Raw genomic sequence first — 285,925 nt, 5'->3', positions numbered from 1 at the left:
AGTGGTTTTGGAATAATTCCCAAATATGAGTTTACTTAAAAAGCCAAATCCCCTTCCATTCAGTAGTTCAGACCGTACTTTATGTATTTGACCTCCAACACATTAAACACAACATCGTAATGATGAGCTAAGCACGCACAATCTTGTCAGAAACTAATTTGGGGGCAAAATAAGAAGGAATGAGTAACCTTAAATTAGGAATCAGAGATAAGACTCAATACACTATGGCAATAAGAGAAATGCACATGACATTTACAGATCCTCTTGGATCAGTGCAGCATTCTTGGTTGGTGGGGAGTTTCTAAATCCCCCTAATAAAACCTGAATAGAATGTGGCACATAAGCTGAAAGCAAAGGGAGCGGTTTGGCGTTCCTGTTGATTTCTCTTCAGTAATTACAGGGGGAATATATAATGGAATGAAAACATGAAAAATATTAAGAATTTAAAGTCATAAGAGATGGCCAGATATGGAATTAGAAACTAGACTGTGTGAATGAGTGTCTTCATTTTGTTGTCAGCAAACTTATTCAAATGATATTTTACATCTAAAGTATACTTGATGGAAAACCTAAAATAATCATCCATCGGACTTGAATGTCTTTGAGTACTCTCAAACATTCACTACAATGATACCATGATTTGAATTGTGAAGAATGTTTTACGTAAATGCAGCTAACAAAGAATAATCTACCTGGTAACCCTTCAGTAAGTTGACCAACCGTCAGTTTAACAGAATGCAAGGTGGAGATGGAAGAGACACAGTTCAGATCTACCGAACAAAGCCCTGTCCACGTGTGTTTATGTGCCCAAGCTTGTTATGAAAGTGTGTGTGTGTGTGTGTGTGTGTGTGTGTGTGTGTGTGTGTGTTGTTATGTGGATAGTCCTGTATCACCTGTCCAGTCTGTGTACCATATTAGAGCAGTCCTTCCAATATCTTGCTTGGTGCGTTACGATTGCAGCCCGTGTCCACTCAGTTCCTCCATCGCTCTCCTCCTTTCCTGTTCAGTCCGGTTCAGTCGTCCCCCCCTCCATTTTTAATCTCCATGGTTACTGAAGCAACACAGTCCAGTCCACCCCTGCGTTGACGCCCGGCTTGCGAAGGGTTAACACCGACATGGAGGCATCAAACTCCAACTCCAGCAGACTTTCCTTGCCATCTACAGAGAAAAAGATATCAGAAAATCAGAATAGAGCAATAACAGTCATTCGAGTCTGACCTACCATTATACACACAGTGACACAGAACATATACTGAACAAAAATATAAACACAACAAGTGTTGGTCCCATGTTTCATGAGCTGAAATAAAAGATCACAGAACTTTTCCATACGCACAAAAAGCTAATTTCTCTCAAATTTCAGTGCACAAATTTGTTTACATCCATGTTAGTGAGCATTTTCTCCTTGCCAAGATAATCCATCCGCCTGACAGGTGTGACATATCAAGAAGCTGATTAAACAGCATGCTAATTACACAGGTGCACCTTGTGCCGGGGACAATAAAAGGCTACTCTAAAATGTGAAGTTTTGTCATACAACACAATGCCACAGATGTCTCAAGTTTTGAGGGAGAGTGCAATTGGCATGCTGACTGCAGGAATGTCTACCAGAGAATTGAATGTTCATTTCTCTACCATAAGCCGCCTTCGTCATTTTAGAGAATTTGGCAGTACGTCCAACCGGCCTCAAAACCGCAGACCACGTGTAACCACGCCCAGCAAAGGACCTCCACATCCGGCTCCTTCACCTGCAGGATCGTCTGAGACCAGCCACCTGGACAGCTGATGAAACTGAGGAGTATTTCTGTCTGTAATAAAGCCCTTTTGTGGGGGGAAAACGTATTCTGATTGGCTGGGCCTGGCTCCCCAGTGGGTGGGCCTATGCCCAGTCATGTGAAATCCATAGATTAGGGCTTAATTTATTTATTTTAATTGACTGATTTCCTTATATGAACTGTAACTCAGTAAAAATTGTGAAATTGCTGCATGTTGTGTTTATATTTTTGTTCAGTATAATTTATTGCCCAACTATTTCCGTCTCATAACTGCCTACTTGGGTATGAAAACCGGAAACATTCAAAACACACAATGACTTACTGGCAACTTAACTTGGCACACTAATCCATAGTATGAATAAGACAGTGGAAAACCTCACCAGGAGTCTTCAGAGTGGCCTTGTTGGGCTTACTGGCCCCCAATATGACAATCTTCTCAATCCAGGAGGGAGTGGTGAACTGGGAGCCAGGGGCCAGGTTTCTGCAGGGGGAGAGAGGGAATTCTCAGTTACACTCAACATAGACAAAAAGCAAGGAGTGTAATAATGAATAAACATAATTTGAGAGAGAAAAATGATCTGACAGACCTGGAGGACAGGGCGTTATTGGCAAAGGAAAGTCTTCTGTGGATGAACTGTTTCTGTTTGTCAAAGTTGAAGGTGTGGCCGTCGTCTATGTAGAGCTCGCCCTGGGCAAATCTCTGTAACGGACGTAACATATTAAAAAGGTCAAATCCCAAATCCCACTTCTCCTGCTGCAGAAATCCACCTAAATGGGGAAAACTGAGTGTATAAGTGACAATGTGTGCGTTTGTGTTACCTTTGGGCTGAGAGCAACGAATAAGGTGTAGGGGTCGTGTTCCATGCAGGATGATGACCTTCGAACCCTGGCCTTCCTGGGAATAATGGAACCACCGCGCTGGAATACTGGAATCTGGGAAAGAGAGAGTGTCTTTCCAAGCTTACACAATTCTCTCAACAGCACTTACAGGATGTGATGTTAACTTCATGTGACTGTTTAAATAAGCATGTAGTCCCCTGAGCGTGACAGAGCCTGACTGGTTGTTAGTGAGTGTGTTGTAGAGTTTCTTACAGAGCTCATGGTGACAGGGATGTAGAGGTTCTGGGCTCCGTTGTGTTTCTGGAACGTGTGGACGTCAAACCAGACCTGAAGGACATAGAACAGAGCAGTTAGCAGTGGGTTTCAATTAGATGGCTGACATATAACCTACATAAGACTTATAATAATGACATAACGTTATGACAGTTCCTGAGAGAGACTCACCTCTCCTTTTCCAGGCAGGTAGGGAGTAACACCCCTGGCCCCCTCCTCAGTCACGGGGTGCACCAGCAGATCTCTCCCTGAAACAGCAGGATAGGTGGAATGTGACTCAGTCATGGCATCAATCATAAAGGGTAAGCAAAGACAGAAATATCTATTGACACTGCGCTATACTAGGGAATAACAGATAAATATAACGCGCTCTCACTCACCAAGCAGGAACTGGTCATCCATGGAGAACGTGGCCGTATCCTGAGGATACTCCACCCACAGGGGTCTCATGACGGGCTGGCCAGAGTGGTGGGCGTGGTAGAACAGCTGGTACCAGTAGGGCAGGAGGGCGTAGCGCTGGCGGACAGCCTCCCTGATCAGAGCCGTGTTCTCGGGCCCAAACAGCCAGGGCTCCCTGCGGGGGGTGTCCAGATGGGCATGGGCCCGGAAGAAGGGCTGGTACGCCCCCGTCTGGTACCAGCGCACCAGGAGCTCGGTACTGGGAGACTTGAAGAAGCCACCCACATCAGCTAGGAGAGGGGGAGAGAGAGGAGGAGGATGAGGAGAGGAGTTAACAGAGGGAGAATAACCAATAACCATTTACAATGTGACGGGTGTAAAGAAACAGACAATGAACCATAATAATGTAAACAAGTCGATAACGGCATCATAAAATTGCGCAAAATATTTTAAATGTATTAATTGCTTAGCTGTGACTTTTCGTGTAGAGGAAAATAGGGGCGTTAGCTAAGACTGAATCAGACTCACCTCCACAGAAAGACAGACTCACCTCCACAGAAAGAGACACCAACCAGTCCCAGGCTGAGACACATGGGGATGGAGATCTTCAGATGGTCCCACTCAGCAGTGTTATCACCTGTCCACACAGCACCGTAGCGCTGGGAGCCAGCGAAAAAGGCTCTGGTCAGGACAAACGGCCTCTCCACTCCCCCTGAACGCTCAATCAGACCCTCTGCTGTGGCCATTTGCTGAGGGGGAGAGGAGAGGGTGGATATTGCAAGTGCAAGCAGCAAAGCTCAGTAGAAACATTCAAACCGTCTAACAGTCATTTCTTCAAAAAAAAGTATACCATTGCAATTGCAAGTCCCAGTTCTACAAGAGTGAAGATGAGTACAACACAGGCACACACTCACTCACCACATAGAGTCCGTAGAGGTTGTGGAGGTCACGGTTCTCCCAGTTCCCGTGCAGGGCGTCTTTATGCATGGTGACCTCTGGTCCGTTAAACACTGACGGCTCGTTCATATCGTTCCACGTATACATGTTCTCCATGGAACCCTGAGATCAGAGCAACAGAATGACACATAGGGAATGAGATTTGATGGCAAAAGTCAAACGGGGGCAGAAGGGACTAGGGCTGTTGCGGTGATCATATTACCGCCACACCGGCGGTCACTAGTCATGAAGTCAGTCAAATTCCATGTGACAGTTTAGTCACGGTAATTAGGCTTCTCCAATGCTGCTGATGGTCATTAGTAGCCTACCAAACTTGCTAACTGCCTGGTACTCTATTGTCCCTCTAATCACGCTGACATCAATGGAAATGTAATCGAAAATCTAAATCAAACACTTCATTTTGCGCAACATTTCTATAGGCTATGCAATTGCGCGAGAAAACAGAGTGATGTCCTATATTAAAAAGAGGATCCATCAGCTTTCTATAGGCTAGGCCTACTATATTAATTTCTCAACTTTCCTAATATTAAGCAAATATTAAGCACATTGCTTATCTTCAGGAGTATAGCCTACCTGGCTGGCATGAAATTGAAAAACAGGAAAAGTGTCCTCCATTCGCTATTTAAGTGCAGAGATTACGTAATTTTCCCCCTGCCTGTTTCGAGACAGGTGCATGATAATGGTCCATTCTAAATCAAAACGAATTTCACGCATATTATTTAGTATATGTAAAGACAAGATTAGTCTGATGGGTGACAATATTAGCTTATCACTTGTGAATGATATATTATCACTTCTGAATGACGCCCAGCTTAAAAACGCAAGAAACAATGCCTTTTTTTGAGTGACTTTTTCGAATCAGTCGCACACCTCATTTAGCCTAGGCCATAGGCCTATATGTTTAAATAATGTTTGTATCACAACCAAAGTTGCCAAATAACTTCATTAAATGAAGCACATTAATCTGCTTTACAAGGGGTGTAGAGCCTGACTGGCATACAGTGAGGGAACAGTATTTGATCCCCTGCTGATTTTGTACGTTTGCCCACTGACAAAGAAATGATCAGTCTATAATTTTAATGGTAAATTTATTTGAACAGTGAGAGACAGAATAACAACCAAAAAATCCAGAAAAACGCATGTCAGAAACGTTATCAATTGATTTGCATTTTAATGAGGGAAATAAGTATTTGACCCCCTCTCAATCAGAAAGATTTCTGGCTCCCAGGTATCTTTTATACAGGTAACGAGCTGAGATTAGGAGCACACTCTTAAAGGGAGTGCTCCTAATCTCAGCATGTTACCTGTATAAAAAAGACACCTGTCCACAGAAGCAATCAATCAATCAGATTCCAAACTCTCCACCATGGCCAAGAACAAAGAGCTCTCCAAGGATGTCAGGGACAAGATTGTAGACCTACACAAGGCTGGAATGGGCTACAAGACCATCGCCAAGCAGCTTGGTGAGAAGGTGACAACAGTTGGTGCGATTATTCGCAAATGGAAGAAACACAAAATAACTGTCAATCTCCCTCGGCCTGGGGCACCATGCAAGATCTCACCTTGTGGAGTTGCAATGATCATGAGAATGGTGAGGAATCAGCCCAGAACTACACAGGAGGATCTTGTCAATGATCTCATGGCAGCTGGGACCATAGTCACCAAGAAAACAATTGGTCACACACTACGCCGTGAAGGACTGAAATCCTGCAGCGCCCGCAAGGTCCCCCTGCTCAAGAAAGCACATATACAGGCCCGTCTGAAGTTTGCCAATGAACATCTGAATGATTCAGAGGAGAACTGGGTGAAAGTGTTGTGATCAGATGAGACCAAAATCGAGCTCTTTGGCATCAACTCAACTCGCCGTGTTTGGAGAAGGAGGAATGCTGCCTATGACCCCAAGAACACCATCTCCACTGTCAAACATGGAGGTGGAAACATTATGCTTTTGGGGTGTTTTTCTGCTAAGGGGACAGGACAACTTCACCACATCAAAGGGACGATGGACGGGGCCATGTACCGTCAAACCTTGGGTGAGAACCTCCTTCCCTCAGCCAGGGCATCGAAAATGGGTCGTGGATGGGTATTCCAGCATGACAATGACCCAAAACACACGGCCAAGGCAACAAAGGAGTGGCTCAAGAAGAGGCACATTAAGGTCCTGGAGTGGCCTAGCCAGTCTCCAGACCTTAATCCCATAGAAAATCTGTGGAGGGAGCTGAAAGTTTGAGTTGCCAAACGTCAGCCTCGAAACCTTAATGACTTGGAGAAGATCTGCAAAGAGGAGTGGAGCAAAATCACTCCTGAGATGTGTGCAAACCTGGTGGCCAACTACAAGAAACGTCTGACCTCTGTGATTGCCAACAAGGGTTTTGCCACCAAGTACTAAGTCATGTTTTGCAGAGGGGTCAAATACTTATTTCCCTCATTAAAATGCAAATTTATAACATTTTTGACATGCGTTTTTCTGGATTTTGTTGTTGTTATTCTGTCTCTCACTGTTCAAATAAACCTACCATTAAAATTATAGACTGAGCATGTCTGTCAGTGGGCAAACGTACAAAACCAACAGGGGATCAAATACTTTTTTCGCTCACTGTACATACAGATCATGAGTTTCAAGTTTGGGGAACATAATGTTTGCAACGCCAGGGTTGTGGGTTCGATAAAATAATGTATGCGCTAACTGTAAGTCGCTCTGGATAAGAGCGTCTGCTAAATGACTAAAATGTAAATGTAATAATCTTCACCATAAAAATGCATTACATTAATGGTGTTTTCCAGCTAATGGAACATTCGCGCTTATAGCCTACTACCATGTGCGCATTGCTGCGCTTATAATGTGAAGAAGTAGCCTAATAGTTCATCAACATTTTAAGCTAAACGTTCTGATCTGTTGTGTCAGCCACATTGCGTAAAAAAGTGTTTTTGATGCTAGTGGTTGTATTAATTTGGGATCTATCGCATCCCACAACTGTCCCAGACTATGTTTGGAATATTTTTTCTCACACAGAATAGGTCAGCTTTTGTACTATGGGGGATAGTAGATTGACATAGGCTAGTGCTTTTGCTGTTCGTTAGGCCTACTCATCTTGTTGGCTGATGAAAAGTAAATGTGGACAGTTCTTCCAATATCTTCCATATGCACCTCGAAATTGGATAAGGACGAGCGCAGTTCCGTCCCTGTGAGAAAGACCCGATCACGTGATGGAGATGAGAGGTGCATCGGAGCAGGCAGCACTCAGGGAGAAGGGCTGCAAAAGGCATGGATTTTTTTAGGGTGCATTATGGCCACACAAAGGGGATGCTGCTGGTAAATTCGAGGCATTCTCAAGTGCTTCTCAAATTGCGAATGAGAGACTCATGAAGTGTGTACAGCCTGTGCAAAAAAAAAGCAGAGCTCATACCTTTCAAGCGACTTTTTTTCAAATCATTAGTCGCATCATGCAGCCTTACAATGTATTAAAAATCAAAACATATAGCCCAACGTTTGTAGAACATCTAAAGTTACATTTATCCCTCTAAATTAGGCATATAGGAACACCTATTTCTTTGTTAACCACTCAACACAGAATAGCCGCATGTGCGCACTCCCTCAAATCGTTTGGATAAAATATCCTTTCTATTTTATTCAGCTTTGTTTAATTGTATTCTTCATACTATAAATTAATGCCACGGAATTCTAAGCAAATCTTGTCTGCTAAATGAACTAGTGTAGCCCACAGCCATTTGGCATAGCCAGATCAGGACCTAACATAAGGACAACTCAGAGTATGCTATTCTGTTCTTCTGAAATAGACTACATTTTCTTCATAGCAAGATTCTTTAGACCTGTTTAAAATAAATAAATGGATTTATTGTGAAGGTGTAGGCTATATTACATGGATTTAGACTTTTCAAAATATAGGATGTTCCAAAGGTCTGCATCAGTGGCTTGTAGGCTATGTGTGGATGCCAGGAGATGCTACATGTGTTTATGTTAATTAACTATCAATTACCATGAGACTGACAGTTATTTGCTTAACAAATCACCAGCTGACGAAATGTGACCGCCACAGCCCTAGAAGTGACTTACCTCATACTGATCGTAGGCAAACATACTGGCCCACCAAGCTCTCATCTCAGGGTTGGTAAAGTCTGGGTAACCAGAATTACCTAGAATAGAAAGAGGAAAGATTTGAGAGAGATGTTGAATAAGTGCAATGTGTTTCTCTTCGATTAGGGGTCAGACTAATTTCCCTGTTTCTTACCAGGCCAGCACCAGCCCTCGTAGTCTCTGCCATCTTTGTTTTTGACGTAGAACCCTTTGGAGCCGATCTCATTGTGGATCTTGTAGCTGCTGTCCACCTTGATGTGGGGGTCCACAATGGTCACCATCTAATGGTACAGGGAGAAGGAAAACAGCAAAACTGAGATGAGACGACTTGTCAACGTGTCTCAGAACCTTTGACTTTTTACATTCTTCATCTATAGTCGAGTCCCAATAAGACAGAACTGTTTTCGACAAGGGAGCCCTGGCCAGATAGCTGTAACACATGAATGTGCTCACCTTGCGTCTCTTGTCTACCAGACCCTGCAGCATGTCTTTGGGCTGGGGGAACTTGTGAGGGTCCCAGGTGAAGTAACGCTTGCCGTCCGTGTGCTCTATGTCCAGCCAGATGAAGTCGTAGGGGATGTCGTGCTCGTCGAAGCCCTGGTCCACCGCCGCCACATCCTCCTGGTCATTGTAGTTCCAGCGGCACTGGTGGTAAGCCAGCGCAGACAGGGGAGGGAAGGCCTGGGTACCTGGTGGGGAGAGAGTGCTGGGTGGTCATTTATAGACAGTTGTATTATGAGGGACCCTGGTGGCAGGCCAGCACAGACAGGGAAGGCCTGGGTACCTGGACAGGTGTGTGAGGGAAGTGGCACGATCTGCGACACTAACCTCTACAGGGACTGGGAAAGTGGACAGGGAATATGAACTGGGTTTCTGTAGTGAGAGTCTGACCTGTGAGTGATGCGTACTGGGAAAAGACATCAGTGGGAGTGGGTCCCAGCATGATGAAGACGTCGATGATGCCACTCTCTGAGATCCAACGCACGTCAGTCTGTGGCGTCTCACTGGAGCCCTGAACGTAGTCCAGCATCTGGCCAAACACAGTCTATACAACCAGAGAGAACCAGAGTAGGGGTAAGAGGGTGTGTTTGTGTTCTCTCTGACTGTACCCTTCAATGTGTATACACAGGGTGGTTGAGAGGTGTGTCTCTCACTGGGAACCCTGGAGAAAAATATTTACTGACTAACTGTGTGTGTGTGTCTTACCTTGCCGGCGGTGTTGGAGCTGATGTCCACCCAGGTCTCAGCAGCGTTGAGCCAGAAGATGCCCATGGTGCGCTGTGCACTGTGGGACAGCATGACAGGGATGGCACCGTACAAGGCCATGGGGTTGAACAGCTCATACTGGAACACGTCTAGGTTAAACAACCGGTACGGATCCCCTCCACTGGAAAATGCATACGTATATATTATTGCATTGTCATATAGTCTGTCTTTTCGTCCTATTTAAAAATCTTCAACCTACAATGTTGAAAACAAAAGAAAATGCATCAACACAAACAGTTAAGAGCTTGTCCTGCACCGTCAGAAAATACATACGGTAGAAAACCATCTGAAAACATAAAGTAGTCTTAGTTAACTACGGTCTCAATTAACCAATATAAAGGGCCAATGTCAGTATCAGTATCACTCACTCAGTGGTTTTGAGTTTAAGGCTGTCTGCGTGTTCCGGGATCCCATAGACATGCTCCACCCCTGGCAGAGAGAAGTCCAGACTGATGGAGGAAGGGCCTGAGGGAGAACACAGCCAACCAGGACACGCTACATTCAAAACCCATTCAGCATTGGTCACTGTGCCTAAAGCAAGTCATACAACTCATCCAATCATAAAATAATATCTCTAGGAGATGAGGACCCAGGATCAGAATACCAAGTCTTTGATTGCAAGCCTCCTCTTTCACCTGTCAATTTATCTGAAATAACAGGTCCACAGAGAAGTATCCGTACCATTGGGTTTGTTGTCTGTGTGCGATTTGAATGTCTCTTCCCACATTCCATCCTCCATTTTCTCATCCTGCTTTGCCGTCTAGGAAGGAAGGAACAAAATAAACAACGGTGGAGACAGATGGAAAGAATGGGAGAGGAGCATTGTGGTGGAGAGAGAGAGAATGGGAAAAGCAACGAAAAGACGGGTTGATTTCAGTTTCAGTCCGTTGGCAAGGGCAGTAAGCAGTGTTACAAAACCTTTAACTGCATCTCTTGTTCAGTTTATTGATCCTAATCAAATGCCTGGGGGAAACCTTGGTTAGTGTTACTTCTCCCTTCATGCCTCCCACACACCTCCTCCTCTCCTCCTGCCGGTTCGTTGGCAGCATCAGTTTCTTCTTTCTTCTCAGTTCCTTCTGGGTCTACCTGACTGTGGGAGAGAGAGAGAGAGAGAGAGAGAGAAACGTCCCCAAAACAGATACACAACTGGCTGACAACTGAGTAAATAAAAATACCAATAGAAGCACACAGGGAAGAGAGAACAGAAATAAGGAAAATCATGACGGCCACACACAACCTTCTCACTAGTATAAAAATAGAGCTAGTGTCAAACTACTGAAACCTCTAAGATTTCACTCTAATGACAAAAGGGGAACAACTCCCTACCTTGTGGTTATTTCTTTAGCTAAACACCCAAAGGGACCACCAGTACCCTGCCTTACACATAGGCTTCCTCCGAGAACACACACTACCCCAGTGAAAGCACACACTGACCGGAACAAACAAGCCTTGAGGAGACATTGTGGTCTACTCAGTGCTGTGGGATTAGACTAGGCAGCCTCTACATATAACATGACTGTATTGGGTCAACGGTGAGTTGAAATGGCTGTATTATGAAGACATTTGAAGTCAAAAGAGAAGTGTGGGAGGAAAAAGGCTTGTGAACATCTCCTCTGAAGACAGGTAAAGAGCAGACCAAATGGTAGTGAGCCTAGAACTGGTTTTCATGCCTAGACAGCAAATTATTTAGTAAAAAGCTACCACGCCAAGTCACCACATCCTTGAGCCATTTGGGCATGTCATTTTTGGATGTCTGTCTAAACTTTGACACAACTCCATACTCCTACATTGACAGCACAGACTAATACAAACCTATAAAGCTGAAGGAATTTACCTAGAGAATACCCACTTTATATTTTCCCACACGCTATAAACTTTGGTTTTTATCTTATAGGAGATGCTGAAAGGTAGAAGAGAAGAACGGAACAGAATGGAGGAAAATAATGATGAAATGGAGAAGCAGAATACCAAGCAGTGAAAAAGCAAGAAAACAAACAAAAGAAACATGTATAATGTGAGAACATAAACACAAACTTGCATTGTGAAGGGATATGTGGGTCACTTACGTATCCTTGCGGATCCGGAGGTGCTCGAAGGCCAGCAGGCCACGGGAGTTAAGCGACAGAAGAACCTCCCGCCCCTCCATGATGTCCAATCGGAACGGTTTAGCACTGACGATCAGCCGCTGAGAGTCTGCCCCCAAAGACAGAACCACCCCGTTCTCATCCTGCGACAGGAGAGACAGACTGAGGAAGGAGAGGGAGAAGAGAGAGCGAGATGAGTGTGAGAGGGGTAAAACAATGGGTGGAATCAATAAGGCAACAGAAAACACCCAATACACATATCATTTAGATGACATTATTCTGTGCTATCTTGTCTCCACTGTCCATTCACACAGATGCATTCTCTCTTGGTTCTGGAGGCTATAACATTATCAACAAATCTACACCACTTCCTGAGAGCCAGGCCACTCATCTACTGCATGCCCTCAGGTAGTGTTTTCCTGCTTCCTCCATGAACTACATTTCCTTTTCAAATCAAATTGTATTTGTCACATGCGCCGAAAACAACAGGTGTAGACCTTACAGTGAAATGCTTACTTAAAAGCCCTTAACCAACAATGCAGTTTTAAGAAAGAATACCAAAAAAATAAAAAATAAAATCACAAAAAAATACGATATAAAATAATACGAAATAAAAGTAACAAATAATTAAAGAGCAGCAGTAAAAATAACAATAGCGAGGCTATATACAGGGGGTACCAGTACCGAGTCAATGTGCGGGGGCACCGGTTAGTCAAGGTAATTTAGGTAATATGTACATGTAGGTAGAGTTATTAAAGGGACTATGCATAGATAATAAACAGAGTAGCAGCAGCGTAAAAGAGGGGGGGGTCTGGGTAGCCATTTGATTAGATGTTCAAGGAGTCTTATGGCTTGGGGGTAGAAGCTGTTTAGAAGACCCTTGGACCTAGACTTGGCGCTCCGGTACCGCTTGCCGTGTGGCAGCAGAGAGAACAGTCTATGACTAGGGTGGCTGGAATATTTTACAATTTCTAGAGCCTTCCTCTGACACCGCCTGGTATAGAGGTCCTGGATGGCAGGAAGCTTGGCCCCAGTGATGTACTGGGCCGTACGCACTACCCTCTGTAGTGCCTTGCGGTCGGAGGCAGAGCAGTTGCCATACCAGGCAGTGATGCAACCAGTCAGGATGCTCTCGATGGAGCAGCTGTAGAACCTTTTGAGGATATGAGGACCCATGTCAAATATTTTCAGTCTCCTTAGGGGGAATAGGTTTTGTCGTGCCCTCTTCACGACTGTCTTGGTGTGCTTGGACCGTGTCAGTTTGTTGGTGATGTGGACACAAAGGAACTTGAAGCTCTCAACCTGCTCCACTACAGCCCCGTCGATGAGAATGGGGCGTGCTCGGTCCGCTTATTATTCCTGTAGTCCACAATCAACTCCTTTGTCTTGATCACGTTGAGGGAGAGGTTGTTGTTCTGGCACCACACGGCCAGGTCTCTGACCTCCTCTCTATAGGCTGTCTCGTCGTTGTCGGTGATCAGGCCTACCACTGTTGTGTCATCGGCAAACTTAATGATGGTGTTTGAGTCGTGTCTGGCCATGCAGTCATGAGTGAACAGGGAGTACAGGAGGGGACTGAGCACGCACCCCTGAGGGGCCCCCGTTTTGAGGATCAGCGTGGCGGATGTGTTGTTACCTACCCTTACCACCTGGGGGCGGCCCGACAGGAAGTCCAGGATCCAGTTGCAGAGGGAGGTGTTTAGTCCCAGGGTCCTTAACTTAGTGATGAGCTTTGAGCGCACTATGGTGTTGAACGCTGAGCTGTAGTCAATGAATAGCATTCTCACATAGGTGTTCCTTTTGTCCAGGTGTGAAAGGGCAGTGTGGAGTGCAATAGAGATTGCATCATCTGTGGATCTGTTGGGGCGGTATGCTAATTGGGGTGGGTCTAGGGTTTCTGGGATAATGGTGTTGATGTGAGCCATGACCAGCCTTTCAAAGCACTTCATGGCTACAGACGTGAGTGCTACGGGTCGGTAGTCATTTAGGCACTGGTTGCACATTTAACATGCTGGTAGAAATTAGGTAAAACAGATTTAAGTTTCCCTGCATTAAAGTCCCCGGCCACTAGGAGCGCCACCTCTGGATGAGCGTTTTCCTGTTTGCTTATGGTCGTATACAGTTCATTGAGTGTGGTCTTACTGTTTGTGGTGGTAAATAGACAGCTACGAAGAATATAGATGAAAACTCTCTTGGTAGATAGTGTGGTCTACAGCTTATCATGAGATACTCTACCTCAGGCGAGCAAAACCTTGAGACTTCCTTAGATATCATGCACCAGCTGTTTACAAATATACATAGACCGCCACCCCTTGTCTTACCAGAGAAATTACAGTTTTAATGTCCCGTTGGTAGGATATACGTGCCTGTAGTTCGTCCACTTTATTATCAAGTGATTGTAAGTTGGCCAATAGTTTCGATGGCAAAGGCAGATTAGCCACTCGTCGCCGGCTCCTTACCAGGCACCCCGATCTCCTTCCACGATATCTCCTTTTCTTTCTACTGCTAATGACGGGGATGAGGGCCCTGTCGGGTGTCTGGAGTAAAAAAATATTTGTCCAGTTCAAGGTGAGTAATCGCTGTTCTGATGTCCAGAAGCTCTTTTCGGTCATAAGAGACAGTAGCAGCAACATTATGTACAAAAGGTTAAGAGTCCATAAAACAGCAGCCATCCCCCTCCGGCGCCATTATCAGTGGGGCTAATATGCTTTAACCCCATTGCTGGTCTCCGTCCTAACCAATTATTTCATTGCCCCCCATTTTCCTCAAGGGTTTTTCTCTGCATGTTCTACTCTGCTTTAGCCACTATCTCCTGTATTCCTGAGTTGGCTCTAGAACATTTCTCCTCGATATGTATTCCTCTGGCAGATAAACACACCCCTTTTAAACAATTCAGAGTCAAAGATAGCTCAGAAGAAAACCAAGGGCTGGATCTATCTGAGCTCATTCAGTTGAGAAATAAGGCCTGGGCCAAAGCAAGGAGTACTGACTGTAGTGGACTGGCAATCTTTCAGACAATTGAGAAACATATGTACTCTCGATTAAGAAAGCTAAATCAAGCTATTTTTTAAGCTCTCTCTGACTCTGCTGGTGATACTTGTTGGAAAACAGTAAACACACTAAAGCGTACAAATTCCTCTTCTTCCCTGCCTATGCACGTTCTGTCTGACTCTGGCATCATAACTGAGAAGAATGGAATAAGTGATGCTTTTCAATCATAATTTTATCTCGGCAGGCTTTTTATTTGAGAGAAACTGTGGTTTAATTGACCCTGGTCAATCAATCGACTGCTCTTCCATCTGCCAGCCTCTAGCTGACTCGACAGTTAACCCGTCAACATCTAGTCAATCTTTGCTTTCATTTCAACAATTTACTATCTGTGATGTGCTAGATGCCATTGATGTAATAAAAATCCACTGGGGCTGATATGCTTGATCCATTTTTGATGCAGCTCTCTGCCCCCCGATTGCTGAATCATTAACCCATATTTTTTACCTGACGATTATATCTGGTACTATCCCCAAGGTTTGGAAGGCGGCCCATGTACTCCCCCTTCAAAGGTGCTGACCCTTGTGACCTAAATAATTATCGGCCCATTTCTAAACTTTCTTGCCTCGCTAAAATATTAGAATCCTTGATTAATTCTCAGCTAAGATCTTTCTTATCTTTGAAAGGTATTCTAAATGTACATCAGTCGGATTTTAGACCAGGTCATAGCACTATCTCTGCTGCATCCCTAGGTATAAATGATGTGGTTAACTGTATGGATTAAAGACAACATTGTACTGCCCTCTTCATTGACCTGTCAAAGGCTTTCGATACTGTTGATCACTCACTGCTAATTCAGAGGCTTTCCTCAAATTGGCCTAGACCAGGCTGCATGTAACTGGTTGAAAAATTATTTGACAGAACTCAATGTGCATCTACTGATTGTGTTCAATCAGGTTTCTTGGATATTACGAAAGGTGTCCCGCAGGGGTAGATTCTGGGTCCTGTACTTTTTAAATTAACAATATCAACTTGTCTGTAAAAAACTGTAACCTGCACTTGTATGCCGATGATACTGTTGTGTATGCTATTGACCCCACGGTTGGCCAGGCTCTATCTGAACTACAGTCTGCTTTCATTGTATTACAGAAAAACGTTATTGACCTGAAATTAGTATTGAATGCAGGTAAAACTAAGTATATGTTCTCTAGAGCGCATAAAAATAACTGATGATTTAACTATATGTACTTTGGATGGTGTCCATATTGAGCATGTCCCTGCTTACAAATATCTGGGCATCTGGATACATGAAAAGCTGTCTTTTTAAAAGCGTATTGATGAGTTAGTTAAAAAGCTGAGAATAAAAATGGGCTTCTTCTATAGAAATAGGTCCTGCCTCTCGATAAACAGTAGAAAGCAGATTATTCAGTCGATGTTCCTATCGGTCCTACATCATCTATATGAACGCAGTTGCCACTTCATTACAGCCATTAGATGCAGTTTATCATAGCGCACTGCGCTTGATTACGGGCGACAATTTTAGTACTCATCACTGCATTCTCTCCCAGAAAGTTGGTTGGCCCTCTGATGTCACGTAGGTTGATACATTGCTGTTTTCATTTATAAAGCCAATTTGCAAAAAGTCCCACTGTACCTACATTTACATTTTAGTCATTTAGCAGACGCTCTTTATCCAGAGCGACTTAAAGGAGCAATTAGGGTTAAGTGCCATGCTCAAGGGCACAGACAGATTTTTCACCTAGTCGGCTCAGGGATTAGAACCAGCGACCTTTCGGTTACTGGCACAACGCTCTTAACCACTAAGCTACCTGCCGCCCATCTTTACTAAACTTTAGACATACGAGTTACCACACCCAGTCTGGACATTCCTTTGGTCTCTGAGTAAACTAAAAGCTGATTTACCTTTCTTCCACCTTATTTGTCGAACGATCTTCAAAATGTTCTTAAATTTGATGTTTTGGTGCCTCTAGGGCAATTCAGACGGCTGATTGAGGACCTTATCATTGATGAATGTGTTTTTTTTTTATGACCATGTTTGTCTTTCTGCTTGCATTTTTTATTTATATTGATGTGTGCATTTTCGGTAATTTATGTAATTCAGGTCTCATCTGTAAAAGAGACCTTGGTCTCAGTACGACTCCTTGATAAAATAAAGGTTACATAAAATTACAATAAAAAAATCCACATGGCTCAATGTCACCCATCACCCACCCACTACTCTAGGTGGCTCTATGAGACTTACGGCTCTGTGGGAGGGTCGTTGATGAGCACATCGGGGACCTCAAAGCGAGGCTTCAGCGGCTTCAACTCGTTTATCTTCACCCTGGTCATGTTGCCCTGGAGACGATAGAGCTCGAGCAGCAGACGCACCTGAGGGGGGAGAGGGAGGGGTAGAAGGAGGGTAACAAAAAAAAGAGACCAGGTCCCAAAGGGGTTTCGGGCACACCTGTTAATACATGTATGGACGTACAATAACATCATATTACATCTGTCAATTAAAGTGTGTGTAACAGACCTTGTTGTTGTCATTGATGAGCTGCAGAGTGAGTTTGGTGTTGGTGAGCTCCAGGGTCTCCAGTAGGGCTCTGTACGGGGACTGGCCAGGCTTCAACGCTCGCTGACGCCTGAGTGCACAAACACACATTGAGTTAACACAAACTCTGATAAACATGTTCTATGTGGATGTAGAAGTACAGTGGGGAGAAAAAGTATTTAGTCAGCCACCAATTGTACAAGTTCTCCCACTTAAAAATATGAGAGAGGCCTGTAATTTTCATCATAGGTACACGTCAACTATGACAGACAAATTGAGGGAAAAAAATCCAGAAAATCACATTGTAGGATTTTAAATGAATTTATTTGCAAATTATGGTGGAAAATAAGTATTTGGTTACCTACAAACAAGCAAGATTTCTGGCTCTAACAGACCTGTAACTTCTTCTTTAAGAGGCTCCTCTGTCCTCCACTCGTTACCTGTATTAATGGCACCTGTTTGAACTTGTTATCAGTATAAAAGACACCTGTCCACAACCTCAAACAGTCACACTCCAAACTCCACCATGGCCAAGACCAAATAGCTGTCAAAAGACACCAGAAACAAAATTGTAGACCTGCACCAGGCTGGGAAGACTGAATCTGCAATAGGTAAGCAGCTTGGTTTGAAGAAATCAACTGTGGGAGCAATTATTAGGAAATGGAAGACATACAAGACCACTGATCATCTCCCTCGATCTGGGGCTCCACGCAAGATCTCACCCCGTGGGGTCAAAGTGATCACAAGAACGGTGAGCAAAAATCCCAGAACCACACAGGGGGACCTAGTGAATGACCTGCAGAGAGCTGGGACCAAAGTAACAAAGCCTACCATCAGTAACACACTACGCCGCCAGGGACTCAAATCCTGCAGTGCCAGACGTGTCCCCCTGCTTAAGCCAGTACATGTCCAGGCCCGTCTGAAGTTTGCTAGAGTGCATTTGGATGATCCAGAAGAGGATTGGGAGAATGTCAGATGAAACCAAAATAGAACTTTTTGGTAAAAACTCAACTCGTCGTGTTTGGAGGACAAAGAATGCTGAGTTGCATCCAAAGAACACCATACCTACTGTGAAGCATGGGGGTGGAAACATCATGCTTTGGGGCTGTTTTTCTGCAAAGGGACCAGGACGACTGATCCGTGTAAAGGAAAGAATGAATGGGGCCATGTATCGTGAGATTTTGAGTGAAAACCTCCTTCCATCAACAAGGGCATTGAAGATGAAACGTGGCTGGGTCTTTCAGCATGACAATGATCCCAAACACACCGCCCGGGCAACGAAGGAGTGGCTTCGTAAGAAGCATTTCAAGGTCCTGGAGTGGCTTAGCCAGTCTCCAGATCTCAACCCCATAGAAAATCTTTGGAGGGAGTTGAAAGTCCGTGTTGCCCAGCGACAGCCCCAAAACATCACTGCTCTAGAGGAGATCTGCATGGAGGAATGGGCCAAAATACCAGCAACAGTGTGTGAAAACCTTGTGAAGACTTACAGAAAACGTTTGACCTGTGTCATTGCCAACAAAGGGTATATAACAAAGTATTGAGAAACTTTTGTTATTGACCAAATACTTATTTTCCACCATAATTTGCAAATAAATTCATTAAAAATCCTACAATGTGATTTTCTGGATTTTTTTTCTCATTTTGTCTGTCATAGTTGACGTGTACCTATGATGAAAATTACAGGACTCTCATCTTTTTAAGTGGGAGAACTTGCACAATTGGTGGCTGACTAAATACTTTTTTTCCCCACTGTACATATCGTGAACATCCTGGACCATAAGTGAGGAAGAGAATGGGGGTAGACTAGTTGAGGGCTTACGCGTTACCATCAGTCACTTACACTGAACAAAAATATACAAAGATTTTACTGAGTTACAGTTCATAAGGAAATCAGTCAATTGAAATAAATTCATTAGACCCTAATCTATGGATGTCACATGACTGGGAATACACATCGCATCTGTTGATCACAGATACCTGTAAAAAAAAAAGGTAGGGGTGTGGATCAGAAAACCAGTCAGTATCTGGTGTGACCACCATTTGCCTCATGCAGCGCGACGCATCTCCTTTGCATAGAGTTTAATCAGGCTGTTGACTGCGGCATGTGGAATTTTGTCCCACTCCTCTTCAATGGCTGTGCAAAGTTGCTGAATATTGGCAGGAACTGGAACACACTGTTGTACACATCGATCCAGAGCATCCCAAACATGCTCAATTGGTGACATGTCTGGGGCCATGCATTGTTATGCTGAGGTGATGGCAGACGATTAATGGCACAACAATGGCCCTCAGTATCTCATCACGGTATCTCTGTGCATTCAAATTGCCATCGATAAAATGCGATTGTGTTCGTTGTCCGTTGCTTATGCCTGGCCATACCATAACCCCACCATGGGGCACTCTGTTCACAATGTTGACATAAGCAAACCGGTCGCCCACACGACGCCATACACTGTCTGCCATCTACCCGGTACAGTTGAAATCAGGATTCATCCGTGACGAGCACACTTCTCCAGCTTGCCAGTGGCCATCAAAGGTGAGCATTTGCCAACTGAAGTCGGTTATGACGCCAAACTGCAGTCAGGTCAAGACCCTGGTGAGGACGACGAGCACGCAGATGAGCTTCCCTGAGACGGTTTCTGACAGTTTGTGCAGAAATTATTCGGTTGTGCAAACCCACAGTTTCATCAGCTTTCCAGGTGGCTGGTCTCAGACGATCCCGCAGGTGAAGAAGCCGGATGTGGAGGTCCTGGGCTGGCGTGGTTACACGTGGTCCGCAGTTGAGGCCGGTTGGACGTACTGCCAAATTCTCTAAAATGACGTTGGAGGTGGCTTACGGTAGAGAAATTAACATTCAATTATCTGGCAACAGCTCATTGTGTTGTGTGACGCACATTTTGGAGTAGCCTTTTATTGTCCCCGGCACAACGCGCACCTGTGTAATGATCATGCTGTTTAATCAGCTTCTTGATATGCCACACCTGTCAGGTAGATGGATTATCTTGGCAACAGAGACATACTAACAGGGATGTAAACACATTTGCGCACCATTTTAGAAAATATGTTTTTTGTGCATATGGAACATTTTTGGGATCTTTTACTTCAGCTCATGAAACATGGGACCAGCACTTTAGATGTTGCATTTATATTTATATATATATATATATATATATATATATATATATATATATATATATATATATATATATATATATATATATATATATATACATACACACACACTGACATTCTCCTTTGATTGTGTAAAATCTCCATCAAGGTGCTAAGTGCTGTAGCTGCGTATCGTCCAGGACTTACTTGCAGAAGGCACTCTGGTCACAGGTTTTGAAGTTCCCCCGGTCCACCGCCCAGGCGCCACTGAGGCAGGCAGCCAGACACAACACTAACAGAGGCCCCATCCTGAGAGGGCGGAAGAGAGATACATAAAATGGGAAGCAGAGGTTAAGAGGAGAATGAAATACTATATACATTAAGCCAGTGTTTCCCAACCCTGGTCCTCCAGTACCCCCAACACTACACATTTTTGTTGTAGCCCTGAACAAACACACCTTATTCATCTCATTGAGGGCTTGATGATTAGTTGACGAGTTGAATCAGGTGTGCTTGGCCATGGTTAAAATAAAAATGTGTACTGTTGGGGGTACTCGAGGACTAGGGTTGGGAAACACAGCATTAAGCTCTGCAAAGTTGCAGTGATAGATAATGATGCTGACAACAAGTCAAACAACTAGACCGGTGTTAACCAACTCCGGTCCTCGAGTATCCCCAACTGTTCATATTTCTGTTGTGGCTCCAGACAAGCATAACTGATTCTACTTGTCAACTAATCATCAAGCCATTGACTCAAGTCCCGTATAGCTCAGTTGGTAGAGCATGGCGCTTGCTACGCCAGGGTTGTGGGTTCGATTCCCACGGGGGGCCAGTATGAATTTTTTTTAATAATAATGATGTATGCACTCACTAACTGTACGTCGCGCTGGATAAGAGCGTCTGCTACACGACTAAAACATTTTTTGAATCAGACGTTTTTGTCCGGGGCTACAACAAAAATGTGTGCTGTTGGTGGTACTCAAGGACCGGAGTTGGGAAACACTGGCCTAGACTATGAAATCCATGTGGGAATTTACACTACAATGGACTTTAACCAGGTATGCGTCCTCAAAAAAGGTTGATACAAATGCCTCTTGCTGTTTCCATATCCTGTTGGTTAACCTTATCTAAAATGTGTATAATGAATCACTAACGTTATAGCCAGCTATACCTGTTAATGAGTTCGTATGGGTAATACAATGCCCATCTTTGTCAAAATATTATCTGGCTAGCATAACTCCCTGTGCTGATTTGGGCTCGCTGCCTCGCTCTGTTCTAAACTGTTGGAGCATCTCTTCATATCAACTAACCGCTGACGTCGCTTCTTTGGTCCTGTCAAATCTTGCTAACTAGCTAAATCCTCGTCGTAATACAATTTGTAGGACACACAAGACAGAGACACACACGTGTTATGATACTTAACCGATCGAGTTATTTACCAATGTATGTCGATAATTATCTAGTTAGCTAGTTAGAGATCATCATCCTGAAATGTTAGCTACATAGAGGGCTCTCAAGCCGCTAACTTAATTCAAGAGGGCTCAAGCTTCTTCCTATGACTGCTGCTAGCTAGACAGTAAAAAGATAACTCCACCAGTCTACTCTCGAGTATAGCGAGCGAATGTCCCTGAATCACGGTACATTCGAAATCACTAGCTAGCTAAAAGCATTATTTAACCGCCGAATTGGTTTGTCTTACCTTACTCTGAAGGCGGCCATCTTGGTTTAGTTCCAACCTTGGCCCTGCCCCGTTTTACATTGAACTAACAAAGACCGAGAAGAGTAACAAGATCCCGAAAAACTGAGTGGGAGTTTTTGCAGTCTTTAAATATGTAGGACCACATTCGATATTGGTGGATTCTGTTCAATATTTATAATGATAAATTCTCATCGGCAATTAGATTCGAAACTATTCTAGTCTTCCGGAATGTGTCCACCCGGTTTATCTCGCTCCTTGTATTTATTTATCCTCTCAGACACGGATACGTCTGTTTGAATTGGTAGTCAGTTCTGGAGCAATCCTCTGATTTATTTGTACTACTCTGGTTGCGCTGTGCTTGCTGAATTTCCCTTTAGGGACAAACACACTTACAGGCTCTACCAATATAAAAACACTTTGTGAAACATCTACAATCAATCAATCAATCAATTTTATTTTATATAGCCCTTCGTACATCAGCTAATATCTCGAAGTGCTGTACAGAAACCCAGCCTAAAACCCCAAACAGCTAGTAATGCAGGTGTAGAAGCACGGTGGCTAGGAAAAACTCCCTAGAAAGGCCAAAACCTAGGAAGAAACCTAGAGAGGAACCAGGCTATGAGGGGTGGCCAGTCCTCTTCTGGCTGTATGGTGTTTCAAACAAATTGTCCTGTATGTAATCACATTCAGCATATTTGAGTGATACCTCATGATGTACCTGTGGGATGTGTTTGTTGTTGTAAAATTATATCATCAATGTACCTTTCCAAAAACAGAGTTGTATTTCTTTGTCAATTCAGAAAAATCAAGGACACAGACCTGCGAAACGTAGTCATGTTCAAAGGCCAAATATTTTAAACAAAAATTTGCTCAGATGTATTTATTGTATACTACATGTTTTTATCCCTCTAAAGTAACAGCTACCTACAAAACCCTACTCAATCTAGAAAATGATACAAAACATGAGAGATAAAAAGTAGACATAACATTCTCAGCATTTGGTGAACTACAGTGCCTTCAGAAAGTTTTCACACCCCTTCACTTTTTCCACATTTGGTTGTGTTAGCATGAATTTCAAATTGATTAAATTGAGATTTTTGGTCACTGGCCTACACACAATACTCCATGATGTTAAAGTGGAATTATTTTGGGGGAAATTTCAAAAAAGTAATAAAAATGAAAAGCTGAAATGTTTTGAGTCAAGTATTCAACCCCTTTGTTATGGCTAGCCTAAATAAGTTCAAGACAAAACATTTGCTAAACAACTCACATAATAAGTTGCATGGACTCACTCGATGTGCAATAGCAGTGTTTAACATGTTTTTTTTTTACTACCTCATCTCTGTACCCCACACATACAATTATCTGTGAGGTCCCTCAGTCAAGCAGTGAATTTCAAACACAGATTCAACCACAAAAACCGGGGAGGTTTTCCAATGCCTTGCAAAGGAGGGCACTTATTGGTAGATGGGTAAAAAAAAAAAAATACAGACATTGAATATCCCTTTGAGCATGGTGAAGTTATGAATTACACTTTGGATATGTATCAATACACCCTGTCACAGTTGCCGGAGAAGAAAGAGGCCAACGGTGACTTTAAAACAGTTACAGAGTTTAATGGCTATGAGAGAAAAATGAGGATGTATCAACATTGTAGTTACTCCACAATGCTAACCTAATTGACAGAGTGAAAAGAAGGAAGCCTGTACAGAATAAAAATATTCCAAAACACACTTCCTGTTTGCAATAAGGCACTAAAGTAAAACTGCAAATAATGTGGCAAAGAAATGAACGTCATGTCCTGAATACAAAGCGTTATGTTTGGGGAAAACACATCACAGAGTACCACTCTTCATATTTTCAAGCATGGTGGTAGCTGCATCATGTTATGGATATACTTTAAAAAGTGCAAATATTGTACAATCCAGGTGTGCAAAGCTCTTAGTCTTACCCAGAAAGACTCACAACTGTAATTGCTGCCAAAGGTGATTCTAACATGTATTGATTCAGGGGGTTGAATACTTATCTAATCAAGATATATTAGTGTTTTTTTTGTGTTTTTTAAAAACAAATATTATAATTTTTCTTCCACTTTGACATTACACAGTAGTGTAAAGTACTTAAGTAAAAATACTTTAAAGTACTACTTAAGTAGTAGTAGTATCTGTACTTTACTTTACTATTTATATTTCTGCCAACTTTTACTTCACTACATTCCTAAAGAAATTAATGTACTTTTTACTCCATACATTTTCCCTGACACCCAAATGTACTTGTTACAGTTTGACACAAAAATGGTTCAATTCACACACATATCAAGAGAATGTCCCTGGTCATCCCTACTGCCTCTGATCTGGAGTGTTGGAGTGAGCCCCTGGCTATCCTTCAATAAAAAAACTAAAACTAAAAATTGTGCCGTTTGGTTAATCTAAGGAATTTTAAATGGTTTATACCTTTACTTTTGATACTTAAGTACATTTTAGGAATTCCATTTACGTTTGATACTTAAGTATATTTAAAACCAAATGCTTTTAGACTTTTACTCAAGTAGTATTTTACTGGGTGACTTTCACTTTTATTTGAGTCATTTTCTATTAAGGTATCTTTACTTTTACTCAAGTATGACAATTGAGTACTTTTTCCACCACTGACATTACAGAGTATTTTGTGTAGACCGTTGACAAAAAATGACAATTAAATCCATTTTAATCTCACATTGTAACACAACAAAATGCGAAAAAAGTAACGGGGTATGAATACTTTCTGAAGGCACTTTATGCTTCAGAGTGCATACAGAACTAGATGACAGTTAAGCAACATCTCCATCTCTCCATCCATCCCTCCCTCAGTTCTCTCCTTCCCTTGTTCAGAGCTGAAAACGCCAGCAAAGGTGCCCCAGCCGGTCAATGTTCTTATGCAAGACACTGTGGATGGGCGCTACGTATCTCGCCACGTCCCCGTCCCGTGCCAAATCCCGGCAGAACAGGCCCTTCTCAGCACTGAAGACAAACTTCTGTGGCATGGGGCCGTTGCCCCTCACGTACTCCCACACAGCCAGGAGGAGAAGCCTCACCTCGAAGGGCGTCAGGTAGGGGAAGGCCTCGTGGACGTTGCCCAGTACGGGGGGCAGCAGCTGGCCCTCGCCCATACAGGACACCAGCATGCAGGAGGCCTGGAGGTGCCAGGGGGAGTCCACCGCCAAAGGCTCCCTCGAAGCCTCCCAGTGGGCTAGCAGAGTGGCCAGCAGGCCCCGGAGCACCGCAGAACAGTAACAGAGAGCAGGACGCCCGGAAGCCACAATATGGAGTAACGGGAAGAGGACAGGGTGGGCCTCAAAGCAGCGGCGTATGTGTATGTCGCGTTCTACAGTGGTGCGGGCGTGTTCCTCTGGTGGCCATGACAGCTCCCCGTTGGCCACGTCGGGGCAGATATAATCCACCAGCGTCACCGCCATCATTTTGGCCGCCTCAGCGTTGATGGGCGGCGGCTCGTCGGGAACGACGGAGGGCTGGTGTTTTGGGGCACCACCACCGTTGCCGCCATTGCCAGATGGCGCGCTGCAGCACTGGACGGCAACAGCCAGCAGAGTCTGGACGTTCTGTATGACACTGGCGGGGTCGGGGTGAGGCCTAACGCTGCGCTGCTTCAGACCCTTCCCTATCACCCCAGCATGGAACACAGACCACACACTACCAGAGAAGTTGACCGTGGTGCCGAACCTGCAGTTGATGTCCAGCAGGGAGCCCCCCCGGTCAGGGGTCAAGGACGGGGAGATGGGGGTGTCCCCTCCAATGTCCTCGCTCTGCCCTCCAAACAGGTCAGCATTTCCTTTATGTAGAGTTCCCTCCACCAGCTGCTGCAGGACACATTTGAGGGTTAGAGAGGAGTAACCTGCCAGATGGGACAGGAGGAGCACGGAACAGTTCACCGCCTCTCCTCCCTGCCCTCCGTCTCTCCCCTTCCCTGCCTCTCCTCTCCTCCGCAGCGCCAGGAAGAAGTGTGTGACGGCGGCCCGACAGACGAGCAGCAGGTGGGAAGGCAGGGCGGCACGGGGGAGGAGGCTGCGGGACAGGAGCCGCACGGCAGCGTGGGATACCGCCGGGTCACCATGGAGGAGCAGAGGGCAGAAGTCATGGAGGTGTCCCGAGACTGCTGCTCCAACCTGCATTGCCATGGAGGACTGAGGTCTCGCACCTCCTCCTCCTCCCATGCCTCCTCCTGGACCCCTCCTCTCCTCCTCCTGTACACTCTGCACGGCGGAGGCCAGGTTGAGGAGGAGCTGGCAGAGCTGCTTGGGTCCCAGTGTGTGTGTGTGGATCTGGGCCACGCAGCGGGTCACTGCGGCAGGGATGAGGCCTGGCAGGCAGGCGGACAGCGGGGTGTGGAGCTGCCAGGCCAGGGTCAGCTCATCTGGGTTCCGGGCCAGGGTGAGCAGCTGACAGAGGGCCTCCGTGGCCACGCTGGGGCCCCCGTACACAGACAGCAGACACAGCAGCTGGTGCAGCCAGAGATGGCGCTTCCTCTCCAGCCTCAATGTCTCGGCACACAGCTCTCCCACGTGGGACTGCAGCTCCTCCAGGAAGGGGACCACACGGGGGGCCTTGGAGGAGGGAGAGTGGGGGCGGCTGTAGTAGCCGTCGTCCCCCTCTGAGCGGGTGTAGACCAGTTTGTGGAGGTGCAGCAGGAGCATCTGGAGGATGCGGTCGCAGGCCTCCCGGACCCCCTCGTGGGGGGAAGGCGTTGGGCCTGAGATGATGACGGAGGCGGGGGTGGCCGTGTCGGCGAGGAAGCGGAGGACGCGTGCCCCTCCAGCATGGCTCTGGGCGATGAGGTGAACGGCCAGCCCCAGCATGTTGTCCAGCTCTTCCCTGGGAAGCCCCTGTAGAACAGCCTGGAGCTGGAGCAAGACTGGAGGCCGTAGAGACTCCACCAGCTCAGCAGACACGGCGCCCAGCAGAGAGGGAGACAGCGCCGCCAGCTGGAGGAGGAAGGGCACTGCGCCTCCGCGGAGCTGGGCTGAGTGCTCCCAGGAGGTGGACCCAGAGCTGGGGGGTATAGTCAGGGGGCTGAGGCTCTCCTGGAACATCCTCAGCAGCTCCCGCCGGATGCTGTCAGAGTGCCGCGCCGCCAGGTGGCCAAGGATCCCCACCACAGAGCCTATCTTAGGCACTCGGCTGCTCTTGTCTCCCTGACGCTTGTCAGCCGTTCCGTGGGAGCAGAAGTCTTTAAGACCACAGGCCAGGACGCGGCTGATGATGGTGCCCGGGAAGGAGGATCCGATGTGGGCGACCACCCAGTCAAAGTGGGGGGAGTGCTGCACTGAGGTGTCCAGGAGAGCGTCCACACATTGGTCAGGACACCAGGCTATCATGGCCGCCAGGCACTGGGTATAGGCCTCCATGAGGGAGCGTGTAGCTGCACAGGACATCCACAGCTGCAGCTGCTCGTTGAGGCTGGAGGAGTGGGGAGCTGTCCTACGGCCGGCATGCTTGGAGCTCAGCTGCCCCAGCAGATCTACAGCCCAGGTTGAGACAAGGGGAGCCCAGGCTCGGGGGTTGAGCCTGATGAACTCCGCCAGGACGCCATGGACCTCCGTGATGATATCCTCCAGGTTGGAGTCCCCGTCGCCCTCGCCGTCGGTCTCCAGATTGTGAAGAAAGGCTGATACGTGCTCGTTGTACACGCCCCTTAGGTGCTCAAGCACCGCCCCGCGACAGGCAGGCACAGATCGTAGTAGACGCACGGCACAGCGGGCATGCTCACGGACGCTGAGTTTACGACCCTGGGTCTGGTCCACGCCACTGATGAAGGATTTGATCTCCTGGGACAGCTCCTGGGGGCTAAACACACACACACACACACACACCAAAAGTTCACACAGTTGCAAAACATCTATAAACTAACAAATGTGATTCCAATTGGTATAATTGTTCTATTCTCTGACTAGAATATTTCGTAAATATGCTTGAAAAATGCTGACCACTGCATCTGTCCACAATACCCTTAGCATAATATCAGCCTTAGAACTTGTTGGTACAGTGGGGAAGCAGCCACATACTGTAGCTACAACTACTGGCTGGCTAGCATGCTAAGCAACAAACCTAAATGCATTTTGCGGTGTGTGACCGAGAGAGGTCTGCATGGTGACTGTCAGGAGAGTTCCGTCAAAAAAGGCAGACATAGTTCAACTTCCCAAACTGAAAATAGAACATTAACAACTCTCCCCTAGTAACAAGCTACGAATAATCAACCCTACACCTGAAATATGATTATCTTTTTAAAGTAATGTTCAGGAAAAATATCAAAAGGGCGCTCCAAAACCGGAAGTATTTATTTTCTTCTTCTATTACGTCTTCCAAGGGGTAATGCGGAAAAATACATATTTACTGCCATCTACTGGCCTGACAGAGTACTTCGAAACTAACGTCAGCACGCACGCTTCCAGCAGACACGCCTCTCGGATTTGTTAGCTTTTTTTTCGAGTCAGCTGATCGTTGACTTCTGCTTCTGACTTCTGTGTTCGAAGTGAAAGCAAGCAACATCGAGGCCACGACACCGAATTTACTGTAAGTTATAAGAATTTAAATTTATTTAAATTATTATCTGGACAGAAATACTTGTGTGAGGAAGATAATGTCGTAGTAAATATATTATGTTATAGCTTGGTCTGGCTAAAATTTTGTGCATGACCCATCTTGTGTTGGGCCTTCGGATTTAATACAATGGACAAAGACTTCTATCTTGTCGGCCTTGTCAGCAGGTGGCTAAGAACAACACCCACGCCATAGGTCTCTCAGTCCTTCCAACTCACGAGTTCTCCCATGACACACACAAACACAAACACACACACACACACACACATTATTACTGATAACACACGCACACACAAAATCCCTTCTTTTAGGCTGAACATCTGAAGACAGACAACCCGACTCAGAGCCAATGCCATGGAAGTGACCTCGCCCAACTCATCAGGACCAATCAGAAGATCAGAACTCCTAGAATCAACCTACTTTATTTTATTGTATAAAATGTCAGCACACAATGTTTGGGGCGCGCTCTCAGATATCTCCCTACGAGATTGACGGACGGGTCCGTGCACGCTATTTACAGATATCTTTACCTCTGAATAAACTGCCTTATATTATACAATTATCCACCGTGTCCGAAAGTCTCTACTTGGTCTCCGTTCTCCAGTAAACTTGTTTTATCAACAGAACTTGGTAGCAGAGGGTGGTTTTCTAACTCTGAATTCGGTCCATAAAAGTTGATAGAGACAGGAGACAAGTAAGAGACGGATCTGAAAGGACGGGTGACCTGTCCGCAGGAGCAGCCGGAATCCAGCTCGCCTCAGGAAACTGATCTAGACGGCCGTCAATACAAAGGTAAGCAGAACCTGTTAAAACAAAATCTGCATATTGTATTGTAGGATAAACCCAAATTATGATCAGTAGTACTGGGCGTGAGTATGGATTACTGATAAATTTATAACATATCTATTATGACTCAAAAGGCACATATGTGAAGATATCTGAATTCTTTAGGTTTTTACTGTTGAAATGTGACTCTCTAGAGAGGAGTCTAGTTACAGTGGTTCACAAGAGAAGGACCGACTTTTATTTTCTGTTGAAATGTGATTCTCTAGTGAGGAGTCTATTTACAGAGGTTTGGTTCACTAGAAATGGACCCTTTTATTTTTACTGTTGAAATGTGACTCTCTAGGGGAGGAGTCTAGTTACAGAGGTTGAGGTTCACGAGAGACGGACCCTTTTATTTTTTGCTGTTGATATCTGAAATCTTAGGTTTTTACTGTTGAAATGTGACTCTAAGAGAAGAAGTCTAGTTACAGTGGTTTTATTTCCTGTTGAAATGCGGCTTTCTAGTGAGAAGCCTATTACAGTTTTTGGTTCACAAGCGATGGACCCTTTTATTTGATCCACAAGAGAAGGATCTGGTGACTTGATAAAAAGATTCAGATAGTCGGGTTGAGTTAATTCCGTGAGAATCCAAGTCCAGAAAAGGTTCTCCCGACTAGACGCCAGTTGAATGGTTTAAACGACTGGGAGTCTCCTTGAGGAGAATCAAAAAAAAATATATAATAAAAAATACAAGTTCAGATAGTCGGGCAATTTGGTTGACGTGGCACTCAACTATATGTACTGTGAGGAACTTAAACTGAATTTGTGTGTTGATGCTGATATGTAATGAAAAATGTAATTGTTGAAATGATAACCTGAATGTTGTGTAAGATTGGCCGTTTCATGAGACTAACTAGTTGATAACTTTTAAGAGGACCACCGAGTCCTATTTTGCCTGTTATGTAGCAGCTGCGCTAAAAGCTGACTTGAACTTTTTCCCTCTTGCGGTGTTGGTATTTCAATAATTCCTAGAATTAGATTGATAATTGTTTTGGAAGCGCTCGAGTTTGCTAATATATTCTTCCAAAAGGGCGATTCTGATACCTTTTGGGGAAAATATATAATAATTCGAATAATTGAAAAACAATAATAACTTTTGCAAAATAATTCCCAAAATTAAATTGATAATTATTTTGGGAGCGCTCGAGTTTGCTAATATATTGTTCCAAAAGGGCGATTCTGATACCTTTTGGGAAAATATATAATAACTCGAATACCTGAAAAACAATAATAACTTTTGCTAAATAAATCCCTAGAATTAGATTGATAATTATTTTAGGAGCGCTTGGGTTTGTTAATGTATTCTTCCAAAAGGGCGATTCTGATACCTTTGGGAAAGTATATAATAGCTCGAGTACCTGAAAGACAATAATAACTTTTTGCAAAATAATTCATGGGATTAAATTGATGATTGTTTTGGGAGCGCTGGTTTGTTAATATATTGTTCCAAAAGGGCGGTTCTGATAGGCCTACCTTTTGGGAAAATATATAATAATTCGAATAATTGAAAAACAATAATACCTTTTGCAAAATAATTCCTAATAATAAAGCATTGAACATTTTTTGTGTACGAGGGTGGGACATCAGAGATAAATCTCAGTCAGCGCCAAGAATACATTGCTGGATTCGGCCAGTGACGGGCTAAGAGCACCAAGATAGTCTAATAAACTGTATAACCATGGCAACCACTACCGTCCCAAAACTCAAATTTAATGAATATCTAGATCAAAGAATACAGGATAGAGCGGGAGGGAAAGAACAGTATAAGACAGTAAAGAAAGTGTGGGAGGGAGTGAGACTCAAATGGACACAGGCAGGTTACTTTAGCGGGGGTGCCCTGTCTAAAGGGCAACTCATCTCTATGGAGATAGAGCTAGGGGAGGCAGTGAGGGAAGGAACAGAAAGTGAAGTGAAAAGGAATAAGTCTCACTTATTCAAGAAGGAAGGGACTAAACACAGAGAGAGAGCAGAGGCTGAGCTAAGGATAGGTACGTGGGCAATTGAGGAAACACGACGAGCACACCCATACAAGAAACCAGACATGATGGGTGTGGTGATTGAACCCACAACTGAGACAACACCAATAGTGGGGACACAGTCCATGAGTGACATACCAGCGCCCTCAGCACCACTGTATCCGACCCTGCCACAGGAAGCGAAGAGCACACCACCCGCATACACACCCACTCCTCCAACTAACCCTTATAACCCATTCCTAAGTCCTGCAGTGGTACAAGCGCCTGTGTTCGTGGTGCAAGGAGGACACCTAGTGGGGAACATGGCACTAAGACCATACCATTGCTCTTCCAATGGGGCCCTTCCAATTTGAAGCATCAATTCCTATATTGTCCCAACTGTCCAATCAACCTATTAGGAAGGGACCTATTGTGCAAACTGAAATGTTCAATCTACCTTACCGAAAAAGGGTGTGGAGGTTTCCATTGATCCCATTACCTCCACACCAGTTCATCCAGTTAGGGTGCTGATGCTACCCATCATCCCAACCCCAGTGCTCTCCCTGACCCAAGAAATATACTGGTTGAAGTGCATCGAATCCGGCCAAGGAACCCCTGAGGTTCAATTCAAGTTCAACCAGCTGAGACAACTCATTTACACATTTCACCCATACAAGACTCCTCAAGCTGAAATCCACTGTACACTTAATGTGACTGATAATGATGTCAACCCATATACCGATGACTGGGATGAAAACATGATGCACCTGACACCAACAATCAGATGTTGTACCATAGTGTGTGGACAGGAAGGAGTGGCTGCTCCGGTTATCCTACCTTCCCATTTGAAATCCTGGTACCTATTGGGCGAAGAATCTGCTCCCCATGTTACACTGGCAGTTGGAAACGGTTTTGAAGCAAGGAGCCTTGGGCCTATGATCAGAAGAGCATCCAAACTCCAGTGGAACCCACCCAAACTCCAGGAATAACCAAAGCCACCACTGAGAACATGTGGAGGTTTATGACAGTTGACACAGAGGAACATTGCCTTCCTGAACGTTTGACTCTCCCAAGACACCATGGTAAACCTTACACAGACCACCCCTCATCACAAGCACTGCTTTCCACCATTGATGAAGGCATATGGACACACACCCCATTTGATGTTGGACAACTACAGGTGGCACCAGTCACCATCACGTTACTCAACCCTGAACAAATTCCTATCTACCGAACACAGTACCGTCTGAAACCTGAACAGACCATGGGGATCAAACCAACCATAGATGGGTTGTTGGGAGCTCGTGTCATATATCGCACTGTGTCTCCATGGAACACACCAATCTTACCAGTCTTGAAAACAGGAGGTGAAACATACCGGATGGTACAAGACTTCCGAGCAGTGAACGACGTCACTGCACCCATTGACCTACCTGTCCCTGACCCTCACATTACACTGAGTAATCTCTCACCAAAACACCAATACTTCACCGTTGTGGATCTGGCTAATGCCTTCTTCAGCATTCCACTGGACGAGGCTTCACAGCCTCTCTTTGCCTTCACATATGAACATCAACAGTATACGTATTCGGTTCTTCCACAGGGTTACAGGTGTTCTCCCGGAATCTTCAATCATATCCTAAAGACACACCTGGCTGAATTGAAAATCCCTGAAGGAGTGATACTCATCCAATATGTAGATGACCTTTTGCTGGGGGCTCCCACATCTGATCTCTGTCTACAAATGACAAAACCCTACTTGACTTCTTGGCTGTCAAAGGCCACAAGGTCAAAATGAGCAAAGTCCAGTCCTGTCGCAGAACTGTCCTTTTCCTTGGCAGAGAAATCTCAGGAGAAGGTGCTGGTCTCTCGAAATCCCACAGAGATTCCATACTCCATCATCCACGTCCCACCACAGTGTCAGGCATGTTGTCCTTCCTTGGGTTGACAGGGTACAGCCGTACCCACATCCCTGACTACACATCCAGGACTGAACCACTGAGAGAAATAGTGAGAGAAGCAGGACCAAGAAACCTACACTCCTCACTTACCTGGACACCTGAAGCATCAACAGCGTTTGCTCTCCTAAAAACCGATCTCTCGGTGGCAGCAGCTCTGACAGCACCCGACTACAAAAACAAATTTCATCTTGATGTTTCTGAAAAGGAGGGTTCACTTCTTCCATCCTTTTTCAGAAACAAGAGGGGGGAGAGAAGAGTACTGATGTATCATTCCTCTAAGTTGGACCATATTGAAGCAGGTCAGACAACATGTTCCAGGTACGTGGCTGCAGTGGCAAAAGCTATTGAAAAAACCGCCCACCTGGTAATGTGCCACAAATTGGAAATCCATACGCACCATGGGGTTGCAGCATATCTGATGAGCAAGGAATTCACGTTCAGCGCTGAAAGAAAGAACAAAATCCAGAATAAATGCACCCAATCACACATTACTTTTGTCAACACCCGACAAAAACATGGCAGACGCACTCAATGCAGAAGAAGGGTTGGCACACTCCTGCGAAGAGAGGGCGGCACAGGAACTGAAACTGCGACCAGACTTGGGAAACGAACCCCTTACCAATCCTGATCTATGGTTGTACACCGATGGATGCTGCTATAGAGGAGAAGAAGGGAACATAGCAGCATATGCAGTGGTACAGCAGCTTCCAGACGGGTCACACGTGACCCTGGAATCAGACATCATCCCACAACCTGCCTCAGCCCAACTAGCTGAGATCATTGGTTTGACTCAAGCCCTGGAAAAGGCTGAAGGAAAGATTGTGAACATCTACACTGACTCAGCATATGCTCATGGAGCAGTCCATACAGATGGACCACAATGGGTCAGACGTAACTTCACCACAACAGGAAACCTTCCGATCAAACACAAGGCACAAATGGAGAGACTGATAAAAGCAGTCTCACTACCTGAGCAGGTGGCCATCATGAAGTGCAAAGGACATCAGCAACTCAAGAACAAAGTCAGCGAGGGAAATGACGCAGCTGACAAAGCAGCCAAGAAAGCTGGGGGCTACACTCCAAGACAGATGGTGCTGCAGACTCAACCAGCTAGAACAGAACTCACAGACCAACACATAAAGGAACTACAATTCACAGCGGGCCCGTATGAGCACTCGGTATGGGGACAGATGGGAGCCACCAAAGGACCTGATGAACTTTGGAGATGCCATGACGGCAGGTTGGTGGCCCCAGCTAATCTCTGCCCCGAGCTGATACGTGAGGCTCATGGGCCCACCCATGAAGGGAAACTCAAAACTTTACAGAAGGTTTCCCATATTTGGTGGCACCCACACATTAAGGACATGACAGACTTGTTTTGTGATGAGTGCAGCATTTGTGGCAGCCACAACCCAAAGAAACCTTTCCAAACACCCATGGGTTCATACCCAGTACCTAATGCATGTTTTCAGGACATTAGCATAGATTACACTGACATGGGGGCTGATAATGTAACTAATGGGAAAAGGTACTTATTGGTAATGGTAGATCGATTCTCCAAATGGGTTGAGGCAATACCAACAGCACGTGAGGATGCTAGGTCAGTTATTAAGTGGCTGCAGACTGAACTCATACCAAGGTATGGGGTTCCAAGACAAATTCGATCCGACAACGGATCCCATTTCAGTAACCAACACCTGAGACAGGTGGAGGAGAGGTTCGGCATTGTGCACAAGTTTGGGTCTGTGTACCGCCGCAATCTCAGGGCCTCGTGGAACGCGCCAATCAAACTTTGAAGGCTAAGATAGCCAAGGTATGTGCAGGTTCAAAGTTGACGTGGGTTGAAGCTCTGCCCCTGGCGTTGATGGCCATGAGAGCCTCTCCAGGAGCAGGCACCCATCTCTCTCCACATGAGATTATGACTGGTAGAGTCATGCCTGGTCCACCAAGGGAGGGAGGTCATATGCCCGCCCTTGATGTACAACAAATTGTAATGTCTGAATATGTGAGAAAACTAACGGAACTCTCTGCAGCTCTCTCCAAACAGATTCACAAGGTCCAAGAGGGGGAGCTGACGGGAGATCCGGCGCTGCTGAAGGTAAAAGTTGGCGACTGGGTAAGGATCAAGGTTCACAAGAGAAAGTGGCAAGATCCCAGGTGGACTGGACCGCACGAAGTGAAGGAGGTTACTTCACACTCAGTCCAGGTCAAAGGTAAATCAGGCGCACCTTGGCACCACTTGACACATTGTACACCAGCACCAACTCCTTCCAGAACCCTGACTGAAGTCAGAAGTGATTTAATCACATTAAATTCGGATCAAATTCTTGACACCAACACTATCTGAATATGTGGAGGAGACTCCCCATCTTCAGATACTGGAGGGGGAAAGACAGAGGAGGGACAGACCACCATGGGAGAGACTGGGGTGCTCTGCTCCACTCCTTGTTTTGTTGATTGTAACTATTGGGGTTACTCTAGGAATCATACTCTGGTCAGTACAGCACATGACACAGACACCCATTACACCCACTAGTAAACCTAACGACACATTCAATGCCACAACCATACGTCCGATCAACCTGCACTCCGACACATTGAGCCCAGATCAGAATGTAAGCCACAGCCACCACGTAAATAAACGACAAGTTGTCTCTACCACCCTTTCCTGTAGGCCCAGACAATTGTATAGAAGCACCACATTATGTATACCCTTTAATGTTACCACTACTGCGACAGTGCCGTGGGTAGACTTCAGAGACCTTTCCTACTACCGTGACTGGGACTGGTATATGACAGTGGGGGACACCCATAGCGATTGGACTTGGACAAACTTGGTATGTGAGACTAATTATGACTGGTCCAGTTGCACCTCTACTACATTAGGAAAACAATGGAGGAAACTCTTGACTTTGACAAAAAGCTCTAAAGGACTCAAATTTACTATCTATCCTGGTATTGCATTAGGCTGCCAGGACTTTAGACTTGCTCCTTATGTAAGCTGTACCACTGCACCAGTCTATTGGAAGGTTCGAATTTGTCATATTAATAACACAAAAGCACAGGCTATTAATGAAAATGGTAATAAGAATAATTCTATTATTTTACTTACCACTCCACCTACTTTGGATGATGTAATCCTGACCGCTACAGGTGTCTCCGGCCTTTCTAACAACTGGCTCTTGTTGACTGAGGAAGCGGCAAAGGTGACTCATCAGAGTTGTGTGGTTTGTATGGAGGCACGGCCATTGCTTCGCATTATCCCTGCCGCCATTACGCCAGAATGCTTCCTGTCTGTCATGAAACATGACAACCCTTCCGCCAATTGTACACTATGGGGACGTAGTTCATCCCTTGGTTACTAAAGCAACTAAGAAACCAATTTTTTCCTATCAGGTGGCTAGAGCTAACTTTACCTGTGTTAATCTCACGAAAGGTCTACCATTGTTGGGTATGGTACCTGTTGGATGGTGTCGGTTTATCTATACGCCTAATGCTGAGTTTAAACCTGTTTCCAGGGCTGATGTCTGGTGGTGGTGTGGAGGCGTTCATCTGTTTGATGGACTGCCTGGAAATGCCACAGGCACCTGTGCACTAGTCTCTCTTTTGCTACCAATTTCTGTGTATCCAACAGGTGTTCAGGAGCTGGTGACCCATGTGTCTGACTTAATTCCTACCAGGACCAGGCGCTGTGGGGCTCCTACTCATGGGGACCCAACCTACATTGATGCAATTGGGGTCCCTAGGGGGTACCAGATGAGTATAAATTGATTGACCAAGTAGCCGCAGGTTTTGAATCTTCATTTTGCTGGTGGTGCACAATTAATAAAAATGTTGACAGAATCAATTATGTCCATTTTAATGTTCAAAAATTAGGCAATTGGACACAACAAGGTTTTGAGGCGGTGCATGGCCAGTTGGCTGCGACCTCTCTCATGGCTTTCCAAAATCGTATTGCTGTCGACATGCTCCTGGCTGAAAAAAGGAGGAGTATGTGCTATGTTTGGTGAACAATGTTGTACCTTTATTCCCAACAATACAGCCACAGATGGCAGCTTGACTGTCGCCCTGGAAGGGTTACGAACTCTTAATGGCAAAATGAAGAGCCACTCAGGGGTGGATACTTCAATGTGGGACTCTTGGATGGATGCGTTTGGTAAATATAAAACGCTTGTTTCTTCTATACTTGTATCCATCTCTGTTTTTGCTGCAATTCTAGTGCTTTGTGGATGCTGTTGCATTCCATGCATACGGACGCTGCCAACCAGGATTATAACCACCGCTATTGATCCACATCCTGCAGATAACGGTCAGATGTTTCCTTTGCTTGCTATTGACGATGCTGACCAAGGATATCTGGATGATGAATAGCATCTAAGCTTTTTGTCACGTCTCTTGTGAGACGTGAAGAGGGGGAATGTAAAACTTTATCTTCTGATAAAGTTTTCCCTATTTTGCCAAATTGCAGCATTTAAGCTTTATGTCACGTCTCTTGTGAGACGTGAAGAGGGGAATGTAAAACTTTATCTTCTGATAAAGTTTTCCCTATTTTGCCAATTACACTGTTAGCTTGTGTCACGTCTTAAGTTTTCCTTCTTTACTGTTACTTGGTCACGTCTCTGGGGAGACGTGAAGAGAGGGATTTGTCGTAGTAAATATATTATGTTATAGCTTGGTCTGGCTAAAATTTTTGTGCATGACCCATCTTGTGTTGGGCCTTCGGATTTAATACAATGGACAAAGACTTCTATCTTGTCGGCCTTGTCAGCAGGTGGCTAAGAACAACACCCACGCCATAGGTCTCTCAGTCCTTCCAACTCACGAGTTCTCCCATGACACACACAAACACAAACACACACACACACACACACATTATTACTGATAACACACGCACACACAAAATCCCCTCTTTCGGCTGAACATTTTCCCAAAACACACACACACACACACACACACACACATTATTACACACACACACATTATTACTGATAACACACGCACACACAAAATCCCCTCTTTCGGCTGAACATTTTCCCAAAACACACACACACACACACACACATTATTACACACACACATTATTACTGATAACACCGCACACACAAAATCCCTTCTTTTAGGCTGAACATCTGAAGACAGACAACCCGACTCAGAGCCAATGCCATGGAAGTGACCTCGCCCAACTCATCAGGACCAATCAGAAGATCAGAACTCCTAGAATCAACCTACTTTATTTTATTGTATAAAATGTCAGCACACAATGTTTGGGGCGGCGCTCTCAGATATCTCCCTACGAGATTGACGGACGGGTCCGTGCACGCTATTTACAGATATCTTTACCTCTGAATAAACTGCCTTATATTATACAATTATCCACCGTGTCCGAAAGTCTCTACTTGGTCTCCGTTCTCCAGTAAACTTGTTTTATCAACAATAACCAACAGCACGCAAACACTGTCTCTGTTGTGTGCCTTCTGTGGTCAGTTAACTTATCTAGCTAGCTATCTATTTCGTTGCATAATTCGTGTTTTTTTATAGACACCAAAACACAGTGAAATGACATCAGTGTCTAATTTATTTGTCAATAGATTGCCTAATATTTTGTGAGCTCATGTCTTATGAAAACAGGCCCCCTAAATATAACCCATAGGTTTTGTTTTGACTTTACAGGGTTGAGATCAAAGCTGTGTAAAGGAAATAACAGTAACCATGGCTCCAACATTGGTAAGTAAAGTCCAGTCCTAATGTTGATTGTGTCCACAGTATCTATGTAGTCTACCTGTTTGTTTTGGAAATATTTAAATATTGTTTGTAAAAGGCTGAGTTTGCATGAGTTATGACTGAATAACTTTTGATAGTTTTGTTCCCTGATCTGAGCACATTCCCTTTCAGAACTGCATATGTGGCAGTTGCATACTTCAACAAGAGGGTGTCTAGCAACACCCCTGTATTTGTAACCATGGCAATACACACATTGCTAAATCATACTTAATGGTTGTATTATTTTTTCCTTTGACAGTACGATGAGAAGCCGGAGCCAGGGGATCTGATAGAGATATTCAGAGGGAGATACCAACACTGGGCGTTGTACGTTGGTGACGGTTTTGTCATTCACCTGGCCCCACCCTGTGAGTAATAATCTTGATATAGTGCACTCAACAATTGATATACAGTGGCCTATATAGAGTACATACAATATGAGTTATAAAAAACTCAATTTTGGCACTGATGATGTCTTGTCTGTCCACCCCCTCCCATGTCTCTTTGCTCCCCAGCCGAGGCACCAGGGGCCAGGGCCAACAGCATGATGTCTGTGCTCAGTGACAAGGCTAAGGTGAAGAAGGAAGAGATCTGGGACGTGGTGGGGCATGATAAGTGGTGTGTCAACAACCAGCTGGATCAGAAGTACAAGGTCAGTACCAGTAAGTACAGTATGGCTGCGTTCCAAATGACTCCCCATGGAGCTCTGGTCAAAAGTAGTGAACTATATAGAGAATAAGGTGCATTTGGGACGCAGTCTGTGTGATCCTGTGTGGCTCAATTGATAGAGCATGGTGCTTGCAATGCCAGGATAGTGTTTTCGATTCCCGCTGGGGCCACCCTAATAAAAATGTATGCATGCAAGTTCGCTTAGGATAAAAGCGTCTGCTTAATGGCATGTATTATATTATTATTATTATTATTATTATTATTATTATAGGTCAGACCCATCCGTGAGATTCTGAGGGATGCCACGGCTTATGTGGACCAGGAGCTGTCCTACTGTGTCATCAAGGGGAACTGTGAGCACTTTGTCACAGATCTGAGATATGGGAAGGCTGAGTCTCGACAGGTAGGTACAGTGGACTGGTGCTCAATGCTAGTTGTACTGTGCTCAGCGTAGAGTAATCTTGTGAGCCATACGTGGGTGTAGAGTAACTGGTGTACTTGTTGTTATACATTCAATGCATCTATGCTGTGATACTGTTTCTGAATCAGTCATTCATTCGAGTCATTCAAATTAATGTTTGTATTTTTCTGCCCAGGTTCGGCAGGCTGTGGGAATGGCAATGGTGGGCTTCGGAGCAATTGCTTTGGTAGGTATCGCGGCGGCCATCTTTGGCGGTGGAAGCAAAAAGAAGAATGAAGAAGAAAAGGAAGAATATATGTGACAACCTGTATGATAGCTTCCTGAACAGCCAATCACCACTAAGCCTAATATAGATGAATTATTTAACTACAGTACTACTGCCCTTGTGTAATTCTGGGGTTTTCCGAAGGGAGGGTTGAGTATTTCCGTACATATTTTTTTAAACTTTCACAGTTACACAGACATGAATTGAAAGCACGTAGGAAACAAGGAAAAGTGTCTCGTTATAATTCCAAGGTATACAGCCTTGAAGGTGCCATAGCCTTGTAGGCTGCTAGACTAAGCTAGCTGACTTAAAATATGTTGTCACTTACTTAGAAGCTATGAAGTTTCCCTACTAAAGTTTTAACATATTTATGTAGACTAAGATCTCTTTATAATGGGGTAAAATGATATTAAACTGAAGTTCTAATATTTCTATCATGAAGTCAATTGGCTCTAGGACCCACACAACTACATCTAATGCTGCTTATATCGCTTTGTAATGATTGACAGCATTAGGAACAAAATCTTTAATTTTTTAAATGTTGGATTGAAAAGATTTGTAATCTTAACTGGTGTTTGATCTTTCAAAACTTGACCTTGCACATGAGTTTTGAAGAGTTTGTTTATGAAGTATATTGATAATAAACTGAACCTTAGTAGCATTTTAGCTTAGTTGATTTAGTCTTGACATCCTCTGTTTTAAGTATGTAAATGTTTTTATAAACATTGTTTGGTCTCTGATGAACTTATACTTGTCTTAGTAAACAAAATAAACACCTCTGTGCTCCCACTGCAAGTAAAAGGAATTTCAGTGGATTTGGATGTTGATACTTGGCAGAAGTAGAAATTGTTCTGAATATATTTGTAAAACAATGCACACCCTTTCACCTAAAACACACTGTATTTTATTGTAATGGTTTTATTTTGGAATTGTTCACGTTACACAAGATTCCATCTTTATAAAACAATGCATCTGATTTTACCATCTTCCTCCCATATGGACTTCCCTCCCCACCCACAACATATTTAAAAATCACAGAGCACAGCTCATCTGACCACACAACACCAGTAAATAGTGCTGCCATCAAATAAAGACATAAACAGAACCTTCCCTTGACCCACCCAACACTACCAATCTAACAAGAAAGTTGATGGTCCGAATGATCTTGCACTTTATGATTAGATTTTAAATAGCTAAGTGACTCCATAAATATACAGGAGTAAAATTGCATGATAACACTGTCCATGCTGAATATGAAGGATTCAGGTCAGTCACCCCACCACCACTACTAATAATAACTGATTGGCTCAGAGGGGATCTAGCCAGGTCTATATTATTCATCTGCGTAGTTTATCAACAGAGACCAGGGCCACTTTCCGTAGGCAAACGTTGTGGAACATTGAAGATAGAAATATAATGAATAGACCTGACATGATTCCTTATTCTATGCGAGAGGCATGTTTGTTCTACATAACATATTTCTATCTGTTCCACAACGTTGTGCCTTGCTGAACGTGTCCCAGCATTACCCTTCAGGGAGGTGCCATATGCCGTTTGGTAGGTCAGTAACATACAGAATACAGACCCATTCATGGAGACTGTCTTATTTCTGCACCGACAGCTCATCTAAAACTTTCATAAACCATTTATGCGTATATGTAAAATAAACATTCAGCATATACACAATTTATTATATATTGTTAGAGACTATTTGACTTGAGCCCGTTTGAATCTGTTTATAATTGTATAATTAGTCTAGCAGTAGTAATTATCGCGTTATGGGTCAGTTGGAATGATCTATGTGCATTGTATTTGGGCAGTGGAAAAGTACAAAGGCTGAGTACCAGAATAATTCCATAAGGGTTGAATAGGAGCCATGTGTCTGGGTTAGAGCTGAATGATCATAATTACTGTTCTATAACACTGTCTAATATCTTTACAGTTTTATATCATTATATACGCTTAGTATGAATATATAGTTATTTTATATTCTTAGAGATTGAAAGTAGTGTTAGGTTTCAGCTCTTTGTGTATGAGAAGTGTAATTATTTAGTGGACTGCAGTAGACAGTAGGAATGTGTACTCCCAATAAGTCAAGGCCTCTGACTGATAAGACCTGTTAAAGGCACGGAGGAGCACGAAGGGTCCGGACTCAGGCTGGGACATGATAACACCAAGAGGAGGAACAAACTCTGTTCCTGTCCAGCAACAGAGACTGATTGTTTATCATAGAAATACAAGGAGGTGACTCCACCTAGTCGGAAGGTATACATATACAGCATGTCCTTGTGTGACCTCTAGGTGTGCTGTGCAGCTGCAACACCCAATGTGGTGAATAAATCCAGCTTGAGTTTCTCAGAGTACATCTTTATAATTGTACCAGAAATTAGAACCTAACAATATAGATATAATTTATTTATAAAAACATGTTCCGATTTTTTGTCACAGTCATTCAGACAAAATGCGCCACCTATGTACACCTCTTTACAAAGTAAATATGGTTTTTATATAAAAACAAAGATGTAATGTGAATGTGATGTCATGTTTAAACTCATAATAGTCTGGACGAGTCCTGTCACAGCCTCTGCCACTCTGATCCCCTTCTCAGCCAGTGAGCAGCTTGCACAATCATCAAGATCACAGTGTCTCTCTTCTTCAATCCTCTTCTTTTTTTGATTATGGAATGTTGAACCTTCCATCCAGTCCACCCTCTCTGCGGGAGTCAGGGAAAAGTCATCATAGCACTCAGTCTGCTTTGCTTCCGGCCTTCCGCCAGCCCTCCTTCCAGTTAGTCCAGTTTCCGAGCGCCCAGTTTGAGAGGACCCTTAGCTGCCTTGCGTTCTGCCCGTTTGGCCTCCAGTTCTTTCCTCCTCTCCTCACGTTTCTTCTTGGCCAGCTCTGCCTTGCTTAGGCCTGCTTAGGAAATAGAGAGACAGCTGTTATCGTTTGGCTTGAGGCTTATAACATGAATCTCGTTAAATGACTCCCTGGGTTCAAATGATTGAGATGGATAATGGAGTATAGCGATGTTAGAGCAGGTTTAGAGACCCACCTTGACTTCCGTTCACAGACTCCCAGCTCTCCTCGGCTCCCCAGTCTCCAGCAGGCTCTGCACTCCAGCCATCAGCAACCTAGCATGAAACAGAGAACACATGCACAGTTCAGATGTATTAAAACACGTATTGTGATGTCCTCCCATTTCCACCTCAAAACTGTTGTCCACTTAGCATCAAAACCAAACTTTCACCTCCATTTTGACAAACCTGCTTGTTAGTTCTTCAAAACACAAAGCCTACTCCTGTCAAAGTATTTTATTTATAAAGCCACCCCTCCTCTCCTCACCGTAGCAGTGGGGGTGGGCGTTGCTCTCTGAGACACGTTGGCGAGGAAGTCCGTCTGCGTGGCCACCTTACTGTCCCAGTCATACTCGCTGGCTAACCGAACCTCCTCCGGCAAAGCTGCACTCTTAGTGGCTGGAGCGATCGTTCCCTCCTCCTCCCAGTCATTGCCCCACCCATCCTCTCCCGGTGAACTCTGACCCTGGCTGTCAGCCTCCTTCTCATTGGACCAGCTGTCGTCGGCGTCCCAGCCCGAGCTGCTCCAATCGGAGCTCTGCTTTTTCACCGCCTCAGAGGATGCTAGAGCCACCTGGATGGAGACAGCAATGAATGCAGCTTCAGCACTCACACGGTTTTAGATCATGGACCACTGTTCAGTAGGTTGGAACTTTCAGCACTTAGCAGACAGGAATGTATTTACATATTAGTCATTTAGCAGACGCTCTTATCCAGAGCGAATACAGTTAGTGCATTCATCTTAAAATAGCTAGGTGAGACAACCACACACATCACAGTCATAGTAAGTACAATTTTCCTCAATAACTCATATACACATACAGTGGGGAGAACAAGTATTTGATACACTGCCGATTTTGCAGGTTTTCCTACTTACAAAGCATGTAGAGGTCTGTCATTTTTATCATAGGTACACTTCAACTGCGAGAGACGGAATCTAAAACAAAAATCCAGAAAATCCCATTGTATGATTTTTAAGTAATTCATTTGCATTTTATTGCATGACATAAGTATTTGATACATCAGAAAAGCAGAACTTAATATTTGGTACAGAAACCTGTGTTTGCAATTACAGAGATCATACGTTTCCTGTAGGTCTTGACCAGGTTTGCACACACTGTAGCAGGGATTTTGGCCCAATCCTCCATACAGACCTTCTCTAGATCCTTCAGGTTCCGGTGCTGTCGCTAGGCAATACGGACTTTCAGCTCGCTCCAAAGATTTTGTATTGGGTTCAGGTCTGGAGACTGGCTAGGCCACTCCAGGACCTTGAGATGCTTCTTACGGAGCCACTCCTTAGTTGCCCTGGCTGTGTGTTTCGGGTCGTTAATACAGGTAATGAGTGGAGAACAGGAGGGCTTCTTAAAGAAAAACGAACAGGTCTGTGAGAGCCGGAATTCTTACTGGTTGGTAGGTGATCAAATACTTATGTCATGCAATAAAATGCAAATTAATTACTTAAAAATCATACAATGTGATTTTCTGGATTTTTGTTTTAGATTCCGTCTCTCACCGTTGAAGTGTACCTATGATAAAAATTACAGACCTCTACATGCTTTGTAAGTAGGAAAACCTGCAAAACCGGCAGTGTATCAAATACTTGTTCTCCCCACTGTATATACACATATCTATACCTACACACATATATATATATAAATAAATAAAAGCGTGAGTGTTAGTTACTTTACAGAACTAACATGACAATGCAATGTGCCATTATGTTTGACTCTTTTTCAAACACTCTGCCTCCCTGAATAAACCTCAGGTCTGGAGAAAACCAGATACGTACTCCTCTTACACTGGCCTTCTTTTTGACTGACGACATTTCTGACCAATCAGAGGAATTCCAGTCATCTGGGTCTGCTGCATGTACCTTCTCTGGGTCCTGGGGGGGTAGAGGAGTTGAATTACTTAATTGATCAAATAGAACACTGTTTCCACGTTTCCCATGTTCCGTGACAGTTGACGTCCCACGGTCCCAACTGTTAAAATCCCACCCCAAAACCCATCCATGTCAATTACCTCCAAACTTCCCCAGTCCTCGTCATCCCAACGATCTCCGATTGGCTCCTCGTCCTTCTCTGTCACCTTAGGAGTGTCTGATTGGATAGCAAGGCCAGAAGCAAAGAGTAGAGTCACGGAGGCCGGCGGTGGTTTAACTTCAGAGCCTGGAGAAAGGAGAGATGAGGGAGGAGAGATGAAGGAAGGAGAGATCGAGGGATGAGGTAAAAGGTGAATGTAAAGTGGATGTAAGTTGCGGACGCCATTAACTGATGGATACAGCTTTGCCGGCTCTTCCTATGTTTCTATGGGGGATGCCACCCTAATGTATAGAATGACCAAAACAGAAACATATTTAAGATCTGAGTGATTAAGAGGTATCATGTTCATAACTCAGTTCCTTACCCACGGCGACCCCATCGGTCACAGGGCTCCCGGTGCGAGAAGAGGCAGTACCAGCAGCAGCAGTAGAAGTGTTGTCAGCTGGGCCTCCCACCTCTGCCCCCGGGCCGGTCCGGATGAGCTTGGAGGTCAAAGAGGACACCCCCGTCACTGCCCAGCCTGCCCAACTGGCTGCTGCCCCCGCCGGCTGGGCTGATGACATCACATCCTTTTCTAGGGTGAGAGGGAGATAAGTAATATTAGACACTCAAAGGCTGTAATCAGATTCTTAACGAGCTTAGCGCAGGTACAGCTAGCGCTAATACTAGTTAGCATTCACTCATGAAACTACCTAACTTCCTTCATACTGAACACAAAAAAGGACTCTGGGGATGCAGATAAAAGGACTCTGGGGATGCAGATAAAAGGACTCTGGGGATGCAGATAAAAGGACTCTGGGGATGCAGATAAAAGGACTCTGGGGATGCAGATAAAAGGACTCTGGGGATGCAGATAAAAGGACTCTGGGGATGCAGATAAAAGGACTCTGGGGATGCAGATAAAAGGACTCTGGGGATGCAGATAAAAGGACTCTGGGGATGCAGATAAAAGGACTCTGGGGATGCAGATAAAAGGACTCTGGGGATGCAGATAAAAGGACTCTGGGGATGCAGATAAAAGGACTCTGGGGATGCAGATAAAAGGACTCTGGGGATGCAGATAAAAGGACTCTGGGGATGCAGATAAAAGGACTCTGGGGATAAAAGGACTCTGGGGATGCAGATAAAAGGACTCTGGGGATGCAGATAAAAGGACTCTGGGGATGCAGATAAAAGGACTCTGGGGATAAAAGGACTCTGGGGATGCAGATAAAAGGACTCTGGGGATGCAGATAAAAGGACTCTGGGGATGCAGATAAAAGGACTCTGGGGATGCAGATAAAAGGACTCTGGGGATGCAGATAAAAGGACTTCATTGACAAAATCCCGAACTATCCCTTTAATGTGAGATCAGTGCTTGAGGCCTCGTCTTTGGCGACCTCGACGTTTGCAACTGTTTACAGACCTATTTCAGTCAGCTTGGTTGGATCGTCAGAAACAGTCTCCAGTTTCGTCAGGAAACTCTTGATGGCTTTAAACGCCTGAGGAAGGAAGAACAGAACTAGCTAGGTTTCCATCCAACTGGCGACAGATTTTCATGCAAATATTCTAAAAAAACTTTTCCCACCAGAGATGTGTTTCCATCAAATTGACTTGTGGATAAAAGGCTGTGCGTGATGACGTAGTGCACATAAAAATTACCATGTACCGAATAAAAAATACAGGTTAAATGAGTTTCCATCGCATTTTAAACTCTACTGATGGTTTTGTCACCAGAAATGTTGCGTTATATAGCGAATGGACCCACTCTGGTATTGGCATGTGCGCTCTAGCGAACAGCTCGCAGATACAAAAGAACAACTTTATTTGAATTTGTCAAACGGAAGCCAAGCATCAATTATCATGTCACCAGAATGAGACCCTCAATATTTATTGGAAAGGAGCATCAAGCTCATCACCGTGCACTTTCACCACCCTGTGAAGTTCATCATAACTTATTTCATCTGAAGCCTAATAAACTGCATGCTTTCCTGACGAGTCGTAGTGGGAGGACCACACAACATGTCATCGCATGACTCCAAGTTTACTTCGATATGATGGTTATTATATCAATGTGTGCATAAAAACGTTTCCACCGACATTTCTAGCATAACTAATTTTACAGACAAAAACACCCCACCATATCCAGCGTATTTTGTTTTACCGACATTTTGAAAGTTTACCGCCAAATATGCTATTTCCATCAGGCCTGTCGAGACCGTTTTTATAGCATAAAAAGGTTAGATGGAAACCTGATTACAGATGGAATGTTGCAATGTGAAATGAGAGAGTAGGGAAAAATTGATTGTCACACGCAATTGCAGATTGAATTTTGTAGGGTGAAATCACAGAGTTTCTAAACCCAGAGGCGCAACATTGTGAGACTTCCGGGAACGCTTGCGAAACAGATCAGGCCGGGGTTTGAGAAGTCAATGAGAGAAGTGAAAAATTATTTCTTAGTTGTTCATTTTCTCAAAATCTAAAGGCACATCTCTAACCTTGTGAAAGTGATACGTTTTCATTTGTCAAAAACAACTTAATACCGAAGGAATGCTTTTCATTTGACGGCCTGCACATGCACAATTTGGCGCAAGACAACTGTTAGAGCCGATTATGTGTTTCTGCGTATGAGCTTAGCTAGCCATCGTCGCCATGACATCACCTACAAGTGTGATCGGGGATTTCTATTGGAGAAGCACTTTTAGCCTGTCTTTGGTGAAATATTCCTAAACAGAATGTTAAATGTCCCAGTGCAGTGTTTCAATGTGAGGGGTGTAAGGTGTTTGTAGTGCTTCTCACCTGATCTCTAACCTGCTTGTCAGGGTCAACAGTGAGGGTACAGAGCGTTGGTAGTACCCGTGCTGCGCTCTCCGGCACACTGTAGTAGTTGTGCGTCGCTGCGAAGCCCAGAACCCCAGCCGCCCGAGAGGCGGGAAACGGGTCCTTAGCGGCCCGAGAGAACGCAGAGATCAACACTCGCTGTCGTGTCTGTGGATGAAAGAAGATGGGCATGAATACGAGTCAGGGAGATGGAGAAAACAGAGAGAGAGAGAAATGAAGGGGGAGACCGGTAGAGAGAGAGAGAGAGAGAAAGACAGACAGGTAGAGAGAGAGACAGGTAGAGAGAGAGAGACAGACAGGTAGAGAGAGAGACAGGTAGAGAGAGAGACAGGTAGAGAGAGAGAGAGAGACAGAGTGCAGGAAGCAGGTGAAAGTTACCCCAGCGTTGAGGTAGGGGGCGATCTTTCCCAGGCACACAGTGGTGTTGCAGCGGATTGGTCCCTGCTCGTCTCTTGCCTGCAGCCGTGCAAAGTGCTTCATCAGCTCCTGATTCAGATTACTCTCATTCAGCTTAGGGGCCAGCAGCAGCATGGACTGGGACACAAAAACAGAGGTATAAAAACCCTTTAATACCAAGGTCAGACCATTAACCACAGGGAAGGAACCCTTTCAGTTACACTTGAATGAAGTAGTGGTCGTGTGAGAGCATGTTAATCGCAGTCTGACAGACTGGGTGAGCCAGTTATACCTTGACAGTCTGTTCTCTGATGGCTGGGTTTGTGTCCGTGAAACCGTGAACGACATGAGGGAAGATCTGCGAGTTTACCGCTGCATCGTTTAGATACTGAATAAACTGTTCCATCTGAAGGAAATAGAGGGATGAGAAAGGGGTTTGAAAGAGGGATAAAACAAGGGTTCTGCAGCAAACACTCATTCTGGCGTAATGGCCGTCTCTGTACTCTGATGTGTGGTACACTGTACCTGTTGAAGCAGTCGTATCCTCATGGCACGATCTGTAGAGGAGAACATCTTCACAATGACAGGAATGATCTTCTGCTGGTACTCCTCCGCAGACAGGAACTTCCCCACCTGACAGAGACAGAAAGAAAAAGGAGAGATGGAAGAAGGAATGATCTTCTGCCCCTTCGGACTCCTGCTGTGGGGGAGATCTTCATGGGCTACACTCAGCCTTCTCTCAGGGTATTAAGTTAGTGGTCTGTTGATATTCCTTTGGTGGTGTGGGGGGGGGGGGTGCTTTGGTAAAGTGGATGGGGTTATATCCAGCCTGGTTGGCCCTGTCCGCGGGCATCTGTCCTGGTTGGCTCTGTCCTGGGGTATCTGTCCTGGTTGGCCCTGCTGGTCATCTATGAACTTTTGAACATCATGAAGAACAATCTGGCCTTAATTGCCACATGTACTTTTATAATCTCCACTGGCCAGAAGAGGACTGGCCACCCCTCAGAGCCTGGTTCCTCTCTAGGTTCCTTCCTAGGTTCCTGCCTTCTAGGGAGTTTTTCCTAGCCACCGTGCTTCTACATCGGCATTGTTTTCTCTGAGGCTGGCCAACTACTGATGGGGGGCCGCAGTGGAGAAGGTGTGAAGCTTCAAGTTCCTCTGCGTACACGTCACTGATAATCTTGCTTGTGTTTCTTGGCCCAATCAAGTCTCTTCTTCTTATTGGTGTCCTTTAGTAGTGGTTTCTTTGCAGCAATTCGACCATGAAGGCCTGATTCACGCAGTCTCCTCTGAACAGTTGATGTTGAGATGTGTCTGTGACTTGAACTGTGTGAAGCATTTATTTGGGCTGCAATTTGAGGCTGGTAACTAATGAACGTATCCTCTGCAACAGAGGTAACTCTGGGACTTTCTTTCCTGTGGTGGTCCTCATGAGAGCCAGTTTCATCATAGAGCTTGATGGTTTTTGCAACTGCACTTAAAGAAACTTTTAAAGTTCAATATTTTCCAGATTGACTGACGTTTATGTCTTAAAGTAATGATGGACTGTCGTTTCTCTTTGCTTATTTGAGCTGTTCTTGCCATAATATGGACTTTTACCAAATAGGGCTATCTTCTGTATACCAACCCTACCTTGTCACAACAGAACTGACTGGCTCAAATGCATTAAGAAGGAAAGAAATTCCACATTAACACGGCACACCTGTTCATTGAAATGCATTCCAGGTGACTACCTTATGAAGCTGGTTGAGAGAATGCCAAGAGTGTGCAAAGCTGTCATTAAGATAAAGGGTGGCTACTTTGAAGAATCTCAAATATAACATATTTTAATTTGTTTAACACCTTTTTGGTTACTACATGATTCCATATGTGTTATTTCATAGTTTTGATGTCTTCACTATTATTCTACAATGTAGAAAATTGTAAAAAATTAAGAAAAACCCTGGAATGAGTAGGTGTGTCCAAACTTTTGACTGGTACTGTAAATATACACGGTGTTCTTCAGATATACTTTATATTCTATCCATAATGTCTATACATCCCATCATGTGCACAAAAATATAAACGCAACATGTAAAGTGTTGGTCCCCAGGTTTCATGAGCTGAAATAAAAGATCCCAGAATCTTCTATACGCACAAAAAGCTTATTTCTCTCAAATTTGGTGCCCAAATTTGTTTACATCCCTGTTAGTGAACATTTATCCTTTGCCAAGATAATCCATCCACCTAACAGGTGTGGCATTTCAAGAAGCTGATTAAACAGCATGAACATTAAAGTTGCACCTTGTGCTGGGGACAATACAAGGCCAATAAAATGTGCAGTTTTGTCACACAACACAATGCCACAGATGTCTCAAGTGTTGAGGGTGTGTGCAATTGGCATGCTGACTGCAGGAATGTCCACCAGAGCTGTTGCCAGAGAATTGAATGTTCATTTCTCTACCATAAGCCACATCCAACGTCGTTTTAGAGAATTTGGTAGTACGTCCAACCAGCCTCACAACCGCAGACCACGTGTAACCACACCAGCCCAGGACCTCCACATCTGGTTTCTTCACCTGCGGGATCATCTGAGACCAGCCACCCAGACAGCTGATTAAACTGAGGAGTATTTCTGTCTGTAATAAAGCCCATTCTGATTGGCTGGGCCTGGCTCCCCAGTGGGTGGGCCTATGCCCTCCCAGGCCCACTCATGGCTGCGCTCCTGCCCAGTCATGTGAGATCCATAGATTAGGGCCTAATGAATTTATTTCAATTGACTGATTTCCTTATATGAACTGTAACTCAGTAAAATCATTGAAATTGTTGCATGTTGCATTTATATTTTTGTTCAGTATATATATTACATACTATATATATTTATACTCCGGACTCCAACATTGCTCGTCTTAATATTTCTATATTTCTTAATTCCATTATTTTACTTTTTAGATGTGTGTGTATCTTTGTGTATTGTTAGATATTACTGCACTGTTGGAGCTAGGAACACAAGCATTTCGCTACACCCACAATAATATCTACTAAATATGTGTATGTGACCAATAAAATTTGATTTGATTTGCAAAAAGGGCTTTATAAAATATATTTGACTGATTGGTTGATGAAGGGGGGGGATGATTAGTTGCCAAAAGCATTTTTCCCCTGAAGAAATGCCTTTAACCTAAACCACTTCCAATGATTATGCTTCTGCATAAGAGGAGCAATTCAATGCCACGCCGGTGATTCATTCTCCTATCTGAATCCCTCCTCTCTGCCTCCACAGCACACATACCTTAAACAGAGGTGTGAGGATGACAGCACCAGCGCTGCCAAACTCAAAGGCGGTGAGTAGCTGTGGCAGCACCTTGTGCTTACAGAAGTCCTCTGGGAATGAGTCCAGGTTCTCACTCAGGTCCTGAAAGAACTGCTGCTTCTCTGCTGGGTCTTTGATCTGGATCACATAGATATATATATTAGATAGATATTTCACTAAATTAAACATTTTATCGCTAAGTCAACACATTTCAATGAGAGCTGTGTCATCTCTATTGTGTCAAGCTTTTTCTATAGCGGGGATGGGGGTCATGAATCGCACCTGGATCTCCTCTAGGAAAAGGTTGCTCTCCACAAAGCTGTTGCTAAGGAATCCTCCGGGAGCTCTGCAGTTCTGGAGGAAGCGGGCTGGGTTAGGCCGGGCCCTGGCGTTGGCCCCTACCAGCTCACAGTAGTGAGGCACCAATGCTTTAGGGATCTGAGGGACAACAAACCATAATAAATTTCACATCACTTCCAATTAATTAATGACCTTTGAAGGCAAAGGGTGGGGGAGGAGGGTACCTTTCCGAGGGAGCGTAGGGAGGAGGCTCGGGGCAGTGGACCGTTGAACACTTCCCAGATCAGACAGCCCAGCCGCCACACATCCCCAGCCCTGGAGGACAGAGAGATGGGCTCAGACACTACAAATATGAAGTATCTTCAGACTACATCAAGCATTGAACTAAAACCTTTGTATGTGAGATACCAGCAATACAATTTGCAATGAAATCAGTATTTTACATTCTCTCATTCTTTATTGATTCTCTGTCCGTCTCACCATTTCTCTCCACCGTTTGGTGATTCAGGGGGGTCGTATTTGTCCATGTCAGGGTGAACAGCTTTGGCGGAGGGTAGTGATGTGGAGGCTTCCCCGTTCTCTGGGGTCATGTGGTCCAGACCGCCAAGTTTCCATTCTCCGGCTCGGTCCACGAACACAGCCCAGATACCCAGGTTGTTGTGGAGGAGGTGGCAGTCATTCACCAGGAAACTAAGAGCTTTCTACAGGGGGGAAATAGTGTGTGAGAGATAGTCCATTGTAATGGGAAATGATTTGATTAATTATTTTCCTGTATTTTATTTACTTTTGATATGGATTTATATGTAATAAACATTATTTTAAATATGGGAAGACGCAGACAGATGTATTCCCTTGGGGGAAGTTAGTCTACAATCATCTGTTGTAACAGAGTACCGATGTTCCTACCTTTGACCTGTTTAACTGCCAGTATCAAATGTCTGCCAGTGTTGAATGTTATGGTTAAAGTTTGGCGCCATTCTGGGCCGGGGACACACTGATAATGTATCTGTGAGACTGTGATTCTGTAGCAGCTGATGTTGTGACTTCCTACGAGCCTTTTGGGCTGGTGTTTAGAGAACATTCAGTTGTGTGATTAATATATAGAGGGCCTTCTAAGAGAAGATGGTGTCACCTTTCCATTGAGAAAGAGATTGATAGAGAGAAAGAGAGAGACAGAGGAAGGGAGAAGGATAATGCAGTAGAGCAGGGGTGTCAAACGTTCTGCCCGCGGGCCGGTTCAGGCCCGCAAACGGGTTTAATCCGGCCCGCGAGATGATTTTGTAAAGTATAAAATTGAGCTGCAATTTTTCAATAAAAGAAACTGCTGTTCCAATTGTGTCCACTGGATGGCGCAATATCAATTGTGTTAAGCAAGCAAACTGTTTATACCGGGGCAGAGCAAATAGGTCAAGCAAGTGCAGCCAGTCCGGATGAGCTACTTTGTTTCGCCCGCGATATTTATTACGGCTTCTACTTTTAACATTATGTGCTTTGGCACCCTCATTGCCCCAATATGTCTCTGTCAAAAAGAGAAAAGTGGACGCAGAGTGCAGAGTGTTCCAAGAAAAATTGTCATCCTTCTATTTATTCACGGAATTGAATGGGAAAGCTGTATGTTTGGTGTGTTCACAGCATGTTGCAGTGCTGAAAGAATATAACCTTCGCCGCCACTATGTGAGTCTTCATGCCGACAAATATGACAACTTTCAAGGACAGCGGAGAAGAGAGAAGGTGAATGAACTGTTGGCGGGTCTGAAGAAACAGCAGTCTGTGTTTACTCACAGCCGAGACATCAGTGACGCTGCAGTGAAAGCTAGCTACCTCATTGCTAATGAAATCGCAGTGGCTTCAAAACCATTTAGTGAGGGTGAATTTGTAAAAACATGCATGATGAAGGCAGCGGAGATTGTGTGCCCTGAAAAGCACCAGGCTTTTGCAAATATCAGCCTGACAAGAAACACAGTTGCAGACAGGATTTCCGATCTTTCAGTGGATTTGGACAGCCAGTTGAAGCAAAAAGTAAAGTAATTTATTGCGTTTTCGGTTGCAATTGATGAAAGCGCGGACATTACAGTTGTTGCACAACTGGCCATTTTCATCCGCAGAGTTGATGACACATTGACCGTCACCGAGGAGTTCGTGGAGTTGGTGCCGATGACAGATACAACGACAGCAGCTGATATTTTCACTGCACTCGTCAGCGCGCTGGACAGGGTCGGAGTGGACTGGTCCCGCGCTGTCAGCCTGGCTACAGATGGTGCGCCCTCAATGATCGGGGAAAAAAGCAGGCGTTGTGACAAAGTTCAGAGAGAAAGTGCAATCTGCAAATGGAGGACGTGATTTTTGGACTTTTCACTGTATTTTGCACCAGGAGGCTTTGTGTTGCAAGTCATTAAAGATGGATAACGTCATGAAGGTGGTTATTATTTTTATTATATTATTATTATATTATTATTATTATATTATCCAAACTGTTAATTTCATCCGATCCAGAAGCCTGAATCACCGTCAGTTTGACAGCCTTCTCAGAGAGAAAGACCACATCTATGGCCTGCCATACCACACTGAGGTAAGATGGTTAAGCCGAGGTGCTGTGCTGAGGCGTTTCTTTGATTTACGAGAAGAAATTGAACAGTTCATGGAAGAAAAGGGCAAACCAGTGTTAGAATTTCATTCCGCAGAATGGATGCAGGACCTTGCATTTATGGTGGATGTTACAGAGCACCTGAATAACTTGAACAAACAGCTGCAAGGGTGCAACAAAGTTGCCACGCAGTATTATGACAGCATACGTTCTTTCAAGTTGAAGCTGTCATTGTGGGAGACGCAACTCGCCGGTGGTGATGCAGCTCACTTCCCCTGTCTGAAAAATGTGTGCGCGACCCAACATGTGGCAGACATGAAGCGGTTCAAAGATAAAATAACGGGACTGTTAAGGGAGTTTGAGCAACGCTTTCAGATTTTTGGTGAACTGGAGAAAGACTTCAAAGTTTTTTGTTCGCCATTAACCGTGAATCCCTCTGATCTGCCCATCAGCATCCAACTTGAAATAATATACTTGCAGTGTGACTCGGATTTGAAGGGCAAATTTGCCGCAGCTGGCTTGGACACATTTTATCAGAATCTCTTGCCAGGTTACCCCAACTTGACAGCCCTCGCTGCAAAACTGTTGTGCATGTTTGGAACCACATATCTTTGTGAGCAAGTTCTCTGTAATGAGCATAAATAAAACAAAGCTGCGCTCAAGGCTCACGCACAAGCACTTGAATCACATCCTGAAGTTGGCTGCCACTCAGGATGTGACGCCTGATATTGATGCGCTGGTGAAAGCTAAAGATGCCAGGTATCAGGAGTCAAATAAACTATGCAACCCCACTTAAAGTGCTGCATGAGACACCCTGATATAGTTCTGTGATATACTTCTGTGAATCACTGAGGCATTGTGTGTTTGTGTGTGGTTTGTCCTCAGAATTTCAAATAGCTTGAGGTGTTTTATGATTAATAGTGATGTTGTGCTTTTGGACACACTGTCCTCAGGCTCCAGCTTTATGTTTATATGTTTTTATGTTGATGTGCTATTGTTTTTAATTGATTTTATTTTATTTGTATATTCAACCTATTCTTGACTCTGTGGTTCTTGCACTTGTTTGGGGAACAGGATTTCATTATTTGTATCTACATTTCTGCCTGATAAATGACACCCTGATATAGTTCTGTGATCTGTGAAACAGTTCTGTGAATCACTGAGGCATTGTGTGTTTGTGTGTTCTTTTTCTTTAGAAAAAGAACACTGCCCTACCCTATGCTCACACTGCCCTACCCTATGCTTTGACTTCTTTCTCCCCTCTCTCTCCAGATAAAATCTTGCGACTAGTGACTGCAGGCCGCCCAACAACCTGCCCGCTTGACCCCATCCCCTCCTCTCTTCTCCAGACCATCTCCGGTGACCTTCTCCCCTACCTCACCTCGCTGATCAACTCATCCTTGACCGCTGGCTATGTCCCTTCCGTCTTCAAGAGAGCGAGAGTTGCACCCCTTCTCAAAAAACCAACACTCGATCCCACTGATGTCAACAACTACAGACCAGTATCCCTTCTTTCTTTTCTTTCCAAAACTATTGAGCGTGCCGTCTTTAGCCAACTCTCTTGCTATCTCTCTCAGAATGACCTTCTTGATCCAAACCAGTCAGGTTTCAGGACTGGTCATTCAACTGAGACTGCTCTTCTCTGTGTCACGGAGGCTCTCCGCACTGCTAAAGCTAACTCTCTCTCCTCTGCTCTTGTCCTTCTAGACCTGTCTGCTGCCTTTGATACTGTGAACCATCAGATCCTCCTCTCCACCCTCTCCGAGCTGGGCATCTCCGGCGCGGCTCACTCCTGGATTGCGTCCTACCTGACCGGTTGCTCCTACCAAGTGGCGTGGCGAGAAGCTGTCTCCGCACCACGTGCTCTCACCACTGGTGTCCCCCAGGGCTCAGTTCAAGGCCCTCTCCTTTTCTCCCTATACACCAAGTCACTTGGCTCTGTCATATCCTCACATGGCCTCTCCTATCATTGCTACGCTGACGATACACAACTAATCTTCTCCTTTCCCCCTTCTGATAACCAGGTGGCGAATCGCATCTCTGCATGTCTGGCAGACATATCAGTATGGATGACGGATCACCACCTCAAGCTGAACCCTGGCAAGACGGAGCTGCTCTTCCTCCCGGGAAGGACTGCCCGTTCCATGATCTCGCCATCACGGTTGACAACTCCGTTGTGTCCTCCTCCCAGAGTGCGAAGAGCCTTGGCGTGACCCTGGACAACACCCTGTCGTTCTCCGCTAACATCAAGGCGGTGACCCGATCCTGCAGGTTCATGCTCTACAACATTCGGAGAGTACGACCCTGCCTTACACAGGAAGCGGCACAGGTCCTAATCCAGGCACTTGTCATCTCCCGTCTGGATTACTGCAACTCGCTGTTGGCTGGGCTCCCTGCCTGTGCCATTAAACCCCTACAACTCATCCAGAATGCCGCAGCCCGTCTGGTGTTCAACCTTCCCAAGTTCTCTCACGTCACCCCCCTCCTCCGCACACTCCACTGGCTTCCAGTTGAAGCTCGCATCCGTTACAAGACCATGGTGCTTGCCTATGGAGCAGTGAGGGGAACGGCACCTCCGTACCTTCAGGCTCTGATCAGTCCCTACACCCAAACGAGGGCATTGCGTTCATCCACCTCTGGCCTGCTGGCTCCCCTTCCTCTGCGGAAGCATAGTTCCCGCTCAGCCCAGTCAAAACTGTTCGCTGCTCTGGCACCCCAATGGTGGAACAAGCTCCCTCACGACGCCAGGACAGCGGAGTCACTCACCACCTTCCGGAGACATTTGAAACCCCACCTCTTTAAGGAATACCTGGGATAGGATAAAGTAATCCTTCTACCCCCGAAAAAATAAATTTTTTAAATTTAAATAAAAAAATAAAAAAAATTGTAAAGTGGTTATCCAACTGGCTATAGGGTGAATGCACCAATTTGTAAGTCGCTCTGGATAAGAAAGTCTGCTAAATGACGTAAATGTGCCCTTGAGCAAGGCACTTAACCCTAATTGCTCCTGTAAGTCGCTCTGGATAAGAGCGTCTGCTAAATGACTAAAATGTAAATGTAAATGTAGAATTTTCAAATAAACTTGAGGTGTTTTATGATTAATAGTGATGTTGTGCTTGTACTATTTTGGACACACTGTCCTCAGGCTCCAGCTTTATGTTTTATGTTGATAGTATTAAAACAAAGAAAACAATCTGAAGTTGTTGTTTTTAAGTTATATATATATACCATGATTTTACCGGTCCGGCCCACTTGGGAATAGATTTTCCTCCATGTGGCCCCTGAGCTAAAATGAGTTTGACACCCCTGGAGTAGAGGATTGATAAAGGACAAGCAGCACTCAACATAGAGAAACACATGAGGAAATCAGAGCACTCATCCCCCTCCAGTCTACTGACCACGATCTGATGCAGGCCCCAGGTCATCTCCAGATCCCCAGAGCCCCCCCTCTCTGACTGGGCCTTTAGGTGGGCTGCCAGGGGGGTGACCTGCTCTGTGACCAGGTACAGGCTCTTCTCTGTCTGCAAGGCACCAGAAAGAGACAACATTAATGCATTAATGACTTGGTTAAAATGTGCATTACAGTCTAAGTATGTTTCTATTATACAGTGAGTCCACTAACAACTAGCACACTAGCTACTGTTTCTCTCTAGAACTGGTAGACAGGGCAACTAACTGATTCAGTCCTTGATACTCACCACACTCTGCATGAAAAACAATGAAAAGAAAAACAGATACAGAAGACTGAGACAATGGTGACAGAATGAGTGTAATAAAATACTGAATCCTGTTGTTTGCCTTTTAAATATCAGCTATATTGTGATGTTACGCTATTTGCATCTGGGGTGAAACACACCGACACACACCTCCAATCCATCTACGTAGGCCAGGATGTTTGGATGTCGGAGGGTCTTCATGCGTTTGAACGCTGCCTTTGCTAGCTGGGTCTGTTCCTCTGTCCCCGTTGACACCTCGTACACAAACACCGATACTGGCTCCCCACCCATCTGAAGAGAGAGATGTCAAAATGTGACAATGTCATGTTTCATCATTGGTATGAGGAGACGTTGAGGTTTAGGAGAGATGAAGTTACAGTCTCCGTGCTGAGGCCAGAGGCCTCAATCACACTCACAGGAGTGGTATTGTTCAGTTCTGTTCCTTGCAATAAGGGTTGTTGTCATGTCACCAGACAATTTGTCTCAGTCTAGTAGCCATTTCAGGTGAAACACAGAACGACACCTATCCAAGTCTGTCATCAAAGGTTCTACCATTGCATCCGAATGGCACTGAACAATAAGTAAAGTGAACAATGCAACCTTTGATGACAAATTAGCCAGATAACGTTGGCAGCTAGTTAGTTAGCTAGCTACCAGTTAAAAGAAGAACAACAGTGTGCCAACGACATCATTATTTGTCATGACATCAGTGGTGGAAAAAGTACCCAATTGTCATACTTGAGTAAAATATACTTTAATAGAAAATGACAACAGTCAAAGTTAGTCACCCAGTAAAATATTACTTGAGTAAAAGTCTAAAAGTATTTGGTTTTAAATATACTTAAGTATCAAAAGTAAAATGTAATTGCTAAAATATACTTAAATATCAAAAGTAAAAGTATAAATCACTTCAAATTCCTTATATTAAACAAACCAGGCGTCACCATTTTCTTGTTTATTTATTTATGGATAGCCAGGGGCACACTCCAACACTCAGACATCATTTACAAACGAAGCATGTGTTTAGTGAGTCCGCCAGATCAGAGGCAGTAGGGTAGACCAGGGATGTTCTCTTGATAAGTAGGTGAATGGACCATTTTCCTGTCCTGATAAGCATTCAAAATGTAACGAGTACTTTTGGGTGTCAGGGAAAATGTATGGAGTAAAAAGTACATTATTTTCTTTAGGAATGTAGAAGTAAAAGTCGTCAAAAATATAAATAGTATAGTAAAGTACAGATACCCCAAATAACTACTTAAGTAGTACTTTAAAGTATTTTTACACCACTGCATGACATGACAGAAATACATTTCGCATGTAACTAACGTTGTTAGCTCGTTAGGTGACATCAGTGACTGGCTAGCTAGCTAACGTTAGATAGTTAGCGAGATTGACGTGGCGAGAATACATGGCCCTGCATAAACAAAAAACCTAGTTAGGTAGCTAGCTATCTATACTAGCCTAGCAGTAGCGTTAGCTAACCGTGCTGTTTTAGCTACTGTAGGCGATAAATATCCTGACAACGTTATATTTATATATACACATCGTGATAATCGTGTGAAATCCCAAAAATAACAAGGGTGTCCTGCCTTGAAAGCATAGCTAGCTAGGATCTTGTAGCAAGCTAACAAGATATATTCTGTTAAAATATATTTCTGCCCCCACAATTTGATTTACCTTTCGTTTGCCCCGATGTAGTGTCCATATTCCGGATGTTTGAGTCTCCGGTAAAATGTCATAATTAAAGTCTTTGACTGGATCCCGAGCGAAAAAGGACCACATCTCTCCTTTCTTCCAGCCTACATCAAGCAAACAATAACTATGCTATGGCGAACCGCAGCCTGCTAGCTAGCAAGCTGGCTACTCCGGAGAAATCAGATACTTCCCTTACGTTCCACGGCTTGGGGAAAGCAGAGTGAGGGGTGGGTGACTCAAATGTAGACTTCTTTCTTCCAGAATTAATATTTTAATACCGATAAATAAATTATATATTTGCCTCTTCTAAGTGGTCATGGGCCCTGTCGTTTTACCTTTTAGAGACGCTCTTATCTAGAGCGTTTTACAGCAATGAGGAAGAGTGGCCCAACTCGGTGGAAAATATGTCTCCCTCCAGCAGGTGGCGTTTTTTTCGTTGTTTCGACTACCAAGCAATGATTTTTGTGTGGAGGTCAGTGTCGAATTTGGTCAAATAAAATGAATGGCTTATTTGCTACGTGAGGTTTATTTGATCTAATAGAAGTTTCGTAATGGTTAAGTTGTTACGAGTGTAATTATATAAGTAGGACACGTGACATCCCGGCAACTTTGAGAAAAAACACTTTATATCGAGATGGCTGTGCATATTCATCAAATGGGCTAGTAGCATAGCATCGCTGCAACCACATCTCTCTCCATTGAATACAGGGGGTAGACGTCAACACTCATTGAATATTCAAAAATAGAATTACAATAATGAGATATATGCACCAATACAACGAAAGGATAGACGGCGCTAGACCAGTGGTTCCCAAATTGTGGGTACCTCCTAGATGCACAAGGTGCAATTTCAAAATTGGGTAGTGCATCATCAGTTCCTCTTGTCATGTGAGTCATTGCATACCTTAGAGAGCTATTTAACTACATTTACATTTTAGTCATTTAGCAGACGCTCTTATCCAGAGCGACTTAGTGAGTGCATACATTTTCATACTGGCCCCCCGTGGGAAACAAACCCACAACCCTGGCGTTGCAAGCGCCATGCTCTACCGACTGAGTCAGAAATGTCCAGATCAACTAGCTCGGGACCCCCGAGTGAAAAAGTATGAGAACCCCGGACCTAGACAGCCCACGGTGCCGCTTTGTGGACGACTGTTGGACATGTATCCTTTCAGTATATTTACGTCATTTAGCAGACGCTCTTATCCAGAGCGACTTACAGTTAGTGAGTGCATACAATATATATGTTTTTATACCCCCCGTGGGAATCGAACCCACAATCCTGCTCTACCACCTGAGCTACATCCCTGCCGGCCATTCCCTCCACTACCCTGGACGACGCTGGGCCAATTGTGCGCCGCCCCATGGGTCACCCGGTCGCGGCCGGATTCGAACCAGGATCTCTAGTGGCACAGCTAGCACTGCGCCACTCGGGAGGCCAGTATTTCCATTATCTTTGGTTTACAGTAGTGAGTGCATAGCATACATATTTTCTTACTGGTCCTCCATGGGACATCGCAAGCGCCATGCTCTACCAACTGAGCCAGACGGGACCCTTTTGTATATTCAGTAATAAATTAGAAAATCAGTAAATGAGACATACTGAATGCCCTGTGTAAATTGTAGTCTTGACATGCACCATTGGCTCTAGTACTTATCAGTAACAGGCCTTATATGGACATCCCTTGGTTAGGTAGGCTTACTCTACTCACTAATTAAAATAAACTTTTCATACTGGCCACTAAAATTGGCTGTCAAATAGGAGATGCACATCCTGACATGTCACGTCAAATTTTATTACACATAACCCCAATTAAAGCCAGGGAAATAAAGGTCAAGATTTAAGTTAATTGTGATAAGGTATGACAGAAGGCACAACACATTTTGTACAGTACAGTAAATTACATTTCCTCTCATCTCTTGAACTGCAAGTCATGACTAATCCCAACCAATAGACAAAAATAAGCCATTTAGCAGACGCTTTTATCCAGAGCGACTTGCAGTCATGTGTGCATACATTTTTACATATGGGTGGTCCAGGGGATCGAACCCACTACCCTGGCGTTACAAGCGCCATGCTCTACCAATTGAGCTACAGCGGACCAATAATGTATCCCAGTAGAAACAAGTTTCTCCTAACATACATTCATGGGTTGGCAAGCAAGACTAAGTAAAAACGCCTTCGAAACGGTTCATATTTGGTGGTGTAATTGAGAATTGTATGGAAACAGACAGTTGAAGACCATTTCAACCGTTTTCCCACAAGTGTTGCATACTAAAAACAGCCACAACTATGGCAACTTAATATTTTAAGACTCAATACTTGAATGATTTAAAGCGCAATAGGACCCTATAACTTATTTTAACTACCTAGGTTCCCATTTTAACTACCTTCCCCCAACTAACAGCAGGTTGAGAAAAGCAAAGACACCGCAGGGAATTGAACCCCGTCCTGAGGAATATCAGGAGTGCCACCACCGGAGTCTTTTGCTTTTTTTGTTGCGCAAGGACAAAAAGCAAAACCTGGAGGAACAAAAACCAGAGGGTTCATTCCCCCAGGAAAAGAAAAACCCTTAGCGCCTGCTGCTCTACACGAACCGGAGGACTTTAGCGCCATCGCGAGCCTGAAACTAGAGGAAAAGACAACTGCGGTTCCCCCCCCCCCATCCACAACAAACCCCAGAAAGACACTTAGTGCACTTAATGCCATGAGAGCAATTCCACAACATTACTAGGTTTCAGCCATGATACCAGTATGACAAATTCAAGACATTACTGTAGATCTTTCTTATCATTGGTCCAGATTCAGGTCAGTCAAACTTGCGAGGATTGAGCTGTTAGATTTGAAGCTGTAACGAGAAAAGAGGAACAATTACCGCCACCCCACCACCCTCCCGCACAAAAACAGATCTCTGAAATTGTAATCCTTTAGAGATGGTAATTTACTGTGACTGACAGAAACAGTACAAACCGCGACCAACCGGTTTCTCTACACTGATGCTCTCAACTTCCTAGAACTGGATCAAACCAAGACACTTCGTGACTCCTTGCACAAGTTGACAAGAGATATCTGAAAGGAAGAAAGAATTGCCCCCACCCTCCCAACATCTACTGGAATGTGCCCATTTTATACATTAGCTAAATGGAACAGTTAAGATGAGCATTTCGAAATTCAAAATGTTATGCAGAGGTGATGTGCATGCAGAGTCAAAAGGTTGAGTGTTACATATAGCCATGGTGTTCAATCAAAAGGGAACCAACATTACTTAACTTAGTAACCAAGACACTGACGTGATATGCAATTATCAGCAAGACAAGCTTGTGGCTCTTGATCTGAAAGTGACTGGGTTCTCAGTGTCCCATCACGCAGTTAAGAGGCGGATCACAGATTACCAATTCAAGACAATTTTACGTCGGATGAGAAATGGTCACCTGAGAAACCAAAAGGGGGGGGAAGGAAAGGAGCACAGCACACAGAGGAGACGTCGGTGAAGAACGTTGGGCGGGGGTTGACTAAGCTCAAGCGCAGAGGGGTAGGTACTTCATTCAGGGGCCACACTCATTTGATGAGTTTCCAGCGACGGCGTTACATTCAGATGGAGGCGCAATCAGTGGACAGTGAGACAAGATAATGATCTGAAACAAAGAGGTTTCTACACAAACAGTCTCCACCACAGTACTCACATTACATACATGACGTTTTACTAAACTTTGTTAAAGATGCAAAGCAGTAGGGCTCTGGGGCCAAAGAAAAGGGGCATATGCCGGTAAAAGCATGGCTTGACAATGGTTATTAATGATTGAGGTTAACAGAAAGCCAGTTGAAGATGTCCATTGAACCAAACTAAAACATGGCAGGGGTCAGGAGTTTGATTTGAAATTAAGACTGTAAAGGTAAACCAACACCTTACATGCGCCAGGTTAGAAGACTTCATTCGTGCTCACACCAAGACGCACTCAGATTTCTGTAGAGAAAAAGTGCAGAATTCCCCTCCCAACCCCAACGACCAATCCAAAAGCAACACATTAGCACTGCACTCAGTCCAAATTACAGCTGCACAGTTGCGCAGTGTTCCTCAGCTACCTTAATTTGGGAAAGCCATCACACAGTTGCGCGACGGCTGCAAAGTGAAACCAAATATGCTATACAGTTGAAAAGCAATGAAAGGCTACTACAATACAAGACTGCTTGCTCCTTGCACAGTTGCACAAGTGCTGGTAGCTGAGGAGATCCAAAAGCAAGCTAGAAATGGTCTAATGTAATGAAGGTGTTCAAACTGTCCTGCCTGTGTAGAGTTCAAAGGACGGGGCGATTCCTGTGGTCATGTCATGGGTAGATGGCATTCCTCGTTAGGGCTTTTGTAATTCTGCAAGATCAAAAGCAAACAACCAACACCCCTATGCCCACCCTCACAGCACTGAAATTTGTTACCCCATACCCAAAATATGCTTTATAATTAGCATTGTGTTTAGAATTGGAAAGTTTGCACCAAATCCTCCTGTTTGAACAGAAGAGATTTGCACATAGGGAAAGCACAGCAGTGCAACTTCCACATACCACAAGTAGTGCAGTCGTTGCATTGCTAGGTAGACGCTTCTCTATTCAAGACCAATCAACTGAGGTGGCAATAGGGCCCATTCAGACAACCAGGTGCCATATCTAGAATTTCCCCACTTTCGGACATGGATATGAGCTGGATTGAACTTATCTGAAACCTTCACTTTCCACCTTGTAAGAGCTGCCATCAAGCCCAGGTCACTTCCGTGCTCTAAAAGCGCCAAGCTAAGTCACATCTGAAAAAGCACAAGAAAAGCCCCCACACAAGAGTCCCCCAAAAGAACAAATGCATACTAAAACTGTCTTCAATCACAACAAGCTATGCATTTATTACCAATTATGATTCCTTTACAGATAGTTCTGTTGCATCAATACAAAACATTAACTAATTTGCAAAGGGAGTGCAATTAAGGAAAGTTGCCAAATGTTATATTAAATGAAATATATATTTTTTAAATGGAAACGTGAACACGTTTGTAAGTGACCTTGAGACCTAGCGAGGTGTTCTGAAGCGATTGTAAACCTTTACATACAATGAGTTAGGGGCGTTCCTGTTGGTCTTGTGTATTGAAGGCGCAGTAGGACACAGCACACTGGAAAATGCAAAAGGGAAAACAAGCCTTCCACCATTCCCACCCACACAAACCCAAACAGTAACCAACCCACTATCAAAATTGTATTAACAGTTGCTAAAATACAATTAAAATAAACAAATTCCAAATCAATAACTTTCCACAAGAAACAGTTAAATACCACTGGCCTCAACGAATCACCTTTTCTCCTTAAGACACACGGGGGTAGATGTCGACCTCCAGTTGATTTCTTTCATTGAGGAGTGGGTCATATAATAATCTGGAAAAGTCACAATTAAGCACTCCCCTGACCACAGAAAACCCAAATGCAACTTTAAACTCCAGGACATAAAATGCATCAACCTAAAGGTAAAGGTTACCACACTCCCTGGGAGAACACCGCGAGTTGACATCCCAAATCGTGGCCGCCTCCTGCTACACCATAGTAGACACCGAGGAATATCCATACCACAAGGCAACACGAAAACCCAAAAGATGTGGACCACCCGGTTGACTCCTTGCTCCCCAAACCTCAACGCTAGCCATTTGAAGCTTTAAATGCTGCTTTACACGAAGCTGTGTGAAAAAAATTCTAGGAAAATATTTGGATTAACACCCCCACAACCCTCCCTCTCCCAGAACCAAAGTGTGTATCCCCAGTTACAAAATATTGGAAGAAAAACAGATAGTACATATTCAAATGATTAACTCACTACAGAAAACCAGTACAAAATACCTTCCTAGATCACTTTAACACCAGAGGTTTCCCTTGATCCATCCTTAGAAATATCGTTTTGATTAGTGTGGTGGGTAGTACTAAAGAGGGACGCCCTTGGATGGTCAGGTTTGCTTTAAGGGGCGAGCCTGTGAAAAGAAGAACTCGGAAAACGTTTCTGCTCCCCCCATTTCAACCACACTACCCACAAATGCACTACAGTTGGACCAATAATACTACAGATTAAATGCAAACTCAGGGATATACACCTTTCAGTTACCAATACGAAGGCAAATAAACTTGATATCAATATTTAGCTATGGGAATAGTTACTCCCCACATGATCATTTCATGCATTTAAACTCAATGCTCACTTTAACCAGCAGATGTAGCTGCTCAGCACCAAAGGGGCGTTGCGGTAAGAACGTACAGGAGAAGACCTTCCACTCTCAACACTCCCATGTAGACCACTTCTCAGGGGGGTAGACCTATTGAACTCAATGAAAAGGAAACTCCTCTGCCCGGGAGGGGGGGCACTACGTCTGCGCTGCAGGAGGGTGAAATCCTTTAAGACGGTCCTCATCTCTCGCCAGCGCACTCTACCAAGAAGGCCAAGGGGGATTCATCACACAAGGGACTGCGACCAGGAAAATAAACACTACAACTCCATTGCCTGAAAGAGGAAGAAAAACTTTGCGAGCAATTGTGTTCTGACAGAGTTAAAGTTGACTAATTGGTAAGATTTTTGGCCTAGTTAATCGTTACTGTTAAACCGCTACCAATCATACAAACCAAACACTTTTGTGACTTGCGAAGCTAGTTGACCCTTTCACTCATCTGCCCGTTAACTCGTCTGCCTCATTGCTGTTGGGACCCACTGGCTGGCTTAGGGCAACGCTCGACCTGGGACTGCTCCGCGTGCTCGGCTCACTCTGCGACGCTCGCTACCCTGCCATCTGGATCGCTCCCTGATGAAAACTTGGCTGCGTCCCGCTCCCTCGACTGGGTCCCATCTGCTCCTCCCTCGATCCCCCCGGGTCCTGACTGGCTCCCCTCTGGTCCTCCCAGTTTCCAACAGCCTGGTTCTTCCCTGATCCTGAAATTGTCCTTCCTCGCTTGATCACGAACTGCTACCTAGCTAAGTGCCCCCCCCCCCTCAAATAATCAAACTCAGTCCATTCTCCTACAGAAAATCTTCTTTTCTTCACCAACTAGAGCCTTTTGTCTAGAAAAAAAGTTTATCAAATCCGAGGCGTGACAAAGCAACGTCACGAGTCTGCAATTCCTTGACCTACCACTAGTGCTCTTAAAATCAACCACTTTACTTGGACAGGTAATCGGCAGCACATCTTGTTGTTCAAAACATTTTTACTTCTTGAAGTAGCTCAAATGACTGAAAAACAGCCACTGTCTGCCCAAATTCTCTTCCAATATTTAGTTTGCTATTAAAATGAATAAGGCTTCAAAACTTAAGCACATCTTGTAAATCATTTCAGGTTACAAAAAATCTTAGGAACTCAAATGATAAACAGGACACTGCAGCCCAACTTCTCCAATATTCAGCTGGCTATTCAAAAGGCTTCACAACTTCTCTTATGGTTCAAGTTTAGTAACTTGGTTATTTCACATGTTGCCTGTACTGGTGTTTTTCTGATAAGTAGACAACTATTAGCACTTGTTTAGTTCGCATAAAACCAAAGCAATTTTTTGCTGGCTATTCTTAAAGCGTCAACTTTTCAAAGGGTTGGTCTTGTACCCTGGTTCTTTTGCTGAATCGTTACACAAAAATTGATTTCCTGATGTGTAATCAACTATAACCATCAACGCTTGTTCTTTTTTTAAAGCATTGAAGTAGATAAATAAACTGCCTAAAACTTATATTCTTCAAATATTTAGCTGGCCATTCTCATGTCGCCACAATTCTTCATAAGATGCTCGTCTTGTAGCTGGTATATTTTGCTGCCCATTCTCAAGGCTTCAAAATACGGTCCTTCTCTTGTAAACTAGTCTTCATTTTAGGTTAAAATATTATACGCATTGACGTAGCTATACTGACCTCCGCTCAACTTCTATTCTTCAAATATTTAGCTGGATATTCAAGGCTTCACTTCTTTCATAAGGTTCTGGTCTTGTAACTTGGTTCTTTCGATGACACTGCTCATACAACCTGATTCTTTCATGATCTTCAAAAATAGGTTTGACTTCAGATAACTGTACCAGCACTGAATCACCCGGACGGCCATTTCGCCACTAGATCTTCATGCGCCGCCATTTTTTAAATCAGGCCTACAACTGCAGCATAACACGCGCCTTTTGTTTGGTAAAGAAGCCTTCTTGGCTAGCTACGGTAGTTTAAAAAATAGACATTTTCGCTGTTACTTCGCGTGAAATGATACAGAGATGCCAATTCAGCTGAAATAAGCATACTTCTGTGTTAAATTACTTAACTGCCGAGGATAAGAACCGTACCCTGTAACCTAACGATAATATTGCTGTTGTGGCTATTATCTTTTAAACAGACGTCAGCATGATCGTTTCTTATTGCTATAATGTTAATCTTACTGTCTACGAATTGTAAATAATTCAGTATTCAAGTAAAATAAACAATCGTTAGAAAGCTATATATATGAGGCAACAAATAATTTAGGCGTCGAATGACAAGCTAGCAGTTAACGTTAGCTAGCTACTTAATCTGTTCAATTTACACTAGTACCATACTACATTCCTCACATGAAACCTGTTACACATAAGTTAAGGCTATCATTCTTCACTTCTCAATCAAAAGTAACCTAATTATAAATTCTAAAAAATAAATGTCATAAAAACGCCCCGCTAGCCAACGCCACACAACGAAACCTCATTAATAAAGCGTTTGAAACTGAAACGGGGTTGCGGGCGGTATTTATAAGCGAGTTGTGATGCGGCTAACGTCACAATGACAATACCTCCGACCTAGTGATTCACGAAATAGGGCCACATTTGTCGCGCCTTTATCAAATGTCTGCGTACTTACACTTTTTTTGCTTCACTGTGAAACACAAGCTTACAAACCTACTTATTTTGATTTATGGTCATGAAAAGGGGTTTGGTAACTGTGGGAGTCTATCAAAATGTGCTTATTTGCATTGCTTTCATCTCAACCATGAACCATCTATCTATATAAATGTGTCAACAACAGCGTCAAACTTGCCAATCATATAATACAGTACTGTAAATATTGGTATTATGTATTATGACGTGTACTAATTTCGCGGGTTACAAAGGCTGCTGTTGTAAGAGGGAGTCATTCGACATACTTTTCGAATGACAACAGCTGACGTCAACGCATTTGGTGCTCGGATAAATACAGAGCTAGATGTGAACAGTCCTTACGAACCGGATTAAACTGGAATTCACTGGTTCATTCTACCGGGTCTACTTCCCATATACTGCATTGCTGAATATGGATTTGGTTAATGTCGAACATTGTGTAACCTACCAACCAAGGAATCTCACCTGTTTTTTAAACAATGTAACAACTAAACATTTGTAGAAAAGCTAGTTGATAACTGTGGGAGAGCAAACCAGTTTCCTTTTACTTTAACAAAAATAAACGGAGGAGCTGTAACATGACTCATAATGGGCATTCCAAATATAACATAATCAGAAAAAAACTCAAGATGGCTGCAGTAGCCCATAACAAACCTGTGTGGTCTATATGCTGTAAAAGTGATGATAATTCATGTAGCCTACATCGGCAGCCAAACCATTATCTATTCATCAGCAGGTTTGTTTGTGTCTTATAATTAGCTTTCCATTTCATATCTTGGCACAACAAGCTGATGGAATAATAGGAGGGGGGTAAATGATTGAATTATCTAGATCAATCTGTCTTTTTAGACACCCAATGATCAATATCAGCTCGCCAGGGACATTTTTTGTCTCTCAAATCTAGAAGATTCTACACTAGAATCGTGAGAATCCAACAAAAGTCTCGGTATGTGATTGTGAATCTGTATGGAAAAGTACAGACTGGACTCTGGAGGGCAGAGGAATGAGTTTGCCTTCACCACCAGATGGCACAAAGCTACTTCACAAAACTTCCTGCATCACTCGATAGTCAGATGTCATGATGACGATCAAAATAGGAAATGAATAGGAAGATAATCTCTAGAAGCACAGCAGGAGGCCCCAGAGCCTATTATTGGATCTGAGTAGGCTGTTCAGTCTCCATCATACTGACATCATCATAATGACATCATAAGGGACAAGCCCAGACTAGTCTAGCAGGTTGAGGAAGGAGAGTACACTCTTAGAATAAAAGGTGCTATCTAGAACCTAAAAGGGTTTTTCGGCTTTCCCCATAGGAGAACCCTTTGAATAACCCTTTTTTGGTTCCAGGTAGAACCTTTTTGAGTTCCACGTAGAACCCTTTCCACAAGACGGTTCTACAGTGCCTTCAGAAAGTATTCACACCCGTTGACTTTTTCCACATTTTGTTGTGTTACAGCCTGAATTTAAAATGAATTAAATTGAGATTTTGTGTTACTGGCCTACACACAATACCCCACAATGTCAAAGTGGAATTATGTTTTTATACATTTTTCCAAATTAATTAAAAATGAAAAGCTGAAATGTCTTGAGTCAATAAGTATTCAACCCCTTTGTTATGGCAAGCCTAAATAAGTTCAGGAGTAGAAATGTGCTTAACAAGTCACATAATACGTTTCATGGACTCACTGTGTGTACAGTAATCGTGTTTAACATGATTTTTGAATGACTACTTCATCTCTGTGCCCCACACATACAATTATCTGTAAGGTTCCTCAGTCAGGCAGTGAATTTCAAACACAGATTCAAAAATGACATTCAATATCCCTTTGAGCATGGTGAAGTTATTGGGGACCTGAATATTGACTGGTTTTCATCACGCTGTCCGCTCAAGAGAAAGCATCTCACTGTAACCAGTGCCTGTAATCTGGTTCAGGTTATTAATCAACCTACCAGGGTGTTTACTCTAGTTTAGTCTTATCTTGATTATTGTCCAGTTGTGTGGTCGAGTGCTGCAAGGAAATACCTTGTTAAGCTGCAGCTGGCCCAGAACAAAGTGGCACGTCTTGCTGTTCATTGTAATCAGAGGGCTAATATAAATACTATGCATGCCAGTCTCTCTTGGCTAAGAGTTGAGGAAAGACTGACTGCATCACTTCTTCTTTTTATAAGAAACATTAATTCCGAATTGTTTGCATAGTCAACTTACACACAGCTCTGACACACATACTTACCCCACCAGCCATGCCACCACGGGTCTTTTCACAGTCCCCAATTCCAGAACAAATTAAAGAAAGCGTACAGTATTATATAGAGCCATTATTGCATGGAACTTCCTTCCATCTCATATTGCTCAAATGAAAAGCAAACCTGGTTTTAAAAAAAACAGATAAAGAAACACCTCACTGCACAACGCCTCTACCCTATTTGACCTAGAAAGTTTGTGTGTATGTATTGATATGTAGGCTACGTGTGCCTTTTTAAAATTTGATGTAGTTCTGTCCTTGAGCTGTTCTTGTCTGTTAATGTTCTGTATTATGTCATGTTTCATGTTTTGTGTGGACCCCAGGAAGAGTAGCTGCTGCTTTCGCAACAGCTAATGAGGATCCTAATAAAATACCAAATACCAAATTATACTGAACAAAAATATAAACGCAACATGCAATAATTTCAAAGATTTTACTGAGTTACAGTTCATATGAGGAAATTAGTCAATTAAAATAAATAAATTAGGCCCTAGTATATGGATATGTTTGTCAAAGATACCTTACAAAAAATGGGCCTCACAATGGGCCTCATGATCATGTATTTCTGTGCCACGTATTTCTGTGCATTCAAATTGTCATCGATAAAATGAAATTGTGTTCATTTTCCGTAGCTTATGCCTGCCCATACCATAACCCCACCGCCACCATAGGGAACTCTGTTCACAACGTTGACATCCGCAAACTGCTCGCCCACACACAACGCCACACACGTGGTCTGCGGTTGTGAGGCCGGTTGGATGTACTGCCAAATTCTCTAAAATGACGTTGGAGGTGGCTTATGGTAGAGAAATTAACATTCAATTCTCTGGCAACAGCTCTGGTGGACATTCCTGCAGTCAGCATGCCAATTACACACACCCTCAAAACTTGAGACATCTGTGGCATTGTGTTGTGTGACAAAACTGCACATTTTAGGGTGGCCTTTTATTGTCCCCTGATTATGTTTAATCAGCTTCTTGAAATGCCACACCTGTCAGGTGGCTGGATTATCTTGGCAAAGGAGAAATGCTAACTAACCGGGATGTAAACAAATTTGTGCACAAAATTTGAGAGAAATACGTATGGAAAATTTCAGGGATCTTTTATTTCAGCTCATGAAACATGGGACCAACACTTTACATGTTGCTTTTATATTTTGTTTCAGTGTAAGTACAGTGGGGAGAACAATTATTTGATACACTGCCGATTTTGCAGGTTTTCCTAGTTGCAAAGCATGTAGAGGTCTGTAATTTTTATCATAGGTACACTTCAACTGTGAGAGACGGAATCTAAAACAAAAATCCAGAAAATCACATTGTATGATTTGTAAGTAATTAATTTGCATTTTATTGCATGACATAAGTATTTGATACATTAGAAAAGCAGAACTTAATATTCGGTACAGAAACCTTTGTTTGCAATTACAGAGATCATATGTTTCCTGTAGGTCTTGACCAGGTTTGCACACACTGCAGCAGGGATTTTGGCCCACTCCTCCATACAGACCTTCTCCAGAACCTTCAGGTTTCGGGGCTGTCGCTGGACAATACAGACTTTCAGCTCCCTCCAAAGATTTTCTATTGGGTTCAGGTCTGGAGACTGGCTAGGCCACTCCAGGAACATGAGATGCTTCTTACGGAGCCACTCCTTAGTTGCCCTGGCTGACCCAGCCATGACCCATCTTCAATGCTCTTACTGAGGGAAGGAGGTTGTTGGCCAAATCTCGCGATACATGGCCCCATCCATCCTCCCCTCAATACGGTGCAGTCGTCCTGTCCCCTTTGCAGAAAAGCATCCCCAAAGAATGATGTTTCCACCTCCATGCTTCACGGTTGGGATGGTGTTCTTGGGGTTGTACTCATCCTTCTTCTTCCTCCAAACACGGCGAGTGGCGCAGTGGTCTAAGGCATTGCATCGCAGTGCTAACTGTGCCACTAGAGATCCTGGTTCGAATCCAGGCTCTGTCGCAGCCGGCCGCGACCGGGAGACTCATGGGCGGCGCACAATTGGCCCAGCGTCGTCCAGGGTAGGGGAGGGAATGGCCGGCAGGGATGTAGCTCAGTTGATAGAGCATGGCGTTTGCAACGCCAGGGTTGTGGGTTCGATTCCCACGGGGGGCCAGTATAAAAAAAAAAAAATGTATTCACTAACTGTAAGTCGCTCTGGATAAGAGCGTCTGCTAAATGACTAAAATGTAAATGTAAAATGAGTTTAGACCAAAAAGCTCTATTTTTTTCTCATCAGACCACATGACCTTCTCCCATTCCTCCTCTGGATCATCCAGATGGTCATTGGCAAACTTCAGACGGGCCTGGACATGCGTTGGCTTGAGCAGGGGGACCTTGCGTGCGCTGCAGGATTTTAATCCATGACGGCGTAGTGTGTTACTAATGGTTTTCTTTGAGACTGTGGTCTCAGCTCTCTTCAGGTCATTGACCAGGTCCTGCCGTGTAGTTCTGGGCTGATCCCTCACCTTCCTCATGATCATTGATGCCCCACGAGGTGAGATCTTGCATGGAGCCCCAGACCGAGGGTGATTGACCATCATCTTGAACTTCTTCAATTTTCTAATAATTGCGCCAACAGTTGTTGCCTTCTCACCAAGCTGCTTGCCTATTGTCCTGTAGCCCATCCCAGCCTTGTGCAGGTCTACAATTGTATCCCTGATGTCCTTACACAGCTCTCTGGTCTTGGTCATTGTGGAGAGGTTGGAGTCTGTTTGATTGAGTGTGTGGACAGGTGTCTTTTATACAGGTAACGAGTTCAAACAGGTGCAGTTAATACAGGTAATGAGTGGAGAACAGGAGGGCTTCTTAAAGAAAAACTAACAGGTCTGTGAGAGCCGGAATTCTTACTGGTTGGTAGGTGATCAAATACTTATGTCATGCAATAAAATGCAAATTAATTCCTTAAAAATCATACAATGTGATTTCGTCTCTCACAGTTCAAGTGAACCTATGATAATAATTACAGACCTCTACATGCTTTGTAAGTAGGAACACCTGCAAAATCGGCAGTGTATCAAATACTTGTTCTCCCCACTGTACACTTTGGATGGTGTATCAGTACGCCCAGTCACTACAAAGATACAGGCGTCCTTCCTAACTCAGTTGCCAGAGAGGAAGGAAACCACTCAGGGATTTCACCATCCAAAGTGTTGCTTACCAAGACAACATTGAATGTTCCTGAGTGGCCTAGTTAGAGTTTTGACTTAAATCGGCTTAAACATCTATGGCAAGACTGGAAAATGGCTGTCTAGCATTGATCAACAACCAACTTGACAGAGCTTGAAGAATTTAAAAAAGAATAATGTGCATTGTACAATCCAGGTGTGCAAAGCTCTTAGAGATAACTGTATTTCATTTTCAATACATTTGCAAACATTAAAAAAAAAAGTTTTCACTTTGTCATTATGGGGTATTGTGTGTAGATGGGTGAGAAAAAAACATCTACAGTGCCTTGTAAAAGTATTCATCCCCCTTGGCATTTTTTTCCTATTTTGTTGCATTACAACCTATAATTTAAATTGATTTTTATTTGGATTTCATGTAATGGACATACACAAAATAGTCCAAATTGGTGAAGTGAAATGAAAAAAATAACTTGTTTCAAAAAATAAATAACGGAAAAGTGGTGCGTGCATATGTATTCACCCCCTTTGCTATGAAGCCCCTAAATAAGATCTGGTGCAACCAATTACCTTCAGAAGTCACATAATTAGTTAAATAAAGTCCACCTGTGTGCAATCTAAGTGTCACATGATCTGTCACATGATCTCAGTATATACAGTGGGGAGAACAAGTATTTGAAACACTGCCGATTTTGCAGGTTTTCCTACTTACAAAGCATGTAGAGGTCTGTAATATTTATCATAGGTACACTTGAACTGTAAGAGACGGAATCTAAAACAAAAATCCAGAAAATCACATTGTATGATTTTTAAGTAATTAATTTGCATTTTATTGCATGACATAAGTATTTGATCACCTACCAACCAGTAAGAATTCCGGCTCTCACAGACCTGTTCGTTTAAAAAAAAGAAGCCCTCCTGTTCTCCACTCATTACCTGTATTAACTGCACCTGTTTGAACTCGTTACCTGTATAAAAGACACCTGTCCAAACACTCAATCAAACAGACTCCAACCTCTCCACAATGGCCAAGACCAGAGAGCTGTGTAAGGACATCAGGGATACAATTGTAGACCTGCACAAGGCTGGGATGGGCTACAGGACAATAGGCAAGCAGCTTGGTGAGAAGACAACAACTGTTGGCCCAATTATTAGAAAATAGAAGAAGTTCAAGATGATGGTCAATCACCCTCGGTCTGGGGCTCCATGCAAGATCTCACCTCATGGGGCATCAATGATCATGAGGAAGGTGAAGGATCAGCCCAGATCTACACGGCAGGACCTGGTCAATGACCTGAAGAGAGCTGGGACCACAGTCTCAAAGAAAACCATTAGTAACACACTACGCCGTCATGGATTAAAATCCTGCAGCGCACGCAAGGTCCCCCTGCTCAAGCCAGCGCATGTCCAGGCCTGTCTGAAGTTTGCCAATGACCATCTGGATGATCCAGAGGAGGAATGGGAGAAGGTCATGTGGTCTGATGAGACAAAAATAGAGCTTTTTGGTCTAAACTCCACTCGCCGTGTTTGGAGGAAGAAGAAGGATGAGTACAACCCCAAGAACACCATCCCAACCGTGAAGCATGGAGGTGGAAACATCATTCTTTGGGGATGCTTTTCTGCAAAGGGGACAGGACGACTGCACCGTATTGAGGGGAGGATGGATGGGGCCATGTATCGCGAGATCTTGGCCAACAACCTCCTTCCCTCAGTAAGAGCATTGAAGATGGGTCGTGGCTGGGTCTTCCAGCATGACAACGACCTGAAACACACAGCCAGGGCAACTAAGGAGTGGCTCCATAAGAAGCATCTCAAGGTCCTGGAGTGGCCTAGCCAGTCTCCAGACCTGAACCCAATAGAAAATCTTTAGAGGGAGCTGATAGTCCGTATTGCCCAGCGACAGCCCCGAAACCTGAAGGATCTGGAGAAGGTCTGTATGGAGGAGTGGGCCAAAATCCCTGCTACAGTGTGTGCAAACCTGGTCAAGACCTACAGGAAACGTATGATCTCTGTAATTGCAAACAAAGGTTTCTGTACCAAATATTAAGTTCTGTTTTTCTGATGTATCAAATACTTATGTCATGCAATAAAATGCCAATTAATTACTTAAAAATCATACAATGTGATTTTCTGGATTTTTGTTTTAGATTCTGTCTCTTACAGTTGAAGTGTACCTATGATAAAAATTACAGACCTCTACATGCTTTGTAAGTAGGAAAACCTGCACAATCGGCAGTGTATCAAATACTTGTTCTCCCCACTGTATACACCTGTTCTGAATGACTCCAGAGTCTGCAACACCACTAAGCAAGGGGCACCACCAAGCAAGCGGCACCATGAAGACCAAGGAGCTCTCCAAACAGGTCAGGGACAAATTTGTGGAGAAGTACAGATCAGGGTTGGGTTATAAAAAAATATCCAACACTTTGAACATCCCACGGAGCACCATTAAATCCATTATTAAAAAATGGAAAGAATATGGCACCACAACAAACCTGCCAAGATAGGGCCGTCCACCAAAACTCACAGACCAGACAAGGAGGGCATTAATCAGAGAGGCAACAAAGAGACCAAAGATAACCCTGAAGGAGCTGCAAAGCTCCACAGCGGAGATTGGAGTATCTGTCCATAGGACCACTTTAAGCCGTACACTTCACAGAGCTGGGCTTTACAGAAGAGTGGCCAGAAAAAAGCAATTTCTTGAAGAAAAAAATAAGCAAACACGTTTGGTGTTTGCCAAAAGCCATGTGGGAGACTCCCCAAACATATGGAAGAAGGTACTCTGGTCAGATGAGACTAAAATTGAGCTTTTTGGCCATCAAGGAAAACGCTATGTCTGGCGCAAACCCAACACCTCTCATCACCCCGAGAACACCATCCCCACAGTGAAGCATGTGGTGGCAGCATCATGCTGTGGGGATGTATTTCATCAGCAGGGACTGGGAAACTGGTCAGAATTGAAGGAATGAGGTACTACTTAAGTAGTGTTTTGGGGTATCTGTACTTTACTTTACTATTTATATTTTTGGCAACTTTTATTTCACTACATTCCTAAAGAAAATATTGTACTTTTTACTCCATACATCTTCCCTGACAACCAAAAGTACTCGTCTCATTTTGAATGCTTAGCAGGACAGGAAAATTGTCAAATTCACGCACTTATCAAGTGAACACTTGGTCATCCCTACAGCCTCTGGCCTGGCAGACTCACTAAACACAAATGCATCTTTTGTAAATAATGTCAGAGTGTTGGAGTGTGCCCCTGGCTAGCCATACGTTTTAAAAACAAGAAAATGGTGCCGTCTGCTTTGCTTAATATATGGAATTGTAAATGATTTATACTTTTACTTTTACTTTTGATACTTAATTATATTTTAGCAATTACATTTACTTTTGATACTTAAGTATATTTAAAACCAAATACTTTTAGACTTTTACTCAATTAGTATTTTACTGGGTGACTTTCACTTTTACTTTAGTCATTTTCTATTAAGGTATCTATACTTTTACTCAAGTATGACAATTGGGTACTTTTTCCACCACTGATTACACCCAAATACAAAAAGAGTTCTACACACACACACACACACACACACACACACACACACACACACACACACACACACACACACACACACACACATATACAATACAATACAATACAATACAATACAATACAATACAACAGAACAGACATTAATTCGGGTTGTGTCTGAACATGTACATTTCGAATGACACAATCTGTCCTTATCAGTCGCTCCAGGCGAAAACACTATCAGTCATTGTGTTTTTATTTTTAGAGGGCTGGGCAGCCTGCTCTCTTAGGCAACTCATCTATTGATCGGTGAGAGTAGAGAGTGGAATTCTGTCCTCTGGATGTTGGTAGTTTAAGCCTCTCATCATGACCTCAAACGAGTCAATGTAATCATGTCTTGTCTGGTGGTGGTTTAAACAGGATATCTTTTGGACTTTTTAAAGCTTTTGTTTTTGGCTTTGTTTAGTTAACAAATGTGCTAAGTAAGCTGTTCCAGTTACTACCTTATTTGCATATGGATAATGACCAGTCCCTTTTAGGCATGTGTGTGAGTCACACAAACAAACAATTGGTACCGCAGATTTGCATTGAATGGTCATTGATGATGAATGAGTTTTAAATTGATAGGTCTGATGTCAAGGGTGTCAAAGTAATTTGTGGGGGGGCCATTTTGTAAACATAATGGTCTGTAGGGCCACACATTGGCAAACAAAAAGTTGATTTACATGCCTCTATTTACAGTATAGTGTCTGCCTCAACAGCATTACATGTGAATTCACTTCTATTGCGCAGTTGGAAGTACACGTCTGGGCACACATTCAACCAGATGGCATGCTATAAAATGGCCCCCAGGCTGCATGTGTGACAGCCCTACCTCACACTCAGACTGACTGTAGTGAAACTGGGGGACAAGGCCTACATATGATCCATAATAATCAATGATAATAGGCCAGTAAGTGCGCCAGTAGAGGCCAATGGTAACCCCACACTTATAACAATAATCCACATCAATAGGCTAAATGAACTGCACTAATGTTCTTGTTCCAGCTGTGTCGTTTCGATCCTGTTCTGCATTCACAAGGACAATTGTCTGTCTCGCGCTTTCAATTGGTTCGATGAAACACCATTACATCAGGATTCGATGCGGTTTGACTGATGTTGGGTCAGGGATGTGGCATATCCCTTCCACTGTCACGCAGCTATTGTAAAGTTGGAGGGCGAGGGAGACAGATGGATAGCAACAAGACGAGAAGCTGATAAACTGTCCAGAATAACTTAACAGCTGGATACTTCATTGAGATAATTACTTTCCCCTTTCAGCAGTCACAACTTTGGGTTAGTTAATTTGATTGTTTTTTTTACCAGACCCTTTTTGGACATTTAGGCATTCGTGGTGCGCATATCTTGAAGGATTTCTTATTAATTTCTCATTCATACAGAACATAAGTAACACCAGTAACCCGCTGACAGTGGGATGGTTGTTCATCTTCTGCTCTGGAGCTATGATCTCTGAGGCTGACAGACAGGGAGCAGTTAGACCCAAGAGGTCACCGTCAGACGGGCACAGGGATAGGGACAGGGACCGCAGCCCCAGACGGAGAGCAGAAGCTGATCAACACTATTTACAGGCGAGACATCAGGAGGGCATCGACGACCTCCCTGCAGGGAAGAGACAAATGATGGAGAAGTTTTTCACTGATGTTCATAGTCCTCCTCCAGGTGAGATGAAACCAGGGAAGCACCGCCATCACAACCCCGATCATCACCACCAGGATCAAGAAAGGGAAACACACAGGTAAGATCACTTTTGAGTTTCCCTTTTATTAAAGTTTCCTTTTTGAAACAGTAATGAGGAATGCACATTTGATGAAGACTACAATTGAGTGTGGTTATTGAATGAATACATCATTACTACTTAATCTCTCCATATCAGCTACAGCAGGTTACGGGACAATGATAGACGCAGCAGTGAAAGCCACGGTCACCACCATTACCATGGTAACAATCTCCAAGACGACCAGGAGCAACCCCATAGACGCCACCATCATCATCATTATCCTCAGCACCTTCATCACGACGACGAGATGTCGGACCACCACACCACCGTCACCCTCTCCAGAGCATCTTCCTCCTCCCTCTCATCTTCCTCCTCCGACTCTTCCACCGAATGGTCCTCTGAGGCTGGCATTGACGACAAGTTCTCCCTGAAGCACGCCAGTCGGCCGCAGCATACCATGTCCTGCTCCAACATTGCGGGAGGACAACAGTTCCGGGAGGACGACAGCGAGCTGCAGGTGTACGCCACCATCAAACAGGGGCGAATGCACGGAGGAGGCAGTCCTGGGACCCATCCTCAGGCCCAGGGGAGGGGAGGACACGAGCCCGGCTACTCCGAGCTACACCGGGGCCACAGCCGCAGTGAAGAGGGGCTGCTGCAGATCACAGGAACTGACAGAGGGAAAGCACGGACATCCCCACACCTGAAGCACGGACCCCTCTACAAGACAGCCAGCCTGGGCCGGAGCCTGGCCTTCAGTGAAGAGGTCCTGGCTGGGCCAAAGAGGGCGGTGTCCTCCATCCAGCTCCCCAGTAAAGGCATCCTGAAAAACAAGGAGGCTCCGCGGGACATCCGCAAGGCCAAGTCCATGGAGGTGCTGTCCCCCCGGGTGGCAGGCAAGGCAGCAGGGCCCAAGGGGAAGCAGGATGTGGAGGCTCTGAAGGATGCAGCCAGGCAGAGCATGGTGAAGGGGAAGATACAGTTCTCTGCCTTCCTGGATGAGATCACTAAACAGGTCATCAGCCCCGCCCGTCTCAATACTCTGGGGGTCCCTGTCGAGACTGTAGGACCGTGTCCAGCCAAAGCCCCAGCATCCCCCAAATCTCAACCGAAAAGTCAGCCCCAGCTTCCCTTGAAAAAGCAGGGAGATGGGCAGGGGGAACAGAGGGAGCCGGCTACTAAACCGCAGGCTCTGCCTAGGAAACTGAGGAATGGCTCTGACGCACGGTCACGGAAAATATCTCTCCCTGCAAAGTTTGGGTATGAAAGCAAGAACCACACTCCTCGTCTAGGCAGCCCCCCAACCCGCCACTCCAGCCAACCCTACCCACCCCACCCACCAGCTGGCTATGAAGACCAACCAGCCTCCCTGCCTGACTTCCAGGGTCCTGTCGGTAATAGGCATGGGCGGTACGGGCCACTTCTTACAGACGGCACTGTCAGCTCCAGCCCTGAGCCCAGCCATCACAAACACCGGAGCTACAAACACCTTGACCAGAGCCACAGGCCCAGCCACAGCCCACCTTCATCTCCACACACCCAGCAGCCTCAGCTACCCAACCGCGCCCCGATCCGCACACACTCCCCTCCTCCAGTACCAGGACCCGAGTCGGAGTCTCCCTCCAGCAAGTCTGACTCGTCCCGGAACAGAGAACGAGACACGGCCAGCCCCAGCTCCGAGCAGAGCGACCGCCACAGCCAGTCAACCTACCGCTGGCATCCTAAACCACACAGGGTGAGAAATAAATGATGTCAACTACAGATGTAGGATCTTAATTTTTGCCAGTTTGCTACAGCAGGAAAATAATCCTGCAGCAACAGGAAATGTGAAGTCTTATGTAGATTATAATGAATGGACATTTTTGTAGGGGTTGATACATTTTTCGTTAGGGCAAATCAAGTCTGAAATTTCTAAGTGGAAATTACAAACTTTAGAAGCCTTTAAAAAACGTAAATACAATACAAGTTTGTATTTCCTGCTTTGCAGGAAAATTCTCAGAAACAAAAGTGTGATCAAATTAAGATCCTACATCTGTATGCCGATGGAGTCAAAGGGTCGAAATACATACTATAGATAGTAGGTCCTAACTGTAGAGTTAGGTAAATCATGCATTGATGTCATTATGATCCCCAAGTAGGATTTGTCCCAAAGTTCTTTAATGTTCTCAAAGTGATTCAAACCACACAGGGAGTGTCAGTTGATGTCCTAAACCACAAAGCAGCAGTTATATAAGGAGAACTCAAGCGTCATCCTCTGTCTGTGACGCTTGTCCATACTGAACCATGTTAGGTAACGAGTAACCTTTATAGGCATTGTGTTGCATTGGGAACAACACGCTACCCAACCCGAGAGGGCCAGAGTGCCAGCTAGCACAGAGAGGGCCTGAGTAACCCTGCTGCGGCTCTGGCTTTATTAACCTCACTGACCCATATCTGACACACAATCAATAGCTTTCCTGGAGCGTATCAACTAAAGTTCAATAATCAATCCCTTTGGCTCTGTTATGTCCCTATCATTCTCTCTGCCCTTTTCATCTCTGTCCAAAAAACATTCAATTCAGTTTATGAAACTTTATTAGAAAGTGAAGAAACTGCACTGTACATTGATAATAACATGACTAATACAGCTAATATAACTGTATTAAAAGCTATTACATTAGAAAATCATTGACAGTTATCTCTAATCTTCTCTTCTCTTGTGCTGTCTCTCTCCATAGGCCTTGACGGGTGACATAGGCCAACTCCAGTGAGTGGGATTTTTTTCCTTCTCCTCCTCATCCTCTCCTCTTGTTTATCGATGCACTTTAAAGAACATCCTTTTTATTGTGAAATGTCACTGGATATCGATTCCACTATTGGCTTACAGAGCTCTCTCATCACCTCTATCAGTAAAGATGGATGAAGAACATGTTTAGATAAGCTGTATGAAAAATGTGTGTAACAATGGTACAACGCACAGCGTTCAGTCTGGATTACTTAGCTATGTGAAATCTCTAGAAGCTGACCTGAGCTGCATCTAATGTGCTAAAATGGCCACCTTAGGAAATGTGACTGCATTTCTTTAATAAAACTCCATCTCCCATGATCCTCCTGTGTGTAAATAGGGCACTGCAGGATGAAAATGCTGAGCTGCACCAGAACCTGATGCAAACAGTGGTCTGCATTGAGAGCCTGGAGGAGGAGCTAGCCAGGGCCAGGGAGGAGCTAAGCCACATGAAGGAGAAGTTCAAGAGGTCAGGGCTCATGATAATATGATGACGGCAGTGGAGGCTGGCAGTGGAGGAGCTATAGGAGGACGGGCATACAACATGGGCCCAGAATTCATAGCCAGACCCTTGCTTATGATGCTGTGTCTCTCTCTGCTGCAGGCTCCAGGACACATACACAGGTACCCAGCACACCAACAGCCTTCTGGGGGAGAAACTGCACTCAGCGGTAAGAATCTGGTCAAACATGACAGACTGAGAGACAAAGACAAAGACAGAGAGAGAGACTGAGAGAGAGACAGAAAGAGACAGCGACTGAGAGACAGAGAGAGAGACAGACAGAGAGAGAGAGAGACAGACAGAGAGAGAGAGACTGAGAGAGAAAGAGAGACAGAGAGAGAGAGAGACAGAGAGACAGAGACTGAGAGATAGAGAGAGACTGAGAGACAGAGAGAGACAGAGAGAGAGAGACAGAGAGAGACTGAGGATATCTTATCTAGGTAACACTGTGGGCCCTGGCCAGGTAACACTGTGGGCCCTGGCCAGGTAACACTGTGGGCCCTGGTCTATAACTAGTCTGTCCAGGTCAGGTCATATGGTCGAGAAAGACTCCTGCCACTATACAAACTCATATCCCCACCCAGGCATAGAAACATACACTGCTCTGAATATCCTTCTCCCGCTCTGTCACCTCTACAACACACAGTGTTGTGTTGACTTACAGTAGCTTGCAAAAGTATTCACCCCCCTTGGCATTTTTCCTAATTTGTTGCCTTACAACCTGGAATTAAAATATATTTTTTTGGGGGGGGTTGTATCATTTGATTTACACAACATGCCTACCACTTTGAAGATGCAAAATATTTGTTCTTCTGAAACAAACAAGAAATAAGACAAAAAAACTGAAAACTTGTGCGTGCATGACTATTCACCCCCCCAAAGTCAATACTTTGTAGAGCCACCTTTTGCAGCAATTACAGCTGCAAGTCTCTTGGGGTATGTCTCAATAAGCTTGACACATCTAGCCACTGGGATTTTTGCCCATTCTTCAAGGCAAAACTGCTCCAGCTCCTTCAAGTTGGATGGGTTACGCTGGTGTACAGCAATCTTTAAGTCATACCACAGATTCTCAATTGTATTGAGGTCTGGGCTTTGACTAGGCCATTCCAAAGTGTTCGAAACCACTCGAGTGTTGCTTTAGCAGTATGCTTAGGGTCATTGTCCTGCTGGAAGGTGAAACTCTGTCCCAGTCTCAAATCTCTGGAAGACTGAAACAGGTTTCCCTCAAGAATTTCCCTGTATTAAGCGCCATCCATCATTCCTTCAATTCTGACCAGTTTCCCAGTCCCTGCCGATGAAAAACATCCCCACAGCATGATGCTGCCACCACATGCTTCACTGTGGGGATGGTGTTCTCGGGATGATGTGAGGTGTTGGGTTTGCTCCAGACATAGCTCAAATTTATTCTAATCTGACCAGAGTACCTTCTTCCATATGTTTGGGGAGTCTCCCACATGCCTTTTGGTGAACACCAAACGTGTTTGCTTATTTTTTTCATTAAGCAATGGCTTTTTTCTGGCCACTCTTCCGTAAAGCCCAGCTCTGTGGCGTGTACGGCTTAAAGTGGTCCTATGGACAGATACTCCAATCTCCGCTGTGGAGCTTTGCAGCTCCTTCAGGGTTATCTTTGGTCTCTTTGTAGCCTCTCTGATGAATGCCCTCCTTGTCTGGTCTGTGAGTTTTGGTGGGCGGCCCTATCTTGGCAGGTTTATTGTAGTGCCATATTCTTTCAATTTTTTAATAATGGATTTAATGGTGCTCCGTGGGATGTTCAAAGTTTCTGATATTTTTTTCATAACCCAACCCTGATCTGTACTTCTCCACAAATTTGTCCCTGACCTGTTTGGAGAGCTCCTTGGTCTTCATGGTGCTGCTTGCTTGGTGATGCCCCTTGCTTAGGGGTGTTGCAGACTCTGGAGCCATTCAGAACAGTTGTATATATACTGAGATCATGTGACAGATCATGTGACACTTAGATTGCACACAGGTGGACTTTATTTAACTAATTATGTGACTTCTGAAGGTAATTGGTTGCACCAGATCTTATTTAGGGGCATCATAGCAAAGGGGGTGAATACATATGCATGCACCACTTTTACGTTATTTATTTTTTTGAATTTTTTGAAAGAAGTTATTTAGAATTGTTTTTACTTCACCAATTTGGACTATTTTGTCCATTACATGAAATCCAAATAAAAATCCATTTAAATTACAGGTTGTAATGCAACAAAAAAGGAAAAACGCCAAGGAGGATGAATACTTTTGCAAGGCACTGTATGTCCTCTGCTCTGTTCTGTCCTTGAAGACTGAGAGCACAATTAGTACTACTGCTATACCATCTCTAGAACAAACTGTACTGAATATGTTGAGTCATGTCCTCTGCTCTATCCCTGCAGACCGAGAGCCTTAGCTCTGAGAGGAAATATATGGTGCAGCGTATCACCCATCTCAGCACAGAGCTGGAGCAGGCCAACGCCACCGTCGCCTCTCTGGAGAACATCAATGTGAGCACAGCACCATCTACTGAGCAATATATGAACTAAAACCCACACTAGCTTTGTTCATGTACTGGCAACAGAAAGAGTGGTGGAAAGACAATATGATGATTTGTAAAGTTGATAGTGGCCTTACATTAAAATACTGTATCCATAATCTCCTCAACTCGTGTTCAGCTCATTGCCGCCTACATGAACATTTATTGTACCTCCTCTACTGATTTCTCTATGTCTGTTGTACTGTATGAACTGAGAGGATGTCTGTGCTGCCCTCCAGGTTCCCTGTCTGATCAAGGAGCTCCTAGAGAAGCACTTTGACTCTGGAGACGCTGTCAAGCAGTTTCTGAAGAACGCCTTGAAAACCGGCCAATCTACGGGCGACATCGAATCATTCACTCCAAAACTGGAGCAGAAGCCGTCTGATTGGCCAGGCGTAGGACTGAGGGAGTTTGAGGCGGGTCCACAAAAGGTCACTGCTTTTATGCCCTGCAAGCAGGAGGAGGAGGGGTTTGGGGTGATAGGTCAGACAGGAAATGAGGATTCTCGCCCGATGAGTCCCCCTTTCTCCGTCGCTGACATCAGTATGGCTATCTATAAGAAGATAGCTGCCAGCCAAGCGGCAAGACAGCCTCGGCCTTCCAACTACCAACTTCACACTGACACCCCTCCCAACCCCTACCCTCTGGTGGAGTCGGGTGCAGGGGGTGCAGGAGGTGCAGGGGGGGAGGGTTACCTTGTGCCTTCTGTCAAGGGGGGCGTGGCAGAGGCAGGGAGAGCAGCTGAGAGTAAGCAGGGTGCTGTTGTTGATGTGTCCTATCTGACGGCCCAGAGGGTTCTGGATGACTTCCTGCACCAGCTGACGCACCCAGAGGATGGGAGTGGAGGTGTGGGGGAGGGGGCACAAGGCCAACATGGGAGGGGGAAGAACTGACGAGAGGGGGGCGGAGTGAAAGGAACCTATGAACTTCTGTAATTGTAACCTAATCTTGTATAGGCTAGGATTGTTCAAATTGTATTGGTTTCTTTGTGATGGTTTGTTTGTGATGTTTGAGGCCTGTAGTTCTGCATTTATTTGACTCACTAAATGTCACTATACATTTGAGTGATGGTATTGTAAATATTACATTCTGTTTCCTTCCCAAATGTCTTGTTGTGCGGTGGTAAAGAAAGTATTAGACTTAAACAATTATTTTACGTATATATAGGATGTAATTATTAATTCAAGTTTGCAATGTGGTACAGTCCCTCCTTTCCCTTATGAAGTGATGCAGAATTGAAATAGTTTTTTTGTCGTAGAATTTTCTATTTTGTAACAATGACTGCTATTTTGTAAGCTCCAGTAAACCAATGAAGTAACCTTCATATCTGAATAACATCGATCCAGCTGCTATTAACAGATTACCCCATGTGTTTTGGGCTACTATGTCACATTACCTAGATTTTAACCTTTATTTGAAACCTTATCCAGAGATGTGAATTACACCAGAAAATAAAGCAGTTGTCTGAGGATGGAGCTGGACCATCTGACATGATAAGAAAAGGGGACAGTTTGATGAAAAAGCTTTAAATAAAGGTTAAAATCCAGGTCTTGTGACATGATTGTCCAAAACACAGGGCCTTACTTATGAATGCTATGCTGTCCATCCTAATAAACTCTCTTAGCTAAAACTGTATAAAGTTTCTGTCACCCCCCCCCCCAAATAAGTTTCATGTTGTAGATCAATAAAATGACTAATTCTAAACATGTCTGACAAGGTTTCTTGATTTGTCTTTCCCAAACATTACCCACTTCCTGTGTTAAGCCATCACTCTCTCTCCTATTCTAACCTATACTGAACATGGGGTGCAGCCATGGGAATGAGTTTTTCCCTACAGAAGGGCTTTATTACAGACAGAAATACTCTCCTCAGCATGGATGTCCTGGGCTGGCGTGGTTACATGTGGTCTGCGGTTATGAGGCCGGTTGGACGTACTGCCAAATTCTCTAGACGTTTTAGAGGCAGCTTACGGTAGATAAATGAACATTCAATTATCTGGCAACAGCTCTGGTGGACATTCCTGCAGTCAGCATGCCAATTGCACGCTCCCTCAAAACTTTAGACATCTGTGGCATTGTGTTGCCCTGCCCCCCTGTCTACCGGTCTATCTGTCTATCTGTCTATCTGTCTATCTGTCTGTCTACCTGTCTACCTGTCTATCTGTCTGTCTACCTGTCTATCTGTCTACCTGTCTATCTGTCTATCTGTCTACCTGTCTATCTGTCTATCTGTCTACCTGTCTACCTGTCTATCTGTCTATCTGTCTATCTGTCTATCTGTCTATCTGTCTGTCTACCGGTCTATCTGTCTATCTGTCTATCTGTCTATCTGTCTGTCTACCTGTCTATCTGTCTATCTGTCTACCTGTCTACCTGTCTATCTGTCTATCTGTCTATCTGTCTATCTGTCTATCTGTCTATCTGTCTGTCTACCTGTCTATCTGTCTATCTGTCTACCGGTCTACCCGTCTATCTGTCTATCTGTCATAACCGTCAAATCCAACCTGTAGGCCCAGTGCTGGTTTGCTGATCAGACACTGGCCTGCTTTCCCATTGGTGCTCCTGTCCTAATAGGATCCCAGGGACTATGATGGGGGGATTACCATATCCATACTGTACCCTCGACATTGGCCAGTCCGTGTCCTCCACCATGGGCACAGCAGGAATTTAGGGGTGCACCTTGACCACTCACAGACCACACCAGAGGGGTTCCATCCAAAACAAACGGGTGTTGTCATCGTCAGTAATTGTGTGAATCGAAGAGTCACTGTCGTGGTGCAACCATAACCTGATGATTTGAAGGATCATAGTTTTGCTGTCAAAAAAGGACGTGGATGATCAAATATCTATTAGATTAATTATTTTCTTGGCCTTCAGTTTTTGTCTCACGACTTCAATTGGATTACTACGGAGATTTCTAATATTTTCCTTTCTACGTGAACATTTTGGATTATCGTCCCAACCCAAACTTGTCCTTCACCATCAGACGGATCTCCCTTCTTATCTCAACCCACATGAACAACTTACAGGAGATCAACCTGATAATAACTCACCAACGCACCCTGGAAAGGCCAAGCCATACTTCTCTGTCTAATATAACAACCTTCGCATAACCTACTCCTATGAATCGCGGTAGTCCACCTTCTTTATTGCCCAGAACTTTCCTTCTTTGAACCTACCAATATTCTTTCCCCATCCTTCACTGTTATCTCTCTCTACTTGATTATCCCAACATCTCCTCCCTCCGTCCTTTTCTCTCTCTCTGAGTCCTGTGTTGGTTGTTGTGAGCACCAGCCATGGCGCTGCTGAAGCTGCAGTTCCCCCTGCAGAGGCGTGTGCGTCTGGCCCAGGGTCTGTGGCTGCTGTCCTGGCTGGCCGTGCTGGCTGGGGCCTTCACCTTCTCCCTGGGAGTGTACCTCAAGACCGAGCTGCTCCGCAGGGCAGAGGTACTGGCTGACACTATAACACACACACAGCACACACACCTGTTCACACACACATTTCGGGCACTCGGCATACACACGGCACACACACAAAAAAAACTGTCTGTGTCTCTACTGCTCCTGTGGTCTATCCTGGCTGGTTCCACTGTGTTGTGTTTTCAGTGTGTCTCTCAGCGTGGCGTCTGTCTCACACCTTCACCTATCAAAGCTTTATTCACACCGGGCTGTCATGATGCAGTTGCCTTGAATCTGGACAAGCTTTGTGTGTGTGTGTGTGTGGGGGGGGGGTATTGGTGTGTGGCTGTGTGTGTCGGGGGAGGGGGCGTATTGGTGTGTGGCTGTGTGTGTGGGGGGGGGGGGGCGTATTGGTGTGTGGCTGTGTGGGGGGCGTATTGGTGTGTGGCTGTGAGTGTGGAGGGGGCGTATTGGTGTGTGGCTGTGTGGGGGGGCGTACTGAAAAAGAACAAGAACGTCTACATTCCTGAACTCAATAACACCAATACAACAGAAAAAACTGACAAATTATGTAGTTGATTACACTTTACATAGTGTCATAGTACTGAAGTGGATATAGTGGAGCAAGTCATAGTACTGAAGTGGATATAGTGGCGCAATAGAAGTAGTTATGTAGGGTGCTGACTACCATTACTCATATTGCTTTATATGAACATACATAAATGGAATCATCATCATGGAACGGTACATGCCAGAACATATCCTCTGATGCTTAGCTCTATAATGTAACATAGATCGATCGTTTCGATGTAGTTTATTACGGCGTTATAACTAGTATACTGCCTTTGTTATTAATTTGTTATAACTGGTATAGTACAGTGACCCTATATTTGACCTTTGACCCTCCAGGTGATGGACAACACAGAGATCCACGTGGTGCCCAACATTTTGATGCTGGTGGGCTTGGTAACCATCGGGATCAACCTGTTTGCTGGGCGGGTGTGTCAGGACTCTCTGGACTCTGCCCGGTTCCCCCCCTGGAAGCCCTTCCTGCTGCCCTGGTATGGCCTGGCGTGGATGGTGTGTGTCTGGCTGCTGTCTGCTGTGGTGCTCAGCTACGCCCTGCAGGGAAACCTCGAGGAGTCCCTCAAGGTAAGGGCCTCTGGGATGGGATGGGATGAAGAAGGATGAGACGGTGAATGCAACTGAATAACATAATGACAACACTCGGACCCTATCTCAATTAGTTTTTCTGTGATTCCTCGCATCCTATCTCCTCGCCTGCGCCACATCCGTATTGGAGGAGAAGGAGAAGATCAAGGTCAAGGTCAAGGTCAAGGTCCCCCCCTCTTCCTCCAATTCGTTTTGAGAAGACGGCAAGGACATAGGAAATGAGGAATCCAGGAAAGATGAATTGAGAACAAGCCTTGACTTCCTGGTCTCTTTTATGACATAATCTCTGTCCAATCCAAGGTGGGCCTGAGGAACGGTATCCGGTTCTACCGGGACACGGATGTCCCGGGCCGCTGCTTCCAGAAGGAGACCATTGACAGACTACAAATGGAACTGCATTGCTGCGGCAACACCAACTACAGGGACTGGTTCGAGGTGCAGTGGATCAGCAACAGATACCTGGACTTCACCTCTAAAGAAGTCAAGGAGTGAGAGAGGGGGATGGAGGAGGGAGAAGGGGGATGGAGGAGGGAGAGGGGGGATGGAGGGGGAGAAAGGGGGGATGGATGGGGCAGAGAGGGGGGATGGAGGGGGGCAGAGAGGGGGGGTGGAGGGGGGGAGAGGGGGGGATAGAGGTGGGAGAGGGGGGGATGGAGGGGGAGAGAGGTGGATGGAAGGGGGAGGGGGATGGAGGGGGATGGAAGGGGGAGGGGGGAACAGAGAGGGGAGGAGGAGAGGGAGTGAGAGAGAGAGGGGGGATGGAGGGAGGAGAGGGGGAGGGGGGGACAGAGGGGGGAGAAGGAGAGGAAGTGAGAGAGAGAGGGGGTGGAGAGGAGAGGTGAAGTTAAGCCCACAAACCACAGTTGTCTGACTTGTCTGAGGTGATGATGACTCACATGGGATTTCCATACACAATGTATCCAACTGCCATCTCATAAATGTGTCATCCTTCATCAAAGCCAGTGTCATTTATTCAAGGTAAAAATGTACAATGGAAACACTCAATCAAACTGTTACCCTATTTCCTCTCTAGTCGTGTGCGTAGCAATGTGGACGGTCGTTACCTGATGGATGGAGTCCCCTTCAGCTGCTGTAACCCTGGCTCCCCTCGGCCCTGCCTCCAGAACCACCTGACTGACAACGCTGCCCACTACAACTATGAGCACCAGAGTGAGGAGCTGAACCTGTACAACCGCGGCTGCAGACAGGCGCTGGTCGACTACTACATGGGCCTCATGAACACCATCGGCCCCGGGGTACTGTCGGTCATCTCCCTGCAGGTATACATATGCACAAACACAGAGAAAATATGTACATTGACCTTTGCCCTGTAATGATAAGAGTGTCTGCTAAATGATGTAAATGTAATGTGGTGACAGTAGTTTTCAGTGGTGATTTTGTTACCATCAACCTCTGCCCCTGTGGTAAGGTGTCTGTGGATATACATTTTGTAACCTTGGCTTTGAGTTGAACCTTGACCCCTGTGACATCACCTCCACAGATGTCAGTGTTGGTGAGCCTGCGTTACCTGCAGACGGCTCTGGAGAGCATGGACCCGGAGAACCCTGAAGCTGACAGTGAGGGCTACATCCTGGCGAAGGGGGTTAAGGAGACCCTGATGGATGTCAAGACCACTGTGTTCAAACTGCTGCAGTTCTGACAGGTAGTGTACTACAGTACCCATAATGCTCTGTGAAACATATCAGGGGTGTGTTCAGGGACGTGGAACGCTCTAAACGTTGCAGATAGAAAGATAATAAATAGAGCTGACAAAATGTCCCTAGTGGATCTGACAGTTCACACAGATGTAGGATCTTAATTTGAGCCAGTTTGCTACAGCAGGAAAATAATCCTGCAGCAACAGGAAATGTAAATTATTATGTGGATTATAATTAATGTACATTTTTGTAGGGGTTGATACATTTTTCGTTAGTGCAAATCAAGTCTGAAAATTCAAAGTGGAAATTTTCAAACAAGGTTGCATTTCCTGCTGTGCAGGAAAATTCTCAGCAACAAAAGAGTGTTCAAATTAAGATCCTACATCTGTACCTGTTCTTCACAAAACGTTAATATCTTAACATTCTGTAACAATACATCCTCCTGATCAGACCGCTGGTGTAGCATGATGTACTACAGTACCCACAATGCTTTGTGTAATGCATTTGGTTGTATCTCACTAAAGATGTTCCCGAGAAGATAACCTAATGGTGTCCCGTCTCTTTATCAATACAGGTGGAAGCAGGTGATGAGGCAGAAGCAGGGGCAGACGGCGAGAAGGCAGCCACGTCCAGCTAGATGGAAATATAATATATAACCATGCTCTGCACAGACAAGACTTGACAAAATCTAACAATGCAGATGTTCTTAAACCTTTTGTGTCCTGTTGCTCTTAATGGACAATAAATCAAGCCTTGGGAGGGGGGGGGGGATGTTTAATGTGGTCAAGAACAATTAAAGTCAAAACGGAATACTGAAAGGCACCCAAGAACACACACATATATTTAGTAAATACTCAAAAACAATATTCACATACTGGTACATAAGTAAATTAAAACACACACACACATACACTTTGAAGTACACTAATGTTCTGATGATCTTTGATTCAGATCAGACAAAATCTAAATCCCACAGGTAACAGAAGAAGGCCTACAGTCAATTTAATACTGGACTGGCTATAGAGTTTGTTAACGCACTGCTAAGTAACATGTTAAGTTAATGTGAAGTTGGCATCAGGCATTTAATATATTAAAGTTAGTTGCTTTTAATGGATTTGCAGAGTTCAGTCCTTTTGTACTAGATAGATAGATAGATAGATAGATAGATAGATAGATAGATAGATAGATAGATAGATAGATAGATAGATAGATAGATAGATAGATAGATAGATAGATAGATAGATAGATAGAGAGATAGAGAGATAGATAGATAGATAGATAGATAGATAGATAGATAGATAGATAGATAGATGGGTATTGACTGAAAGTGATGCCAGTGATACTGTAGGCCTAGGCTACTGTAGGCCTGTGAGAGTATGGAGCAGAGTGACTGTACAATGTCATCTGGCCTGCTAGGTATACTCTGACACCTCTCATAACACCTTCATAATCCTAATATAGCTAATCCCTAGACTACTGCTACAACATTTCCCTGCACAGCAACAGAAACACTGGAGATGTATGACCATCAAACATACCATAACAATGGACAGGGTTTGGAGAAAGTTCACGTCAAAGTGTGGTCACGTAGAAAGTTGTAATTACATTTTCCATTATGTTTTGACAACAAACCAAAAAATTTCGAGTGCATTATAAACTGTGCACTATCTTACACATAGCAAACTTGTTTTATTTTGTATTGGCTGTTTATTTTGTTCCTTTGTTAAATGGTTAATACACTCTGATCTGTGTGTTTTACGACAATGTTCATTCAACAGCTTTGTTAAGTAGAATGTTCATAGATAGTAGACTACCGACCTTTACACCCTATTTCCACCAGGGTTCGCCATTGCATTACACCTGAAAGCGCGTCGAGGCCTACTACTGTACCCTAAATTGTTTAGAGTATATCTTTGATCAATCTTGATGCATATGCTACAAACAGCTGAATAAGTGAACTGTAAAGAAACATTGTTACAAACGTCTAGGCAAGATACCACAGTGCGCACAAAGTAGTCTAATATTTTCCATCCATCTCAAACCGCCTACTCATTTTTCTTTGAGCGCCTTTGTTTTATGGAAACAAACTCACTGGTAAAGGTTGTGATTGTTCCGGGTAGACCTACAACCCTAATGAAATGTGTGCGTTTAGAAATTCCGGTGTGGTTTTGCAACGTGCTCACCACCAGCATTAACTGAAAAAGTGAGATAGAGGAAGAGAGAGGGAGGGGAACTGAAATGACAAACACAGAATGGAATCTCTTTTTCAGTTGTTAGTACAATTGCTTTAATACTGTAGGATATATTTTATTTATATTTTTTTATAGAAGTTTGTAAATTCTTTATGCGACACCATGGACTCTAACTTAATGGACATTCTAGAAGAATTCATGGAAAGTGCGTTGGTTACTTGGGTATGTGTCAAAGCTTATTTAAATCACTTTCAGATGCTATAGTAGTAGATATACGTGATGATGAATAGTCTTTTATAAAACATAAAAACACATAGCCTATTGCTGTTGTTTTGCTTTTATGGAGTATAAATACATTAGAATCCTGTAAATAAATGACGTTTAAATAAAATGTATTTCTCACATATGAGATTATGCCTTTTTATAAATGATGTATAACTCTTTATTTACAAAAGTTATAAGAACATAAATGGGTTGAACTTGAATCAGATGCTTGTCATAACTTTCGTCACATGAAAAGGACAGCAAACAACACTTAGTTCTCAAACTTCTCCTTTTCACAGCTTTCTCTACACTGGCTCATAGGATGTATCGTGTTGTTTTTCCTTATAGCTGTCACTTCCTATTCCCTATATAGTCATTATTTCTCAGTAAAAGATGACCATCTCGGGTTTCATTGATCTACACCATATATTCTAGATAACACTTTTCTCTGTTAGCAGTGGGTCCCCTTATGGACTCCATAGATATTGTTTAGGTTGTATATTCTGTTTCTATGGTTTCACCCATAAAATTACATATAGCAACTTGTTAATAGAGTAATTTAGGCCTCGATTCAATCCGTAGCGCAGAATATCTGCGTTGTAGCGAGGTTCACATTTAAAGGTAATTTCCGATTGAGCCAACATACACTACATGACCAAAAGTATGTGGACACCTGCTCATCGAACATCTCTTTCCAAAATCATGGGCATTAATATGGAGTTGGTCCCCCCTTTGCTGCTACAACAGCATCCACTCTTATGGGAAGTCTTTCCACTAGATGTTGGAACATTGCTGCGGGGACTTGCTTCCATTCAGCCACAAGAGCATTAGTGAGGTCGGGCACTGATGTTGGGCGATTAGGCCTGGCTCGCAGTGGGCGTTCCAATTCATCCCAAAGGTGTTCAATGGGGTTGAGGTCAGGGCTCTTTGCATGCCAGTCAAGTTCGTCCACACCGATCTCGACAAACCATTTCTGTATGGACCTCTCTTTGTGCAGGAAAGGGCCTTCCCCAAACTGTTGCCACAAAGTTGGAAGCACAGAATCGTCTAGAATGTCATTGTATGCTGTAGCGTTAACATTCCCCTTCACTGGAACTAAGGCCGAACCATGAAAAACAGCCCCAGACCATTATTCCTCCTTCACCAAACTTTACAGTTGGCACTATGGATCGGGGCAAGTAGCATTCTCCTGGCATCCGCCAAACCCAGATTCGTCTGTCGGACTGCTAGATGGTGAAGCGTGATTCATCATTCCAGAGAACGTGTTCCGAATGCTCCAGAGTCCACTCCAGCCGACGCTTGGCATTGCGCATGGTGATCTTAGGCATGTGTGCGGCTGCTCGGCCATGGAAACCCATTTCATGAAGCTCCCGACGAACAGTTCTTATGCTGATGTTGCTTCCAGAGGCAGTTTGGAACTCGTCAGTGAGTGTTGCAACTGAGGACAGATGGTTTTTACGCGCTTCAGCACTCAGCGGTTACATTCTGTGAGCTTGTGTGGCCTACCACTTTGCGGCTGAGCCGTTGTTGCTCCTAGACCGGGGCAGCTCTAGCAGGGCAGAAATTTGACGAACTGACTTGTTGGAAAGAAGGCATTCGATGACGGTGCCATGTTGAAAGTTACTGAGCTCTTCAGTAAGGCCATTCTACTGCCAATGTTTGTCTATGGAGATTGCATGGCTGTGTGCTCGATTTTATACACCTGTCAGCAACGGGTGTGGCTGAAATAGCAGAATCCACTAATTTGAAGGGGTGTCCACACACTTTTCTATATATAGTGTATACAGCGTTTACCGTGAATGCAGTCTCCGCGACATTAATTGTCAATCACACTATAAAACGGATCTTCAGCGCTACGGATTGAATTAAAGCCCCTAATAGGATCCCCCTCTCCCTCAGGTACAGCTCTTTGATGATGTAGTGGACAGGGAGGACAACGTCATGCTCTACAACCAGTACATGGAGGTGAACTCCAAGTCCCAGAATTCCCATGAGCGCTACCTGAGGCTGACCAATGGGATCTTTCTCAACGAGGTCATGAGGGTCATGTAAGTTCACACCTTTGCACAGGCTTCAAATGTTGTGGGCAAGGAATGTGTACTGAAGGATTCAATGTAATACATTTATTTTACTTTACCCAATCAAAGGTATTATAGCTGGTGAAATACTGGGTTGGATAGATACCTCTGCCAAGAGGTGAGGGCTTTTATGGCACAAGTAGAAGTGCACACTGGCTCAAGCCCCACTCTGGCTGTTGTACTAAATAAGCCGTGCCTTTCACCTCTGTCTGTCTGTCTGTCTGTCATTCCCAGAGACCCCAACCCCAAGCTGGAGCATTTGTACCGCAGTGGGAGAGACGACCAGATGCTCAGAGTCCAGAACTTCTCCATCCTCAACCGACACCTCAGGGCCTTCTACCAGGTATTGGTATTTGTGTCGTGTTTGATACACAATCACATCTCAGGAAGAGTAATTTACTGCGCAAGGTCCAGACTTGAGCCTAGGGAGACATCCAGGCAAATCTCTCTGAGAAATGAACTTTAGTCCGATACAATGTACAAAACACACAAAAACATGAGTCTTCACTGTTTCAATTCCTGCTTTTGATAAGTCATTCAAACCCTCCGAACAGTGGAGCATCATGGGAGGGACACCAGCGAGTTTCAAGGAATATTCAGGGAATATTCAGAAATGTTTTGGATACAATTTATTGACAGGACTGTTTGTCATGACAACAGTTCCGTCTTGTTTGGTGTTGCTACGATGTCATTTTGTTTCTTGTGGTTTCACTTCATGCTTTGTATTTCCTGGTCACACTGGCAGTGCTGTAAAACCTTAAACCACCAGCAGCATGTGGTTAATCTGCAGCCTAATTTCTCTCTACCAGGGCTTGTGCCTGAGAACCAAATATAGCCATCATACTACGTAGAAACATACGTGAACAAATAGCCCTATTTTCCCCTCTTACGTCTTCTGTGTTTGTATTCTAAACTGAACTGGCCAGCAGGGTGCTAGTGGAAGGTTTTGTCATTTCAATGTTGATTTGAATACAGTAACTGCAATGTGGTTAGGGAAATGACAATCAATAAATACTTTAATCCCTTCAAGCTCTTCGTTTGCGCAAACCCTCTCATTCTGTCTTTAGGAAGACCTGCAGCAGCTGATTCTGATGCCTCTTCCGAACATTGCCATTTTGGGGCAAGACCCCCTAACAGGTAAAAAGAGCCAGTTAAAAAAGTACAGTATCTTTGATTGGGCTCCTATGTTGTCTATGAGAGTGTGATGGGAACAAGATAGTCATAAGAGCTGTAACTGTGTTTTCAGAGGCAGCAGTGGAGGAGTTGAGGAGATTGCTATTGCTTTTACTGGGATGTGCTGTACAGGTGATGTCTCTCTCTCTGTCTCTCTCTCTGTCTCTCTCTGTCTCTCTCTGTCTCTCTCTGTCTCTCTCTGTCTCTCTCTCTCTCTCTCTCTCTCTCTCTCTCTCTCTCTCTCTCTCTCTCTCTCTCTCTCTCTCTCTCTCTCTCTCTCTCTCTCTCTCTCTCTCTCTCTCTCTCTCTCTCTCTCTCTCTCTCTCTCTCTCTCTCTCTCTCTCTCTCTTGCGCACACACTGCAATTGTAACTGTGCCAACCTTACTGACTACTCTTTGTTGGTCAACCCCAGTGTGAGAGGAAGGAAACATTCATACAGCAAATCCAGTCGCTTGACATCGAGACTCAAACTGCCATTGCCAACTGTATCCAGGAGGTCAGTTCAGTTCCCTACTCATTTACAGTTTTTCTCGATTGCTAAGACACATTTCTTGAAAGCTGCTCTCATTTTCTCTTAACTGTGAACACAAAACCCAATTTTCAAGCTACATTCACAAAACCTCAGACTCTTCTTGCAAAACCAAACTTTCACCTCAAAACAGTTCAATCTGTGCTCAAAAACTGAACTATGTTTTCAAATCGTGCCCCGAGTCAATCAAAATAAAAAACACTACTGAACAGTCACTAAACACTACGTAGAAAAATAGAAAACACAATGCTCAGGACATGAAGCTGGAGAAATAAATGTTTATTGTTCACTGTAGGCTAAATGCATGTTGCAAAACAAAAAAAAACGGTGCATTTAGCACTTGTACAAAAAGACAAAACAGAAATCTTGTGCATTTACATGTAGCACTTGTAAAAACAAACAGAAATCTTATGCGTTTGCCACTTGTGTACAGTAAGCCCATGTAAAAATAAAGTACAAAAATATACAAATAAGTGCATTACTCAGCCACAGCATCATGTCTCCGTACTGGGTCAGGCCACAGGACTTCATCCACATCACAGGCCACATTTTGTCTGGCCAGGCAACGGGGGAAAAAACCCCTGGCATGCCGTATCCAGGCTTGGCATGCCTCCACACCTATGTCACCACAGGCAAGTCCCATGGCTTGCAGGAGATTTACCCTGGTGTAAGGTTGGCGTTCATATACCTTCCACCGCCATGAGGAGAAGAATTCCTCAATGGGGTTTAGGAAAGGGGAGTACGGTGGAAGGCAAAGATTGATAAAACCTTGGTTCATATTGTACCACTCTCTAACCTGGAGGGCTCTGTGAAAACTCACATTGTCCCAAACAACAACATAGATGGGATGCTCATCCTGCTGCCCTAACAAAGCATCTCGCATGTGATTGAGGAAAATGAGGAGCTGGTGAGTGTTGTAGGGCCCCAGGTTGGCATGATGGTGGACAACCCCATGATTGCTGATGGCAGCACATAATGTGACATTGCCACCACGCTGCCCAGGAACACCAACAATGGCCCGATGGCCAATCACATTACGGCCTCTCCTTCTCCTTTTGGTGAGATTAAACCCAGCTTCATCCATGTAGATGTATTGATGGGGTCTTTCCATTGCATCCAGTTGAAAAACCCTCTGTAGAAATATATATAGTTTTGTAAGTGATACGGAAAAAGTGATTTAGGCCACTACAGTAAATCACTACTTAGAGTAATCAACATTGAATGTGTCTGGATATATGCCAACCTGTACATACTGGAATCTTTGCTCTTTGACTCTGTCTGAGTTGCGATCAAAGGGCACTCTGTATAGCTGTTTCATGCGCAGTCTGTTGCGCTTGAGGACACGATCAACAGTAGAGAGGCTGACACTGTTGATACCCTCAAAATGTAAATGGTCCTCAATGATCTTCTGCTGAATTTCGCTCAGTTTAATGGCATTGTTCTCACGGACCATATCAACAATTAGGGTCTCTTGGTGTGGGGAGAACATACCTGTCCTCCCACCCCCATGTGGCAGTCTTTCAATTCTACAAAAAGAGAACATGGAGTTACAAAAATATACATGGAATACTAGGCCTACAAACAGTTAGACCAACCCTCCATTACAATACTACAGTACATTGGTACAGTGATGTACTGAAACATATATTCACTTACAGTATACTGTGGTACAGTATATAGTATGTCATACAGTAATTGCTGTCAACATTTACATACTGTACTATAATGTCAAAAAAGGTAATTACCTGTTCTCTTCTCTAAATCTTCGGATTATGGTGGACACAGTGAATCTACTGATGTTTGGTTGTACCCTTTGTCCAGCCTCCCTCATGTTCATACCATGGACAAGAACATGGTCAATCACAGTAGCTCTGATTTCATCAGATATTACTGTTCTTTGTCTTCGCTGACCACCTCGACCACCTCGACCTCCTCTCACACGAACTCTTCCTCTCATATTTCTATCCATTGTAGGGCCTCACAAACCAGTGCTCTCTGAACTGGCTTACTGTATATGTTCCCTCACATCATTAGCCACAAGTGTGATCAATTTTGAGTTGTTGTGTTCAAGTGGTGATACCTGTGCTCTAATTGTGTTTGACTTTTGTCACCTGTGCTCACCATTATGCAGCACGGGTGCATCACAATGAAAATGTGTTGGCAAGTTGTGTCTAAACAGGTGAAAAGTGCTTATGGTTTTGCCAAAAGAGTGATTGATTCAATCAGTGGGTTCAGGCAACTGAGCATTTGGTTCAGACAATAGGGTTTAGTGTTTTAGCAATTGAGAAAAACTGTATTCATATCCACCATTAACGTTCACCACATCTCAGCCATTTTGTGCCGGAATGCTCAGTCACATACTGTTATTACCATAGAGAGGTAAGAAACTGTTGTTCCTGCAGGTGACCCAGGACCCCAGAGCGGTGCTGCCGCTGCTGTGGGAGGAGCTGGGAGGGCTGGAGGGGGTGGAGCTACAGGTGCTGTTTGGCTCCATGGCCAGACAGATCCAAGGCCTGCTGGCACAGAGAGACACACATCTGGAGGTACACACACAAATACTCACAAATATGTCCAGAACCACAGAAGAGGAATTGAATGATGAAACCAGGCCTTTCAGCCTCTATAGGAGAGTGTATTCCTAGTGAAAGCATCACTGTGTCAAACCTGATTTAAAAAGCTCTAAGGGTTTCTTACTTTCACAGATTCACACAGAACTTGGTCCTGATTTCATCCCTGTCATCTCTCTCTGTCTATCTTTTCCCCTCCTTCTCTCTCTCCACCCTCTCTCTCTCAGAGGATAGCAGAGTTGTGTTGGAAGAGTGAGGTCCAGCAGGCTGAGTCTGCCATGGCGCCCCCAGGTGGTCACATTGACGAGCTGCCCCAGAGTCTGGCTGTCCAGCTAGCAGACAGCAGGGCCAAACTACGACGCCTCAAACAAGAACTGTAAGACGTGTGAGTGTGTGTGAGACAGTCATGTCAGTGTGTGCATCAAAAAGGTTTTAAGTTGGAGGAAGACTTTTCTTTGAGAGATGTCTGGTAACTGTTATAACTACAGTATATCGTCCATTTCTAGGGAAGACAAAGGCAAGTGTGTGTGTGTGTGTGTGTGTGTGTTAAAGGTTTTCAAATGGGAAGAGAACTATTCTGTAAGAGGTGTCTGTAGTTTAGTAGTACAATACTATTGCAATAATGACATCTGTTTCTATAGGGAAGACAAAGGGGATCAACTATTGGATTACAAACAGGAAGTTCAAACAATGGAGGAGCAACTGAAGAAACTTCAGAAAGAGGTATGATTTTCTCTAGCATCACTATCAGTAACTGTACCGGAACTTTCAGTTACTTTTGTCCTCCTCTGACCTCACCTCCATCTTGTGTGTGTTGGGCAGAACCGCAGTCTTCAGGGTGAGGTGCGGGGAATGCGTGCGTTGCGTGACGAGCTGGACTGTCTTCGTGACCGTGCAGGTAGAGCCGAGCAACTGCAGACAGAACTACAGAGCTGCAAACATAGACTTCGCAGCCTGGAAGTCACTCGCACACAACTGAAGGTATTGCCAACGCCACCTATACACCAGACACTGTTTAGTACACAGAGACAAAACTGAAGGTATCGCCGACGCCACCTATACAACACACACTGTTTAGTACACAGAGACACTACTGAAGGTATTGCCACCAATACACCATACACTGTTGCCACACACAGACACAATTGAAGGTACCACACCACACCAACTATACCATCAACTGTTACCACACACAGCTGATGGTTGGCCCATTCCAAAAACAACCCTTAGCCCCTTCCCCTAGCTACTTCCCCTCTGTGTTTGCAGATGGGCTTACAGTAGGTGAGCTCCCTCAATATTGATGACACTGTTGCAGTTTCTTCAGATCTGTAAATACCTGTAGTATAGGTGCTATGCCTTGTTTTTGTACTGGGACATTGAATGCTCTTACCTGTCTCTGTCTTTCTCTCTGTCTCTGTCTCCATCCCCTGTCTCTGTCTCTGTCTCTATCCCCTGTCTCTGTCTCTATCCCCTGTCTCTGTCTCTGTCCCCTGTCTCTGTCTCTATCCCCTGTCTCTGTCTCTATCCCCTGTCTCTGTCTCTATCCCCTGTCTCTCTCTCTGTCTCTATCCCCTGTCTCTGTCTCTATCCCCTGTCTCTGTCTCTGTCCCTCTCTCTGTCTCTATCCCCTGTCTCTGTCCCTCTCTCTGTCTCTCTCTCTGTCTCTCTCTCTATCCCCTGTCTCTGTCCCTCTCTCTCCCCTGTCTCTCTCTCTGTCTCTATCCCCTGTCTCTGTCCCTATCTCTATCCCCTGTCTCTGTCTCTCTCTCTATCCCCTGTCCCTGTCTCTGTCTCTCTCTCTGTCTCTATCCCCTGTCTCTCTCTCTGTCTCTATCCCCTGTCTCTCTCTCTATCCCCTGTCTCTCTCTCTGTCTCTATCCCCTGTCTCTCTCTCGCTCTCTATCCCCTGTCTCGGTCTCTGTCTCTATCCCCTGTCCCCGTCTCTGTCTCTCTCTATCCCCTGTCTCTGTCTCTATCCCCTGTCTCTCTCTCTCTCTGTCTCTATCCCCTGTCCCCGTCTCTGTCTCTCTCTATCCCCTGTCTCTGTCTCTATCCCCTGTCTCTCTCTCTCTCTGTCTCTATCCCCGGTCTCTCTCTCTCTGTCTCTATCCCCTGTCTCTGTCTCTATCCCCTGTCTCTCTCTCTCTCTATGTCTCTATCCCCTGTCTGTCTCTCTCTGTGTCTCTATCCCCTGTCTCTGTCTCTATCCCCTGTCTCTGTCTCTATCCCCTGTCTCTGTCTCTATCCCTTGTCTCTGTCTCTCTCTGTCTCTATCCCCTGTCTCTGTCTCTATCCCTTGTCTCTGTCTCTCTCTGTCTCCATCCCCTGTCTCTGTCTCTATCCCTTGTCTCTGTCTCTCTCTGTCTCTATCCCCTGTCTCTATCCCCTGTCTCTGTCTCTATCCCCTGTCTCTGTCTCTATCCCCTGTCTCTGTCTCTATCCCCTGTCTCTGTCTCTATCCCCTGTCTCTGTCTCTATCCCCTGTCTCTGTCTCTATCCCTTGTCTCTGTCTCTGTCTCTCTCTGTCTCTATCCCCTGTCTCTGTCTATATCCCCTGTCTCTGTCTCTATCCCCTGTCTCTGTCTCTATCCCCTGTCTGTCTCTCTCTCTGTCTCTATCCCCTGTCTCTGTCTCTATCCCCTGTCTCTGTCTCTATCCCCTGTCTCTGTCTCTATCCCCTGTCTCTGTCTCTATCCCCTGTCTCTGTCCCCTGTCTCTGTCTCTATCCCTTGTCTCTGTCTCTCTCTGTCTCTGTCCCCTGTCTCTATCCCCTGTCTCTGTCTCTATCCCCTGTCTCTGTCTCTATCCCCTGTCTCTGTCTCTATCCCCTGTCTCTGTCTCTATCCCCTGTCTCTGTCTCTATCCCTTGTCTCTGTCTCTGTCTCTCTCTGTCTCTATCCCCTGTCTCTGTCTCTATCCCCTGTCTCTGTCTCTATCCCCTGTCTCTGTCTCTATCCCCTGTCTCTGTCTCTATCCCCTGTCTCTGTCTCTATCCCCTGTCTCTGTCTCTATCCCTTGTCTCTGTCTCTCTCTGTCTCTGTCCCCTGTCTCTGTGTGGCGCCACCTGTAGGAGCAGCAGCAGCTGTGCGTGGCGCTGCAGGAGACCCGGGTCCTGCTGGAGGAGCAGCTGGCGGACACACGGCAACGCTGCTCCAGCCTACGGGAGCTGGAGAGGGACCATCTACTGCTGCGACAGAGACTCATAGACCTGGAGGGGGTAGGTAATGATGGTAATGTGTGTGTGGTAATGTGTTTCTGAATCACAAGTAAGGAATTTGGCATCTGCTGGCCGGGCTCACGTAGACATTTTCCTTAATTTGTTGGTGTGTGTGTGTGTGTGTGTGTGTGTGTAGGAGCGGGACACTGAGAGGCAGAGGGTCGATGAGCTCTTGGAGATGAACATGGGCCTGGAGGCGGAGCTTAGACAGGAGCTTAGACATAACAACAACAATACAGGCACAATGACAGCTGCTCTACATTTTCACCAATCAGATGTGGAGTCTGACGAGGAGGCTGGGCTAAGAGAGGAGCTAAGAGAAGAGATTGGTCAGTCAGTCTGCCTGTCTGTCTGTTGTGTGTCTTTTCAGTTAAAATGTTTGATTATTGTCAACTACTCCTCCTCTCTAATTCAAATTCAAATAAGCTTCATTGGCATGAATGGGTACCACTGTTCCCAAAGCAATGCAATTCTCTCTCTCTCTCTCTCTCTCTCTCTCTCTCTCTCTCTCTCTCTCTCTCTCTCTCTCTCTCTCTCTCTCTCTCTCTCTCTCTCTCTCTCTCGTTCTCTCGTTCTCTCAGATCTTAAGCCTCTGAGTGTGGAGGTGGGTGAGGCGTCGTCACTGAGGCTTCTGGGAGCTGAGAATGAGAACGCTGAGCTGAGGAGACGTCTGGAGGACCTGCAGTCTGAACAGGAGTTCAGGGTTCAGAGGGTAAGGGTCACGAGGGTCAATCTATCAAAATGGATTGAGTCTATGTAACAGTACTCTTCTTGCGTTGTGTACAATCAATCATCAACACGAACTCCATCTTGTAACACCAGTCATGGAGCTTTATTCTGATAGGAACAGCACAAAATTGCACGTCATGCAATGCACGGCTCACCATCCAACTCTGCACTCACGCACACTGGTTTGGTGCTTGTTCACTGGGGCATGTAGTTACCAAAATAATACAATTACAATATAATATCTTTAACAATGTACCTGATAGGAACAGCACAAAATTGCACGTCATGCAACGCACGGCTCACCATCCAACTCTGCACTCACGCACTGTACAAAATATACAAACCCCCCACCAGACACAGTAAGTTGCTAGCTAGTATTAGCTGGAATTCTCTACAACAAAATGCACAACAAATATTCACCATAAAACACTGCATCTTATGTGTGATGTTCGAATAACATTTACAAACAAATTGATATAAATTATACATTTACATCATCACTTGGGAGTATAAAAATCACTTTTGACGTACAGTGCTTTGCAACCAACAACTTACCGCTGGTTTGGTGCTTGTTCACTGGGACGATTCTAACTGAAACATCCTCCCTCGTAAGCAAGCTACGCCAACCAGCCAATAAGATGCCATGTTGAGTAGGTGAAGGCAAGACAAAACCAAAAACCCATTGGCTTAACAATAAAGTGGCAAGGGGAATCACCAATATAACCCTGTTACATCTAGAGTAAACCTCCAGAGTGCAAACAAAGGCAACAGTAGCAAGGAAAAGTAACCTTGAGAAGAATGAGACTCTACACAGGGAGCCTTTTGGCTGGCCAAGTACTTGTATTAGTGTCCAGGCTAAGGGCACTGCTATTGGAGGATCCAACTGTCTGATATATTTTGCAGCAAGCTGATTTGCCGGAGGTGAGGGAGGAGCTGGCCTGTCTGGAGGCGGAACATCAGAACACACTAAGAGAGGTGAGCTGATGTGACCGACTGGGTTTGGACAAGTCTGTGTTAGCCCTCTGAGCTAAAGCCTAGGCATTAGCTCAGGAGGCTAACAAACGTTTTCAGGTCTAAGAGAACGTTACTCATCATGCGGGTGTGGTTCACTAAACCGTTACACTGACGTATCTAGATGTAACCTCACTGTGTCGTCTGACATGTATCTAGATGTAACTTCACTGCGTCGTCTGACATGTATGTAGATGTAATCAAATATTTTAAAAAATATACAAAGATATTATAAAACAAAAAGTAAAAAAGAGTAAAAATAATGATACAAATTCTAATTTGGGTTGATTTATGGAGTTGTGAAATTAGCTGGGTCCATGTCTTCTACAAAGGATAGGAAAGGTTGCCAGATATTATAAAATGTAATTGCAGATCGCCTAATGGAGTAGCGTATTTTCTCTAGCTTGAGATGTTGCATAACTTCCTTTATCCAATGGTTAAAAGTAGGAGGAAACCGATCCTTCCACTTAAATAGTATAAGACGTCTAGCTGGAAGAGTAGTAAATGCCAGCATGTTTCCCATAGAACTGTTTAGAGGGGCCACATTAACTGTTCTTGTCATTGTCTACCCTCCTCTCCACTCTCAGTTTCATAACATCAAGAACGAAAATGCCACTTTGAAAAAGAGCCTGGAACTGCTGTTTACAAAGCATCAAAGTATTGAGGAAGTACAAGAGAAGGGAGAGAGGGAGGAGAGGGGAGAGAGGGGAGTCCAAGGGTCGTCCTCAAGAGGAGAAGGGGAGGGTACTGCTCGGAGAGGGTTGGACAGTGAGAGGGGAGCCAACATCATCAGAACCCAAAGAGAAGCTGGAGTTGGGGCAGAGTTGCTCCATCCGGAAGAGAGAGAGGTGGAAGTAGAGATTCAGGCGCTGAAACCCAATAAGAGAGTAGAAGCAGAACGTGAGAAGGAGATCGGGAGAGAGATAAAACATGTTACAAATGAGAAGGAAGGAGATCTTGGGAAGGCAGATATTGACCGGAAAGAGATACAAGACCCCAGCCCAACCACTGAAGAAGATAAACTACCAAAAACAAAGGAGAGAGAAGAGAAAGAAAATTCAGTGGAACTCAGTGAAAAAGACGTGTGTGTGCTCCCTGGGCCCGACATGGAGCGCCTGGCCTCTGAGCTCCAGCAGGCCCTGGAGGAGGCTGACAGACAGGCGTCTGTAGCCCAGGACCTGCGCACCAAGCTGGGGGAACAGAGCAGGAAAGCCTGGGAGGCTGAGCAGAAACTGGTGCTACTGGAGGCCGAGGTTCAGAGACTGAGGAAGGCTACAGAGAGCCTGGCAGAGGCCAAGAGACAGATAGAGGTATGGAACCCATCACCATCAGACAATCATTACTCTGCCAGTAGAGTCATAGGGCTTTCCCCTTACACATTGCAACTGTCGCAGACAGCTACTTAATCCCTTGTCCATCCATCCATCCATCTGTCCGCCCATCCATAGTCTTCCATAGGGTACCATCATCTGTCCATTAATTCCACCCTTATTCTTCCTAGTCCTCCTTACTGTAGTGTGTCAGTCTGTCAGATGGTCCGTCCCTCTGTCCATTCCACATCATTCCTCTCTGGTGTGTGTTAGGTGCTGCAGGCAGAGGGCCTGCAGATGGAGGAGGAGCTATGTCGTCTGCGGAGCCAGGCTGAGCTGCAGCGGATGCAGGCCTCGGTCATCGCTACTCTGGAGGGGGAGCGAGCCACGCTGGAGAGAGAGAGAGAGACCCTCCGTAGCTCTGTGGACACCCTACGCACTGCCCAACGCAAGGTGTCACTGCTGCAATACACACACTATGCACTGCAAAACACACACACATTACTCAGCACAACACACACAGTACACACTGCTACCAACAGAAAGATCAAGTCTAGGTTACACAATGTCACTGAATACTGTGATCCTGAACGCTACCTTGTTTGCCAGGGTGACCAATTGGAGCTGACGACCCAAGCCCTGAGGGCGGAGCTAGAGCGCCAGGGGAGGAGTCTGGAATCCTCACGGCGCAATGAGGAGGAGCTAGAGGCGGAGCTTCGCGAGGTAGCACTAGAGGTGGAGTCTCTGACTCGGGGGCGGGACCAGGCTCTGCTGGAGGCCTCGCGATTGGAGCAGGAGAAGGAGGCGTGTCAGGGAGAGCTGGAAAGCCAACGGAAGGAGCAGAGGCAGAGGGAGAGGGAGGCGGCCAGGCTGAGGCAGCAGTTACAGAGTACAGCATCAGCCCTAGAACACAGCAACCAGAGGGCCTGCAGTCTGGAGACAGAGCACAGGTGTTACACACACACCTGGACCTGCACACACGCACGCGGACACACACACACACACGTCATTATTTTAAAATAGAGGTAGCAGAACAGTCCCCTCCATTTACAAACAGTGTGTTTCCGAGCTTTTAACGTATAATGGGTCTGACCTAGTTGATCTCTCTGTCTCTGTAGGCGTGTGTGTCAGGAGCTGTCTCAATCCAAGGAGCTCTGTGCTCAACTACAGGACCTGGAGAAGGAGCTCGGTACTCGGCTACAGGGTCTGGAGAAGGAGCTGGGTACTCGGCTACAGGGTCTGGAGAAGGAGAGCCAGGAGCTTAAAGAGCTGAACACAGAAACCCAGGATAAAATCAGATCTCTGAATCAGGTGTGTGTGTGTGTGTATGTGTGTGTGTGTGTGTGTGTGTATGTGTGTGTATGTGTGTGTGTATGTATGTGTGTGTGTGTGTGTATGTGTGTGTGTGTGTGTGTATGTGTGCCTTGAGCCTAGAAATCCGTTTTCATCCTCTCCTTTTCCCACAGGAGCTAGCCAATGAGAAGGTGCAGTCCCAAAAACTGTCCAGTGAGGCTGCACGGCTGAAGCAGGAGTTGGAGAGGGCAGAGGCTGAACTGAAGACAGTTACCGCTGACCTTCTTCTTTCAGAGAAGTGGGAGAGAGATGCCGTCCCTGGTAATTTTCCACCAGAAAGCCCTGCTAACACACAGAAGGCTAAATCCTCAGACACACTCCCATTAGAGCACCCAGAGGCTAAAGATGCCCAGCCAAAGGAGGGCCATGACCTCCGTACGCCCCCAAAAGCTGGAGTAGAGAAGATGGACTGGTCTATGAGTGAACGACTGATAGACCTGGAGAGAGAGGTATGTGTGTTCACCAGTCGTTGTTTTTGTTGATATTTGCTGTGCCATATCATTTGTCCTAGATAAGCAGAAGCTAATTACAGAGGACCACACCCTGTCCTCCAGTCTGCCACTATATTCTGCTTATAAACTTATCACATATTTTAGTTTTAATAAACTCTTCATAAACCTCTACTATCCCCCCCCTTCTCACCTCCCTCTCAGAGTGCAGTGGTGGGTGTGGAGCGGGAGGTGTGTGTCTGTGTGTGTTCACCTCTCAAATTCTAATCTGCTGATATATGCTGTGACAATTTGTCATGTGATTGTCAACTGTCTCTAGTCATATCATCTCTTTCTCACCTCCCCCTCAGAATGCAGCGGTGGGCGCCGAGCGGGAGGTGTTGCTATCCCAGCTGTCTCAGTCCCAGTCAGCCTGTAGCCACCTGAGGGAGCAGATAGACACCCTGCAACATCACTCTATCACCCTGCAGGAGACCTGCACCAAGCTGCAGACACTCAACACTCAGCTACAGGTATCATACAGCTATAGTTTTATATAGTTATTATCCTGAAACTGGGTCCTCTCGCCACTTCAGAGACTGTAGTACTGTCACCTGTGTCAGAGTCACAGTGTTTGATAACCCCCCCCAGGTGGAGCAGGCATCCCTTAGCTTCCAGCATGCAGCAGTGTTGGCGAGGTGCAGCGAAAGCGAGGCCAGGTGTGCTGCTCTGGAGGCGGAGTCTAAGGTGTGGGCCAGGGAGCATGAGGAGTCATTGGCCAGGACGGAGGGGCTGAGGAGAGACCAGGAGCGAATGACAACGTTGCAGCAGAGGCAGGAGGCAGAGCTAGAGGAGCTGCTGGATAGACACTCCCACCTGAGGAGCAGTAACCGTAACCTGGAGACACAGCACAGGGAGCTGGAGGGAAGGTAGGGAACACAGGGAGCTGGAGGGAAGGTTGGGAACACAGGGAGCTGGAGGGAAGGTAGGGAACACAGGGAGCTGGAGGGAAGGTAGGGAACACAGGGAGCTGGAGGGAAGGTAGGGAACACAGGGAGCTGGAGGGAAGGTAGGGAACACAGGGAGCTGGAGGGAAGGTTGGGAACACAGGGAGCTGGAGGGAAGGTAGGGAACACAGGGAGCTGGAGGGAAGGTAGGGAACACAGGGAGCTGGAGGGAAGGTTGGGAACACAGGGAGCTGGAGGGAAGGTTGGGAACACAGGGAGCTGGAGGGAAGGTAGGGAACACAGGGAGCTGGAGGGAAGGTAGGGAACACAGGGAGCTGGAGGGAAGGTTGGGAACACAGGGAGCTGGAGGGAAGGTTGGGAACACAGGGAGCTGGAGGGAAGGTTGGGAACACAGGGAGCTGGAGGGAAGGTTGGGAACACAGGGAGCTGGAGGGAAGGTAGGGAACACAGGGAGCTGGAGGGAAGGTTGGGAACACAGGGAGCTGGAGGGAAGGTAGGGAACACAGGGAGCTGGAGGGAAGGTAGGGAACACAGGGAGCTGGAGGGAAGGTTGGGAACACAGGGAGCTGGAGGGAAGGTTGGGAACACAGGGAGCTGGAGGGAAGGTAGGGAACACAGGGAGCTGGAGGGAAGGTAGGGAACACAGGGAGCTGGAGGGAAGGTTGGGAACACAGGGAGCTGGAGGGAAGGTTGGGAACACAGGGAGCTGGAGTGAAGGTAGGGAACACAGGGAGCTGGAGGGAAGGTAGGGAACACAGGGAGCTGGAGGGAAGGTTGGGAACACATGGAGCTGGAGGGAAGGTTGGGAACACAGGGAGCTGGAGGGAAGGTAGGGAACACAGGGAGCTGGAGGGAAGGTTGGGAACACAGAGAGCTGGAGGGAAGGTTGGGAACACAGGGAGCTGGAAGGAAGGTAGGGAACACAGGGAGCTGGAGGGAAGGTTGGGAACACATGGAGCTGGAAGGAAGGTTGGGAACACAGGGAGCTGGAGGGAAAGTAGGGAACACCAAGTAACACTTTATTTAAACATAAGACATTGTTAACTTTATGAAACCAGTCTGATTGGAATTCTATATGCTTGAATACACTGTAAACTGACTTGTGAAAACCCCCCTGATAAAATAAAGTTTATGAAATCAGTCATGACACCTTAATGAGTGTTTAAGTATAAGTCATATCAATGTTCATAACACCTTCATGTTCTCCAGGTATCAGGAGCTCCTGGGTCTCAAATCCCGGCTGGAGGAGAAAGAAACAGAGATGAAGATGGAAAGAGAGAAGATGGAGGGAGAGGTGCAGAAGAATGTGGAGAGAGAAAGAGAACTAGAGAGACTGAAAGAGGATTATGAGAGGTAAAAAACAACAACCTCTCTCATACTATTTGTCAGTCAAACAACTAACTGCTCCGTCATCACTTATTCTCTTCAACCTATTTCATTTAATATAACTTCTTGATCTATTCAGTTCATCCCTGATCCATTTAGTTAATCCCTGATCTATTCATTGTGTCCCTGATCTATTCAGTTCGTCCCTGATCTATTCAGTTCATCCTTGATCTATTCAGTTCGTCCCTGATCAATTCAGTTCGTCCCTGATCAATTCAGTTCGTCCCTGATCAATTCAGTTCGTCCCGGATCTATTCAGTTCGTCCCTTATCCATTCAGTTCATCCCTGATCAATTCAGTTCGTCCCGGATCTATTCAGTTCGTCCCTTATCCATTCAGTTCATCCCTGATCTATTCAGTGCATCCCTGATCTATTCAGTTCATCCTTGATCTATTAAGTTCATCCCTGATCTATTCAATCTGACACCAAGCAGTTGGTTGTTTGACTGACAAATAGCCTGAGTTGCTGGTTCACCGTCTTATTTTGTCTGGTTGTGTTGTAATGTATGTTGTTCTGTTCTCCCAGGCTGCAGGGTGTGCAGAGGGAGTCGGCCCAGTTACAGAGTGAGCTGCTGGCCCAGGGCTCGGTGCTGCGAGGGGAGCTGAGTGCTGCCCAGCTGGAGAGGACCAGGCTGGAGGGAGAGATAAGCTCTCTGAGGGAGAACAACCAGAGACTGGAGCTCAGCACCGACCGCCTTACCAACCAGTACCAGGTCAGGAGGAAGGGAGGGTCTCACACACACGTTGGTTTTTCCTATCCAAGTTGGGACGGACCAAAAAATGGATTCCCATTCAAAATCCTAACCCTAAACCTAACCCCAAACCCTAAAACTAAACCTAACCCTAAACCTAACCCCTGAGGCCATAATAGCATTTTTCCTTTTGGGGACCGGCGAAATGTCCACACTTGTCAAATGTTCCTTGTTTTACTATCCTTGTGAGGACTTTTGGAACCCAAAAGGATAGTAATGTTAGACCACCCACACACCTTATCTTGTTTACTATAAATCATTCTGAAACCTGTGTGTGTGTGAGTAGCTGCTGACCCAGCTGAAGGGGAACATGGAGGAGGAGAACCGTCACCTGTTGGAGCAGAACCAGAGTCTGACCAATCACAACAGAGCCCTGATGGAGCAGAGCCTGGAGCGCAAGGACCAGCACAACTCACAGCAGAGAGAGTACCAGTCAGTACACACACACACACACACACAACGTAAATATTATTATATTTCCCCCTAAATTTTCATCTCTCCTCTCCTCTCCTCTCTTTTCCTACCCTCTCTTCCGTCTCTCCTCTCCTCCCTCTCGCATCTCCTCTCCTCTCTCCAGGGAGAAGATGGGTGAGTTGCGTAGAGAGAAACAGAAGCTGGTGGAGAAGATTATGGATCAGTACAGAGTCCTGGACCCCAACATGCATACACCCAGCAAGGCCAAGTAAACACACACACACACACACATTGGTTGTCCATTGAAGTCAACGATGCGCCGTTAAGATTGGGGAGAAGTGTGGGTTAGCGCAGCTGGTGCTGCTGCCACATCATGTGTCTGTGGAGGCTGATTCCCCTCTGTAAAGATGCTGTCTTGGAGGAGTTGAATCCCACAGCACAGGTGGGCTGACAGGTGGACCTGTCGAGAGAGGTTCCAGGTTTGAGGGATGGATGTCGCATCGCTCCAATAGGTCCTTACTGTAGTCTTTGTAGCGTTTCTTCTGGACTCCTGCAATTCGTTTGGATGCAGACAAACATGCAGACACAGACCAAGGCCAAATCCCTATTTTTGTCCCCCCACTCTCTCCATCTCCCACACTTCCTATTGATCTTGATCTCCCTCTTTCCCTCGCTATCTCTCCTTCCTTTCCTCCCTCCCTCCATCCCTCCATCCCTCTCTGTAGGAAGTCCAGCTGGATAGCAGACAGGATGAAGAAGCTGATTAAGCCTAAAGGAGGAGGAGGGAGAGAGGGACGTGCTCTGTTCTACGCTGCTGGCAGTATAGAGAACCTGGCTGACAGTGCAGACTACCCACCAGACACACAGACTGCTGCTGGGACTGGTGAGACCATACAGACAGACAGACACACACTGAACAACTCGTGAGAGACCACAGACACTATTATACACAAATCACATTCAAATCACTACATGAGTCATTTGTACTGATACTACTCCTCATATGTCTCTCTCTCCCTCCCTCTCTTTCTGTCTCTCTCCCTCACCCTACACTGTTACATCTCTCCCCTCTGTTCTCTCTCCCTGTTACATCTCTCCCCTCTGTTCTCTCTCCCTGTTACATCTCTCCCCTCTGTTCTCTCTCCCTGTTACATCTCTCCCCTCTGTTCTCTCTCCCTGTTACATCTTTCCCCTCCGTTCTCACTCCCTGTTATATCTCTCACCTCTGTTCTCTCTCTTCTCTCCTACAGACCCCCGCAGTGCCCCCGTCTCCCCCTCCCCCCTGCGACGTGCCCCCTCCCTGGGTGACTCTGACCAAGCGGGAGGACTGGGTGGGCTGCCACTGCGTTCAGGTTTGGGGGGCCGTCGAAAGCTGGGCTCCCATCGAAAGCTGGGCTCCCAGTCCTTCAGTCCCGGAGACCAGAAGACTTCGCCCCTCCAGCGTCTACAATCTGCAGACAGAGGTTCCACAGTGATCTGGGAAGGGCAGAACAGCCCTACAGACACACCCAAAACCACACCCATGACCTCAGCCACCACCAGCCAGGAGAATGTGATGGAGGAGGGAGGGAGAGGTGAGGAGGGGAGAGGTGATGGATAGGGGGGAGGGGAGGAGAGAGGTGATATGGATGAATAGGGAGGGAGTGGGGGGAAATGGGGGAGAGAGAGGGAGGGAGAGAGGTGAGGAGGAAGGGAGGGAGGGAAATGGGGGAGAGAGAGGGAGGGAGAGAGTTGAGGAGGAAGGGAGGGAGAGAAATGGGGGAGAGGGAGGGAGAGGTGAAGAGGGGAGAGGTGATGGATAGGGGGGAGGGGAGGAGAGAGGTGATATGGATGAAGAGGGAGGGAGGGAAATGGGGGAGAGAGAGGGAGGGAGAGAGGTGACGAGGCAGGTGTGGACTATAGGGGAGAGGTGGAGGGAGGGGTTAGACATGAGGGAATTTGTGTACCAACTGGCACTGATGTCCCTGACCAACCCTGACAAATTGAAGTGAAGTGACTGGTTTTGACAGGACCTCTGTGTGTGTTTGTGTGTTTGGTTTTAGCCGTGAGTGGGGACAACGATGAAGGACATCTCAACTCAGACCCTTGCTGTCAGTCCAGTAAGGACAAACCGGCCAACTAAAAGATAATTACTGCTTCAACTGGAATTACCATGATCCTTTGCACACATCCGTCCTCTGCATACAGATCTGATCTAAATTCAGATAGGGACTCAAATTAAAAGTGTAAAATTCAAATGTTTTGTCAGATTTTTGTAAAAGGTGCCAAAAACAGTACAGTGGGGAAAAAAGTATTTAGTCAGCCACCAATTGTGCAAGTTCTCCCACTTAAAAAGATGAGAGAGGCCTGTAATTTTCATCATAGGTACACGTCAACTATGACAGACAAAATGAGAAAAGTTTTTCCAGAAAATCACATTGTAGGATTTTTTATGAATTTATTTGCAAATTATGGTGGAAAATAAGTATTTGGTCAATAACAAAAGTTTCTCAATACTTTGTTATATACCCTTTGTTGGCAATGACACAGGTCAAACATTTTCTGTAAGTCTTCACAAGGTTTTCACACACTGTTGCTGGTATTTTGGCCCATTCCTCCATGCAGATCTCCTCTAGAGCAGTGATGTTTTGGGGCTGTCGCTGGGCAACACGGACTTTCAACTCCCTCCAAAGATTTTCTATGGGGTTGAGATCTGGAGACTGGCTAGGCCACTCCAGGACCTTGAAATGCTTCTTACGAAGCCACTCCTTCGTTGCCCGGGCAGTGTGTTTGGGATCATTGTCATGCTGAAAGACCCAGCCACGTTTCATCTTCAATGCCCTTGCTGATGGAAGGAGGTTTTCACTCAAAATCTCACGATACATGGCCCCATTCATTCTTTCCTTTACACGGATCAGTCGTCCTGGTCCCTTTGCTGAAAAACAGCCCCAAAGCATGATGTTTCCACCCCCATGCTTCACAGTAGGTATGGTGTTCTTTGAATGCAACTCAGCATTCTTTGTCCTCCAAACACGACGAGTTGAGTTTTTACCAAAAAGTTATATTTTGGTTTCATCTGACCATATGACATTCTCCCAATCCTCTTCTGGATCATCCAAATGCACTCTAGCAAACTTCAGACGGGCCTGGACATGTACTGGCTTAAGCAGGGGGACACGTCTGGCACTGCAGGATTTCAGTCCCTGGCGGCGTAGTGTGTTACTGATGGTAGGCTTTGTTACTTTGGTCCCAGCTCTCTGCAGGTCATTCACTAGGTCCCCCCGTGTGGTTCTGGGATTTTTGCTCACCGTTCTTGTGATCATTTTGACCCCCACGGGGTGAGATCTTGCGTGGAGCCCCAGATCGAGGGAGATTATCAGTGGTCTTGTATGTCTTCCATTTCCTAATAATTGCTCCCACAGTTGATTTCTTCAAACCAAGCTGCTTACCTATTGCAGATTCAGTCTTCCCAGCCTGGTGCAGGTCTACAATTTTGTTTCTGGTGTCCTTTGACAGCTCTTTGGTCTAGGCCATAGTGGAGTTTGGAGTGTGACTGTTTGAGGTTGTTGACAGGTGTCTTTTATACTGATAACAAGTTCAAACAGGTGCCATTAATACAGGTAACGAGTGGAGGACAGAGGAGCCTCTTAAAGAAGAAGTTACAGGTCTGTGAGAGCCAGAAATATTGCTTGTTTGTAGGTGACCAAATACTTATTTTCCACCATAATTTGCAAATAAATTCAATAAAAATCCTACAATGTGATTTTTTGGAATTTTTTTCTCAATTTGTCTGTCATAGTTGACGTGTACCTATGATGAAAATTACAGGCCTCTCTCATCTTTTTAAGTGGGAGAACTTGCACAATTGGTGGCTGACTAAATACTTTTTTCCCCCACTGTATTTCCGATACAGTTTCCATAGACTGTAAACTAAATGTTTTTCTACCAGCTAGTACTGTATTTCTATAAATCATTGAAGAGATGTCTCTGTTCTTCTGGGGTGACAAGCAGCATTTCCTCCTCTGTGGCCAATGGGTGTCAGTGTAGAGCTAGTTAGACACCAATACAGTTCAGATGAGGGACCATCTTTTAAATGAGAAGCAAGGCCTGTAGGTTCATCATGACTGTAGGGCCTCTCTGGTTCCCTGCATCCCACACCAAGGAAGCAACACGTCAGCATTTCAGCTGGGGAGGGTGGGGGGATGGAGCGATTAAGGGAAGAGTAGACAGACACTAAAGGATAAAAGCAGAGAGAGTTTCTCTCCACCGAAGCCCCGGTGAATTACGATTCAGAAAAAGACAAATGGAAGGCTAATACAATTCATGAATTATGTAGTTGTCATGGCAACATTAATCAAAATGAGGCACCAGCCTCTGAAAATGTTATGAAATTGAGATGCATCCAGCGTGAGAGAGAGAGAGTGAAGGATGCCATTGGGCCTGTCAGTCAGTCAGTCAGTCGGTAATTACAGTTAGACATCTCCATCTGACACCTGCAGACAGACATCAACCACATAGTGAAGAGAAGCAGTGAAATAAACACCCAGAACAAAGACAGTTAAACTCCTTCTCATTCCTTATGTTCAATAGAACTAAATGAATTATACAACTGTGCCAGTGGTCATTAACATGTAGTTTTGAAGAGTAGGGGTGTAAAAAGGAGACATTTCTCATTCTGATTCCTTTCAGCCAATAGACTAGAATAAAAGTCAAATGACATATACAGTACACAGTCAAGCGGTCATCTTAACTTGTCAGTATGTCTGTAGCGGTGGTTAAATACAGTGCCTTCAGAAAGTATTCACACCCCTTGACTTTTTCTCCAGATTTTGTTGTGTTACAGCGTGAATTTAAAATGGACTAAATTGACATTTTTTGTCACTGGCCTATACAAAACACCCCATATGTCACGGTTTCGGCCGAGGCTGCTCCTCCTCCTTGCTCGGGCAGGCTTCGGCGGTCGTCGTCCCCGGAGTACTAGCTGCCACCGTTGTATGTTTCATGTTCGTTTGGTTTTGTCTTGATGTTGTACACCTGTTTCCAGTTAGTGTTCATTAGTGTCCTATTTAGTTCTCGTTGTGTGTGTCAGGTGTTCTGTGCTACGTGTTTTCCCTCCGTTGTTTTGGAGAGGGTTTTTCGCACATGTTAGTGCGCCTTTATTTCGCCTCCGGGCTTGTTGAGCTCGTGTACTAAGTTAATATTTCACTAAAGTCTTTTGGACTTAGTTTCTGCGTCCTGCGCTTGATTCCTGCACCACACCCACCTACAGCACCCGTGACACCATAATGTCAGTGGAAATATGTTTGTCATTTTTTAAACAAATTATTTAAAAATGAAAAGCTGAAATGTCTTGAGTCAATAAGTATTCAACCCCTTTGTTATGGCAAGCCTAAATAAGTTCAGGAGTAAACATTTTCTGAACAAGTCACATAAATTGCATTGACTCACCTTGTGTGCAATAATAGTGGTTAACATGATTTCTTAAATACCTAATCTCTCTACACCACACATACAATTATCTGTAAGGTCCCTCAGTTGAGCACTGAATTTCAAACAGATTCAACCACAAAGACCAGGGAGGTTTTCCAATGCCTCGCAAAGAAGGGCACATATTGGTAGATGGGTAAAAAAAGAAGAAAAACTGACATTGAATATCCCTTTGAGCATGGTGAAGTTATTAATTACACTATGGCTGGTGTATCAATACACCCAGTCATTACAAAGATACAGGCGTCCTTCCTAACTCAGTTGCTGGAGAGGAAGGAAACCGCTCAGGGATTTCACCATGAGGCCAATGGTGACTAAAACAGTTGCAGAGTTTAATGTCTGTGATAGGAGAAAACTGAGGATGGATCAACAACATTGTAGTTACTCCACAATACTAACCTAATTGACAGAGTGAAAAGAAAGAAGCCTGTACAGAATACAAATATTCCAAAACATGCATCCTGTTTGCAATAAGGCACTAAAGTAAAACTGCAAAAAATGTGGCAAAGATATTAACTTGAAGTCCTGAATACAAAGTGTTATGTTTGGGACAAATACAACACATCACTGAGTACCACTCTTCAAATTTTCAAGCATGGTGGTGGCTGCATCATGTTATGGGTATGCTTGTCATTGGCAAGGGAGTTTTTCAGGATACAAATAAATGGAATAGAGCTAAGCACAGGCAAAATCCTAGAGGACAATCTGGTTCAGTCTGGTCTGTCAGCAGGACAATAACCAAATATACACAGTTTTGCTTACCAACACGACATTGAATGTTCCTGAGTGGCCTAGTTACAGTTTAGACTTAAAATCAGACAGAAAATGTATGGCATGACTTGAAAATGGCTGTCTAGCAATGATCAACAACCAACTTCAATTTTTTAAATAATAATGTAACAATATTGTACAATCCAGGTGTGCAAAGCTCTTAGAGACTTACCCAGAAAGACTCACAGCTGTAATTGCTGCCAAAGGTGATTCTAACATGTATTGACTCAGGGTTGTGAATACTTATGTAAATGAGATGTTTCTGTATTTAATTTTCAATAAATGTGCAAACATTTCTAAAAACATGTTTCACTTTCTCATTACGCCGTGTGTGTAGATGGGTGAGGAAAAAAATATATTGAATCAATTTTGAATTCCGGCTGTAACACAACAAAATATGGAATAAGTCAAGGGGTATGAATTCTTTCTGAAGGCACTGTAACTACTACTACTGTAATTGACAAGTGGAGTGGTGTAATGCCATCTGTGTCCATCTGTCAGTGAAGAACTTTCTCTCTCTGTCTTGAGTCCGTCTATTTAACTACTTCAGCCCATGACATCAAATTTTAATGTGGATGTCCTTCTCTAAAGAGCCACTAATGGCCAGCTTTAGCTTTACTGCCTGCCTGAAATCACACAGAGCCAGTAACACTGACTTGGACCCAGCAAACACTACGGTCCAGTTTCCCGGACACAGACTAAGAACGATCAATTGAGTCTTTGGAAATATTAAATTCCTTGTTTTTGATGTAATATTTAATCAGATGGAGATGGTACTGTAGTTACCGGCCCTTGGTGATATCAGAATCAAGGAATATCTTTATTTTTGTTGATGTATTATTTCCGCAGGCGGAGGTGCTAGCTACCTGTAGGACTAGAGCAGGTATAATGAGAGACCTAGAATGCTGAACTCTGATCAAGAGAGAGGAATAAGGTTTTGTCTAATTAATTAAAGTCCAGCCCCGGGCTGTGGAGACGCTCTGAGACCGACGAGGATTTGCTGAGAGGAGGAAAAACATCAACAACACAACAGACAGCAGGAGAGAGAGTAAGTGTTTGTCTTAACTCACAAGTCTGACCCTGCAACCTTGCGTCCTCACAAAACTGTCAAAATCTCAGAGCTTTCAGGGGCCTTTTAGTCAATGAGGCTACCCCTAAGGTAACTTTATCCACACCCTTCCTTCTTTACCACTCCTCCCTCCATCTCTCTCCTTCCTTCCCCTCCTTCATTCAGTCTGTCCCTCTCTCTCTCCCTCCTTCCCCTCCCTACGTCTCTCCCTCCCTTTCAGTCTTTGTCCCTCTCTCCCCTCCCTCCCTCTCTATTCCTCCCCTCCCTCTCTCTTTCTCCCCTCCCTCCCTCTCCCATTTTCCCCTCCCTCCCTCCCTCCCTCCCTCCCTCCCTCCCTCCCTCCCTCCCTCTCTCTCCCTCCCTCCATCTATCTTTCTCCCCTCCCTCCATCTCTCTTTCTCCCCTCCCTCTCTCCTAGTGTATTAAAGGTTTTGACGCTCTCAGTAAAAGCTGATTTATTCTCTTGTGGTATCGATCGGTCGCTGCATTAAAGATTATAATTCATTACCTCGGCCCTTTTAATACATTAAACACTCAAAATAAAAATAAAATAAACTTAACCTCCCCAGGGTGCAGGGAAACACACCGGGAGAGGAGACATCCGTCCCGCCCGCCGTCCCCGGCCTTCAGCACGTCTGGAATGTGTGTGTGTATGAAAGACATACACTCCGGTCACAGACACACACACACCCTCAGGCCACAGTCTATATTGAATAGTGTCTCAGTCAAACTTGCCACAGGTAAGTGCAGACTCAGTCTTGTTCGCATACAGATGCAGATCTTTGCAAACACACGCTCACTTAAACACATTAATATGATAGATTCTCATGTAGACATAAATGTAGCGGTTCGTGGGAATGGTCTAGAACTAGAGGAACAGAATTAAGTAGGTCTAGAAGGACCAGTGTTCATAAGGACAACGTTCCTTATGAGGTTGCACATGTAGTGTTAACATGTCCGAAGTGTGCTGGTTGTTTATTGTGAATGTGTGTGTGTGTTCTGGGACAGAGGGAAGTGGTTGAACACTACTACACTACCCAGTTTATTGCCTGGAGTGGTGAGTAAGGGATGAACATTCTCATCAACTCTTCTAGCCCTCCCCTTTCCCTCTCTCTCTCCTTCCATCTCAGGATTCTTCTCTAGCGGGCTCTGCTCAAACTTCTCCCCTTCGCTTTCACTCCCTCCCACTCTCCTCCGCTCCGCTCCCTCGCTCTGACAGGCTTTCAGGCGGTAAATCAGGCACATTGATCCAGCGGCAGCGCCCGAGTGTCCTGGATTCTGCTAAAGAGCCATTTTCATTTCACAAGCAGTTTACCACCCCGCTCCCTCCATCCATAAACATCACCCCACCCCTCCTCCTCTCCATCCCTCCTCCCATCAGACCCTCATCCATACACATCACCTCACCCCTCCTCCTCTCCATCCCTCCTCCCATCAGTCCCTCATCCATAAACATCCCCCCACCTTCCTACCTGAACCTCTATCCCTCCTCCCATCAGTCCCTCATCCATACACATCACCCCACCCTCCTACCTGAACTTCTAACCTGCATATCATCGCCATCCTTCTCTCTCTCTTTGTCTCCCTCCCACTTGGTGATGGCCTGACTGAAAGAAAAAACAACTCTCCACTCAGAAGAGAAACAGCTAAAACCCTGAGAAACAGTATACTAATAAACAGACAGTGGTGAAGAGGGCACGACAGCGCCTCTTCCCCCTCAGGAGGCTGAAAAGATTTGGCATGGGCCCTCGGATCCTCAAAATGTTTTACAGCTGCACCATCGAGAACATCTTGACTGGCTGCATCACCGCTTAGTATGGCAAATGCACCGCCGTCCACCACAAAGCACTACAGAGGGCAGTGTGGACAGCCCAGTACATCACTTGGGCCGAGCTCCCTGCCATCGAGGACCACTATAACAGGCAGTGTCAGAAGAAGGCCCCAAAAATTGCCAAAGACTCCAGCCACCCACATCACAGACTGTTCACTCTTCTACCCTCCGACAAACGGTACCGGAGCAACGGCTCTTGGACCAACAGGCTCCGAAACAGCTTCTATCCCCAAGCCATAAGACTGCTAAATAGTTAAATGGTTACCTGGACTTTCTGCACTGACTCTATGCACACTCACAAGACTATATACAGTAAGGGAAAAAAGTATTTGATCCCCTGCTGATTTTGTACGTTTTCCCACTGACAAAGAAATGATCAGTCTATAATTTTAATGGTAGGTTTATCTGAACAGTGAGAGACAGAATAACAACAAAAAGATCCAGAAAAACGCATGTCAGAAATGTTATAAATTGATTTGCATTTTAATGAGGGAAATAAGTATTTGACCCCTCTGAAAAACATGACTTAGTACTTGGTGGCAAAACCCTTGTTGGCAATCACAGAGGTCAGACGTTTCTTGTAGTTGGCCACCAGGTTTGCACAAATCTCAGGAGGGATTTTGTCCCACTCCTCTTTGCAGATCTTCTCCAAGTCATTAAGGTTTTGAGGCTGACGTTTGGCAACTCAAACCTTCAGCTCCCTCCACAGATTTTCTATGGGATTAAGGTCTGGAGACTGGCTAGGCCACTCCAGGACCTTAATGTGCTTCTTCTTGAGCCACTCCTTTGTTGCCTTGGCCGTGTGTTTTGGGTCATTGTCATGCTGGAATACCCATCCACGACCCATTTTCAATGCCCTGGCTGAGGGAAGGAGGTTCTCACCCAAGATTTGACGGTACATGGCCCGTCCATCGTCCCTTTGATGCAGTGAAAATGTCCTGTCCCCTTAGCAGAAAAACACCCCCAAAGCATAATGTTTCCACCTCCATGTTTGATGGTGGGGATGGTGTTCTTGGGGTCATAGGCAGCATTCCTCCTCCTCCAAACATGGCGAGTTGAGTTGATGCCAAAGAGCTCGATTTTGGTCTCATCTGACCACAACACTTTCACCCAGTTCTCCTCTGAATCAGTCAGATGTTCATTGGCAAACTTCAGACGGGCCTGTATATGTGCTTTCTTGAGCAGGGGGACCTTGCTGGCGCTGCAGGATTTCAGTCCTTCACAGCAAAGTGTGTTACCAATTGTTTTCTTGGTGACTATGGTCCCAGCTGCCTTGAGATCATTGACAAGATCCTCCCGTGTAGTTCTGGGCTGATTCCTCACCATTCTCATGATCATTGCAACTCCACAAGGTGAGATCTTGCATGGAGCCCCAGGCAGAGGGAGATTGACAGTTATTTTGTGTTTCTTCCATTTGCGAATAATCGCACCAACTGTTGTCACCTTCTCACCAAGCTGCTTGGCGATGGTCTTGTAGCCCATTCCAGCCTTGTGTAGGTCTACAATCTTGTCCCTGACATCCTTGGAGAGGTATTTGGTCTTGGCCATGGTGGAGAGTTTGGAATCTGATTGATTGCTTCTGTGGACAGGTGTCTTTTATACAGGTAACAAACTGAGATTAGGAGCACTCCCTTTAAGAGTGTGCTCCTAATCTCAGCTCGTTACCTGTATAAAAGACACCTGGGAGCCAGAAATCTTTCTGATTGAGAGGGGGTCAAATACTTAGTTCCCTCATTAAAATGCAAATCAATTTATAACATTTTTGACATGCGTTTTTCTGGATTTTTTTGTTGTTATTCTGTCTCTCACTGTTCAATAAACCTACCGTTAAAATTATAGACTGATCATTTCTTTGTCAGTGGGCAAACGTACAAAATCAGCAGGGGATCAAATACTTTTTTCCCTCACTGTATACACAAACTCACTACACCGACACACATTCACATACACACACACATGTCAGTTCAAATGTACATTTGGTTGAGTTGTCAACTAACGTGAATTCAACGTGAAAACTAAAAATGTCACCATGTTATTGGATTTAGGTAAAAGGGTTGGTGATTTTTTTTTTCTTCAAATCCAAATCAGTTTTCCACATTGATTCAACGTCATCACGTATATTTTTTGTTGTTGAAATGACATTATTATTTTTAAATTCTTCAAGCTCTGGAGTGTGTGTGTGTATGAGAGACACACACTCCAGTCACACACACACACACACACACACACACACACACTCCCCCCTTAGGCCACAGTCAATATTGAATAGTGGTCAATACTTTGTAGAAGCACCTTTGACGGTGATAACAGCTTTGAATCGTCTTGGGTATGTCTGTATCAGCTTTGCAAATCTGGATTTGGGGATTTTCTCAAGCTCTGTTATGTTAGATGGGAAGCGGCGGTGAACAGCAATCTTCAAGTCTTTCCACAGATTTTCAATGGGGTTCAAGTCTGGGCTTTGGCTGGGCCACTCAAGGACTTTCACATTCTTGTTCTGAAGCCCTTCCAGCTTTGATTTGGCTGTATGCTTGGGGTCATTGTCCTGTTGGAACGTAAATCTTCGACTCCAGTCTAAGGTCGTTTGCACTCTGAAGCAGGTTCTCATCAAGGATTTGCCTGTATTTGACTTCATTCATTGTTCCCTCCATCCTTACCAGTCTCCCTGTCCCTACTGCTGAAAAGCATCCCCATAGCATGATGCTGCCACTACCATGCTTCACGGTAGGGATGGTGTTAAGACGGGTGATGAGCTGTGCCTGGTTTTCTCCAGACTGTGCTTTGCATTCAGGCCAAAGAGTTCAATTTCTGTCTCATCAGACCACAGTATATTTTGCCTTATGCTCTCAGTCTTTCACTTGCCTTTTTGCAAACTCCAGGCGTGCTGTCATGTGCCTTTTTCTCAGGAGTGGCTTCCGTCTGGCCACTCTCCCATAATGCCAAGATTGGTGAAGTGCTGTAGAGACTGCTGTCCTTCTGGCAGGTTCTTCCATTTCAGCCAAGAAACTCTGTAGTTCTGTCAGAGTGGTCATTGGGTTCTTGGTCACCTCCCTGACCAAGGTCCTTCTTGCCTGGTTGCTCAGTTTGGTCGGACGGCCAGCTCTAAGCAGAGTCTGGGTAGTTCCGTATTTTTTCAATTTCCCAATGACGGAGACCACTGTGCTCTTCGAAACTTTCAACACTCTAGAAATGGTTTTATACCCTTCCCCAGATACACTACCAGTCAAAGGTTTGGACACACCAACTCATTCAAGCGTTTTTCTTTATTTTTACTATTTTTTTACATTGTAGAATAATAGTGAAGACATCAAAACTATGAAATAACACATATGGAATCACGTAGTAACCAAATAAGTGTTAAACAAATCAAAATATATTTTATATTTGAGACTCTTCAAATAGCCAACCTTTGCCTTGATGACAGCGTTGCACACTCCTGGCATTCTCTCAACCAGCTTCATGAGGTAGTCACCTGGAATGCATTTCAATTAACAGGTGTGCCTTCTTAAAAGTTCATTTGTGGAATTTCTTTCCTTCTTAATGCGTTTGAGCCAATCAGTTGTTTTGTGACAAGGTAGGGGGGGGTACACAGAAGATAGCCCTATGTGCAGTCGCAAAAACCATCAAGTGCTATGATTAAACTGGCTCTCATGAGGAATGCCACAGGAATGGAAGACCCAGAGTTACCTCTGCTGCAGAGGATACATTCATTAGAGTTAACAGCCTCAGAAATTGCAGCCCAAATAAATGCTTCACAGAGTTCAAGTCACAGACACATCTTAACATCAAAAATTCAGAGGGGACTGTGTGAATCAGGCTTTCATGGTCGAAAGAAACCACTACTAAAGGACACCAATAATAAGAAGAGACCTGCTTGGGCCAAGAAACATGAGCAATGGACATTAGACCGGTGGAAATGTGTCCAAATTTGAGATTTTTGTTTCCAACCGCTGTGTCTTTGTGAGACGCGGTGTGGGTGAACAGATGACCTCCGCATGTGTAGTTCCCACCGTAAAGCATAGAGGAGGTGGTGTTATGGTGTGGGGGTGCTTTGCTGGTGACACTGTCTGTGATTTATTTAAAATTGAAGGCAAACTTAACCAGCATGGTTACCACAGCATTCTGCAGCGATACGCCATCCCATCTGGTTTGGGCTTAGTGGGAATATTTTTTGTTTTTCAACAGGACAATGACCCAACACACCTCCAGGCTGTGTAAGGGCTATTTTACCAAGAAGGAGAGTGATGGAGTGCTGCATCAGATGACATGGCCTCCACAATCCCCCGACCTCAACCCAATTGAGATGGTTTGGGATGAGTCGGACGGCAGAGTAAAGGAAAAGTGCTCAGCATATGCGGGAACTCCTTCAAGACTGTTGGAAAAGCATTCCAGGTGAAGCTGGTTGAGAGAATGCCAAGAGTGTGCAAAGCTGTCATAAAGACAAAGGGTGGCTATTTGAAGAATTTGTTTAACACATTTTAGGTTACTACATGATTCCATATGTGTTATATCAAAGCTTTGATGTCTTCACTATTATTCTACAATGTAGAAAATAGTACAAATAAAGAAAAACCCTTGAATGAGTAGGTGTGTCCAAACTTTTGACTGGTACTGTATATGCCTCATCTCAATTCTATCTCAGAGATCTACGGACAGTTCCTTGGTCTGTGGGACCTTATACAGTGCCTTTGGAAAGTATTCAGACCCCTTGACTTTTTCCACATTTTGTTACGTTACAGCCTTATTCTAAAATTGATTAAATCGTTTTCCCCCTCAGCAATCTACACACAATACCCCATAATGACAAAGCAAAAACAGATTTTCAGAAATGTTAAAAAATAATTTATTCATATAAGTATTCAGACCCTTTACTATGAGACTCGAAATTGAGCTCAGGTGCATCCTGTTTCCATTGATCATCCTTGAGATGTTTCTACAACTTGATTGGAGTCCACCTGTGGTAAAGTCAATTGATTGGACATGATCTGGTACGGCACACACCTGTCTATATAAGGTCCCACAGTTGACAGTGCATGTCAGAGCAAAAACCAAGCCATGAGGTCGAAGGAATTGTCCATAGAGCGCCGAGACAGGATTGGGGAAGAGTATCGAAACATTTCTGCAGCATTGAAGGTCGCCAAGAACACAGTGGCCTCCATCATTCTTCAATGGAAGAAGTTTGGAAGCACCAAGACTCTTCCTAGAGCTGGCCGCCCGGCCAAACTGAACAATCGGGGGAGAAGGACCTTGGTCAAGGAGGTGACCAAGAACACGATGGTCACTCTGACAGAGCTCCAGAGTTCCTCTGTGGAGATGTGAGAACCTTCCAGAAGGACAACCATCTCTGCAGCACTCCACCAATCAGGCCTTTATGGTAGAGTGGCCAGACGGAAGCCACTCCTCAGTAAAAGGCACATGACCGCCTGCTTGGAGTTTGCCAAAAGGCACCTAAAGACTAAAGACTGATGAAACCAAAATTGAACTCTTTGGCCTGAATGCCAAGCGTCACGTCTGGAGGAAACTTGGCATCATCCCTACGGTGAAGCATGGTGGTGGCAGCATCATGCTGTGGGGATGTTTTTCTGTGGCGAGGACTGGAAGATTAGTCAGGATCGAGGCAAAGATGAACAGAGCAAAGTACAGAGAGATCCTTGATGAAATCCTGCTCCAGAGCGCTCAGGAAATCAGACTGGGGTGAAGGTTCACTTTCCAACAGGACAACGACCCTAAGCCCACAGCCAAGACAACTCAGGAGTGGCTTCGGGACAAGTCTCTGAATGTCCTTGAGTGGCCCATCCAGAGCCCGGACTTTAACCCGATTGAACATCTCTGGAGAGACCTGAAAATAGCTGTGCAGCGATGCTCCCCATCCAACCTGACAGAGCTTGAGAGGATCTGCAACGAAGAATGGGAGAAACTCCCCAAATGCAGGTGTGCCAAGCTTGTAGCGTCATACCCAAGAAGACTCGAGGCTGTAATCGCTGCCAAAGGTGCTTCAACAAAGTCTCATAGCAAAGGGTCTGAATACTTATGTAAATAAGGTATTTTTGAAATTACTTTTATAGTTTTTAATACATTTGCAAGATAAAAAAAAAAAAAAACAGTTTTTGCTTTGTCATTATGGGGTATTGTGTGTAGTTTGATGAGGAAAAAAACAATTTAATCAATTTTAGAATAAGCCTGTAACGTAACAAAATGTGGAAAAAGTCAAGGGGTCTGAATACTTTCCGAATGCACTGTATAGACAGGTGTTTCTTTCTAAATCATGTCCGAACAATTGAATTGGCCACAGGTGGACTCCAATCAAGTTGTAGCGACATCTCAAGGATGAGCAAAGGAAATTGGATGCACCTGAGCTCAATTTGGAGTGTCATAGTAAAGAGGTGTGAAAACTTATGTAAATGAGATATTTCATGTTTTCACTTTGTCATTATGGGGTATTTAAATCCATTTTGAATTCAGGCTGTAACACAACACAATGTGGAATAAGTCAAGGTGTATGAATACCTTCTGAAGGCACTGTACATATCTACCTAAAATACCTTGTACTCCCTGTATATAGCTCCATTCTTGTGTGTTTTATTCCTTGTGTTACTATTTTCATTTTACTCTGCATCGTTGGGAAGGGCTCCTAAGCAAGCATTCGGCACATGATGTGACAAATACAATTTGATTAGATTTTGATTTGAGAGACAACTTTATTGATGAGCCTACATAATTATCAGGGTCTGTTATGAGAAATGACAGCAAATGGAGCTTTAAGTTAACGATATAGTTAGTGTAATTGGGCTTCATTTGTCATTTTACGAGAGACTGATTAAATTTGCGAGGGAGAGAAAGAGAGAGAAAAAGAGAGAGTGACGAAATCTGGTTGGGGATAATGAGTCTCACTCCCTTCCAGGGACGGCTTGTTCAATAGGGCGATATGGGCGACGCACTGCCAAACGGGAAAAGGAAGGGATTTTTTTTCTAATCAATAAAAAAAAAAAAAAAAAAAAAAAAATTATATTTTTTTTTTATAAATTTATAAAAAATTATATCACGGCAACAGCAGTTATCAGTGTTCACGTCTGATCTGCCAGCCACTAAATGTCAATTCAGGCTAAAGTAGTGCTTCAAATGGCCCCGCCCGTTTTTTGGGCGATTTCAGTCAGGTTGAAAATCGCCCAGAAGTCTCTCATAGCCTGTCATGTAAAATCTATTTTTTTCACATTTCAAAGCTTTCAATACATTCTCTATGGGTGTCTGTGTGCATGCACTTACGCGCTTTCGTCATACGTGACGTAACGTTGAACGTAACTAAGACAATGGCGGCTATCAGCGTCTATGTTGCGACCTGCAGTGTGGCGTTATTTTATGTTTTTTAATTTGTAGACTTAGTTTACAAACATTCTGCAAACATTCTGCTTTGGACTGATCTTCGGTTTTGGACTGATCTTGTTGATCGTGTACATACCCGCTACGAACGGACTAAATAATGAAAACGCTGCTGGCAGAGAGGTGGAGCCGGCCACCTTCACCCTGGTCAGAGCGGACCGCGATCCTGGTAAGAGAGCGACTGTACCCCGACATTGAACTGCTTTCTGTGTCATTGAACCTTACTATTGTTGATAAAACAAGTTTACTGGAGAACGGAGAAAAAGTAGAGACTTTTGGACAAGGTGGATAATTGTATAATATAAGGCAGTTTATTCAGAGGTAAAGATATCTGCAATCGCGTTCACGGACCCGTTCGTCAAACTCTTAGGGAGCTATAAATCAAGCCCCATTACTTACCATATCAGATAAGAGAAATTGCTGCAGCTACATATATTTTACATCCTGGCCCTACATAGTTCACTATTTGCATCACTTACCAAAATATTACATGTGGTCATATATGCTTGGAAAGTGGAGATGCCATAGAACGTCAAAAAAGTAAACATTGCTGGAGACACATTGCGTTTGCTAGCGAAGAGATTTGTTGTGGCAAATGAACTTGGGCTGGGAATTGCCAGGAACCTCACGATAAGATATATGCATCAGCATTGCGAGTCTCATGATTCTATACGTATTGCGATTCGATACTGTGATTTTATTGCGCACCATATGTCTGTTGCAGAGGGATCAGAAAGCCATGAGAACGAGTTTTGATCAGTCATGGAAATAAAAGTGCTGAAAACAAATTGGCTCCCAATGTGAAAAGATTGAGAACAAGCTATGAAGGAACAATAATGGTGTTTTGGTGCAGGTACAGCCAACTAGCGCTAAAATATTGCGATATTGTCAATACAGTATATCGTAAAGTATCACTATGTAACTCGATTTCTTTCACCCCAATCCCTCAAATTAACGGTAAATAACTGAATTGTTTGCCCCACATTTAGCTAAGATGATTAGCTAGCCAGCTAAAATGTTTTATTTAGTTAGCAGTCGCATCTACAATAGTTTACTGTCAATAACATGTCTCCAAAAATGACGTGGTGTCTCCAATTGTGTTGACATTTTACAATTGCAATGCGCATCCATGAGTATCCACTTTCTGTAGCTCAGCTGGTAGAGCATGGTGCTTGTAACGCCAAGGTAGTGGGTTCGATCCCCGGGACCACCCATACACAAAAATGTATGCACGCATGACTGTAAGTCGCTTTGGATAAAAGCGTCTGCTAAATGGCATATTATTATTATTATTATTATCTGAAGAGAGCCCCGAAACATTGTGTGCAGACATTTTATGCAATAAATGAAGTAGGTTCAATCTAGTAGTTCTGATCTTCTGATTGGTCCTGATGAGTTGGGCGAGGTCCCCTCCAGGCTACTGTCACTGTTGCATTGGCTCTGAGTCGGGTTCTCTGTCTTCAAATGTTCAGCCTAAGAGAGGGGATTTTTGTGTGTGTGTGTGTGTTTAACAGTGATGATGTGTGTGTGTGTGTGTGTTTAACAGTGATGATGTGTGTGTGTGTGTGTGTGTTTGTGTGTGTGTGTGTCCTCAGAGCAAGAACTCGTGAGTTGGAAGAACTGAGAGGCCTATGGCGTGGGTGTTGTCCTTGGCCACCTGCTGACAAGGCTGACAAGATAGGACCCTTTTGTCCATTGTTATTGGATAGGAACATAACTTATAACCAGCTCCTGACCTAAATAGATCTTAGCACAACATTTTACTCAACATATCATATTCCATATTCACTATAACAAATATATTTACTACGACATTAGCAAGAACCGCCACATCCTCAGCCGGCTAATCCAGTGTGTGAAGTTTTGCGGAGTGTTTGAGTTAGCTTTGCGAGGCAAAGATGAAACTGAGGGCTCCACCAACCCTGGTAAGCCAACACTTTTGAGATCAGTCAATAAATGCTTCTGGTATTGACTTATATGCTGCCCCTGTCTTCATGTTGTTGCTGGACATATCTTTTTTTAAATGTGTGTAGGTCACCTAAATCATCAGAAAAATTGCCCCTCCTGAGAATTTTTTCAGGAGCCGCCACTGCTCCCTTCTCATCCCTCTCTCTCGCTCTCTCTCTCACCCTCATCCTCTCAGTCTAATTATTCAGTGACTGGTCGTAGACTATCTGCTGTCTGCTTATTAAAAACTGAGAGGCCTTCATATGGGTTCGTCATGCTTTCCCTCCACCCCTCCTCTGTCTCTGTCTCCCCTCTCTTTTCCCTCTACCTCCAGCTCCATTTACCTCTCCTCTCCCTCGATTCCTCCCTCCCTATCTCTCTCTTCTCAATTCTTGTATTTTCCCTGTCCCTACCTCCATCTCTCTTCCTCCCTTCTTTCATCCCTTCCCCCCTCCCCTCCCTCCCTCCCTCTCTTAGCTAAAAGAAAACTTCAGAAAGCTAGTGACAATAGGAGAGTTTTAATGATTGCTGGGGTTATAAAAGAGGGGCCCTCTTGTCAGCGTTGCTATGGTTTGCTGTTTGCTTATGTAGTTTTGTGAAAATGTGAAAATCAATAAAGAAAGTTGTCAAAACATGAAAGAGGGAGCACAGGGTGGTTTGACAGGAACAAACTGGCATTTCATTTCAAACAAACAAACCACCACCTGGTCTGTCTGAGAATGGCAACACACACACACACACACATTTTCAAGTAGGCAGACGCACTCAGTCAGACACACAAACGCACACACTCTAACGCATGTACGCGTACACACACGCTGACTTGCACACACACACACACACTAAAGACGGAAGGACTCACTGGTAGTGGTCCCACCTGACACAAACTCAGTGAATCCAATCCAATCCTCCAAAATGCCAACACGTAATCCTCTGTGATCTCTTTTAATTAGCTTCTTATTCTACACAAACACACACACACACAGTCTTGTACAACAAACCTTGTGGGGACACACAATTCAGTTCCATTCAAAATCCTATTTTTCCTAACCCTAAACTGTACCCTAACCCTAACCTTAACCCAAAAACCTAACCTTAACCCTAACTCTAGCTCCTAACCCTAAAACTAACCCTAGATCCTAACCCTAAACCCCCTAGAAATAGCATTTGACCTTGTGGGGACAAACAAAATGTCCCCAGACTTCTGGTCCCCACAAGTATAGTTAAACGAGTCCACACACACACACACACACACACACACAAACACACACACACACACACACACACGGGAAAGTCCCCCAACATTTAATTATTCAAACACACATGTACATACAGCTCTTCAGATAAGTTTGGTCAAAAGCCTGTTTTCATTGATAATAAAGCAGTTTATTCGGTTATAGAAATTCATCCAGCGTCAAGACGTTTAGATATGCATCCCGGTCTTCTCTAGTGCAGAGGCGGGGGGGGGAGGAGAGATGAAGAGGAGGAAGATCTTGCATGTAGTGAGCAGCATTATTGCACAACCCACAGCAACAACACCACACGTCACTCTTTCAGAGTTTACTCTTCACAGGTGAGCCTATGGGAAAGACAGAACAAGGTGTATCAGAAACCTGTGAAATCCAGTAGCCATGACTGCATATAACATAACGTGTTGTAAGACATTATATATATATACATACTGAACAAAAAATATAAACGCCACATGTAAAGTGTTGGTCCCATGTTTCATGAGCTGAAATAAAAGATCCCAGAAATGTTCCATATGCAAAAAAAGCTTATTTCTCTTAAATGTTGTACATAAAGTTGTTTATATCTCTGCTAGTGAGCATGTCTCCTTTGCCAAGATAATCCATCCACATGACAGGTGTGGCATATCAAACAGCATGATCATTACACAGGTGCACCTTGTGCTGGGGACAATAAAAGGCCACTCTAAAAACACAATACCACAGATGTCTCAAGTTTTGAGGGAGCGTGCAATTTGCATGCTAACTGCAGGAATGTCCATCAGAGCTGTTGCCAGAGAATTCAATGTTAATTTCTCTACCATAAGCTGCCTCCAATGTTGTTTTAGAGAATTTGGCAGTATGTCCAACCGGCCTCACAACCGCAGACCATTTTATCAATGGCAATTTGAATGCACAGAGATACCATGATGAGATCCTGAGACCCACTGTCATGCCATTCATCCGCCACCATCACCTCATGTTTCAGCATGATAATGCACTGCCCCATGTTGAAAGGATCTGTACACAATTCCTGGAAGCTGAAAATGTCCCAGTTCTTCTATGGCCTGCATTCTCACCAGACATGTCACCCATTGAGCATGTTTGGGATGCTCCGGATCGACGTGTAGACAGCGTGTTCCAGGTCCCGCCAATATCCAGCAACTTCGCACAGCCATTGAAGAGTGGGACAACATTCCACAGGCCACACTCAACAGTCTGATCAACTCTATGTGAAGGAGATATGTCGTGCTGCATGAGGCAAATAGTGGTCACACCATATACTGACTGGTTTTCTGATACACGCCCCTACTTTTTTTTTTTAAGGTATCTGACCACTAATCCATAGATTAGGGCCTAATTTATTTATTTCAATTGACTGATTTCCTTTTATGAACTGTAACTCAGTACAATCTTTTAAATTGCTGCATGTTGCATTTATATTTTTGTTCAGTGTAATATACATAATGTATTATACTGTGAGAGTAATATCTGTCAACACAAGCAGGGGTGAGAGGGTTAACCACAATCATTCAACCCGAATCACACCATACATCTCTCACAGGAAAAGACGGGTACAATATTCGACACAGTCAGTTTGAACAGCGAATATTCACCTCAAGGCTAGCCTAAATCTATGGGGATCCTTGGTTAGACTTCTTCTAAGATACTAGCACAGCACAATTTATACAGTCTGTTACATTGCCAGTTGGTTAGGAAAGGGTCTAGGTTAGGAGTAAGGAAACTACAGAAGGGTTCCACAAACACCACAGCACGATAAGTTCAATCACTGTTAGACCCTTGATAGCTAAACTACCATCGCTGCCATAGCTACAGCTACAGCTAGTGACACACATGACACACCTCTACTCCACACCATGCGTGTTACCTGTGTTCGAACAGGGCGCTCTGATCAGCAGGCTAAGGGCGGGTACAAAGATAAGGGGTAAAGAGAGATGATTGGCTAAGAGACCTGTCAGTACTGTAGCTCCAGGTATGGAGTCATCATGACAAGTCCTTTTACATGGAGTGGTGTTACCAAAGCAAACCAGTGTTTACTACTAGCTACTCCCACTGGTGTCAAATGAGTCAGAGGTGATGATTTGGCTGTGTAGGATCTGTATGGTGTCAGTGTGTGTGTGTGTGTGTGTGTGTGTGTGTGTGTGCGTGTGTGTGTGTGTGTGTGTTGACTCACCGGGAGGGAAGTACAGAGGGAGGTTTTTCAGGTAGAGCTCCTTATCAGTGGGCAGGAACACACAGAAGATCACTCTGTCCAGCTGTATGACACACACACACACACACACACAAAACATCTGTATAAATCAGGGGTAGGCAATCATTTTGTCTCGAGGTCCACATCAGGATATCAAAATTCAGCGGAGGGCAGCACAGATTTTCTTTTTGGAACAATTTGTTAGTCAAAAGCAATTTGTGAGCCAGAAAAATTGCAGTTATTTGAAAACGTATAGCTCCATTAGTATTTCTACATACTTTCTATCTAGTTTCAGACGTTCAAGAGACGCCTGGAGTGTTTTTTAACCCAAAATAATAATTACCCCCCCTCAAAAAAAAAAGATTGAATGGCTTGCGGGACAGATTGGTCCCGCGGGCCGGATGTTACCTACCCCTGCTATAAATGTACTATAAAGTTGATCTAATCTTCAGAAGCGATGCTAAATATTTTAAACAAATTATTTTCATATATATATATCTCCGGCCTATGACTTCATCAGCCCAGAGGAAAATCTCTACGATATCAGAACAACACTGTTAATAATAACCAGCACTGACTTCTATAAGCCAGGTACCCTGCGGCTGGCAGTGGACCCTCCCATCCCTTCACATCCTCATTACTCAATGAACAGATCCACACAGTGCCATTAAGTCATTGTTTGGACTGGAGCAGAGCTGGATGCTGCTTCACTCCACTACAATTAGGCCACAGATCCAGCAGAAGCTACCATTATATATACAGTATATATCATAGGGTTTGGTAGGAAACAGATGTTATTGGCATCAGGTAAAAACAGTCAGATGTACTGACGCTGGGAGAATGCAGAGGAACATTGACAATACATCAGAATCTGGATGTCAAAATAGGAGAGACAATATTTTTAGAACTATGAATTTAGAGACAGCCTCTTCCTTTTTGTTTAATATGTAGATATCTCATGCTGTTGTGTTGTGTCAACTATTATAACTAAAATAAGTAATAAATAATTTGATCACTAAAAATAATATACATCTGAGAACTGGAGAAAGAGGAAGTGGAGAAAGAGGACGTGGAGAAGAGGAAGTGGAGAAGAGGTAGTGGAGAAAGAGAACGTGGAGAAAGAGAACGTGGAGAAAGAGGACGTGGAGAAAGAGGAAGTGGAGAAGAGAACGTGGAGAAAGAGGACGTGGAGAAAGAGGACGTGGAGAAAGAGGACGTGGAGAAAGAGGACGTGGAGAAAGAGGACGTGGAGGAAGGAGTGAATGATGAAGAAGATGAAGGGCCCAGCAGGTAGTGAAGATAACAGACAGGCGACAGACGAGAAGAAAGTTTTCTGAATGTTCCATTCTTTCTCAACTAACTTCCCTCCAGTCATCTATTCCTGTTTTCTCAGTTCCCTCTCTCTCTTCTGTCAGGAGAAGGTGTGTATATTAGTCCTCTAAGCCCGTCAGGAGCCAATTAAAACACAGACTTGGCCACGTGTGTGTGTGTGTGTGTGTGTGTGTGTGTGTGTGTGTGTGTGTGTGTGTGTGTGTGTTGTCTCAGTCCGCCCTCTCCTGACTCTCTCCAGAAAACCAAAACAACAGCTGTGAGACAGAATACCAGAAGGAAAGGAAAAAAATAAATTAGACACACACACAAACACAAACAAGAGCACACACACCTTCTCATGGTGTTCATCCAGGTACTTTCTGACAGTGTCCAATGCGACATGCACAGCCTGCTCAGGTGGGTATCCTAGACACAAACAGAGAGTACTGTGTTATGGGTGGCCAAGATCTCTCTAGAATCAATACAATTAGAGAAATAACCATTTGTTTGGACCAGCTAATCGAGTGGCTGTCTACTCTCTTCACACAAATCAGCATTTAACTCTAAACTATATCTATATTGTGACAGTTTCATTGAGTTTGACCTTCTCTGAGCTCCGTGTGAAGAACACTAGTCAGAAACCCTGGGGAGTCTTGGAGCGCTGCCATCGCTAAACTCGCCAGCAGCAAATGGAGGGATTACATCCCAGCTGACACCATCTCATCCCTAATCTCTGTTAATCTGCCTGTCTAATCTCAACCCCTTTCTACTGAAAAATGATATCTAGTGTACTGAACTCAATTCACCCCTCTGTAAACTCTGGAAAACACGACAACACACACACAGAGAACACACACAAACAAACACTTTTGTTGACTAACCGTAGATTCCAGTGGAGATGCAAGGGAACGCCTGCAGGAATAAAACACAGTGTAAAACAGAGAAAACACATTTAAAACTGATTCATGATAATAACCCTTCTATCTCTCCCGCCCCCCTCACCACAGTGCGTAGCTTGGTGTCGGTGGCCTTCTCCAGGCTGTGATGGTAGCAGTCCCTGAGGCGGCTCCTCTCCTCCTCCCCCACTTCCCCCATCGCTATGGGCCCCACTGTGTGGATCACATCTGGAACACACAGACAGAGACAGACAGAGAGACAGACGGAGAGAGAGACAGACAGAGAGACAGACGGAGAGAGAGACAGAGAGAGAGAGACAGAGAGACACAGAGAGACAGACAGAGAGAGAGAGACACAGAGAGACAGACAGAGAGAGAGAGAGAGAGAGAGAGAGAGAGAGAGAGAGAGACAGACAGACAGACAGACAGACAGACAGACAGACAGACAGACAGACAGACAGACAGAGAGAGAGAGAGACAGAGACAGAGAGACAGACAGACAGAGAGACAGAGAGACAGAGACAGAGAGACAGACAGAGAGAGAGACAGAGAGAGAGACAGAGAGAGAGACAGAGAGACAGCGAGAGAGAGGAGAGAGAGAGAGAGAGAGGGGAAGAGAAGAGAAGAGAAGAGAGAGATTAAGTTAATTTACAGCACACTGCAATCAACACACTGCACTACTCTGGTATTCTGAACACAATCCCAACAGGAACACTGCATCAATCTATTACTAAACTAAAGCCCTTTTCCCTCTGGGCTGGCTTGTCACAGAGTACATTAGCCCTGTGCACTGAGCCTCAGTCAAGAGCGAGGGGACCTTTGGGGGTCTGGGTGGGTTAGTGGTGGTTAGAGGGGGGCTAAGGGGGGCTGTGGCCTCTGTTAGTAACACAAAGGTCAACCATCACAGTACTCCAGTTAAAAGCCCAACATGACTCAAGGTTCAGAGTATGGTCATTTATGGTGGCCATCTATCTGCATGTCAGTGTGATAAACGTCAGGGACTCAGCCTCTGAGCCACCACCACACCATAGCACTGAGTCTGACTGACCCCATCAAATAGAGTCCAACTGCCTTCATCCTCCAAATCTAAAAACACAATACTCTCCTTTGTTTTTCACTCCAATTCATAATTTCCGCACTACTTCTCTACTCTTTAATTGTTGTCCCTGTCTCCATCCTTCCTTTCTACACTTCCCTTTCTCCCTCGCTCTCTACCCTCCTCCCTCCCTCCCTCCCTCCCTCCCTCCCTCCCTCCCTCCCTCCCTCCCTCTCTACCTCCCTCCCTCCCTCCCTCTCTACCTCCCCCTCTGGCAGACAGTGCTGTCTGTAGGGTGTAATTTACTGCCTCTCTCCACTGTTGTTTACATTATCGATCTTCTGTTTGTTTAGTTTCCCCATACATCACCTGAGTCAGGCACATATTACTGAGAGAGAGAGAGAGAGTTTGAGAGAGAGAGACAGAGAGAGATGGGAATGAGAGGAGAGGGTTGGACATGATACATAGTTGACCATGCGTGGATCATACAGTTCAGTGTGTGTGTGTGTGTGTGTGTGTGTGTGTGTGAGAGTGTGTGCACATCCTCTTTTATATGTGGTCGTCATGCTAGCCCGAACCCGAAAGAAAACTGAACGCCATGCGATCCAGTGACACCCACTCCTACTTTTCCTTTGTGCCATATTCCTCCTATTATCCTGGCGATTCAACCGGCCTGTTGTGTCACTTCTACTTTCATCCCCCTGACACCTCCCCTCTGTCCTGGACACTGACTTCTTACCTGAGAGTCACTGCGATTGCCTTTTATTCAAAACTTCCGTCCCTCCTCCACCTCTTTCTTTCTCTATCCTCCCATTCTCTTCCATTCCTTTCTCTTCGCTCCCATCTGTCTCGCTCCTTTTTAACTCCCATTCTAGGCGACCCTCTGGGTGTCAGGCCTTAGTTTGTGCTCAGTGAAGCAGAAAGGGCACTAAATCCAGGCCCAGGTTTCGGCACAAAGAAAGGCCCCAGCTCTGCTCCTTAAAGCCCAGAGGGCCCCTCGGCTCCCTCTTGAGGAGAGGAGTTATTCTAAACAACCATCCAAGGAGAGACAGAGCGAGAAACAGGGTGACGGAGAGGAACAAAATCACAATGATAAAAGGATCTGACATAATTTTCCTAAACAGAGCTTAAAAGACATTCTCCTTCCCTCTCTTTTCTCAGAACCACACCAAACCACTTTTTTTTTTACATTGAATGAATTAAGTGAATGTATTAACACCACCACCCAGTCTGGAGCCTGCAGTACAAAGCAACACCTAGAGCAACAGATCTGCTGTTAGCTAGATTAACCGTAATCACGAAGAAGAAGAAGAAGAAGAAGAAGAAGAAGAAGAAGAAGAAGAAGAAGAAGAAGAAGAAGAAGAAGAAGAAGAAGAAGAAGAAGAAGAAGAAGAAGAAGAAGAAGAAGAAGAAGAAGAAGAAGAAGAAGAAGAAGAAGAAGAAGAAGAAGAAGAAGAAGAAGAAGAAGAAGAAGAAGAAGAAGAAGAAGAAGAAGAAGAAGAAGAAGAAGAAGAAGAAGAAGAAGAAGAAGAAGAAGAAGAAGAAGAAGAAGAAGAAGAAGAAGAAAGAAAGAAAGAAAGAAAGAAAGAAAGAAAGAAAGAAAGAAAGAAAGAAAGAAAGAAAGAAAGGAGGAGAATTAACTTCATGGTGCATCTTTAGCCCTAAGCCTTGGCTCCCTAGCTAATACACAAGTAACTATCAATATCAATAACAGAGGGAGATATAAACTGAGGAGAAGAAGAGAGAGGAGGCAAAAGAGAGGAGAGCGAAGGAAGGAGATAGGCTAAGTGGAAGAGAGGGAACTGGGAGAAAGAAAGCAGGTAAAGGAGATGTGTAGATGAGAAGGAGAGGGGGAGAGGGGGAAGAGGTCTTGGAGAAGAGGGTGAGGGTGTTTGTTAGGTTTGTGGTGAAGATTTTAATTATTAATAATTGGCCACTGAGGGAAATGTTACTGAGGGAGGATGGAGGGATGAGGTGAGGGAGGATAACTGGCAGTGGTGACGAAACAATCCCTCCCTCTCACTCCTTCTAGCACCTTCTCTCCTTTGCGCTCTCCCTCCCTGGTGTGTGTTGCTGACTCTCTGTGGTTTTGACACGGTAACACTGCAGTATCGGTACACAGGTGGGCTCTGGGGCTGTGGCTGTCTGGTCGACCTGCCAAAGGTTCCCTACTCTAACAACAACAAACACACACACTCTGCCTGACGCTCTTACGTCATTCTGCCAGATTCTCTTTCTCTCTCCCCCTCTCTCCATTTTTCTCCTTTTCTCCACCATTCTTCCAGGGCTGTTAGACTGGAGTCTTGATTGAATGCAGCTCCAGTTAATGGTGGTTAACAGTCTGAGGCAGTTAACCTGTTAGGGGCTGTTAGTTAATGGATGGCTGTGTTTAGTATCTCTCTGTTGGTTGATCATGCTGTGCTCTTCAGGCTGTGTGTGCTACAGAGTGCGACGCCCCAGCAGGCCTGTACCACAGGGACACTGACTGTGTCTACGTCCCAAATGGCACCCTATTCCCTATATAGTGCACTACTTTTAATCAGAGTCTTATGGGCTATGTCACTGTGTTTAAACAGGCCTGTGATCATTGTGTCTGAACTGTCTGATGTCGCACAATGACAGATCGTCTCTGTAGGCGAGAATGAAGTAGAACTGAGCTGTTGACAGGCTGAGACACTGTCGTAGTCACCACCAGACACATAAACTCACACCATCACACTCAAACACACACACACACGCACACACACACAAACAAACACATTGAATGATATAGTGAGAAAATTAGGCACTGTGACAACAGCTCATCTCATTCTAATTCCCTAGTCATCAACCCTCCCACCCTCCATTTTCACTCACTCCTTCATCCCACCCTCCATTTTCACTCACTCCTCCTCCTACCCTCCATTTTCACTCACTCCTTCCTCCTACCCTCCATTTTCACTCACTCCTTCCTCCCACCCTCCATTTTCACTCACTCCTTCCTCCCACCCTCCATTTTCACTCACTCCTTCCTCCCACCCTCCATTTTCACTCACTCTTTCCTCTCATCTATTCCCTCTCAGTCTTCTCAGTCTATTGGTCTCCTGCTGTACTCTTTCTCCCACTGTGAAGTTTAACTCAACAACAACAAAAAGCTGAAAGCTGGTATCGAACAGTCTACCACCATGCTTTTAACACTCACGCACACGCATTCAACCAAGGACAACAACAAGCAGAGAGACAAAGACACACACACACAAACACACACACAAAGACACACACACACATAATGGAGGACATCACAGCTAAGTGAATACATTAAAGAGCGTATGAATCTCTAAACACAGTCAGACCAACCACATAATTACTGCATCCACACCAGGAGATGGGAGAAAAGAGGGAGGGAGGAGAGAGGGGGAGAACAAAGGAAGGAGGGAGTGAATGACAAAAGAGGGAGAGAGGAAGGAGAGATGGAGGGTAGGGATGTCTAACACCATATGCAGTGAATATGTTATAATTCACTCTGTGATATAACCTGTATCAATTACCTTTATTGGTTGGAAAGATGTCCAAAGGGATGGTGGTGTTATAATTCACTCTGTGTGAAACAGGCCGTATATCCTACAATCTAGTATTTTATAAGACCACCCTGTGTGATAGAGATGTATAGCTGTGATATCATCTCCTCATGGACTCACACTTGGCAGGCAGGCCATAGCCCCCCGTAATCTTAGCCTCTCCCGTCTCACACCCTCGAAGCTCAGCACACTCGGACCTCAGGAGGGGACCGGCCGTACGGTGGATCGCACCATCCACTGAGGAGAGGGGGAAGAGAGAAAAGTGAGGAGTGAATATTTGTACAGTTTGCATAAACTGTCAACAAAAATTTTGTAAATGAGGTATGAAGTGAATTGACAATTGCCTGTGCATTGTTAATTGTTAATGTGAGAGGAGGGGTGAGATATCATTTACATGCATACAAACACACACACACACACACACACACACACACACACACACACACACACATACATACACACACCAGCTCCCGTTGTGGCACCCTTCACTACTGATGAACCATGTCAGTTAACGCTATCTAAATCGAGAGAAATTATTATTTGATTTGGGAGACAATTTGTAATCTCTTTCCCATGATCATTGAACTAACAATCATTAGTGCACAGCACCCCTCATTACAGCTCTAACAACTCTGCTCCATATGGGACTGGAACTGTGGGGGGTGTGTGTGTGAGTTCAGTGTGTTGGGTTGGGTTAAATCTCTTTCCAGGCACATCATACATTATCGCCCTGCTCTGCCACTGTGTCATACATTATCACCCTGTGACTGTAAGGGTGGAAGGCAGGGTACGGTGGCTGACTGACTGTCTGAGAAACACACACACACACACACACACACACACACACACACACACACACACACACACACACACACACACACACACACACACTGACTGTCTAGGTCCCCTGGGGGGATAGAGAAGCAGCATTTAGTTACAGTGCTGCTGTGTGAATAGAACTGGAGGTGACACGCACCAGACAGCTAGTCACCCCCACCGACCGACACTCACACACTCTGAAATAGAGGACAAGTGCTATAACAAGACCAAGAGAGAAGAAAGGAGGGTGAGAGAGAGGGATGGAGGTGAGATGAGAGGGAGGGAGAGAGCCATAGATGTATCAATAGTTTGATGGAAGGAAGGGAGACAGTCCAATAAGGATATAGTTAGAGAATAAGAGCGGGGAAAAGAAGAGATGGGAAAAGAAGATGATCATAGCAAGGTCGTTTTTAATTTCTAGTTCCTTACGTTTGACCTTGTATTTGACAGAGAGTTATGTGATGTGAGTGTGTGTGGTTTGTGTCTGTGGTGTGTGTCACAACCTCCAGTCTAAAGATTTGTGGGGGTGTATGAAACGTCTCTGATCCTGGCTTATATACCATACACCTCCAAACACCTGCCACTGCTCACAAACCGGCATTTATCAGACTACAGAGTCCAGACACAGAGACGATTTGACTATACAAAGACAACACAAAGATACAAAGACAATATCTCTCACTGCCATACAAAGACAACACAAAGATACAAAGACAATATCTCTCAGCCATTCAAAGACAACACAAAGATACAAAGACAATATCTCTCAGAAGCTGCAGAATGGCTGACTGTAGTCATTCAATGGGAATACTAAGAAGTTAACCTAAGAAAAAATGTATTCTGAATTTTTGTGATGTACTATACATGTACAATTCAACCCCTACTGGTGAGAACACTGAAGGAAACTTGTGAGTCTACATATTGTGTTTCTTTCATATTCATATCCTTCTCCATCCTGTCTTTCTTCTTCTTCTTGAGGAGAGGAACAGAGGAAAGAACAGAGAGAGACATGAGAAATGAAAGAAGAGGAGCGTGGTAGAGAGCATGACAGGAGAGACGTGGAGGATGGAGAGAAAAAAAGATAGCAATGAAAGAAATAAAGAAAACTCAAAGAGAGGGAGAAAGGAGAATAAGGAGAAGAAAAGATTGAAGAGAAAAGAGAGGAGGGTTGGAAATATGAAATATGCCATTTAGCAGACGCTTTTATCCAAAGTGACTTACAGTCATGCGTGCATACATACATTTTTTTTGTGTATGGGTGGTCCCGGGGATCGAACCCACTACCCTGGCATTACAAGCGCTGTGCTCTACCAGCTGAGCTACAGAGAAGAATAGAGTTAAGGAGAGAAAACAAGAGGAGGGTTGGAGAAGATTAGAGTTAAGGAGAGGAAACAAGAGGAGGGTTGGAGAAGAATAGAGTTAAGGAGAGGAAACAAGAGGAGGGTTGGAGAAGAATAGAGTTAAGGAGAGGAAACAAGAGGAGGGTTGGAGAAGAATAGAGTTAAGGAGAGGAAACAAGAGGAGGGTTGGAGAAGAACAGAGTTAAGGAGAGGAAACAAGAGGAGGGTTGGAGAAGAACAGAGTTAATGAGAGGAAACAAGAGGAGGGTTGGAGAAGAACAGAGTTAAGGAGAGGAAACAAGAAGAAACAACAGGTGAGAGGAAACGAGAAAACAGGAGGGGTGCAGGCGGAGCAGGAGAGAGGAGAGGTGCAGGCGGAGCAGGAGAGAGGAGAGGTGCAGGCGGCACAGGAGAGAGGAGAGGTGCAGGCGGAGCAGAAGAGAGGAGAGGTGCAGGCGGAGCAGAAGAGAGGAGAGGTGCAGGCGGAGCAGAAGAGGGGAGAGGTGCAGGCGGAGCAGGAGAGAGGAGAGGTGCAGGCGGAGCAGGAGAGAGGGGAGGTGCAGGCGGAGCAGGAGAGAGGAGAGGTGCAGGCGGAGCAGGAGAGAGGAGAGGTGCAGGCGGAGCAGGAGAGAGGAGAGGTGCAGGCGGAGCAGGAGAGAGGAGAGGTGCAGGCGGAGCAGAAGAGAGGAGAGGTGCAGGCGGAGCAGGAGAGAGGAGAGGTGCAGGCGGAGCAGAAGAGAGGAGGGGTGTGAGCGGAAGAGAGGAGAGGAGGGGTGAGAGTGTTGGCTTCAGGGACCTGCCAGGATAGTGTTCCACTCTTACTGTCATCTTCCTACAACCTCCCTTATCATTAAACACTGTCAGCTAGAGGAGCAGGAGGTGATAATTGGCTCCATGCTTACCTGGCTGGGAGGCTGCTCTTCTCAGCAAAACACACTCAGAGACACACACACACACACACATAAACCATTACACTCACAGACACATGCGCTCTTACTTACTGTACATACGGAATACTAAGTCGCAGCAGATAACCTTGCCAGCTGACCGGTGATAGGTTCAGAGCCTGTCTGTTAAACTAATGGGGCGGAACGCCGGCATATTGCCTTTCCCAGAGTCCCCCAGTGAGAGGGACGATCATTTATTTCAGCATGGTTGCCATGGCAACATTTAGGATGGTCTGGTGGTGGACAGTCCGGCCAACACAAAGCTCAAAGGCAACATCAGCAGTATAGTGTGTGTGTGTTGGGGGCAGACCTGGGTTCAAATACACATGTCGTTTATTATTTGTTATTTAAATACTTGTTTTCTGTGTATTTGAGTATTTTCAAATAATGTGGCCCCAATCAACTACTTCTATTGGAAGTATGTGAAAGTATTTTCCAATAATTTCCTATAAATAGCCTACTATTTGAAAGTATTTTCAAATACTTTCTAATATTCAATTACTTAGTAATAGAGATGTTGCAAGCCGGCTCAAAAATGCAAGCCGAGATCTACCGCTCAGGGTTTATTTTTAAAAACATGACTTAGAAAACGTAAACCTATGCAACATTAACCAATTAAAAACAGTTCTGTAGTAATGAGGTTTGTGCAGTAGGCTAACGGCCCAATACGTTATCACTGCATATTGCTATGCTTGAATTGCCCTGCCAATGTTGTTTTTCTCAGACCATTTTGAAATTATACATATTTTTTTAATGGTATATGATCACACTGGTAATATATAATTTGTTGTATTACTTGTGAGGCACAGCTGACAGCATAATAATTAGCTTTTTGTTTTTACTGGACTGATGGCCTACATCTGATGGTCAGTCTGAGGGGAGGAAGGGAGCAGCGGTGAGGCTGCCTCTCACCCGACTCACCGTCCCTTCGCTCTCCCTCCCTCCGCTGAGAAAAGGGGACAGTCTCTTCCAGCTGATGGTGAAACTCAAGTTGCATTGCTTTATTTCTGCCTCATGCACCAATTCATGTTGTTACTCCTATGACCAGAGAAATTGAAATATTCCTCTATATTAAAAAAGCCACAAGCCGCTAATAATAACAAAGCTAGCTTATCAGAACCCTTTGCTATACTCCTTCAATGCAGCTGCAGTGCTGGTTGTAGCGTGAGTGGAAGTAGGGAGAACGCGCATTTTATGGCTTAAAGTGTTGACAGTGCTGAATAACAACTTAAACATCAACTTACTCATAACAAAAGCAGCGGTAGGCCTATAGGTGCACTTGATTTGCTCTCTGGGCCTGCCGGGTAAGCGGAGTTCTACCTTCAGACACATGAAATGGTTCAAAATGGGAACGCTTTGCCTTCCTGGTGCTAGGGCTGCTGGATCAAGGGCACCTACCACCAACAGCATGAAACGAAAAAAAATTGAAATAGGAACGCTTTATCATTGTGTTTTTTACAGAAATGTTTGGTGATCGACTATGAATGCCTTGGATCTCGACCACTGGTATATAGAGTACTGACTGGCATTGACGAGCACAAAACTTATTTTTAGCTGATCTGCTAAAGTCTCTTAAGAAAACAAGATCTCTGAATTGACTCTGAGTGAAGGCTGCATTTTTATATACAGTGAAGGAAAAAAGTATTTGATCCCCTGCTGATTTTGTACGTTTGCCCACTGACAAAGACATGATCCGTCTATCATTTTAATGGTAGGTTTATTTGAACAGTGAGAGACAGAATAACAACAAAAAAATCCAGAAAAACGCATGTCAAAAATTTTATAAATTGATTTGCCTTTTAATGAGGGAAATAAGTATTCGACCCCTCTGCAAAACATGACTTAGTACTTGGTGGCAAAACCCTTGTTGGCAATCACAGAGGTCAGACATTTCTTGTAGTTGGCCACCAGGTTTGCACACATCTCAGGAGGGATTTTGTTCCACTCCTCTTTGCAGATCTTCTCCAGGTCATTAAGGTTTCGAGGCTGACGTTTGGCAACTCAAACCTTCCCGTGTAGTTCTGGGCTGATTCCTCACCGTTCTCATGATCATTGCAACTCCACGAGGTGAGATCTTGCATGGAGCCCCAGGCCGAGGGAGATTGACAGTTATTTTGTGTTTCTTCCATTTGCGAATAATCGCACCAACTGTTGTCATCTTCTCACCAAGCTGCTTGGCGATGGTCTTGTAGCCCATTCCAGCCTTGTGTAGGTCTACAATCTTGTCCCTGACATCCTTGGAGAGCTCTTTGGTCTTGGCCATGGTGGAGAGTTTGGAATCTGATTGATTGATTGCTTCTGTGGACAGGTGTCTTTTATACAGGTAACAAGCTAAGATAAGGAGCACTCCCTTTAAGAGTGTGCTCCTAATCTCAGCACGTTACCTGTATAAAAGACACCTGGGAGCCAGAAATCTTTCTGATTGAGAGGGGGTCAAATACTTATTTCCCTCATTAACATGCAAATCAATTTATAACATTTTTGAAATGCGTTTTTCTGGATTTATTTGTTGTTATTCTATCTCTCACTGTTCAAATAAACCTACCATTACAATTATAGACTGATCATTTCTTTGTCAGTGGGCAAACATACAAAATCAGCAGGGGATCAAATACTTTTTTCCCTCACTGTACGTGTAGGTGTTTTGACATGGATCTCACTCTATTCTATTCCCCAGCAGCCCACTACAGCACACACACACACACACACACACACACACACACCACATCTCATCTCAGCTACCCACTCTGCCTGCCTGCCTCCTGTTAGCCACACTGTGAGACACACAGTTGAACAGTTGAAACACACTGGCCTATTGTCAATGTGACGTAGGCAGGACAAAGCGTTTCCCTTCTCTCCTCAAATCATAATGTATAAACTTCATCACCCACTGAGCTCCTGCTCACTGTCTTTATGTCCCTCGCTCTGTCTTTCAAACATTTCCCCTTGTTTATCTGTCTCTCCCTCCATCTCTCTCTCCCTCCATCTCTCTCTCCCTCCATCTCTCTCTCCCTCTCTCTTTAGAGGCCTGACCTGTCTGTACCTGCCTAATTAGCACCTACCTTTACGCTGCCATATCAAACCTCAGAGGAGAGAGAGAGAGAGGGGGGGAGGAGAGAGAGGGGGAGGAACGAGGGGAGACAGAGATAGGGAGGGAGAAGGGAAGAGAGAGAAAGGGAGGGAGAGAGAGAGAAAGTGAGATTGCCAGTGATAGAGGATGGGAGAAAAAGCACGTCCTCTGTTGATCTAGAGCTGATACACGATGAGAGGAGCGAGTATGGAACCAGATATCTGGTGGTATAATCCTCCTGATTATTATTTGACCATGCTTGTCACTTATGAACATTTTTGAACATCTTGGCATGGTTCTGTTATAATCTTCACCCGGCACAGCCAGAAGAGGACTGGCCACCCCTCATAGCCTGGTTCCTCTCTAGGTTTCTTCCTAGGTTTTCGCCTTTCTAGGGAGTTTTTCCTAGCCACCGTGCTTTTACACCTGCATTACTAGCTGTTTGGGGTTTTAGGCTGGGTTTCTGTACAGCACTTCGAGATATTAGCTGATGTAAGAAGGGCTATATAAAATAAAATTGATTGATTGATTAGAGAGAAGCTGAGTATGGAACCAGATACACTACATGGCCAAAAGTATGCTTGACTAACATCTCATTCCAAAATCATGGGCATTAATATGGAGTTGGTCCTCCCTTTGCTGCGATAATAGACTAGATGTTGGAACATTGCTGCGGGGACTTGCTTCCATTAAGCCACAAGATTATTAGTGAGGTCGGGCACTGATGTTGGGCGATTAGGCCTGGCTCGCAGTCAGCGTTCCAATTCATCCCAAAGGTGTTCGATGGGGTTGAGGTCAGGGCTCTGTGCAGGCCAATCAAGTTCTTCCACACCAATCTCAACAAACCATTTCTGTATGGACCCCGCGTTGTGCACAGGGGCATTGTCATGCTGAAACAGGAAAAGGCCTTCCCCAAACTGTTGGAAGCAGAGAATTGTCTAGAATGTCATTGTATGCTGTAGCATTAAGATTTCCCTTCACTGGAACTAAGGGGCCTAGCACGAACCATGAAAAACAGTTGGCACTATGCATTCGAGCAGGTAGCGTTCTCCCGACACCTGCCAAACCAAGATTCGCCCGTCGGACTACCAGATGGTGAAGCGTGATTCAACACTCAAGAGAACGCATTTCCACTGCTCTAGAGTTCGGCTGCTCCATGGAAACCCATTTCATGAAACTCTCGACGAACAGTTCTTGTGCTGACGTTGCTTCCAGAGGCAGTTTGGAACTCTGTAGCGAGTGTTGCAACCAAGAACAATAATTTTTACGCACTTCAGCACTCGTGGGTCCCGTTCTGTAAGCTTGTGTGGCCTACCAGGTACTGGTCCGACTGCTGGAAAAGGATCTTTATGCCAAGGCAGAGAAGTGTGAGTTTTTCCAGCAGTCAATCTCCTTCCTCGGATTCCGCATTTCCACCTCAGGTGTGGAGATGGAGGGAGATCGCATTTCAGCCGCGCGTAATTGGCCGACTCCAACCACGGTGAAGGAGGTGCAGCGCTTCCTTGGCTTTGCCAACTACTATCAGAGGTTTATTTGGGGCTTTGGCAAGGTCGCAGCTCCCATTACCTCCTTGTTGAAGGGTGGGCCGTCCCGGCTCTGCTGGTCTGCTGAGGCTGATTTGGCCTTCAGTAGATTGCGGGGTCTGTTCACCTCAGCCCCGGTACTGGCTCACCCCGATCCATCACTACCGTTCGTAGTGGAGGTGGATGCGTCCGAGGTAGGGATAGGCACTGTCTTATCCCAACGCTCGGGCACGCCACCCAAGCGCCGCCCCTGTGCCTTCTTTTCGAAGAAGCTCAGTTCGGCGGAGCAGAACTACGGCGTTGATGATCGGGAGCTGCTGGCTGTTGTCCGAGCTTTGATGGTGCGGAGGCATTGGCTCAAAGGGGCGAAACACCCTTTCCTCGTCTGGACAGACCACCGTGACCTGGAGTACATTCGGGCAGCGAGGAGGCTGAATCCTCGCCAGGCCAGGTGGGCCCTCTCCTTCACCCGGTTTGATTTCACACTCTCATACATTCCGGGTACGAAGAACGTGAAGTCAGACGCACTGTCTCGGCTGTATGACAAAGAGGAGAGGCCCAGAGACAACACCCCCATTCTGCCGGCCTCATGCATTGTGGCGCCGGTAGTATGGGAGATGGACGAGGATATAGCGCAGGCATTACGCACAGATCCATCTCCACCGCAGTGTCCAGCTGGGCTGCAGTACGTGCCTGCGCTTATCCGTGATCGTCTGATCTACTGGGCACACACGTCACCCTCCTCTGGTCATCCAGGTATCGGTCGTACAATGCGCTGCCTGACCGAGAAGTACTGGTGGCCTACCTTGGCTAAGGATGTGAGTTTCCTCCTGCTCAGTGTGCGCCCAGAGTAAGGCACCTAGGCACCTCCCAGCGGGTAAGCTACAACCTTTACCAGTTCCACAACGACCATGGTCTTACCTTAGTATTGATTTTCTTACTGATCTTCCCCTCTCCCAAGGTAAAACCACTATCCTGGTCGTTGTGGATCGCTTTTCGAAGTCCTGCCACCTCTTTCCTCTGTCCGGTCTCCCCATGGCCCTACAAACTGCGGAGGCTCTGTTTACTCATGTCTTCCGGCACTACGGGGTACCAGAGGATATAGTGTCCGACCGAGGTCCCCAGTTCACGTCTAGAGTCTGAAAGGCGTTCATGGAACGTCTGGGGGTCTCGGTCAGCCTGACCTCTGGATTTCACCCCGAGAGTAATGGGCAGGTGGAAAGGGTGAATCAAGTTGTGGGTAGGTTCTTGCGGACCTACTGGCCGGGGGAGTGGTCGGTGTTCCTGCCATGGGCAGAATACGCTCAGAACTCTCTCCGCCACTCCTCCACTAACCTAACACCCTTCCAATGTGTTTTGGGTTACCAACCGGTCCTGGCACCGTGGCACCAGAGCCAGACCGAGGCTCCTGCGGTGGATGACTGGTTTCGGCGCGCAGAGGAGACTTGGGACGCTGCCCACGTTCGCCTCCAGCGCACCTTGCGTCGTCAGAAGGCGAACGCTGACCGCCACTGCAGGGAGGCCCCGGTTTTCGTACCGGGGGATCGGGTCTGGCTCTCGATCCGGAATCTACCCCTCCGCCTGCCCTGCCGGAAGCTGAGCCCGCGGTTTGTGGGGCCATTTAAAGTCCTGAGGAGAATAAACGAGGTTACATACAGGTTGTTACTCCCCCCTGATTACCGTATTAACCCCTCGTTTTATGTGTCTCTCCTCAGGCCGGTGGTAGCTGGTCCGCTCCAGGAGTCTGAGGTGGTAGCTGCCTCCCCTCCTTGTTCGGGCAGGTTTCGGTGTTTGTCGTCACCGGCTTACTAGCTACTGCCGGTCCCATTCTCATCAGTCCACTTGTCATGTCTTGTCAATCACACACACCTGGTGCTCATTCCCCTAATTAGTATGTGTATAAGTGTTCCCTCTGTTCCCCTTGTCTTTGTGAGTGATTGTTTCATTGTGAGAACGAGTGAGCTACTCTTCCATTTGTTATTGCCAAGGTGGAATATTTCCCTTGTGATAGTTTCGTTTGACGCTTTGGGTGTTTGATTTATGTAAACGGAATAAACTCTGGACTTCGGTGTTTTACCTCCTGCGCCTGACTCCTTCATTCACACCTCATCACAGAATCACTCACCCGCTGAATGGAGTCAGCAGGAGAAGACTGCATGCCTGGAGTTGTGGCAAGGGTCCAGGAGCATTCCTCGATGCTGGCCAGCTTGGGGGAAGTGATGGATCGGGTTCTTCAGGTAGTACAATGCCTGGAGAAGAGAGGACCCGATCTATCAAGACCAGCTGGTCAACCGGATCCAGCCACCTACACCCCAGCCCCTGGAGGGATCCAGATATCCCGGCCACCGGCGTTTGATGGGACAGGCCTCCTGCGCCTGACTCCTTCATTCACACCTCATCACAGGAGAGTGAGGAGAGAGCAGCAGACTGAGGGTCCGCCTCTCAACATCCCTCCGATCTCCCTTTCCTCCACTGACACTGACCAAAAAGGGACACCGTATTCCAGCTGATGAGGAAACTCGAGTCGCACCGCATTACTTCTGCCTCATGCACAAATTCATGTTGTTACTCCTATGAACAGAGAAAGTGAAATATTCCTCGATATAAAAAAAGACCCAAGCCTCTAATAATAACAACAACGCAAGCCTATAGATACACTTTCCTACTCATTCATTACTGCTGCACTGCTTGTTGTAGCGCTGAGTGGAAATAGGAAGAACGTGCATTTATGGCTTATAAAAGTGTTGAATACAAAGTGTTGACAGTGCTGAGTAAGAACTTAAAGATGAACTCACTCATAAAAACAGCAGCTCTTTGCTGTATTCGTTGACAGTCTCTCTCTAGTCATGGTTTTAAAAGTTTTGAAATCTCACAGTATCAACTTTGCTGTAGCTTTCTTTTATGCCTGCTACGTTACTGCAGACACGGTCATCTGAGCCATCCGATTGGCCAGTGATAGGCCTATAGCGCACTTGATTTGCTCTCTGGGCCCATCGGGAAGGCAGTGTTTGACTAGGAATGCCTTGGAGATCGACAAGTCAATCGCAATCAACCGGTTGGTGACCACTGCTCTAGAAAGTTGAGTGAAGTTCAATCTCGTGCTTTTCTCTGTGGCTGATATTTCTCTGCGGCAGTCCCGGGGAGCTGCGCGGCAGTCTCGGGGCTACTGCACGCAGCTTTGAGGGAACATTGCACGTGGGTGATTGAAAGATGAACTGAGGTCCACACTCCAGTCCAGTTGGTGGTGGTAATGCACCTTAAAGTTGGTTGCCAACCACCATATAAAATCCACAGAAGAAGAAGACTGAACGAGGAGAGATTACTGGAAACTAACTAGGTTTCCCCTTTTATCTGTGGATTAATTGTCGGAGTAGAGAACACACAATGTTGTGTGACTCAAAATGGGTCAAAATCTACAAAGATCCAGAAAAAAAGGACCATGTGCATTTCAGGTAAAATAACAACCCAATGTTTATATCCCAGGACAAATTAGCTAGCAACAGCAAGCTAGCTAGCTAGCTAAATGGCCATAATTGTTTCATGTGTTTCGACCTGTCCCCAAATTAATATAGTTGGTTCAGAGTTCGTTTTGATATTTCAGCCTGCATGTCCTGATCACGTCTGGTGTGGGTGGACAAAAATCTACATGCGCGCGATCGATGGCGCACGCGTGTGCGTGCCTGGTCTAGTCAGCATGTCAGCAACGGATGTCGCTGAAATAACAGAATACACTAATTTTTAGGGGTGTCCACATACACCTGGCCATGTAGTAGATCTGGTGGTATAATCCTCCTTAGAGATTGTCAGTTCTACATGAGTTTTGGCTTTGCTTCTGAATATGACATCTTTCATTTATTTATTTGTTTATTCAGTAGCCAGGGACCATGCAGAACATACTCAAAGTATTGCACAAAATAAGTTACAGTAGCTACATTTAGCTAATTCCCATTTGTGGTCCTTCACTACATTTCGCAGCACTTTTTTCCCTCCAAACAGGCAGAAACTTAAAGTAGTGCCCTGCGTAGCCACCTGAGACATTGCCATGGAGACGCAGCGGCAGAAAGAGCCTGCCTGGGAGAGACCAAACAGAGCTAGGCCTGCTGGGTGAACAACACACACAAACACACCTTGGCACGCACTCTCACACACACACGGTCGCACTCACATGGTCACACACACACGGTCGCACTCACATGGTCACACACACACACGGTCGCACTCACATGGTCTCACACACACGGTCGCACTCACATGGTCTCACGCACACGGCTGGGGTATTAAAAATTAGTTGGTTATAAACAGTTACATCAGCTGTATACAGGAGACATACTGTAAATGTGTGTGTGTGGGGGGGGGTAGTACAGATTTATCTCTGGTATCGATTTGCTCCACAGTCTCTCAACACCACGCAGACGCAAAGCACTGACTTAACAACAGACTGAGAAATGACTGTTTATATACACCACATAGTCATAAATTATATACAGTGCATTCGGAAAGTATTCAGACCCCTTCCACCACATTTTGTTACGTTACAGCCTTATTCTAAAATTGATTAAATACATTTTTTTAGAATAAGGCTGTAACGTAACAAAATGTGGAAAAAGTCAAGGGGTCTGAATACTTTCCGAAGGCACTGTACTGTTGACTCACCTGCAGTCTCACATTATAATTATACTAACTAGGAAGCTGGATGCAAACACACCACACAACACATACACTTGCAAAAACATTTCCTCTCTCTCACACTCATGAAGTCAGATAGAAAGATCACACAGACAGACAGACAGACACAGACCTGGGCAGAAAATAGTTGTATTTTGTAGTTTATTGGAAAATACCAACTTTACTCAAGGTAGTAAAATATAGTTTATAAAGAGTTTCAATAGGCAACTATTTTCTTTGATATTCAAATACAGGTCTCAGAAAAACAATTAACATTTGAAAGTATTTGAATACATGAATGTTATTTGATTACATTATATATATATATATATATAATACCAGTCAAAAGTTTGGACACACCTACTCATTCAAGGATTTTTCTTTATTTTTACTATTTTTTACATTGTAGAATAATAGTGAAGACATCAAAACTATGAAATAACACATATGGAATCATGTAGTAACCAAAGAAGTGTTAAACAAATCAGTTCCCACATTTGCGGAGCACTTGTTGGTTGCTTTTCCTTCACTCTGCCGTCCGACTCATCCCAAAACATCTCAATTGGGTTGAGGTCGAGGGATTGTGGAGGTCATCTGATGCAGCACTCCATCACTCTCCTTCTTGGTCAAATAGCCTTTACACAGCCTGGAGGTGTGTTGGGTCATTGTCCTGTTGAAAAACAAATGATAGTCCCACTAAGCCCAAACCAGATGGGATGGCGTATTGCTGCAGAATGCTGTGGTAGCCATGCTGGTTAAGTGTGCCTTGAATTCTAAATAAATCACAGACAGTGTCACCAGCAAAGCACCCCAACACCATAACACCTCCTCCTTCATGCTTTACGATGGGAACTACATATGCGGAGATCATCCGTTCACCCACACCGCGTCTCACAAAGACACAGCGGTTGGAACCAAAAATCTCCAATTTGGACTCCAGACCAAAGGACAAATTTCCACCGGTCTAAGGTCCATTGCTCTTGTTTCTTAGCCCAAGCAGGTCTCTTCTTCTTATTGGTGTCCTTTAGTAGTGGCTTCTTTGCAGCAATTCGACCATGAAGGCCTGATTCACGCAGTCCCCTCTGAACAGTTGATGTTGAGATGTGTCTGTTACTTGAACTCTGTGAAGCATTTATTTGGGCTGCAATTTCTGAGGCTGGTAACTCTAATGAACGTATCCTCTGCAGCCGAGGTAACTCTGGGTCTTCCATTCCTGTGGCGGTCCTCATGAGAGCCAGTTTCATCATAGCACTTGATGGTTTTTGTGACTGTACTTGAAGAAACGTTCAAAGTTCTTGAAATGTTCCATTATGTCTGACCTTCACGTCTTAAGGTAATGATGGACTGTCGTTTCTCTTTGCTTATTTGAGCTGTTCTTGCCATAATATGGACTTGGTCTTTTACCAAATAGGGCTATCTTCTGTGTACCCCCCCCACCTTGTCACAACAAAACTGATTGGCTCAAACACATTAAGACGGAAATAAATTCTACAAATTAACTTTTAAGAAGGCACACCTGTTAATTGAGATGCATTCCAGGTGACTACCTCATGAAGCTGGTTGAGAGAATGCCAAGAGTGTGCAAAGCTGTCACATCAAGGCAAAGGGTGGCTATTTGAAGAATCTCAAATTAAAAATATATTTTGATTTGTTTAACACTTTTTTGGTAACTACATGATTCCATATGTGTGATTTCATAATTTTGATGTATTCACTATTATTCTACAATGTAGAAAATAGTTATAATAAAGAAAAACTCTTGAATGAGTAGGTGTATCCAAACTTTTGACTGGTACTGTATATATATATATATATATTTATATTTGATGGCTGCCAAATATTTGATGAAGAACCAAAAACTACAACAGTTAGTTGAATTAGTCTAAATATATTATCATTAGCACATAGTTTGGAGGGCTTTCAGATATGAATCTTAATATAGCCTATATATAGAATTAAATACATGAGGGACATGGAATCACCTCAACATTAGAGAAGATCACTTTTGCAGCTTCAAAATGACTAACAAATATATGTTCATAATGAGTGACATAAGGTAATCCAGTAACGCTTGACATCCAGTTCTTATACATGTGTAGTAACTTCGATTATTACAATAGCAACATTGTTGTTACATAGGACTTCGTAAATTGCTTTATAGTTGCATAATAATGGAGTTATTACAAGAGCGGAATGAGGAACAGTCACTACTCCTCGTGTACAGCAGCTACAAAAACTCTCAGCTCATTGCTATGCAATTAAAATGCAATTACCAACGTATTATGTAACAACATGCTAATAAAATGTTGCTCCAAAAGTAATTACAGTTTAATGTGAAGTGTTACTGAGAATGGTAACAGTAACAAAATATGGCTATTAAGTGTAGAATGGAAATGAAATATCAAAAAACTGCCTTCTTGAATCAGCTACAGCCAAGGTAGGTGGAAAATCATGTTAGTTAGTATTCTGAGTAAACTATCCCTTTAAAGATGTTATAGTGTGTGTTTGAAACAAGAACACTTGCCCTCAGATGGACAAAGAGGTTCCAAGTTGTTTTTGCTAAGCATCCAACTTGCTATTTACAATGTTTGGAAAATGCTTTGAATTTCTCTGCAGTATTTTCGGTTATCATTAAATTAATTGCAGATTTCAACCTTTTCAGTGGCATGTTGAAAGAGTCATACGGTAGTTGAGAGTCAAAAGGTATTCATAGTTATCTGTACAACATATCATTGGTTAATTGGTTTGACTTGATTATGTACACCTGGGGCAATGGACATTCAGGAGAATGGATATTTACAGAATGTTCAGATAGAAATGTATTGTGTAGATGAAATATGACTGTCAGATAGATTGGAATAGTATAGGAGATTGTTTTGCTCTACTCATTCTATTTCTATCATCAACATGCGGTTCCAGATCTGCCATTAGTTGAAGGCAGCCAATCCAATCGTTTCTGAAAAGTAGTCACTTCCTGAGATCTGTATCGAAATATTTTTGGAAAGTAGTTGCTTTCTCAGATCTGTATTCAAATAGTTTTTAAAAAGTAGTAATTTTTTTTGATCTGTATTCAAATAGTTTAAAAAAGTAGTCCTTTTTTGGGATCTGTATTCAAATAGTAGTCAACTCCAAAGTAAGTGTTTGCCCCAATTTTTTTGTACTTTCGACGAAGCATAGTTAAAACTATAGTTATCCCAGATCTAACACACACAGCGGTCTATATTCTTTCTCTCCAGGAATAAGGGAACAGAAATAAGAGTAAAGAGTGACAGAATGACTCACCTCCTCCTCCCCCCAACAGGGTCTTGTTGGCTGAAAGATAAAACAGAGAAGATAAACATCATGAGAAAACATGATCTATAATGCAAATATACCTTCTTGCTGGCAGGATTGTATAGCCCTTCAAGGTCTTATCCTGACCTTCCTGGAAATAAACAAACAGTGGTATGGCTGAACCATATATATATACAGCTCTGGGATTGGTCCACTGTGTCATCAGCGCTGCCTCTAACCTATGACCTTTGACCTCATTGATGTCACAAGCTCTATCATCAGCCTTCATCACTCGATTTATTTCAAGGCCGGCTGGAATAAAATGCAGTTATTTTCGGTTCCCGCCCTGCCGCCAGGAGTCATGATCCTCCAATACTGAGTAACTTTTAACCGGACAGGCTGGTCGATATGAGGACACCACATCACCACACTAGCTAGCCAGATGCAGCACTGTACACTGGTTCAGTGTGTATCTCTTCTGGACAGCTATCCATTCAGACGGGGAGATACAGAGGAACATGGCTAAATGGCCAGAGAGAGGAGAGAGAAGAAGAGGCTGGTACTCTATGAACCTTGGGTTTCTCCCTCTGTGTTACATGAACCATTTTATAGATGAGGCTTTATGGACAGAGAAACAAGTATTTTACTCTTGTGTACAAAGAGAGAGAGAGAGAGAGAGAGAGAGAGATAGGGATCGATAGAGCACGAAAGTGAGAGAGAGAGAGAAACAGAGGGAGAGAAAGAGAGAGGTAGATTTTAGACATTGATGCAGACAGCATCCCGCCTCTCCAGGAGCCTCTATTCATATGGTCTCAGAGAGGAGAGGAGCGAGAGGAGAGGAGTGAGAGGAGAGGAGCGAGAAGAGAGGAGCGAAAGGAGAGGAGCGAGAGGAGCGAGAGGAGCAGAGCGAGAGGAGCGAGAGGAGCAGAGCGAGAGGAGCGAGAGGAGAGGAGCAAGAGGAGCGAGAGGAGAGGAGCGAAAGGAGAGGAGCGAGAGGAGAGGAGCGAGAGGAGAGGAGCGAGAGGAGAGGAGCGAAAGGAGAGGAGCGAGAGGAGAGGAGCGAAAGGAGAGGAGCGAGAGGAGAGGAGCCAAAGGAGAGGAGCGAGAGGAGAGGAGCCAAAGGAGAGGAGCGAGAGGAGAGGAGCGAGAGGAGAGGAGAGGAGCCAAAGGAGAGGAGCGAGAGGAGAGGAGCAAGAGGAGAGGAGCAAGAGGAGAGGAGCAAAAGGAGAGGAGCGAAAGGAGAGGAGCGAGAGGAGAGGAGCGAAAGGAGAGGAGCGAGAGGAGCGAAGCGAGTGGAGAGGAGCGAGAGGAGCGAAGCGAGTGGAGAGGAGCGAGAAGAGAGGAGCGAAAGGAGAGGAGCGAGAGGAGAGGCAGCAGAATGGCAGCATCTGTCTGTTCCTCTGGAAGACAAAAGCATTAAAACAGAGCCCAGCGCATGCACAGCCCAAAAATGCTCATGTGCATGCACAACCACGCACAGTCGCATAGCACAAACACAGTCGCGTAGCACAAACACACTCACATAGCTCACACACTCACCCACGGGCACACACACTCACGCACACACAGACGTGGACCGACAAGATTGGATGTTGGTGTAACCATGGCAACTCCAAAGCCCAAAGGTTTGTTACTAAAACCTAGTTAATTAGAGAAAGAGAGAGAGAGAGAGAGAGAGAGAGAGAGAGAGAGAGAGAGAGAGAGAGAGAGAGAGGGAGAGAGAGAGAGAGAGAGAGAGAGAGGAGAGAGAGAGAGAGAGAGAGAGAGAGAGAGAGAGAGGTGGAGAGAGAGAGAGCGAGCAAGGTGGAGAGAGAGATGGTGTCAGAGATAAAATAAGTATTTAGCCTGTGGAGGTGCCTCTCCCACTTCTGTCAGTTAAAGGATGAACGTGTGAGGAGAGAGAGAGACTGAGGAGACAGACAGAGGGGTGTACCGCTGTTACCCCAGAGAGAGAGACTGAGGAGACAGACAGAGAGGGGTGTACCGCTGTTACCCCAGAGAGAGAGACTGAGGAGACAGACAGAGAGGGGTGTACCGCTGTTACCCCAGAGAGAGAGACTGAGGAGACAGACAGAGAGGGTGTACCGCTGTTACCCCAGAGAGAGACTGAGGAGACAGACAGAGAGGGGTGTACCGCTGTTACCCCAGAGAGAGAGACTGAGGAGACAGACAGAGAGGGGTGTACCGCTGTTACCCCAGAGAGAGAGACTGAGGAGACAGACAGAGAGGGGTGTACCGCTGTTACCCCAGAGAGAGAGACTGAGGAGACAGACAGAGAGGGGTGTACCGCTGTTACCCCAGAGAGAGAGACTGAGGAGACAGACAGAGAGCGGTGAGGTTTAACATCTGTTAAACCCCCAACGTATCCTCCACCCCAGAGAAAGAGGTGTGAGTGTGTATGAGTGAGTGTGTGAGTGAAAGAGCGAGAAAGAGAAAAACTGTGCATATAAATCCTAATATACTGTATATCGCTGTAAATTAGACTTTTTCCAAGTGTTGTAATTTGAGCCAATTTGCTACAGCAGAAAAATTATCCTGAAGCAAGAGGAAATGTGAATTATTATGTGGATTATAATTCATGGACATTTTTGTAGGGGTTGATACATTTTCCTTAAGGGTAAATCAAGTCTGAAATTTCAAATGGCACATTCTAAACTTCAGAAGCCTTTTATAACCTCAAATACACTTAAAGTTTTAAATATCCTGCATTGCACTACATTTTCTCGACCTCATGGCTTGGTTTTTGCCCTGACATGCACTGTCAACTTTGGGACCTTATATATAGATAGGTGTGTGCCTTTCCAAATCATGTCCAATCAATTGAATTTACCACAGGTGGACACCAATCAAGTTGTAGAAAAATCTCAAGGATGATCAATAGAAACAGGATTCACCTGAGCTCAATTTCGAGTCTCATAGCAAAGGGTCTGAATATTTATTTAAATAAGTATTTTTAATACATTTGCAAAAATGTTTTTTTTTTAACTTTTCGCTTTGTCATTATGGGGTATTGTGTGTAGATTGATGAGGACAATAAAAAATAAAAAAATTGAATAAAGCTGTAATAACAAAATGTGGAATAAGTCAAGGGGTCAGAATACTTTCCGAATGCACTGTAAACCCATTGATTCTTGAAGAATCTAACTTCTAAATGCCTCATGAGCTTAGTTCAACTGTCGTACCCCATCAGAACCCCAAATAGAAGCTTGTTTTACTCCAATGAAACCACATTTCTGTGGAGTGTAGCCTACCTTCTCCTGGAAAGGTAAGTCATTAAGTTATGACTGGACAGAGAGAGAGAGAGATGAGAGAAAGAGATGGAGAGAGAGAGAGGGCAAGAGAGAGAGAGAGAGAGAGAGAGAGAGAGAGAGAGAGAGAGAGAGAGAGAGAGAGAGAGAGAGAGAGAGAGAGAGAGAGAGAGAGAGAGAGGAAAGAGGGCACAGAATGGAGGGGAATAGGTGATGTGTACCAGACTTGGCTTTCAGCACTGAAAGGATAGACAGAGCAAGGGTGCAAATATATCAATTGAAAGAAAAGATGGAAAGAAAATCTTGCTGTGACTGACAATGAGAGAGTGAGTGAGAATCAATGGAGGCTGCTGAGGGGAGGATGGCTCATAATAATGGCTGGAACGGAGTGAATGGAATGGCATCAAACCATGTGTTTGATGTATTTGATACCATTCCACTGATTTCGCTTAAGCCATTACCACGAGCACGTCCTCCCCAATGAAGGTGCCACCAACCTCCTGTGATGAGAATACATATAATTGGTGGGGTGTGGTGTGTTAGGGCTGTGTGTTTATATATGTGTGGGGTGTTAGGGCTGTGTGTGTGTGTGTGTGTGGGCGAGGGGGGGGAGTGTTAGGGCTGTGTGTGTGTGGTGTGGTGTGTTAGGGTTGTGTGTGTGTTTATGTGTGTGTGTGTGTGTGGGGGGGGGGTCACGAGTCATGAAGGCAGTCAAATTCCACGTGATCGTTCAGTCATGGTAATTAGGCTTCTCCAATGCTGCTGCTGGTCATTAGTAGCCTACCAAACTTGCTAACTGCCTGGTACTCAGCACTATTTTGTCCATCTAATCACTCTGACATCAATGCAATTTTCTTTCCGAAAATCTAATCAAACACTTAATGAGAGCCAATGAGCTCATGTTGCGCAACATTTCTATAGGCTATGCAATTGCGTGAGAAAACAGAGTGATGGCCTCTACTAAAAAGAGGAGGATCCCATCAGCTTTCTATAGGCTAGGCCTACTATATTTATTTCTCAACTTTCCTAATATTAAGCACATTGCTTATATTTACAACAGGAGTATCGCCTACCTGGCTAGCATGAAAACAAACCAGGGGGAAAAGCATCCTCCATTCGCTATTTAAGTGCATAGATGACATGTATTTTCTTCCCCTGCCCCTGTTTCAAGACAGGTGCATGATAATGGTCCATTCTAAATCAAAACAAATTTCACACATATATTATTTAGTATAGAGTGGGGAGAACAAGTATTTGATACACTGCCGATTTTGCAGGTTTTCCTACTTACAAAGCATGTAGAGGTCTGTAATTTTTATCATGGGTACAATTCAACTGTGAGAGACGGAATCTAAAACAAAAATCCAGAAAATCACATTGTATGATTTTTAAGTAATTCATTTGCATTTTATTGCATGACATAAGTATTTGATACATCAGAAAAGCAGAACTTAATATTTGGTACAGAAACCTTTGTTTGCAATTACAGAGATCATACGTTTCCTGTAGGTCTTGACCAGGTTTGCACACACTGCAGCAGGGATTTTGGCCCACTCCTCCATACAGACCTTCTCCAGATCCTTCAGGTTTCGGGGCTGTCGCTGGGCAATACGGACTTTCAGCTCCCTCCAAAGATGTTCTATTGGGTTCAGGTCTGGAGACTGGCTAGGCCATTCCAGGACCTTGAGATGCTTCTTACGGAGCCACTCCTTAGTTGCCCTGGCTGTGTGTTTTGGGTCGTTGTCATGCTGGAAGACCCAGTCACGACCCATCTTCAATGCTCTTACTGAGGGAGGGAGGTTGTTGGCCAAGATCTCGCGATACATGGCCCCATCCATCCTCCCCTCAATACGGTGCAGTCGTCCTGTCCCCTTTGCAGAAAAGCATCCCCAAAGAATGATGTTTCCACCTCCATGCTTCACGGTTGGGATGGTGTTCTTGGGGTTGTACTCATCCTTCTTCTTCCTCCAAACACGGCGAGTGGAGTTTAGACCAAAAAGCTCTATTTTTGTCTCATCAGACCACATGACCTTCTCCCATTCCTCCTCTGTATCATCCAGATGGTCATTGGCAAACTTCAGACGGGCCTGGACATGCGCTGGCTTGAGCAGGGGGACCTTGCGTGCGCTGCAGGATTTTAATCCATGACGGCGTAGTGTGTTACTAATGGTTTTCTTGGAGACTGTGGTCCCAGCTCTCTTCAGGTCATTGACCAGGTCCTGCCGTGTAGTTCTGGGCTGATCCCTCACCTTCCTCATGATCATTGATGCCCCACGAGGTGAGATCTTGCATGGAACCCCAGACCGAGGGTGATTGACCGTCATCTTGAACTTCTTCCATTTTCTAATAATTGCGCCAACAGTTGTTGCCGTCTCACCAAGCTGCTTGCCTATTGTCCTGTAGCCCATCCCAGCCTTGTGCAGGTCTACAATTTTATCCCTGATGTCCTTACACAGCTCTCTGTTCTTGGCCATTGTGGAGAGGTTGGAGTCTCTTTGATTGAGTGTGTGGACAGGTGTCTTTTATACAGGCAACGAGTTCAAACAGGTGCAGTTAATACAGGTAATGAGTGGAGAACAGGAGGGCTTCTTAAAGAAAAACTAACAGGTCTGTGAGAGCCAGAATTCTTAATGGTTGGTAGGTGATCAAATACTTATGTCATGCAATAAAATGCAAATTAATTACTTAAAAATCATCCAATGTGATTTTCTGTATTTTTGTTTTAGTTTCCGTCTCTCACAGTTGAAGTGTACCTATGATAAAAATTACAGACCTCTACATGCTTTGTAAGTAGGAAAACCTGCAAAATCGGCAGTGTATCAAATACTTGTTCTCCCCACTGTATATAAAGACAATATTAAATCAATAATAGTCTGATGGGTGACAATATTAGCCTATCAAATATATTATCACTTGTGAATGATGCCCAGCATAAGAAACAATGCCTTTTTTTTTGGCGATGTAGCCTAGCCCATAGGCCTATATGTTTTGATAAGGTTTGTATCACAACTAAAGTGGCCAAATAACTTCATAAAATGAAGCACATTAATCTGCTTTACAAGGGGTGTAGAGCCTAACTGTGAGTTTCAAGTTTGGGGAAGATAATATTCACCATCAAAATGCACCTTTATAATAAAAGCATTACATGCATAATTGCATTTGCGGTCACTTTTGATAATGGTGTTTTCCGCTAATGGAACATTCGCGCTTATAGCCTACTGCCGTGTGAGCATTGCTGCGCTTATAATGTGAAGAAATAGCCTAATAGTTTATCAACATTTTAAGCTAAAAGTTCTGATCTGTTGTGTCAGTCACATTACGTCAAAAAGTTTTTTTGATGCTAGTGGTTGTATTAATTTGGGATCTATCGCATCCCACAACTTCCCCAGACTATGTTTGGAATATTTATTTCTCGCACAGAATAGAATAGGTCGACTTTTGTACTATGGGGGATAGATTGACATAGACTCATGTTTTTGCCGTTCATTAGGCCTACTCATCTTGTTGGCTGACGAAAAGTAAATGTGGACAGTTCTTCCAATATCTTCAATATGCACCTCGGAATTGGATAAGGACGTGTGCAGTTGCATCCCCGATGTGTCTGTCTTCACTTGTAGCCTGTGAGAAAAACCTGATCACGTGATGGAGAGCGCAGCACCCCGGGAGAAGGGCACAACGGCCACTGGCCGCAAAAGGCATGGGTCTTTTTAGGGTGCATTACGGCCACACAAAGGGGATGTTGCCGTGAAATTCTAGACATTATCAAGTGCTTGTCAAATTGTGAATGAGTGACTGATATAGTGTGTACAGCCTGCGCAAAAAAACAAAGCAGAGTTCATGCCTTTCAAGCGACTTTTTTCAAATCATCATGAGAGTCGCACCATGCAGCCTTACAATGTATTAAAAATCTAAACATATAGCCCAATGTTTGTAGAACAACTAAAGTTACATTAATAACTCTAAAAAAATGAATATCTATTTCTTTGTTAACCACTCAACACAGAATAGCCGCATGTGCGCACTCCCTCAAATCGTTTGGATAATGTATAATCGCCTTGTTTAATTGTATTCTTCATACTATCAAATAATGCCACGTAATTCTAAGCAAATCTTGTCTGCTAAATGAACTAGTGTAGCCCACAGCCATTTGGCATAGCCAGATCAGGACCTAACATAAGGACAACTCAGTGTATGCTATTCTGTTCTTCTGAAATAGACTACATTTTCTTCATATCATGTTTCTTTAGACCTGTCAAAAAAATTTAAAAAAGGATTTATTTTGAAGGTGTAGGCCATATTACATGGATTTATTAGACTTTTTTTTTATGTAGATGTTCCAAAGGTCAGCATCAGTGGCTTGTAGGCTATGTGTGGAAGCCAGGAGACGCTAAATGTGTTTATGTTAATTAACGGTCAATTATTTGCTTGACAATCACTGGCTGACAAAATGTTGTGACGGCCACAGCCCTAGTTAGTGCTGTGTGTGTGTGTGTGGAGCAGCTGTGTGTGTGTATGTGTGGAGCAGCTGTGTGTTTTTCTACTGTTGTGGTGTACTTAGGGACGATCAGAATATACTGTAAGACTGAATCCTGCCTTGGCTTCAGAATTGAACAGTGATGCTGAGGATAATGATTCTTATGATGATGATGTTGCTGCTGATAAGAACTACAGATCTGTCCAACGTATCCAGAATATATTTGCTGTATAATCCATCAGCTCCTCTCCCCCTGCTCCTCCAGTCTCTCTCTCTTACCTCCTCTCCTCTCTTTTATTCCGTGAGCAACATGTTTGTGTGTTGTTCTCTCTCCTCCCTTTCACCTCTTGTTCCCCTCTTTCTCCAACCAAACCTCTCCTTTTCCTTCCCCTCCTTGATTGGATTCTATACATTTCATTGTACTTTCCTGGGACAAAAACAGGAGAATCGTAATTGATTGTCAGAAAAATTGCAGACCGCTCTACAGTGTCCTAAGAATAACCTTCTGAATTTGTAAACACATACAGCTGAAAAGTCACAGGCCTATTGTAGCCCCAAGAACCACTTATATAGTAGAATAAACCAAGGCTATATCTCTTTCAGGGAAATACTGATGTACATTTTTCTGACAAAAGGGTTTGAGTTATTTCGATCACAGTGTAATTCATGCACAAAGCAAACAGATGTGTGAAAAGCTGAATGATTAACGGAATTTAAAGGACAATATAAAAAGTAGGTTGTGTTGCACATTTTGGACTTCTCAATTAAATACTTTCTGGTTTCAGAAAGCTCGGCAACGGAGCTGCACAGAGAGAAGACCGCCAGCTTAGCGCTCGAAGCTCCCTCACGCGCACCACCGCACACACGCACGCACAGCATAATCGCGCGCAGCGATCACAGCACCGGCTCTTGGCAACACCTGGGCGCCCTTTACTAAACGGATAAAAAAAATAAACAATTACATTATATAGCCTATAGATCCATACGGCTGTATGGAGAGGTTAGTTAAAATGCGTAACCATAGACGCGCTAAAGCAAACGTTTAACACCTATTTTAACATAAGTTCAGGGTGAAGTTATAGGCTACAGCGCACTTACATTATAAGGCACAGACACCGAGCTGTCAAACAAAGCGACGCAGGAAGCTAGGGAAACGGAGCGCAACGCTTATTTAATAGGTTAGTGACTCTTTCCCTCACACACACTCTGAGATACACAGAGGGATGGAGATGTAACAGCCGTGCGAAGGCGGTTTCCACAGCGATTAAGCATTTTGGAGGCAGTTTTCAACCGCTGTACATAGAAGAGAGCAAGACAGAAAACGATCGACTCGACAAGCCTGGCCGGAGATGGGCGAAGGAAAACGAGAATAAAAACAGGACAGAAAAAAGGTAGGATCATTCTATATGCTACAGGCTATATAAAAACAGGTACAACATTGATTATTAAAATGGTTCATTTTAGGATAAGTTATATCTGAATACAACAGGTTTATAAGAGGGGGGAATAGGACAGAAAGGGCACTCTTACACGTTTAGTATTTGTGTGGTGCATATTGTTTCTTATTGTGTTTGGATAAACAATTAAGCCTATGTGAGAGAGAGAGAGAGAGAGAGTGTATGTGTGTGTGTGTGTGTGTATATATATATATATATATATATATATATATATATATATATATATATACATATACACACACACTACTCAGGCCAAGCACAAAGGACTACAGGTCAGCATAGCATCTAAATAAAATTAAAAATGTGTTTGTGTGTGTGAACACACTATGGTGTGTGTGTTTACACAAACGCAACATATTGTGCAGCACAGCATCTCAAGCACAATAACATAATGAAAATATTACATCATCAGAACTCATTAAAGCATACAAACACAACAGGGCTTAGAGAGCATAGACGGCAGTTGTCCTACAGTTTCACTGGGCATTAATGTCTTTTAAAAACAACAATATGCATTACGCACACACAGGATTATGACAGAGCAAACAGCGCCATATTGAGATCAGAAGGAAATTCTCTGTGCCTAAATGTTACAGAACATCAGATTAAAAGACAACGAGAGATTAGATAAACATTGATGAGGAGAGAATACCCAGAAAATACAAACAATTAAATAGCAAAACCAATTTCCAGTCCCAGCAATTTACTTTAGTATTTTAGGCTCTACCAGTCTAGTCATTTCAGAAAATGTATTTAACTGTGATTTCAACTTCAATTCAGTTACAGAATTCAGTCAAAATCAAACAATTCATAATAAACAATATCATCATCCTTACACCATGCAATATTGTTTTACCTCTGCATTTCTAACTTGGCCTGTTATCATTTTACACAATGCTGGCTGATAACTCTGTATAAAAACAAAACAAACAAAACCTTTGTGTAGGGGTCTATATAAAAAACCAAGGCCCCAACCTCCAGGAGGCATTCTGGAGTTGACAGATTATATTCTAAATAAAGATATTAGAGGGATGCATTACACAAGTGAGGGGAATTTCATGATCCATCTGAGTACACACACACACACACACACACACACACACACACACACACACACACACACACACACACACACACACACACACACACACACACACACACACACAACAGCATTACATAATAGTGGATTATGGCATTAAAGAGCAGTGTTTTGCAGCCCTGGTTATTGGAGCAGCAGTACAATAGCACAATACACCAGACCCACACTGCTGCAGTAGGAGCCACAGAGAAAAGTTCAGGGACTGAATTTATTTCAACAGAATACAGACTGTAACCTTTACTGACACACCATATCCGCTCTGAACGTGTGTGTGTCTCTCTGGGAGGGGGGAGTGAGGTGAGCTTATTGTTAAATATGTTGGCCTCTGGAGTGAGTTGTGTGTGTGGTGGCGTGTGTATGAGCAGTGGTGTCCATCACTTAAATTGCCTGTTTATTCTCAGTCTCTGCCTCATTCAGAGAGAGCTAGGAAAGAGAGAGAGAGAGAGAGAGAGAGAGAGAGAGAGAGAGAGAAAAAAAAAGAGAAAAAGAGAGAAAGACATGGAGAGAAATTATGTAAATGTTTTGAGCTGCGAAAACACTGCATAAAATGTTATAGGCTGCATTTATACAGCTGACTGTCATCATGCTTGCTACGTGTGTGACAGCGAGATGGAGGTGTGTGTGTATACAGTGTGTGTGTGTGTATATACAGTGTGTTTGTATACGGTGAGTACTTTGTGTTCGCGCGCACGTGTTTGTGCATACAGTATGGGGGTGAGAATGTGACTGGGATAATTATTCCCTACTCAGTTTAAAAGGAGCCTTCAGCTTGGAATACACAACCGATTTATGCAAAACATATTCACTGTGTTTGTGTCTGTCTGTCTGTGTGAGTGTGAGTGTGTGTGTGTGTGTGACTGTGTGCGCGTATTAGGGGTGTGAACGTTTAAACGTTAAACGAAAAATTGGGATTCTTAACGTTAACAAAAATCCCTAATGACGCTATCCCCACATAATTAAAATCACAGAGCAGTTACCACAAAACAGTTATCAGTGTTATAGCCTAACTAGACCATAGGCTATAAAGGCCTGGGGAAAGTTGTGTATTTTAAATAAAACCAGAGAGGAAGATGCAAACCCTAGGCTACTTTGGTTAATTTGCGAGGAGGCACACAAGACAAGACATTGCAAGATGCAGATTACCAAGACATATGCGCACAGTTCTGTCTGCCCCTCCTCTCTCTCCCTCGCGCTGGCCTGCCTGCCCCTCCTCTCTCTCCCTCGCGCTGGCCTGCCTGCCCCTCCTCTCTCTCCCTCGCGCTGGCCTGCCTGCCCCTCCTCTCTCTCCCTCGCGCTGGCCTGCCTGCCCCTCCTCTCTCTCCCTTGCGCTGGCCTGCCTGCCCCTCCTCTCTCTCCCTCGCGCTGGCCTGCCTGCTCTTTCTCTTTGCTAATGATGCCAGTGTGTGTTCAGTCCGATTGCATGTTCAGTCTTCGGTCTGTTGCCTGTAGAATATCCTACTTTATTCATGGGACTGATGTCGCGTATCTTCGGGCCAGTCTTGCGACCATGGGGTACTCTTTGTTGCTGAGTGGGTGGGGGTGTTTTTGTCTCGTAATATGAAATTACAGTAGGCTACCGGTAGCCTGTATCAATTACCCTTTTCAGATATAATGACGTGGCACCTTGTCTGTTAGGGTAGGCTATACTACGGCTTTTTAAATGAAGAGAGGAAACCTTCTCTGGAGATATGAACGGCATTTTACGTGTCTAAAGTAATGCCGCTTCTGAAGCAAGACTAACTTCCATCACTAGGCGACCAAAACTGTCAATCAAATAATCTCGAACTGCTGCACTCAGCCCTGCCAGCCTGCTGCCTGCGCGCAGACCACTCTCTCCTAAAAAAGTACTTTAAAGTTCTTTAAATACCGTGATTTACCAAGACATTTAGTAGAAAGAAAGCACATCTAGCTATCCTACCATAAAAAACTGCATTAAAAACACAGCAGCACATCATTCAGCAACCTTTATTGTTGTCAGGGAAACAATAGTACATTATATGCCAGAGCAGAATTCTACTGTCTGAAAAGATACAGGGTGCGTTCGTAAATTCTATCTACTCTGATTTCAGAGAACTCGTCTGAGTGTGCCAGAGTGCAGAATAACTGATTAATTTACGAACGCTCAACACCCGTTGAATATGGCCGGTGTCGGTAAACGTCTGCAAAAAAGCGTAATTATATTGTTGCCATCAGCACAGTTACAGTCACCAACGCTCTGAATAACATGAAAACAGCCTAACCAGCTCTGCTAGGGTGAGTAAAATGGTCAGAGTGAGGTGTTCTCTCATTTGTGTCAGTAAGTAGCTAGCCAACGTTATCCAATTAGCTAACGTTGGCTGCCGTTGACATATTAATACAATAAAAAAATCCTTCATTATGTCGAGATCACAACTTATCTCATGATCAAGACATAACAAAAGTTGTTTTGTCGAGTTTTGTTGTCGAGTGTGGACGTAGGAGTGTGGACGTATTGATGATGGACTGACAGTATGGCAGAGCCCACGGTGGATCAGCGCAAACGTTTTTATTGATTGCTACACTATGGGATGGTACATTTCATGCTAACATCATGCTTTCATTTGTGTTTGGAGCTCATTATCAGTTTATAAGTTAGAAGGTTAGAAAGCTAAATGTCCCTTACCTTGAGGTAAAAGCTTGTGGGGCATATAATCCTTCATGGGGCATTTAAGCCCTGAATGATGCCTGAAACGCATGCACCCCCAAAACCACAGCCAATAGCATGCAAGCAACAATGCAGCTAACTTGGCTAGACTTGTGAGAGAGAGAGCGAGCTAGCTAGGCAGTCTTGTTAGCTAGCTAGCTAGCTAGCTTGTTATCTGTGCTGGTTGTTAACTTGCATAACTGATCTCTGTATGTTTTATGGAAAATATTTCAATTTATAGACTGGGTGAGCTCCATTCCTGACAGGCTGATCAATCATTCAATTTCAGCCTCAAAGCTTGATCAGATTCAATAGCAGCCTCAGAGGTTGATAAGTCCTATGAAACAGCCTACAAGGATGCATCCTAACATCAGCCTCTGAGGATGCTATTGAATCTGATCAGCCAGTCAGGAATGGACCTTACCCATTGTAAATGTAAATATTATCCACAAAACATGAAGTGTCCCTTATAATTATATATCACTTATGGAAGCTAACAACCAGCATAAACAACCAGCTAGCTTGCTAGCTAGCTAACAAGACTACTTAGCTAACTAGCTAGGTCACAAGACTAGCCAACTTAGCTGCGTTGTTCCTTGCATGCAATTGGCTGTGGACTTGGGGGCGGCATGCAGCTTGGGAGACAGGTCTGCTTGGGAGACAGGTCTGCCTGTCAGGCATTGTTCAGGGCTTAAATGCCCCACGAGAGCATTGCAATCAATGCAGCCACAGGGCTCCTTGATGAGGTGGTTATCATGCATCTGAACAAATTAATGGATGATGTGTGGTACTTTTTATTATCTTGTGATCTTGACAAAACAACCCATTATGTAGTGATCATGAAATAAACAAGTCGTGATATCAACATAAGGGAATAATTGTTGTATTTATGTCCTCTCTGGACTTCTGTACTATTGGCATGTTACTGCAGCTGTGTTCTACATCTGTAAAGGGTCGCGGTAGATAGAACTTCATAGGACCATTATTCTACATTGTGAATTTTCTTAATTTTTCTTATTGTTTTAACAGAAAAACTATACAAAAATTGTTGTTTAAACGTTAAGCAAAATTGTCCATTTGTTACATCCCTAGCGCGTGTACAGTATATGTGTATTTGTGTGTGTGCGATGTGTTGCCATTGTGTGTGTACAAAACTCTATTAGAGCTTAAGTTAAACAGTGTAGTTAGTGTTCGTTTACCTGATATTTGATAGATGCAACAACGGTACTTCCTTCAAAATAATTCAACACTTCCAACAATGCCATTACTACGTGGTACCAAAATAATACATAATGGTGCTTGTTGTAATGAATCCCAAAGAAACCAAAATGTACAGGTAACTGCCAAAATAAAGCAAACAGCAACATAAAGTGTCTTAGTAGAGTGTTGGGCCACCAAGAGCCAGAACAGCTTCAATTCACTGTGGCATATACTCTACGTGTCTGGAACTCTATTGGAGGGATGCGACACCATTCTTCCACAAGAAATTCCATCATTTGGTATTGTGTTGAAGATGGTGGAAAACACTGTCTCAGGTGCCGCTCCAGAATCTCCCATAAGTGTTCAATTGGGTTGAGATCAATTATGTATATATAAACCCTGGATTGCTGATGCTACAGTGGGGAGAACAAGTCGCTGGGCAATACGGACTTTCAGCTCCCTCCAAAGATTTTCTATTGGGTTCAGGTCTGGAGACTGGCTAGGCCACTCCAGGACCTTGAGATGCTTCTTACAGAGCCACTCCTTAGTTGCCCTGGCTGTGTGTTTCGGGTCGTTGTCATGCTGGAAGACCCAGCCACGACCCATCTTCAATGCTCTTACTGAGGGAAGGAGGTTGTTGGCCAAGATATCGCGATACATGGCCCCATCCATCCTCCCCTCAATACGGTGCAGTCGTCCTGTCCCCTTTGCAGAAAAGCATCCCCAAAGAATGATGTTTCCACCTCCATGCTTCACGGTTGGGTTGGTGTTCTTGGGGTTGTACTCATCCTTCTTCTTCCTCCAAACACGGCGAGTGGAGTTTAGACCAAAAAGCTCTATTTTTGTCTCATCAGACCACATGACCTTCTCCCATTCCTCCTCTGGATCATCCAGATGGTCATTGGCAAAATTCAGACGGGCCTGGACATGCGCTGGCTTGAGCAGGGGGACCTTGCGTGCGCTGCAGGATTTTAATCCATGACGGCGTAGTGTGTTACTAATGGTTTTCTTTGAGACTGTGGTCCCAGCTCTCTTCAGGTCATTGACCAGGTCCTGCCGTGTAGTTCTGGGCTGATCCCTCACCTTCCTCATGATCATTGATGCCCCACGAGGTGAGATCTTGCATGGAGCCCCAGACCGAGGGTGATTGTCCGTCATCTTGAACTTCCATTTTCTAATAATTGCGCCAACAGTTGTTGCCTTCTCACCAAGCTGCCTGCCTATTGTCCTGTAGCCCATCCCAGCCTTGTGCAGGTCTACAATTTTATCCCTGATGTCCTTAGCTCTCTGGTCTTGGCCATTGTGGAGAGGTTGGAGTCTGTTTGAGTGTGTGGACAGGTGTCTTTTATTACATTACATTACATTTTAGTCATTTTAGCAGACGCTCTTATCCAGAGCGACTTACAGTTAGTGCATACATTATTTTATTTTTCATACTGGCCCCCCGTGGGAATCGAACCCACAACCCTGCCGTTGCAAACGCCATGCTCTACCAACTGAGCTACATCCCTGCCGGCCATTCCCTCCCCTACGCTGGGCCAATTGTGTGCCCCATGGGTCTCCCGGTCGCGGCCGGCTACGACAGAGCTTGGATTCGAACCAAGATCTCTAGACCACTGCGCCACTCGGGAGTATACAGGTAACGAGTTCAAACAGGTGCAGTTAATACAGGTAATGAGTGGAGAACAGGAGGGCTTCTTAAAGAAAAACTAACAGGTCTGTGAGAGCCGGAATTCTTACTGGTTGGTAGGTGATCAAATACTTATGTCATGCAATAAAATGCAAATTAATTACTTAAAAATCATACAATGTGATTTTCTGGATTTTTGTTTTAGGTTCCGTCTCTCACAGTTGAAGTGTACCTATGATAAAAAATTACAGACCTCTACATGCTTTGTAAGTAGGAAAACCTTCAAAATCGGCAGTGTATCAAATACTTGTTCTCCCCACTGTATGTATTGGCCAATGAGAGGCTTTGAAGCCACCGTTCGGCCATATTGCCACTCCTCAGAAAAGCAGTACTCCATAGGAATGAATTGAATTCTACAGTATTTCATTTAAATGTTTCATGGACAAAATACATTTATTTAAGTATTTTGTTGTTGTAGTGGGGACAGTAACATTAGTACTTTAAGGAATATATATTTTTTTTTTGTATGTTTAGCACACATAATATAATTATAAAGTATGCATTAAGAACCTTTAAAGTCTAAGCCCTGTCTAAACCGGGGAAGGGGGTTCTACTACTCTATTTGGAATTGTTTTAAGAAGGTCATACCAAGGATAATTTAGCTATTTGATTTAGAATTTTAAGACCCCTTGAAGTATAAAAAAAATATAGCAAAAAATAATTTGATGAAAAATTATTTTTGGCCTTACTGATATTAGCCCATACAAACGCATTGAATAACAGATTCACTACATGGAACAACAGATACAAAAATCAAAAGTACGTTTGTACTGAAGTGTCTGTCATATATCTTTAGCGATACAGTGCATTCGGAAAGTATTCAGACCCCTTCACTTTTTCCACATTGTTACATTAAAGCCTTTTCTAAAATTGATTAAATAAAACATTTCCCTCATTAGTCTACACACAATACCCCATAATGACAAAGCGAAAACAGTTTTTTGTAAAAACATTAAAAAATATATATACACACATAACAGAAATACCTTATTTACATAAATATTCAGACCCTTTGCTATGAGACTCGAAATTGAGCTCAGGTGCATCCTGTTTCCATTGATCATGCTTGAGATGTTTCTACAACTTGATTGGAGACCACCTGTGGTAAATTCACAAATTCAGCACTCCACCAATCAGGCCTTTATGGTAGAGTGGCCAGACGGAAGCCACTCCTCAGTAAAAGGCACATGACAGCCCACTTTGAGATTGCCAAAAGGCACCTAAAGGACTCAGACCATGAGAAACAAGATTCTCTGGTCTGATGAAACCAAGATTGAACTCTTTGGCCTGAATGCCAAGCGTCACATCTGGAGTAAACCAGGCAGCGCTCATCACTTGACCAATACCATCCCTACGGTGAAACATGGTGGTGGCAGCATCATGCTGTGGGGATGTTTTTCAGTGGCAGGGACTGGGAGACTAGTCAGGATCGAGGCAAAGATGAACAGAGCAAAGTACAGAGAGATCCTTGATGAAAACCTGCTCCAGAGCGCTCAGGACCTCAGACTGGGGCGAAGGTTCACCTTCCAACAGGACAACGACCCTAAGCACACAGCCAAGACAACGCAGGAGTGGCTTCGGGACAAGTCTCTGAATGTCATTTAGTGGCCAAGCCAGAGCCCGGACTTGAACCCGATCGAACATCTCTGGAGAGACCTGAAAATAGCTGTGCAGCGACTCTCCCCATCCAACCTGACAGAGCTTGAGAGGATCTGCAGAGAAGAATGGGAGAAACTCCCCAAATACAGTTGTGCAAAGGCTCGAGGCTATAATCGCTGCCAAAGGTGCTTCAACAAAGTACTGAGTAAAGGGTCTGAATACTTATGTAAATGTAATATTCCAGTTTTTTTATTTTTTTATAAATTTGCAAACATTTCTAAAAACCTTGTTTTTGCTTTGTCATTATGGGGTACTGTGTGTAGATTGATGAGGGGAAAAAAACAATTTAATCAATTTTAGAATAAGGCTGTAAAGTAACAAAATGTGGAAAAAGTGAGATCAGGAAGCCAATGTATAACTGTTTTTTGTACATGTATTTAACCCCTTATAAACAGTGTCCATATATACAGTACTTCCATTCATTTTTCCAACTGGTACCGAGGGACCTTCAGGCGAGTCTTGGGCGTCCTAGAGCAAAACAACCAAACCGTTCGGACGCTACAGACGATTTTGTGAGAAGATTGATTTGTGAGAAGACATATCTCTAGGTTAAACTGATGGATCTTTATGGGGATTTTTTTATTATGCTAATTCGATTTATGCATGGGCGCAGACATCGACCTTAGGGGTGTCTGTAATAGAATAACCGTGGCAAAAACAAATGTATACATATATAAATGCATTTCTATAGCTTCCAAAATATTTTTTTTACAATGGTGGGGAGTGCCAAGAAGGAGTCGCGGTGGCTTCAAAACAGCGATCCTCGTCAGTCATCTAGTGTATACAGTATATAAATAATTGGTTGAGATCTGGTGACTGAGACAGCCATGGCATATGGTTTACATTGTTTTCATGCTCATCAATCCATTCAGTGACCACTCATGCCCTGTGGATGGGGGATTGTCATCCTATGGGGGCATAGCCATGGTAGCCAAAATAATGGCCTGCCCAGCATTTTTATACATGACCCTAAGCATGATGGGATGTTAATTGCTTTATTAACTCAGGAACCACAGCTGTGTGGAAGCACCTGCTTTCAATATACTTTGTATCCCTCATTTACTCAAGTGTTTCCTTTATTTTGGCAGTTACCTGTAGGTCTAGTTATTAAGTAATTATCAGGTTTTTACAATTGTATCACATAGCCTAGTATTTAAGTCAGATATCTGATAAACAGCTGAAAGCAAAATAAAAAGTTAATCTAGGCTATTCTATATATATATATATATATATATATATATATATATATATATATATATATATATATCAGCGTAAAGGACTAAATGTACAGTACCAGTCAAAGGTTTGGACACACCTACTCATTCCAGGGTTTGTCTTTATTTTTACTATTTCCTACATTGTAGAATTATAGTGAAGACATAAAAACTATGAAAACACATATGGAATCATGTAGTAACCAAAAAAGTGTTAAACAAATCAAAATATATTTTATATTAGAGATTCTTCAAATAGCCACCCTTTGCCTTGATGACAGCTTTGCACATATAAATATATTTAGATTTGTTTAACACTTTTTTGGTTACTACATGATTCCATATGTGTTTTCATAGTTTTTATGTCTTCACTATTATTCTACAATGTAGGAAATAGTAAAAATAAAGAAAAACCGTTGAATGAGTAGGTGTGTCCAAAGATTTAATAGTACCCTCTTTCCTAGTCATCCATTTTACTGTACAGGCTAACTCCTCCCGGGCGAGTGCTCTCTCTCTCTCTCTCTCTCTCTCTCTCTCTCTCTCTCTCTCTCTCTCTCTCTCTCTCTCTCTCTCTCTCCTCTCTCTCTCTCTCTCTCTCTCTCTCTCTCTCTCTCTCTCTCTCTCTCTCTCTCTCTCTCTCTCTCTCTCTCTCTCTCTCTCTCCTCTCTCTCTCTCTCTCTCTCTCTCTCTCTCTCTCTCTCTCTCTCTCTCTCTCTCTCTCTCTCTCTCTCTCTCTCTCTCTCTCTCTCTCTCTCTCTCTCTCTCTCTCTCTCTCTCTCTCTCTCTCTCTCTCTCTCTCTCTCTCTCTCTCTCTCCTCTCTCTCTCTCTCCTCTCTCTCTCTCTCAATGGCTGCTGTGTGTCACTGTTTTAAAAAGCTAGTCACATTTCTCCCCCTCTCTCTCGCCCTCGCTCTCCCTCCCCCTCCATCCCTCTCTGTATGGATGGACACCCTTGGCTGATCTCGCCGGTGTCATGGCCTCTGCAGTCAGTCAGGCCTCTGTGTGTGTGTAATGTCATACAGTCAGGTCTCTGTGTGTGTGTAATGTCATACAGTCAGGCCTCTGTGTGTGTGTAATGTCATACAGTCAGGTCAGAGCAGTCATTGAAACACAGTAAGGAATGTGAACTGTTAAATATGAATGCTGTATTACATCACAAGATATTGTGTAGTTGTGACACTCATATGTGTAGTGGTAAGGTGGTTATACAGCACACTCTCATTCAGAGTGAGAGGTTTAATCGGCATAGCACCATGCTCTGTGGTATTATACTCCCCATCACATTTACCATACACTTCTATTTACTATAAAACACGCCTGCGTTCCTGTACACACACACTCACTCACTCACTCACTCACTCACTCACTCACTCACTCACTCACTCACTCACTCACTCACTCACTCACTCTCATGTCAGTGGATGTTGATTCAGGCTTCAGTGAGTTTAAACCTTGCTCAGGCTGACAGTAATTTCTGCCTCCAAATTACATTCCAATGGGTTCATAAATCTGCCCCCTCCCTCCCTCTCTCTCTCCCTCTCTCTCCGTCTCCTCTCTCCCTCCCCTATCACCCTCCCTCCCTCCGGTTTTCCCTCTCTCTCAGTCTCCTCTCTCCCTCCCCTATCACCCGTCCTCCCTCCCTCGCTCCGGTTTTCCCTCTCTCCCCATCTCCTTCTCTCTCCCTCCCTATCACCCTCCCTCCCTCCGGTTTTCCCTCTCTCTACGTCTCCTTCTCTCTCCCTCCCCTATCACCCTCCCTCCCTTGCTCCGGTTTTCCCTCTCTCCCCATCGCCTTCTCTCTCCCTCCCCTATCACCCTCCCTCCCTCCCTCCGGTTTTCCCTCTCTCTCCGTCTCCTTCTCTCTCCCTCCCCTATCACCCTCCCTCCGGTTTTCCCTCTCTCCCCATCGCCTTCTCTCTCTCTCCCTCCCCTATCACCCTCCCTCCCTCCGGTTTTCCCTCTCTCTCCGTCTCCTTCTCTCCCCCCCCCTATCACCCACTCTTCCTCCCTCTTTCCAGCTCTCCTTCAGTAAATGAGAAGTAGGAGGGAAGTGGGGAGGGGGGGGGGGTACGTGAGTTGTTGGTTAAACAGTTTCACACACACACAGAGTGGAGACTCATGCTTTAACACACAGACAAACAATTAGATTTTTGCCTCACCATAGCACAGGCACATAATTTGCATTCTTCTACACACACACACACACACACAGGTTTTAATGAATGTTCGTTGCACAGCACACATTAGTGCTCTATTCAAAAATATTAAGAATGTTTTTCTCCTCCTTGGTAGGTAGAAGTGTCCTCTGGAGAATCCTCTTTATGAGGCCCAATATTTCCAGAACACACACCAGAGTACCACACATCTCCTATACTGCTGCTCTGTGAGTGTTCTGGTAATACAGTGGACCATAAAATATTACCAAAACACACCCAGTCCATCTGTGTTACTGCTGTACAAGACCCAGTCCATCTGTGTTACTGCTGTATAAGACCCAGTCCATCTGTGTTACTGCTGTATAAGACCCAGTCCATCTGTGTTACTGCTGTACAAGACCCAGTCCATCTGTGTTACTGCTGTATAAGACCCAGTCCATCTGTGTTACTGCTGTATAAGACCCAGTCCATCTGTGTTACTGCTGTACAAGACCCAGTCCATCTGTGTTACTGCTGTACAAGACCCAGTCCATCTGTGTTACTGCTGTATAAGACCCAGTCCATCTGTGTTACTGCTGTATAAGACCCAGTCCATCTGTGTTACTGCTGTACAAGACCCAGTCCATCTGTGTTACTGCTGTACAAGACCCAGTCCATCTGTGTTACTGCTGTACAAGACCCAGTCCATCTGTGTTACAAGACCCAGTCCATCTGTGTTACTGCTGTACAAGACCCAGTCCATATGTGTTACTGCTGTACAATACCCAGTACATTTGTGTTACTGCTGTATAAGACCCAGTCTATTTGTGTTACTGCTGTACAAGACCCAGTACATTATGCTGTATAAGACCCAGTCCATCTGTGTTACTGCTGTACAAGACCCAGAACATAGTGCTGTATAAGACCCAGTCCATCTGTGTTACTGCTGTAAAAGACCTAGTCCATCTGTATTACTGCTGTATAAGACCCAGTACATCTGTGTTACTGCTGTACAAAACCCATTCCATATGTAGGGCGGCAGGTAGCTTAGTGGTTAAGAGCATTGTGCCAGTAACCGAAAGGTCGCTGGTTCTAATACCCGAGCCGACTAGGTGAAAAATCTGTCGATGTGCCCTTGAGCAAGGCACTTAACCCTAATTGCTCATGTAAGTCGCTCTGGATAAGAGCGTCTGCTAAAAAATAAAATAAATAAAATAAAAGATAAATATGTGTTACTGCTGTACAAGACCCAGTACATCTGTGTTACGGCTGTACAAGACCCAGTACATATATGTTAAGGCTGTACAATACCCAGTACATATGTGTTACTGCTGTACAAGACCCAGTACATTTGTGTTACTGCTGTATAAGACCCAGTCTATTTGTGTTACTGCTATACAAGACCCAGTACATTATGCTGTATAAGACCCAGTCCATATGTGTTACTGCTGTATAATACCCAGTACATAATGCTGCATAAGACCAAGTCCATATGTGTTACTGCTGTATAAGACCCAGTACATAATGTTGTATAAGACCAAGTCCATATGTGTTACTGCTGTACAAGACCCAGTACATTCTGCTGTATAAGACCCAGTCCATCTGTGTTACTCCTGTACAAGACCCAGTACATAATACTGTATAAGACCCAGTCCATATGTGTTACTGCTGTATAAGACCCAGTACATAATGCTGTACAAGACCTAGTCCATCTGTGTTACTGCTGTATAAGATACAGTACATAATGCTGTATAATACCCAGTACATAATGCTGTACAATACCCAGTACATAATGCTGTATAATACCCAGTACATAATGCTGTATAAGACCCAGTACATCTCCAGTACAGCTCCAGTAGTGCAGTATAAGTGTTGTTGTGGTGCTGCAGAACAGACATTCAGCAGAGGTCAGAACAATAGAGCTGTCAGCCAATGAGACCCAGAGGAACCATTATATTCTATATTCTATTCTATTCCACAGCTGTCGCTACAGTACTAGCTATCCATGGCTGGATATAGGCTGTGTCAGCATGGGGAGGGAGGAGCACAGAAACACAACTACCTCACCTCACCACACTAAAATACACTACACCTCACTACACTGACATTACTACCTCACCTCACCACACTACACACAACTACCTCACCACACAACTACCTCACCACGCTACACTACACATAACTACATTTACATTTTAGTCATTTAGCAGACGCTCTTATCCAGAACGACTTACAGTTAGTGAGTGCATACATTTTTCATACTGGCCCCCCGTGGGAATCGAACCCAAAACCCTGGCGTTGCAAGCGCCATGCTCTACCAACTGAGCTAAAGGAGGCTACCACACTACACTACACATAACTACCTCACCACACTACACTACACATAACTACCTCACCACGCTACACATAACTACCTCACCATGCTACGCTACACATAACTACCTCACCACGCTACACATAACTACCTCACCACACTACGCTACACATAACTACCTCACCACGCTACGCTACACATAACTACCTCACCACACTACGCTACGCTACACATAACTACCTCACCACACTACGCTACACATAACTACCTCACCACACTACGCTACACATAACTACCTCACCACGCTACGCTACACATAACTACCTCACCACACTACACATAACTACCTCACCACACTACGCTACACATAACTACCTCACCACGCTACGCTACACATAACTACCTCACCACACTACACTACACATAACTACCTCACCATGCTACGCTACACATAACTACCTCACCACACTACGCTACACATAACTACCTCACCACAATACACTACACATAACTACCTCACCACACTACGCTACAGTACATTACACAGAACTACCTCACCACACCAGTACTAAAACAAATGACTCAACAAATCAAAGTCTAGATGTGTAGTTGAATAACTGTATTGAGTGTGTTAGTACTGGGCTGGAATGAAAGCCTGCAGTCCCTCTGGTCCTCATAACCAGGACTGAAGAACAGTGCTTTAATCCTAGACTCGTCACCTTGCCACACATAACTGTCGAGTCACTGAAGCTGGAGTGTCTGTCCTTTGAAGATTAACTTGAGCATTCGTATTAAGCTAACAAATTATAAATGGTTCTTCTGGAACCTTCCCTGCAGGTATACAGTTGACTCATTGATAAAGTAGTGAATGGGAGTGTCCCAAATGGCACCCCATTCCCTACATAGTGCACTGCTTTTGACCAGAGCCCTATGCTGCCATTTGGGACACGTGTGTGTGTGTCTGAGAGAGGAGTCCTAGCTAACTGCCCTCTCCGTTCTCCCCACAGGGGGGCGCTGTGTCAGACTAGTCAGGCTGTGCCGCTGGGGCAAGTACCACTGAGACGGAGGGAGGACATCGCTCCTACCACTAACAAGCTGAAGAACTGAGACTGACAAACCCACAGACAACACACACATGCTCACACACACACACACACACACACGTCCCGCAGCAAACATTGAGCGGGTCACACCGGCCAAATATCAAGCAATATCATCTTTAGCCGCTAATCCCCGCAAATTCAAGGAGAGAAAAGGTGCCTGGGTGGATAGTGAGCAGTGTCACTATAGGCCTCAAGAGCCAGAGATGATTCATTCTAATCCTCAAAGTGAAGGATAACAAGTGGCCCAGACTCCTGTAACCTCCCATCCCACCACCTCCCCCTCCTCCTCTTCCTCCTGTGACCTCCCATCCCACCATCACCTCCTCCTCTTCCTCCTGTGACCTCCCATCCCACCACCTCCTCCTGTGACCTCCCATCCCACCACCTCCTCCTCCCCTTCCTCCCCTTCCTCCTGTGACCTCCCATCCCATCACCACCTCCTCCTCTATCAACTCAACCACTCTGTTCGACTCATTTTCTCTAACCTCCAAGCTGTGAAACGTTCTCTATTCCCCTCCGGCTGGTTCAATCTATACAGACACACACAGACTGACTGGATGCCCATCTGGGCCTATGTAAATAAACATGAAGACAACATAAACCCACCAGCAGAGAGGCCTTGAAGAGTGATTCTCCTGGATACTGACTGAGCTGCCAGATGCTACTCTGGATGGGTCTGGAGGCTGTAGGCTGTTAGGTTAGCTAGGCCATGCTGCTTCCTGTGCCTTCCTCCTCACCCACTCGACCTGCGGGCTGCAAACATCATCGTCATCTTCATCGCTCACCAATGCCACAGGAGGTACGGTGGCTCGGAGGGGACTGACTGAACCTCTGAACTATTACGGACAGAGTGGACTGGAACTGTCATCACACATACACACACACACACACACACACACTCTGACCTGTCACACACACATTCTGACTTGTCACACACACACTCTGACTTGTCACACACACATTCTGACTTGTCACACACACACTCTGACTTGTCACACACACATTCTGACTTGTCACACACACATTCTGACTTGTCACACACACACTCTGACTTGTCACACACACACTCTGACTTGTCACACACACGAACAGCCCCTTCAGCTGTGGAACAGACAGAAGAAGACTGAAGAGAGCCTCAGCACTGAGAGGGTAAGTTCAAATCAAATCAAATTTGATTGGTCACATACACATATTTAGCAGATGTTATTGCAGGTGTAGCGAAATGCTTGTGCTCCTAGCTCCAACAGTGCAGTTAAACAGGTTTCTCAAACATCATCTTCAGAGATTTGAGGTTCAACATATTTTTACAAAGTTGTTCAGAAATGTCTTAAAACATAACCTGTCATATAATTTATCTATATTCTACTGAGAAATAAAGCTCATTTGTGTCATTTCAGAAGATGTTTTGAAATGCTTAGAGAGATGCCTCAGAGGAAACAGCAGTGAGTGAGGTAGGAAGGAGAGAATCCAAATTAAACGACAGAAAGGAAAACAGACTCACTAGTAGAAGAGGAGAGGAGAGGGGGATTGGAGGAGGAGAGAGCTGGGTGGGGTCTGATTGATCCAATCTCAGTGTGAAGGAATGAAGTGAGTGAATAAACAAAAAGGATGAGGAGCTGAACAGATGAAAGAGATTATCCAAGGAGGGAGAGGAGAGATGGGAGAGAGGGGGGAGGGAGAGATGGGAGAGATGGGAGAGAGAGATGGGAGAGAGAGATGGAGAGAGAGAGGGGTATGGCAGAAATAACTACATGGCCAGTTATGTAAACAAACCCAAGAGTGAGGAAGAGTTGATATGAAAGACAGAGTGAAGGGAGAGAGAGAGAGATCCCAGGTAGAGAGAGCTCAGGAAGAGAGACGGCTCAGGGAAAAGAGGAGGAAGAACGAAACATTTTAAATCATTGAGAGGAAAGCAGGCGGGCGTCACAGAGAGCTACATGCTATTTGATATTCATAGTGGAGACTATCCAATATGGTTTTTATGCTCCTTGACTCCCTCCCTCCCCCTGTTGGGTGAACGTTGGCAGTGGCAGTCCTTAGAAACCGGCTGTTTTGTGCTAAAAATACATACACTCTGAAACACATCCAGATCCAGTTATGAATCAGGATAAACTCAACTTTATCAATCATTATCATCATCCTGCCAAAACCCCAAAACAAGGCCCTGACGTCCATATGAAGATATCACTACATCATTATTAATGATTGTCCTTTTAAAACCAATTCATTCAGTGCTGACTCTTTCTCTGATAACCCACTGCCAGAGTCAGCCTCATCTCCTTCTCTGTCTGTCCATCAGTCCTTCTCTCAATCTGTCCATCTGTCTCTTTCTCTCCCTTTCTCTCCCTTGCTCTACCCCCCCCTCTCATTGTTGCCATCTCGTTTGCTTTGCATGGATTTTGACTGGAGCCGAGGGGCAATTTTGCATGTTGTCCTGAGAGTGAAAACACACACACACACACACACTCGTGGAAAAACTTGCCTGCAGTGCATTTGTTTGTCAAATGTTCTGTCAAATCACGTCAAGCATTTCAGAGGACGGAAGAACACATGTCCAAGTCTTATCTGAAACCCTAAGAATATACTGCACTGTATACAATGATGTAGCATCTCATTTCTTGGTGTCATATAAACAGTACGCTATAAAACTCAACTGACATTCCTTTTTGTTGATCTTAATTGTAAATTGATGGCACTCTCAAATATTCAACACCAAAAGACAAGCAGATAAATGTAAACCGAGGAATGTATAAATATAAAAAGAAATAGGATAAATAAAACATGCACTAAAATATTTCCTGGGAATTCAGAAGCTCTTCATTGAATAATTTATACCACATTTGGAGAACAATAACCACTGTAACCACACACACTGAGAGACAGCATGCATAATACATCTCAGTTTGTGGTGAGTGAATGTTTGTTCCAAATCCCAAATCACAGTTACGTTGCCTCTCCGACTTGTATATCAAACTACAGACCTACAGTGCCTTTGGAAAGTATTCAGACCCCTTGACTTTTTCCACATTTTGTTACGTTACAGCCTTATTCTAAAATGGATTAAATAAAACATTTGTCAGCAATCTACACACAATACCCCATAATGACAACGCGAAAACAGGTTTTTAGAAATGTTTGCAAAAAAATAAAATAACAGAAATACCTTAAGTATTCAAACCCTTTGCTATGAGACTCGTAATTGAGCTCAGGTGCATCCTGTTTCTATTGATCATCCTTGAGATGTTTCTACAACTTGATTGGAGTCCACCTGTGGTAAATTCAATTGATTGGACATGATTTGGAAAAAGGCACACACCTGTCTATATAAGGTCCCACAGTTGACAGTGCATGTCAGAGCCAAAACCAAGCCATGAGGTCAAAGGAATTGTCCGTAGAGCTCCGAGACAGGATTGTGTCAAGGCACAGATCTGGGGAAGGTTACCAAAAGCATTGAAGGTCCCCAAGAACACAGTGGCCTCCATCATTCTTAAATAGAAGAAGTTCGGAACCACCAAGACTCTTCCAAGAGCTGGCCGCCCGGCCAAACTGAGCAATCGGGGGAGAAGGGCTTTTGTCAAGGAGGTGACCAAGAACCCGATGGTCACTCTGACAGAGCACTAGAGTTCCTCTGTGGAGATGGGAGAACCTTCCAGAAGGACAACCATCTCTGCAGCACTCCACCAATCAGACCTTTATGGTAGAGTGGCCAGATGGAAGCCACTCCTCAGTAAAAGGCACATGACAGCCCGCTTGGAGTTTGCCAAAAGGCACCTAAAGACTCTCAGACCATGAGAAACAAGATTCTCTGGTCTGATGAAACCAAGATTGAACTCTTTGGTCTGAATGCCAAGCGTAACGTCTGGAGGAAACCTGGCACCATCCCTACGGTGAAGCATGGTGGTGGCAGCATCATGCTTTGGGGATGTTTTTCAGTGGCAGGGACTGGGAGACTAGTCAGGATCGAGGCAAAGATGAACGGAGCAAAGTACAGAGAGATACTTGATGAAAACCTGCTCCAGAGTGCTCAGGACCTCAAACTGGGGCGAAGGTTCACCTTCCAACAGGACAACGACCCTAAGCACACAGCCAAGACAACGCAGGAGTGGCTTCGGGGCAAGTCTCTGAATGTCCTTGAGTGGCCCAGCCAGAGCCCGGACTTGAACCCGATCTAACATCTCTGGAGAGACCTGAAAATAGCTGTGCAGCAACGCTACTCATCCAACCTGACAGAGTTTGAGAGGATCTGCAGAGAATAATTGAAGAAACTCCCCAAATACAGGTGTGCCAAGCTTGTAGCGTCATACCCAAGAAGATTCGATGCTGTAATCACTGCCAAAGGTGCTTCAACAAAGTACTGAGTTAAGGATCTGAATACTTACGTAAATGTGATATCAGTTTTTTTATTTTTAATAAATTAGCAAAAAAGAAATCTAAAAACCTGTTTTTGCTTTGTGATTATGGGGTATTGTGTGTAGATTAATGAGGGGGAAAAACAATTTAATTAATTTTATAATAAGGCTGTAACGTTCCAAAATGTGGAAAAAGTCAAGGGGTTTCCGAAGGCACTGTATGAATCAATTGATGATTTATTCAAATGTATCAAAGGGGGGGGGGTTACCAACAGTACATTTAGAGAAATATGTTTTCCAGAAAATCAACATCACCAATATTACCTAGGCTAATCTGATTCTAATTCCCTCAAATCCCCTCCTAATGTTTCTCTCTCATCATGAGAATTAAAAAATCTAAAATCCTTTCATTAATTTTCTCTCTCCAGTTCTTCTCGTTAAACTTTTTCCCATCTCTCTGTGTTCCTCTCACACTCTTCACTTCCCCTCCATGTCCGTCCCTCGCCCACTCTCTCCCTCTCCAATGTCCCTTCCTCTTCTGGTTGGTAGGAGTGACTCATATTATCCTGACAGCTTCTGGTTGGTATGAGTGACTCATATTATCCTGACAGCTTCTGGTTGGTAGGAGTGACTCATATTATCCTGACAGCTTCTGGTTGGTAGGAGTGACCCATATTATCCTGACAGCTTCTGGTTGGTAGGAGTGACCCATATTATCCTGACAGCTTCTGGTTGGTAGAAGAGACCCATATCATCCTGACAGCTTCTGGTTGGTAGGAGTGACCCATATTATCCTGACAGCTTCTGGTTGGTAGGAGTGACCCATATTATCCTGACAGCTTCTGGTTGGTAGGAGTGACCCATATTATCATGACAGCTTCTGGTTGGTAGAAGATACCCATATTATCCTGACAGCTTCTGGTTGGTAGGAGAGACCCATATTATCCTGACAGCTTCTGGTTGGTAGGAGTGACCCATATTATCCTGACAGCTTCTGGTTGGTAGGAGTGACCCATATTATCATGACAGCTTCTGGTTGGTAGGAAGATACCCATATTATCCTGACAGCTTCTGGTTGGTATGAGTGACCCATATTATCCTGACAGCTTCTGGTTGGTAGGAGTGACCCATATTATCATGACAGCTTCTGGTTGGTAGGAAGAGACCCATATTATCCTGACAGCTTCTGGTTGGTAGGAGTGACCCATATTATCCTGACAGCTTCTGGTTGGTAGAAGAGACCCATATTATCCTGACAGCTTCTGGTTGGTATGAGTGACCCATATTATCCTGACAGCTTCTGGTTGGTAGGAGTGACCCATATTATCATGACAGCTTCTGGTTGGTAGGAAGAGACCCATATTATCCTGACAGCTTCTGGTTGGTATGAGTGACCCATATTATCCTGACAGCTTCTGGTTGGTAGGAGTGACCCATATTATCATGACAGCTTCTGGTTGGTAGGAAGAGACCCATATTATCCTGACAGCTTCTGGTTGGTAGGAGTGACCCATATTATCCTGACAGCTTCTGGTTGGTAGGAGTGACCCATATTATCCTGACAGCTTCTGGTTGGTAGGAGAGACCCATATTATCCTGACAGCTTCTGGTTGGTAGGAAGAGACCCATATTATCCTGACAGCTTCTGGTTGGTAGGAGTGACCCATATTATCCTGACAGCTTCTGGTTGGTAGGAGAGACCCATATTATCCTGACAGCTTCTGGTTGGTAGGAAGAGACCCATATTATCCTGACAGCTTCTGGTTGGTAGAAGAGACCCATATTATCCTGACAGCTTCTGGTTGGTAGGAGTGACCCATATTATCCTGACAGCTCCACTCCATCGACTATTCATACACTCTCTCAAGCACTTTCTTCGTTCAAAACCCAGACAAAAAACATCACATCACTAAAACTCAAAGATGACAACACATTTACACAACAAGAATTTCAAAATGTTCAAGAACATCTGGATAGAAATGAGCTGTAACTCTCATTCTCTCTCCCCTCTCGCTCTGTCTCTCACTCTCTCTCTCTCCCCTCTTGCTCTCTCCCCTCTCTCTCTAACTCTCTCTCTCTCTCCCCTCTCGCTCTCTCTCTCTCTCCCCTCTCGCTCTGTCTCTCTCCCTTTCACAGAGGGCAGGACTATGGCTACCGAAAGTCTGACCGAGCTCCGTGATTGGCTCTTCCTGCTCCTCCTGTGCCTGACTCTATTGGCCGAGATGCTGGAGTTGGCGGCAGCAGCAGTAGCCATGGAGGAAGGCGAGGAAGACTTCCCGTGCCCGTCGGTGTGCCGGTGTGACGAGGGCTTCGTCTACTGTAACGACCGGGGCCTGAGCATGATCCCTCCGCTACCATTAACAGCTACCGTTCTCTACCTACAGAGTAACCGGTTAGCCAACTCCGGCCTGCCGCCGTCATTAGAGCGCAGCAGTAGTATCCGTGTGGTCTACCTTTACGCCAACCAACTAGACGAGTTTCCTATACACCTGCCACCATCGCTACGGGAACTACACCTGCAAGACAACAACATTCGGACATTGCCGCGCACGGCGTTGGCCAGGTTACCGTTGCTAGAGAGGCTACACCTGGACGACAACTCCATCTCCACGGTGAGCATCCAGGAGCGGGCCTTCTCCGGCACGCCGCGGCTGAGGTTACTCTTCCTCTCCCGGAACCACCTGTCCAGCATCCCAGCCGGCCTCCCGGCTTCTTTAGAGGAGCTGAGGTTAGACGACAACCGCATCAACACCATCCCCACCCACGCCTTCCGGGGCCTGGCCTCACTGAGACGCCTGGTCCTGGACGGGAATCTCCTGGCCAACACTCGCATCGCGGACGACACCTTCTCCCGCCTGGCCAACCTCACAGAGCTGTCGCTAGTCCGCAATGCCCTGCAGGCCCCGCCCATCAACCTGCCCAGCACACACCTGCTGAGGCTGCACCTGCAGGACAACGGGCTGATCCACGTGCCCCGGGGGACACTTGACGGGATGAGAAGGCTGCAGAGGCTGGACCTGTCAGGTAACCAACCAGTATGATGCTACCTGAGCCTGATGAGCCATACATAAGACATTTTATGAGCCCTACATTAAAATACATTTTGTTATCCCAAGCCCAAAAAAGTCCAAAAGATAGTGCCGTTATCCAATACATAGCCTATGATATAGGCTACCGCACAACAGAAAAACAGAAAAGCCCATAGATGTAGATATGCTCTCTTGAGTAAATAAATGAAACAAGCTCCAGTAGGCTCATCTTTTTGGACGTTATTACTCTATTATATTACTGTATTATACTGTATTATATCCACTGTTATTACGGACCTTGTTCAAACCATGAAGCTGGGAGAGAACATGCGATGCTGGTGCAGCACATGCGGCCTATAAAGTTACAATTATAGGCTAGCAAATTTGGTTTTAATTTTGATAATAGGGCCCATTTAACATTTTATAATTAGTAGGCTGACGCATATATTCCTTTCATAATATTTCCCCATCTGTTGTGCAATGTGCATATTAGCCTACCTCTTTCTCTACTGTTGCTTCATTCCTTCCGCACTTTCAACAGTTAATTAAATAGGTTTCGTTGTCCTTATCTTCATCATTCTAATGGCATGCTTGCATAATATAGGACTAGAATAAATGCAGCCGGCTTTCACTCCTCTTCAGGAAGATTGGGTGGTTATGGGTCTGAATAATTAACTGCTATAGCCTATCACCATCGCACGTTCTCTCTTCTTTCAACCTTCCAGTGAGTTCTATTGGCTGCTGTATATAACATTGGTTGAAGCTGGTTGAGAGTGTGCAAAGCTGTCATCAAGGCAAAGGGTGGCTACTTTGAAGAATATAAAATATAAAATATATTTTGATTTGTTGAACACTTTTTTGGTTACTACATTCCATGTGTTATTTCATAGTTTTAATGTCTTCACTATTATTCTACAACGTAGAAAATAGATTAAAAAAAGAAAAACCCTGGAATGATTAGGTGTGTCCAAACTTTTGACTGGTTCTATATACAGTGGGGAGAACAAGTATTTGATACACTGCCGATTTTGCAGGTTTTCCTACCTACAAAGCATGTAGAGGTCTGTAATGTTTATCATAGGTACACTTCAACTGTGAGAGACGGAATCTAAAACAAAAATCCAGAAAATCACATTGTATGATTTTTAAGTAATTAATTAGCATTTTATTGCATGACATAAGTATTTGATACATCAGAAAAGCAGAACTTAATATTTGGTACAGAAACCTTTGTTTGCAATTACAGAGATCATACGTTTCCTGTAGGTCTTGACCAGGTTTGCACACACTGCAGCAGGGATTTTGGCCCACTCCTCCAAACAGACCTTCTCCAGTTCCTTCAGGTTTCGGGGCTGTCGCTGGGCAATACGGACTTTCAGCTCCCTCCAAATATTTTCTATTGGGTTCAGGTCTGGAGACTGGCTAGGCCACTCCAGGACCTTGAGATGCTTCTTACGGAGCCACTCCTTAGTTGCCCTGGCTGTGTGTTTCGGGTCGTTGTCATGCTGGATGACCCAGCCACGACCCATCTTCAATGCTCTTACTGAGGGAAGGAGGTTGTTGGCCAAGATCTCGCGATACATGGCCCCATCCATCCTCCCCTCAATACGGTGCAGTCGTCTTGTCCCCTTTGCAGAAAAGCATCCCCAAAGAATGATGTTTCCACCTCCATGCTTCACGGTTGGGATGGTGTTCTTGGGGTTGTACTCATCCTTCTTCTTCCTCCAAACACTGCGAGTGGAGTTTAGACCAAAAAGCTATATTTTTGTCTTATCAGACCACATGACCTTCTCCCATTCCTCCTCTGAATCATCCAGATGGTCATTGGCAAACTTCAGACGGGCCTGGACATGCGCTGGCTTGAGCAGGGGGACCTTGCGTGCGCTGCAGGATTTTAATCCATGACGGCGTAGTGTGTTACTAATGTTTTTTTTTGAGACTGTGGTACCAGCTATCTTCAGGTCATTGACCAGGCCCTGCCGTGTAGTTCTGGGCTGATCCCTAACCTTCCTCATGATCATTGATGCCCCACGAGGTGAGATCTTGCATGGAGCCCCAGACCGAGGGTGATTGACCGTCATCTTGAACTTCTTCCATTTTCTAATAATTGCGCCAACAGTTGTTGCCTTCTCACCAGCTCTCTGGTCTTGGCCATTGTGGAGAGGTTGGAGTCTGTTTGATTGAGTGTGTGGACAGGTGTCTTTTATACAGGTAACGAGTTCAAACAGGTGCAGTTAATACAGGTAATGAGTGGAGAACAGGAGGGCTTCTTAAAGAAAAACTAACAGGTCTGTGAGAGCCGGAATTCTTACTGGTTGGTAGGTGATCAAATACTTATGTCATGCAATAAAATGCAAATTAATTACTTAAAAATCATACAATGTGATTTTCTGGATTTTTGTTTTAGATTCCGTCTCTCACAGTTGAAGTGTACCTATGATAACAATTACAGACCTCTACATGCTTTGTAAGTAGGAAACCCTGCAAAATCGACAGTGTATCAAATACTTGTTCTTCAAATATATATCTTGAATAGGATTAGGCCTATTATGGATGGAATTTGTATGGATATGATGGTGAGAGAAAGACTGAGAATGCTCGCGTGCACACTGATTTAAAACAATGATATTATAGTGATAGGCTTTTTTTACTCTGCAGTTGCAATAAATAAAAAAATCATCTTTACAACGAAAAAATAAGGTGACCCCCAAAAGCCAGATGGAGATGTGTAAATTGGACGTGCATTCAATCCTTATATATTACTGTAGCATAGGCTATGGTGCAGCAAATGTAGTCCTACCTTTCACAAGAAAGAAAGTGACCATGATGAGATGATATATGCATTGTGAACTCTGCTTCATTCTGAGATGCGCTGTCTGTCACCACCAGTTGATGATTGATCAGATAGCAGAGAGTAGCCGTGGCACATTTCAAGTCATGCTGTTCATATAAATCATTTATTATAATTTACCGGTTTCTCGCAGTTATTTATACCGGGAAAAGGGAATGGGTTTGGGCGGTACATCTCTGTAAACCGGTTCCTGCTATTCAACCCTAATTGGAACAGATAAAACTAATTCCCGTTGCTAGAATGCTAAGATTTGACATTGCTCTAGACATATACTCTGTATATTGCAGAGTAACTTTAGTGAACTACTCACAAAATGAGCCACAGATGAGTATATTATTCTACATCAGGTCCCACCCCTTAGAGTGACTTCTGTCCTTTTCCATCCATGCAGGTAACAACCTGACCACTCTGCCCCGGGGGATGCTGAGGGACACGGATAGCCTGGAGCTGTTGCTGCTCCGGGGGAACCCCTGGTACTGTGGCTGCAACCTGCGCTGGCTCCACGCCTGGCTGTATGGCCGCGGAGCGGCGGTGACGGTACGGGGCTTGACCTGCCACGGGCCGGAGGCGGTGCGAGGCCAGGCCCTCAGGGACCTCTCTGGGCTTATGGGCCAGTGTGAAGGCCCCCCAGGAGGGGTGACCAGTGTGGGGGGTAGAGGAGGAGGAGGAGGTATGGGACTTGACACTGTCTCTAGTACTACCACCTTCCCCCCGACCCAGGGTTCTCTGTTCACCCTTAGGGCCATACGGCCGGGCCTGGTGATGCCGTTACCACCGGGAGGAGAGGCGGGGGGGCACGCCTTACACAACGTTCTAGAACTCACGGTGAAGCATCTGTCGGCGGACAGTGTGCAGGTGACGTGGCTGTGCCCACGGCCGGCGCCCTCCTTCCGGCTGTCGTGGCTGAGGCTGGGCAGCAGCGCCGCTCTGGGTTCCATCACAGAGACGCTGGTCCCCGGGGAGAGACAGCAGTACCTACTGACCCAGCTCACGCCACGATCACACTACCTCATCTGTCTGCTCCCCCTGCGCTCCTCCTCCTCCCACTCTGGAGGGTCACAGAGGTCACCGCAGCAGGAAAAGGACACAACGGACCAGAGCCCCGTCTGCGCTCAGATAGAGACGGGGGAGGCTCTGCGCCCCGAGGGGGGAGACAGGGGTGAGGACTCGGACACAGAGATGGCAGCCCTCCCCCTGGCCGAGATCATCGGCGGAGCCACGGCCCTCGTCTCCCTCATACTCATCTTCAGCATCTTCTGCTGGTACGGCCAGCGCGCCGGGTACGTCTCCGGGGAAACAGACTCCTACGGGGTCAGAGGTCAGCGCGGGGTCGGGAAGCCGTACGATGACTTCGTGGAGTCGGGCACTAAGAAGGACAGCTCCATCCTGGAGATCAGAAGCCCCGGCTTCGCCATGACGCCCATGACGACCCATCAGTCACTGCAGCCCAAAGGAGGAGAGGATGTGACCTACGTGCACACCATCTTCCCCTCAACGCACAGTAACGGCACCTACCGGAGCAACCAGAGTCACAACAGCATCATCACCCAACTGGGTCACACGGCGGGCTACGGGACCAACCGGGGTTTCCGGGAGCAAGGGGTGATCCCGGATATAGACTACACCTACACGTGATGACATAATCTCAGACACACTTCTCCCACCCCCCACCGGTTGGATGCCGTTCTAAGGATACGGTTCTAGCAGGCGATTGGTTGATCTCCTTGGTTCCAAAGTACCCTCTGTGCCTCCTCAGTTCTGCTCTGAATCTTATTGATCTGTTACTTAGCTGACTGGCTTGGGCTGCTTTGTCCCCACAGGGCCACCATACATACCTGTTAACTGGGTGACAGAAGTGCCAGTCAAGTCGTACCACCCCGGGTATTGACCTACTATAAATGTTCAATGCTTCTCATGCTTATACATTGTTTTGAGGTCTCAGTATCTTTACAGCTACTGTACTCTTCCTTCTGTTCCATATAAGACAGTTAGTAGTTTGAGGATGATGTTTAGGCGTAGGCAGACGATATAGGCAATTATAAACTGGGTGGTTATTCTGATTGTCTGAAAGCCATTGTATATCAGACCGTACACCACGGGTATGACAAAACATTTATTTTTACTGCTCTAATTAAGTTGGTAACCAGTTTATAATAACAATAAGGCACCTCAGGGGTTTGTGATATATGGCCAATATACCACGGCTAAGGGCTGTGTCCAGGCACTCTGCGTTGCGTCGTGCGGAGAACAGCCCTTAGCCGTGGTATTTTGGCCATATACCACACCTCCTCTGGCCTTATTGATTAAATATATTCCAGAGATAAGCACTTGTGTAGATTGCTACACTATATATACAAAAGTATGTGAACACCCCTTCAAATTAGTGGATTCGGTTATTTCAGCCACACCCGTTGCTGACAGGTGTATAAAATCGAGCACACAGCCATGCAATCTCCATAGACAAACATTGGCAGTAGAATGGCCTTACTGAAGAGCTCAATGACTTTCAACGTGGCACCATCATAGGATGCCACCTTTCCAACAAGTCAGTTCTTCAAATTTCTGCTAGAGCTGCCCCGGTCAACTGTTAGTGCTGTTATTGTGAAGTGAAAACGTCTAGGAGCAACAACAGCTCCGGCGCGAAGTGGTAGGCCACACAAGCTCACAGAACGGGACCGCCGAGTGCTGAAGCGCGTAGCCTGTAAAAATCGTCTGTCCTCGGTTGCAACACTCACTACCGCGTTCCAAACTGCCTCTGGAAGCAACATCAGCACAAGAACTGTTCGTCGGGAGCTTCATGAAATGGGTTTCCATGGCCGAGCAGCCGCACACAAACCTAAGATCACCATGCGCAATGCCATGCGTCGGCTGGAGTGGTGTAAAGCTTGCCGCCATTGGACTCTGGAGCAGTGGAAACGTGTTCTCTGGAGTGATCACACTTCACCATCTGGAAGACCGACGGAAGAATCTGGGTTTGGCGTATGCCAGACGAATGCTACCTGCACCAATGCATAGTGCCAACTGTAAAGTTTGGTGGAGGAGGAATAATGGTCTGATGCTGTTTTTCATGGGTCGGGCTGGGTCGGGCATGCCCCCTTAGTTCCAGTGAAGTGAAGTCTTAACGCTACAGCATACAATGACATGCTAGACGATTCTGTGCTTCCAACTTTGTGGCAACAGTTTGGGGAAGGCCCTTTGCTGTTTTAGCATGGCAATGCCCCGTGCACAAAGTGAGGTCCATACAGAAATGGTTTGTCGAGATTGGTGTGGAAGAACTTGACTGGCCTGCACAGAGCCCTGACCTCAACCCCATCGAACACCTTTGGGATGAATTGGAACGCCGACTGCGAGCCAGGCCTAATCGCCCAACATCGGTGCCCGACCAAAACTAATGCTCGTGGCTGAATGGAAGCAAGTCCCCGCAGCAATGTTCTAACATCTAGTGGAAAGCCTTCCCAGAAGAGCGGAGGCTGTTACAGCAGCAAAAGGGGGGCCAACTCCATATTAATGCCCTTGATTTTGGAATGAGATGTTAGACGAGCAGGTGTCCACATACTTTTGGTCATGTAGTGTAAACTACTACCTACTTCTGTATGCACTGTGTAGACACACAGGTAAGGGTTTGATGATACTAGTCATAACAACAACTCATCATCACTGACTGACAAAAAATATATATGTTCCTATCTTAGACCTCTACTTTTCTCTTTCTCCTCTCGTTTTTTTATTTTATTTCTCTGTTTATTTTGTGCTGCTGCAGAGAGAGAGCGAGAGAAAAAGAGAGAAGGAAAGAGAGAGAAGACTTTGTTCTGGCTGAGAAGAGCTGATAGCAGCTCTGAGGGACAGGGTCCAACTGCAGCGCAGCGCTACCTGCCCGGGGACTCTAATGAGAGAGATAGGTGGAAGCGAAGGGAGGTTAAAAAGAGAGATGGAATAAAATTGAGGAAGAGAAGAGAGAAGGGGGGTGGGGGCGGGGGGGATTAATACAAGAGGGGAAGTGTGAAAATGGTAGGAATATAGCTAGGCCCTCATCCAAACCCTGGTACTTTTTAACAGGACCAGTTTATTCTACTTGATCCATCATTGATATTTTAGTACAGGAAGGAGCAGAAAGTGAAAAGAGTGTACTCAAACTTTAAACATTCCATCTTTAAATAGATAAATGGTTATTACAAGGTCATGGAATAAAATAATTCAACATATTGGCGTTTCCCCTCACAAACAGAACACCAATATTAAAGGATATATCCTTTTGCTTATTGCATGTCATCACAATATGAAAAGAAAAGGCATGTTTCTGGACAATCATACAGAAATGTCTGCAATCAAATTAAGTAAATCAACCCAAAGTAAAATACATTTTCTATTGGTCTATTGGTTGCCATCAGGAAAGATAAAGGAAAAAAACATGCGTTTACACTGATGTACCCATTCACCCCACAAACATCTGAACACAGCAAGCTGTAATAGCCGTCATAACTGTACCATTATAGCTACTTAGTATCTCCATGTACATCATAGTCTGTCATTCAGATCCAGTGAGACACACACAGTCGGGTCTGTTCCGTAGAAATCAGGGATGAACCAAACTGCAGCACTGTGCATCTCTGCACTAACCACACACTCGGAAGAGAATCTCTGTCAATATATGTATATTATAACAATGTTCTGGCCTCTTGATCACAACTTAATCATAATGCAGAGGAGAATAAAGGGAGTGAGGGGAAAAGGAGGGAGAGAATGATAGCAGAAGTAAAGAGAAAGACCTTGTTAGAGTGAGTTATGTATAGATTATAGACTTAACTTCATTAGCCTTACGTCTTTTTCCAATCCAAAACTCCACTGGGAAAAGCATTCTGGTGTAAGAGAAAAGCTCTAAAGCCTTCTTCACTGTCTTAGAAACCTTTAAATACTCTCAGCTTTTCAGAAATAATAAAGTCTTATGTATAAATCTAAACGGTGAGAACTGTTTGTTTGGTTTCTTTGTTTTTCTATGCGAATAAAAAAGGTTTGGTAAAACTTAAAATGTTTTCATATGTGTTTTAGTGAGAGGTGTTATTGGGTTGTGTTAAATTATACTGTAGAAATAAACTGGCAGAATATTAGAAAGAATTAAGTCAACATAAATATATTGAACAAAAATATAAACGCAACAATTGACGATTTTACTGAGTTACAGTTCATATAAGGAAATCAGTCAATTGAAATAAATTCATTAGGCCCTAATCTATGGATTTCACATGACTTGGCAGGGGCACAGCCATGGGTGGGCCTGGGACGGCATAGGCCCACCCACTGGGGAGCCAGGCCCAGCCAATCAGAATGAGTTTTTCCCCACAAAAGAGCTTTACTACAGACAGAAATACTCCTCAGTTTCATCAGCTGACCGGGTGGCTGGTCTCAGACGATCTCGCAGGTGAAGAAGCCAGATGTGGAGGTCCTGGGCTGGTGTGGCTACACGTGGTCTGCGGTTGTGAGGCCGGTTGGACGTACTACCAAATTCTCTAAAACGACGTTGGAGGTGGCTTATGGTAGAGAAATGAACATTACATTCTCTGGCAACAGCTCTGGTGGATATGCCTGCAGTCAGCATGCCAATTGCACACTCCCTCAACACTTGAGACATCTGTGGCATTGTGTTGTGTGACAAAACTGCACATTTTATTGGCCTTTTATTGTCCCCAGCACAAGGTGCAACTTTGTAATGTTCATGCTGTTTAATCAGCTTCTTGAAATGCCACACCTGTTAGGTGGATGGATTATCTTGGCAAATGAGAAATGCTCACTAACAGGGATGTAAACAAATGTGTGCACAACATTGTAGAGAAATAAGCTTTTTGTGCTTATAGAAAATGTCTGGGATCTTTTATTTAAACTCATGAAACATGGGACCAACTCTTTACGTGTTGCGTTTATATTTTTGTTCAGTATACATAATGCGACAGAGTGATGTTCATTAAATATACTCTCTGAATACATAGTAGCTGTGTTATTACTGACTGATTTAGTAGCCTTAGGAAACTACTCCCTATCGATTTGTGTTTGTGTGTGTATCAGCATGCCCTGGAGATGTGTGTGTGTGTGTATCTAGTCTACATGGTCTGGAGACGTGTGAGTGTGTGTGTGTGTGTGTGTGTGTGTGTGTGTATCTAGTCTACATGGTCTGGAGACGTGTGAGTGTGTGTGTGTGTGTGTGTGTGTGTGTATCTAGTCTACATGGTCTGGAGACGTGTGAGTGTGTGTGTGTGTGTGTGTGTGTGTGTGTGTGTGTATCTAGTCTACATGGTCTGGAGACGTGTGAGTGTGTGTGTGTGTGTGTGTGTGTGTGTGTGTATCTAGTCTACATGGTCTGGAGACGTGTGTGTGTGTGTATCTAGTCTACGTGGTCTGGAGACGTGTGTGTGTGTGTGTATCTAGTCTACGTGGTCTGTCTGTGTGTTAATTTGAGGACATGCCTCCCATTCTAAATGAGTGCTAATGCTGTAAGCACAAATCAATATGATGAGCCAGGGAGGGTTTAAGTGTCTATCTCAGACAAACAGTTTGTGTAACTATTAGTCGTACGGGATACACATGGTATACACCGTCCAACAAAATGCTTACTTGCAGGTTCCTTCTCGACAATGTAGTGCTGAGTGATTAACCGAAATTTCTGTTATTTTTAAACAACTAATTTACCTACCTTGGTTCAATTATTTGAATTCAAAAAAAATTTCTGTGACGTCAACGCGCAGGTTCTCTAGAGATAAATCAGATCAAGCCCGAACTGTGCGATGTAGTAGGGAGTTGTAGTTTCCAACAGGCCAATGTTCTACATAGTTTAGCGCAGAAAAAGTGGTAATTAACTACAATGACCATAATCCATTGCGCACCTACTTGTCCGATCTGTGTGCAGCAGACCGGAGAGAAGAGACAGAAGACGTGTGATGGAGAGGGATAAAGAGCAGTTGCTTCCTGAGGTATCTCTACATGAAAATACATTATCTAAGTGATTAATAATTGGTATTCAGCGGTCATAAAAGTATGCCTTATTTACTTTGAAGAACTACTAAAATAGTGATTTTGTCAGACAGCATAGAGATGAGATGACTTAAAATAAAATAATAAAGTCATCCAATAAAACAAATATACACAACAAATATTTTATTAAAGTAGTCGACTGGTCGATTGTTTGGTCGAAAGGCTGTTGGTCTACCGAGATTTCTTTAGTCGAGCAGTCACAATTGTATTAATATTTTTTATGGTGCACAAGACACCTGTCTGATTGCACCAGTCTCAGTAGACTCATCCATTGCAGAGGCCACGGGGATGACATGTCCATCACTCTAAGACATGTGATACTGAAATTGTATATGGTTATATTATGTAAAACATAATCTTCATGAAACATAATCTTCAGTGCGCCATAGAACTGGCGCCTTTCCTATGTTGCTATGTGCATAATAGCAAAGTTAACCAGCGTATTGGGATTGAGAACTGTAGTAACCTGGTATAATTATGTTAAGAATTGTTCCATGTCCACGGATGGAACTGGAATTCGAGGCAGCGGCGGAGGCAGCAGCAGCAGAGACGAGGAAACAGCCCTTGGCCTTAGCCTAATTGTCTAAGAAAATTGAGGAGAGGAAACCCCAACTTAATTAGGTCTATAATCAATAGCCTAACTGTTAATGTGCCTGGCTTTATAAATCATCCATATACACTACCAGTCAAAAGTTTGGACACACCTACTCATTCAAGGGTTTTACTTTATTTTTACTATTTTCTACATTGTAGAATAATAGTGAAGACATCAAAACTACGAAATAACACCTATGGAATCATGTAGTAACCAAAAAAGTGTTAAACAAATCTAAATATATTTTATATTTGAGATTCTTCAAATAGCCACCCTTTGCCTTGATGACAGCTTTGCACACTCTTGGCACCCTCAACCAGCTTCACCTGGAATGCTTTTCCAACGGTCTTGAAGGAGTTCCCACATATGCTGAGCACTTGTTGGCTGCTTTTCCTTCACTCTGCGGTCCGACAATTGGGTTGATGTCGGGTGATTGTTGAGGCCAGGTCATCTGATGCAGTACTCCATCACTCTCCTTCTTGGTCAAATAGCCCTTACACAGCTTGGAGGTGTGTTGGGTCATTGTCCTGTTGAAAAACAAATGATAGTCCCACTAAGCCCATGCTGGTTAAGTGCCTTGAATTCTAAATAAATCACAGACAGTGTCACCAGCAAAGCACCCCCACACCATAACACCTCCTCCTCCATGCTTTACGGTGGGAAATACACATGCAGAGATCATCCGTTCACCCACACCGTGTCTCACAAAGACACGGCGGTTGGAACCAAAAACTCTCCAATTTGGACTCAAGACCAAAGGACACATTTCCACCGGTCTAATGTCCATTGCTCGTGTTTCTTGGCCCAAGCAAGTCTCTTCTTCTTATTGGAGTCCTTTAGTAGTGGTTTCTTTGTAGCAATTCGACCATGAAGGCCTGATTCACACATTCTCTTCTGAACAGTTGATGTTGAGATGTGTCTGTTACTACTTATTTGGGCTGCAATTTCTGAGGCTGGTAACTCTAATGAACTTATTCTTTGCAGCAGAGGTAACTCTGGGTCTTCCATTCCTGTGGCGGTCCTCATTAGAGCCAGTTTCTTCATAGCGCCTGATGGTTATTGCGACTGCACTTGACGAAACTTTCAAAGATCTTGAAATTTTCTGTATTGACTGACCTTCATGTCTTAAAGTAATGATGGACTGTCGTTTCTCTTTGCTTATTTGAGCTGTTCTTGCCATAATATGGACTTGGTCTTTTACCAAATAGGGCTATCTTCTGTATACCCCCCTATCTTGTCACAACACAACTAATTGGCTCAAACGCATTAAGAAGGAAAGAAATTCCACAAATTAACTTTTAAGAAGGAACACCTGTTAATTGAAATGCATTCCAGGTGACTACCTCATGATGCTGGTTGAGAGAATGCCAAGAGTGTGCAAAGCTGTCATCAAGATAAAGGGTGGCTATTTGAAGAACACTTTTTTGGTTACTACATGTTATTTCATAGTTTTTATTTTAAAAAATAGTAAAAATAAAGAGAAACCCTTGAATGAGTAGGTGTGTCTTAACTTTTGACTGGTAGTGTATATCCACAGAAATAAGACAGATCCTGCTTCTGTTGCCAGTTTGAGTGTTTGTTCAATAGCCTACTGATTCCATGAGCACCAAGCCTCATGCAATGGCAAAATGTCGGATAAAGCAATTTCACAGATTCTGCTGTTTTTAATCTTTGCTATGCTGTAATAAAGGCTTTACAATGTTTATTTTGGTAGAACAGACTGGTATTACTTATAATTAGTGTTGTTTACATTGTTCCAAATGGTCAGAAAACATAACATTGTAATCTAACAGCAACTGTTTGGCAATGTTTGCTCCTATACCCTCCTTTTCTGGATCTCCACTAGTTTCCACAACTAAGTCAAATGTCTTCCACAGATCTGACTTCCCCTTTCCCTCCTGAGCAACCAGTAAACATTTGCCCATTTAAAGTTTATTTTTCACATCCTCCGTATCCATTTTGCTGTCACGTGTTACTGTGTTCGGAGTTTGTTATAACCAATTTATTGATGTGATTATGATAGGCTATAGGTCAGGCAATATTGGTCACATGCATGAGATGCTTACATGTTTCACGTAAAGAGAGCAAGGGTTGAAGGAATAGGGAATGTTTTTCCCAAACAAGTTAGGGATTTTGGTAACAGCACTTTTCAGTCAGTAACAAGTAAGAAACTAAATGGCTGAAATGATGTTGCAGCTTCAGCACGGACATTGCAATATAAACTTGCCCTGCTGTGGTGCCTTTTCGCTGCAGTAGGGAGGAGAGCGTGACAACGTGCGCCAGTCATACATGCACTCGCTGTCATTTTTTTAAACAGTGTGCCCATCGGGCTCTTTCTTGAGTCATTTGTGCGTCTTCATTATTTAATCAAACTGTGTGCTTAACGCATCAGACAAGCTCAGTACATACAGAGGCTTGCTAAAGTATTCACCCCCCTTGGCATTTTTCCTATTTTGTTGCCTTACAACCTGGAATTAAAATTGATTTTGGGGGGGGGGGGTTTGTATCATTTGATTTACACAACATGCCTCCCACTTTGAAGATGTAAAATATATTTTTTTGTGAAACAAACAAGAAATAAGACAAAAAAACAGACAACTTGAGCGTGCATAACTATTCACCCCCTCCCCCAAAGTCAATACTTTGTAGAGCCACCTTTTCAGCAATTACAGCTGCAAGTCTCTTGGGGTATGTCTCTATAAGCTTGGCACATCTAGCCACTGGGATTTTTGCCCATTCTTCAAGGCAAAACTGCTCCAGTTCCTTCAAGTTGGATGGGTTCCACTGTTGTACAGCAATCTTTAAGTCAAACCACAGATTCTCAATTGGATTGAGGTCTGGGCTTTGACTAGGCCATTCCAAGACATTTAAATGTTTCCCCTTAAACCACTCAAGTGTTGCTTCAGCAGTATGCTTAGGGCCATTGTCCTGCTGGAAGGTGAACCTCCGTCCCAGTCTCAAATCTCTGGAAGATTGAAACAGGTTTCCCTCAAGGATTTCCCTGTATTTAGCGCCATCCATCATTCCTTCAATTCTGACCAGTTTCCCAGTCCCTGCCGATGAAAAACATCCCCACAGCATGATGCTGCAACCACCATGCTTCACTGTGGGGATGGTGTTCTCTGGGTGATGAGAGGTGTTGGGTTTGCGCCAGACATAGCGTTTACCTTGATGGCCAAAAAGCTCAATTTTAGTCTCATCTGACCAGAGTACCTTCTTCCATATGTTTGGGGAGTCTCCCACATGCCTTTCGGCGAACACTAAACGTGTTTGCTTATTTATTTATTTTAAGCAATGGCTTTTTTCTGTCCACTCTTCCGTAAAGCCCAGCTCTGTGGAGTGTACGCTTAAAGTGGTCCTATGGACAGATACTCCAATCTCCGCTGTGGAGCTTTGCAGCTCCTTCAGGGTTATCTTTGGTCTCTTTGTTGCCTCTCTGATTAATGCCCTCATTGCCTGGTCCGTGAGTTTTGGTGGGCGGCCCTCTCTTGGCAGGTTTGTTGTGGTGCCATATTCTTTCAATTTTTTAATAATGGATTTAAAATGGTGATCCGTGGGATGTTCAAAGTGTCGGATATGTTTTTATAACCCAACCCTGATCTGTACTTCTGCACAACTTTGTCCCTGACCTGTTTGGAGAGCTCCTTGGTCTTCATGGTGCCGCTTGCTTGGTGGTGCCCCTTGCTTAATGGTGTTGCAGCCTCTGGGGCCTTTCAGAACAGGTGTATATATACTGAGATCATGTGACAGATCATGTGACTTAGATTGCACACAGGTGGACTTTATTTAACTAATTATGTGACTTCTGAAGGTAATTGGTTGCACTAGATCTTATTTAAGGGCTTTATAGCAAAGGGGGTGAATACATATGCACACTCCTCTGTAGCTCAGCTGGTAGAGCACGGCGCTTGTAACGCCAAGGTAGTGGGTTCGATCCCCGGGACCACCCATACACAAAAATGTATGCACGCATGACTGTAAGTCGCTTTGGATAAAAGCGTCTGCTAAATGGCATATTATTATTAAAGTTATTTTTTTCATTTCACTTCACCAATTTGGACTCTTTTGTGTATGTCCATTACATGAAATCCAAATAAAAATACATTTAAATTACAGGTTGTAATGCAACAAAATAGGAAAAACGCCAAGGGGGATGAATACTTTTGCAAGGCACTGTATGGAGTTGATTTTATTCAAACACACAGGGTGTCTGTCTATATATGGAAAAATAAGTTTAAACATTTCGACCAATCGGACAATTATTCATTTTTGTCTGGGACAGCCCTAGAATAAACATTTTTGCATAAGTATAATACTAGAAGGCACAATTTATAGTCCAATATTTACATGCGTTTTGGGGAAGGGGGGATTGTGGGTCAAGTGTTTAAATTGTGCAGTATTTAGCAATCATAATAACAGTCTGGTAGAAGCAGTTCTGATGTGTGGGTAGCATAAATGTATATGTGTGCGTGCATGCATGAGTGAGTGCATGTGTGCTAAGTTGCGGAGAATCAGAGCAGGTCAGTCCAGTTCAAGTGTTCAGCACTGTCTCTGAGCCTGTTGGTATCAGACCTCATGTGCGCGCAACAGCCATCTAATCTCTGAAACCTTTCAGTGCCCATGTGACTGTGCGCTTCCTGTCCATTTAACTACCTCTCACTGAGTTGCACTAATTGCAGTACAGTACAAAACTCTGACACAACCTTTGTGATGACATTCAATTTATACAAATTAATTAAGTTCCTAGTAGAGTAGTAGGAGTGAGAATGCACATGGGGGGGAGCTCTCGGGCAGCACTGAGCCTCTCTCCGGCCTACAGAATAAACACTGACTCATTACCTCCTCTCACAGAAACAAGGACCCTACTTCATGACCCTACTTCATGACCCTACTTCATGACAGGAACAGAAAAGGAAAGTATGAGCACAGAACAATACAACCCTGTAGCGTGGGTTCCTGCAGCGGGGGTTCCTGCAGCGGGGGTTCCTGCAGCGGGGGTCCCTGCAGCGGGGGTTCCTGTAGCGGGGGTTCCTGCAGCGGGGGTTCCTGCAGCGGGGGTTCCTGCAGCGGGGGTTCCTGCAGCGGGGGTTCCTGTAGCGGGGGTTCCTGTAGCGGTGGTTCCTGTAGCGGGGGTTCCTGTAGCGGGGGTTCCTGTAGCGGGGGTTCCTGTAGCATTTCTCATGGGAGATTCATCCTCATCTCTGAAGAGGGTTTGCTAGCGTTTAGAATTACCAAGACAAGTCGAGCATGCCGAGGGGGTTAAACGGGGGTGAGAGCATCGATCACAATATTACCCATGTCGGTTGTGGCAATATTCGTTATGGTTTTGTTGTACTCGAGTCCCGATTTTCATGACTTGTGACTCAATTTGGACTCGACCATTGGCGACTCGGACTCGCCTTCTCGACCATTGGTAACTCGGACTCGCCCTTCTGTGACTTGTATTTGGACTGGATAGGCTAATATGATAAGCAGACTATTAGCAGCACTGGGTGGGCAGAGCAGCGAGGGTTCTGTTCTCTAGCAGTGGGAAGGACGCGCCACACCCAGCACACGCAGCCTACATCAGCTGGTGAGATGCGGGGGAGCAGAGAGGCAGGCAGGCTCCGCTCTGCATCCGATCATAGGCTACACATCACGCAGGCAAATCTCTTGCTTCCCCGTAACTACTAGTCACCAGTCTACTATTTAGCTTGCCTGGTTAAGAAACACAAACTGCTTAACGAAATTGAAAACAATACTAATATTGAGTTTAATACAGGGGTTTTCCGCATAGAAGTTGTTGTTGTTTTTTGTCAAAAAAGTAAAAAATACAATTCAAATAAAACATAATAATAATTTTTGGGATGGTAAAACATTTTCAGTATAAACTTAAATGACTAAAACCAGATATAAAATATGTCGAAAAGATAATGGACCTAGTGCTGTGGCGGTCATGAAATTGTCAGCCAGTGATTGTCAAGCAAATAACTGCCAGTCTCACGGTAATGTCACACCCTGGCTCTGGGGACTCTATATGTTGAGCCAGGGTGTGTATATTCTATGTAGTGTATTTCTGTGTTGGCCAGAGTGGTTCCCAATCAGAGGCAACGAGTGTCAGCTGTTGCTGGTTGTCTCTGATTGGGAGCCATATTTATAGAGGCTGTTTTCCCACAAGAGTTGTGGGATCTTGTTCCTTTCGGTTTGTTCCTAGTTAGGTTTGTCCTTTGGATGTCACGTATCGTTTGTTGTTTTTGTTTCGCTGTTCGTGTTATCATTCGATTAATAAAGTATGTTTGCTTTCAACGCTGCGCCTTGGTCTACTCCGTCTAGCGATCGTGACAGAAGATCCCACCATACCAGGACCAAGCAGCGTGTCCAGGAGCAGGCGGCCTGGACATGGGAGGAAGCGCCGGGAAAGGAGCTGGAGAGGTTGGCGATGGCCCAGGTGGGCAAATCGTGGTCCTGGGAGGACATGCTCGGGGGCAAAGGGCCATGGGCTAAGATTAAGGCCCTGGCGAGAGAGGAGCAACGGCGTCAACAGTGTCGTCGTCGGACGGACGAGAGGCAACCCCAGAACATTTTTAGGGGGGGGCACACGGCATGGGCAACTGGGCAGCAGGAGGCTGCCACAGGGCGAATTGGGAGACGAGGAGAGAAGGCCACCGGGTTACGGGAGCCATTGGTGAGAGGAGGGAAGGAAGTTGTAGAGGCACGGCGAGAGGTACTGAGGTGTATTGCCAGTCCGGTCCGGCCCGTTCCTGATCCCCGTTTAAGGCCAGTGGTGTGTGTTCCCAGTACGGTCCGGCCTGTTCCTGTTCCTCGCACCAAGCCTACGGTTCGCGTCGCCAGCCCGGCCCGGCCTGTTCCTGTCCTTCGCACCAAGCCTACGGTGCGCGTCGCCAGCCCGGCCCGGCCTGTTCCTGCCACTCGCACCAAGCCTACGGTGCGCGTCGCCAGCCCGGCCCGGCCTGTTCCTGCCACTCGCACCAAGCCTACGGTGCGCGTCGCCAGCCCGGCCCAGCCTGTTCCTGCGCCTCGCACCAAGCCTACGGTGTGCGTCGCCAGCCCGGTCCGGCCTGTTCCTGCTCCTCGCACCAAGCCTACGGTGTGCGTCGCCAGCCCGGCCCGGCCTGTTCCTGCGCCTCGCACCAAGCCTACGGTGTGCGTCGCCAGCCCGGCCCGGCCTGTTCCTGCGCCTCGCACCAAGCCTACGGTGTGCGTCGCCAGCCCGGCCCGGCCTGTTCCTGCTCCTCGCACCAAGCCTACGGTGTGCGTCGCCAGCCCGGCCCGGCCCGGCCTGTTCCTCGCACCAAGCCTACGGTGTGCGTCGCCAGCCCGGCCCGGCCTGTTCCTGCTCCTCGCACCAAGCCTACGGTGTGCGTCGCCAGCCCGGCCCGTTCCTGCTCCACGCACCAAGGCAGGGGTGCGAGTCGTCAGCCCGTTCCTGCTCCACGCACCAAGCCAGGGGTGCGCATCGTCAGTCCGGTCCGGCCCGTTCCTGCTCCACGCACCATGCCAGGGGTGCGAGTCGTCAGCCCGGTCCGGCCCGTTCCTGCTCCACGCACCAAGCCAGGGGTGCGCGTCGTCAGCCCGGTCCGGCCCGTTCCTGCTCCACGCACCAAGCCAGGGGTGCGCGTCGTCCAGCCCGGTCCGGCCCGTTCCTGCTCCACGCACCAAGCCAGGGGTGCGAGTCGTCAGCCCGGTCCGGCCCGTTCCTGCTCCACGCACCAAGCCAGGGGTGCGGCGTCGTCAGCCCGGTCCGCCCGTTCCTGATCCACGCACCAAGCCAGGGGTGCGAGTCGTCAGCCCGGTCCGGCCCGTTCCTGCTCCACGCACAAGCCAGGGGTGCGCATCGTCAGCCCGGTCCGGCCCGTTCCTGCTCCACGCACCAAGCCAGGGGTGCGCATCGTCAGCCCGGTCCGGCCCGTTGCTGCTCCACGCACCAAGCCAGGGGTGCGCATCGTCAGCCCGGTCCAGCCCGTTGCTGCTCCACGCACCAAGCCAGGGGGCGCATCGTCAGCCCGGTCCGGCCCGTTCCTGCTCCACGCACCAAGCCAGGGGTGCGCATCGTCAGCCCGGTCCGGCCTGTTGCTGCTCCACGCACCAAGCCAGGGGTGCGCATCGTCAGTCCGGTCCGGCCCGTTCCTGCTCCACGCACCAAGCCAGGGGTGTGCGTCGTCAGTCCGGCACAACCCGTGCCTGGGTCACCGGTGCCTGGTCAGGTACCGGTCAGCTGCTCCACACCGGAGCTGAAGCAATCCGCTCCTACGATGTCCAGTCCAGCTCCAGCCAGCGGGGCCAGACCGGACCAGGGGCGCTACGGGGGGATTATTGGAGGGTGGTGGTCAAGCCCGGAGCCGGAACCGCCTCCGAGGAGGAATGCCCACCCAGCCCTCCCCTGGTTTGTCTATGTTGAGGCGCGGTCGCAGTCCGCGCCTTTGGGGGGGGGTACTGTCACACCCTGGCTCTGGGGACTCTATATGTTGAGCCAGGGTGTGTAGATTTTATGTGTTCTAGTTCTGTGTTATAGTTCTATGTGTTATATTTCTATGTTGGCCAGATTGGTTCCCAATCAGAGGCAACGAGTGTCAGCTGTTGCTGGTTGTCTCTGATTGGGAACCATATTTAAACAGTCTGTTTTTCCCTTAGTGTTTGTGGGATCTTGTTTCCGTTTGGTTTGTTTCCGTGTTGGTTGTGTAAACCGTAGGACTGCACGTTTCGTTTGTTGTTTTGTTGTTTATATTATCACTAAAGATAATAAAGTTTAAGTATGTTTGCAACTAACGCTGCGCATTGGTCTACTCACTCTAACGAGCGTGACAGGTAATTGACAGTTAATTAACATAAACACATTTAGCATCTCCAGGCGTCCACGCATTCTGTAGCCTACAAGCCACTGATGCAGACCATTGGAACATCTACATTTTAAAAAGTCTAATAAATCCATTTAATATAGCCTACACCATCACAATAAATCCATTATTTATTTTAGACAGGTCTAAACAAACATGATATGAAGAAAATATAGTCTATTTCAGAAGAACAGAATAGCATACATTGAGTTGTCCTTATGTTAGGTCCTGATCTGGCTATGCCAAATGGCTGTGGGCTACACTAGTTCATTTAGCAGACAAGATTAGAATTCCGTGGCATTATTTTATAGTATGAAGAATACAATTAAACAAAGCTGAATAAAACAGAAAGGATATTTTATCCAAACGATTTGAGGGAGTGCGCACATGTGGCTATTCTGTGTTGAGCGGTTAACAAAGAAACAGGTCCTCCTATATGCTTAATTTAGAGTTATTTATGCAACTTTAGTTGTGATACAAACGCTACACGTTTTGATTTTGAATACATTCTAAGGCTGCATGATGCGACTAATGATGATTTGAAAAAAGTTGCATGAAAGCCATGAGCTCTGATTTGTTTCTTGTTCAAGCTGCACACACTTCATCAGTCTTTCATTCACAATTTGACAAGCACTTGATAATATTCTCACCAGGCCTCGAATTTCCTGCCGGCATCCCCCATGTGGCCATAATGCCCCTAAAAAATCCATGCCTTTTGCGGCCCAAGTGGCCGTTGTCCCTTGGGCTGAATATAATAATGATAATTCCCTTCTCCCGGCTGCCTTGCTCCGAAGCACCTCTCACTCACATGGCTCTCTCAGATATCTCAATTCTTATTAGCCAACACCCATCACGTGATCGGTTCCTTCTCACATGCATCTCAGCTAAGAAGTAAGCTACTATCGAATTCCGAGGTGCATATTGAAGATGTTAGAAGAACTGTCCACATTTAGCCTACTTTTCGTCAGCCAACAAGATGAGTAGGCCTAACGAACGGCAAAAGCACTAGCCTATGTCCATCTACTATCCCCCATAGTACAAAAGTTTACCTATTCTATTGGTCAACTTGTCCTTCTGTGCAATAAATAAATATTCCAAACATAGTCTGGGACAGTTGTGGGATGCGATAGATCCCAAATTAATACAACCACTCGCATCAAAAAACATTTAAAAAACAATGAGGCTGATGTAACAGATCAGAACGTTTAGCTATTTCTTCACATTATAACCACAGCAACGCGCACACGGCAGTAGGCTATAAGTGCGAATGTTCCAAAATGCAATTAGCTTGAAAACACTGTTCTCAAAAGTGACGGCAAATGCGATTATGCATGTAATGCTTTAATATAAAGGTGCATTTTTATGGTGAAAATGATCTTCCCCAAATTTGAAACTCAGGCGCCGCTTAAGTATGCCAGTTAGGCTACATCGGTTGTAAAGCGGATTAATGTGCTTAATTTTAAGAAGTTATTTGGCCACTTTATTTGTGATACAAACCTTATCAAAACATATAGTCCTATGGGCTAGGCTACATGAGGTGTGTGACTATGATTAGAAAAAGTCGCAAAAAAAAGGCATGCGCTGTTTGCCTTAAGCTGGGCATCATTCACAAGTGATAATATATAATTCACAAGTGACAGGCTAATATTGTCACTCATCAGACTATTCTTGATTTAATCTTGTCTTTACATATACTAAATAATATATGTGTGAAATTGGTTTGATTTAGAATGGACCATTATCATGCACCTGTATCGAAACAGGGACATGGGGAAAAAAATACATGTCATCTATGCACTTAAATACCGAATGGAGGACGCATTGTTATGCCAGCCAGGTAGGCTATACTCCTGTTGTAAAGCAAAGCAATGTGCTTAATATTAGGAAAGTTGAGAAATAAATATAGTAGGCCTAGCCTATAGAAAGCTGATGGGATCCTCCTCTTTTTAGTAGAGGCCACCAAAACTCTGTTTTCTCACACAATTGCATAGCCTATCGAAATGTTGGGCAACATGAGCTCATGGGCTCTCAGCAAGTGTTTGATTGATGTCAGAGTGATTTGAGGGACAACAGAGCGCTGAGTACCAGGCAGTTAAGCAAGTTTGGTAGGCTACTAATGACCATCAGCAGCATCAGAGGTTGGAGAAGCCTAATTACCTTGACTAAACGGTCACGTGGTCATGACTCGTGACAATAAAAGGTCACTCTTAAATGGGCAGTTTTGTCACACAACACAATGCCACAGATGTCTCAAGTTTTGAGAGGGTGTGCAATTGGCATGCTGACTGCAGGAATGAGTGGACGTGGCGCAGTGGTCTAAGGCACTGCATCGCAGTGCTAACTGTGCCACTAGAGATCCTGGTTGGTATCCAGGCTCTGTCGCAGCCGGCCGCGACCGGGAGACTCATGGCCGGCGCACAATTGGCCCAGCGTCGTCCAGGGTAGGGGAGGGAATGGCCGGTAGGGATGTAGCTCAGTTGATAGAGCATGGCGTTTGCAACGCCAGGGTTGTGGGTTTGATTCCCACGGGGGGCTAGTATTTAAAAAAAATGTATTGACTAACTGTAAGTCGCTCTGGATAAGAGCGTCTGCTAAATGACTAAAATGTAAATGTCCACCAGAGCTATTGCCAGAAAATTGAATGTTAATTTCTCTACAATAAACCACCTCCAATGTCGTTTAAGAGAATTTGGCAGTACGTCCAACCGGCTTCACAACCGCAGACCACGTGTAACCACGCCAGCCCAGGACCTCCACATTGTCTGAGACCAGCTACCCGGACAGATTATGAAACTGAGGAGTATTTCCATCTGTAATAATGCCCTTTTGTGGGGAAAAACGTATTCTGATTGGCTGGGCCTGGCTCCCCAGTGGCTGGGCCTATGCCCACCCAAGCCCACCCATGGCTGTGCCCCTGCACAGTCATGTGAAATCCATAGATTAGGGCCTAATTAATTTATTTCAATTGACTGATTTCCTTATATGAACTGTAACTCAGTAAAATCGTTGAAATTGTTGCATGTTGTGTTTATATTTTTGTTCAGTATATATTTAAAATAAGATAATCTTTGAGAACTAGCAATCACCAAAATAACAGCTAGACAGTCAGGGAGAATCTAAAATTCAAAAAAGTATGCATTCAGATGTATTTGTCATGGCATGGGGCCCCCATTGATTTTGTTATAATGTTTGAGTCACTCAGATTGCATAAGACATGGCAATATGTGTAGAATTGCAGGAAATGTGCTTTAAAACAGCTACATTTTGTCACTGTAGCCAAAAGGAGGGCTTCTAAAATATTTGGCGAGCGCACCATTGGCCACACCCACCACCTAAGCCCCATTTTGATCCAGAAAATCCCCTGTAATAGTAAAACAAATCTAGCTCTCTCCCCTTGAGTATAGGAAAGTAGGCTGTCTTTGTCTTGTCGCTCTGCCCTCCCACTTTCCCCCTGTATCCCACAGCCAGGTTCTGACAAGTCTCCCTTTAGGTTTTCATGCTGCAATAAAAAAACCTACACAAATATCAGTGGGTGATTACAAAAAAGTAACAAAGGGTCTCTATGTTGCCACCTACTGATATGTCATCTCTCAGAGCAGTCATCCCTCAGGGTCTGTATGTTGCCACCTACTGATATGTCATCTCTCAGAGCAGTCATCCCTCAGGGTCTGTATGTTGCCACCTACTGATATGTCATCTCTCAGAGCAGTCATCCCTCAGGGTCTGTATGTTGCCACCTACTGATATGTCATCTCTCAGAGCAGTCATCCCTCAGGGTCTCTATGTTGCCACCTACTGATATGTCATCTCTCAGAGCAGTCATCCCTCAGGGTCTCTATGTTGCCACCTACTGATATGTCATCTCTCAGAGCAGTCATCCCACAGGGTCTCTATGTTGCCACCTACTGATATGTCATCTCTCAGAGCAGTCATCCCACAGGGTCTCTATGTTGCCACCTACTGATATGTCATCTCTCAGAGCAGTCATCCCTCAGGGTCTCTATGTTGCCACCTACTGATATGTCATCTCTCAGAGCAGTCATCCCTCAGGGTCTCTATGTTGCCACCTACTGATATGTCATCTCTCAGGAAAAATGGGGGTGTCGAAAGGAGTGGGCATTTCGAAAGGGAACATATTAGGAGAAGTGGGGGTTTCGAAAGGAACCACATAAGAAGTAGGGGTTTCGAAAGGAACCATATAAGGAGAAGTGGGGGTTTCGAAAGGAACCATATAAGGAGAAGTGGGGGTTTCGAAAGGAACCATATAAGGAGAAGTGGGGGTTTCGAAAGGAACCATATAAGGACAAGTGGGGTTTAGAAAGGAACCATATAAGGACAAGTGGGGTTTAGAAAGGAACCATATAAAGGACAAGTGGGGGTTTAGAAAGGAACCATATAAAGGACAAGTGGGGTTTAGAAAGGAACCATATAAAGGACAAGTGGGGGTTTAGAAAGGAACCATATAAAGGACAAGTGGGGTTTAGAAAGGAACCATATAAAGGACAAGTGGGGTTTAGAAAGGAACCATATAAAGGACAAGTGGGGGTTTAGAAAGGAACCATATAAAGGACAAGTGGGGGTTTAGAAAGGAACCATATAAAGGACAAGTGGGGGGTTTAGAAAGGAACCATATAAAGGACAAGTGGGGGTTTAGAAAGGAACCATATAAAGGACAAGTGGGGGTTTAGAAAGGAACCATATAAAGGACAAGTGGGGGTTTAGAAAGGAACCATATAAAGGACAAGTGGGGGTTTAGAAAGGAACCATATAAAGGACAAGTGGGGGTTTAGAAAGGAACCATATAAAGGACAAGTGGGGGTTTAGAAAGGAACCATATAAAGGACAAGTGGGGGTTTAGAAAGGAACCATATAAAGGACAAGTGGGGGTTTAGAAAGGAACCATATAAAGGACAAGTGGGGGTTTAGAAAGGAACCATATAAAGGACAAGTGGGGGTTTAGAAAGGAGTCTTAACAGTAGAAGCGCTGGAATTCCATTACTACTAGAACCGCCATAACTTGATATTTCAATTATTATTTCAAATATTCAATAACAAACAATACACTGTACAATTAATGCATTTTTTAAACGTTAAAAAGGTAGCTAACGTTAGCTAGCATTTACATTTAAGAAAAACAGCTCTTAAATGTTAAGAAAATGTTTTGCATAACTGAAATTCCTTACTGTCATCTCTGCAGATCATGACTAAGGTCCATAACCCAAACAAAGTCTTGAGTGGCACCTTTCGAAACCCCCACTTTTCCTTATATGGTTCCTTCCGAAACGAAACGCCCACTTTTCCTGAGGGATGCACTGCACTGAGAGATGATGTCGCAGCTGGACCCCTCTCATATACTGTCATCAGGTGGCGACTAGAAACAATTGCATAATAACACCTATTATAAGTTGAGGGACTCCTGATATGACTCGTGATTTGACCATTGGTGACTCGGACACGGACTCCAACTTCAGCCATAGGGACTCGTGACTCGACTCGGATTCGAGCACAGGGGACTTGGTAGTCGACTCGGACTCTAGGTTTAGTGACTCGACTACAACCCTGGTTTTCAGTGACACCACCTTGAACGCTTGGTCACCAATACCGGTGTGTACAGTGAACCTAGCTCTAATGAAAGAAGCCCTAATCAAGGTAGAACTCCATTGAACGTTGATGAACATACTTAGGCCTAATTAAGGTATAGGCCTAGCTCAGTTGAACAGACAAAGCATTGATAAACGCAGCTTTGAGGAACACTGTGCGGATGAGTAGGCCGACTCCTCTCTGAAATTCCCACACTGCACTGGGACAATCAGGCTAATGAGGCTCTCACTTCCTCCATTCGAGCTAAAGTGGCGATTGATTAGTGGGGGTGGGAAAGGAAGCCTTTTACAGAGGAGAGAAATAATTGCCATGACTGGGCGATCTGCAAACTCATTCACTTTTTTTCCCACCGTTTTGTTTACCGGTCATTAGGGATTGACTCTGGGGGCTCCTGCTAACTCGTCAATGTCAAACTTTTAAATTAAATATACAGTGGGGAAAAAAAGTATTTAGTCAGCCACCAATTGTGCAAGTTCTCCCACTTAAAAAGATGAGAGAGGCCTGTAATTTTCATCATAGGTACACGTCAACTATGACAGACAAAATGAGAAAATCACATTGTAGGATTTTTAATGAATTTATTTGCAAATTATGGTGGAAAATAAGTATTTGGTCAATAACAAAAGTTTCTCAATACTTTGTTATATACCCTTTGTTGGCAATGACACAGGTCAAACGTTTTCTGTAAGTCTTCACAAGGTTTTCACACACTGTTGCTGGTATTTTGGCCCATTCCTCCATGCAGATCTCCTCTAGAGCAGTGATGTTTTGGGGCTGTCGCTGGGCAACACGGACTTTCAAATCCCTCCAAAGATTTGAGTTTTTACCAAAAAGTTATATTTTGGTTTCATCTGACCATATGACATTCTCCCAATCCTCTTCTGGATCATCCAAATGCACTCTAGCAAACTTCAGACGGGCCTGGACATGTACTGGCTTAAGCAGGGGGACACGTCTGGCACTGCAGGATTTGAGTCCCTGGCGGCGTAGTGTGTTACTGATGGTAGGCTTTGTTACTTTGGTCCCAGCTCTCTGCAGGTCATTCACTAGGTCCCCCCGTGTGGTTCTGGGATTTTTGCTCACCGTTCTTGTGATCATTTTGACCCCACGGGGTGAGATCTTGCGTGGAGCCCCAGATCGAGGGAGATTATCAGTGGTCTTGTATGTCTTCCATTTCCTAATCATTGCACCCACAGTTGATTTCTTCAAACCAAGCTGCTTACCTCTTCCCAGCCTGGTGCAGGTCTACAATTTTGTTTCTGGTGTCCTTTGACAGCTCTTTGGTCTTGGCCATAGTGGAGTTTGGAGTGTGACTGTTTGAGGTTGTGGACATCTTTTTAAGTGGGAGAACTTGCACAATTGGTGGCTGACTAAATACTTTTTTTTCCCCACTGTAAATCAGAATGTTGTCAATTCTTCTGGGATAATGGGCTCCCGAGTGGCGCAGTGGTCTAAGGCACTGCATCTCAGTGCTTGAGGCGTCACTACAGACTCCCTGGTTCGATTCCAGGCTGTATCACAACCGGCCGTGATTGGGAGTCCCATAGGGCGGCGCACAATTGGCCCAGCGTCGTCCGGGTTTGGCCGGTGTAGGCCGTCATTGTAAATAAGAATTTGTTCTTAACTGACTTGCCTAGTTAAATAAAAGGTAAAATAAAAAATAAAAAATATGTCTGTCGTTTTGGAGCGCTTCAGCATTGCAGTGGTCCGACCGAGCGGAACGCGTATGAGTGTGTGCATGTGGGTCGACAGACAAACTTCCTAACTACAGTGCGGATATAGTTGGCCTACAGTAGAGTATCCACAGTTAGAGATACACTAACTAAAACTGACAGAAATAGCCTGAAGTCACTACAGAAACTACAGCAGCCAGAGATACAGTGCCTTCGGAAAGTATTCAGACCCCTTGACATTTTCCACATTGTTACATTACAGCCTTATTCTAAAATGGATTAAATAAAACATTTTCCTCAGCAATCTACACAATACCCCATAATGACAAAGCGAAAACTGGTTTTTAGAATTACCTTATTTACATACGTATTCAGACCTTTTGAGCTCAGGTGCATCCTGTTTCCATTGATCATCCTTGAGATGTTTCTACAACTTGATTGGAGTCCACCTGTGGTAAATTCAATTGATTGGACATGATCTGGTACGGCACACACCTGTCTATATAAGGTCCCACAGTTGACCGTGCATGTCAGAGCAAAAACCAAGCCATGAGGTCGAAGGAATTGTCTGTAGAGCTCCGAGACAGGATTGTGTCAAGGCACAGATCTGGGGAAGGGTACCAAAACATTTTTGCAGCATTGAAGGTCCCCAAGAACACTGTGGCCTCCATCATTCATAATTGGAAGAAGTTTGGAACCACCAAGACTCTTCCTAGAGCTGGCCGCCCGGCCAAACTGAGCAATCGAGGGAGAAGGGACTTGGTCAGGGAGGTGACCAAGAACCCGAAGGTCACTCTGACAGAGCTCTAGAGTTCCTCTGTGGAGATGGGAGAACCTTCCAGAAGGACTTGCTTGGGGATGCTTTTCAGTGACAGGGACTGGGAGACAAGTCAGGATCGAGAGAAAGATGAACGGAGCAAAGTACAGAGAGATCCTTTATGAAAACCTGCTCCAGAGCACTCAGGACCTCAGACTGGGGTGAAGGTTCACCTTCCAACAGGAGAATGACCCTAAGCACACAGCCAAGACAACGCAGGAGTGGCTTCGGGACAAGTCTCTGAATGTCCTTGAGTGGCCCAGCCAGAGCCCGGACTTGAACCCGATCAAACATCTCTGGAGAGACCTGAAAATAGCTGTGCAGCAACGCACCCCATCCAACCTGACAGAGTTTGAGAGGATCTGCAGAGAATAATGGAAGAAACTCCCTAAATACAGGTGTGCCAAGCAGCGTCATACAATAGAAGATTCAATTCTGTAATTGCTGCCAAAGGTGCTTCAACAAAGTACTGAGTAAAGGGTCTGAATTCTTATGTAAATGTGATATTTAAGATTTTTATTTTAAAGAAATTAGCACCAAAAAAATCTAAAAACCTTGTTTTTGCTTTGTCATTATGGGGTACTGTGTGTAGATTGATGAGGGAAAAAAAACAATTTAATCAATTTTAGAATAAGGCTGTAAAGTAACAAAATGTGGAAAAAGTCAAAGGCACTGTTTTGGCCAGCCAGCAGCCAGTAGAGATAGCAGTCTGTTACACCTACAGCCAGAGATATAGGCCAGCCAGCAGCCAGTGACTAAATCAGGAGCCCTAAGTACAGTGTAGATAAGTAGGGAGGTAGTGTACCAGTGGGGCCTGTTTTAGTCACTGAGAGTGAAGCGGTGGAAATCACTCAAACTCCCTGCGGCTATTGGGGCCAGCCACCTGTCAGTGCTGCTGTGTTTTCTCTAGACTAGAGGGTTTAGGCGTTGAGGTTGAAACACAGCTGCTCTGCTCCGGTCTGTCTGTACGGCCTGGACCTGGACTGACGGGATTGCCGCTTATCTTGTATCTGAGCTACTGCTACAACGGTGACAGTGAGGGTTCCCCACAGCAACCAGGGGCCTCATCTCTAACACCCCCTAAGAGGCTGGAGACCTGGGAATCTAATCAGCAAAAACATTTAGCCCCTGCCCATACCTTACACTGTCTGACAGCAGGTACAGTGAGTGAAAAAAGTATTTGATCCCCTGCTGATGTTGTACATTTGCCCACTGACAAAGACATGATCAGTCTATAATTTTAATGGTAGGTTTACTTGAACAGTGAGAGACAGAATAACAACAAAAGAAATCCATAAAAATGCATGTCAAAAATGTTATAAATTGATTGACTTAGTACTTGGTGGCAATCACAGAGGTCAGACGTTTCTTGTAGTTGGCCACCAGGTTTGCACACATCTCAGGAGGGATTTTGTCCCACTCCTCTTTGCAGATCTTCTCCAAGTCATTAAGGTTTCGAGGCTGACGTTTGGCAACTCGAACCTTCAGCTCCCTCCACAGATGTTCTATGGGATTAAGGTCTGGAGACTGGCTAGGCCACTCCAGGACCTTAATGTGCCTCTTCTTGAGTCACTCCTTTGTTGCCTTGGCCGTGTGTTTTGGGTCATTGTCATGCTGGAATACCCATCCACGACCCATTTTCAATGCCCTGGCTGAGGGAAGGAGGTTCTCACCCAAGATTTGACAGTACAAATCCATCGTCCCCGTCCATCGTCCCTTTGACGCGGTGAAGTTGTCCTGTCCCCTTAGCAGAAAAACACCCCCAAAGCATAATGTTTCCACCTCCTTGACGGTGGGGATGGTGTTCTTGGGGTCATAGGCAGCATTCCTCCTCCTCCAAACACAGCGAGTTGAGGGCAAAGAGCTCGATTTTGGTCTCATCTGACCACAACACTTTCACCCAGTTCTCCTCTGAATCATTCAGATGTTCATTGGCAAACTTCAGACGGGCCTGTATATGTGCTTTCTTGAGCAGGGGGACATTGCTGGCGCTGCAGGATTTCAGTCCTTCACGGCGTAGTGTGTTACCAATTGTTTTCTTGGTGACTATGGTCCCAGCTGCCTTGAGATCATTGACAAGATTCTCCCGTGTAGTTCTGGGTTGATTCCTCACCGTTCACATGATCATTGCAACTCCACGAGGTGAGATCTTGCATGGAGCCCCAGGACGAGGGAGATTGACAGTTATTTTGTGTTTCTTCCATTTGTGAATAATCGCACCAACTGTTGGCACCTTCTCACCAAGCTGCTTGGCGATGGTCTTGTAGCCCATTCCAGCCTTGTGTAGGTCTATAATCTTGTCCCTGACATCCTTGGAGAGCTCTTTGGTCTTGGCCATGGTGGAGAGTTTGGAATCTGATTGATTGATTGCTTCTGTGGACAGGTGTCTTTTATACAGGTAACAAGCTGAGATTAGGAGCACTCCCTTTAAGAGTGTGCTCCTAATCTCAGCACATTACCTGTATAAAAGACACCTGGGAGCCAGACATTTTTCTGATTGTGAGGGTGGGTCAAAAACGTATTTCCCTCATTAAAATGCAAATCAATTTATAAAATTTTTTACATGCGTTTTTCTGGATTTTGTTGTTGTTATTCTGTCTCTCACTGTTCAAATAAACCTACCATTAAAATTATAGACTGATCATGTCTTTTTCAGTGGGCAAATGTACAAAATCAGCAGGGGACCAAATCCTTTTTTCCCTCACTGTAGCTAAGCCATTACTCTGCTATTACAGTGGTTGAAACAAGTCTAAATTGAGCTGTGGGTTTAATTTAAATAAAATTAACGCAATCTAATGCTGATATAACAGAACTAAAAACTTGTTGACTTGAGGAACTTTACAAGAGCGTAGAGTCACGCACCCACACACATTCACCTCATCACTCCAATGACAATTCACATGGTCCCCTGTAGCTCAGCTGGTAGAGCACGGCGCTTGTAACGCTAAGGTAGTGGGTTCGATCCCCGGGACCACCCATACACAAAAAAATATATAAAAAATGTATGCACGCATGACTGTAAGTCGCTTTGGATAAAAGCGTCTGCTAAATGGCATATTATTATATTATTATTATTGCGTAATCCATCTTAATCAAATAGCCCATCAGAGACAATATATCCTCCTCTCAATCGCTTTCTCTCTCCGCTGAGGCCGGATGGAGTGATTAAGGGGTGTAAAGAAAAGGATGTTTTACCTTCCAACCCGCCCTCCTCCACCTCTCTAAGACAGCTCTTAAGTGCTTGTGGGTTTTTATGTTTGCAGTGTTTTATAGGAGAATGCAGGAGCCAGCAGCAGTAAAATGGTGAAGGGGTGAGTGGGGAGGGGGCACAAACGACGTAAACAGTCCTCCCCTATCGGCTCGCCCTCCCTACTGATCGATCAGCAGCACAGTGAGTGAAGTGATGCGAGTGTGTGGCAGTGTGTGGCAGTGTGTGTGTGTAGTCCTTCCTCTATCATTATTGTAGAAGGGAAGGCCCCAACACCAAACTCCATGTCACCACTCTGGTTGCCATAGTGAAAGAGATTCTCATGAGAGGTCCACATGATCCCTGTCTCTGTTACTCCTATCTCACTCTAGCTTTGTCCAACATTGCACCCTATTCATTCATTTTGCTGTGCGTCTGGCCAAATGTACTGCACTATATAGGGAATAGGGTGCCATTTGGTTTCAGATGCATTGTCAGTCAGCACATCTGGTTCCCTCACCTTGCTCTGCTGTCCCCTCTCCTCCAGGGGTTGTTAACAGCTCTGTTTCTCTTGTTTTCAGTGGCACTTTGCATAGTGAGAGTGGGACTCTATAAAAAGCCTTGTAAAACATACAGGCTGCCGGCTCTGATGTTGGAGCCAACATGACGTTAATGAGAGATTAGTTGTTCACACAGTACCACATCGGCAGCCATGTTGTTTTATGACAATTGACACTAAATGACCAATGAAGAAACATCATTTTCTATGCAAAACCTGATCATCAAGTAGCTCTTTGATGTTGGACTGGACACCACCCACTGTAATGCCAATTCAATGCCAAACTCAGTACTGATGATTAAAGTCTAGCTAGGACCACAAAGAAACTTCAGGCTGATATAGTATGATACACTTGACTTTACTGCCATCTAGAGGTGGAAAGTTACACTACACCTAAATGGCACTGAGAAACCAGTGTATTGTATGATATTAACCTCTTTCTAAAGCACACATAATAAATACATAAATACGATTTTGATTAGTTAATACTCTTTTTTTTTTTTTTTTAAGGCCCTAAGAGAGGCCCTGCAGACAGCCAATAGGGCAATATTTCACTGGAAACTGAGAAGACCACAGGGTCAGGGTGGGTAAAGGTCAAAGTTCAACAACAGAAGTAGAGCATAAGCATTAGCTCTTTATAAGCTCTCTGGGTGGCACTCTGAGTGCAGTACAGTAGAGTCACACACAAACACACGCACACACACACAAAGAGAAGATACGGTTTTCAACAAACTCCCAGAGCATTATTTACCAAAATGGAGGGATTATAAATGTGGGTGTGTAATCAGGTCAACTGTGACGTGGAGCGTGAAATAAGATACAGTTCACTCAAAAATCTATGATGGGATCAGGATAATGTATCACCCACAGGACATAGAGTTCTGACTCTAACCAAGACAGGCTATCAGTACGATAATACTTCTCATTTCACAGTGATTTGTCCCATATAGAGCACAGAGGCCGCAGGACAGATATACAATTAATGTTATACTATAAGAAATGTCACTTATTATTACTATAGGTAATGTTCCCTAAAATGTTATTACTTTAAGTAGTGCTGTCTTACTTATTACTAGTAATGCTATGTAATACTATGTTATTACTAGTAATGTTGTTATTACTAAGTAATGCTATGTTATTACTAGTAACGTTATTACATTTACATTTTACATTTACGTCATTTAGCAGACGCTCTTATCCAGAGCGACTTACAGTTAGTGAATATATATATATTTTTTTATACTGGCCCCCCGTGGGAATCAAACCCACAACCCTGGCGTTGCAAACGCCATGCTCTATCAACTGAGCTACATCCCTGCCGGCCATTCCCTCCCCTACCCTGGACGACGCTGGGCCAATTGTGCGCCACCCATGAGTCTCCCGGTCGCGGCCGGCTGCGACAGAGCCTGGATTCGAACCAGGATCTCTAGTGGCACAGTTAGTACTGCGATGCAGTGCCTTAGACCACTGCGCCACTCAGGAGATACAGCAGATATTACTAAGTAATGCTATGTTTTTACTAAATAATGTTTTTACTAAGTAATGTTATGTTATTACTAGTAATGCTATGTTATTACTGAGTAATATTATTACTAGTCATGTTAGGTTATTACTAAGTAATGTTATTACTAGTCATGCTATGCTATTACTATGTTATTACTAAATAATGTTATGACTAAGTAATGTTATTACTATATGTGATTATGTTATTTCTAAGTAATGTTATTACTAAAGTTAAAGCTGGAATCCTTAATGGTGAAACAGCCATGTCCGTTTGCGATATTACAACAACAAATAATTTACAGCAAACAACGAACACTGTTTTTTCCCCTCTGACATCATTGCACGTCCGATAGAAGAGCACAATATGTACTGCAGCAAAAAAATGGTACCATGCTGCGCCACGCCCCTCGGCAACAAAAACAATAACAGCGGTGGTGGGGCGGGCCGGGCGGTGGTGCCGTTTCCCCCTACTGCGGATTCCATCTTTAAGTTGTGTTATTACTATAATGTTAGGTTAATATTAGCTAGGTTGCTATATGATCACCTGCATTGACGATCCCATCAATCTCCAGTTTGGTGATGTCACCGCTGAACAGGGAGATCTTCTTGTCCAGAGCTTCGTTCCTCTTGAAGTTGGTCCCCTTGACTGAATCACCTTGGAGACAGAGATGAACACCTGCTCCTTTCAACACTGTTATAATAACACTGTAATATTAACATGGTTTTACTGTTTATATATGTTGTCTTTTCAGAATATCTATAGTGGACACTAAGCGACGCTGTCGTCCTGGGGCCCGATAACACTACTAAACTAGCATTAACTACTGCTGGGCTGGACCAAACACATGTAAACCTGTGTTGTGGGTCCCCAGAACGGGAGCTGAGAAACAACAAGGGTTTAGAGCAGTGGAGGCTGGTGGGAGGAGCTATAGGAGGATGGGCTCATTGTACTGGCTGGAATGAAATAAATGGAACGGTATCAAACACATAAAACATATAGAAACCACATGTTTGACTCCGTTCCATTGATTCCATTCCATTGAGCCCATCCTTTCTATAGCGCCTCCCTCCAGCCTCCACTGGTTTAGTGTGAGGAAGGAGCAAGATAAGACATCTTGGCAGTAAGGCATGGCTATAGCTGGCAGAGGGAAGATCATTTACTTGATGTGCAGCACACAACAGCAGATAGATTGCTAGGTGACCAGGTCACTTACTAGCGGCCTGAACTCCACGGCGAAGGAAGTTTATGGTGAACTTCACCAACGGCGTCGAGCAGAGACCAGGCTTTGTGAAATCTAGCTCAGACTACATTGATTCTCCCAAGGTCAATCATTTAAAAACATTTAATTATGAAACGCCGACCTTGTACCTATGTTTATCCTCTGTAAGCTGCATGCCTTTCTTTGTTTGCTGAAATCCAGACTTCTTCAATAAACGTTAATCAAATACAACCACCTACTGTTTGCTCATTGCTGTTGCTCTAAGATGGCAACTCAGTGCAAATGCGCATGAGCCCATTGACTCTCAACAAGGAAACAGTCGATGGTGGTATTTGATTAACATTTATTGAAAAAGTTTTTCAGCAAACAAGGACAAACATAGGTACAAAAAAAAGATGGGCGTTTCATAATTTATTTATTTTTAACTCTTAACCTTGGGTGAGTCGATGTAGTCAGAGTTAGATTCCACAAAGCCTGGTCTCAGCTCCACGCCGTTGCTTAAGTTAATCAGAAACGTCCTTTGCCATGGAGTGTGGTTTAGTCCACTAGCAGTGGAGGCTGCTGAGGGGAGGATGGCTCATAGTAATGGCTGAAACGGCGCGAATGGAATGGCATCAAACACATGGAAACCATGCATTTGATGTATTTGATACCATTCCATTGATTCCGCGCCATTACCACGAGCACGTCCTCTCCAATTAAGGTGCCACCAACCTCCTGTGTCCACTAGTGACTTAGCGGTCCACACAGGCACCTCGTCCAGGGACAGGTAGGTAGTCCTGTAGTGCTTCCTTCTCTCCTCCTGACTCATATGGAGCAAGGCATCTAAGGAAGAGGAAAGGGACAAAGAGTTGATGATTATGATCGTTCCACTAATCAATGTAGCGACAACACAGTGAAAAGGGAAATGACAAATGAACAGCTGTAATGCACTAATGGCTTGGTAGCCTAGTACCACATAAGGCCACGATGAGCCACTGCAAAGTAGTTTCAACATTTGAGTAGGCACCTACTTGTTTTCTATTGCAATTTAGGCCTCACAGCTTTGACCACTTTACTTTTCACATGTGTCGTAGTAAATATTAAAATGTTATAGCTTGGTCTGACTAAAATCTTGTGCATGACCCATTTTAATGTTAGGAGCTTGTTTTCAGTCAATGCTGTTCCTATGCAAGAACAATGGACAGAGCCAATATCTTCTCAAGGACAACTCCCACGCCACAGGCCACAATCTGGTTGCTCCCCACGAGACTTTCCTTTGAGAACATACACACATTCACACACACATCTCCATGCATACGCACACTCATCCTCATGCCTCACGAGTTACGCACACACACACACTGCACTTCTTTCTACTGGTCGGGTGCCTAGGGCAGAGGACTCTGCCGTGCACAAAATGGGGCTTCTACTCTGGACAGAGCAGACCCGCCTCCTACGCCTCCGGAACCAATCAAGGGACTAGAAGAAGGACCCCTTCCTTTGTGTTGCATTGTATAAAGTAATGCTGAAAACTCTGTTTTTGGTCCCTTTTCAACTGTCTCGATAAGAGGCAACTGAATGGGTCCATGCATGTAGCTTGAGCAGTACCAGCTATCTCTGTTGTTTAATAAACTGCCTTTTGCTTAAACATATTCCTCTCCGTCTAGCGTCGTTGGTTCTGTACTTCCTCTCCTGTATGGTTTCACCAACACATGCAACAGGTCCTGTTGAACAACCACATTCTCAACATGAGCAGCTATAGATTCCTACCCACACTCCCTGACTGTGTCTGTCTGCAGACTTACCCTTCACCTCGTTCCAGTCGCCTTTGGCTGAGTCGAGGTTTAGCCGCTCCGACCCCTCCGCCATGGCGAGATGGGCACTTGCGTGCAGGGACACCACCGCGGTCGTCACCCCAAGCGCGGCGAGGGCGATCCGGTACAACGAACCGTACTTTCCCCCGGAGGTCGAGGCCTTGTTATGCCCCTGAAACGACTCAAACGACTTCGCGGCAGATGTAGTTGTTGAAAACTTCTCCACACGGTTTGCAATGTGAATACCCCCTGGTTTCAGAATGGCCTTGCACTTTGCAGGGCTGGAGTTCGCCGAACTCTGCCCACTTCGCACCAGCGAATACACCTGACGATTTGCAACACCGAAAATGTTTCTAAATTTGGAGCACACAACGATATCACTAGTATGAAAGTCACCACTACGACAGCGGGAAAGTGGACCAATGGCTCTGATACGCGAAGAGAGAGTTGACATTTGAAATGCCATGCTGTGAGTGTGATCCTGAGGTCAAACCGACATAGAACTACTATTTCAGCTCGGTAGTTAGTTTCGTTTTCGTTATTTAAAGCGCATTCATCCAGTTTGAATATGGAGAAAGAAATACTTGGCATGTGCCATTTTGTTGTAAACAATGACGCATGGATTGTACCAAATGGGAGGGGAGCTATATGACCTATATAGAGTATGACCATAAGAAAAGTCTGGCTTGTTGTGTTATAAGACACCTTGCAAGCTGAGTATAAACAAATCAATTATTCATATCGAGTCACCATCACGGTTCACTCGAATCATCAACGCCTTGTGTGGAATGTGGATATACAGTATGGTAGGAGCTCAGTGTGTTTTATTTGTTACTTTTTTTCTGTGAATTTTTCTCCCAATTTTCGTGATATCTAATTGGTAGTTACGATCTTGTCTCATCGCTACAACTCCCCAACGGACTCGGTGAGGTGAATGTCCACCGAAACACAATCCGCCAAGCCGCGTTGCTTCGTAAAACACTGCTCGCTTAACCCGGAAGCCAGCCGCACCAATGTGTCAGGAGCTCAGTGTTGAGCTGATCTAGTTTACTATTTCTGTCTGTCTCTCAGCTCCCTCTACTGGCCAACAGCTAAAATGACATCTTACTGTATAACGTAATTTGTAGCCTAATGACAGCGAGTGGAAACGAAAAACAATTCAAGTGTTACATAGAACTAGTCTCCTCTTTCCTCATCTGCCATGTTGTGTTGCTACCATGTTGTGTTGTCATGTGTTGCTGCCATGCTATGTTATTGTCTTAGGTCTGTCTTTATGTACTGTTGTGGTGTCTCTCTTGTCGTGATGTGTGTTTTGTCCTTTCGCCTTTTGGTAGGCCGTCATTGTAAATAAGAATGTGTTTTTAACTGACTTGCCTAGTTAAATAAAGGTTAAAAAAAAAGTACAAACTTCTCCTCTTTCCTCATCTCCTCTTATACACACTATTTATTTTCAGTTCAGCGACCACAAAGGAAACATGAGGAGAGGAAATGTAGAACTGTTAGGACATAGTTTTGCTTTAGCTTTTGAAGGATGTCTCAACCAAGTGTCAAAGGTTACATAATAGCGACCCTTACTCCTGTGTGTGTGTGTGTGGACGTGTTTAACTATTTAAATTTGACCAACTGGGACATTTTGTTAGTCCCCACAAGGTCAAATGCTATTTCTAGGGGGTTTATGGTTAAGGTTAGAATTAGTGTTAGGGTTAGAATTCGTTTTAGGGTTAGGGGTTAGGGAAAATAGGATTTTGAATGGGACTGAATTGTGTGTCCCCACAAGGTTAGCTGTACAAGACTGTGTCTGTGTGTGTGTCCATCACATGTCAATTGACACATAGCCTACTGCAGGGGGTTCCCCAACTTGCGGGGTGATTTTATTTGGGCCGCCAAGTTTCTGAACCCCCAAAAAGTTTTGTTTAGTTTTTCTATTGTTGGACATAAAAGACTGTAAAAACACAAACAAATCAGAGCCAAGTGATTTTAATTTGGGAAATCTGTTCCATATTATTCCCATGACTATGTTTTAGTCAAATATTTAGTTTGCGCTTCTTGCGGTCAATTTGCAGTTTACAGATTATTTGTAATTATGTTCTGGCACCCTGACCATCTGCTCAAGAAATAATCTCCCCGCGGCTTTTAGTTTAGTTTAGTTGAATAATTCAACCATTTAAAAAAACAAGCACACATAAAACTTGAAAAAGCCATTCATGCACATGAGTAAAATCATGGAGGATAACACACAATGAAGTCTGAGACTTATATCCATTGTGGTCCTCTTGAAACAAGATGGCTAGGCAAGATCCAACACGGTTTAACACAGTATGACAGAGAGATAATAAAACAAACTGAATCTAGTTGATGAACCCTGGCCTACTGTATGTATCCCATGACCCTCCCTCCCCCTCCCCTCCCCAGACTGCTACACAGCCAATGAGACTGACATACGGTCGTTATAACTGACAAACACACACAGAGACACACACACTCACAGCAAAATTCAGTGTCACTGTCACTCACACTTCCGGTGGCCGGAAACTGACAAAGGAGGAACACCCTTTTATTGGTCCCCACTGACATGTGTACCGCATATCATACATAGACCACAACTCGAGACGCAACCCAAAACAGAGACAGAGAGGGGAAGTGTTACAGTGTAACAGGCAGGTTTCACTGAATTAGTCCAGAAGGGTAGTTTCACAGAACAAGCAGAAGAGGGGTAGCGGGTCTTTTTTGAAAGAAGCTGACAGAATCCCCTGCATTTTGGACGGTGGAGAGGGTAAGATGCACAAGAGTGTGTAGCTAATGATGAGGCGGACTGTGTTGTGTGTGTGAGAGTGTTTCGCCCGGAGTCTCAGAGAGAGATGGAGAGAGGTGTCTTTCTGGTCGATTGTGGTGTTGGAGGATGGGACAGAGGGATGGAAGTGAACAGTATAGGACGGCAGTAGGCTTCTATTCTATCTATGGGCCAAAACTCTCACTCTCCTTTGCTGTGAGTAGAACAAGACAACTAGTCAAGTTACAAGGTGCTTAACCTTACACCATGTTGTTATTACCATACTTGACATGACACAGACACACACACACACACACACACACACACACACACACACACACACACACACACACACACACACACACACACACACACACACACCAGTGGAGGCTGCTGAAGGGAGGACGGCTCATAATAATGGCTGGAACGGAGTGAATGGAATGGCATCGAACACCTGGTGTATTTGATACCATTCCACTGATTACCACGAGCCAATCCTCCCCAATTTTGGTACCACCAACCGTTCTGCCAGTCACATTCTGTTAAAGGTCCCCAAAACACACACATCCCTGGGTCGCTCCTCTTTTCAGTTTGTTGCAGCTAGCGACTGGAACGAGCTGCAAAAAACACTCAAACTGGACAGTTTTATCTCCATCTCTTCATTCAAAGACTCAATCATGGACACTCTTACTGACAGTTGTGTCTGCTTCGCGTGATGTATTGTTGTCTCTACCTTCTTGCCTTTGTGCTGTTGTCTGTGCCCAATAATGTTTGTACCATGTCTTGTACTGCTATCATGTTGTGCTGCTGCCATGTTGTGTTGCTGCCATGTTGTTTTCATGTTGGGTTGCTGCCATGCTATGTTGTTGTCTTAGGTCTCTCTTTATGTAGTGTTGCGGTGTCTCTCTTGTTGTGATGTGTGTTTGGTCCTATATTTTTATATATATATATTTTAAATCCCAGCCCCCGTCCCCGCAGGAGGCCTTTTTCCTTTTGGTATGCCATCATTGTAAATAAGAATTTGTTCTTAACTGACTTGCCTCGTTAAATTAAATAAAAATAAAAATAAAGAACCTCCTGTGACACACACACCCACACAGAGGACATTTAATGGTGTTGGGTATGGTAGGGTCTGAAAGCGGAAGTATGCATCCAGAATGATTGTCTAAGTTAGAAATAGGAAGTGTGTATCAGTTGTCATAGTTAACTTGTCAGAATAACCTGGTAATCCAGGGTGTGTGTCTGTGTGGGACGTGCGGTTGGGATTGGGAAGTATTTTTAAGTGTCAGTCTTCTTATCATGTGACATACACACACATTTTCTGTCCTCCCCCTTCACACGTTCTTTCTCTCATTCTTTTTCCCAACCCAACACTTGTTCCTCCCTTACTATTCTCTCTCTCTCTCTCTCTCTCTCTCTCTCTCTCTCTCTCTCTCTCTCTCTCTCTCTCTCTCTCTCTCTCTCTCTCTCTCTCTCTCTCTCTCTCTCTCTCTCTCTCTCTCTCTCTCTCTCTCTCTCTCTCTCTCTCTCTCTCTCTCAGTATGGCAGTGTGGGACCTGTCAGTTATGGTGGAGGACCTGGGAGCTGATGCTCCGCCCATCACTGTCAGTGTGACCTCTGACCTACACATAGGCGGGGTCATCCTCAAACTGGTGGAGAAGTCACGTGAGTCTCACACACACACACACACACACATATTCAGATAGTGCACACTGTATGGTGGAGACCAGCAGGCTCACTATCCTGCACAGCTTATATCCAAAGACAGAGCACTATGTAGAGGTGATATTCACTCATACTATCCACCACAAGTAGATCCCAAAGCCCTGACTGTGTGGGTGATGCATGGTGGACATGTTGTGTCAGAGGGCTCACCAGTTTCATCCCCTGTGCAGAGGTAAAGCGCGACTGGTCGGACCATGCCCTGTGGTGGGAGCAGAAGCAGCAGTGGCTCCTGCGTACGGCCTGGACCCTGGAGAAGTGTGGCATCCAGGCAGACGCCGGGCTCATCTTCATGCCCCAGCACAAGCCCCTGAAGCTGGGCCTGCCCAACGGCCTGACCCTCAGGCTCCGGGCCTGCTTCTCTCGGCCTGTGTTCCACACTGTGCTGGGCATCTGCAAGATGCTGAGTGAGTTTAGAAATAAATTCCTTTATTTTCTATTTTCCAGAAGTTTGTTTTTACGTCAACATAACAAATGAATCCACAAACTACCACATGACCTGCGTATCGATTTAAGTGAAAGAAAGTTTGACACTCCACAAAATGCTTTTTCACCCATCTCTCCATTCTTTATCATCCCTCTCTCATTCTAGACATCCGTCGGCCAGAGGAGCTGTCCCTGCTGCGTCCTGTAGAGGAGAAGAAGAAGAAGAAAGATAAAGACTTGTCAGAGGAAGTGTATGACCTCACAGAAGTGCCTCTCACCTCAGGTACACACTATGACATCATCACGGCCCCATCGACCCTCAGCTGACCAATCACAGTATGAAGAGCAGAACCTGCATCGTTATGTCTGACTAATTATTAGCATAACTAAGCTTGCTTAAAACTTATGTAACTAAGTAATTGCTATAGTAGTAGTAGTAGTAGAAGTAGCAGCAGTAGTAGTAGCAGTAGTAGTAACAGTACTTGTAGTAGTAGTAGTAGTAGTAGTAGAAGTAGTAGCAGCAGTAACAGTAGTAGTAGCAGTAACAGTAGTAGTAATAGTAGTAGTAGTAACAGTAGTAGTAATAGTAGTAGGGGCGGCAGGTAGCTTAGTGGTTAAGAGCATTGTGCCTGTAACCGAAAGGTCGCTGGTTCTAATCCCCGAGCCGACTAGGTGAAAAATCTGTCGATGTGCCCTTGAGCAAGGCACTTAACCCTAATTGCTCATGCAAGTCGCTCTGGTTAAGAGCGTCTGCTAAATGACTAAAATGTAAAAAATGTAAATGTAGTAGCAGTAACAGTAGTAGTAGTAATAGTAGTAGTAACAGTAGTAGTAGTAGTAGTAGTAGTAACAGTAGCAGTAACAGTAATAGTAACAGTAGTAGCAGTAACAGTAGTAGTAGTAGCAGTAACAGTAGTAGTAGTAGTAGTAACAGTAGTAGTAGCAGTAACAGTAATAGTAACAGTAGTAGTAGTAACAGTAGTAATACGATCTAGATATACAGTTGAAGTCGGAAGTTTACAGACACCTTAGCCAAATACATTTAAACTCAGTTTTTCACAAATCCTGACATTTTATCCTAGTAAAAATTCCCTGTCTTAGGTCAGTTAGGATCACCACTTTATTTTAAGAATGTGAAATGTTAGAATAATAGTAGAGAGAATGATTTATTTCAGCTTTTCTTTCTTTCATCACATTCCCAGTAGGTCAGAAGTTTACATACACTCAATTAGTATTTGGTAGCATTGCCTTTAAATTGTTTAACTTGGGTCAAACGTTTCGGGTAGCCTTCCACAAGCTTCCCACAATAAGTTGGGTGAATTTTGGCCCATTCCTCCTGAAAGAGCTGGTGTAACTGAGTCAGGTTTGTAGGCCTCCTTGCTCACACACGCTTTTTCAGTTCTGCCCACACATTTTCTATAGGATTGAGGTCAGGGCTTTTTGATGACCACTCCAATACCTTGACTTTGTTGTCCTTAAGCCATTTTGCCACAACTTTGGAAGTATGCTTGGGGTCGTTGTCCATTTGGAAGACCCATTTGCGACCAAGCTTTAACTTCCTGACTGATGTCTTGAGATGTTGCTTCAATATATCCACCTAATTTTCCTTCCTCATGATGCCATCTATTTTGTGAAGTGCACCAGTCCCTCCTGCAGCAAAGCACCCCCATAGCATGATGCTGCCACCCCCGTGCTTCACGGTTGGGATGGTGTTCTTCGGCTTGCAAGCCTTCCCCTTTTTCCTCCAAACATAACGATGGTCATAATGGCCAAACAGTTATATTTTTGTTTCATCAGACCAGAGGACATTTCTCCAAATAGTACGATCTTTGTCCCCATGTGCAGTTGCAAACCGTAGTCTGGCTTTTTTATGGCGGTTTTGGAGCAGTGGCTTCTTCCTTGCTGAGCGGCCTTTCAGGTCATGTCGATATAGGAGTCGTTTTACTGTGGATATAGATACTTTTGTACCTGTTTCCTCCAGCATCTTCCTTTGCTGTTGTTCTGGGATTGATTTGCACTTTTCGAACCAAAGTACGTTCATCTCTAGGAGACAGAACGCGTCTCCTTCCTGAGCGGTATGACGGCTGCGTGGTCCCATGGTGTTTATACTTGCGTACTATTGTTTGTACAGATGAACGTGGTACCTTCTGGCATTTGGAAATTGCTCCCAATGATGAACCAGACTTGTGGAGGTCTACAATTTTGTTTCTGAGGTCTTGGCTGATTTCTTTTGATTTTCCCATGATGTCAAGCAAAGAGGCACTGAGTTTGAAGGTAGGCCTTGAAATACATCCACAGGTACACCTCCAAATGACTAAAATGATGTCAATTAGCCTATCAGAAGCTTCTAAAGCCATGACATAATTTTCTGGAATTTTCCAAGCTGTTTAAAGGCACATTTAACTTACTGTATGTAAACCTCTGACCCACTGGAATTGTGATACAGTGAATTATAAGTGAAATAATCTGTCTGTAAACAATTGTTGGAAAAATTACTTGTGTCATGCACAAAGTAGATGTCCTAACCGACTTGCCAAAACTATAGTTTGTTAACAAGACATTTGTGGAGTGGTTGAAAAACAAGTTTTAATGACTCCAACCTAAGTGTATGTAAACTTCAGACTGTATTAACTATAAGACCCAATATTGAACCTGTCTTGTTTCCCTTCGTACCCAGTGTCCCGTCCCTGCTTGTATAATGGAATGCCTGCCCATTTCGCGGACTCCCCTAAGACTGAGAATGTGTACAAGATGCTGTCAGTCTCCCAGCCTGCTCCCGCCCCGGAGGCTATCGCTAAGATGTACCGCCCCGCCAGTGTGGTAGACAAGGCCCACATCCACAGCAGGTAGACATACAGACATACACACATACATTTCTTTGTCTATCTTCACTTCTCTCTGTAGTCGTCTTTCGTTCTAACTAATTTCTCTCTCTCCTTTCTCCTATCTCTCTCTCTCAGGTGGCTGGACTCTTCTCGTTCACTGATGCAGCAGGGAGTTCAGGAGAATGACAGACTCTGGCTGCGCTTCAAATACTACTGCTTCCATGACCTGGAGCCCAAGGTGTGTGTATGTCTCTGTGTGTGTGTGTGTGAGTGAGCGATATACCGAATGGAAAGTGATAGTTGGATTGGAAATAGCCTCTAAAATAGAAGTGTAAACTCTACTCTCGAATCTAACCATCTGGGTTTCACTGCCTCGCTTCTGTGCCCTCGTCTGACCTCTCTCTCTCTCTCACATCTTTTTCTCACGCTTTCTTGTCTCTCTCTCTGCCCCCTCACCTCTCTCTCTCCCTCCCCACCTCTCTCTCTCTCTCCCTCCCCCTCCCTCCCTCTCCCTCCCTCTCTCTCAGTATGATGTGGTGCGTCTGACCCAGATGTATGAGCAGGCTCGCTGGTCCATCCTACTGGAGGACATAGACTGTACTGAGGAGGAGATGATGCTGTTTGGAGCTCTACAGGTACACAGGATGGATCCATACTAGACATGTGCCTTCATGCTAATACATGAACCCCAATAATCATACACCAAAAGAGAGCATCAACTGTCAAAATGAGATACTGTCATTGTAAACCAGATATAACATTACCACAATCACGTACTCAAATGGAACAGGCCTGTGTTGTCCTATTTCTAATGTGCTGTAAGTATAACTATGACTAACTCTCTCTTCTCATCTTCAACCCCACCAAAACACACCCACAGTACCACATCAACAAGCTGTCCCTGTCGGAGCCCCAGACGATGACCTCCAGTCCGGCCATGGATGACCTGGACTCAGCCCTACAGTGTCTTGAGGTCAAGCTGGATGGGGCAGACAGCAGCCCCCAAGACATGCTGGTCAGAATATTATGACTCTTTATTTCACCTCTACAGAAACATTTCCCACAATATATTTTATTGTGAAGTCAAAATATGATATGTATTTGTGAATATGTATTTCAGTTATGTATTTTGATTATAAATAAAGTAGCGTAGCTCTTTCCTGCAGTCAAATGACCAAATCGCCGTCTGGTGTTTCTATGTCAAACGGTTTTGTTATATTTCAATCTTCTGTGATGTATATAAAGTGTAATATTGGGATGCAAACTCAAAATTGAATACATTTCAACTCTATATCTGACATGGTACAGTTGTCTTCTTTTTTTGAAGACCATAACCTTGTGTTTGAGGTGTATACCTTTGTTTCAAAGTAGATTTGTTTAAGACTACCAAGAAACAGTCTGCGTGACCCTGATTTAGCCCACTGCAGTAAAAGGTTAAATTAAGTAGAATTCAATTATAATATGTTTTTTATCGACACAGAGTAACAGGATGCCAGAATTATTTCCCATGCCTATTTGAAAAGCAGATGTCAGACAAGGAATCATTTGCATGTTGCTTTGTCTTACACACAGGAGAACCTGACTGCCCCAGAGCTGAATGATTATTTGAAGATATTCCGGTAAGATCCGGCATTTGTGTGAAAAAATGTCTGATTCCTCATTTCCCGCACTATTTTTAGAATGGAACACACCAAATCATACACACACAAACATGCACAATCAGCACACACACACACACACACACCCACACCATGTGAAGCATAATAACAGTAATAACAGTGTACTTCTGTTTCAGGCCCAAGAGGTTGACTCTGAAGGGATACAAGCAGTACTGGTTCAAGTTTAAGGATGCCTCCATCTCCTACTATAAGAGCAAAGAGGAGAGCCTGGGAGAACCCATTCAACAGATCAACCTCAAAGGTATGAAGCAGACACTTAGGGAGAATCTCAATTGCATTTCCTTGATTTCTTGCATCCTCTCTCCTGGCCTCTTCTTAAAACCCATTGGATGAGAAGGTCAGAGGAGAAGGAATCAAGGAAATGCAATTGAGATTCTCCCTTAGATCAATTGTCTTTTGTCTCTTTCACCTGCTTATACACACAGTACAATAACCTTTCACCTTTTCAGGTTGTGAGGCCGCTCCAGATGTGAACGTTGCTGGACAGAAATTCTGCATCAAACTTCTGATCCCAGCTCCAGAGGGCATGAACGAGGTCTACCTGCGCTGTGAAAATGTGGGTTACACACACACTGCCAGATACATGAGTAGTACATTTCTTACAATAAGTGTAGATAAGATCCACGATAAGGTCCAAGATATTGACCATAACTGAATTATCTCTCTCTCCCTCCCTCCCTCCCTCCCTCCCTCCCTCCCTCCCTCCCTCCCTCCCTCCTCTCCCTCCCTCCCCTCTCCCTCTCCCCCTCCCTCCCTCCCTCCCTCCCTCTCCCTCCCCCTCTCCCTCCCTCCCCTCCCCTCTCCCTCCCTCCCCTCCCTCTCCCTCTCCCTCTCCTCCCTCCCCCTCCCTCCTCCCTCTCCCTCCCCTCCCTCCTCCCTCCCTCCTCCCTCTCCCTCCCTCCCTCCCTCCCTCTCTCCCTCCTCCCTCCCTCTCCCTCTCCCTCCCTCCCTCTCCCTCTCCCTCCTCTCCCTCCCTCCTCCCCTCCTCTCCCTCCCTCTCCCTCCTCCCTCCCTCTCCCTCTCCCTCCCTCCCCTCTCCCTCTCCCCCTCCCTCTCCCTCCCTCTCCCTCTCTCCCCTCTCCCTCTCCCTCCCTCCCTCTCCCTCTCCCTCTCCCTCCCTCCCTCTCCCTCTCTCCCCTCCTCCCTCTCCCTCTCTCCCCTCTCCCTCCCCTCTCCCTCTCCCTCCCTCCCTCCCCTCTCCCTCTCCCTCCCTCCCTCCCCTCTCCCTCCCTCCCTCCTCTCCCTCTCCCCCTCCCTCCTCTCCCTCTCCTCCCTCTCCCTCCCCTCTCCCTCCCTCCCTCCCCTCTCCCTCCCTCTCTCCCTCTCCCTCCCTCCTCTCCCCTCTCCCTCCCTCCCTCTCCCTCCCTCTCCCTCCCTCCCTCCCCTCTCCCTCCCCTCTCCCTCTCCCTCTCCCTCTCCCTCTCCCTACCTCCCTCCAGGAGGAGCAGTATTCCAGGTGGATGGCAGCGTGTCGTCTGGCCTCTAAAGGGAAGAGTCTGGCAGACAGCTCATTCCAGAGCGAGGTCCAGAGCATCCGCTCCTTCCTGGCCATGCAGCACACCAACCCCAACACACACACCGACGACAGCATGAGCATCAACACACACAGCCTGGTCTCCCCACGCTACAGCAAGAAGTACAGGGCCAAACAGGTACCAAGTAGAGATGAACATCCTCATCCTGAAACACACTCTCATGTACTAATGATAAACCCTGATGAACTACATAATGATATACAGGTAACTGCCAAAATAAAGGAAACAGCAACATAAAGTGTCTTAATGGGGCGTTGGGCCACCATGAGCCAGAACAGCTTTAATGCACTGTGGCGTAGATTCTACAATTGTCTGGAACTCTACTGGAGGGATGTGACACCATTCTTCCACCAGAAATGCCATAATTTGGTGTTTTGTTGAAGATGGTGGAAAACGCTGTCTCAGGCGTGGCTCCAGAATCTCCCATAAGTGTTCAATTGGGTTGAAATCTGGTGACTGAGACGGCCATGGCATATGGCTTACATCGTTTTCATACTCATCAAACCATTCTTTGACCACTCGTGCCCTGAGGATGGGGGCATTGTCATCCTGAATATAAATTATTGACCATAAGTTGAAGGTGATCACTCAGAATGGCTGTGTATTTATTGGCATTTACCATGCCCTCTAAGGGGTTGAGTGGACCTAAACCATGCCAGGAAAATGCACCCCACACCATAACAGAGCATCCAGAACCCTCATTTACGGAAGTGTTTCCTCTATTTTGGCAGTTATCAAACACAGCACAACACAGTTGAGTCACTTTAGAGAGCATTTTATCTCTCTCTAACTCCACATAATATGACCATGACCCTCTCTCTCTGGCCATGCCCAGTTGACCCCTCGTATCCTGGAGGCATATCAGAACGTGGCTCAGCTCTCCCTGACCGACACCTTGCTCCGCTTCCTCCAGATCTGGCAGGCCCTGCCCGACTTTGGCATCTCCTTTGTGGTGGTGAGGTAAGGAGGATCTGGCAACCCAGTGTATCACACGTTTCACAGCAAGGCTATTCTCTGTACCTAGAATCAAATCTTGCGTGCACTAGCTAGGCAGTTACCTCAATTGTAATTTATGTTAACAGTCTTATCACCAAAGATTAGTGAGAGGCTAATGGCTGGCCCAATGATAAGTTGTTGTGGTGAAGTTGAGTATAGTGGCTGGTCTAAGGATAAGTTGTTGTGGTGAAGTTGAGTCTAGTGGCTGGTCTAAGGATAAGTTGTGGTAAAGTTGAGTCTAGTGGCTGGTCTAAGGATAAGTTGTGGTAAAGTTGAGTCTAGTGGCTGGTCTAAGGATATGTTGTGGTAAGGTTTAGTCTAGTGGCTGGTCTAAAGATAAGTTGTGGTAAAGTTGAGTCTAGTGGCTGGTCTAAGGATAAGTTGTGGTAAAGTTGAGTCTAGTGGATGGTCTAAGGATAAGTTGTGGTAAAACTGAGTCTAGTGGCTGGTCTAAGGATAAGTTGTGGTGAAGTTGAGTTTAGTGGCTGGTCTAATGATAAGTTGTGGTAAAGTTGAGTCTAGTGGATGGTCTAAGGATTCATTGTGGTGAAGTTGAGTCTAGTGGCTGGTCTAATGATAAGTTGTGGTGAAGTTGAGTCTAGTGGCTGGTCTAAGGATAAGTTGTGGTGAAGTTGAGTCTAGTGGCTGGTCTAATGATAAGTTGTGGTGAGGTTGAGTCTAGTGGCTGGTCTAAGGATAAGTTGTGGTGAAGTTGAGTCTAGTGGCTGGTCTAATGATAAGTTGTGGTAAAGTTGAGTCTAGTGGCTGGTCTAATGATAAGTTGTGGTAAAGTTGAGTCTAGTGCCTGGTCTCTGACCCGTTCAGGTTCAAGGGAAGCAGGAAGGACGAGGTGCTGGGCATCGCCCCCAACCGTCTGATCCGTATCGACCTGGGGGTGGGAGACGTGGTCAAGACCTGGCGCTACAACAACATGAGGCAGTGGAACGTCAACTGGGACATACGACAGGTGACCTGACCCGTCAATCAATCAATCAAAATGTTCACATTTTTCTGCACACACAATCTTCTTTAGTAATCTATTTCACCAACTACACACTGAACACTGTCTCTGTATCCCTTTTTCCTGGTCATTTAGCTTTTGCTCATCTTTCCTGTGTGTGTGTGTGTGTGTTACTAACTGTGTGTGTGTGTGTGTGTGTGTGTGTGTGTGTGTGTGTGTGTGTGTGTGTTACTAACCCTCAGGTGGCCATAGAGTTTGATGGGAACGTGAACATAGCGTTTAGTTGTGTGACGGCTGACTGTAAGATCGTCCATGAGTTCATCGGAGGCTACATCTTCATGTCGACACGCAGCCATGAGCAGAGTGACACACTCAACGAAGAGCTCTTCCACAAGCTGACGGGGGGCCACGAGGCTCTGTGACGCCCTCTGTGACCCATGAATATAATGTTATAGAAAACTATTAACAATGTAATGAATTGTCAATTCTGAAATCTGGAATTAAATATGTTTATTATGACATACATAAAACAGTTGACAGTTGTTTTAATTTCCAGATGAGGCATTTGGCTTGATGGTTGAGTGTCCTTAAGAGTATGGTGGCAGTTTCCTGAAATATGACAAAATGCACAGGAAGCCACAGGAAGCCACAGGAAGGCACGCAGTGTGTGCGTGTGGGTGTGTTCCTATCTCTGTGGAACAGTTGAGAATGTCCGTTGACAAAACCACAGCTTGTGCCTGCTGTTTCCCAACTGATAGATAGCATCCTTTTGTGTCTTCCAGTCATGTGACAGTGTTGTCAGGAACACCAGTCAGTCTCTGTGCCTGTACTGTGGCCTGTATGGTAATAGAGCTGTTGTTGTTGAGGGTGTTTTCAGACTCATAGTCTCACTCACCCAGAGTCTTCAGGGTTCTGGTTCCGAACAGTATCGGTTTCCATGGAAACAGTCTAGACAGAACTGGAAATCGACAGCTGTCTTATGACAAATTCAGCCATGTCTTTTACCTCCGAAGCGCAGATAAGCCTCTTCACCTACTCCAGTGGCAGAATACTCTCTGAAACAGAAGATTTCTATAGTTTGTCAATATTCACTTCCCTCTCTATCCATCATCCCTCCCATCTAACACCCTTCCCCTCATGAGTGTGTGTCATGTGTGAGGTACTCGTGTGTGGGTCTTAGTTTCAGGGCTGAAGTTTCGGGGAAGTAGTTTCCCCTCAGTATCCCCAGGTGTCAGCAATACACTGTTCTCCGGCCAGAAGAACTGGATACCCTCTGCACAGAAAACAGAAACACATAAAGAAAAATACTTATGCATTCAGACATGAGAACACTACAATGGCAGCTCTCTGCTACTGTAAGTTACCTCGGTTGCTCTTACCAGACAACGATTTGGGGATGTCAGTGAATATGGCCAGGTCACAGTCTCTCCTCATGTCTGGAGCAAAAGGATACAGACATCAAAGGAAGCCCATCTATGAGAGGCTCTATGGGAAGTTTCCCAGACCCAGATTAAGCCTATTCCAGGACTAAAAGCACTTTAAGAAATCATTCATTGAGCATGCTTTTAAAGCTAGGAGTAGGCTATTAAGCCTTCCCAGAAAGCCGTCCTTATTTGGGCAAAAAAAAATTGGGGTGGAACACAGGGGACGGTAGTGCGTTTTTTCCATGGTTTACATTTGCTCTTCTGCTTGTATTTTCCCTATAAACAATTGCCTGACTTTTTATATTACCCTAATAAAGTTTAGAAACATTTGTAAAGGTTTGGTGTGGCTATTATTTAGCTACTGCAGGCCTTTGATATGAAGGCAGTACGCCCCGGCGCTCCAACTGACTCCGACAGCTGAACTTGAGGTGAGGAAAACTGTTTCAGGCCTACCAGAGTTACTCCTATAATCTAACAATATAATGCTTATATTTTCCTAAATATTCAGATGGAAAATTAACGAATTACCATCCTTCTGTACGTCTATATCTGTATAGCAGACGCAGTAGCCGTCTGACATAAAGAAATGCATGTCGGTGTCGTAGCATGCCAACGGCATATCTCTATCTTTCTGGAGTTAGGCCTAAGCTTCACTTCATATATACAGTGGTCACCTAAGCCTTTGCATGCAATGCCCTGATACATTTAGTGCTAAAATCTCTGACAGCTGAACCGTGAGGAGGACAATTATTGTTTTAGGAAAGTAGCCTAAACACCCCCCACCCAAAAAAATAAAAAATAAAGCTATAAAAGTTTTGCATATGCTACACATCAAAACACAGGGAATAGGGTTTTTGTAATTTGTTATAGGCTGTTTTTATGGACACGGAAATGTGGCTCATTTGGCCAACATCCCTCGTTTATTGATGGTGCTGGCTGTGCCAGGTTGGATCTGAATGCATATGGATGTCCATTAAATGTCTCAAATGTCTGGTCAATTAAAATCTTCCCTGTCACGTTGTCCGGTGGCAAATTTTCCTAAAGGACATTCGCAAATGCCATATTTTATTATATTAAGATTTTTTAATATTCACAAGAAAATCTGTTGCCAATTGGATGGAAACCTAGCTACAGTATAGACACCCTAAAGACTCTGGCAAGTGCGCCAGTCCAGTGTCACTTGATTATGCCTGCACATCATGGTTCACCAGCAGCCCCACACATCTAAACAATAAGCTACCAGCTAAACAAGCTTGGAAGAATTGGACTTAACCTCCCCCCTCATACTCATCTGGAGGTTGAGCATTTTGTTGTCTCTCTATGTAATGTGTCTGTATCTCTGTAATGTGTCTGTCTCTATGTAATGTGTCTGTATCTCTGTAATGTGTCTGTCTCTATGTAATGTGTCTGTATCTCTGTAATGTGTCTGTCTCTATGTAATGTGTCTGTATCTATGTAATGTGTCTGTCTCTATGTAATGTGTCTGTCTCTATGTAATGTGTCTGTATCTATGTAATGTGTCTGTATCTATGTAATGTGTCTGTATCTCTGTAATGTGTCTGTATCTATGTAATGTGTCTGTATCTCTGTAATGTGTCTGTATCTCTGTAATGTGTCTATATCTATGTAATGTGTCTGTATCTCTGTAATGTGTCTGTATCTATGTAATGTGTCTGTCTCTATGTAATGTGTCTGTATCTCTGTAATGTGTCTGTATCTCTGTAATGTGTCTGTATCTATGTAATGTGTCTGTATCTCTGTAATGTGTCTGTATCTATGTAATGTGTCTGTCTCTATGTAATGTGTCTGTATCTCTGTAATGTGTCTGTATCTATGTAATGTGTCTGTATCTCTGTAATGTGTCTGTCTCTATGTAATGTGTCTGTATCTATGTAATGTGTCTGTCTCTATGTAATGTGTCTGTATCTCTGTAATGTGTCTGTATCTCTGTAATGTGCCTGTATCTCTGTAATGTGTCTGTATCTATGTAATGTGTCTGTATCTATGTAATGTGTCTGTATCTATGTAATGTGTCTGTATCTATGTAATGTGTCTGTCTCTATGTAATGTGTCTGTATCTCTGTAATGTGCCTGTATCTCTGTAATGTGTCTGTATCTCTGTAATGTGCCTGTATCTCTGTAATGTGTCTGTATCTATGTAATGTGTCTGTATCTCTGTAATGTGTCTGTCTCTATGTAATGTGTCTGTCTCTATGTAATGTGTTTGTATCTATGTAATGTGTCTGTCTCTATGTAATGTGTCTGTATCTCTGTAATGTGTCTGTATCTATGTAATGTGTCTGTATCTTTGTAATGTGTCTGTCTCTATGTAATGTGTCTGTCTCTATGTAATGTGTCTGTATCTCTGTAATGTGTCTGTCTCTATGTAATGTCTCTGTATCTCTGTAATGTGTCTGTATCTATGTAATGTGTCTGTATCTCTGTAATGTGTCTGTCTCTATGTAATGTGTCTGTCTCTATGTAATGTGTCTGTCTCTATGTAATGTGTCTGTATCTCTGTAATGTGTCTGTCTCTATGTAATGTCTCTGTATCTCTGTAATGTGTCTGTCTCTATGTAATTGTTTATGTATTTATGTAAAAAAATAGGGACACAATGGAAATAAGTCCCCGACTTTATTGTTCAATCCCGGTCATCTTTGTGTATACATATGTTTTTTTTTTACTGACAAAATGAATCAATCAATCAATCCAAACTGTGCAGTGGCCAATTGATGAATGGAAAGAGATATCTGTAACAAAACACCAAAAGTTTTAATGAAATTGGGAGATTGTCAAGCCAGGCCTTTGATACTGGGTAAGTCTACATGGTAGGGAGGGATGCATTTCCTGTTTGTCCAGATTGACAGTCTAGTTATTGTGGTGTTGAAAGCTCAAACCATGATATTGAAGTGCCTGAAGTCGGTATGCTTTGTTTATTGGTTGTGTGGTGCATTGGCACAAAAACCTGTTGGTGGAAAATCTGATTCCCCCCTAGCTGATCATTGTCTGCAGCCGGCTCTGATCGTAGTGTAATTAAACAGGCAGGGTGAGTGAGCTCGTCTGTGGTGGTCGGTGAACCCTCAACCTTCTGGCCTGTAGCCCTGCATGGCATCGACTGTGCCACAAAAGCGTGCTGAAGTGGCAAAGTAGATTTCCATGTTTATATACACAGGGTCGCTACAGCTATTGTTATTTGTGGTCGTAAACATTATTTTTAGTTAACTATGAGGGGGGAGGGGTTCAATTTATTTTACAGTACAAGGGGAGGGTCATGTGAAAATATTTGTAACTGTTGGGAGGGCGCTTTTTTTTTTTATGACACCTTGAGTTGGACCAGCCCCCCCGTTCACAAAGAAACTCGGTAATGTACGAGTTGCTAATTCGTTGAACGCGGCACGTTATTAACTACAACTAGTTAACAGGTGGGAAATGTCCGAGTTTCCTAGTTCTGATTTACATGTGAACGTTTCATTAGAGAAGGGCTAAGGAAAGATAGAAATATGAAACAGCCCAAAAGGGACTAATACCCGTCTAATTCATCACACCTCTTCACGATTACCTCGCCTCCCCCTTCCTCCTCTGTCCATTTACAGTACAGTTCTTTCTGTCGGTTCAATGTGGAATGGATCTCTCTCAACTCTCATAACAGTAGGTTACACATCAAGGCAAGCTACCACAATGATTCAAATGTTATGGTGCCCAACATGCCTACTAAACATGCCTACTAAAGAAAAGTTAACACATTCAAAGCGCAAATGTTGAATGTTCGCACGTAAGCACAATCATCTACTGTGGTAAAACTCACTGGCAAAATATACATTGACATATATGGTAAAAACAGCACGAAATGTAAAAAGCAGGCACATTTCACTTTGTTCAGACTCCAACCAGTAGGTGGCAGTAAGGGACTTTGGCTCTTTGTTTTGTGTCAAAGGAAAGAGGCTACGTTTTTAGCAGGTAAGAATATATTGTAGCAGCTGGCTAATGATTGATTTAAATATAACAATTATGTTTCCAACTACAGTTTGGTACATGTAGTCCCCTGTAGCTCAGTTGGTAGAGCATGGCGCTTGCAAAGCCAGGGTTGTGGGTTCGTTTCCCACGGGGGGCCAGTATGAAAATGTATGCACTCTAACTGTAAGTCGCTCTGGATAAGAGCGTCTGCTAAATGACTAAAATGTAAAATGTAAAAATGTACATGTCCCGATAAAGCTTTTATCAAGTGATCTAAAATATCATTATTTAGAGATGTACGGGCTAAGATTTTCATAATTCAGTATTAGCAAGCTAACAGTTAGCTAGCTAACATTGGTCCAGTTAGCATAAAAATCGCAATAAACCTCGCATAACTGGTAAATATTCAAATACATGAATCACTCATGTTTATTGTGCACTCACTCGCTACTAAGAACCTGTAATGTTTTCTAGTGATTAACAACAGTGCTGGATGTGTAGCGATCGAAAATTACGGATAGTTCTCTGTCATGCATGTTGCTCTTTTTGGGAAGAGAAGCATTGAGGATTTTCTTGCCTTCATCATACATACAATGAGGGCAACCAGTGCCTGAGGACTAGCGAGGCGACAGCCTCTTAGAATCCTAGAGTGAAATACTTACACACTGTCTCAAACATGTAGGCTCAGCATTCCTGAAAGGGCCCATTACAAGTCAGAATGTTGAATAAACTTTGCTTTTAACTTACTTTACCTGTTATCCACTTATTTAGACTTTATGTAGGCGGTAATCTGAGACAACATATCCAAAGGGAAGTGTTATTTGCCCGTTTTTCAGTACACTGGTCTGTATATGGTTGTTATTTCCGGTGTTTATTTGCAATTCGCACGTGACAAACACTTGCACAATATGGCTGAGCCTAACTGAACCATTTACATTACATTACACAGCTGGTTGCGAGGAAATGTGCTTTGGTCGACTAAGTTCGGTTAAATGTAGCAATTGTTGAAATATTGTGCATCACGTGCAATGCGTGAAGAGATTGAAAGATTGAAAGAACCTACCGGCACCGCAAAAAGTCGGTTAAACAACCCTTTCCATCCTCCCGCCGAACGGACTAACAGCAAAGTAAAGTAGGAGTAAATATAATTGTATTCAACATTCTGGCATGTAGAGACTATTGCGTCTTTTTTTAGGGTGACTTCAGTCAGACTGATAATCCATGAAGTAACCATGGTAACAGTCTGATGTTTAGACAAGGGAGGTGAGTCCAACCAGACTTCTCTGAAGCAGACTGATTGCCAGTGTGAGGGAGCACATCTCAACACTCCAGTAGGTGCTTCACTGGTTCTTTGTTTCTTACATGTCATGCTATCCATCAGATCCCCTTGTAACTCATTTTCCTCTCTCTCTCTTCCTTCTCTCACTCTCCATTCCCTCGCTCTTTCTCTGTCTCCCTCCAGTAATGGAGTTCCCCCAGCACGCCCTGCAGCTCCTGTCAGGTCTGCGTTCTCAGCGTCAGCGTGGGTTCCTGTGCGACTGCACCGTCCTCGTGGGTTCCTCCCGTTTCCTGGCCCACCGGGCTGTCCTAGCCTCCTGCTCTCCATTCTTCCACATGTTCTACTCCGATCCCCCAGAGGGTGCCGGGGCCAGCTTTGTCACGCTGGACGGGGACATTGTGACAGCAGCGGCGTTAGGCCTGTTGTTAGACTTCATGTACGAGGGTGTGCTGCGGCTGGAGGCCCACCCCCCAGCAGAGGACGTGCTGGCGGCGGCGAGCTTCCTCCACATGAACGAGGTGGTCCGGGTGTGTAAGAGACGGCTACAGCACCGACCGCCACCGGCTGAGGCAGACAGTACGCGCCCTGAGGAGAGCGGAGTGGCGGTGGTGGGTGGTAGTGGACCCAGGGTCGGCATGGCAACAGGAGCTGCCAAAGCGGTGGCTATGGCAATGTCAGTGTCTCAGTCTGCGTCAATGGCGATGCAGAGAAGCCAGTTGGGCAGTTATACGAGGTCAGAGAGGAGGGTGGAGGTTCAGGCGCACGCCCCTCTGAGTCCGGACATGGCCGACACCACCCAGCCGGGCATGGACCACGCCCTTCTTCATGTGGGTGAGCTGGTTACATTCTCCTCTGGTCCCTCTCTCAGGCTGGGGGTCAGAGTCAGGGAGAGGGTCAGGGGGGCTCGGCCCTCTGCAGCCCCTGCAGCTCCACAGAGTCATACAATCTCAGCAGCCACCATCGCCAGCCCTCTTCATCATCAGCAGCTGCATCATCATCATCAGTGGTACCTGTGACCCAGACTGATGGCTCCAGCTCCATGGTGGGGATACTGACCCAGTCCGACCACAGCAGCTCCTCCAGCCCAGAACAGGACAGCCATGACCCTGTCTCTGAGAACAAGAGCACAGTCATCACACCAGGCATACAATGTCAGCAGCATGGTCTCAGTATCAACACACACCCTCAGATTAGAATACAGCATCCACAGTCACTCCACCTCACCTCACCTCCCAACCTGAATCTTGTAACCAATCAGGGCCAAACCTCAGCCCTGTCCAGGCCTGAAGGGCTGCAGCAGGGGGGGTCAGAGAGGGAGAGGGGGGAGGCTAGTGAACACTCTAACATGGGGACTGTGGGAGTGGAGGAGCCCCTGACGGGGAGAGGAGAAGAGGTGGAGCAGGAGGATGGGGTAAAGGTAAAGGTGGAGGCCATAGTGATCTCAGACGAGGAGTTTGAGGAGATGGAAGGAGTGGTGATGAGGAGAGGAATAGAGGGGAGAGAACGAGGGATGATGGAGGTAGAGGACAGGAATGACTTTGACGATGACGACGATAATAATAATGGAGACGATCTGAACAACCCCCACTTCCTCCCTCCTCACCCCCACCACGCCTTACTCCAGATGACCCACTCCCACCCCTCTGAGCCTTTCTCCTTCTCTTTCTCCCCCTCTGGACCCGGCACCACCTCCTCTGACGCTCCCCCTTTCCCCTCCTCCCTATTCCCCTCCGTGGGCCAACCTTCCGACCAGCCTGTCTACTTCCAGGATTCCATGGGGAACTATGTCGAGGACGTCCCCACATGCAGTGTCTGTGGGAAGACGTTCTCGTGCGCGTACACCCTGAGGCGACACGCCATCGTGCATACGCGCGAGCGCCCCTACGAGTGTCGCTACTGTTACCGTAGCTACACGCAGTCAGGTGACCTGTACCGCCACATTAGGAAGGCTCATGACTCCAGCCTGCCGGCCAAACGCAGTAAAGGAGACACTGAGGAGGGCCAGCCTCCACACAGCTAGCTGTATATCTCTCCATACTACAGAGAATGACACATTATTTATGCCTTCCCCCTTCCAACACCAGACATCCTGGTCTTGCATGTCCGTGGCAATGATCTGGGATACTTCCAAATGATCAGGGATACTTCCAAATGATCTGGGATACGTCAGAGGCCCAGACCGGTTTCCCTCCTCCAGGATCGTCTTTTCAGACATAGCGGAGCGACACGTGGAGAAGGCCAGACATCCCCATTCCCGGGATTGAGTGGACCCGGTGCTCAGTCAACAAGCTGGTGCAGGCATTCCTAAAGGACAGGGGATGGTGTTGTTTTAGCTATTTTAAACAGGACTTTCAGGACTTGTCTTTTACATATTGTACCTGTTGTCTTACTATGACCTCAGTGCCAAAATACTTTGTGTACTGTACTATGATATATATTCCAGATAAATCGCCATTTGTCAAGGGTACCGTATTTTGTCAACACTAATAGCGTAATTGTCTGTGATACTTCTACCTGTAAATCTCCATTGTTGCCAACTTTTACGATTGGCTGAATATCACTACTACTTCATTGCTGTGCATAAAACACAGTTCTTCAGTCCAACATACTATTAAATGCAGCACCAGTCAAAAGTTTGGACACACCTACTCATTCAAGGGTTTTTCTTTATTTTTACTGTTTTCTACATTGTAGAATAATAGTGAAGACATCAAATCTATGAAATAACACATATGGAATCATGTAGTAACCAAAAAAGTGTTAAACAAATCAAAGTATATTTTATATTTGACATTTTTACAGCCTTTGCCTTTATGACAGCTTTGCACACTCTTGGCATTCTCTCAACCAGCTTCACCTGAAATGCTTTTCCAACAGACTTGAAGGAGTTCCCATATATGCTGAGCACTTGTTGGCTGCTTTTAATAATAATATGCCATTTAGCAGACGCTTTTATCCAAAGCGTCTTACAGTCATGCGTGCATACATTATAATTTTTTTTGTGTATGGCTGGTCCCGGGGATCGAACCCACTACCTTGGCGTTACAAGCGCCGTGCTCTACCAGCTGAGCTACAGAGGACCACCTTTTCCTTCACTCTGCCATCCGACTCATCCTAAACCATTTCAATTGGGTTGATGTCGGGGGACTGTGGAGGCCAGGTCATCTGATGCAGCACTCCATCACGCTTCTTCTTGGTAAAATAGCCCTTACACAGCCTGGAGGTGTGTTGGGTCATTGTCCTGTTGAAAAACAAATGATAGTCCCACTAAGCCCAAACCAGTTGGGATGGCGTATCGCTGCAGAATGCTGTGGTAGCCATGCTGGTTAAGTGTGCCTTGAATTCTAAATAAATCACAGACAGTGTCACCAGCAAAGCACCCCCACACCATAACATCACCTCCTCCATGCTTTACGGTGGGAACTACACATGCAGCGATCATCCGTTCACCCACACCGCGTCTCACAAAGACACGGCGGTTGGAACCAAAGGACAGATTTCCACCGGTCTAATATCCATTGCGCGTGTTTCTTGGCCCAAGCAGGTCTCTTCTTATTATTAGTGTCCTTTAGTAGTGGTTTCTTTGCAGCAATTCGACCATGAAGGCCTGATCCACACAGTCCCTGCTGAACAGTTGATGTTGAGATGTGTCTGTGACTTGAACTCTGTGAAGCATTTATTTGGGCTGCAATTTCTGAGGCTGGTAACTGTAATGAACTTATCCTCTGCAGCAGAGGTAACTCTGGGTCTTCCATTCCTGTGGCAGTCATGAGAGGCAGTTTCATCATAGCACTTGATAGTTTTTGCGACGTTCAAAGTTCTTGAAATGTTCCGTATTGACTGACTTGGTCTTACATTAATGATGGACTGTCGTTTCTCTTTGCTTATTTGAGCTGTTCTTGCCATAATATGGACTTGGTCTTTTACCAAATAGGGCTATCTTCTGTATACCCCCCTACCTTGTCACAACACAACTGATTGGCTCAAATGCATTAAGAAGGAAAGACATTCCACAAATTAACTTTTAAGAAGGCACACCTGTTAATTGAAATGCATACCAGGTGACTACCTCATGAAGCTGGGTGAGAGAATGCCAAGAGTGTGCAAAGCTGTCATCAAGGCAAAGGGTGGAAGAATCTCAAATATAAAATAGATTTTGATTTGTTTAACACTTTTTTGGTTACTACATGATTTCATATGTGTTATTTCATAGTTTTGATGTCTTCACTATTATTCTACAATGTAGAAAATAGTAAAAATAAAGAAAAACCTTTGAATGAGTAGGTGTATCCAAAGTTTTGACTGGTAGTGTATATTATCCATTGGAGTACTGTTCAATAAATGACTTCCAACACGATCTGTATCACAATGGGCTGTAATATGAGTATAATTGTTGACAGAAATATACAAGGAAAAGAACATGGTACAATAGTTACAGAAGTCACAAGAAGAAGCAAGCACAATTCACCCCTATGGATCTGTAAAAGACAGACACACTGTCCACTACAACACTAGGGACTGTGAGGAGTGGTCTACCCATTGTTCCTATTTCCACAAGCTAAGCAATGGCTACTGAACACACAACCAACGTATTTAGAGGCAGTCCTCAGGCTGCAGCAGGAAAAGGAGGGTAAGGATTGATCTCCTTTGCTTTGGCCTCTTCCATGTCAGTCATCCACTGGCCCGTGTATCTGTCAAAGATTAATAATGTGTTGTTATTACCCATGGGCCATGTATGGTAATACATCACTGGGGCCCTAACTACAGTATACTGCTGCTACTGTCTATCTATCCTGTTGTCTAGTCCCTTTACCCCTACCTACAGTATATTTCTGCTACTGTCTATCTATCCTGTTGTCTAGTCACTTTACCCCTACCTACAGTATATTGCTGCTACTGTCTATCTATCCTGTTGTCTAGTCACTTTACCCCTACCTACAGTATACTGCTGCTACTGTCTATCTATCCTGTTGTCTAGTCACTTTACCCCTACCTACAGTATACTGCTGCTACTGTCTATCTATCCTGTTGTCTAGTCACTTTACCCCTACCTACAGTATACTGCTGCTACTGTCTATCTATCCTGTTGTCTAGTCCCTTTACCCCTACCTACAGTATACTGCTGCTACTGTCTATCTATCCTGTTGTCTAGTCCCTTTACCCCTACCTACAGTATACTGCTGCTACTGTCTATCTATCCTGTTGTCTAGTCCCTTTACCCCTACCTACAGTATATTGCTGCTACTGTCTATCTATCCTGTTGTCTAGTCCCTTTACCCCTACCTACAGTATACTGCTGCTACTGTCTATCTATCCTGTTGTCTAGTCCCTTTACCCCTACCTACAGTATACTGCTGCTACTGTCTATCTATCCTATTGTCTAGTCACTTTACCCCTACCTACAGTATATGCTAGTCAGCTATGGTGTCATAGTTAGCTAGCTGAATAAAGTGGGTTGAGTCTATTCCTTTAAACATTGAACAACTGTGGTTCACAACAATTTCTGATTTCTAAAGGTGGAAGTTGGGAGAGTTTTTGTTCGGGTGGTTCAGTGAAACAATTTTAGTTTCTGAGGTAGAAGTTTTTGGTGAGGAGGCCCCCTCTCTCCTCTCCCAGATGCTTAGCTCATTTCATTCCGATCTCCTCTGCATTTTTGTAGCCATTTGCTACAGCCTGTCAACTATGCCTCTGCCTATCCCTGTTCTCTCCTCTCTGCACAGGCTACACAAACAACGCACCACACCGCGCGGCTGCTGCCTCTCTAACCTGGTGGTCCCTGCACGCACCCCTCACCTGGAGTTCCAGGTCGCAGGCAGCCTCTGGAACTGCCGTTCTGCTGCCAACAAAGCTGACTTCATCCCAGCCTATGCCAACCTCCAGTCCCTCGACTTCCTGGCGCTGACGGAAACATGGATCACCACTGAAAACACGGCTACTCCTACTGCTCTCTCCTCGTCTGACCATGTGTTCTCGCATACCCCGAGAGCATCTGGTCAGAGGGGGTGGTGGTACAGGAATCCTCATCTCTCCCAAGTGGACATTCTCAATTTTTCCCCCTAACCCATCTGTCTATCTCCTCATTTGAATTCCATGCTGTCACAGTCACTAGCCCATTTAAGCTTAATATCCTTGTCATCTATCGCCCTCCAGGTTCCCTTGGAGAGTTCATCAACGAGCTTGACGCCTTGATAAGTTCCTTTCCTGAGGATGGCTCACCCCTCACAGTTTTGGGGGATTTCAACCTCCCTATGTCCACATATGACTCATTTCTCTCTGCCTCCTTCTTTCCACTCCTCTCCTCTTTTGACCTCACCCTCTCACCGTCCCCCCCTACTCACAAGGCAGGCAATACGCTTGACCTCATCTTCACTAGATGCTGCTCCTCTACTAATCTCACTGCAACTCCCCTCCAAGTCTCCCGACCACTACTTTGTTTCCCTTTTCTCTCTCGCTCTCCTCCCACACTACTCACTCTGCCCCTACACAGATGGTAATGCGCCGCCGCAACCTTCGCTCTCTCTCTCCCACTACTCTCTCCTCTTCCATCCTATCATCTCTTCCCTCTGCTCAATCCTTCTCCCTCCAATCTCCTGATTCTGCCTCCTCAACCCTCCCTCTCCTCCCTTTCTGCATCCTTTGACTCTCTGTGTCCCCTATCCTCCCGGCCGGCTCGGTCCTCCCCTCCTGCTCCGTGGCTTGATGACTCACTGCGAGCTCACAGAACAGAGCTCCGGGCAGCGGAGCGGAAATGGAAGAAAACTAAACTCCCTACCGACCTGGCATCTTTTCACTCCCTCCTCTCTACATTTTCTTCATCTGTTTCTGCTGCTAAGGCCACCTTCTACCACTCTAAATTCCAAGCATCTGCCTCTAACCCTAGGAAGCTCTTTGCCACATTTTCCTCCCTCCTGAATCCCTCCTGAAAGGTTGACGACATCCGATCCTCGTTTGTTAAGTCTAATGACACTGCTGGTCCTGCTCACACTGCCCTACCCTATGCTTTGACTTCTTTCTCCCCTCTCTCTCCAGATAAAATCCTGCGACTTGTGACTGCAGGCCGCCCAACAACCTGCCCGCTTGACCCCATCCCCTCCTCCCTTCTCCAGACCATCTCCGGTGACCTTCTCCCCTACCTCACCTCGCTGATCAACTCATCCTTGAACGCCGGCCATGTCCCTTCCGTCTTCAAGAGAGCGAGAGTTGCTCCCCCTTCTCAAAAAACCAACACTCGACCCCACTGATGTCAACAACTACAGACCAGTATCCCTTCTCTCTTTTCTTTCCAAAACTATTGAGCGTGCCGTCTTTAGCCAACTCTCTTGCTATCTCTCTCAGAATGACCTTCTTGATCCAAACCAATCAGGTTTCAGGACTGGTCATTCAACTGAGACTGCTCTCCTCTGTGTCACGGAGACTCTCCGCACTGCTAAAGCTAACTCTCTCTCCTCTGCTCTTGTCCTTCTAGACCTGTCTGCTGCCTTTGATACTGTGAACCATCAGATCCTCCTCTCCACCCTCTCCGAGCTGGGCATCTCCGGCGCGGCTCACTCCTGGATTGCGTCCTACCTGACCGGTCGCTCCTACCAAGTGGCGTGGCGAGAAGCTGTCTCCGCACCACGTGCTCTCACCACTGGTGTCCCCCAAGGCTCAGTTCTAGGCCCTCTCCTTTTCTCCCTATACACCAAGTCACTTGGCTCTGTCATATCCTCACATGGTCTCTCCTATCATTGCTACGCTGACGATACACAACTAATCTTCTCCTTTCCCCCTTCTGATAACCAGGTGGCGAATCGCATCTCTGCATGTCTGGCAGACATATCAGTATGGATGACGGATCACCACCTCAAGCTGAACCCTGGCAAGACGGAGCTGCTCTTCCTCCCGGGGAAGGACTGCCCGTTCCATGATCTCGCCATCACGGTTGACAACTCCGCTGTGTCCTCCTCCCAGAGTGCGAAGAGCCTAGGCGTGACCCTGGACAACACCCTGTCGTTCTCCGCCAACATCAAGGCGGTGACCCGCTCCTGCAGGTTCATGCTCTACAACATTCGGAGAGTACGACCCTGCCTTACACAGGAAGCGGCACAGGTCCTAATCCAGGCACTTGTCATCTCCCGTCTGGACTACTGCAACTCGCTGTTGGCTGGCCTCCCTGCCTGTGCCATTAAACCCCTACAACTCATCCAGAATGCCGCAGCCCGTCTGGTGTTCAACCTTCCCAAGTTCTCTCACGTCACCCCCTCCTCCGCACACTCCACTGGTTTCCAGTTGAAGCTCGCATCCGCTACAAGACCATGGTGCTTGCCTATGGAGCAGTGAGGGGAACGGCACCTCTGTACCTTCAGGCTCTGATCAGTCCCTACACCCAAACGAGGGCATTGCGCTCATCCACCTCTGGCCTGCTGGCTCCCTTCCTCTGCGGAAGCATAGTTCCCGCTCAGCCCAGTCAAAACTGTTCGCTGCTCTGGCACCCCAATGGTGGAACAAGCTCCCTCACGACGCCAGGACAGCGGAGTCACTCACCACCTTCCGGAGACATTTGAAACCCCACCTCTTTAAGGAATACCTGGGATAGGATAAAGGAATCCTTCTACCCCCCCCAATTGTAAAGTGGTTATCCCACTGGCTATAGGGTGAACGCACCAATTTGTGAGTCGCTCTGGCTAAGAGCGTCTGCTAAATGACGTTAATGTGCCCTTGAGCAAGGCACTTAACCCTAATTGCTCCTGTAAGTCGCTCTGGATAAGAGCGTCTGCTAAATGACTAAAATGTAAAAATGTATATTGCTGCTACTGTCTATCTATCCTGTTGTCTACATTTAGATTTTAGTCATTTAGCAGATGCTCTTATCCAGAGCGACTTACAGTTAGTGAGTGCATACATTCTCCATACTGGCCCCCCATGGGAATCGAACCCACAACCCTGGCATTGCAAGCGCCATGCTCTACCAACTGAGCTACAGGAGGCCTAATCACTTTACCCCTACCTGCAGTATACTGCTGCTACTGTCTATTATCTATCCTGATTGCCTAGTCACTTTTACCCCTACCTACATGTAAATATTACCTCAACTACCTCGTACCCTTGCACATTGACTCGGTACCGGTACTCCTTGTATATAGCCTCGTTACTGTTATTTTGTGTTACTATTTCCTTTATGCACATTTTTCTTACTTTTTAACTCTGCATTGTTGGGAAAGGGCTCGTAAGTAATCATTCACAGTAAAGTCTACACCTGTTGTATTCGGCGCATGTGACAAATAGAATTCGATTTTGATTAATGGAGTTCTTCTCGTAAAACAAATGATTGTATTGCACACACCGCTTCTGCCAGATCTGGCCAGGCCATTGCCATGATGATGCCGTCGTCAGAGTTGGGCGGAGTCTCGAGGTTCCAGTAGATTACGTTATGGAACACTGAGGACACCTTCACTGTCCTGTCCTGGACACACACACACATTACCTCACATATAGCATTACTGTAAGTGTGTGAAGAGTTTAAATATGCAGTATGGTGTTATACAGTATGTGGCCCTGCTGCAGACAATGGAAAAGGAAGGGTTTCATATTTCCTGGTTGGTGTGTGGGGTTCACAGCACAAAAAAACTGATTATAGCCATCTTCTTTGAGTTGTTGCCCAGTGGCAAGAGTTTTGTGGACATTGGTCGGTGAATACAGGCAGATTAGAGCAGATTCTGACAGCATTCCTTGTGAGTTGTTGACCTGCTACAGTAGATTATGTGGATGTTGGCCAGACAGTGATGATTTTGGCAGTGTTTACTGTTTACCTCCTGGTCAAAGCCTGGTTTGTTGACCTCTCTCAGCACCAGGCCTGTGTAGCCCTGCGGACAGCTGACCTCCTGACCTTTTAACCCACGACCCCTGAACGACACCGTTTTCTCTGTGGGAAATGTGGAAGAGAGACAAGCTGTATTAAAGTAATCTGTATTAACAGTAGGCTACACACTGCACTCTGTGACATCAGATGTTGGTCTTCCACGGTCTATGTATAGAATGCATGCAGCTACTGCTGCCTCTATGTAACATGTTTTCAGTCTTTGATGGTGGTTGTAAAGAACTGGGACACCTCTGCAGGCCCGTCATGCTCTATCTCACAGGGTAGCAGGTGAACAGAGGGGTGTTCTGCCTGGCTCACTGAGTCCAGCTGTAACGTTGTCACACTGCAATTGGATGACATCCTGAAAGAGAGGGGCAAAATGTTAGAAACAAGTATATGGCCCATATTCACTATTATAGATACCAATATATTCTCTGTATAGGCATTTAGCTATCACACTTCGCTGGAAGTAAATGGTGTGGTGAATTCTGTTTTTTTTTAGCGGCTGTATTAAGTTACTTCCTCTCTCTCCAGCAACGTCATTTGAGTACATTTACATTTTAGTCATTTAGCAGACGCTCTTATCCTGAGCAACTTACAGTTAGTGAGTGCATACATTTTTCATACTGGCCCCCCGTGGGAATCGAACCCACAACCCTGGCGTTGCAAGCGCCATGCTCTACCAACTGAGCTACACTGGAGTAGGCGGGATTTAGCGCAGATACACCTTGCCCAGAACAGAAGCCCAGCCCAGAGCACCGTAGGACCAAGCATCTTGTTTTCATTCAAAGTGAAAACACAAATAAAATTGTATTTGTCACATACACGTGTTTAGCAGATGTTATAGTGGGTGTAGCGAAATGCTTGTTCTTCTAGCTCCGACAGTGCAGTAACATCTAACAAGTAATATCTAACAATTTCACAACATATACCCAATACAGACAAATCTAGTAAGGAATGGAATTTAAGAATATATGAATATATGGACAAGCAATGACAGAGCGGCATGGACTAAGATACAGTCGAATATTATAGAATAGAATACAGTATATACATATGAGATGAGTAGTGCAAGATATGTAAACATTATTAAAGTGACTAGTGTTCCATTTCTTAAAGTGGCCAGTGATTTCAATAGGCAGCAGCAGCCTCTAATGTGCTAGTGATTTAACAGTCTGATGGCCTTGAGATAGAAGCTGTTTTTCATTCTCTCTGTCCCAGCTTTGATGCACCTGTACTGACCTCGCCTTGATGTCCTTGATTATCTTTTTGGCCTTCCTGTGACATCGGGTGCTGTAGGTGTCCTGGAGGGCGGGTAGTTTGCCCCCGGTAATACATTGTTGGGCAGACCGCACCACCCTCTGGAGAGCCCTGCGGTTGCCGTACCAGGCGGTGATACTGCCCGACAGGATGCTCTCAATTGTGGATCTGTAAAAGTTTGTGAGGGTTTTAGGTGCCAAGCCAAATTTCTTCAGCCTCCTGAGGTTGAAGAGGCTCTGTTGCACCTTCTTCACCACACTGTCTGCGTGGGTGGACCATTTCAGTTTGTCAGTGATGTGTACGCCAAGGAACTTAAAGCTTTCCACCTTCTCCACTGCGGTCCCGTCAATGTGGATAGGGGGGTGCACCCTCTGCTGTTTCCTGAAGTCCACGATCATCTCCTTTGTTTTGTTGACGTTGAGTGAGAGGTTATTTTCCTGACACCACACTCCCAGAGCCCTCACCTCCTCCCTGTAGGCTGTCTCATCGTTGTTGGTAATCAAGCCTACTACTGTTGTGTCGTCTGCATACTTGATGATTGAGTTGGAGGCGTGCTTGGCCACGCAGTCATGGGTGAACAGGGAGTACAGGAGGGGGCTGAGCACGCACCCTTGTGGGGCCCCAGTGTTGAGGATCAGCAAAGTGGAGATGTTGTTTCCTACCTTCACCACCTGGGGGCGGCCCGTCAGGAAGTCCAGGACCCAGTTGCACAGGGCTGGGTTCAGACCCAGGGCCTTGAGCTTAATGATGAGCTTGGAGGGTACTATGGTGTTGAATGCTGAGCTATAGTCAATGAACAGCATTCTTACATAGGTATTTCAACACAAGAAGAGCATGGGGGACCCACAACCAGAGGGATATATTACAAAGCATATTACAAAACTTTGATAAACAACCAGAAATAACTATTTATTTTTTGGGTCATTAAGAAAGCTAAACTTAGATATGTGTTTTTGGTTGTTGAGTTAATTAGACCATGCCCATTTCAAACTTAACTTTATAAAAAATTAAACGTTTCAGAATATTATGGCAAGTTAGCTGGCTAAGTCATTTATCTTCCTTTGTAGTATACCCCTTAAAGTAGCTCAGCTGGTAGAGCACGGCGCTTGTAACGCCAAGGTAGTGGGTTCGATCCCCGGGACCACTCATACACAAAAAAAAAATGTATGCACGCATGACTGTAAGATAAAAGCGCTTTGGATAAAAGCGTCTGCTAAATGGCATATTATTATTATTATATTAAAGGTAAATGAATGCACTGCAATGAATTTTCGAAAACGACTAAAATGGATCATTGGCAAACCTCTGATAACAGTATAATTGGGCAAACGTTGGCTTATCGTTAGCTTGTTGTCTATTCAATGACAATGGACTGATTCCCTTGCTCAGCATGCAAGATAAGGCACTTCAGCAAACAAACATATTCCAAACATTTGGTTAAGAATATTGATACAGTATGTGGACTGAAAAACACAGTTACACTATATAGAAACGACTCTGCCATAAATACATATCTCAATAGCTACCTTTCAATGGTAAGAGCGTCTTCTTCAACACAGGAATATTTGTTTTTGGCGTGTGCAGTCTCAACTCATGTGGGGTATGCTGCCCCGTACTGTGCTGGAGTAGTAATGATATGTCTCAATCTCAAAACAACATTTTCAATATTCTCTTTTTAATAAAATGCAAATTATTTATTTTCAGTGCATCTTGACAGATAAGGAATGTTCATTTTATGTTCAAGTGTTGTGGATTTCATTTTCAAGTGTATAGGATTTAGAAGTCTGGCATTAGTATTGCAGTCACTCATGTCTTGTTGAGGTTTCTGGCGAATTGGAAGAAACGGCTCGTCAGTCATAGAAGTGATCAAACTCTTCTGAGTCTGTGTCCTGATTGGCTCCTTTCTTTTTGTGAAGTGCTTTTACTTCAGACAAACTGTCCAAGTCTTCATCTATGGCTGAAAAGACACATAGTACAGGTTAGGTTACAAAATAGTGCATATTACTGGCGAGAAGCGAACCTTTTAAAGTTTATCTATGGATTGCAGTGTGCAGAGATCTTACCTTTGGGTTTGACAAGGACCACTGTCTTCTCCTTCTCTTTCTCTCTTAAATTCAACAAAGGTCATTTTTAGAAAAGTGGCCAGAGATAGTCATTTGAAGCACCAATTTTTCAAAGAAATAACAACACTCACTGTTTTTCCTGAGACTTTGCCTGTGGAGCAAGAAGACTTTCAATATCATCATCCTCATCTGGAAAGGGATCTACAGACCATGAATACCCCTTCACTTTGTCACCTTCATCATCTTCACCCTCATTTTCCTCATTATCATCGATCACTTCTTCTTCCTCCTCCTCTTCCACTACCTCTGCCAGGCCTTTGGATGACCTGAGAATCATAACAATTGAGTCATCATCATCATTATGATCATCATCATCACCATCATCATCAGTGTGTTTTACCTGTGTTCTGGTGGTGAGATGATGCTGTCGTCAGAGTCTCTCTCCTCTTCATCTTCAGGCTGCCCTGCTGCTGAGTCTTCCTCAGCATCCTGACAACGCTGCTCCTCTTCTTCACCCCCTGACCCCTCGTCATCCTCATCTCTTTTACCCCCAGCTCCCACATCCTCCTCTTCTTCTCTGCTACCCTTAACTACCTCTTCTATCTCTCCGTCCTGAGAAGTGTGTGATTCCTCTCTTTCGTTCTCGCTCTCTTCCTCTTTGTCTCTATCACTCCATTCCACCTCCTCGCGCTCTACCTGCCCTTCTGAGTCCTGCACCTCCTCTGCTTCTTCCTCTCCCCTCTCCTCCTCTTCCTCGTCCTCTGCAGTGTGCTCCCTTATAGAAACATTCTCACTTTCTGGTTGGACTTCTTCTTCCTCTCTGTCTCTCTGACTTGCCTCATTGTATTCATCCTGACCTTCTCTTTGCTCTGTTTCGCCATCATGTTCTCCCATTACCTCTTCTTCCTCTGTTTCTCTCCCCTCCTCTCTGTCATGTTCAATTTCCTCCTCTTCTTCTACTGTTGCTCCCTCCTCCACACTGAGTCCAACCAGACTCTCCTCTTCTCCCTCTGTGGCCTCCATGTCATTCTCTGGTACTTCTTTCTCACTGGCTACTTCCTCCCTATGACTCACTGACTCCATTTGAATCATTGACTCCTGCATTTTACTTCTTGACTCTGCCCTATGACTCCCTGATTCCTCTCTATGACTGCCTGACTCCTCTGCACTGACTGAGTTAGCCAGTCCTCTACTCCTCCTGCTCTTGTTGCTCCCTGCCACCGATGTCCCATCATTCTCTGAGCTTTGTACCACAGAGGCAGAAGATACTGAAGCCACAGCAATAACCACTTCCCCGGATCCTGCAGAGGACCTGTCTGTTGAGCTCTGTCCTCCTCTTCCTCCCTTCTTCTCCTTCCTGTTCCTCCTCTCCCTGCTGCCGACGCTCTCTTTACTGGCCTGACTGGAGGTTCTGCTGCTCTCACTGCTCTCTCCATGTCCACTCCACAGACGCACTGCACACACACACACACACACACACACACACACACACACACACAGACATTTGGGTTATGATTAGTTCAACAATTATATTTATCAGTCAGCTTGGGCCAGTGTGGCCAGTGTTGACAGTTAGCTTGGGTTTAGTTGCTGGTTCATTGTTGGTTAGTGTACAGTTAGGCACATTTAGATTATATGAAGCAATGGTTCTTACCTGGTTTGATGTCCAGCTCATGTGCCAGATCGCTACTCTTCTCTCTCCTCTGTCTGTGTCCCACACTGCTCCCTCCTTCAGGACTAGTCGCTGCACTGGCCTCCCTCCCCTCATCCTCCCCCGCCACACCCTGTACCATTCTCCATCCCTGGGTATCCGGCATGGCAGGGCTGGTCCAGGAGGTTTGAAGGCCCACTGGGGCCCTGAAAGGGAGCGCAGCAGCGGCCACCCCAGCAGGCCATTGCATGGGGTACCCTGCCGGTGGTGTCTCCTGCTGGATCACGATGTGGGGCTTACTGTGGGTGGAGTAGGACTGAGGGGGCTGGACAGGGTAAGGCTGAGGGGGGTGGAGAGACTGAGGGCAATAGGGATGGAGGGGGTGAGCAGGGTGGTGAGTCATGTCTCTTTGTTGGAGTTTGGAGTGCATTCTGGTTTGGGAATTAGCCAATTGGGAACGAGCATGAATCAACCAACCAGAGGACTGAATTGAAGGGATGCTGGGATGATGGTGGCCATTTTGGATGTAGTCCTGGTGGCCATTTTGGTTGTGGTGTTCTTGATGCGCAGCGGCATTCTGGAGCTGTTGGACATGACCTAAAGAAAGAGAAATGACAGTGAGGTGGGAGGTAAGGTGGGAGGTAAGGTGGGTATATGAACTGTATAAGGGTGTGTTGGTGTTACATGGGGAAAGTGGAGGTTGGGCTCCGATGGGGGGTCTGGAGCCCCTCTCTTCACCCCTATCCTCCTCCATACTCCTCAGACACTCCTTCATGTGCTGCTCCATTCGCTGTGGAAGGAATTACAGGATGATCCTAGCCTGGAGTGTCTCAAATCACATCTCATATGATATCTATAAACATCTAATAAATGACTCATTGTTGTTATGGTGTCAGGCAGGGTAGGCCTACCTTGCGTTGGGCAGATAGTGTCTTCTGTTTGAGCTGCTGCTGCCAGCGAGGGAAGCTCTCCTCCAGATACCTTTCATACTCCACCTAGAGGGGTCAGTGGTCACAGTTAGGGATCAGGGTCATCTGGGGGCCCAGAGAGGGACAATGGTGAAGAGTGTATGTAAGTGTGTGTGTGTGTTTGTCAAGGTGTGGAGGTAGGAGGATGTCCACCATTCCACATGCAGGTGGTGCATGCCGTGTGTGTTCATTAAATTTTTTCATACGGGTGGTGTGCGTGCCCTCACTCTTATGGTATTCATAGCGGTGGTGCGGGTGACCATGTCTCTCAGAGTGTCCTGGGCTCTGTCAAACTCCTGCAGCAGCTGCCTATTCTGCTGCTGGGCCCGACGTTCTCTCTCACTCAGCTCCTGCCACCGGCACTGCAGCCGCACAGCCCGGCTACTGCACACATACACACAGACAGGTAAGCACACACACACACGCACACACAGGCAGGCATGCACGCACGCACGAGCACACACACACACAGTGTCAGTAGTTTTTTATTCTGATATATTCTTATATATTCATATTCCAAAATAAAAAGTACACAGCTCACTCACAGGCGCTCATCCCTCTGTAAGGTCACAAGGTCACTCTGCAGCTTCATCCTCCTGCGCTCACTGTGGGGAGGAAGACACACAGAACAGAGCTACTGAACATTTTCTAATTATTTTTATTTCCCGACATGGATTACTCCATAATACAGGCGACACTGACCCCTAGTGGTGGAGAGATTATGTCCTTTTACATACTGTACAATAAACAAAAATATGCTTCTCATAATCAAAATAACAATGTTGAAAAAGCAAGTTAAAAAAATATATATATATTTTAATATCATACTAGTAGTCACATCAAGTCACAGCAATCATTCAACCCCTGTATCATCTAAAATAAAAGGATACATGAGAGGTTCTCTCTGGTTTTACACTCTCACCTCTGTAGCAGACTTTCTGGTCCCTGTTTTGTATAACCACCTCGGTTATCCTCGGCACCGTCCATATACCAGGTAGACATAATTTATCTTTCACTACAGGCATGACAGGAACCAACCAACCTTTGAAATCGAAGGCTCACAAACGGCTGCCTGGGATTAACATGGATTAAGGGTTGGATTACTCTCTTTTAGGGGGAGGAACAGGGGGCATATGGACATCACTGTCATCACAGATGAATTGGGGAAACCTTATTATTTTTGCTGTCATCACTATGAGTAAGAAAATATATAGAACAAATAATGTTACACTAATGAATAATCTCCATAAAATGAAAGTAATGTCAAATAATTAATTTTCATATTTAGGAGAGTTTATCATAATGTAAATGCACATGACTAATTGTAGTCAGAGTTGAATATAACATCTTTGTTGAAGGACGGTCCTTTAGTAATTTCACACGGAACATTTACGCGATACGTATAGATATGGGGGACGTCTTTTCATGTAACACAGGCTACGCTGACAGCTCCACTCCTTTGTGAAATGAAGGCGCATTAGGTGAAAATAGCACAGCGCTTATCCACACACCGGTGTTTGTTAATGACAACAGATAAATTGTAGAAATTTATATTATTTCGTCCGTACTAACTAAATCGCTAACGTCAGCATCAGATCACAAACATGATACGTCTGTGAAAAACATCCCCCTTCATTCGCCTGTCAGATATCCTGTTAGTTAAAATCACAACAGAGTCGCGACAACAAGGAAGCATAGAGAACACAAGACCGACAAGGCACCATGACCTTGTTTAGCTTCGCAGGTCGGGTGTGGGATCGCGTGGAGAAGACGTGCCGCCACCTGCCCATCGTTCTGAACACCGTTCTCGTGTTCTCCATCACGGCGGAGGTGAGCTACCTGGTTCTGGTCGAGGCCCCGCTCCAATCGGACCAGAAGAAGACCCATTGGTCTACAGTGTGGAAGACTCTGCACCTCTTCGCGCAGTACTTCATGTTGGGCAACATCACATGGAACGCCTCGCTGTTTCTGAAAACCAGCCCCAGCATTCAAGGAGTGTTCCTGGGCTCAGAAGGCATGGCGCAAGGCTGGAGGTAATCTAAACAGACATAATGGTTCATCATTAGGTTCATCTAAACAGACATAATGGTTCATCATCAAACAAATTGTTAAGACTGGTTGAATCACATCAATGTGTGTTGAGACTATGCAATGATGACCGGAGGTACTTCCTCATAAATAGGCTGCCGGTATTCAGATAATGTTATGGGGGCAGAGATTGTTCTCATTATTCAAATATTATTTCCCCAGTGTTTATGACGTTGTTATACCAGCAGTTATTACACTGTAACACACCTCTATTCTACCTACAGGTACTGCTACACATGTGAGACCCACACTCCCCCACGGTGCTCCCACTGCTATGACTGTAAAGTGTGTGTTCTGAGACGAGACCACCACTGTGTGTTCTTCGGCCAGTGTGTGGGCTTCCGGAACTACCGCTACTTCATCAGCTGTCTGCTGTTCATGTGGACGGGGCTGCTGTACGCTGTAGTGATGAACGCTGAGGTGTTCATCATCATCCTGAAGGAAGGAGTCACGCTGCACAGTATCCTGCTACTACTCATGCCCTGGATCATGCTCGTCTCTGGTTAGACTGGGAGGGAGGGAGGGAGGGAGGGAGAGAGGGGGAGGGTGTGTGAGAGAGAGAGAGAGAGCCAAGCGAGTGAGAGGTGTGTATGTGTGAGAGATGTGTATGTGAGCGAGAGAGAGAGAGAGAGAGAGAGAGAGAGAGAGAGAGAGAGAGAGAGAGAGAGAGAAGGGTATGTGTATGTGTGTGTGAAATACAGAGAGAGGTGTGTTTGTGTGTGAGCGTTGTACTATTCTCTGACCCTCTCTCGCCTCTCCTCCAGGTCAGGTGACAGCGCGGGCCTTTGCCTTTGCCTTCATCGCAGACACCTGTGTGTTGGGCTTCCTGCTGGTGGCAGCCTTCCTCTTCTTCCACCTCTTCCTCCTCCTGCGAGGCCAGACCACCAGGGAGTGGTACGCCATCCGCAGACCCTACAACCTGGGTGTACTGGGCAACCTACGGCACGGCCTGGGTACCCGCTGGTACGTCTGCTGGCTCTGCCCACTCATCCCCTCCCCACTGCCTGGGGATGGCATCCACTTCCAGGTCACAGGGTCGCTGGAGCCGGAGCCCAACCGGTCACAGTAATCCTGGTAATGTGACGGACAGAGGTGTGTGAGGATGACAGTGACAGCTTGCAGTGCAGGCAGATTTACAGTCAACTTCGTGGAGAAGTTTACTGTCAATCTGTAAGCCCCTTCACCCACTGCTTGCCCTGTTTGCTGAGTGAGTGAGTGAGGGGCGACAGGTGTAGCTGCAGTATCTCAAGGTTGCTCTGTGGTACTTTGACCCATTGTCTATGTGCCGAGATTATTTGATCCATTACCTACGTCAATCAGCTAAATGAGAAGGCATTTATTTGTTTGCTTGCCTCAGCAGTTAAAACGATGAAATGAGCAGTGACATGTCGGGTGACATGCTGCTAGCATTGAAATGTGAGTCCACTGAAATTATAAATGTTTTGATTGTTAATTGATTGTACTGTATTGATTTCTTGCTGAGGTTTGCTATAAAGGTAGGATTGTTGATTTGGAAGGAGATCCCCACACTTACTAGTGCTGGAACAAGTCTTTATAACCCAGCATCGCCCTCTAGTGATCTGCTAGTGGTCTTACAGGACTCATTATCACCAGTTTACCTCCTTTCTGAGAGTCCATATTTGTCTACTGCTGGACTTGAAAATAGATTTTTATGATGTTGATGTCCACTCTTTTCATTGTTATATATTTGTCCTGATTGAGTGTGCCTTTGATTGAGGTAGCTACAAAACCTGCCTTGCCGAACCACACAGTTTTAGGTATACCACCCCGTTTACAAAAATGGATCGCTCCTACAGACAGTGAGTCATGTGGCCGTGGCTTGCTATATAAAGGAGGCAGACAGGCATCGAGGCATTAAGTTACTGTTCGATTTAACGTTAGAATGGGCGAAACGAGTGACCTAAGCGACTTTGAGCGTGGTATGATCGTCGGTGCCAGGCGCGCCGGATCCACTATCTCAGAAACAGCCGCCCTCCTGGGATTTTCACGCACGGCAGTGTCTAGGGTTTCTCGAGAATGGTGTGAAAAACACAAAGTACCCAGTAAGCTGCAGTCCTGTGGGCGAAAACAGCTCGGTGATGAGGGAGGTCGAAGGAGAAATGGCAAGAATCCTGGAAGCTAACAGGCGGGCCACAAACAAACATAACGGCGCAGTACATCAGTGGAGTGCAGAACGGCAACTCGGAACGCACAACTCGTCGATCCTTGTCACGGATTGGGCTATTACAGCAGACGCCCACGCCCATTCGATCACCAACACTGGACAATTGAGGAGTGGAAAAACATAGCCTAGAACATGACAGCAAGTTCAGTTTACTTGAGTGGCCTGCACAGTCCCCAGACCTCAACCCAATAGAGCATCTTTGGGATGAGATGGAATGGGCTGATCCCAGCATGAATGTACAGCCGTCCAATCTGCAGCAACTGCGTCATGGCATCGCGTCAGCATGGACCAACATCCCTGTGGAACGTTTCCGACACCTTGTAGAATGCCCCGAATAATTTAAGCTGTTCTGGAGGCAAAGGGGGGTCCGACCCGGTACTAGGTGGGTGTACCTAATAAACTGGCCGCTGAGTATGTTTTCACGTTGATCCGTTTTTAAAACTCTTGTGTTTTTACATCGGATGCACAGAGACACTGCAGTCCAAAGTGTTGTATTTGTTATTTTAAAGAGATTTATTGTTGATTATTGCAGCATGGTATGTTTTTCAAGTTTGAGATAGGGATGTTTAAAGGTCCAATGCAGCCATTTTTAGCTCAATATCAATATAATTTTGGGGTGACAATTAAGTACCTTACTGTGATTGTTTTCATTTAACATGGTTAAAAATAGTTTCTTAGCCAAGAGCGATTTCTTAAGCAACAATTTTGCTAAGACTGTCTAGGAGTGGTCTGAGTGGGAAAATAGAAAATGTGCTGTTATTGGCAGAGACGTTTGGAACTCTTTATTATTGGTCTATTAACTAATTTACCGCCTGGTGATGTCACCAGGCAGGCCAAAACTCAATCCAACCAATACAGACTGAAATTTCAGGCTGTCGTTTCAAACAGCTCTTACACTAAAAGGGCGTTATCAGCATTTTCACAATTTCACAGTATTATTCCAACCTCATAGTGTGGAAATACAGTGCCTTGCAAAATAATTCAGAACCCTTGGATTTGTTCACATTTTATTGTGTTACAAGTGGGATTGAAATGGATGTAATTGACATTTTTTGTCAACAATATACACAAAATACTCTAATGTCAAAGTGGAAGAACAATTCTATTTTTTAAAAAGATGAATACAAAATTAACTAAAATATAGTCAGTCGTTGCATAAGTATTCAGCCCCCTTGTTTAGGCAAGCCTAAATTAGTTCAGGAGTCAAATTTGGCTTAACAAATCAAATAAAAAGTTAAATGGACTCACTCTGTGTGAAAATAAGAGGGGTTGACATGATTTTGTATGACTAACCCTTCCTCTGTCCCTATACATACAACATCTGTAAGGTCCCTCAGTCAAGTATTGAATTTCAAGCACAGATTAAACTACAAAAACCAGGGAGCTTTTCGAAAGCCTTGTAAAAAAGGGCAGTGATTGGTAGATGGGTAAAAATAACAAATCAGACATTGAATATCTCTTTAAGCATTGTCAGAAAAATAATTATAGTGTGGATTATGTATTAAACCACCCAGACACGTCAAAGATACAGTCGTCCTTCTGAACTGAGCTGCAGGACAGGAATGAAACTGCTCAGGGATGATACCATGAGGCCATTGGTGATTTTAAAACAGTTACAAAGTTCATATATGGAACAAAAATATAAACGCAACATGCAACAACTTCAAAGATTTTACTGAATTACAGTTTATATAAGGAAATCATTCAATTGAAATAAATTCATTAGGCCCTAATCTATGGATTTCACATGACTGGGCAGGGAGCAGCATGGGTGGGCCTGGGAGGACATAGGCCCACCCACTTCGAAACAAGGCCCATCCACTGGGGAGCCAGGCCCAACCAATCAGAATTAGTTTTTCCCCACAAAAGGGCTTTATTACAGACAGAAATACTCCTCAGTTTCATCAGCTGTCCAGGTGGCTTGTCTCAGACGATCCCGCAGGTGAAAAAAACAGATGTGGAGGTCCATGGCTGGCGTGGTTACATGTGGTCTGCGGTTGTGAGGCCAGTTGGACATAATGGCAAATTCTCTAAAATGACGTTGGAGGCAGCTTATGGTAGAGAAATTAACATTACATTCTCTGGCAACAGCACTGGTGGACATTCCTGCAGTCATCATGCCAATTGCAAAAATCCCTCAAAACTTGAGACATCTGTGGCATTGTGTTGTGTGACAACTGCACATTTTAGAGTGGCCTTTTATTGTCCCCAGCACAAGGTGCACCTGTGTAATGATCATGCTGTTTAATCCGTTTCTTGATATGCCACACCTGTCAGGTGGATGGATTATCTTGGCAAAGGAGAAATGCTCACTAACAGGGATGTAAACAAATTTGTGCACAAAATTTGAGCGAAATAAGCTTTATGTATGGATGGAACATTTCTGGGATCTTTTATTTCAGCTCATGAAACATGGGACCAACACTGTACATGTTGCGTTTATATATTTTTTCAATATATATTTTTCTCACCCATCTACACACAATACTCCATCATGACAAAGTGAAAACATGTTTTTGAAATACAATCCAATCTAATGCACATACTGTAAGTATTCACACCCGAGTCAATACTTTGTAGAATCACCTTTGGTGGCGATTACAGCTTTGAGTCGTCTGTATCAGTTTTGCACATCTGGATTTGGGGATTTTCTCCCATTATTCCTTGCAGATTTTCTCAAGCTCTGTTAAGTTAGATGGGGAGCGGCAGTGAACAGCAATCTTCAAGTCTTTCCACAGATTTTCAATGGGTTCAAGTCTGGGCTTTGCCTGGGCCACTCAAGGACTTTCACATTCTTGTTCTGAAGCCATTACAGCGTTGCTTTGGCTGTATGCTTGGGGTCATTGTCCTGTTGGGACGTAAATGTTCACCCCCCAGTCTAAGGTTATTGGCTCTCTGAAGCAGGTTCTCATCAATGATTTGCCTGTATTTGGCTCCATTCATTGTTTCCTCTATCCTTACCAGTCTCCCAGTCCTTGCCACTGAAAAGCATCCCCATAGCATGATGCTGCCACCATGCTTCACGGTAGGGATCGTGTTAGACGTGAGATGAGCTGTGCCTGGTTTTCTCCAGACATAGCGCTTTGCATTCAGGCCAAAGAGTTACATTTTTGTCTGGTCAGACCACAGAATCTTTTGCCTTATGATCTCAGTCTTTCACGTGGCTTTTTGCAAACTCCAGGTATGCTGTCATGTGCCTTTTTCCCAGGAGTGGTTTCCGTCTGGCCACTCTCTTATAATGCCCAGATTGGTGAATTGCTGTAGAGACTAATGTCCTTCTCGCAGGTTCTCCCATCTCAATCAGATGGCTGATTCATCACAAAACCAACTGATATTGCCAACTACTTTAATAATTTTTTCTTTGGCAAGATTAGCAAATTTAGGCATGACATGCCAGCAACAATTGCTGACACTACACATCCAAGTATATCTGACCAAATTATGAAAGACAAGCATTGTAATTTTGAATTCCGTAAAGTGAGTGTGGAAGAGGTGAAAAAAGTATTGTTGTCTCTATTAACAATGACAAGCCACTGGGGTCTGACAACTTGGATGGAAAATTACTGAGGATAATAGTGGACGATATTGCCACTCCTATTTGCCATATTTCCAATTGAAGCCTACTAGAATGTGTGTGCCCCCAGGCCTGGAGGGAAGCAAAAGTCATTCCGCTACCTAAGAATAGTAAAGCCCCCTTTACTGGCTCAAATAGCCAACCAATTAGCCTGTTACCAACCCTTAGTAAACTATTGGAAAAAATTGTGTTTGACCAGATACAATGCTATTTTACAGTAAACAAATTGACAACAAACTTTCACCATGCTTATAGAGAAGGACATTCAACAAGCACAGCACTTACACAAATGATGATTGGCTGAGAGAAATTGATGATAAAAAGATTGTGGGGGCTTTTTGTTGGACTTCAGTGCGGCTTTTGACATTATCGATCATAGTCTGCTGCTGGTTATGGCTTTACACCCCCTGCTATAATGTGGATAAAGAGGGTGTTCTTTAATGGAAGCCTCTCAAACTTAATCCAGGTAGAATCAGGAATTATTCAGGGCAGCCGTTAAAGGCCCCTTACTTTTTTCCATCTTTACTAACGACATGTCACTGGCTTTGAGTAAAGCCAGTGTGTCTATGTGTAACCGGTGTGAAATGGCTAGCTAGTTAGCGGTGCGCGCTAGTAGCGTTTCAATCGGTGACGTCACTCGCTCTGAGACCTTGAAGTAGTTGTTTCCCTTGCTCTGCAAGGGCCGCGGCTTTTGGGGAGCGATGGGTAACGGTGCTTCGAGGGTGACTGTTGTCGATGTGTGCAGAGGGTCCCTGGTTCAAGCCCAGGTAGGGGCGAGGAGAGGGACGGAAGCAACACTGTTACATATGTATGCAGATGACTCAACACTATACATGTCAGCTGCTACAGCAACTGAAATAACTGCAACACTTAACAAAGAATTGCAGTTAGTTTCGGAATGGGTGGCAAGGAATAAGTTAGTCCTAAATATTTCCAAAACTAAAAGCATTGTATGTGGGTCAAATCATTCACTAAACCCTAAACCTCAACTACATATGTAAATGTACATCTCGTAATGAATAATGTGGAAATTGAGCAAGTTGAGGAGACTAAACTGCTTGGAGTAACCCTGGATTGTAAACTGTCATGGTCAAAGCATATTGATACAACAGTAGCTAAGATGGGGAGAAGTATGTCCATAATTAAGCGCTGCTCTGCCTTCTTAACAACACTATCAACAAGGCAGGTCCTACAGGCCCTAGTTTTGTCGCACCTAAACTACTGTTCAGTAGGAGGGACTTGGGAAAATTGCAGTTGGCTCAGAACAGGGCAGCACGGCTGGCCCTTAAAAGTACACAGAGAGCTAACATTAATGACATGCATGTTAGTCTTTCCTGGCTTAGAGTGGAAGAGAGATTGTCTTCATCACTGCTTGTTTTTTTAAGAGGTGTTGACAAGCTGAATGTACCAAGTTGTCTGTTTCGAATGCTGGCACACAGCTCGGACACCCATGCATACCCCACGAGACATGCCACCAGAGGTCTCTTCACAGTCCAACTGCATTGTTGGTTAAAGGCTTGTAAGTAAGCATTTCACTTTAAGGTCTACACCTGTTGTATTCGGCGCATGCATTTTGTATTGTAAATATGTTATGGTAGAGTAGTGTGTAACAATGTATTGTTTTATTGTATGTAAATTGTGATTGGACCCCAGGAAGAGTAGCTGCTGCCTTGGCAGCCGCTAATGGGGATCCGTAATAAATACAAATACAAAATACAAAACCGAGGAACTCTGTAGTTCTGTCAGAGTGCTCATTGGGTTCTTGGTCACCTCCCTGACCAAGGTCCTTCTTGCCCGGTTGCTCAGTTTGGTCGGACGGCCAGCTCTAGTCAGAGTCTGGGTAGTTCCATATTTGTTCCATTTCCCAATGATGGAGAACACTGTGATCTTGGAAACTTCCCCAGATATACACTGAGTATACAAAACATTAAGAACACCTGCTCTTTCCATGACAAAGACTGACCAGGTGAAAGCTATGATCCCTTATTGATGTCACTTGTTAAATCCACTTCAAATCAGTGTAGATTAAGTTCCTTGACGTACACATCACTGACAAACTGAAATGGTCCACCCACACAGACAGTGTGGTGAAGGCAGCACAACAGAGCCTCTTCAACCTCAGGAGGCTGAAGACATTTGCCTTGGCACCTAAAACCCTCACAATCTTTTACAGATCCACAATTGAGAGCATCCTGTCGGGCTGTATCACCGCCTGGTACGGCAACTGCACAGCCCACAACCACAGGGCTCTGCAGAGGGTGGTGCGGTCTGCCCAGCGTATTACCGGGGGCAAACTACCCGCCCTCCAGGACACCTACAGCACCCGATGTCACAGGAAGGCCAAAAAGATAATCAAGGACATCAACCACCCGAGCCACTGCCTGTCAGTACAGGTGCATCAAAGCTGGGACTGAGAGACTGAAAAACTGCTTCTATCTCAAGGCCATCAGACTGTTAAATAGCCATTACTAGCACATTAGAGGCTGCTGCCTATAGACAGACTAGAAATCACTGGCCACTTTAAGAAATGGAACACTAGTCACTTTAATAATGTTTACATATCTTGCATTACTCATCTCATATGTGTATATACTGTATTCTATAATATTCTACTGTATCTTAGTTCATGCCGCTCTGTCATTGCTCGTCCATATATGTACAGTTGAAGTCGGAAGTTTACATACACATAGGTTGGAGTCATTAAAACTCGTTTTTCAACCACTCCACAAATTTCTATAGTTTTGGCATCTACATTGTGCATGACACAAGTACATTTTCCAACAATTGTTTACAGAAAGATTATTTCACTTATAATTCACTGTATCACAATTCCAGTGGGTCAGAAGTAACACACTAAGTTGACTGTGCCTTTAAACAGCTTGGACAATTCCAGAAAATGTCATGACTTTAGAAGCTTCTGATAGGCTAACTGACATAATTTGAGTCAACTGGAGGTGTACCTGTGGATGTATTTCAAGGCCTACCTTCAAACTCAGTGCCTCTTTGCTTGACATCATGGGAAAATCAAAAGAAATCAGTCAAGACCTCAGAAAACAATTGTAGACCTCCACAAGTCTGGTTCATCCTTGGGAGCAATTTCCAAACGCCAGAAGGTACCACGTTCATCTGTACAAACAATAGTACGCAAGTATAAACACCGTGGGACCACGCAGCCGTCATACCGCTCAGGAAGGTGACGCGTTCTGTCTCCTAGAGATGAACGTACTTTGGTGCGAAAAGTGCAAATCAATCCCAGAACAGCAGAAAAGGACCTTGTGAAGATGCTGGAGGAAACAGATACAAAAGTATCTATATCCACAGTAAAACGAGTCCTATATCGACATAACCTGAAAGGCCGCTCAGTAAGGAAGAATCCACTGCTCCAAAACCGCCATAAAAAAGCAAGACTACGGTTTGCAACTGCACATGGACAAAGATCATACTTTTTTGGAGAAATGTCCTCTGGTCTGATGAAACAAAAATATAACTGTTTGGCCATAATGACCATAGTTATGTTTGGAGGAAAAAGGGGGATGCTTGCAAGCCGAAGAACACCATCCCAACCATGACGCACAGGGGTGTCAGCATCATGCTGTGGGGAAGCTTTCCTGCAGGAGGGACTGGTGCACTTCAGAAAATAGATGGCATCATGAGGAAGGAAAATGATGTGGATATATTGAAGCAACATCTCAAGACATCAGTCAGGAAGTTAAAGCTTGGTCGCAAATGGGTCTTCCAAATGGCCAATGACCCCAAGCATACTTCCAAAGTTGTGGCAAAATGGCTTAAGGACAACAAAGTCAAGGTATTGGAGTGGCCATCACAAAGCCCTGACCTCATCCTATAGAACATTTGTGGGCAGAACTGAAAAAGCGTGTGCGAGCAAGGAGGCCTAGAAACCAGACTCAGTTACACCAGCTCTGTCAGGAGGAATGGGCCAAAATTCACCAAACTTATTGTGGAAGGCTACCCGAAACATTTGACCCAAGTTAAACAATTTAAATGCTACCAAATACTAATTGAGTGTATGTAAACTTCTGACCCACTGGGATTGTGATGAAAGAAATAAAAGCTGAAATAAATCACTCTCTACTATTATTCTGACATTTCACATTCTTAAAATAAAGTGGTGATCCTAACTGACCTAAAACCGGGAATTTTTACTAGGAATAAATGTCAGGAATTGTGAGTTTAAATGTATTTGGCTAAGGTGTATGTAAACTTCTGACGTCAACTGTATATATTCTTAATTCCATTCCTTACTTAGATTGTGTGTATTGGGTATATGTTGTGAAATTGTTAGATATTACTTGTTAGATATTACTGCACTGTCGGAGCTAGAAGCAAAAGCATTTCGCTACACCCGCAATAACATCTGCTAAACACGTGTATGTGACAAATTACATTTGATTTGGAGAGGAGACAGGTTAAAGGACTTTTAAGCCTTGAGACAATTGAGACATGGATGGTGTATGTGTGCCATTCAGAGGGTGAATGGGCAAGACAAAATATTTAAGTGCCTTTGAACAGGGTATGGTAGTAGGTACCAGGCGCCAGGGCCAGCCCACTCATTATGCAGGATTAGGCGGCAGATTGACGAGGGCGGCATTTTCTGAGCTAAACTGACCAAGACGCACCTCCCAACAACACATAAAACCTCACATAATTCTACACCAAAACAATGACAATTTCTTTCAACCAGTGGCATATGGGCTTTTGGTGAGTGCTGATGCCGCCCTGTGATAATCAGTTCCCACTTTGTCAAAGGCAGGGATGCAAAATATTTATCTTGTCCATTCCCTGCGCGCCTCTCCAGGGTGCTGTTGGAGAGTCGCATCACTGCAGCGCTCCACCAACGTTCCGTCAATAAAAGAATCGAACATAAATGATGTAGCAGATATAGCATAATGGTAGAAAGATTATGTGGACTTTTCTGTAACCTACAGGCTGGAGATAAAATGTATGACAATGTAATGAGACGGAAACGTTTTACATCATGCAGGTTTCTTCGATCAAATAGCCTAACCTAAATGGCGACCAATCAAATAAAAAATGCACTGACATGTTAACAAACAACATATCCTAAAAACAGGACAGGTCAAAGTAAAATGGACAATATGGGATGGATAATCAGGCTACTCACAACTGCTGTCCAGGAGTTTCACCCTGTGTGCTAAATTGTCATGATCAGCGGTCTCGAGTTAGTATCCGTAAATTTTTTATGAGCTGATCATAGCGAAAAAATAACATACTTCTGCATTTCCCGCTGTGTAAACACATTGCAAATAGGCTCAGGATTACTTAAGTAATTTAAGTAATTAATTTGCATTTTATTGCATGACATAAGTATTTGATACATCAGAAAAGCAGAACTTAATATTTGGTACAGAAACCTTTGTTTGCAATTACAGAGATCATACGTTTCCTGTAGGTCTTGACCAGGTTTGCACACACTGCAGCAGGGATTTTGGCCCACTCCTCCATACAGACCTTCTCCAGATCCTTCAGGTTTCGGGGCTGTCGCTGGGCAATACGGACTTTCAGCAGGGGGACCTTGCGTGCGTTGCAGGATTTTAATCCATGACGGCGTAGTGTGTTACTAATGGTTTTCTTTGAGACTGTGGTCCCAGCTATCTTCATGTCATTGACCAGGTCCTGCCGTGTAGTTCTGGGCTGATCCCTCACCTTCCTCATGATCATTGATGCCCCACGAGGTGAGATCTTGGATGGAGCCCCAGACCGAGGGTGATTGACCGTCATCTTGAACTTCTTCCATTTTCTAATAATTGCGCCAACAGTTGTTGCCTTCTCACCAAGCTGCTTGCCTATTGTCCTGTAGCCCATCCCAGCCTTGTGCAGGTCTACAATTTTTATCCCTGATGTCCTTACACAGCTCTCTGGTCTTGGCCATTGTGGAGAGGTTGGAGTCTGTTTGATTGAGTGTGTGGACAGGTGTCTTTTATACAGGTAACGAGTTCAAACAGGTGCAGTTAATACAGGTAATGAGTGGAGAACAGGAGGGCTTCTTAAAGAAAAACTAACAGGTCTGTGAGAGCCGGAATTCTTACTGGTTGGTAGGTGATCAAATACTTATGTCATGCAATAAAATGCAAATTAATTACTTAAAAATCATACAATGTGATTTTCTGGATTTTTGTTTTAGATTCCGTCTCTCACAGTTGAAGTGTACCTATGATAAAAAATTACAGACCTCTACATGCTTTGTAAGTAGGAAAACCTGCAAAATCGGCAGTGTATCAAATACTTGTTCTCCCCACTGTATATATCTCCTACTCTCACCCCCCTCACGCCTCACACACACCGGGAATCTTCTCCTTCAGTTGATCCACTTTTACATTTACTGCTACCCCAGTAATCACTCCTCTCAATGGCGCCCTTTTCTTAAGAGCGAAACAATTCACAATTCTTTCCCCCATTTGTTTAACTCTGAGCGCCTTCTCCCTCTGCCCAACAGAAACACAAACAATTATCACTAGACCACTTCTGGTTACCCTCACCGATTCCACTATACCCAACGCTTTTTTCACCCATCTTGAAACCACAAATGGATCGGCCAAAAGGCAAGGATCCACTTTTTCCACAAACTACTGTCACAGACTCATCTTTATCCTGACCCTCTGCGCAAGCCTCTGGCTCGAGCACTTCACCACACCTACCACCTCGGATTCTTCACCCTCTTCCATTTCTACTCCTGTCTTCAGCTCACTTTGCTTACATTTCCTACCACTCTTCTTTAACAAACCTTCTCCCTTTTCCCCGCCATTTTTTACAGACTCAAACTCAGTCTTCCTCCCTCTCTCAGACCTCCTCTGCCTCTCTTTCCCCCCTCCATTCCTCCTCATTCATCCAAGTATACGTCTCCTTATGATTATACTGTATTTCTCCTGACCAATATCTATTTCATGCTTTCTCAAAGGACTCCATTTTCCCCCTCCTTTCCCTTCTGGCGTCTATTCTATCCTCGGCCTCACAGTCCACAATGACCTCTTCATTGCTCCCTCCGGAGTCTATTCTATCCTCTGGACTTGTGTCGACATCTTGGCCTGCGTCTTCCATCGGAATAAAATTGGTCCGCCACATAGTCCCCAATCCCCCGACGTCATTCCTGATTCCCGAACAGCTGTCAACTGTGAAAAGCGTAAAATTATTGTGACATCTTGTGGTTTTAATGTGAATTACTGCTACAATAATTTTGTGCTCGTATTTGTGGAAGCATTTTGATAAAAATGAAATAAAAATTTATTTATTTGAATTGTGTCTGTGTTGTCTGTCTTATATTATATTATTAATGACATAATGGCGTAACATAACATGTCTCTCATGTTAAAAAATACATATTTTGTCTCTGAGACTGGAGCTCGCTCGTTGGTTCGTCCCACCCAATTTGCGCGCTCACTGATGGTGGCACCACGAGCTCACAGTAAACACCCCTCGTGACCGAGCCCCCGAAGATACTGGAACAGACTGGGAGCGAAGGAGAGATGATGGGAGAATCTGGAAACAGTACAGACTTAAGACGATGTGACGTTTAAAACCATAGCATATTGTGTGCGAGACTAATTATTTAGCAAAAACCCCATAGCCGCTTGCCTCGTGTTCCGTGGAGGAACAGACAGATGCCGACGGAAGATGCTGCGCTTCTGAAGACAGAGAGTGGGAAAGAATGGGTGCAGGGATGCTGACAACACAAATACATGGCTGCACGTGAAGAACCCTGAGAGTGCATGAAAAAGATTCCATCTGATCATCTGATATAAACCGGAGAACCGACGCTGTTATTTTGACCGACATGTTCTGAGCGGAGGGAACAGCGGCGAGATGAAGGCGGCGGTGAGACCTAAGCGCACGAGGCTCTTCTGGCGGTTCGGTGTCTGTGGAGTAGTGATGATCACCGCCACCTGGCTCATGCAGCTCCTAGACGTAACAGGTGCGTTTCCCAAAGAGTCGCGTTATCCATTTAATTCATACATAAAATATCAGTGGTTTATTCAATCATCACACCTGTTTCATTATTAAATTATCTTGCAATAATATTATAAAAACAATGTGATCGCTTTTTATAAGCTCATAATATTTCATAGGCTAATATCTTTTAGGAAATAATTTATGCTGCTCTATCCTGACAGACTCTCCCAGCCCCAGGGATGTTGTTGGTGACTTCCCCTGGTCTAAGAGAGAACTAATGCAGGAGAGAGAAGAGGAGAACCACACCTCCTACACTCCTACAACGCCCAGAGCTGGTGCGCTACGTATTTTTGTTTTTGTTCCTGTGCTCTTTGATCGTTGGTGTCTTGTCTTTCTACCTGTGCATTACTCCTCCGCTCCTTGCTCTCTCTTTTTGCTTCCCACTCGCTCATCCAGTGTCTCTAGCCTATCTGTCAATCACTCTGTCTGTCTCTCCTCATTTTTTAAAAGCCAGACTCAGTAAGTCCCAAATTAAATGTCACATTTTTTTCTTCAGGTTTAATATATCTCGAAATGTATAGATGAAAGATGAATTTGCCATTTGGATCACTTCAAAGTGACACAAATGAAGGCTTTACGAATTATAAGTACAGCAGCTTTATTAACAAATACATATCTAACAACACTACATGACCAAAAGTATGTCGACACCTGCTTGTTGAACATCTCATTCCAAAATCATGGGCATTAATATGGAGTTGGTCCCCCCTTTGCTGCTATAACAGCCTCCACTCTTCTGGGAAGGCTTTCCACTAGATGTTAGAACATTGCAGCGGGGACTTGCTTCCATTGAGCCACAAGAGCATTAGTGAGGTCGGGCACTGATGTTGAGTGATTAGGCCTGGCTCGCAGTCAGCGTTCCAACTCATCCCAAAGGTGTTAGATCGGGTTGAGGTCAGGGCTCTGTGCAGGCCAGTCAAGTTCTTCCACACCGAGCTCGACAAACAATTTCTGTATGGACCTCGCTTTGTGCACAGGGGGCATTGTCGTGCTGAATCAGGAAAGGGCCTTCCCCAAACTGTTGGAAGCACAGAATCGTCTAGAATGTAATTGTATGCAGTAGCATTAAGATTTCCCTTCACTGGAACTAAGGGGCCTAGCCCGAACCATGAAAAACAGCACCAGACCATTATCCCTCCTCCACCAAACTTTACAGTTGGCACTATGTATTGGGGCAGGTAGCATTCTCCTGGCATCCTCCAAATCCAGATTCGTCTGTTTTGGACTGCCAGATGGTGAAGCGTGATTTATCACTCCAGAGAATGCGTTTCCACGGATCCAGAGCTTTACACCACTCCAGCCAACGCTTGGCATTGCGCATGGTGATCTTAGGCTTGTGTGCGGTTGCTCAGCCATGGAAACCCATTTCATGAAGCTCCCGATGAACAGTTCTTGTGCTGATGTTGCTTCTAGAGGCAGTTTGGAACGCGGTAGTGAGTGTTGCAACCGAGGACAGACGATTTTTACCCGCTACGCGCTTCAGCACTCGGCAGTCCAGTTCTGTGAGCTTGTGTGGCCTACCACTTAGCGGCTGAGCCGTTGTTGCTCCTAGACATTTCCACTTCACAATAACAGCACTAACAGTTGACCGGGACAGCTCTAGCAGGGCAGATATTTAAGGAACTGACTTGTTGAATAGGTGGCATCCTATGACAGTACCACGTTGAAAGTCACTGAGCTCTTCAGTAAGGCCATTCTATTGCCAATGTTTGTCTATGGAGATTGCATGGCTGTGTGCTCGATTTTATACACCTGTCAGCAACGGGTGTGGCTGAAATAACCGAATCCACTAATTTGAAGGGGTGTCCACATACTTTTCTATATATAGTGTATATCCCTCTCAATACAAACGAGACTCATAAATGAGAGTTGAGTGATACAGAATAAACGTATAATTTAGCTGACAAATGCATGTTTTTTTGGCTCCTGGCTGACAGGAATGTCTGTGCGTCGCTGCTGGTGCGACAGCTGACGATACGCAAGACTGCAGATTTGAAAACACTGGTGGGTCTGTCGTTACAAAGTTGCTTTGATGTTGCTAGTTCTAATTAAAACTGGAATTGTGCGCGATTTTCATTCAGCAAGGGATTGAAAATATTTTCCTGGTGCAAAACTTGCTAGTTGGACCATATTTCAGACTTACATTTTACATTTTTAGTCATTTAGCAGACGCTCTTATCCATAGCGACTTACAGTTAGTGAGTGCATACATTTTTTAAATAAAAAAATAAATAAAAATTCATACTGGCCACCCGTGGGAAACGAACCCACAACCCTGGCGTTGCATGCGCCATGCTCTACCAACTGAGCTACACGGGCAGTGCCAGCAGCATGCTGGAAACTATGGATAATAATCATGAAAGCCAGCTCTGTCTACTGGTAAGTGAAGCAAACTAGTTAGCTAATATAGCTGGCTAGTAAACATATAGATACACACACGCATTGCTTGTGTAACAGTTTTGCTTCTGTCCCTCTCCTCGCCCCTACCTGGGCTTGGACCAGGGACCCTCTGCACACATCGACAACAGTCACCCTCGAAGCACCGTTACCCATCGCTCCACAAAAGCCGCAGCCCTTGCAGAGTAAGGGAAACAACTACTCCAAGGTCTCAGAGCGAGTGACGTCACCGATTGAAACGCTACTAGCGTGCACCGCTAACTAGCTAGCCATTTCACACCGGTTACACTCACCCCCCTTTGACCTCCTCCTTTTCCGCAGCAACCAGTGATCCGGGTCACGGCATCAATGTAACAGTGTTGCTTCCGTCCCTCTCCTCGCCCCTACCTGGGCTTGGACCAGGGACCCTCTGCACACATCGACAATAGTGTTGATGATCACAAGTTTACTGGAGAACCGAGACCAAGTAGAGACTTTTGGACAAGGTGGATAATTGTATAATATAAGGCAGTTTATTCAGAGGTAAAGATATCTGGAATAGCGTGCACGGACTCGTTCGTCAAACTCGTAGGGAGTTTATCAGAAGAGAGCCCCGAAACATTGTGTGCAGACATTTTATGCAATAAAATGAAGTAGGTTGAATCTAGTAGTTCTGATCTTCTGATTGGTCCTGATGAGTTGGGCGAGGTCCCCTTCAGGCTAGTGTCACTGTTGCATTTGGCTCTGAGTCGGGTTCTCTGTCTTCAAATGTTCAGCCTAAGAGAAGGAGATTTTTGTGTGTGTGTGTGTGTGTGTGTGTGTTTAACAGTGATGATGTGTGTGTGTGTGTGTGTGTGTGTGTGTGTTATCAGTGATGATGTGTGTGTGTGTGTGTGTGTGTGTGTGTGTGTGTGTCCTCAGAGCAAGAACTCGTGAGTTGGAAGAACTGAGAGACCTATGGCGTGGGTGTTGTCCTTGGCCACCTGCTGACAAGGCTGACAAGATAGGACCCTTTTGTCCATTGTATTGAAAACAAACGCCCAACACAAAATGGGTCATGCACAAGATTTTAGTCAGACCAAGCTATAACATTATATATTTACTATGACAATAGTCACCCTCGAAGCATAGCTCCACAAAACCGCAGCCCATGCAGAGTAAGGGAAACAACTGCTTCAAGGTCTCAGAGCGAGTGACGTCACCGATTGAAACACTACTAGCGCGCACCGCTAACTAGCTAGCCATTTCACACCGGTTACACTTGCAAATGTAAATAGCCTACAGCCAAATAAACTTTCATGCACTTGCTAGTTGGTTAATATTTGTTTCCTCTTGGATGTGAAGTTTACTATTGCAACCTTTTGATGGCAAATTGATTCAATCCTATAGTTGCTGAGGGTCGACTTTTCCAGGCAAATGTTTGCACTGAAAGAGATCAAGCAGAAAACAGCGCTATGGTTGCACCGCATTAGCCAGCCTATATTGTTGAACTTGTCTATGTAAATTAGAATGACATTTTACTGCTGTAACGTTCATAACTGACTCCACTTGTAAATTGTAATTTTTATACAGTAGAGTAACCTACATGCTTGTGATACTGATACTGACAGATGGAAGGGTGGCTGGCCCAGCGGCCGCTTGAGAACTCTGATAGAGCACGTAATGATGTCTTGCCTGGGTTTGTTTTGTCTCCCTGACAGTTTGATATTTCATCATCACAAATTACGTTAATTAAACTTACTGGGTCTGGCTTTAAAGAGGTTCAGACAGATACCTAAACCCTCATTAATACCCCTTTGATGTTCGTGTTGCTAGGCAACTAAATGCTAAATTCTAAAACTGCCAACAGAGTGTATTTTGAGCTTTTAAAAATGCCCTGTTAGTAGCGCCCTCTCTTCTTGTCTGGTGTGTTTGTGTACGTATGTATGCATGTTCAGGGTGTGTGCAAATATGCGTAGAACTATGTGAGTGAGTTTAAGGTCGAGGCCAAGGGGTCTGAGGTAGGTTGTGTCCGCCTGTCACTGTCATGTGACATATATTCTAAAAAGTCCACTTAAACCAGGAGCTGTGGGCCTGTTGCTAGGAGATGATATGGAACACTCACATGGTCACATGATCTCACATCTCAAGAACTGCTAGAGTTTTGGAACATGACCAACTGAATGCCTCTTATTCCCTTGATTGGAACCCTTCTTCAGAAAACACTCTCCCTCTCTTTCAGCAATGCACGAGTTTCCAGCAGACATCTTCTCTCCAGAGCAGAGGAGAAAGGGAGCAGTTCTTCTCCATGTAGTCTGTGTGAGTAGCCATATCATTAGGAATTAGAATACATATCTAGTAATTTAATAGGATCTCTATGTAGCCTACTGCCTTGTTCAACAGTGCTGTTGTAGTACACCGTTCTACTGTAACAGTACCCCAACAATCTCTACGTCATCCAACTCAGTCCACAGACAAACTGTTTCTTCTCCTGTGTTTCCTAGGCGATCTACATGTTCTATGCCCTGGCTATAGTCTGTGATGTCTATTTTGTTCCATCACTGGAGAAGATATCAGAGGTGACAATAAAAACACCTTCCCACTTCTGTTGGTTTCTTTGCAGGTTGACATTTATTGTCACAAGTCTTGCCCAAAAATTGGCTATATTGTAAAAATCCATGAAAACAAAAATTAGCTTTTGGGTCATAATTTAAGGTTAGGCATTAGGGTTAGCAGTGTGGTTAAGGTTAAGGTTAGGTTTAATGACTTTGTGGCTGTGCCAGCTAGTGACCACTCTGCATTGCTGCGTCCAGTACATGAGTCATCCTAATAAATGCCAACCTGCGGTTTGTTTCCCTCATTACTTTTTGATTGCCTCTTCACTGATTGCAGTTTGTTTTAATTACAAAGCCTCTCTGTTTATCCACTAACCTCAACCTCTTTTCTAGAATCTTCAACTTAGTGAGGATGTTGCCGGGGCAACGTTCATGGCGGCTGGAAGCTCCGCCCCTGAGCTCTTCACCTCCTTGATTGGTCAGTATTCTACATCCTTGATCCTGGGCCGCGTTCAGCAGGACAAAACGTTGGCCAACGTTCAGATAGAAATGTATGATGTAAAACAAATATACTTCTCTGGTATATAGAATAAGGAATCACGTCAACTCTAGTTGTGGGATTTCTATCTGCAAAGTTCCACAACGTTTTCGTACTGAACGTGGCCCAGGTCACCAAAAGTGGCCTACAAATTAGTACCGATTGGACTGATTGGATCGATATGCACTGCTGTTGACCTCTTGTCCTCCCAGGTGTCTTCATCACTAAAGGTGACCTGGGTGTAGGGACCATCGTGGGATCGGCTGTCTTCAACATCCTCGTCATCATCGGCATCTGTGGGATCTTTGCCGGACAGGTAACTCGCCTTATTTGAGACAGGTGAAAGCAATATGGCAGGATTTCGATTTAGACAGGCAGTGTTGTTCATCAGTGTGTTCGGTTCTCTCTTCTCTCGCAGCCTATCTCTCTGAGCTGGTGGCCACTGCTCCGTGATTCTCTCTACTACATCCTGTCTATACTGATGCTGATTGTGGTGATCTATGATGACAAAGTGATTTGGTAAGAACATTGGACCAGGGTTCTCTACATATTTAGAACTCAGTGATGCATACAGATTGTGCTTTTAAACTGTTTTTCTCTGTTGTAGGTGGGAGACCATCATACTGATCTCCATGTATCTAGTCTACATTATCATCATGAAGTGAGTAACTGACTACATTATCATCATAAAGTGAGTAACTGACTACATTGTCACCGTGGAGTGAGTAACTGACTACATTATTATCGTGACGTGAATAACTGACTACATTATCACCATGGAGTGAGTAACTGACTACATTATCACCATGGAGTGAGTAACTGATTTTGCCTCTTATAGTTTACTGTTTGTTCAGTGCCCCCTCTTACCCCACAACATTTTACTTCAGATATGCACAAGCAAGGGACAGTATCTATCCATGACAGATGTTGGTTGTGATACTGTGTGTGTGTAGGTTCAACAGACCCCTGTCAGGCTGGGTGGAGAGGCACTGTGGTCGAGGGGGCCAGCCCTGCTTCAGTACCCTGAGACGGACCACCGCAGTGGGGCATGGAGGAGTCGACTGTGACACTGACATGGTGCTGCTGAAGAGAGGTGGGTTTGTGTCTCTACCACTGGTTGTGTGTGTGTGTGTGTATGCACACACTTGTATCGACATTGCTTCAGATTGTTTTCAATCAAATGGAACATATTCCCATTGTATCATGATTCTAAAATAGACAGACATAAAGTAGCTCTTTCAATTGAAAACCTACTTTTGCGCTCCATCCATCCACCCTCCTCCTCCTTCTCCCTCTCTCCTCCTCCTCCATCTCTCCTCCTTCTCTCTCTCCTCCTCCTCCTCCCCCCTCCTCTCTCCTCTTCCTCCCCCTCCTCTCTCCTCTTCCCTCTCCTCCTCCCCCTCTCTCCTCCTCCCCCTCTCTCCTCCTCCCCCTCTCCTCCTCCCCCTCTCTCCTCCTCCCCCTCCTCCCTCTCTCTCCTCCTCCTCCTCCTCCCTCTCTCTCCTCCTCCTCCTCCTCCCTCTCTCTCCTCCTCCTCCTCCTCCTCCTCCCTCTCTCCTCCTCCTCCTCCTCCCTCTCTCTCTCTCCTCCTCCTCCTCCTCCCTCTCTCTCTCTCCTCCTCCTCTCCTCCCTCTCTCTCCTCCTCCCCCTCCTCCCTCCTCCTCCTCCTCCCTCCCTCTCTCCTCCTCCCTCTCTCTCCCAGACTCGTGTGCAGGGCAGGACTCTGCTGTAGTGATGGTGGATGAGATGATGAGTCTGCACCCTCACCAGCTGACCTTCTCTGAGGCAAGCCTCCATCTCCTGATCACCCCACATTTCCCCCCCTACACACGGCTCCGCATGGCAGGACGCATGGTCATCAATGAGGTACACAGGACACACATCCACACACACAGCGCTATGTCTCCACACCTTAGCATGGAAAGATGCATGGTTATTATAGAAGTGCAAAAAACACACACATGCATTGCATATTTCCTTACACCCCCATGCCTTAGCCTTTGCTGGATGCATGATTACAAAGCACATACACACTATGCTTGCATCATCCCTGTTCCTCTGTTCTGGCTTAATGCTGAATGCCAACATTGTGCTGTTGGATGTTCTCCTGCGCCGTGCTGGAGTTGTGACATACTCCTACTCTGAACAAATTCAGAACTGTAAAACGTATAAAGTTTGTCTCTTACCTTCTCACTCACACAGAGGCAGAGGTTGAGCCGGGCTCGGGGCCAGGAGGAGAACGGTGGAGCAGGGGAGGAGGGGGGAGATGGGGCCACATGGGGAATAGGGAACAGTGGGGAGGAGAGGGGAGATGGGGGGGCATCATGGGGAGTAGAGAACGGTGGGGCGGGGGACAGTGAGAGGCAGCCACTGGAGGGGGACGGAGACAGGGATGGGGGGCCGGAGGGGAACAAAGGGGGGTTACAGCCCCAAGAGGAGGAGCTGGAGGAAGAAGAGGAGGTCTCATTCAGTCCCTTCATAGTGCCAGGTGAGCGTTACCTTACACACACATTTACAAACCAGTAACCTGTTGCTATATTCTGATAATGTTGAGTCTGGTTCCTCTCAACAAGTAACCTGTTACTACATTCTGATGATATTGAGTCTGGTTCCTCTCAACAAGTAACCTGTTACTACATTCTGATGATATTGAGTCTGGTTCCTCTCAACAAGTAACCTGTTACTACATTCTGATGATATTGAGTCTGGTTCCTCTCAACAAGTAACCTGTTACTACATTCTGATGATATTGAGTCTGGTTCCTCTCAACAAGTAACCTGTTACTACATTCTGATGATATTGAGTCTGGTTCCTCTCAACAAGTAACCTGTTACTACATTCTGATGATATTGAGTCTGGTTCCTCTCAACAAGTAACCTGTTACTACATTCTGATGATATTGAGTCTGGTTCCTCTCAACAAGTAACCTGTTACTACATTCTGATGATATTGAGTCTGCTTCCTCTCAACAAGTAACCTGTTACTACATTCTGATGATATTGAGTCTGGTTCCTCTCAACAAGTAACCTGTTACTACATTCTGATGATATTGAGTCTGGTTCCTCTCAACAAGTAACCTGTTACTACATTCTGATGATATTGAGTCTGGTTCCTCTCAAGGTTTCTTGCTGCTGCTTCTTGCTCTTTGTAGGTTGAGGTCAGGTTACTGTAAAGCTCTTTGTGACTACTGTTGCACTTTGTGATTGATTGATGATTGAAAAATGAAGGCGCTGCTCCCTCCGTCCTCAGGAGGGCACTGTGAGCGTGTGCGCTGGCTGGTGTCATGGCCTCTATGCTTGCTGCTCTGCTGCACCATACCCAACTGTGTCCTGCCTCGCTGGAGCCGCTGGTACCTCCTGACCTTCCTGGCCTCCACACTCTGGATCGCACTCTTCTCCTACCTCATGGTCTGGATGGTATGGACTACAGAGCACACATACACAAGCTCACACATAAACACACACACGTTCCTACACATAACACACAAGGTGGGACAATGCTGTCTAATGAGATGAAACAATCCCTTATGTCACCTAATGCCCTCTATGCTCCCAGGTGACCGTTATCAGTTTCACGCTGGGCATCCCTGAGGTGGTGATGGGCATCACCTTCCTGGCAGCTGGCACCAGCGTACCGGACTGTATGGCCAGCCTCATCGTAGCTCGACAAGGTAACGGAATTCTAATCAGTCTGCGTGTGTTGTGATGTTAACCTTTTTGTTTGTTTGTTTTGTACGGTATGATGGACATGCCTGTCTCTAACTGTATGCCTTATTTTGACTATGGTGTGTGTATTGTAGGTATGGGGGACATGGCTGTCTCTAACTCCATTGGCAGTAATATCTTCGATGTGCTTCTGGGACTTGGGTTCCCTTGGTTCCTGCGCACTCTGGTGGTCGACTACGGATCAGTGGTAGGGACATCTTTTTTTTTGTTGGTTGACAAATGTTTCTCAACCAAAAAGCTGCTAGGTGTTGTGCCTTTGAGGTTGCCAGATGTGCATCTGCAAAAAGAGGTTGAGTGTTTTTATGGTTGGCAGGTGTTCATCAACAGTAAAGGCCTGGTGTATTCAGTTGTTCTGCTGTTGGGTTCAGTGTTCCTCACTGTGAGTATCACTGTAATATCTTTTAAAGTTGTTATTTCTATGACAAAATCAGACCGTATATAGTACTTTTCTGCTGCTCTAATCCTCTCTAGCCACCTCTCACTTCTTTCTCAATTTCTCTCTATCCTTTCCTCCTCTATCACTCTCTCTCTGCAGGTCCTGAGTGTTCACCTGAACCGTTGGTGGTTGGACCGCAGACTGGGTCTCTGTCTCATGATGTTCTACGCCATCTTCCTACTCTGCTCGGTCAGCTTACAGCGACTGTAGGCCAGGTTCACACATTTTAGTATGATTATAATGAGACTATTTGTCCTCATGTTTTTACTTGTTGACATTATTGCTCAGTTGTATGTGAACGGGTATTTAGTTAGGGTTCATTTGCATTTCTGAGACATATGAGTATTGTTATATTGATGGGAAACCTCACATTTGATCTTTGATCAATGTTTCAAACTGGATCTTTTACATAGTTTTATACAGAGCAACTAGAATAATGTGTGATATCCCAAGATGACCAGTTGAGAACATGCACTTCGCACAATGAATTTATAATGTATTGAATTTGTATCCATCTACAGTTTACAGTTACGTGATGACAATGAGGAGTCATTCTTTAAAGTGTTAAAGGCCCAGTGCAGTCAAACTTTATTTTCCTGTTTTATATATTTCCACTATGAAATGTATGATAATGCCCTTTTAGTGTAAGAGCTGTTTGAAAAGACGGTGGGATGGAGTTTTGGACTGCCTGGTAACATCACCAGGCGGTAAATTACTTAACAGACCAATTAGAAAGAGTTCCAAACCTCTTTTTGACCATTTTAATTGAAAACAATCACAGTAAGGTACTTAATTGTTACCCAGAAATGATTTGATATTGAGCTAAAAATGGCTGCATTGGACCTTTAAAACCCACTATTGTATCGCTTGTAGGAGTGCCACAGCAGTAACCATACTCGGCTAATCATACATAATTGTATGCTTGTAGTATCACTCTTAATGTATGTAGACTGAACCAAAATATAAATGCAACATGTAAAGTGTTGGTCCCATGTTTCACGAGCTGAAATAAAAGATCCCCGAAATATTCCATACTCACAAAAAGCTTATTTCTCTCAAATTTTGTTGACATCCCTGTTAGTGAGCATTTCTCCTTTGCCAAGATAATCCATCTACCTGACAGGTGTGGCACAT

At 44.9% G+C, this 285,925-nt stretch overlaps 14 protein-coding genes, 1 long non-coding RNA gene and 1 pseudogene across 23 annotated transcripts in view; 9 read left to right on the top strand and 7 right to left on the bottom strand.

Annotated features, from left to right (window-relative positions):
• Positions 1–22,311, bottom strand: part of LOC121540102 (neutral alpha-glucosidase AB) — a 22,900-nt gene extending 589 nt beyond the window's left edge. Inside the window, exons 1-22 of the mRNA XM_041848727.2 lie at positions 22,043–22,311; positions 20,551–20,652; positions 17,215–17,323; positions 16,942–17,069; positions 11,673–11,852; positions 10,621–10,696; positions 10,288–10,366; positions 9,975–10,071; positions 9,547–9,727; positions 9,232–9,385; positions 8,794–9,029; positions 8,495–8,621; positions 8,320–8,399; positions 4,206–4,346; positions 3,838–4,036; positions 3,269–3,577; positions 3,060–3,136; positions 2,868–2,942; positions 2,595–2,708; positions 2,363–2,475; positions 2,156–2,256; positions 1–1,158 (exon numbers count right to left, since the gene is read on the bottom strand). The exon at positions 1–1,158 is cut by the window's left edge and continues 589 nt beyond it. Of these exons, the coding sequence (XP_041704661.1) occupies positions 1,049–1,158; positions 2,156–2,256; positions 2,363–2,475; positions 2,595–2,708; positions 2,868–2,942; positions 3,060–3,136; positions 3,269–3,577; positions 3,838–4,036; positions 4,206–4,346; positions 8,320–8,399; positions 8,495–8,621; positions 8,794–9,029; positions 9,232–9,385; positions 9,547–9,727; positions 9,975–10,071; positions 10,288–10,366; positions 10,621–10,696; positions 11,673–11,852; positions 16,942–17,069; positions 17,215–17,323; positions 20,551–20,652; positions 22,043–22,062 (2,808 nt within the window). The 5' untranslated portion in view covers positions 22,063–22,311 and the 3' untranslated portion in view covers positions 1–1,048. The remainder of the gene's footprint in view (positions 1,159–2,155; positions 2,257–2,362; positions 2,476–2,594; positions 2,709–2,867; positions 2,943–3,059; positions 3,137–3,268; positions 3,578–3,837; positions 4,037–4,205; positions 4,347–8,319; positions 8,400–8,494; positions 8,622–8,793; positions 9,030–9,231; positions 9,386–9,546; positions 9,728–9,974; positions 10,072–10,287; positions 10,367–10,620; positions 10,697–11,672; positions 11,853–16,941; positions 17,070–17,214; positions 17,324–20,550; positions 20,653–22,042) is intronic.
• Positions 22,312–24,847: 2,536 nt separating this feature from the next.
• LOC121540112 (integrator complex subunit 5) lies at positions 24,848–28,358 on the bottom strand. The gene is made up of 2 exons (XM_041848734.2): positions 28,144–28,358; positions 24,848–27,882 (listed from the first exon to the last, which is right to left on the bottom strand). Exons 1-2 carry the CDS (start codon positions 28,221–28,223, stop codon positions 24,909–24,911), a joined length of 3,054 nt encoding a protein of 1,017 aa, XP_041704668.2. The 5' UTR covers positions 28,224–28,358; the 3' UTR covers positions 24,848–24,908.
• Positions 28,359–28,504: 146 nt separating this feature from the next.
• LOC121540146 (phospholipase A and acyltransferase 3) lies at positions 28,505–41,296 on the top strand. The gene is made up of 6 exons (XM_041848773.2): positions 28,505–28,608; positions 39,047–39,100; positions 39,396–39,504; positions 39,652–39,788; positions 40,077–40,208; positions 40,402–41,296. Exons 2-6 carry the CDS (start codon positions 39,086–39,088, stop codon positions 40,525–40,527), a joined length of 519 nt encoding a protein of 172 aa, XP_041704707.1. The 5' UTR covers positions 28,505–28,608; positions 39,047–39,085; the 3' UTR covers positions 40,528–41,296.
• Positions 41,297–42,885: 1,589 nt separating this feature from the next.
• LOC121540123 (N-terminal kinase-like protein) lies at positions 42,886–60,896 on the bottom strand. 4 transcript variants are annotated; one of them, XM_041848760.2, is made up of 19 exons: positions 60,393–60,896; positions 58,866–59,006; positions 58,698–58,703; positions 58,398–58,520; positions 52,896–53,116; positions 52,640–52,730; positions 52,398–52,553; positions 52,095–52,253; positions 49,349–49,456; positions 49,116–49,229; positions 48,806–48,961; positions 48,386–48,574; positions 47,013–47,088; positions 45,972–46,181; positions 45,588–45,733; positions 45,364–45,450; positions 43,834–44,139; positions 43,544–43,622; positions 42,886–43,407 (listed from the first exon to the last, which is right to left on the bottom strand). In XM_041848760.2, exons 1-19 carry the CDS (start codon positions 60,495–60,497, stop codon positions 43,280–43,282), a joined length of 2,601 nt encoding a protein of 866 aa, XP_041704694.1. In that variant the 5' UTR covers positions 60,498–60,896; the 3' UTR covers positions 42,886–43,279. The 4 variants fall into 4 exon arrangements, with proteins under 4 accessions (XP_041704694.1, XP_041704677.1, XP_041704682.1 ...); XM_041848743.2 differs by having other exon boundaries at positions 45,355–45,450; positions 60,393–60,892; XM_041848748.2 differs by having other exon boundaries at positions 42,886–43,404; positions 45,355–45,450; positions 60,393–60,891.
• Positions 60,897–79,419: 18,523 nt separating this feature from the next.
• On the top strand, positions 79,420–87,425 carry LOC121540150. The gene is made up of 7 exons (XM_041848787.2): positions 79,420–79,991; positions 80,130–81,708; positions 82,691–82,719; positions 83,078–83,206; positions 83,342–83,408; positions 85,636–85,743; positions 86,012–87,425. Exons 1-7 carry the CDS (start codon positions 79,699–79,701, stop codon positions 86,663–86,665), a joined length of 2,859 nt encoding a protein of 952 aa, XP_041704721.2. The 5' UTR covers positions 79,420–79,698; the 3' UTR covers positions 86,666–87,425.
• A 901-nt stretch (positions 87,426–88,326) lies between these two features.
• Positions 88,327–92,744, top strand: LOC121545930 (RDS/peripherin-like protein xRDS35). The gene is made up of 6 exons (XM_041856860.2): positions 88,327–89,217; positions 90,079–90,321; positions 90,643–90,830; positions 91,376–91,622; positions 91,844–92,005; positions 92,575–92,744. Exons 1-5 carry the CDS (start codon positions 89,068–89,070, stop codon positions 92,000–92,002), a joined length of 987 nt encoding a protein of 328 aa, XP_041712794.1. The 5' UTR covers positions 88,327–89,067; the 3' UTR covers positions 92,003–92,005; positions 92,575–92,744.
• A 1,347-nt stretch (positions 92,745–94,091) lies between these two features.
• LOC121540159 (girdin) lies at positions 94,092–114,609 on the top strand. 2 transcript variants are annotated; one of them, XM_041848809.2, is made up of 28 exons: positions 94,092–94,414; positions 96,356–96,504; positions 96,769–96,877; positions 97,602–97,671; positions 97,781–97,839; positions 98,121–98,204; positions 100,640–100,780; positions 101,032–101,180; positions 101,446–101,527; positions 101,627–101,785; positions 103,875–104,021; positions 104,158–104,350; positions 104,603–104,733; positions 105,654–105,725; positions 106,349–107,071; positions 107,345–107,524; positions 107,681–108,021; positions 108,190–108,382; positions 108,541–108,873; positions 109,224–109,385; positions 109,504–109,781; positions 111,030–111,173; positions 111,733–111,919; positions 112,245–112,390; positions 112,536–112,640; positions 113,098–113,255; positions 113,623–113,946; positions 114,415–114,609. In XM_041848809.2, exons 1-28 carry the CDS (start codon positions 94,355–94,357, stop codon positions 114,492–114,494), a joined length of 4,959 nt encoding a protein of 1,652 aa, XP_041704743.2. In that variant the 5' UTR covers positions 94,092–94,354; the 3' UTR covers positions 114,495–114,609. The 2 variants fall into 2 exon arrangements, with proteins under 2 accessions (XP_041704743.2, XP_041704735.2); XM_041848801.2 differs by having other exon boundaries at positions 94,093–94,414; positions 108,538–108,873.
• Positions 114,610–132,120: 17,511 nt separating this feature from the next.
• macrod1 (mono-ADP ribosylhydrolase 1) lies at positions 132,121–224,654 on the bottom strand. 3 transcript variants are annotated; one of them, XM_041848854.2, is made up of 11 exons: positions 223,989–224,654; positions 222,916–223,026; positions 221,526–221,657; positions 156,718–156,747; positions 141,192–141,308; positions 136,585–136,706; positions 136,464–136,494; positions 135,935–136,008; positions 134,254–134,335; positions 133,948–133,979; positions 132,121–132,409 (listed from the first exon to the last, which is right to left on the bottom strand). In XM_041848854.2, the coding sequence occupies exons 1-10, from the start codon at positions 224,461–224,463 to the stop codon at positions 133,972–133,974; spliced, it is 1,182 nt and encodes a 393-aa protein (XP_041704788.1). In that variant the 5' UTR covers positions 224,464–224,654; the 3' UTR covers positions 132,121–132,409; positions 133,948–133,971. The 3 variants fall into 3 exon arrangements, with proteins under 3 accessions (XP_041704788.1, XP_041704780.1, XP_041704799.1); XM_041848846.2 differs by lacking the exon at positions 133,948–133,979 and having other exon boundaries at positions 223,989–224,652; XM_041848865.2 differs by lacking the exon at positions 133,948–133,979 and having other exon boundaries at positions 221,526–221,636; positions 223,989–224,636.
• On the top strand, positions 165,339–193,362 carry LOC121540167 (leucine-rich repeat transmembrane protein FLRT1-like). 2 transcript variants are annotated; one of them, XM_041848833.2, is made up of 3 exons: positions 165,339–165,821; positions 187,449–188,336; positions 191,584–193,362. In XM_041848833.2, exons 2-3 carry the CDS (start codon positions 187,460–187,462, stop codon positions 192,825–192,827), a joined length of 2,121 nt encoding a protein of 706 aa, XP_041704767.2. In that variant the 5' UTR covers positions 165,339–165,821; positions 187,449–187,459; the 3' UTR covers positions 192,828–193,362. The 2 variants fall into 2 exon arrangements, with proteins under 2 accessions (XP_041704767.2, XP_041704758.2); XM_041848824.2 differs by lacking the exon at positions 165,339–165,821 and adding an exon at positions 181,977–182,112.
• Positions 224,655–226,568: 1,914 nt separating the features above from the next.
• Positions 226,569–237,445, top strand: LOC121540204 (fermitin family homolog 3). The gene is made up of 15 exons (XM_041848896.2): positions 226,569–226,770; positions 228,308–228,432; positions 228,663–228,896; positions 229,082–229,198; positions 231,593–231,761; positions 231,876–231,978; positions 232,268–232,375; positions 232,621–232,755; positions 233,313–233,359; positions 233,536–233,660; positions 233,869–233,975; positions 234,859–235,071; positions 235,790–235,914; positions 236,776–236,917; positions 237,154–237,445. Exons 2-15 carry the CDS (start codon positions 228,309–228,311, stop codon positions 237,331–237,333), a joined length of 1,929 nt encoding a protein of 642 aa, XP_041704830.1. The 5' UTR covers positions 226,569–226,770; position 228,308; the 3' UTR covers positions 237,334–237,445.
• A 403-nt stretch (positions 237,446–237,848) lies between these two features.
• LOC123481834 lies at positions 237,849–238,655 on the bottom strand. Its single transcript, XR_006657337.1, has 2 exons — positions 238,291–238,655; positions 237,849–238,184 (listed from the first exon to the last, which is right to left on the bottom strand). It is a non-coding gene; the product is annotated as an uncharacterized LOC123481834 (long non-coding RNA).
• A 3,811-nt stretch (positions 238,656–242,466) lies between these two features.
• On the top strand, positions 242,467–246,232 carry LOC121540190 (annotated as a pseudogene).
• Positions 246,233–247,831: 1,599 nt separating this feature from the next.
• On the bottom strand, positions 247,832–256,477 carry LOC121538111 (ribonuclease H2 subunit C-like). The gene is made up of 5 exons (XM_041845893.2): positions 256,457–256,477; positions 256,194–256,287; positions 253,358–253,470; positions 252,892–253,011; positions 247,832–248,260 (listed from the first exon to the last, which is right to left on the bottom strand). Exons 1-5 carry the CDS (start codon positions 256,475–256,477, stop codon positions 248,237–248,239), a joined length of 372 nt encoding a protein of 123 aa, XP_041701827.1. The 3' UTR covers positions 247,832–248,236.
• Positions 256,368–260,399, bottom strand: LOC121545938 (zinc finger CCCH domain-containing protein 13-like). 2 transcript variants are annotated; one of them, XM_041856882.2, is made up of 10 exons: positions 260,272–260,399; positions 259,895–259,954; positions 259,577–259,733; positions 259,293–259,376; positions 259,066–259,171; positions 258,385–258,978; positions 257,131–258,184; positions 256,862–257,056; positions 256,731–256,774; positions 256,368–256,624 (listed from the first exon to the last, which is right to left on the bottom strand). In XM_041856882.2, exons 1-10 carry the CDS (start codon positions 260,349–260,351, stop codon positions 256,518–256,520), a joined length of 2,481 nt encoding a protein of 826 aa, XP_041712816.2. In that variant the 5' UTR covers positions 260,352–260,399; the 3' UTR covers positions 256,368–256,517. The 2 variants fall into 2 exon arrangements, with proteins under 2 accessions (XP_041712816.2, XP_041712807.2); XM_041856873.2 differs by having other exon boundaries at positions 258,385–259,171.
• A 387-nt stretch (positions 260,400–260,786) lies between these two features.
• zdhhc24 (zinc finger DHHC-type containing 24) lies at positions 260,787–262,890 on the top strand. The gene is made up of 3 exons (XM_041856895.1): positions 260,787–261,382; positions 261,662–261,939; positions 262,202–262,890. Exons 1-3 carry the CDS (start codon positions 261,072–261,074, stop codon positions 262,504–262,506), a joined length of 894 nt encoding a protein of 297 aa, XP_041712829.1. The 5' UTR covers positions 260,787–261,071; the 3' UTR covers positions 262,507–262,890.
• Positions 262,891–274,630: 11,740 nt separating this feature from the next.
• LOC121538118 (sodium/potassium/calcium exchanger 3) lies at positions 274,631–285,492 on the top strand. The gene is made up of 16 exons (XM_041845905.2): positions 274,631–275,144; positions 275,344–275,457; positions 279,780–279,856; positions 280,042–280,116; positions 280,486–280,570; positions 280,843–280,946; positions 281,049–281,149; positions 281,238–281,291; positions 281,584–281,723; positions 282,333–282,496; positions 282,833–283,118; positions 283,880–284,046; positions 284,186–284,300; positions 284,430–284,542; positions 284,669–284,734; positions 284,891–285,492. Exons 1-16 carry the CDS (start codon positions 275,036–275,038, stop codon positions 284,999–285,001), a joined length of 1,881 nt encoding a protein of 626 aa, XP_041701839.2. The 5' UTR covers positions 274,631–275,035; the 3' UTR covers positions 285,002–285,492.
• The last annotated feature ends 433 nt before the right edge of the window (positions 285,493–285,925 follow it).

The sequence above is a fragment of the Coregonus clupeaformis genome, chromosome 3, assembly GCF_020615455.1.
Source record: "Coregonus clupeaformis isolate EN_2021a chromosome 3, ASM2061545v1, whole genome shotgun sequence".
In the NCBI taxonomy this organism is placed as follows: Eukaryota; Metazoa; Chordata; class Actinopteri; order Salmoniformes; family Salmonidae; genus Coregonus; species Coregonus clupeaformis.
This window is presented reverse-complemented; position numbering and strand designations above follow the sequence as displayed.

What these genes read in the sequence shown, in the direction of transcription:
- LOC121540159 (XM_041848801.2), top strand. Translation starts at nt 94,355, where the DNA reads ATGGACTCTAACTTAATGGACATTCTAGAAGAATTCATGGAAAGTGCG. An exon ending in CTGAAAGAGGATTATGAGAG is followed by an intron (nt 111,174 to 111,732) that starts GTAAAAAACAAC and finishes CTGTTCTCCCAG; the next exon opens with GCTGCAGGGTGTGCAGAGGG. An exon ending in GCCTTACCAACCAGTACCAG is followed by an intron (nt 111,920 to 112,244) that starts GTCAGGAGGAAG and finishes GTGTGTGAGTAG; the next exon opens with CTGCTGACCCAGCTGAAGGG.
- LOC121538111 (XM_041845893.2), bottom strand. Translation starts at nt 256,477, where the DNA reads ATGAGTGACTGCAATACTAAT. An exon ending in GACGCTCTTACCATTGAAAG is followed by an intron (nt 253,471 to 256,193) that starts GTAGCTATTGAG and finishes CATTTCCCACAG; the next exon opens with AGAAAACGGTGTCGTTCAGG. An exon ending in AACCAGGCTTTGACCAGGAG is followed by an intron (nt 253,012 to 253,357) that starts GTAAACAGTAAA and finishes GTGTGTGTCCAG; the next exon opens with GACAGGACAGTGAAGGTGTC.
- LOC121540204 (XM_041848896.2), top strand. Translation starts at nt 228,309, where the DNA reads ATGGCAGTGTGGGACCTGTCAGTTATGGTGGAGGACCTGGGAGCTGAT. An exon ending in GCAGCCCCCAAGACATGCTG is followed by an intron (nt 232,756 to 233,312) that starts GTCAGAATATTA and finishes TCTTACACACAG; the next exon opens with GAGAACCTGACTGCCCCAGA. An exon ending in TCAACAGATCAACCTCAAAG is followed by an intron (nt 233,661 to 233,868) that starts GTATGAAGCAGA and finishes TCACCTTTTCAG; the next exon opens with GTTGTGAGGCCGCTCCAGAT.
- LOC121545930 (XM_041856860.2), top strand. Translation starts at nt 89,068, where the DNA reads ATGGCGCTGCTGAAGCTGCAGTTCCCCCTGCAGAGGCGTGTGCGTCTG. An exon ending in AGCTGCTCCGCAGGGCAGAG is followed by an intron (nt 89,218 to 90,078) that starts GTACTGGCTGAC and finishes TTGACCCTCCAG; the next exon opens with GTGATGGACAACACAGAGAT. An exon ending in ACCTCTAAAGAAGTCAAGGA is followed by an intron (nt 90,831 to 91,375) that starts GTGAGAGAGGGG and finishes TTTCCTCTCTAG; the next exon opens with TCGTGTGCGTAGCAATGTGG.
- zdhhc24 (XM_041856895.1), top strand. Translation starts at nt 261,072, where the DNA reads ATGACCTTGTTTAGCTTCGCAGGTCGGGTGTGGGATCGCGTGGAGAAG. An exon ending in GGCATGGCGCAAGGCTGGAG is followed by an intron (nt 261,383 to 261,661) that starts GTAATCTAAACA and finishes TTCTACCTACAG; the next exon opens with GTACTGCTACACATGTGAGA. An exon ending in CTGGATCATGCTCGTCTCTG is followed by an intron (nt 261,940 to 262,201) that starts GTTAGACTGGGA and finishes CCTCTCCTCCAG; the next exon opens with GTCAGGTGACAGCGCGGGCC.
- LOC121540150 (XM_041848787.2), top strand. Translation starts at nt 79,699, where the DNA reads ATGATCTCTGAGGCTGACAGACAGGGAGCAGTTAGACCCAAGAGGTCA. An exon ending in ATGAAGGAGAAGTTCAAGAG is followed by an intron (nt 83,207 to 83,341) that starts GTCAGGGCTCAT and finishes TCTCTGCTGCAG; the next exon opens with GCTCCAGGACACATACACAG. An exon ending in CCTCTCTGGAGAACATCAAT is followed by an intron (nt 85,744 to 86,011) that starts GTGAGCACAGCA and finishes GCTGCCCTCCAG; the next exon opens with GTTCCCTGTCTGATCAAGGA.
- LOC121545938 (XM_041856873.2), bottom strand. Translation starts at nt 260,351, where the DNA reads ATGTCTACCTGGTATATGGACGGTGCCGAGGATAACCGAGGTGGTTAT. An exon ending in TTACAGAGGGATGAGCGCCT is followed by an intron (nt 259,734 to 259,894) that starts GTGAGTGAGCTG and finishes GTATGTGTGCAG; the next exon opens with TAGCCGGGCTGTGCGGCTGC. An exon ending in ATCTCACCACCAGAACACAG is followed by an intron (nt 257,057 to 257,130) that starts GTAAAACACACT and finishes TATGATTCTCAG; the next exon opens with GTCATCCAAAGGCCTGGCAG.
- LOC121538118 (XM_041845905.2), top strand. Translation starts at nt 275,036, where the DNA reads ATGAAGGCGGCGGTGAGACCTAAGCGCACGAGGCTCTTCTGGCGGTTC. An exon ending in TCCTACAACGCCCAGAGCTG is followed by an intron (nt 275,458 to 279,779) that starts GTGCGCTACGTA and finishes CCTCTCTTTCAG; the next exon opens with CAATGCACGAGTTTCCAGCA. An exon ending in CACTGGAGAAGATATCAGAG is followed by an intron (nt 280,117 to 280,485) that starts GTGACAATAAAA and finishes CCTCTTTTCTAG; the next exon opens with AATCTTCAACTTAGTGAGGA.
- LOC121540167 (XM_041848833.2), top strand. Translation starts at nt 187,460, where the DNA reads ATGGCTACCGAAAGTCTGACCGAGCTCCGTGATTGGCTCTTCCTGCTC. An exon ending in GCAGAGGCTGGACCTGTCAG is followed by an intron (nt 188,337 to 191,583) that starts GTAACCAACCAG and finishes CCATCCATGCAG; the next exon opens with GTAACAACCTGACCACTCTG.
- macrod1 (XM_041848846.2), bottom strand. Translation starts at nt 224,463, where the DNA reads ATGGCATTTCAAATGTCAACTCTCTCTTCGCGTATCAGAGCCATTGGT. An exon ending in CCTGTTGGGGGGAGGAGGAG is followed by an intron (nt 141,309 to 156,717) that starts GTGAGTCATTCT and finishes CCCTCTCCTCAG; the next exon opens with TGGATGGTGCGATCCACCGT. An exon ending in TGGATGAACACCATGAGAAG is followed by an intron (nt 134,336 to 135,934) that starts GTGTGTGTGCTC and finishes TGTGTCATACAG; the next exon opens with CTGGACAGAGTGATCTTCTG.
- LOC121540123 (XM_041848743.2), bottom strand. Translation starts at nt 60,497, where the DNA reads ATGTGGTCCTTTTTCGCTCGGGATCCAGTCAAAGACTTTAATTATGAC. An exon ending in GACCGATGGGGTCGCCGTGG is followed by an intron (nt 45,734 to 45,971) that starts GTAAGGAACTGA and finishes TCCTTTCTCCAG; the next exon opens with GCTCTGAAGTTAAACCACCG. An exon ending in CGCCCACCCCCACTGCTACG is followed by an intron (nt 43,623 to 43,833) that starts GTGAGGAGAGGA and finishes GTTTCATGCTAG; the next exon opens with GTTGCTGATGGCTGGAGTGC.
- LOC121540112 (XM_041848734.2), bottom strand. Translation starts at nt 28,223, where the DNA reads ATGTCTGCCTTTTTTGACGGAACTCTCCTGACAGTCACCATGCAGACC. An exon ending in ACACCGCAAAATGCATTTAG is followed by an intron (nt 27,883 to 28,143) that starts GTTTGTTGCTTA and finishes GTGTGTGTTTAG; the next exon opens with CCCCCAGGAGCTGTCCCAGG.
- LOC121540146 (XM_041848773.2), top strand. An exon ending in CATTCACCTGGCCCCACCCT is followed by an intron (nt 39,505 to 39,651) that starts GTGAGTAATAAT and finishes TTTGCTCCCCAG; the next exon opens with CCGAGGCACCAGGGGCCAGG. An exon ending in GGAAGGCTGAGTCTCGACAG is followed by an intron (nt 40,209 to 40,401) that starts GTAGGTACAGTG and finishes TTTTCTGCCCAG; the next exon opens with GTTCGGCAGGCTGTGGGAAT.